This window comes from Drosophila hydei, unplaced genomic scaffold, assembly GCF_003285905.1.
Source record: "Drosophila hydei strain 15085-1641.00,03,60 unplaced genomic scaffold, DhydRS2 tig00008119-arrow-pilon, whole genome shotgun sequence".
NCBI classification, from domain to species: Eukaryota; Metazoa; Arthropoda; class Insecta; order Diptera; family Drosophilidae; genus Drosophila; species Drosophila hydei.
The window spans coordinates 7,533,691-7,822,048 of record NW_022045830.1 but is presented as its reverse complement, the minus strand read 5'-3'; the positions used below and the strand labels follow the sequence as shown (position 1 = coordinate 7,822,048).

General features: G+C 40.8%; 18 protein-coding genes and 1 long non-coding RNA gene across 38 annotated transcripts in view; 10 read left to right on the top strand and 9 right to left on the bottom strand.

Moving 5' to 3' along the window:
- LOC111595681 (disintegrin and metalloproteinase domain-containing protein 12) overlaps nt 1-3,200 on the top strand; it is a 37,533-nt gene extending 34,333 nt beyond the window's left edge. Inside the window, exon 8 of the mRNA XM_023309519.2 lies at nt 1,196-3,200. Coding sequence (XP_023165287.2) covers nt 1,196-3,041 — 1,846 coding nt within the window. The 3' untranslated portion in view covers nt 3,042-3,200. The remainder of the gene's footprint in view (nt 1-1,195) is intronic.
- Nucleotides 3,201-3,672: 472 nt separating this feature from the next.
- Nucleotides 3,673-5,910, top strand: LOC111595683 (cell cycle checkpoint protein RAD17). Its single transcript, XM_023309523.2, has 5 exons — nt 3,673-3,768; nt 3,827-4,479; nt 4,537-4,997; nt 5,067-5,771; nt 5,829-5,910. Exons 1-4 carry the CDS (start codon nt 3,754-3,756, stop codon nt 5,489-5,491), a joined length of 1,554 nt encoding a protein of 517 aa, XP_023165291.2. The 5' UTR covers nt 3,673-3,753; the 3' UTR covers nt 5,492-5,771; nt 5,829-5,910.
- Nucleotides 5,911-5,957: 47 nt separating this feature from the next.
- On the bottom strand, nt 5,958-7,413 carry LOC111595685 (protein HEXIM). The gene is made up of 3 exons (XM_023309526.2): nt 7,243-7,413; nt 6,510-7,043; nt 5,958-6,445 (listed from the first exon to the last, which is right to left on the bottom strand). The coding sequence occupies exons 1-3, from the start codon at nt 7,262-7,264 to the stop codon at nt 5,979-5,981; spliced, it is 1,023 nt and encodes a 340-aa protein (XP_023165294.2). The 5' UTR covers nt 7,265-7,413; the 3' UTR covers nt 5,958-5,978.
- A 113-nt stretch (nt 7,414-7,526) lies between these two features.
- On the bottom strand, nt 7,527-9,507 carry LOC111595684 (serine protease easter). 2 transcript variants are annotated; one of them, XM_023309524.2, is made up of 6 exons: nt 9,428-9,507; nt 9,271-9,356; nt 8,845-9,200; nt 8,603-8,781; nt 8,376-8,553; nt 7,527-8,312 (listed from the first exon to the last, which is right to left on the bottom strand). In XM_023309524.2, the coding sequence occupies exons 3-6, from the start codon at nt 8,918-8,920 to the stop codon at nt 7,609-7,611; spliced, it is 1,137 nt and encodes a 378-aa protein (XP_023165292.2). In that variant the 5' UTR covers nt 8,921-9,200; nt 9,271-9,356; nt 9,428-9,507; the 3' UTR covers nt 7,527-7,608. The 2 variants fall into 2 exon arrangements, with proteins under 2 accessions (XP_023165292.2, XP_023165293.2); XM_023309525.2 differs by having other exon boundaries at nt 9,432-9,507.
- A 110-nt stretch (nt 9,508-9,617) lies between these two features.
- On the top strand, nt 9,618-20,703 carry LOC111595682 (mucin-6). 3 transcript variants are annotated; one of them, XM_030224909.1, is made up of 6 exons: nt 9,618-9,868; nt 16,159-16,590; nt 16,691-18,642; nt 18,708-19,825; nt 19,895-19,996; nt 20,098-20,703. In XM_030224909.1, exons 2-6 carry the CDS (start codon nt 16,318-16,320, stop codon nt 20,409-20,411), a joined length of 3,759 nt encoding a protein of 1,252 aa, XP_030080769.1. In that variant the 5' UTR covers nt 9,618-9,868; nt 16,159-16,317; the 3' UTR covers nt 20,412-20,703. The 3 variants fall into 3 exon arrangements, with proteins under 3 accessions (XP_030080769.1, XP_023165288.2, XP_023165289.2); XM_023309520.2 differs by lacking the exon at nt 9,618-9,868 and adding an exon at nt 10,304-10,374; XM_023309521.2 differs by lacking the exon at nt 9,618-9,868 and adding an exon at nt 10,469-10,607.
- A 2,419-nt stretch (nt 20,704-23,122) lies between these two features.
- On the top strand, nt 23,123-39,898 carry LOC111595689 (protein Cep78 homolog). Its single transcript, XM_023309531.2, has 9 exons — nt 23,123-23,692; nt 23,776-23,881; nt 36,308-36,611; nt 36,674-36,864; nt 37,330-37,506; nt 37,555-37,729; nt 37,800-38,295; nt 38,361-38,727; nt 38,785-39,898. Exons 3-9 carry the CDS (start codon nt 36,311-36,313, stop codon nt 39,445-39,447), a joined length of 2,370 nt encoding a protein of 789 aa, XP_023165299.2. The 5' UTR covers nt 23,123-23,692; nt 23,776-23,881; nt 36,308-36,310; the 3' UTR covers nt 39,448-39,898.
- Nucleotides 24,016-30,491, bottom strand: LOC111595686 (cadherin-23). The gene is made up of 10 exons (XM_023309527.2): nt 28,975-30,491; nt 28,713-28,913; nt 27,862-28,657; nt 27,389-27,797; nt 26,679-27,333; nt 26,017-26,611; nt 24,926-25,956; nt 24,480-24,874; nt 24,278-24,422; nt 24,016-24,214 (listed from the first exon to the last, which is right to left on the bottom strand). The coding sequence occupies exons 1-10, from the start codon at nt 30,489-30,491 to the stop codon at nt 24,016-24,018; spliced, it is 5,943 nt and encodes a 1,980-aa protein (XP_023165295.2).
- Nucleotides 39,899-40,101: 203 nt separating the features above from the next.
- Nucleotides 40,102-40,884, bottom strand: LOC111595691 (histone H4). The gene is made up of 3 exons (XM_023309533.2): nt 40,803-40,884; nt 40,348-40,555; nt 40,102-40,288 (listed from the first exon to the last, which is right to left on the bottom strand). The coding sequence occupies exons 2-3, from the start codon at nt 40,525-40,527 to the stop codon at nt 40,157-40,159; spliced, it is 312 nt and encodes a 103-aa protein (XP_023165301.1). The 5' UTR covers nt 40,528-40,555; nt 40,803-40,884; the 3' UTR covers nt 40,102-40,156.
- Nucleotides 40,885-40,908: 24 nt separating this feature from the next.
- LOC111595690 lies at nt 40,909-42,188 on the bottom strand. The gene is made up of 2 exons (XM_023309532.2): nt 41,504-42,188; nt 40,909-41,442 (listed from the first exon to the last, which is right to left on the bottom strand). The coding sequence occupies exons 1-2, from the start codon at nt 41,876-41,878 to the stop codon at nt 41,014-41,016; spliced, it is 804 nt and encodes a 267-aa protein (XP_023165300.1). The 5' UTR covers nt 41,879-42,188; the 3' UTR covers nt 40,909-41,013.
- Nucleotides 42,189-42,364: 176 nt separating this feature from the next.
- Nucleotides 42,365-91,526, top strand: LOC111595671 (F-actin-monooxygenase Mical). Of its 12 annotated transcripts, XM_023309507.2 has the most exons (23): nt 42,365-42,463; nt 43,282-43,330; nt 49,630-49,730; nt 64,711-64,774; nt 71,634-73,294; nt 73,358-73,490; nt 73,551-74,044; nt 74,429-74,490; nt 75,165-75,437; nt 76,159-76,695; nt 77,052-77,315; nt 77,387-77,816; nt 77,877-77,992; nt 78,164-83,398; nt 84,451-84,609; nt 84,670-88,788; nt 88,998-89,030; nt 89,926-90,190; nt 90,299-90,503; nt 90,572-90,649; nt 90,726-90,826; nt 90,890-91,083; nt 91,156-91,526. In XM_023309507.2, the coding sequence occupies exons 5-23, from the start codon at nt 71,635-71,637 to the stop codon at nt 91,159-91,161; spliced, it is 14,364 nt and encodes a 4,787-aa protein (XP_023165275.2). In that variant the 5' UTR covers nt 42,365-42,463; nt 43,282-43,330; nt 49,630-49,730; nt 64,711-64,774; nt 71,634; the 3' UTR covers nt 91,162-91,526. The 12 variants fall into 12 exon arrangements, 6 of the variants coding, with proteins under 6 accessions (XP_023165275.2, XP_023165267.2, XP_023165268.2 ...); XM_023309499.2 differs by lacking the exon at nt 78,164-83,398 and having other exon boundaries at nt 42,372-42,463; nt 91,156-91,517; XM_023309500.2 differs by lacking the exons at nt 78,164-83,398; nt 88,998-89,030 and having other exon boundaries at nt 42,372-42,463; nt 91,156-91,517.
- Nucleotides 69,156-69,892, top strand: LOC111595673. The gene has a single exon (XM_023309508.1). The coding sequence runs from the start codon at nt 69,316-69,318 to the stop codon at nt 69,769-69,771; it is 456 nt and encodes a 151-aa protein (XP_023165276.1). The 5' UTR covers nt 69,156-69,315; the 3' UTR covers nt 69,772-69,892.
- Nucleotides 91,527-92,125: 599 nt separating the features above from the next.
- LOC111598484 (tctex1 domain-containing protein 2) lies at nt 92,126-92,995 on the top strand. The gene is made up of 2 exons (XM_023313742.2): nt 92,126-92,490; nt 92,548-92,995. The coding sequence occupies exons 1-2, from the start codon at nt 92,241-92,243 to the stop codon at nt 92,805-92,807; spliced, it is 510 nt and encodes a 169-aa protein (XP_023169510.1). The 5' UTR covers nt 92,126-92,240; the 3' UTR covers nt 92,808-92,995.
- A 698-nt stretch (nt 92,996-93,693) lies between these two features.
- On the top strand, nt 93,694-95,121 carry LOC111598483. Its single transcript, XM_023313741.2, has 2 exons — nt 93,694-94,786; nt 94,847-95,121. The coding sequence occupies exons 1-2, from the start codon at nt 93,730-93,732 to the stop codon at nt 95,029-95,031; spliced, it is 1,242 nt and encodes a 413-aa protein (XP_023169509.2). The 5' UTR covers nt 93,694-93,729; the 3' UTR covers nt 95,032-95,121.
- Nucleotides 95,122-95,843: 722 nt separating this feature from the next.
- Nucleotides 95,844-97,586, bottom strand: LOC111598482 (NAD-dependent protein deacetylase Sirt2-like). Its single transcript, XM_023313740.2, has 4 exons — nt 97,281-97,586; nt 97,129-97,220; nt 96,966-97,062; nt 95,844-96,888 (listed from the first exon to the last, which is right to left on the bottom strand). Exons 1-4 carry the CDS (start codon nt 97,435-97,437, stop codon nt 96,032-96,034), a joined length of 1,203 nt encoding a protein of 400 aa, XP_023169508.1. The 5' UTR covers nt 97,438-97,586; the 3' UTR covers nt 95,844-96,031.
- An 8,831-nt stretch (nt 97,587-106,417) lies between these two features.
- Nucleotides 106,418-246,731, bottom strand: LOC111596799 (zinc finger protein 395). 4 transcript variants are annotated; one of them, XM_030224869.1, is made up of 8 exons: nt 246,106-246,731; nt 170,789-170,967; nt 154,421-154,542; nt 154,121-154,350; nt 123,305-123,370; nt 112,723-112,814; nt 107,557-107,760; nt 106,418-107,494 (listed from the first exon to the last, which is right to left on the bottom strand). In XM_030224869.1, exons 1-8 carry the CDS (start codon nt 246,679-246,681, stop codon nt 106,546-106,548), a joined length of 2,418 nt encoding a protein of 805 aa, XP_030080729.1. In that variant the 5' UTR covers nt 246,682-246,731; the 3' UTR covers nt 106,418-106,545. The 4 variants fall into 4 exon arrangements, with proteins under 4 accessions (XP_030080729.1, XP_030080730.1, XP_030080731.1 ...); XM_030224870.1 differs by lacking the exon at nt 123,305-123,370; XM_030224871.1 differs by lacking the exons at nt 106,418-107,494; nt 107,557-107,760; nt 112,723-112,814 and adding an exon at nt 113,929-113,961.
- Nucleotides 108,201-111,164, top strand: LOC111598074 (histone-arginine methyltransferase CARMER). Of its 3 annotated transcripts, none has more exons than XM_023313113.2 (5): nt 108,201-108,880; nt 108,949-109,283; nt 109,348-109,906; nt 109,966-110,364; nt 110,440-111,164. In XM_023313113.2, exons 1-5 carry the CDS (start codon nt 108,652-108,654, stop codon nt 110,526-110,528), a joined length of 1,611 nt encoding a protein of 536 aa, XP_023168881.1. In that variant the 5' UTR covers nt 108,201-108,651; the 3' UTR covers nt 110,529-111,164. The 3 variants fall into 3 exon arrangements, with proteins under 3 accessions (XP_023168881.1, XP_023168882.1, XP_023168880.1); XM_023313114.2 differs by having other exon boundaries at nt 109,966-110,376; nt 110,447-110,526; XM_023313112.2 differs by having other exon boundaries at nt 108,203-108,880; nt 109,966-110,376; nt 110,440-111,162.
- An 87-nt stretch (nt 246,732-246,818) lies between the features above and the next one.
- Nucleotides 246,819-248,069, bottom strand: LOC111596808. Its single transcript, XM_023311176.2, has one exon. It carries the CDS (start codon nt 247,323-247,325, stop codon nt 247,062-247,064), a length of 264 nt encoding a protein of 87 aa, XP_023166944.1. The 5' UTR covers nt 247,326-248,069; the 3' UTR covers nt 246,819-247,061.
- An 8,356-nt stretch (nt 248,070-256,425) lies between these two features.
- On the bottom strand, nt 256,426-268,739 carry LOC111597148. The gene is made up of 3 exons (XR_002751290.2): nt 268,453-268,739; nt 256,580-257,022; nt 256,426-256,520 (listed from the first exon to the last, which is right to left on the bottom strand). It is a non-coding gene; the product is annotated as an uncharacterized LOC111597148 (long non-coding RNA).
- Nucleotides 260,015-287,738, top strand: LOC111597131 (protein tipE). The gene is made up of 2 exons (XM_023311695.2): nt 260,015-260,808; nt 287,410-287,738. Exons 1-2 carry the CDS (start codon nt 260,039-260,041, stop codon nt 287,477-287,479), a joined length of 840 nt encoding a protein of 279 aa, XP_023167463.1. The 5' UTR covers nt 260,015-260,038; the 3' UTR covers nt 287,480-287,738.
- The last annotated feature ends 620 nt before the right edge of the window (nt 287,739-288,358 follow it).

The window sequence follows — 288,358 nt, the reverse complement described above, 5'->3', positions numbered from 1 at the left end:
CACTGTCCAGCAAACCACAAACTATATTAGCATGCTCGAGTCATGTGGCGTGATTCCTTCTTGATACTTCCATTTTCCTCCCATTTTCATTTGTGTGTGCTTAAACTATTTTTAGTTGATGTTTACTTTATTTAATTTGTATCATGTGTGTGCCTAATAAATGCTTGACTTTAATGCTAATTGTTGGTGTTGGATATGTTTGTTTGTTGTGCTATTAAATGTTTAAGATTTCATATACAACTAGAATTCGAACAGTTAACTAAAGTTTGATCTTAAAAAATAAGAGTCGAATTATTATTATTAAATTATTTAGCTGTGAATTTTAATTTATTTTATATTTAAAATGTGTAATTTGAGATATTAACTTAGTTAAGTATTTTTTTATTTTTAAATTAAAATTTTTATTTTTAAATATTTAAATTCACACATATTTATAAAAATGATTTAACTGTAAATTTATTTATTTTGTTCAATATTAATCCAAAATTTGTTGTTATAATTAATATTGAGATATGAAAATATTTTCAAATATTTTTAATTAGTTTTCAAAACTTCGTCAAATCATTCAAAAGAAATTCAAAATTTTTAAAAATTTTAGAATTTTTTTTTAAATGTTTTAAAAATATTTCAATATGCATCCAGACAAAATTGAAAAGTTTTGAACTATTAAAATACTCGTAAATAATTTTATTTTGTTATAATTTTCATATGTATGTCACATTAAGCATTTAAATATTATATAATTCCAGTATTTTTTAAAGATTTTCAAATAATTTAATTCTCTTATAAGACTAAACTCAAACTCCTAAAATCTAGTAATTTTCTTGTTATAACAGAAAGCTGTTAAGTTGCTGTTCACTGGGTATTTAACAGTATGTTAAGCTCTGCAATTAACAGCAACTTCAGCTGCTAATCAAATTGTATATGTTATATTTGAACAGTTTGTTAAACCACTGTTAAGTGCATGTTAACTGCGTGCGCATGTTATCTTATCTCTGTTAACTTTATTTAGCCTTGGTGTTGGTTCCTAATATTGCCTGCCTCTTTTGACCTTGCACTGATTTCTGTTGGTATGTAATACAAACACATTATTGCTATATTTATATAAATATATATCCATATATATCCAAACTTTTATGCAGCTCTATCTGCTCTGCTTTAGCCGCATACTAATTGCAGTGATTTGTCTTTGCAGCTTGAAAAGCGCCAGCGGTCACAAGCAGCCATCGACGCGCGTCAATCAAAATGGAGCTGGTCCGCCCGCAGGTGGGGCCAATGGATTACCCAAATCGACGCCCAGCAGCACCGACGACATGAACTCGGCGCTGCTGAAGTCGCCGAGCGATTCGAGCGATGCTGCCGCAGCTGGGAATGCGACGAGCATGTTTGGCAAATTCAAGGGATTCACTTTGCGTCCGCTGAACAATGCCAGCTCGCCGGCGAGCAACTACAGCGGACCGAATGTGGCCTTTGTGCAGCCGACGGTGCAGCAGGATAGCCATGGGGTGCCACAGCGAGTGGCACCGCCGCCACCGGCAGTTAAGCCATCGGAACAGAATGCAGCGAAGACGGCCCATACATTGCCGAGAGCAGCGCCTGCGCTGCCACCGCCGAACCCCGGCTCGACAGCACGTCCCATCATATCGAAACCCACGTTGGACTCCAGCACGCTGACCATGGTGCCTCTGAAAGGCGGCGATGATGATCTCTCGCCCACTCGATCGGCGCCCGCACCACCCGTGCCGCTGCACGCAGATCCCAAGCTGAACATCAAGCGCGACGGCACAATACGGCGCCTTGCCTCATTTCTGAAGAAGGACGAGAAGCCTCCACACAAAGAGAAGACGTACATTGATCGCGAACGATTGCGCAAAATGGAAATCTCGGCACCGATGCCAGTGCCGACGCCAGCGCCGTTGCCGCTGCAGGCAGAGTCCTCCAATTCGGACTCGGAGACAACACCGCGCGAGGAGGAGACCAAGAACTTAGTGAAGCGCACTCAGTCCATGCGATCGCCCACCAAGAAGACGCAGGTGCAGACATTTGGCTCGATGCGTTCGCCTCCCGGAGCAGCCCGGCCCAAGAGTTCAGTGAACGCTGCCAACGCCGCCGGCACACGACCCAAGTCCCCGCCACCACGCCCGCCTCCGGTGGCCAAGAAAACCAATTCAACCAGCTCGTCAGGCTATCAGCTGCCAGTGGCTACCGCCCAGACCACGACGGAGAATACCTACGATGACTGCGAGCTCGTGGAGTCGCCATCTACTCGCGCGTCCAGCGATGCCATCTACTCGGTCATTGACGAGATTCCTCCAGCTGCCCAGACCCTCAAGCGCAGTGAACTCGTAGCCAGCTTGGCCAGCAATGCAGGAGCAAACGGCGATATGGGTTTGCTGGGTGAGATTGTCAATGAGTTTGAGAAACTCAATGGCGGCGATTCCATCTACTCGGGCAAAGCATCAGCAGCTACAGCAGCAGCGGCAGTTGACGAGCCAGAAGCGCCACGTAGTCCCCAGCGTCCGGCACCGCCGAGGCCGGCGGGCAGCAACAGAAATAGCAGCTCAGCCAGTGCTGAGGAGAAGACAGCCGTTACGCCCACATATCTGCGTGCACCTCCCATCAATGCCCCAGTGGCGCGTGTGGCGCCAACACGCTCCGACATCTCACCATCACGCGCATTCTCGAGCTTCAAGCCAGCGCCAGCAAATGCAACCAGCAGCAGCAGCAAGTCAAGCAGTAACAGCGGCAGTAGTAACGCCAACAGAGCAGCTGCTGCGCAGCCGGCACGCATCAGCGGTGGAGCACGTCCCAAGTCATTTACGAAGACAGCTAAAGCACTGCCCAATGGCGTGGCAGTCGCACCCTCGGCCACCATACAGAAGCCCAAGCCGCTCTCGGCGAAGCCTTCGTTCAGCGGCGAATTGCCGAAGCGTCTGGCTGGCGCATCGTCTGCAACGGCAGCTGCCGCACCAACACCGCCCACAGTGAAGGCGTCAGCGAACATAGCGTCGCTAACGCAGCGATTCGAGCAGCGAAAGTAGTTTAGAGCGAATTATTAAAACCTATGACTTTATATATTGTAAGCTAGGTTAGGTACGATCAAATATCATTTTTGGCACTGATTATCGAAACAGTTGTTGATATTCATTCCTTTTTAGCTAACCCTCTAGCTAGGTCTAAGACGTTGCTTAATTTACGTGCTTTTTAGTATCTCAATGATGTTATTTTAAGCCTAATTTACGAAATCGTATTGATATGTAGTTATATTATATATGCGTACTCATTAAATTTAAATGTATGTAATATTGTTTATATATCTTTATATGCTGTTTGCTTTTGTAAATAAAAACCAAAGAAGTCCAATTGTCACAACAAAAAAGAAAAAAAAAATACGCAGCTAACTGAAAGCAAATACTCAATGCAAAATAGTCCATGGTACTCTTAAATATAATGTTATAATGTTGTACAGTTGTAAAGCGCACTTGCGATATTTCAAAACAAATAAAGAACTATTGATTCGATACTAATTACTATGATATTTGCTTGTGATAAAGCCTTTCATTTTAGTATTTAAATTATGTCCGTTAAATTGAGTTTATTGTTATGGAGCTGGGCAGCACTGTCAGTGGAAGCGAATTCGCCGCGCCTTACGCTGTCGAGTGGTGGTACGTCGATATTTATCAATATATAATTGCTTTCATACTTTAAACATCGAAATACTGTGATATCGAAAAGTTAAATTAAAAAATTAAAATGACCGCAAAAAAGGTAAACAATATTAATAATCCTTTAAGAACTTAATAAAATACCAAAACCTTGTGCGCAGAAACCATGGGTTAAGTCGGCATTCAGCCAGCTTAACATGACACCAAAAGCCAGTCCAGTTTCGGCGCCCTACAAACGCACAAGAAGCGGCAGGGCCACAACTTCTGCCAATGTAGGAACCGCAAATGTAGAATCCACTAACGTACGTAAACCACAAATTGTTGACTTGACCGTGAATGAGGATGATGAAGAAGTCAATGCAGCGACACCTATTGTGAGTGAGAACTGGATGGATTGCTTTGCGCCAAGCACTAGTGAAGACCTGGCTGTACATCCCAAGAAAGTTGGCGATGTGCGCAACTGGTTGCAGCACTGCGAGGCGATGCGAAAGAAGTATCCGGCCCAGATTTGTCTATTGACAGGACCAGCCGGCTGTGGTAAAACGGCCACGCTTCGTGTATTAGCCCAAGAACTTGGATACGAGCTGCAAGAATGGATCAATCCCACTGACTGTGAGGAAATCAATGCGCTGGGCGATCAACCCAGCGATGGAACCTATATGGGCTCACAGCTGGAGGCCTTTAAGAGCTTTCTATTGCGCGCCTCCCGCTACAAATCACTGCTGTCGGCGCAGAACAAGCGACTCTTGCTCGTTGAAGATTTTCCGAATGTATTGTTAAAAGATGCAGCAGCAACTTTTTCAGATTTGCTAGAGTGAGTGTTATGCAAGCAGTAGAAGAGCATACTCTATAACAAAAGCGTTATTTTCAGTGAATATATCAGCTATGGCAAGTCGCCGCTTGTCTTCATAGCAGCCGACAGCAAGTCACGTATGCTCAACATCAGCTACAAGTTGTTCACGGATCAACTAAAAGCAAAGCTGCGCATTGAACACATTAGCTTCAATTCGATAGCAGCGACTATTATGCAAAAGTCTATGAAACGCTTTACCACGCTAATGCAGCAACAGCAGCACAAGAGTCTGTACAAGTTGCCCACACAGACTGTCTTGGACTCGATTGTGGTGTGCGCCCAAGGCGACATTCGGAACGCGTTGATCAATCTACACTTTGGCTCACTAAAAGGTGCGCCAAGCATGGTTACCAAGCAGCTAAATGTCAACGCGCCAAGCAAGGGCCGCAAACGGAAAGCAACAAATACTTTGAAGTCCATTGGGCGGGACGAGTCAATAACTATGATGCATGCGCTGGGTCGCGTTTTCAATCCCAAATGTAAGGCATACAACAGAATAACATCTTATTATTGATATTAAACATGAATGAATCCTTTCGCTATTATAGATACTGAAGATAGGGACAAGTGTCTGCTGCATAATCCTGAGGATTTAGCTGAAGCTTTTAGCACAGAGCCAAGAAACTTTGTAAACTTTATACACGCCAACTACCTGCCGCATTTCCAGGACATTGCGAATGTGAATTCCGCGGTCAACGATCTAGGCGTAGCAGACATGCTGCTGCAAGAGTACCGCGACGAATCGCTCTCCTTGGTGAGCCTCACCATAGCCGTGCGTGGCTGCATGGTTGCCAATGTGGCGCCTGTCTCGGGCTGGATGCCTGTACGGGGGCCCAAACGTCTAACGATTGAACCACAGCTGACGCCAGCAGAGCAAAAGCTACTGGGCGTGGCGTATGCTGGCATTTCGAAACGGCTTTATGCCAGTGAATACAGCTCATTTATAAAAACCATAGCTGATAACACAAAGTAGGCAAATTGATAGATAGAATACATCAAATATAGTAGCAGTTTAGTATAGTGTCTTGAAATATTTAAACAAATAATTGAAATATTACAATTCAACGTTTTTATTCAGTTACAAATCGGGGTTATCTATATAAAATTTCAAAAATTTCCTCAATCTTATGCTCGACATTTTAAAAGCAATTTGGCGGTTTTTAATTTTTTTCATTCGGGTTTTGAAGCATTGATTATAGCACAAGCGTGATAAAACTACATAAAAAGCATTTTTGAGTTTCCATCAATTTGAAGTAACTTCAATTCAATTATTTTCTTCAAAGGTTATTTATATCAAGTTCTTATTCCAGGGTGTCTTTAATAAGCTTATACCTACAACTTAGGTGTTAAACGCTACTTAAACGTTAACGGAGTTTCGATAAATCATGCAACGTTTCTACCACAAGTATTAGATTAACTATTTACAGTTCGACAACTCCATTACATCCCCATACAACAATTTATTTGGATCCTTCGTCTTCGGCACCGTTATTCTTGGCATCCTCACTGGAGTTGTCATCCTCTTCCATGCGGTTAGCGTCTAGCAGAAGCAATTGCTCGTCCTCATTGGCATGACCGTTGAGCTGGGCATCAATCACTAATTGAGGCGAACGTGAATGGCTACGACTATGCCGATGGGCGCTGTGCTCTGCATGACCGTTGGCTATATTTAAGCCGGCGACGCCCCTTTCGTGGCCATCGCTGCTCGACGATGAGCTGGATGTCGTGCTAGATGTTGAGCTGCTGCTATCACTTTCGCTGTCCTCACTGGATGAGTCCATTGGCGTGGGCTCTTGGGGTTGCTGACGCGCCTCCAGATCGCAAACAGCACTGCCCGTTGGCGCTGTTGCCGAGGGAGGCGATGCCGCCGCTGCGATTCCAGCGGTTAAGGTAGGCGAGCGCGAGCGTATGAGGTGTGATCGTAGCACTAAAAGTTATATTTAATTTAGATATTTTGAATATAAATATAAATATCATTTTATTTTACTCACTTTGATTTTCGCGCGTTAAGTCACGAATCTTTTCCTCCAGAGCGCGAACCTTGGCACCAAACTCCTTTGATATGTTCTGTGCGTTAAGGCTCTGCTGACGCTGTCGCCCTTGATCTTTAGCGTATCGATCCTCTATTTGTAGGCACTCCTGTATGAGCTCCTGTTTGTTCATCGTTTCCAGCCGCTCAACTCGCGCACGTTCGTAAACGTTTGAGAATTCCTTGGACAGAAACAGTTCCTGATCCTCGGTCTGTAACCCAAAGCAATTGTCTTCAAAATCGTCCCTGGGTAACTCTGACATGTGCTCCTCCATCAGGAACCGATTCGTGTTGTATGGCACAAGCAGTGAACGTGAGCGAACGAGTTTGGTGCGGGCACCACTGCTGCAGCTAGCTGTTGCGCTGTTCACGTTTGCCGATGCAGCCACATCCATTTTCCAAGGCGGATATTGATTCTTCGTCTTCTTGGGCAATATTTTTGATTTCTTGCCTCGTCGATGCTTGCGCCTTTGTGTTGCGCCACTTTGAGAACTCTCTACAAAAACAAAAAATACATTGGTTTTAAATTTTTTTCTTTTTGAATAACCGCAGTCAATCGATTTCAATTTTGCAACTCTGACTATGAAAGCGATATCAGCAATTCTATCGATGTCTACTAATAAGATAGTCGCCATTGTCGCTTACATACGCACGAATGCAAATTTTGTTTGCACAGCTTTGCGCTCAATTTTTACCTGTTTTTGCAGCTTCGGCCATAAGAAATTCACACACAAAGCAGTTGATGCTCGATTACAGCACAAGTATAAGAAATTTCACGAACTAAACACTTGTTAAACTTAATTTGAGACCTTAGCTCAGAGCGAGAGCAGCGCGTATGAAGGAGGAATGGCTAAAAACAATGTAGACACCGATAAGTGTATCAAAACAAAATCGATATTCATGACTGCATATCGATGTGTCTCAGCCTTAATCGTAAAACTGCCTACACAATTTGAATTAGGTTTTGAGTCCCATTGAAAAAGAAATTTTGTTATGTTCCAAAGAAATGTTTATATCATTAGCCAAAATCATTACACAAGTCAACTATAAAACGCAATTTGTTATGCCTTGAGATTGCTATGTATCCAATCAATGTATGAGGCCACACGCGTATAGATATCTGGCCAGCCAGTACTTGGACATGGTACAGGGCCGAAGGACAACAGGCCGCCGAGAAGATAAACGTTATTCTTTAATAACATAAGTGGGCCGCCGGAGTTGCCGTGGCACTCATTGCTTTTGGCCGACCCACACAATTGGGAAGCCATAATATGTATATTCTGGGCGGCATATTGTCTCTGACAATTTTCGATCGATTCGATGATAACTTCACTCTTTTTTAAGCGCGAGCTGGACTTGGCCTGCCAACCGCCCACTTCTGTAACTAAATCCTCCAGCTCATCGGCACGCAATTGCTTGTTAGGCAAGCATATAGGCTGCACGTAGTTGTTGATCTGCGCAACATCCTTCAAGCGTATCATTGCAATGTCATTCGTTTGACTTCCGGCGTCCATGCTATAATTTTGGTGCACAATGATCTCTTCGACGAGCACATCCTGATAGGGAGGAGCACATTCCGTTTTCTCAGGCGCATGACTGACCTGACAATCGGGATTTGTCAACGTATCCCATTCGCCCAACCGTACTGCACGCACTCGCCAGCCTTCACTGCTTATCGCTGAACCAGACGCACAATGAGCCGCCGTAAGCACATAGCGTTCGCTGATCAGAACACCGCCACAAGCGTGAAGTTTCTCTTGACTTGCTGCGTAATTTGGGAAAAAGCAATTGATAAGAAATAATGTAGTTATAAATGTGATTTACTTACGTTTCGTGTATTCAATCAGCGCCAGCCACGGATACTCATTAATTTTTGCTTCCGTATCATTGGAGCGCTGCCATTTGACCCCGCCACATTCATGCGGCAGTAATGGATGTGTCAAAGCGCCCAAGCTATCTCTATTCGCTTGCCCTACGCCATCCATATCAAGTATTGGACAACACACCTAAACAAACACTTTAGTTTTGATTTCATTAAAGGTATAAACAACTTACGTTAACATTCCCATTTTGCTGTCGATTGCATTGATTGTCACGCAGGAGATTTCTATCCGACTGTGACACAGGTGTAACGGTGAGTATCCCCATAAAGTATTCGCAATCTCGTACAGGAATACATTGTCCCAAGACTCGTCCATTCCGGGTGAGCGACGAACAGTCTCCTTGCCGCTGGGCTACAGATACATCCCAGTGTTAAGTTCACAAAAGACTAGTTTTTCAGAATCTCCCATAATTACCTGCTGCTACGCTCAATGTCACCGAACAAACAACAACAACGGCTAATAACGTGCCTCGCACTAAATAAAATCCCATGGCTATGTAGCTAGACGCTTTCACAAAATCAGTCCGAGTGCTCGGAATGCTTAGAATACTTGTGTATATGCAGGTCGAACAGTTGAAGCTGAGCGCACTGAATGGCAGACGCCAATCAAGTTGGTGTTATGACTGAACAATCGAGTTGTGAGCCAAGCCGCTGTCTCCCACAGAGAGAGCGTGATTCCAGATAACATAAATCAAGCGGCTTCATATGTATGTCGAGCGACCGGCAGGGTGACCATAAAAACTTCGAATTTCAATTGCTTTATATTTAAAACTTTTAAAGATTGCATTTAGTTGTAACCGTTAATATCCGAGCAATATGAAATAAAATCGAAATTACTTACAAGAGGGATAAACGTAACCGTCGTCTGTCTGGTAACTGTGAACTAAGAACGAAATACTTGTGACAAACGGATGCGATCTGTTAAACCTGTGTTTTAAATTAACAGCAGCTGTTAAATTCAAATTTGCGATTCATTTACAGGTTTTCTCAGCAATTACCCACTAATAAATTCAAATGTGTATTCTTAAGCTTTTATTGAAGACACTTCGAGCCTTTTACACTCTAAAGTCACTGAAAGGCTTAAAAAAATTGTAATAAGATTAACTGAAAGTGTTTCAGCTCTGTTTAAACGGTCACTGTTAATAACAGTTCAGCAAAATGTTATCCATCTGCCGTTGTATATGTGTGTTAACATTTTTTACACGTATGCGCACACACGCTCAAAAAGTTCGCAGGCGCGTGAAAAAATTAAATTTAATAAAATATTCGCATTTAAATCGATGCCCAAGCAATCAAAACACAATAAAGTGTAACAATAAATATTTTCCTACAGCTAGGCAATCGTTTTGATTTGGCTATCAAGAGATTTCGAGTCGAAAATTGCTTTTGAAAGTGTGATTACGGTGCAAAGAAAAAATTTTCTGCAAAAAAATTCCCAGGTCTGTTTGCTGGCGTAATTGGCAATGTATCAGGTTGACTATGTGTGCGTGCGTGCGAGAGTGTTGGTGAATTTGTACAAGCCATGGTGCATGAGTTGGTGAGAGCGCTGAATAGCTGTGACTAGTGTGTATGTGTGAGCGCAAATGCAAACATGAGCAAAGAGCGCGGGAAAGCAAGCGTGTAGAGTTGTCGAGCTGTTGCCTAAAATTTAAAGATTGGGTGATTAAAGCAGCAATTAATCGTATAATTTATTAAAATTTTAAAACTAGGTTTTAAATATTTTCTGTAATGTAATTACATACGTTTCTAAATGTTTATATATAAAATGTTTACCAAAATATTGTGTAGCATATGCGGCAACCCTGTACTTGGGAGGGTACCTAAAAACAACAAAACCAAGTATACTGCGCGCGTCGCTGCGGCGCCAGTTTGACGTTTGACTCGTCATCAGACGGTTGGGTAAATTTTTTCTCTCAGTTGCTGCTGCCGCTGTGTGCTTGTTTATGTATGTATGTATGTGTTGTATATTTTGTGTGTGAGTGTGTAGGTCTGTGTTTGCACTGCTTGTGACGCATTCTTGTTTTGAGGCAAATCAACGCCAAAAACAAACTTTGAACGGCGTATATAGTAAAGAAAGAAAAGAATCGTTGATTATAAAGAAATACACGATAATTCAAAGATCATTTTGGTAATAGTGATAATTTAAATAAGCAGAAGCAAGTACAATCAACATACAAGGTAATAAGTGCAGCGATGGTGGTGTGCTGACTGCGCTGGTATGGGTGTGTCGCTCTCTGTTTAGCTGTGTGTGGAAGTGAAATAATGTGAAAGAAAAAGGAGGCATAAAAAAGGGCGACGTCGTCTCGGCTGAATATAAAGCAAAACGAATAAAAATGCCGGCAATGTCGAATTTCAAGTGCGCTATACATACGTATGTACATATGTGTTAAAAAAAACAAAGGGCAGTCGAAATGAAACAAGTGATAATGAAACAAGTGCAAAAACCAATATTGTGCTAAATAAATACATAAAGCATAGCTTCCAAAACACGTCTTTCCTTTAAGTGCCTCAAAGTTCGTTTACACGAGAATTTCTAATTTGTTTTGTTTTGTTGATTTGTTTATTATCGTCTAACAAAACAGTTGCAAAAGCTTTTTACATACGGGTGTGTATGCACTGATGTACCAAGCGGTGATAATTACGTTTCGCAACAATCATCATGACAATCATGATTAAGTGTGCGTGTGTGTGAGTTGCCAAAATATCGCGTTAAGACCATGAAATAAAACTTGCGCGAGCAAGACAGAGACAGCGTTTTCTGTAACGGCACTCATAGGTGCCGCAAAATACAGTTGTGCCTTTGTATGTGTCTGCGAGTGTTTATTACATACTCATACCTGTGCAGTTACATTTTGGAATACATGTGCAAGAGTGTTTTTCAGCTGACGCTAGCTCTCGCAGCCATAAAAACAACAACAACAAATAAAGAAAGAAAAATAAAATAGTGTAAAATAATGAAGCATATGTTGAAAACTGAAGTGGGAAGTAACGGGCACAGCCCACACACTGACAGACTCAGGCTGTGCCTGTTGGCGCTCTTCGCTTTGCTTACATCTGCCGTTTGGCACAGCCTCGTTGCGGTCGTCATCAGCAACAGAAATATATATATATATATGCAGACATACATAAGTACTCACGTTTATTTTGTGCTTTTTCTTTTACACTTTTAGCCTTCAGTTTCCGGTTATGAAGGAAACAAACGGGTTCGGGTTTCCTGCACTTGCAATAACTATATATATGTACGCGTGTGTGTGTTCTGTGTGCATTTCATTGTAGTATGTGCGTCAATAACCACAACGTGACTATGCGACGGATGCTGTTTCCATTCCAGCTCGTCCCTAGAGTTGCGTCGTTTCCCTCAGAATAAGTTCAATTGAACGGGTCATTGAAACAAACAAACTGATTCTATTCATTGGTGTGTGTATCAAATCAACCAAGTTATTAAATTGCTTATAAAGAAAACAGGATAATGCTATTTGCATTTGCAGTATATATTGTTAAAACCTATCTTTATATATACATATATACACATAAATCTTAAGCATTGATCATGTGAACTTTTCCATAAAGTTGTACTAGAATTTCCAGCTCTGCTCTTCTATAATCTATACATAATTTCTCAAAGTGTCACAAAAGAGCGACAGTTCATTGTTCACTCTTCAAGCGGCGGTGCCAACCACAGTCATCTATGTGCGTAGATATGTATGTATAATTGTATGTGCATAAAACATTTTAATTTGATACTAGTTAGCTTTTATACACTGTGCTGGTAACTATTTAGTAAAGAGTTCCATTCGTTGTAGCTGCAGAGCGTTAAGCGTAACGATGCGAACGCTTTGCGCTCTCAATTAACCTCTCAACCGGCTTTCTGCCTGCCTGACTGCGTGACTGTCTATCCGTCTGTCTATCTGTCTGTCTGCCTGCCTCTAGCGTTGGGCTGTAGCTCGTTTAACCAGCAGACCTTTCAGCCTATACAACCTTTATATTTCAACAGCCATTGCACCACGCACAGGCAAACCATTTCTATAGGGTTTTTCATTTTACTGCCTCTTCTTGAAAAAGGTCGTATAATTTAAGACAGAAGATATTTGTGTTTCAAGCAGCGAAAACATTTTTTGTAAAAGAACTTTAACAGCATTCGAAATAATCCACACCCACGAACACTCATCCAGGTTACCTACCTTTCAGGCCTTCCTAACATACCGGACGTATTAGTGTTCAGTGTATTGTTAGATTTATGAGAAACCAGCATATGTCTGTTGATATATCACAGCTCTTAAAGGCGTCAATGGCCTATTCATGTTCTTGGCACAAGTTAATATCGTATATCAAGACAGCTAATGTCCCTAATACTATTTTGATAGTATCTGAAAGTCTACTTCTGTTTCCCTATTTTTATCCATTTACAAGATACGATTGTTCTCCTAGAATTTTCCTAGAGAAATATAAACTTTTAGCTCATACAAGATTAACATTAACAGCTCTAAGACTGTGGCTACAATTTATACAACATAGCCTTGGGCAGACATTGGCTAATCCGGATAGGTTAATGTTTTTGTAATGTTTACAAAGTTTACCTATGTATAATACTGTTATACATTTAGTATTTCAATGGTTCGCCTAGTGCTCAAACCCATTTGTGGCCGCACTAGGCAGGCAGCTTGCATGAGTATTTAGCCGCGTATAGAACTTCCAAGTTTTGTACTAGTTGCTTTGACTTCTTTTGTTTAGGTATTACGGGTTCAGTTTGGCTTGTTCTTTTGTCATTTTATCATCATTCGAGCGTTTCCAAACGCTAAGATGAAAAAAACAAGACAAAACCAGTTAACATTTAACTCCAAAAAAGGCTAAAGCCGTTGGCAAGACTCGTAAAAGAAGATGAAGATGGACATTGGGGCAGAGTGTGAAGCGGCGGAAACCACAGCAACAGCAACAGCAACAATAACAACATGATCAACAACAACAACAACTTCAAACTTCAGTGTAGTCATTATTTGCAATTATCGGAATGTTTCTTTGGTTCTTCTTCTTCTCTTTTTATGTGCACGCTAAATCCATTTGTTGTTGCTGTTTTGTTGTTTTTGTTATTGCCGTAGGTTTCTCTTTGCGGCTTAGGATCAAAAACCTTTGGCTTGGTTTTTATGTACATATGTATGCATGTTTTTATACGTGTGTATGTATGTATGTACAGAAGCGTGTTTGCTTTTGAGTGTATTTTTGTTTGATTTCTGTTTTGAGCATATTCGCTAAGTTTTAACCTTAAATTTTTTTTCAATGCCGACTTCATACATACATAAATATGTGCGTATGTATTGTTGTTTGCAGCCGTGGTCTTCGTCTGCTTCTCGGCATAGTAAATAAATAATAAATAAAACTATCACGTCTACACACACACGTCCATACACTTATATTCATCATTTCAACTCTTGCGTGGGTGGGATATGCAGCTCTGTCTGTCAGTCTCATAATTTCCTTCTTTCACGGAAATGTAAACAAAAAACAAATGCACAATGCAATTCAATCCGATGCGAACTGTCAAATGCAAAATACCTACATTTGTTCACTCTATAGAAATTCGAGTTGAATTGTAAACAAAACGTCAGCAGGGGCGGAAGGTGGCAGAGAGCGTATTGGATATTCAAATCTTTATAATATTAATCAATGTAAATGTATACAAAATGTTATTGCATTCAACTTGCAACTAGCCAAACAAGTAAATTATTATAGTTCGTTAAATTGCATTTAATTTGCCATATGGTCAGTTACTTGTTGATATTAGCAATTACTCATATACACACACGTATATACATGCATATATACAAATATTTATATTATGTAAATATATTGAGTTTTGCACTAGGATTGTTAGCCGTAAATGTACATACAAATGGCTATCAATCAACGTATGTGTGCATATAATAGTAATATGCTTAACAGGTGTCTTTAGGTCTAATATTTAAACAGTTTGCACCTAACGTTTCCAGATAAGCCGTGTTTAGAAACAAGAAGTATATACTTCGCTTCATTTGTGGCTGGAACTGGCTATAATATTTTAAAAATAAATCCATGACGTATTTTCAGTTCATTTCGTAAGAAACGGTGAAATTGAGCAAGATTAGTCAAGATCTTGTTTACCCAAATGATAGCTAAATATGAATATATGACTCAGAGAATGCGTATTATCAATTTTATATTCTCTGAATGTTTTAAGTGTTGTTTTTAGGAATTAGGCGAAGTTTATTCATCGTTTGCAAGTTTCTAGTTTAATATACATATTTTAAAAATTGAGGTCAAAAGATCGACTTATCAATTCGCAAATGTCGCATTTTGGAATTTATTTTTATGTTTAAATTCATATTTCTTAAGCTACATTTTTATGCGATATATAAAACGCAATTTAAAATCGTCTCCCAGTTTTGATTAGAAAAATTTAATTTTTATGAACTTGATTTGTTTTGCTTTTTCTTGTTTTTGTTTTCATTGTTGCTGCGCACTCAATAATTGTTGCTTGCTTTCATTTGATTATACACAAACGTTTGTGCATATCTATATACATACATGCATATGTATCTACATGTGTGTGTGTGTGTGCATATCATATGTCTATACTCGAAATTGTTTTTGTTCCCGTTTTCAGTTTTCGTTTGGCATGCAAATTTGTGTACGCGGTTTGTTGTTATTGCTGTATTCGCTTGCGACAAAAACAGTTTCTTTCATTGCATTTGCATACGTGAGTAAGTGTGTGTGTGAGGGTACACATTTATATGCGTATGTGATTAGCAGTGAGAGAGTTCATTATTATTATTATTCATTTTTTTTTTTGATAATTGCAAAATTTGCTTTGTGTCTTTATCAGCACTTTGCGTTTCTTTAGTCTTCTTTCTTGAACGGGCTGCCGAAGCGGCAACGATGGCAAAGAAGAAAGTAAGCGATTCGCTTGAATTGGTTTACAGCGAATCGCAAGCAAACAGATTTATTGACTGGCGGGCGATATACACATTCACACAAACATATGTACGCACGTACATGTGTGCGCACATATTTTGTTTCATACCCCTTTATAAATAGTCAGTATGGGGCATATTGGGGCAATAAAGTGTTATATAATATTAATGAAAATATTTAGTAAATATATGTATATATATTAAGTTTGTAAATAAATAAGTCCATATGCAGGTGTAAGCATATGTCTGACTGCAGGGTATTCCCAGTAGTCGTGTATAATTACTTGATTACATTCACATTCTCGCCTGAGTCATTGTGTTTATTGTTATTGCAGCTTGTTCCACATGTACGCCTGTGTATGTAAGTTGGTGAGAGAGTAGCGGGAAAGAGAGAGCAATGTTGTTGCTCTGTACTCATTTCAGCTCAGTGCAAATGGAAAACAAAACATCTCCGATATCATTGCAAATTATAGTCGATATCGATATCGATTCTTAAGCAGTTTCTCTGAGTTAATAGTGGCAAAGAAATTTAGCATTATTTGATGTCCATCTGTGTCAAGGGTATTTTGTGATTTTTACTCTCAGGCAGAGAACTTGCCTATGAATCAATTGTTTGTTTTCTTATTTTTTCTGTGTGAGCGTATGCGTGTGTGTATGTATTTACGCGTGTGTGTGTTTGGAAAGAGCACACGTGACAACGCCCCTCGACAAGGTTTCTCTTTGCCTTATCAGCAGCGGTTTTCTCGATTTCGATGACTATACTAACTGGTTGTTATCTATTACAGATCAAATAACAAAAGTCGGGCGGCGAATATAAATATACATACACTCACTCACTCACTCGCTCGCTCCACAAGCAACTGCACAATAACAAGACGAAGAAGTAGAAGTGGAATAGGAAGAGCAACAATAGCTAATACAACGGCAACGGCTGCAAATTGGACATGTCATGTCAGCAAGCGTCAAGATTCATTACAGCAGCAGCAGCGACAGCAACAGTAGCAACAGCCAAAAGCACACTACCAACACCAACAACAGCAGCAGCAGCCACAACAGCAAAACGCACATCGACGCCAACAGCAGCTAAAACAACGCCTATTTCAGTGATTGTGGAGCATAGCATTGGTGTAGCTGCCGCCAAAACGAACCCGCCTGAGGATCCCTATGTATTCACGGAGACTATTGCAGCGACACCACCAATTTTATTTAATGCACAGGTAAAGCTAAGCCAAGTCATGTCAAGGCGAAACTAAATTAAACTAAAACAATGCCCTTACTCACACACACACATGCACACTCACCTTTATATTGTTGTAGAAATCGCGAGCCCGCCTAAGCGAAGCGCAGCACGGCAGAAATTGCAACAACAATAGCAAGCAGAGAGTTGCAAACAAAAAAGCGAGCATTGTTGCTGCAACAACAGTGCCCATTGCGCAGTTGAATGGCACTGCAACAGCAACAGCAGCAGCGGCAGCAACTGTAGCAACAGCGCGAGCAGCAGCAGCAGCAGTAACAACAAAGGCGCAGGCGTCTTTGGGTGCAGCAGCAGCAGCAGCAGCAACAACGAATTTCAATAATGTCACACAATCTCAAAGGCAGCCAACGTCACAGTCGCAGCTGCAATTGCAGTCGCCGCTGCAGTTGCAGTCGCAAGCGTCGCCGAAACGGGCTACCAACGTTTGTGTGGTACGTCCACAGCAGCAACTACAGCAGCAGCAGCAACAACAACAGCAACTGCAACAACTGAAGCAACAGCAAACGAAATTGATTACAAAGCAGCCAGCACCACATCCGCCACCACCGCCACCGCCGCTATATACGCACACGCCTTCACTGTGGCAAACACCGCTCATATTGGACACCACACAGAAGCAGCAGCAGCAACAACAGCAGCAGCAGCAGCAGCAGTCCAGCATTGTCGTTGCCACAGCACTGGTCAGCCCGCCCACATCGCCCGCCTCGTTACCCTCACCCACGGCCAATGCACCGCCGACAGCAGCTGTAACCGCCATGGTGTCGCCCATTGTGGTGCCCCTATCAGCAGCGTCTGCTGCGATGTCACCGCCAAAAGGCGGCTCATTGCCGCCGTCCAAGTTTCATCACACGACACTGGCGCAGCACTTGCAGAAGGTGGAATGTTTGAAGAAAAAGAAATCCTTGCCACTGAGCTGTCAGAACTCCAACAACAATAACAACGGCATTGTTGACACGCTGCACAAGGCGACAACGCCGTTTGGCGTCTACAATCTGACGCATCCACCGCCGCTAACGGTTTTCAATACTGCAGCTACAGCCGCAGCAGCGACACCTGCAACGGTTGCTGCAACAACAAAGAAACATTCCGCCGATGCTACCGATGACAACAACGATCTCAACGAGATTCCCGTCAATGTCATCTTTCGGAAGCCACCCGAACTTTTAGGTGGTGCTGGAGCTGCCGCACAAACACCGCCACGCCAAGCGGTCGCAATTGGCCAGCAGTCGGCAGTAATGAAGCTGGGTGCTGTGGCGCCATTAACGCCGCCAACGCCGCCCACACCACCGTCAACGCCACAGCTGATCAATGTATGTACGCCGCCAACAACAGCAACAGCATCAACAGCAGTGGCAATGGCAACAGTTATCGCACCCGCCCTCACAACTGGAGTAGCAGCAGCAACAGTGTCAGCAACAGCACCTCTAGCCAGCATTCAATATGAACAAAAGTCTTCCAAAGTGGCCAATTCTGCTGTCAGTCAAGCTGCGGCGCCGAAACGCAAAGCGCTGGCAGCAGCTGGTACTGGCTGCAGAAAAGGCAACAAAACCAATAATAAACACGCTGCTCTGGACACTACGAAGCCGCCGCCGCCGCCTCCACCGCCGACAGCAATAGTTGAGCAGGCAGCACATACAGCAGCTGCTGCAGTAGTTCCGGCGTTGGAGCCAACATCAATAAGCGCTGCATCGCGGCGCCGTAAAGTGCCGCCAGCGACCAAGCGAAATGCTGTGTTGCTGAGCGAGAATGAACCTTTGGAGATAGATGTTCCATACTGCTTGCAAGCGCGTTGGTTGGACTCTGGCAAATATCTGGCCCAGGAGTCGCCGTCCGTGTTGAGCAATCGCGAGGAGCGCATTGCTCTACACAAGGGTGCGCTACGCCGTCATGCGTTGCAGTTGCTTTCAACGCGTACGCTTCAGGAGTTGCCAATGCGTGCGGCACGTCAGCGACTGCAATGTGTCCACAGTCTATTGCTTAAGTACGGGGATCATGCGAGCCAGGAGCAGGGCATGTAAGTACACTTAAGAACCTATGATCCCTATGAATGCCAAATAAAGCAACTTTTCATCTTTGCAGTGGCGTTGGAAATCGCTGCCTGGTGGCCGCTTGCAAGCAACCTACGCTTAGCATGGCTGCCCACTGCGAGCGGCACATTGTCAACAACACGACACAGCAGTTGTTCCAGCCGTGTGTCGCTTGGCGTGTAGATGGGGTCGCCTGTCAAGCGCCCGTGTTCGATGTGCTGCACTCACTGGCTTTGTGCCCGGTTCATAGCCATCTTCGACATGGCATTGAGGTGCAGTCCAAGCCTCAGCAAACGCAGCAACGAGCAAAGGTGTTGCAGCAGCTGTCCAAGCCGGCACCCACACCTGCTGTGCCGGGTCCCGTGCCAGCAGCAGTGGTGACTGCTAATGCATCAGTGGCTAATAAACGCAAGCGCAAAACGAATCCAAATGCTAATCCGGTTGGCCGTCCGCAGAAGCGTGCCAAAAAGCCAGATGCATACGCTAGCACTATCTTACCTGTATTACCACCGGTGTCAGCGGTGCTGCAGCGTAAGAGCAGCACCACCTCGCTGGAGTCCATTGCGAGCAACTCGCAGTCGTCGGCTAAGTCACACTCGGCACTACCGCCCTACACACCTGCAGCGCCTGTGCTGACGATGCCGCAGCTGTCCATAACGCCTCCGGCGCTGGCGCCGCTCAGCGATTACCAGCAGCAACAGCATCAGCAGCTGATGTTGCCTAAGATTGAGGCCGAGCAGACGCAGCAGTTAGATGCGAATTTGCTGGCCAATGCTAATTTCAAGGCCGATGAGATTAGCCAAATTGTGGCACAGCTGGCGGCTGCCAGTAGCGAGTTGCATCATAACAACAATAACAACTTGCACTTCAATAATAACAACAACATCAACAGCAGCAGCATAAACTATTGCAGCAACAACAACAGCAACAGCGGTAGCAGCAGCATTAGCTGCGGCTTTCCCTCATTCAACGCAGCTTTTGGCAATGCCATGAGCGGCCAGGGCCAGCAGATGGCTTCACATCATGTCAACACATCGATGGCTAGCACGGAAAATATGCTGAGTCATCATATGTTTGGCATATGCGAGAATAGTTCGGCCTATGCCAGCTCCGAAGATACGGGCCTGGGCGGTCTGAGTGAGTCGGAGCTGATAGGCGCTAATGATGCTGGTAAGTGGACAACATATTCGAATCATGCTCAATTGGGCAATTGCTAACTATTCCCATATACTCTTGCAGATGATATAGCATTGAATGGCGCCCATCTGCTGGAGGAGCACGATTTGGTAAATGTGTTTGATACGCTGCCGGACGATGCGTTCAACGAGTTATTTCAATCTGGTGTGTATTTCATAATAACAAAGTTAACTCTGCTTTTCATTGTACTAATTAATGTGTGCACCCCTCCGCCAATGCGCCGCCTGTGCCGTGCTGTGCTGCAGTGCATCAAGCCGAGTGCGAGGCCGTGGATCGTGCGCTCGAGATTGCCGATAAGAACCTCAAGTGTCTCCAGCAGACAATCGGCAATACTGCGCACGACAGCGCCTTCCTTAACGATTTCCTCGACGTGGGCGATGATCTGCTTGTGAACGCTGTAATGAACTCGCCGAACACATCCGGCATCGATGCATCAACGCTCTTTGTCGATAGCAGCGGCGGCGGAAATAGTAGCAGCAACGGTGCGGCCGGTTCCAGCTCAAACAGCTGCACGCCGGCGGCCTCCGTCGCGGATATACGTGGCTTGGTGCAGACATAAATAGGCCTAAGCCGCACTTGTATACGCTTCTAACGAGTCTGCGTAGCATGTCGTTTTTTTTCCAAAAGTTCTTTCGACAAAAATCTTAGATCTTAAAAGAAAAATGATAAGAAAACAGATTGAAAGAAAAATCGAACTTAATTTCTCAACGAACGTTGATAACAACTTTTATGTTTTCTATATTTGCCAAAATTTCCTTGTTTGGCCATCGGAGATGCTTTGCATATTCACTCTACTCCAATTTCTTGTCTAGAATACATTTCTATATATGTTTGTATGTATAGTATGCTATACATATATAATATAACTGAAGCAGCATATAAATAATTCGTGTTAATGCAAAAAATTCTCAAAAAAATTCCAAAAAAACAAAAAACAAAAAACTATAACAAAAAAAATTAAAAATACACTTAAATACAAGAAAATATAATGTAAATTCGCGTGGAACCTTAGCGTTAAAGTTATTAACTTAATTTTATGAGTTAGTACAACAGGCACATTTAAGAATTAACAAATTGTGAAAGAAATGTAGAATGCAGGTAACACTCACACACACCCACACAGTAAAAGGGAGAAAATAATGAAACAAGCGTAGGAAATCTTAGCAAAAAAATTGAATTTGAAAGCGTGAAAAAATGCTAAATATCGCATAGAAAAGTTAAGTTCTAAATAGGCATAGAATTTGTTTAATTTTGATTTTATAGGCGCATTTACATCAAACCACTTTAAATGAGAAATGTAACAACAGTAACAACAGCAGCAGAAGCAAAAAGAATTTACATTTTTTTAGTTTATGTTTCAATACACACACACATACACACACATAAACGTACAAGGGATTACATAGTTTGAAACCGCGAATCGTATTACTAAATATACATAAATACATCATATATATATATGTATAAATATATATATATAATACACAGACCTATGTAAGCTTTAATTTAAATGAAACCAACTGACAAAATCAAAATGCAACTTGGCTTTTAAGTTCGCAAAAAAAAAAACAAAAAAAAACACAAAACTGATTTTGTTCGTAGTTGATTTGAAGGATTAAGTAATTCAATTTTCAAATATTTGAAGATTCTTTTTACTTTTCGATCTTGGTCTATGTACTACACACATATGTAAATTAACGATTACATATTAAATAGAGTTATATACATACTTTATATACTGAAATGTAAAATTATTTAGCCTAAGTAAAATACAAAACACACATACACATGATGTACCCACAAATACATACAAGAAAACTGTTACGCTTTAAATATAAATCATTTAACGCCCCGAGATACACGCCCACCTCCACACACACACACTCACACACTAACACGCACACATACACATACGTAGACATACATACATTGACATCGACTTACCCATCCATTGTAATATTTCATTTGTCATCTTTGAAAGTATTAAATGAGAGAAACCGTTTAATAAAAACAAAATATGAATACATCAAATTATATAAATTATGTATGCATCATGCATTCAATTTACATCATGCCTAGGCATCGCACATTGAGGATCTTCGCTATGGACGTGTACAAGAAGGGAACCACTCGTACTTTAAACTTAGTAGACAAAACTGTAATATAAATACATGCATATATATATATATATGTATATATATATATATATATATATATATATATATATATATATATCTATATATATATATGTATACATAAATATATACAATTATATTAAACACGTGTATATTAATCCTCTCTCTTTCTATCTATCTCTATATCTTTATATGTACTGTTTTGATTTGATTGATCTTTGGCATTAATTTAATTTAACTTAATTTAGTTAACTTTAGTTGGCAACTAGTTTACAAATATATATTCAAATATATATATATATATATATATACAAATAAATACTTTTTTCGCTGTGCAAGTAACACGAACAAAATTCTTTGCGAAGCTAAAAAACAATGTATTCTTTTAAATATAAACTTAATTATATTATTTACGTTTTGTATTCAAACGAACCTTTTATATATATATATATATATATATCTTAACGTATACATGGAGATGTATTTGTTAAGAGAAGATAGAATCAGCCCATCCATTCAAAAACACCTCCACGTTTCAACTCGGCCAAAAACAAGGATTGGTTCAAAAAGTTTTTGAATTTTATTTTTATTTGGTTCGAGGTTCAAATCATTTTTTTGTAGTTTACATGCATTTTTGTGATCTAATTTGTGTAATTATTATAAACGAAAAAATATTAAACAAAAAAAGAAATATATATATTATAAGCCTAAGAAAATAAAAATAGAAAAAAAAATAAAAATATTGATTTTATGGCAACTGCAACTCAGTGTTTTATACGAAAATTTCTGGCAAAAAAATCGCAGTTTTTGTTTATGAATTTGAATATCTGTCTTTACCATCCAACCAATCTATGTATAAAGAAAACTATTGCTGTTGGGTTTGGAATAATTCGAAGTTGTGTTTGATTTAAGCTTTCAATCAAAATAAGAATTCCTTATCATACCGTATGGTATGTGTTAGATCTATTTGATTTGTGTTTCAAATATTTTATGTAAATGAAAAAAAATCGTTTGATTTTTTGTTGACAATTGAACATTTGCTTTAGTTTTCAGTTGGGCGTCTCATGTCGGAGCGTTTCGTAGCAAGCTTTTGCAGACTGTCAGAACGAGCTGGCGAGACAAAATAAATCAAACAACACAACTTTCTGACTATAATCCAGTTCCTTCGTCTAAACACATACACGCATAGTTCCAATTCAAAAAAACAGTAAAGCCGCGTTATAGCGATCAATCAAGGTTTTGCCTTTCTTCGTTTTGTGGTCGGCCAGCTTAAATTTTGGAATTGCAATTGAAATTTTTGCTTATTAAATTTTTCATTAAAAAGAAAAACAAAAAAACAAAGCAGAACGTTATAGCCAAACAGGACAGCCAATTCCGCAGCGAATTTGGTCTGCTTTGGCCAAAGAGCCCACCCAACCAAAGCAAACCAAGCCAAGCAAAGCCACGCCACGCCACGCCAAACCAATCCAAAGCAAACCAAACCAAACCAAGCTAAACAGAAAAGAAATCAAAAAGAAACCAGTTGGTTAAGGTCACGGATTGATAGATATATACAGTAAACAGTTTATGACGATATTGTATTTTGTTGCCCAGTAGGCAAGGTGTTTAATGATTACAAATGCCTACCTGTTAAAGTAGTCGTAACAAAACTAAATATTTTATATATTTATAATCTTCGGCGAATTGGAGGACAGACACGGACGTGGTAAGTGCCGATCCTAACTTTTCAGAATTCTTAGCCTTGCCTTTTGTCGATTACTAACGAAGCCTTAACTTTCCATGGCGCAGCTATTAATGTTATATTTTTTATGTCTGGAAATACGAGGGAACACTAGGATTATAAAAAACGCATTCTTCTAAACTGTGCAATATCGCAAGCAAGAAATTAACTACAGTAAGTAACGGTCTTATTGTTTTTTACCAAATATATATTTACATGTTTCCAATCTTAAGATACGCTTATGAGCTAATTAATCTTAAGCCTAGGTATAATAAATAGATTGCAGCATACTAAGGCTCCTGCGCCCGCTATAACTCTGTAGTCTCCAGTTTACGCGCTAAGATTTGAGCATTATTCGTTAGTTTGTCGATTTGGTTGTACAAATTGAAATGCCGATTCAGGTCATTCGTATTGTTAAACAATTTGGCAGTACCCTTGAGGGTTTCGCGTAGGTCCTGTGTGCCAATGGCCAGAAAATTATCATCCAAAGAGTCCTGGCCGCCAACGCTGTAAGCAAAGTTGAGTCAGTTTTAAGATCTGTCTATACAGAGTTCTTATTATTTGGCTAACCTTAGATTTTCCTCGGTCTTGAACCATTCGTTCTCGTATCCCTTCAGCCAAATGGGATTAGAGCCTTGCACGCTATGCTTGTTGGTATTGGGCACGCGTGTCGCTGGCTCAGGGGGATGCTGCAGCGATGTGGAAGAGTGTCCACCTGGTGGTAGTTTAAAAGGATTAGCAGTCGGCGGGATTGTGTTCTTGTTTAGCTTACGAAATATGTTGACTTTGGCAGCGCGCAGCTGTCTTTTGTAGCCCTTGCGCTGCGAGGCGCACAGCGCCAGTGTGACGACCAGGAGTGAGGCCAGGAACAGATTTGTGAACACCAGCCAGACGAACATGGCACCTCGGGTCGGGCTGGCCATGAGCAGTTGCGCCTCGGCGGGCTGCGTGTCCAATACATTGAGATCCTTGAACAGATCGTCCAGACTCTCGATGTGCGTGTCTATCAGCTTGAGCACCTCCGATACTTCGTATATGGAGTTATCCTCGCGCTCGACTAAATGCATATATAGATCCGTCTTCGTCTTGTCCACCGAACCATCCTTGTTTTCATGCACTTTGATCTCATCGATGTTGACAATGGATTCGGTCACGTTGCCCAGCGTGCTATCAAGTGAAGGTTAGTAAGGAAAGTTAGGGAAGGATAAAGATACTTACTCTCTGAATGTATCGATTCTGGAGCGCAGCTCGTCCGGCTGCAGTCGAAAGACAATCCGCACCTTCTGATCCTCCCGCAGCAGATAGATAAAGACATGCGCCACATCTCGCATGCCCAGCGTATCGTTCGCCAGCACCATAAAGTCAAAGTAGCCCTTCATGCCTTTCTGTGGATCGAAGTTAAGCTGCACTTCGCCAGTGTTGCGATCGATGAGGAAGGGTGCCTTGCGCACGTTCTCGAGGCCTTCGGATAAGGTTTGCCTTATGTCGCCCACCTGATAGTAGGCGATTTTCGCATTCTCACCCTCGTCCGGGTCAAAGGCTTCCACGCGCATGAAACTCTGGCCGAAGTCAGCGCTGGTCGTGATGCCACCGGTGAAGATCTTCGAGCGAAACTTTGGCGGATTGTCATTGATGTCCAGCACACGCACCCGCACACACACAACGGTGCTGTCCACTTTCTCAGCACTGTTGGCATCCACATAGCTATCGTAGGATAGCAGCGCCTCCGGCTCGGCGGATGTGGACATTTCGTACTCCAGGCTAATGCCGCGCAAATGGCGCGAGTGCTTGAAGCGATCATAGTTCAACTGGTTCTGCCCGCTATTCACTTTGTTTTCAATCTCAAGTCCTCGGCCATGCTGCTCCAGCGTGTCATTGGCACAGTTCTCTGTGGCTTTTATATACAACGTAAAGTTGGCAATCAGCTCTCGATCCAATTCGCGCTCTACAGTCAGCACATGGCTCTCCGGATTCAGGCGGAAGTAGCCTGCCTCATTGCCACGCAGTATGAAGTAGCAAACCTGGGTGGGCGACTCTTCCGGATCATCCAGTTCCATTTCATCCTTATCTATGGTATCCGGCAGCTTGATGCGCTCTGCGCCTGGATCAGAGTGTTCCGTAAAGTTCACCGAGATCTCGTTCACAATAAACTGCGGCTCGTAGTCGTTCACGTTGCGCACGTAGATGGTGAGATCCAGATCTGTGCTCAGGGAGGTGGGCAAGCCTTGATCGTAGGCCTCGATTCTAATCTGAATGGAAGAATTTGGAATGTTTAGATTTGAGATTGTTAAAAACTAATCCAGACTGACCTCATGCATCTTCTGCTTGTTCCGATTCAAGCGCTCCTTGAGCAACAGTTCGCCCGTGTTAGCTCTCAGCTCGAACAGCTTGTAGCTGCCTAGAGGATCGGGCTTCAGGCGATAGCGCACCAGCGCATTCTGCCCAATGTCCGCATCACTTGCATACGCCTGCAGTATCATGGTGCCGACGGTAGCATTTTCGGGTATGCGGATCGTGGTGTTGTGCAAGGGCCTCACAAACACAGGTGCATTGTCGTTGAAGTCCGAAACGCAGATGTCCAGTGTATTCAATACCAGATTTGCAGGCACGCCCAAATCCCTTGTCTTGATGGTCAGAGTGTAGTTGCCAAATTTATTGCGCAGTGTTTTACTGGCATAGATCTGAGCGTTCCACGGGTCCAGTTGCCTAAGCTCGAACAGACCCTCTCTGTTGCCCTTGCCGATGGCGAACTCCAGCCGTCCGTTTGGTGTGGCTGGATCGTCGGCATCCTTGCCCACAATGCTGGCAATACTTTCATGCAGCTCATGATATTCGGTGATCAGAATGCAGCTGCTGGGCACACTGATCTCAGGTGCGTTATCATTTTCATCCAATATGTTTATGCTGGCAATAAAGTTTCATTATTAGATAGAATGGGTACGAGTCCTTAAGCTCCCCTAAGTTCACTTACAACACTTGCTTGAATGCATTCCGACTCTCGCCGGCTAAGAAGCCAAACTGATAGTTGTCCCAGGCCTCGATCACTAGATTGTACGAATCCTTCGTCTCGCGATCGAGCTTATCGGCCACGCTTAAGACGCCCGTATCAGCATCTATAGTAAACTTGCCCTGCGAACTGATGCGATCCATGAGAAATGTGATCTTGCCAAAGTCGCCCGCATCGGCATCGGCCGCCTGCACGGTGGCCACTCGAGTGCCTGGGGCAGCGCTCTCACTGATCGTATAGTTCTTGCTGCCACCTATGAAGTAGGGATTATTGTCGTTCTCATCCAGGACGCTGACAAAGACATCCACCAGAGCCGATCTGGGCGGCAGGCCCGCATCAGTCGCTCGCACGCTGAAGTTGAGCCACTGATGCTGCTCGTGATCGATTTTGCTGGCCACCACAATCTCGCCCGTCTGTGCGTCCAAGTGGACCAGACTACGATAGATGGGATTGCCCTCCAGGGCGTAGCTGATCGTACGATTCTTGTCCACATCATAGGCCAGCACAGTGGCAATCAGGACGCCATTGATGCTGTTCTCGGTGATCGTTTGCCTATAGAACGGCTGCCTGAACTTGGGATTATTATCGTTTTCGTCCTGTATTTGAATTGCTAGGAAAGCTGAGGATTGGGATTGTTAAATTGTATTGTTTGGACTCAAGATTGATGTACATACTTTCCACAATCTGCTTGCCCTTGGCAGCTGCCAAATCCTCAACAGTTATGGCCAGCTTGATGTGCTCCACTTTCTCGCGATCCAATAACTTGATGACCTTCAAATAGCCCTGTATAGCATCTAGATCGAAAGCTCCCAGATAATCATATTCACTTATCTTCACCAGGGCGCCCTCCTCGTTGCGTGCCTCGGAATGCGCCGCGTTTAGCTTGTAGCGCAAAATGGGATTCTGGTCGGGATCTGTAGCTTTTATTTGATAGACTAAGGTGCCCACGGGTGTGTTTTCCACTATCTTCAGTGCAGGCAAGTCCTGCAGCATGGGGGGCTTATTGTTTACATCCTTGATGCTAATGTTAACCGTTGCCGTGTTCATCATCTGAGAGTTGCCCAGGCCACCGTCCAATGCAAGCTAAGGGAGCAAAGACTTCAATAATCTCAGCGAGCATTGGATTGTTTTCTTTTTCAAAGCTTACCACATTCAGGGTATAGATCAGACGCTTGCTTTCGGTCAGATCTGGATCCAGGTTGGCCCCTTGAGCCACGGTTATGACACCCGTCTCCGAGTTTATGATAAACTTGTCACTGGCGCCCGTTTGTATGCGATAAACGATCGCATTGTTGGGCGAGGAGCCATCGCGATCGATGGCCAGCACCTGAAGCACCGAGCTGCCACCTGGAAGATCCTCGGGCACGGTCTTAGAATAGAAGCTCTTCTGAAAGATGGGCGGATTGTCGTTGACGTCCTGCAAATAGATAAGAACGGGCACAACAGTGGACAGCATTGGTATGCCCGAGTCCCGGGCGCGTACGAGCAGATCGATCTCTCGCATATCCGCATTGGTCGGGCGCACAGCGTGTCGATGGCTCTCCACCAGTTCCTCATAGTCAAAATGATGTAGGGGCCGTATCAAACCGCTCTCCGGATCAATAGTGAAGTTCATGCGGTAGAGTCCTTCGACGATCTCATAGGTTATCTGGCTGTTTTCGGTGCCATTGAGATCGAGATCGCGCGCCTCCACCTGGAGCGGCGTCTCAAACTCGCCCTTGTTCTCCAAGAGCTTTGCCTCATACTGACGATGCAAAAAGATGGGCGCATTGTCGTTGACATCCTGAATGTCTAGTATGATCTGAGCAGTATTCCGATTGCCCTGACCCACATTATCGATGGCTTCGACTGTCAAATAGTGACGGGAAATGATCTCTCGATCGAAGGCAGCACTGCCCGGTGTCTTGATGGTTATTGCACCCGTTATGGGATGCAGATGTAATCTGTGAATTTCCTAGGAGTTTAGACTTTGATTTGATATGTTGTGAATGGTCTTACAGATGTGCAATGCCGCCTCTTAGATTCGTATATCGTATGCCCATAGTTCCGAAATCTCCGGAATCAACATCGATCGCTTCCACCTTGGTGATGATTGTGCCTTGATCGCTATTCTCGGGCACGCCTGCATTGTAGATCGCCTGGGTGAACTCTGGAAAATTGTCATTCTGATCACGTATAAAGATCTGTACGTGAGCCGAGCTGAAACAAAATATGATATATGAATTCTTTGAACCAAATATCTTGCCTTTAGACAACGCACCTCCAGCGTGCCGGCTCGTCGATCTCTCGCGCGAAGATGGTAAAGTTCACCTCGTCGAACTGTTCGAAGTCCAGCGACTTGGAATTCTTAACGCGTAACATGAAGTTCGCCTCATTAACCGCCAGCTCGGGCACGATCTCGAAGAGATCGTTGGGCGGATCCAGAAATAAACGAAACGTGCCGTTTTTGCCCTCATCGTGATCGTAGACGAAGTTCTGCACCTCGCCATCGATAAAGTTGAGCGGCGTATTGGTCTGGGCATTCTCGTTGACCTCACAGCGATAGATGACCTCGCCAAAGGTGGGTATCTCGTCGTTGACATCGGTCACGATGATGGTCACCTCGGTGCGTACCGTTGCTGCCTCTAGCTGAACTTCGTCGGCTGTTTTGGACAGCTCCGTTGCGCTGATCCGCAATATGTGAGCGCCGTTGACATGATCGCTCTCCTCCTCGCGATCCAGCACAGCCAGAGTGTAGACCACACCCGTATGCGCATCGATATCGAACAGATCATTGCCATCCAGTGTGTAGGCGATGGGATTGTTAATGCCACGATCGCCATCGATGGCACGTACGCGCAGCACCTTTGTGCCCACGGGCGCATCCTCGGCGATACGTGCCACAGCCTGGACTTCCACAAACTCGGGTGGCTGGTCCTCAATGTCTTTGACCTTGACCAAAATGGCCGCCGTGCCGGTATTAACCGGGCCCTGGTTGGCGCGATCAATGGCCAAGATGCGCAGCTGATACAAACTCTTCTTCTCATAGTCCAGCTCACGTTGCAGTCTCAATATGCCCTTGCCCTGATGCGTGGCAATGCTAAATATGTCATTGTCGCCGTCCAGCTCCTGCAGATAGTAGACCACCTGGCCGTAGGCACCCTCATCGGCATCGGTGGCCTCCAGGGTGCTGATCACGCCCGGGGCACTGCCCTCGGGTATTTCGATGGCATTCGGATAGGGCAGGAAGATGGGTGCATTGTCGTTGATGTCCTCGACCAGCAGCAGAAAGCTTTGCGTCACGTAATTGTGATCGTTGTAGTGGCTGTCCGTCAGGGTGAGCACTATGGCATATTCGTCCTGCGTCTCGCGATCCAGCTCCTTGGCCAGAAAGACCTTCGCCTCGTTGCCGCCCGTGTTCTCGATGCGTATGATCTCGCTGTCGTGCGAGTTGCGCTTGCCAAAGAACAACGGATCGTTGTCCGGATCGTAGCCTTTGAGCGTGTATATGTGACTGCCCACCCTGGTCTCGGGACTCTCCTTCAGTCGCAGCACAATCTCCGACTGCCCATCGATGGCAAAGCGCGGCGGTCGATTCGCAGCCGCCAAACCAATTAATACTGCGAGTATTGCGAATAGGATGTGACTCGAGCTACAGCCCTGGACTTTTAAACGCACCTTCTTATAGTCTATGCTGGCAATTGCCTTGGACTGTTTTGCTTTGTACATTATTATGTTGCGAGCACCTGAAGCCAACTGCTGTCGACAGCTGCTACATGACAGGTCGCACTCGACCATATTAGACAACGGGCACCTAGAAAATAGACGGAGTGTTACAACAACAACGCGAGTGTTAACCCATATTTATCTAACCCAAAATGACATTAAAAAATGTGTACAAAAATTGTGCTCTGTGCCTTATGACCTTAAAAGAGTTTCGCTTGAGATATTTCGAGTACGTAAACCTAATAAGAAATTTACAAATGAGTGCGACTAAAGACAATGCCAGCAACTGGAGCGACAGCTTGGAGCGGTATATCTGAAATTCTGGAAGTACGGCTAGCTGCTTTCTTCTTCGATTGCTGTTGTCCATTCTGGTTCTGGTTCTGCTTCTGCTGCTGCTTCTGGTTGCAAGTTGCAACACAACACAACACAACACAAATGCCCAGAAAGCTTAGTCGTACAAAACGTTGCTCAATGCTACTGGCCACACACACGCACACACTCACACTCGCACTCTCACACACTCACTCACACACTCACACTCTTCTGTGGCTTCCAGATGGTAGAGCACGTTCTGGTCTCTGTGGGCTGCGTGAGAAGTCGCTGCACAAAAAAAGATCTTGCGAAAGTTTTATGGGCAAATTAATTAAGCGTCGAAATTTGTTTTCTTTCATTGACTTCTTCTTTCTTTTGGCATTAGCCCGGAATTCCGCTTAGGAAAATTTCATTTGCTTTTGAGTTTAATGACCGTTACGTTTTTGTAAATTACTTGGCCATTATTAATTGTACTTGGCTTCTATGTATTGCTAGCCAATTAATTGCATATCTGGTAAGTCTAAGTGAAAACTGCAAATTATAAACTTAATATAAAGACCTACATCGGTAGCTGGTGGATGGACTAAGTGGACTTAAAGATACCACTCGGCTTAGCCCATCTATAGCATAATAAAATAACTTCTTTAAGATATGTCTATATAAACATTGATGTTGGATCTATGATCGGGTCTATGAATGTACGGGTCTAACTTCTGTATATTGCAGGGTATCTGCTAGTTAAGCATGTTCACTTCATTTCTTAGCCAAATTTCAATTTGCTCATCTTGTTGGCTTAGCTTTGTGTGGTTTTTGCAGTTGTATCTGATCGGATTGTGGTGCGTGTGAAAATGTATCTCGACTGTGTGATGCATCCATCTGTCATAGCATCGTGTGCTCAGCATCGTTGCTGTCAGCTAGTTTGTTTGCTTATTAATGCCAGGCATTGCCATTGTCTAAGTTGTGTTGAACTCGCTCTATGCTTATTTAAAGCAGAGCACTTGCCACGCCTCTGGTTGAGGCAGTTCATTGAATTCACAATTACATTTCATAATTTGTGAAGCAATTTGTGGGCAACAAGTTAAGCGTTTTGCCCGCCAGTTGTAATATATCGATGCAATTACAATATGCAGACACAGGGTAGATATAGATACAGATTAATCTGGTGACATATGTGTGGACATAGATAAATCTGGTTATAGATGCATTTGGAGATATAGGTAAAGGTTTATATGCAGGTATAGATATAGATACATTTGGAGATATAGATAAAGATGTATCTGCAGGTATAGATATAGATATATTTTTAGACATAGATAATTTGGACATATAGATACTTTGGATATATGGATAGATGCATTTAAAGATACATCTGCAGATATAGATATAGATACATCTGCAGATACAGACTTAGATACATCTGTAGATGTATAGATAGATACATTTGAAGCTATAGATGTATATGCCTATATGAAGACATATATAAAAGTATGGAGATATAAATAAGTATACTTATATTAAAAGATACAGATGCATACAAATATATAGCTACAGATACAGATACAGCTGCAGATTCAGATACAGTCATATACTCATACACACAGATACTCAGAGAGATATAAGTGCTGAAGCTCTTGCCGCAACATTTGCAGCTCATTAGCAATTGCGTGTTACATCAACCTCTTGGAAAGCCATATCTATCTTGTGTTGGAAAATCATAGACAAGGTCGTTTATGAATTTCAAATGCTAGTCAAAGCCGTCTCGGGGCGAATATTTTATTTAAAATGATTTCATTTGCGTCTGGAATAATGGCTGATTTCGCTTTCAACCGTCGCATGCAACATTTTCTTTTTTTTAATGTTTTTCCAAAAACAATTTTCCTTACTGGTATTTAGAGGCTGCTTAAGGTAATTATGTTTGTGTGTGTGTGTATATTTATGGCTAGCGCTTTTATATAAAGTACGGCAATTGGGTTGTTTGGTCAGTGGCTCGAACGGGTGGTTGCTGGCAGCCACAGATTTATGATAGATGTATGCCTGTATAGACGTATAGTATGTACATCTATAATTTCATGCTGCAATGATTACGACTGCGGCTAATAACAGCCAAATATGTTGGCTATTTGGGTTATGAAATGTGAAGCTGTCGATATTCTAGTTGTCCTATAAACAGATTATTTTCTTTTGTGAATATTTCAAATATTTTGCTAATTATATTATATATTATATATTCTTATATTATAAGAAATTTCAGTTTCAGCTGATTCAACTATGAATTTTGTTTATATATTATAAGAAATTTTAACTTAAGCTCTTGTAACTTAATACGTGAGTTAGCCTTGATCTCAAGTCAAATAAAAACAATTTGATTTCGTTTAAATATCCTCTCATATGCCTTTTAGCAAAATTGGCCAAATTTTTCTTTCAGCTTTTTAGAAATTTGCCATTTATAATTTGTTTGCTCGTTGCCTTAGATTTCACTTGAAATAATTCCTATAGAAGTATTTTTCAGATTCTTTTTAATGCGCCGTTGACGCGGTTAAACATTTTAGAAAGTTTTAAAAATGTGCGAAGTAAAAAAAAAAACAATAAAACAAAATTAACTAGAATATTTAAGATTTCAAAGTTTGCCAAGAATTGATTTGATTCGAGTTGCAAAACGAACTAAAAGCCCTCTAAGGAGTCTAATCATCAAGGTATATGTAACTAGCCCAATTTAACTATCGTTTTGTAGGCAATAAGCTCGGCTTTATTAACACTCATTGCCTCAATTTGGGGGCTTTGATATAACTCTTGGTATTACTTTCATGGAGCCAATTATTTTAAAACTTGGCGAATTAGAGCAAATTTAGCGCAAATATATATGTATTTTATATAAAGGTATTTCCCGAAATTTATTTAAGTGAGGAAATGGCAGCGTCTTGCAGTAGTTAGTTCATATAGCATGACGACTCGACGTTGACGCGGCTTTTCCTTACAAAAACCATAAATTTGCGTGGCTCAACGTTTTTGGGTCGATTCAGCGCGAAACGTAGCTGACAAAACTTGGCTTGGCTTGGCTTTTTGGCCAGAAGGCGTCCATTTGTTAACGCTTGGCCTGTTCTGACTGCTCCAACTGCAGCTCCAATTCCATCGATCAGCGTATTAGGAAAAGTGAAATTCTGTTTTGACAACCAGTCGAGACGGCGCTAACTGTGTATCCCATAGATTCAAATGTATCTTTTCGATTTTGCGGTTTCCCATGCAACCACAATAAAATTTCAAACATAATTTGAATGCCAAGGAAATGCCAATAAACAATAATTTGGCTAACTTCCAGCTTGTTGTTTCAAGCTCAATTGACAGCGGACGGCTTTCCATGGCAAGCGCCGACAGGCTTTTGGGGATAAGCTGCTGCGACCGTGTTGTTCACACACCACACACACACACACACACACACACAACGAAAAACAGCTTCATTTAATTAATAAAAATATGCTGAGGCGTTGAAGCTGAAAGTTGAAGTCGCAGTTGGCATCTCCAGCTATGGCCATGTCTGTGTCTGCGTACTCCATGTTGCCTTCAGTTTCCGGCGCACGAGCGAGCGAGCGAGTGAGCAAACAAATGAGCTTATGGCTCGACTATTCCAATTTGAACACTTCCTCCCCCATATTAGAGCCCTTTTTGTCATGCACATCGATTCCGAAACGCGGCTCTCTTCTGACAGTCAAGTTCAACGCCAGCAGCAAAAACTATTGTTACAATATTTGTTGTTGTTGCTGACAAAACAAAAGCGTATTGCGAGCGCTGGTGGGGCAGGGGTAGGGGGCACAGTCATTGGGACTGGGAGCTGTATGCAGCTTCGTTGCGGTAGCTTGCTTTTTGAGTCATAGCCCCGGAGTCAGCCAAGAGTTCAGCTGGAGGGCCCCGCATCCGCACCGCTTTCATGGTAATGCGCATAATCGTGGCTTATGCCGGCAGCCAACGCGTAGCTAACTGAAACGTCGACGAAGCCGGTGTCGAAACAAATGCGTCAGTTACACTTCGTCTCCTTTTCTAGGCCTCCCCATTTGCATATTTCACTAATTGCTCGAATTCGCATTCGAATTCGCATTCGAACTTCGACTTTACTTAGTCTTGCTAGAGCTGGCAAGTCCTTGGCTGTAATAATCGACCTTCTCGTAAGTCTAGCCTCTACTTTTGTGTTTACAGCAGAGCGTTTATTGCACTATTCGAATATCAGCACAAAATGGAATTCAATAAAACTAATCCATTACACTATGAGTGATCTTCCAAGCTTTACTATCGAATTCGCATTCGAACTTCGACTTAGATTAGTTTTGCTAGAGGTGGTAAGTCCTTGGTTTTAATCATCGGCTTTCTCTAAGTCTTGACTTGTGCTTAGAGATGAGCGTTTGTTGAACTACTTAATGGACTTCGCATAACTTCTATATTTTATTTATTCTTATGCTGAACTGGTGGATCCTGCATTCAACCTAGGTCTAAATTAATATATGTTTCTTTCCTCGACTTAAGGAATACCTGCTCGGTGTTCTCATTTGTACATCACTTCCTCGCGTTGGGCAGTAGCTCATCAAAACTTACCCTCTGTTCTCGTGTGGAATATCAAGTATCCTTCGTTGCAATGCGAAACCCAGTTGACGTTTGTTTTAATTACATTACAGCCCTGTGTCCTGTGTGCTAATTTGAATTTGGTTAACGCATTTTAAAGAACCCTGCGCTAGGGCTTAAGTACAGCACACGACGTCTCTGGTAATTAGGCAGATGTCACGGGCCTCACACATACTCACACGCGCACGCAAAATAGAACACAATAAAAACGTGTCGACGAAATTGGGCAATTCACGAAGCGGAACTTTTATGGGACGTCGTCATTCAGGGAACTTGCTCAAGAAACTTCACTTTAATAGCATTTCATGACGCCACGGGAACGTGCTGAAAACAAAAAGGTTCTAAGCGATCTTCGCTTTTTATTGCCTTGCTGCACACACGAAAACACGAGCAACCCCGAATTGCACTTTCGAAAATGTTTACCGTTTATTCGAATTGCAGACTGCACGGCGCTAGTCGAAGCGTTTTGCTCAACTGTCGCTCTACGACTGACTGCAGGCCAGGCTCAAACGGTTGCGTCTGCCGGCTTGTGCTGTATGGGAATTAAAACATTGCTGTCGACGTCGTCGTTGTTGTCACCGGCAGCAAAGTGGCGTCAGCGTCGGCGTCTGCGTCGACAGCGCCAACAGCCGAACGTTACTGCTGCACTGTGCAGGCACACGAGCAATTAACGAAGCGTGAATTTCAGTGTAGTGAGCGAGCTCATTGCGTGTATGAAGTGGGCAGGGGGGTGGGTTTGTTTACAATTCGCCAATGCGGGAGAGCTCAGTGGAAGGCTGGAAAAGTTGACGGTTGGAAATTCAAAATATTTAAAACGGAAGTGCGTTGAGTTTACATAACTTTGAAGGTTAAACTACTTGATGACAATAAAATGCTGATATTTTTAGATCAACTTTGATTTATTATACAAAAACGAAAAAAATAATATATAATATAATTTTGGTTTACATCAATTTCTGTTTTCTTAGAACATGTCTCTTTTTGCACGTGGACGCGATACTAAGAAGAGACCCAGTGTGGTGGTAGCGCTGCCCCCGGTGGTAAAGAAATCAAGCAAAAGCCGTTCGTTTCATTTTCGTTATTTAGAGCTGTGCCGTGCTAAGAACTTGACACCGGTGCCAGAGATACGCTCCAATCCAAATGCAACCACACTTCTCGATTTGCTGGGTGACAAGCTGGGCGTCAGTGAGTGGCTACTGATCATCGAGGCACTGCACTATGATCTAGTGCTTCAGTCACTGGCAATACGCATGCGCCGCACCAATGGAAATAGTGAGTAGTATTTAAATAAGAGTAAGAGCTATATTTGAACTACTTTCCTATATGATGTATAGATATTGTTTTACCAATCGACACTGAAAACCGTGCACGACTTTTTCGTCAAAAGCCGGTCATCTACACGCGCTTTATTTTTAACAGTCTTGTTGATGCGATTGCCAATTGTGTTAAGCTCAACAAGAACTTGACCGTGTTGAAGCTAGAGGGTCTGCCGCTGCAGGATGGCTACATTGAGTGCATTGCCAAGGTAAGTAACTGCCCGACTAACAAACACCCTGATCAGCTTGCAATATAGACTGTCAAATAATTTGGATTCGTATGTGCAAAGCTCAAGCATAAGACCAGGCAAATAAATATGTGCTTACCGAGTTTCACATTCTATATCTAGCACTTAAAATTTGCAGGGAATGGGTGAAGGTATTGATCATTTAACATCTTTCATAAGCTATATAGGTCGAACTCGATCTATTTAACGCCAAGAAAAACTCACTCAAATCGATATTTATCGATATTACATATTTTGCTATAGATGAACAAATATAGCTTTAGTTCTTGCTGACGAACGGACAGACAGATCAAGCTAGTTAGACTTGGCTCAGTGTCCTGAATGTATATATAGCTTATAGGATCGGTTACGCCACCCTCTCTCTCGCCCTTTCTCTCTATTGCAAATATTAATTAAATATTACAACCTGTTTGCCTATGCTTACAGTCTTTGGCCTCGAATGACTGCCTCAAGGAGGTCAGCTTCCAGAAATCTTACATTGGAGACAAGGGCTGTGAGGCGGTCTGCGGTACCGTCAAATACTTGAATCACGTGGAGACATTTAATATCTCCGAGTGCAACATTGGTCCGAAGGGCGCCGAATTTGTTGCTGACATGATTAAGGTATGTTATTGGCGTTAGATTTGTGCTAGGTTAACCCAATCCTTGCAGATGCAAAAGATAACGCGTTACTCCGAAGGGTGGGAGATGTCGCTGCGATATCGCAGCGTGGACGTTGATTCGATCTCGGGTCTACGCTACATCTCCCTGGCCAACAATCCGGACCTGGGCGACAATGGACTACGCCCGATAGTCGAGGTGCTCAAGGAGGATGCCTGGGTCAAGAGTGAGTAGACAAGAGCGCAGCAGCGGCTGCATTTGTAATCGTCTCTGAATCATCCACCATACCTTAACAGCCGTTGATGTGGAGAACTGCGGCCTGACCGATTGCGGAGCGAACTTAATCCTCGAGTGCCTCGGTCTGAATAGCGCCATGACCGAGATTAATGTACGCCATAATACGGCGATTAGTAAGTTTTTGATGCGTCAGATTCGCGATCATTTTGGCAAGGAGGACGAGGAGGCGATGAAGGAGCCCAAGTACGACCTGAGCTGCATCAATGGCCTGCAGAGCCTGCCCAAGAGCCAGAAGTATAGCATCTCCCAGCTGCTCTCACACACCAAGACGCTGGAGGAGCAGTTGTCCTTGGAGCGTACGCTGCGCAAGAAGGCCGAGAAACTCAATGAGAAGCTCAATCACCAGCTGATGTCGATGGGACAAGGAGCCTCGTCACAGATGCATTCACCGCCGCCGCCGCCGCCGCAGCAGCAGGAGAAGGTGATCGAGAACACAGCTCTGCCCAAGGGCTATGTGCTCGTCAAGAATGATTATTTGCAATCCTTTAACAAGACGTAACTATCAAATACTTTTAGCCTTAGTCCAAGTATTCTCAATGCCGCTGTCCTTGCTTTTCCAGGAACTTTAAGAACGGGCCACCAATGACCAACCACGCCGGGCAGCTGGTCAATAGTGCTGTCACCAGCTCAGATTCCACGCCACGCAGCGCCAATGCTACTCTACGGAAGCAGCAGCAGCAGCAGCAACAGCAGCAGCAGCAGCATCACCACCAAATGCTGGAGGTGGCTCCCGAGGAGCTCGAGGAGGACGACGACGATGAGGAGCAGCATCAGGCTTATCAAGCAATGATCGACAATCCACAGTTGCGTCAGCAGATGCAGGTGCGCAAGGTGCGCAGCGAGATTAAATATGTTGAGGCATTTTCCAAGGACAACAGTAAGAAACGTGAATCCAAGTCGGATCACGAGTTTTCCAACGAGCGTGATGTAAGGCATGACACTTAAACTGGAAATATATATTGATAATTTATTTGTACTTTGCAGTTCAAGCTCAATCCGAATGTGCAGTTCGAGATGGACATTGGCGACAGCTGCATGGTGAATGAGCAGCAAATGGAGCGCCAGCGCTACGAGGGACAGGAAGATGAATACTATGAGGAGCAGGATATGATGCAGAAGCCGCACAGCAACGGCCAATATGAGCAAGAGTACATTGGGGATTGTGCACGCAACGATAATCGCAAGCATATTACCAAGATCAAGAAGCAGTATAGCGACATAGGCAACAGCCAGATGGCCCTGTACATGGCCGAGCTGGAGCGCAAGATTAATAGCAAGTCGAGCAAGAAACGCCATAAATCGAAGCAGCAGTCCAATGGTTCGTCTAGTGGACGTGAGGTGAAGAGCGGCGACTATATGCAGGTGGATACATATATGGCCAATATGGAGGAGTCTTCGCAGGAATCGCCAAATAATGACACTGACTCGGAGGGCGAGAAGACGGAGAGCACGACACGTGCACAGTCGGACAGTGGCAATGACAACGGTAACGGCATGCCGCCGATGAAAGTTTTCATGCGACGCACGACCCACTACGAGGAGGACGAGGAGGAACTCATTGACGATAAGGACGCTGTCGATCAGATTGTTTCGCCGCGCAGCGTCTACTTGGAGATGCAGAGGAAAAAGAATGAGAAGAATCATTAAATGCCAACTAGGATCCCGCATCGACACATACAACAAAAACTGGCAGTCTTAGAGTAGCGCCAACTGCTCGACACCATAAGGCAGACACCCAACGGAACCCCTAGGGAAACACTCAAGAGCATAGGATCAAATTTTCAGTTACGCCTGTGATCCATTGTCGCGCTTGTAGATATTGGTATATTGCACGTATTGTTGCGATCATTAGATTATTACAGATAGACATGCATATTGAGATTAATCTATTCTGCCGTTAATTGAGTAATTTAGAAAACAAAAAAAACACTGATGCCAAACACCACGATTTACGCAATTTTGTTATTAGCAGAAGAGAGTAGATCAAGCTAATGAATTGAATTCACTGCAAAGCGGCGGCAAGAACGCGCTAACAAACTCTCATTTAGCCCCCAATTGAAATTGTTAATAAATCAGTATTTGCGCCTTCCTCAAATGATTTATTGGCCTTTTGATTTTGTTTTGTTTTGTTTCCGCTACTATAGAATGTTATAATGGAATAATATTTAGTTAGTCAATACATTTTGTAGTTTTGCTACTGTTTAAATTTGCTCAAATACTCGAGTATAAGTTGATTGAGGATTAAATATGTATGCTGCATTTATATCATGTATAAATATGTATATCGATTAGTTCCAATTCCTTTCAATTGATGCGTCATTCGTCTCTTTCCACTTCTTGGCTGCTGCTTCAGCATTTAACCGCCAAAGCCGTATAGGGTGCGTCCCTGGCGCTTCAAGGCGTAGACAACATCCATGGCTGTTACGGTCTTGCGCTTGGCGTGCTCGGTGTAAGTGACCGCATCACGAATGACGTTTTCCAGAAACACCTATTGAAAGTATTCGATGTTAGAATGTTTGTAAATTGCCAAAGCGAAAAATTCATTACCTTGAGCACACCGCGTGTCTCCTCGTAGATCAAGCCAGAAATACGCTTGACTCCACCACGACGGGCCAGACGCCTGATAGCCGGCTTGGTAATACCCTGGATGTTATCTCGCAACACCTTACGATGGCGCTTGGCACCTCCTTTGCCCAATCCCTTACCACCTTTACCGCGTCCAGTCATTTCGCTTATAAAAGTTTAGATTTACGTTCTGCAAAAGACATGCATTTGGCTATTAGTTGGAGCAGTGCGAAAAAGGAATCGCCATTTTGATATGACGCCATATTTAAAACGTATATATATGTATCCAAAAATATCTAGATACGCAACATGTTTAACGTGACTGCGCGTAATAAGCGCACTTTAGAAACTTACTAAAAATGAATTTAAGTAAAAATTTTTGTTTATTTATTTTATTTTTTTGTTTATTACAATTTGTTGCTGAAACGCTTACAAACCTTTCCAGAAATTTTTTAAGTAATGTGGCTGTACACCTGAAAGCGTAAAATCCTGAACGTTGTACGGCATAAGCAGTATACCAGCCATTGTATTAAGCTCATAAAATACCAAAACACAAGTCACCCTGTGGTGGAGTGTTTATATTTAAGCCTAGATTTAAAATACAAATCAATTGTACATTGTTACTATAAATACTTATATATATTTAGCTTAGCTACCGGCAAGATTCATTACTGTCCGGTGTAGTTGCTTCTTCTGGTATTTAACAATTACTTGCATAATTTCCATTTTTGCATCGATCTTTAAGTTTTCGTCAAGTTCGAAAACATCCTGGGCAATCGCCATGCCATAATGAAAGCTCGGCGTACTTTGTACATCATCTATTACAGGCTCTATAGCTATAGGTGTTGTCTCTTCGACTTCGGCATCATTATCCTCCATTGGCACATTCAACTCTTCAATTCCAAGTTGTTTTGTATTTTCCATGGAATCTTGGAATTGTGGAATGCGTTCGGCGGTCGATTGCGTGGGACTTTCGGAATCGGCATTCTGATCGATAGTCGTTTGCCTTTCTTCAACCACACCAGAACTAACATTATCCGAGTCGTTTGTGTTGGCGCTATCATAAAGATTTTCCGCCTAGTGGTAGAGTTTATAATATTTTGAATCAGATATAACTGTTATATTTCAAAAAACTTACATCCACACTGTTCTTATCGTATACCACGAAAGGTAGAAATTTGAGCTGCTGGAAGAATTTCCAGCCTTCCAGACGCTTTATTTCCTCCGGCTGTGCTCCTCGAGCATTTGCATCGAAAATTGCCTTTTGCTGCAGACGGTAGTAAGATGCCAGATTTAGCCATTTTCTAGCCAGCTCATTTGTATAGGCTCGAAATTTGTATCTTTTCTCCAGAGTCCATCTCAAGTTTTTCCAGAAGTTGTGCTTCAGGTACCGTATACTATAATCTTTATGCGTCTTGTCCCACATGTAAGGTGTATTGCGAATCGTTGTAATAACAAAAATAATCACCTCGTCGGACCAATATGGTCTCGTATTATCGCACTCATTTGTCATTTGTTATGTTTAACAGTAATTTGTTTTGTTTTTTTTTTTATTAATATTTTAGTTTGTCTACACTTAATCCACTTTTCTTGCAAACAGCAGCTGATTTTAATAAGAACGAGACAAACATATGCTTATTAAAATACTGTCGATATCCGTGTGTGTGTGGGTGTATATTCGTGTGTTTATCCTCTTTTAAAAATACCAAATCAACTAAATATAAGAGTTATGTTGGAAAAAACTAAGTTAAACTTCATATTTAGAACTATTATTATATTGGGGCTTATAATAAATTAGAATAGTTAAGGCATGCTTTTGCTTGCCGTAACTTTTACAGCAAGCAATCAATCAATGTTTAGCGACTGTTGGCTACATTGACCATTAGTATCGATACTTAGTTCATTATGTTGATACTAATATCGTAAATATTTGGTATCGGCTTATCGATAACTTAGCTTAGTATTTTCATTAGAAAAATATTGTCATTTTAGCTACCGACACTGTTGGTCACACCACAGACAACGCCAGTGCAGTCGAAAAAAAACCATTGATTGTAGCAGACGCGTTTTTGACGCTAGTTTTTAAACCAAAACAAGTGTAAGTGAATCGGAGCAGAAGTGAAAAATCTAATTAGATCTAAATAAAGTGCACATGCTTGGTTATATAATGTAATGAATGCAGACACAAACGTGACGCGTCTGCGTGTATTTATACGAGTGCAATGAAATACTTTGGCCGCATCTGTCTTCTGCTGACCAACAGTAAAAAGACCAACGCGTGTGCCGCTGCCGCTGGCTTCGTCTCCGCTGCCACTGCCGCCTGCAAAGCAGAATTTGTCGCCGCCGTGAAACGAGCGCCATCGCAGCGCAGCGCAAAGAGCTTTGCCGTGACTGCATAAAGAATATAAATATTTTACTATTGAACCGCGTGTCTGGAATTCTAAATAAACGCATATATAAATAATATGTAAAATCGTGTTCGGCAATGTGTGCGTGTGAATGTTTGTCTGTGCATCTGTGTGTATTTGCGTGGGTGTATGCGGTCGCATTTTGCTTTATCTTTATATCTTTCGTCAAAAGGCGCAAGCCAGATGATTCATATGTTACACACTCAGCGGCCGCTCAGCTGTCGATGTCTGCCTCTCCACGCGCATCCTGCTTGCACACGCATATATACACACAGACAAACACACACATAGTCGGATGCTCGCATATATTCGCCTATTTGTTAAATTAACCGTAAAACTCAGTCGTCAGCTCTGTTGTCTGTCTTCTTCGCCGCCTTCGCCGGCCGCTTTCCATTTCCATTTCTATTTTTACGCGTGTTTCAGTTTCGGTCCATTCCTAAATTTTATTTCGAATCGTTTGTACTGTTTAAATCCTGTGTTTAATTTATTATTTCTTCTATCGCAATAGAGCAATTGCATTAATTCAACTGTTATTCAATTTAAATTACAATTTAGAGGTAAGTTTTTTGTTATCTGTACAAAATGTAATTTTTATTAACTTTTGTAATCTAACTGTTTTGATCGGATGTTCATTTGCATTAGACGAAGTTTTGCATAGTTTCACATTTGATAAAAGCTCTTAACTTTTCTCCTTATCACTTGAACGGAACAGCTTTAATACTAGCTTAGATATTGCGCCTAACTCTATTTTTAAGAATAATTTGGGTTTTTCTCTAACGCGTTATATTCAAATTCATTAACATTTCAACAGTTTGAGTAGAATATTCACAGTTAGTTTAATTATTAAGTTTTTTGGTAGTCTACATTTGAAAATATTTAGTCAATCTAGTCTTAGGACTTAAATATTATCAAGTGAGAAGTGTATATTAGTTGTATGCGAGAGACTTAAAAAATGATATTTTCTACGAATATATATAGACCTCAGGTTTCTATATTAAATGAAATAGCAGAATCTGAACGAGTATTATGCAGTCAGTGGCGGCTGACGTTTAGGCTTCTCTTTGTTATTATTCTTAACAAATACAATTCAAGTGCTGTACTCAAAGATATTTATTTTAAATTTTTTCTTTTAAAAACAAATACTTATTTGATATGAAAGTTGTGTTTATTGTTTGTAAACTTTTCATTTGCGCTTGACAACTAAATTTTGCATAAAGCCCTCATATAGTTCAACCTAGAAATGTTCCTTTATAACTTTCACAAAGAGATTTTCCACATGTATATAGAAGGAAAAAATATGCGTATGCACGTGTGTGTGTGTTTACTCTGAAGAGCTGCGAAACAGAAAAACTAGACCATAAACATAAATGTCATTCACGACTGCCATTAGCGTAAAACAGCAGAACGCAACAAATGTAAATCCAGGGCAAAAGAAAAAAAGCAAAACAAAACAAAAAAGAATTCAAGGAAAAACGAGAAAAATACAATGCAAAAAGATGAAAACCCTGAGTCGATAAGCAAACTGCAGTCAAACTGAGTCGATAAGCAAACTGCAGTCAAATGTGCAAGCACAAAACTCAACAACAATTGGAAGAGGGCAACTCCCAGCTCCCAAATGGGAATCCAAGCCCAAGTCGGAAATGGGTTTTGGCAAAAGCTCAACAAACTCAAAGATAAAAGACATTGAAAAACAATAACAGTAAGCGTCAGAAACTGGAGCAATTTCAATTGAGAACAGAAACTATTGAATATATGGAATATGACATCATTTGGGGTGTAAAAAATATGAAAATTTCAATTCATTGTTCGAAATAAAGCCGCAAAGCTGCCAAATATCTGTACATATTTATATATTCAAATATAACATGCATCTATAATATTATATAGATGTTTAATTCAATGTGCTTGAACCACTTGAGAACTTTGAACGAACTTTGGCAATGAACCAAACAAAGCCAAGTGAAACTCAAAGATAATCAAACTTGAGATAAAAGATAGTTAAGTGTGCTATTATATATATCTATATATAGCCACATCTAGGGTCACGAATATTATTGCAATTCATCGAATATATGAGAATTTGGAAAGGTATTCAAAATTATATTACGCGCTATCTGTTTACATTTTTAGATAATCTATATGTAGGGATTTCGGTGACTTTCGCTTATAGGTAAGAGATAACTGTAAGATAAGATATCATTTTTATTATCAATGTGAGAAAGTTTATTCAAAAATGTTGAACCAACTCGATTCTAGGACGCTTTACACTCATTCTAATCAGGAGTATAAATGCTTTATTGGTTCGGCCATGCCTTCTTCTTGAATTCAAGTTTCCCAGGGCATAAAAAGAGACCTCTTTTAGTTTGAAATGTAAATGGCAACAGATAAAATATATATGTATACGCAAAATCTCTATCTTTACATAATTTGTATTTAATTGCCTAGACGATTCATCGGTTGATGAACTTGGGCAACAGCAACAGCAACAGCAACAGCAACAACAATTGCAATTGTTAAGTGTGACAACTAAATGACAAGAAGAAGACAAGCCACTGCATTATGCATGCTGCGACTCAGGACAGCAACTCGTCACGTCTGATAACAATAACTAAGTACGAGGGTCTAAGAGATACTCCACAGATACTACATATATAGTATATACTGCTATATAGTATATATTTTGTATATAGTAACTGCGATGCGATGTGACGTTTTTTTGCACTCTGACGATGTAAGTTGTTGTCGCAGTCGGTTGCAGTTGCAGTGGCTGACAGCCAGAGAGACAGATGGGCAGACCGGCAGGCAGAGCGTGAAGATAAGTAGCTTTCCTTGCCACTTTCAACTGTGTGGCAAAGACGAGGAGGACACAGGCAACTCAACACAGCTCAATTCCGTCCGTTTTCTTCTGTTGAAATAAAGAGGAAAAACTTATTTTTCTTGCTAAAAGTTTTTGCTTTCCTTTCTTTTTACCTTGCATTTCCACGGTCGAAAGGCTTTGTCCATTGATAAGATAATTGAAAGCCTTCGCAATAAAGAAAAGCCAAATTTTCGAAATAGCTGCTGACACAATTGTAATTAACAATTCCAATTCGGAATTCCTTTTGTTTCCCAAAGTCTTCGGCCTTCCAGCGGCTTAGAGCGTTAATGAATTGGCTAATTACTGATCAGAACTCGCAGTCGAACTGGTTTTTAACACAGAGATCACTTAAAATGCCTGACGATAAACAAATCAGAGACTCGTAGAATGCTTTGAACTATCGATTTATAGCTGAGTTAGGGGTGCTCAAGAAATATTTGTTGCTATTTTAATTATGCGATGAATTTGATGAAATGTAAAAAAAAGACATAGATAACAATAATTAATTGGGTATATAGAATACAGGTGAGAGAAAACTAAGTATGTAGATAAATTTGTAGATAAAGTGCGTAAGATAATGTTTAGATAAAGACGGCGACAGATAATTGACAATAGAAGCTGGAAGATTGATAGATAGGGGAGAAAGAGACAGTAGACGACTGATGGAAAGTTATAAATAGAGACAGACAAAAAGAATTAGACACAGAACTTAATGAAAAGAAAGAGAGAAGAAAGAAAAAGATAGCGAATGAGAGAAAAGAGAGCAAGACATGAATGAAAGAGGAGAGAGTAGGAGATAGAGAAAGACAGAAAAATATAGAGAGAAACAGAGAAAAAAATAGAAAGATAGATTGGTATATATAGAGTTGACGAGGGAGATTGGTAGATATATAGATAGATATATGGATTGAGAGATAAGAAAATGGACAAAGGGAGACATTTGATACAAATCTATATAGTTGAGTAGAATATGGAATGACATAAGAAAATATTTAAAAAGTATTAAGATTAAAAAAGCAGATAGATAAACATATGTAGTAGACATAAAAACAGTCAGATAACACTTAACTCAACACCATATTGAAGTTCAAATATCTTCGAACCCTGTAGGACTTTATTTTACTCAACACTCTCTCAATTCCCGACGGACAAGATAAGTCCGTGAAGCACTTGAAAATCGAGTGGCTTCTCATACAGCTACAGAAGCGCTAAATGTGTCGGAAATGTGAGCAGCAGCTCCATACGAACTCCTCCCTTAAAGTAAACACAAGTCAAAAGCGTGCGCATGCGTAATTGATATACTGAACGAATTCTAATGCAATAAAAGTCTAAGCAATTGGATAAACTTTTAGCTGTTCATATTGATCGTTGCCGCAGCTGTCAGCGACTGTTGAAGTTTTTTCGTTTCTTTTCTTTTTTTTTTGCCTTTTTTTATGAGCTGCCAAATGAAACCGCAAAAAATTGCTTATCGCTCAGTCGCTCATTACATAGAGTTCAATTTTTGAAGGCCTTTAGATGCCTATTCGATTTCTTTCGCCTTTCACGTGACGCTGTGCATGTGTGTGTGTGTGTGTGAGTGTGTGCCTTTTCATTCATTATTAATCACATTTTTATCGCCTTAGCATTGGGACAAGTGAAGGCGTCAATTGGCTGCCGTCTTTCGTCCACGCTCGTCAAACACTTTCACACAACTTTTATCAAAAAGCTGACATCAGCAAATGGCCATTTTCCATGTCATATTTTTCGCTGTTCGTTTTTGTGGTGGTCAGCTAGTTGGCCAATACAAGGGGAAACAGCGCCCACAGGGGAGGTGAGGGTATTATTAATTAAAAAGAAAATACTCAAGTCCCCAGTTGACAGCAGGTGACAGTAATGACCATGACCCCTGGCTGGCTGCTCTTTTGTTTCCAATTGAATTTCCACAATTTTCCCATTGCAAAATTTAAGCGGAAAAAAAACATTCGCTGTTCACGTTAGCAGCGCCTGGCCTTTAATTCGAGCCCAGTTTTCCAGTTTGTTATGAAAATTTGATCAGGTTTGCCGCCAAAGCGAGCAAAGCATGCAAATCAGCCAGGCGTAGACGCTCGCACAGCTATTCCACCAATACACTCACTCACTCACAGACAGGTACTCGTAAGCATTCACACAAGCACTCACACTCAGCTAGAGCTACTCATTCACTCATTTAGCTCTGTTCACTTGCCTAGTTCTGTTCGCTCTGTGCTGTAAATATGATTAAGTTTTTGTTTAATTTTTGTTGTTGTTTATGCTTCGACAGCTTCTGGGCTCGAGTCTGGGGCTCGGTTCGATGAAACGTGCAAACGTAAGGGCTCAGTGGAAAGTGTTGCCAAAGCTAATGTGCTTAGAGAACTTACGGGTTATCAAATGTAGGTTACACTTAACTGGGATTAGCTGAACAATTTTTCACATTACTGCCTAGAACTTAAGTATGGAGGATGAACAAATTTCAATTTAGAAATCATCAGCAGCAACTATCAAATTGAAAAGTTGTCGTCTTGCTTACTTAATTTAGAATGAAATCTAGCTACATAAAAATAGTTTCAATTGAATGGAATGCAAAACGAGTTATTCTTAGACTATATTTCTGATCGATCTTCTGTGCCTTTCCATTACTACTTTATCACATTAATGACTTTATTGATTTGCCTTGCTCACATCAATTACCATTTAAAGTTCATGGCTAGACTAGACCTATAAAATGCTCAGGGGCAAACACTTTGCCAATTGCATTTGCCCCATCGCCTGGCAATAGTTTAAAGTTATTGACAAAACAGTTTGTGATTTATTGCCATAATAGATTTGTATCTCTAGCGTGTGGGTGCTGTCAATTTCATGATTGCAACGCTTTGTTCTATGTTGTTTTTGCACATTGCATTGCCAATTCGGATGTCAAGTGAAGGCCTATCAAAACAAATACTAAAAATTTCCAATTTGAGGTGTTGACAGGTCGTTATGTTCGATAGAAGGCATACATACACATTTAACTATAAGTCTATGCCATATGGAAACTTTGAAAAGTTTGAAAAGTGTTTATAAATAGAATTTTCTGAGTGCATGTCATTTGGAATTGGACATCCGTACAATTTCCGCCGGAATCTTCTAGGAATCGTTTTGTTTATAAGCAATTTTTTTTTTGCTTTTGGGCATATGAATCACATGCGCTAATTATAAACAACAGATAGAACCTCGCGATATGACGTACTTCAACTAATACGAGACCTTGACAAACACACGAAATGTGGCATCAGGTAAAAGCATGCTGAGTATATCTCAGCAGAAATATGCTCGACTGTGAGATGTTCTCTAATTTTTATGATTTTTGGCATTTATGCAATAGATTTCAGAGATGGAGAAAACAGAGAAGAGCAGAGTAGAGAGAGAGGAGTTGGAAAGAGTATGGGAGAGTAGAGTAGGGAAGAGTAGGGGAGAATTGCGTAGGGGAGACTAGAGTAGGGGAGACTAGAGTAGGGGAGAGTAGAGTAGAGAAGAGTAGAGTAGAGCAGAGTAGAGTAGAGTAGAGTAGAGTAGAGTAGAGTAGAGTATAGTAGAGTAGAGTAGAGAAGAGAAAAGTAGAGTAGAGAAAAGTAGAGAAGAGAAAAGTAGAGAAGAGAAGAGAAGAGAAGAGAAGCGAGAAAAACAGAACAGAAAGAAAAACTAGAGACGTGAATCAATGAAGTACAGAAATCAAATAATACGGGAAAAGAAGAAAGAATACCGAACCTATAATGAAAGAATAGAATATGAGATAGAGAGAAGGCAAGAAAGAAGTGGAGATATTTAAAGAGAATACTAAATTTTAATAAATTATAATAAATTATTATAATCTAATATATATAGATATGTACTGTTAAAATAAATATTGTATTATTACTATGTAATATAGCAGTCTAAAATTACTTACTTGCTCATATTATATTACTTTTTAGCTACATGTGATTAAAAATGTTTAAATATGAATTTTTATTTTTATGTTTTCAGTAAACGACACGAAATTATAGATAACAAATTTGGAGTTTCTTCTATTATTTTTTATTTTTAACTGCCACAAATGTTGTTGGCCATAAATTTGGCAATTTAAGGTGAGTTTAACTGGTTGCGTGTTGATTTTTGATTAATTATTATTTTCGACATTCATGTGTGAGTCGAGGGAACTAAAAATAACTTTGTCTAGAGATTAACTGATTTTTTTTTCATTTTAGATTCGTTTTTATAAACAAAAATTGGTATTACAAACATTTTTATAACTTATATATATAAATATATATATTACTTCCCATCTTTACAAGTCTGTCTCACTGTCTCTCGTTTTCTCATGTCTAATGCTAAATAATAATAATTGTGTTGGAGAATAGTTTAGAAATTGATGAGAATCGTAAATAGTTTAACAACAATGATATTTTTGAGATATCAAAATATTAATTTTAATAATTAAATATTTATATATACAAATATTTGAAACCAGAACCCATTCACAAGTTGTCATTGTCTTCAAATTATAGGTAACAAACATAGACAAAATATCTATTTGTTTAGGAAGTATGAGAAAGTTATACAGATGCAAATGAATCGACTAGTCGACCGTTGTGATCCCGTGTCAGGACTCATTTTCATTAGATTCAAGGGTATAAAAATTACAAAAACACTGTCAATTCGACCAATTAGCCTTCCGCTATTGTTAGATCTATAGTATACAAATTTATATTTACCATACTTAGGCGAGGCAGCACTTTATTGATTCACACTTTATAAATAATAGATTGCAATTGTTCATATGTCTAGATACGTATATCTAACCAGTTATATAAGCTATGCAAAGCGTTAAGCAAGGTCATTTCTAGTTTGGCTTGCCTCTGGCGAAATGTTCATGCAGTTCGGTGTCGATTTCACAGTTTGACCCGCTGCAACTGATAAACGTCACAGTTGACTGAGTGCTTTCTGAACGGCAGCTGCACTAGCTGCTGACATTTGACTGTTATCAATCTGTATGCGACTGCCTGCTGCCCTGGCCTTTTGTGGGCTTTCAGCTGCCGATTTCAATTAGACAATTGCTCGTCGCTCTTTGTTGGCCGCTAGCCAAAATCTCGAGGTGCAAAGTTTATTGGGCCAATAATACGTCGAACGAAAATAAATATCTATTTGCTGCGAAATCGAAACTGGCCACAGCCAAGCACAACAAATGACAAATACTATTTTTAATTACTCACTGCCATCAACGAAAGTTTCAATTTCAATTCGATTTGATGGCATTTTAATCGATTTAGTACACCGCCAGAAAGCCTTGGGCGCAAAAATTAGAAAAAATTTAGTGGGCAAATGAAAATTATATTTATTTATGCCACTCGCTCTGCGAAACAATAAACAAATGCAAATGGCATTTGAAAATGAATCAAAAACTTTCCTCACAAGTGAAAATTTCAAATGCCGTGTTGAGTTCCTCAATGTTGAATACCCTCTAAATGGAAAGGCAGGGTATATTGTATGCATTATGTATTTAATAAATCTTAGCAAAAATAGATTTTTAAAAATATATAGAATAAGCGTAGCATTGTATTATAATAATTGTTTTAACTGTTTATTATAATGATATTTAACACAGTTGATAGGGCATTTGTTAATTATATCAGCCCTTTGCTTGTCTACTTAATGTTATGTTAAAAGCAAATCACTTTGATATTTTAACTAACAAACTTTTAAAGTGCGTAGATTGATTTACAGGGTATGTGATAGTTGTGACTGCCCATTGGTTGTCCAGCTACCAATTATCACTTCTATATTTTTAAGATAATTGCTTTTGTATTAATGAAAAACTCTCAGTATTTATAGAGTAAGTATCTGTTGTGTCAGCCCATCATAATTTGTATATTTTAAAATTTAAATTCTTGTATATTGTACAGGGTATAAGCTAGTCGTGCCGGTGCACTTTGTCTGCTAAACAGTTATCACTGCTATTTGCTGCTAATATTAGCGTGAAAAGCGGCGCAGCTTGCGATTGCATGCGGCTAGGTTCGGCTAAGGGGAAGGTGAGAGGGTGGGAATAGGCGGCTGGGCTGGGGCTGCTTTTGTGGTTCTGTTGTTGGTTCAGTTGTTGGTTCTTGCTTTGGCGCCGTCGACGCTAACGTCCAAATCCAAGAGATATTTGCACTATTTTCAATATACATATGTTGTTAACATGTGTGTGTGCGAGTGTGTGTGTGTATTTTATTGTTGCTCTCTTTGTGCTGTTTGCTTTGCTTTCTAACATTTCCTGTGGTTTCTTCTTCTATATTGTTGTTGTTATTCACATTTAATTGTACAATTTTCCGCGCTATATTTGATTATGCGAAACTATTTTGGTGGTAGGCCGCCATTTTGTTTTGGGCGCATTTCTAGTTAGATTTTTAAATGTAAATTTCATAATAATTTCTCTTTGTGGTCGGCTGGCAAGTTTATTGAACCAAAAACAAATTGCGGCACACATTAATGTTGTTGTTATTGTTATTTGTTGTTTTTATTATTGTTAACCGCCCCAAAAAGTTTGCTGGCTATTTATGGTCATCAGCCTGAAAGTAAAATATCTATGTTGCTCGTTTTAATGCCTCGCATAGGTCATTGCCATCGGCAGCCGCAAGTACAGCATGTCGAATGTAAACATTTCTGCTAGTATGTGGGGGTACAGCATGAAACGATGTATAGATATATATATATATATGTATATATATGCTAGCTACTTATTCATGCCAGCCATGAATTGCACAGCGCCCACCTGCAAGCGATATGTGGGTCTCTGTCTATGCAACGGCCTCATGTAATGGTGCCTAGCGAGCAGTAATTGGCCTCTCTGTTCGACTCGGCTGTGTTTCTTGATATATATGCATATATATTTACTAGATTTGACAGTTATCGATTGTGTTCAGAATCATATTACTTTGCAGCAGCTGCCTCAAGTTGCTGTAAAATTGTCCGACAATTACGAATATTATATAAAACCTGACTCAAATTACTTCTGTTTCCAGCCAGCTTTGTTGATTAGAGCATGCAGATTTGTATAACATATACATGAGTAAATGAGATCTTAGAATAAATTATAATCCAACAGCAAATTGATTCGATAATTCTATTTGCAATCATTAAGTTCTTATTAATTGCTATTATGTTTACTGATTGTTGGCTTTTGATTTTAATATTTGCCTGAAAATAGATTTCTTTACCTTCAGATTCATGCTATCAAAACTGTGGCTGTAACCGAGGTTCTTCATTAAATATATATTTTCAATATTTAATTTACTTACATATATGTAAATATTGTTTTAATTAAATTTGCTTGCAATCACAATCACAATCAGAATCGGAATTACAATCGCAATCACCTGGTGTACACGAATGCCCTTGCTAAGTAATGCCTCGACCTTATCGCTGCTTGTAATTTGTAGTTAATTCTCGTTTCATGGCGCCAATGTTTCAATACATTGCTGTGCCATCTGACTCGGAATATTTGCACACCTATGCACAATGCGGTGATAAGGCTAATCAAAATGATATTTAAAGGAAATTCTAACAAAATACCGCCTGTTATCAGCTGGAGAAATGGAGCACGATAAGCATGTTGACCAAACCAAATTGGGTCTATAGGTCTGAGCATCAGCTGTGAGCAAGCTATATCAAATGGCTATATATGGCTCGAATGCAGGGCAACAGTTCGGAGTGGGAATCAAAGCGGGCCATACAATCAGCAGAGAGCCAAATTGTGTGGAGCCAGTTGTTTGGTTGATTATCAATTGGAAAGTCGATGGCAACCGCAGCAGCGCCTCAATAAATGGGGCGTGGCCATGGGCATTATTTTGTGCAGATAATTGGGAAAGCATTTTTAGAAGCTCCCAGTGGAGTGGCTTGACCAATGCTTCAAGCTTCAAGCTCTGAGCTCCAAGCGCTGAGCTACACACAAGCAACACGCTTGCTTCACGTTCAACAGCTGGAATTGCTTTAGCTTGGAGCTGAGCTGTGTAATAAACAAGTTCTAGTTGTTGTGTTCGTTGTTGTTGTTGTTGATGTTGCTGGCTGCGCATGAATCACTTTTGCTGCTGTTGTTGTTGTTGCTATGTTGCTTTATGCGTTGCTTTTGAGAGTTAACTAAACTATGTACACACAGCAATTTACAGTTAAAGGGCAGCAACTGACAGGGATCGAGAGAACAGCAGAGAGAAATGGAGCGACTCCAACGGCTCCAACTCCAACCAACTGCGATTCTGTCCCGTTTATGACGTTTGCACTTAACCCCAACATGGCACAGTTATTATTCTTTTTTCTTGTTTCGTTGCGTTTCGTTTTGTTTTGCTTTTGTTTTGGTTTTTGTTTTGTTAGCTGCCTGAAGCTTTTGCACATAGCGGAAGCAGATCGGGCGGGCGCTTAGCCAAGCGAGAATCATTCAAAAAAAAATACTCCATTTGTTGCATTCTGTTAGTTTTTATACCCGTTCATAAGTTGATTAGAGTATATTGGTTAAGGTTTGAAATTTGCTGTTGCTAATATAATTATTTGTATATGCCCATTGGGGGCGTGTCAAAGCTGGGATTACCATTTTTCTTATAAAATAATCTCGTTTATTTATGGCAATAGTACATTGGATGACGAAATATAGATTCGTGAGTAGGATATAGATATCAAAATGTTAAGTTTATATATATTTATGTATTATTATTATATATGAATTGTATTCTCTAGTTCTACAACTCTTCATATATGTATATATCTAAATCTGAAACGTAAGCGAGTATTATGCAGTCAGTTGTGCAATGTTCTTTTACGTGTTTCTCTTTGCTGTTGATGTCTCTAGGGGGGGCTTCAATATTATAAACATCTAGTTTTTTTATTGCCGCTTGAATGCATTGCCAACGGATATTGACAGTAGTTAAATGCAATTCACTGCAAGCTCATCACTGGGCTAAGCTTAGGCATGTGACGTCACTTTCTACAACAACAGACATATATATGTAGATACAGATATACTTGGATATGTATATATAAACTAACCAGCTTGTATAAGTTTTACTTCGATTTATATATATTTCGCTTTAACTATTGCTGCAGCTCAATTTCTCATTCAATCAAATTAAATCAAATTTTGATGAGTTACTGTAAGCTTTTATTAGTGCTCGTTATAAAACTAAAGTTGTTATTGCTTTTTGAGTCTCAAAATTCGTTTACTTATTCAATGGAATCACTTAGTGGGAAACTATATAAATATTGGAATACTATATAAATTATAAATGACAGTTAACTGAGTCAGAAGCAGGTAATAGAAGCACACTTGAAGATGTTTGTCGTGGAGTATGTGGTAAGGGTATTTTACAGTCGACAGTACTCCACTAAACCACTTTTACTTAATACTTTTGCTAAATTTTTTCTTGTGTGTATAAAACACAAATAAAACATAGTTTTTGTGTGGCTAAGCAAAAGTATTTATTCAACTTGTGTGGGAGAGGGGGGCGGCAGTCACTGGTTCATGGCCAACTCGTGCGCCTAATGGCTGCAAACGTAAGCAGTCACAGTAATTACAACAACAACAAAAGCAACAATGCAAACAACAATAATAATATAACATTGTGCAGCACCACGGAATCTGGCCAATGAATCAGAGAGCGCTACAGAAATGGGCCAACACACGCCAACGCAGCCAAAATCTGCACACGCGATGCCCAAATATCGAATACATTCATTCACATGAGACTATCTGTTTGTGTATGTGTCGCTGTGTGTATGTGCTCGATATTGTGAGTGGTGGGCGCCTGTGGTGCCACGCCTACGCGCATTGTAATGCCTATTATGGCAAAGTAGCTGACAATTTTATGGCCAAAGTGAAAAAAGCTTGGCTAGTGTCGGCCCAGCTGCCAAAATGTTAACAATTATAAACAGTTTATAAAAAAGACAATAGCTCAACTGGCCGGTGGCAAGGTGAACAGAGTTAAGCCACTTAAGACGCTGCACGTGCCGCCAAAGTGGAGATTATATAGTTAAAGAAAATAAAAACAAAAACGCTTAAAAAGCAAAATGATCGCAGTAGAAATATACAAATAGCAGCAGCGAGAGTTATGAAAAAGTAAAGCAGAGATTATTAAAAAAGTGATTTAATTATGGAAAATATAATACAAATTATTAATCAGTTCGAGCTTAGATTAAGATCAGTTAAAGTCTAGAGGTGAATCTCTTCTTGTAAAGTTTTAATGCCATTAAACCATTTTTAAATTTGTTTAAATTAAAGTAATCAACGCTAAACATTTGTATACACTTTTGATCATCACCAGTTGCGATTTGAAATTATAAATAAAATTTCTTCCACTTCGATTTGATTGGCTAATCTAGAACTGGTGCAATATGTCGTATGAGTAATTTGTGTGATTCAATTCTATAAACTCACAACACAAATTAACAGCGACAGCAAATTCTTGCGTAGATTGCAAATGCCAAGCGTTGGCCAAATTGTGCCAATCGCTTCAACTAAAAGAGGCAATAAGAACTACAGAGAAAGAGAGAGTGAGAGAGAGACAGGGAGAGGGAGAGAGGGAGAAAAATTGATCGATATCGATGCAAAAAACTTGTTGACACTTAGCAAACTTTACGCAACAACTAACTTTGTCGGCTAATTTCATTTAAAATGTTTGTAAATTAAATAATTCTATTGGCACTTCAAGCAGTCAGTCATTCAATCATTCAATCACTCAATCATGCAGCTGTGAGACAAAAGTGCCATTGTACGCACTATGAAAATCTGACCCAAAAAATGAAATTGTTGGAAAATGTGTGCTGTGCGACATGGAGTGATGTCTGTGGGCTTGAAATATTCTGTCATGTGACTGACAGCAGCACCAGCAGCCGCCAAAGCAATAATATTAATGAAAATATACGAAATAATAATAATAGTAGTAGCAGTAATAATGATGATGATGCTGCTGATTATATGATCAAGCAGCGTGTCGTCCACTAAATGAAACAAAATTTATCGGATTCAATTTATGACAATTCTCTATGGTGTAATGCGATAAAGTGTGCTAATGCCGCAGCTGAAGTTGTATATAAATTTATATATATATATATATACCTTTATATATTTTATATATATATTATTAAGCTGTTTCCTTTTGACTTAATAACTATATTAAAGTTAAATATTTAATATTTAAGTAAATTTCATAAAAATCAAATTTAATGAATTTGAGTTTAGTTAAAGAAGTTCCATTTACAGGGTATTTAAGAGTTCAGCAACTGGCTGTCTTTACACTCCTTATTGCTTTATGCTCGTTTAATGTTATCCGTGGCACTTCCTCGAAGTTTATGGTGTGTGTGTGTGTGTGTGTTGCATGCCGCAACTGCAGCAGGCATAACCAATGCAAAACCAAACTAAGGCAAGCTACATACGAGTACATATGCTGTTCGTCCGTCAGTCAGTCAGCTAGATGCGAGACGGCCCGTATACATGCATAGAAGCTCGTTGCATTACATCTATTGTAAAACATTTTGCTGGCCTCGTCGCGTTTTTCATTTCTCCTCTGACTGACTAGCAGGCTGACTGACTGACTGTCTGTCTGTCTGACCGTCTGACTGGCGTGTGCTCACTCAATTAGCGCCCAGAGGACCGAAACCGAAACAAAACAACATAAAGCCAACAGCAGCAGCAGCAACAACCTCAGCGGCTGCTTCTTCTTCTTCCCTGCCAGTGGGCCGAGGATTGAGCAAATATTTGCCTCTAACAAACTGCAAATGAAATTGTCTTACACACAAGTACAAGCATTTTCGTCTATAGCAAACAAATAAATGAAGAGAAAAACAACAATTGTTGCAGCTTTTCCTCTACTAACGATTCGACGCCAGCATTAGACATTGCTAGCTCGGCGAGGCGGGGAAATTGTTTAAAAATATGCCGCAAGCGCTGCCGTCGCTGCTCTAAGCAGAAATCGAATGAAAAAACGAACATCCATGTATAAATAGAAAATGAATAAAAATACTTTTGGTTTTCATTTGGCTGCACTTTAATTGTTGCTCTGCAGCTACAAATATACTTTCCTTGCGAAATTGATTACAGTAAATGGCAAAAGTTGATGCGAACAACTTGAAAAAAAAACGATTCTCTTAAAATAAAAATAAAAAATTTAATGAGTTTTCTAAAGGATTGCGTTTCTGTTAAGTTGAAAAAGCATAAAAATATAAATACCAATTTGATAAGCCAAATTGTTGGCTATGAAAGTTGTTTAGGCCAACGGCGTCTCTGATTCTTTCACATTTCTTGACGATTCCCGGCACAAAACCGTATAATTTAAGAAGGGGAGCTAATTACGTTTTTGTTGTTCAATTTTTAATATATTTTTATTGTTTTCTAAGTATTACATTTACTTTTCATGCAGCAATTTTATATAATTAAATATTGCTCATACGCAGCGTCAGCCAATAGTAGAATTGATGTTTGCTTTTTGGCGATTAATAAATAATTATAAGCGCAATTACAGTAGCAATTAACATGCCTGTTAGATTATATATACATATACATACATATATACAGTATTATATTACTCATACGACCTGTTTGGCCGTGATTTGCAGTTCCAAGGAAAACGTCCATAGCAAAGCAGCTAAGAAAACAGCCAGCCAAATGGTCATATATATAAATATATATATCTGTATATATGTATTATATATATGTATATATTTATTATATATATGTATATATTTATATATCACTGTGTATGCGCATCACAATTAAAGAACAATTATTATTTGCTTTGGCAAATATTTGCAACATGTGCGCAACTTAAATGAGGCGTGCAGTGTAGCCAATGCAGCGCTGCCAAAGACACGTTTCACTTTCATTACACAGACAGAATCACACACACAGTCGCACACATATCGTACGCACTTGGCCAAGTCATAAACCTGTCCAAGGCATCAGACACAGTTGCAAGTTGCAAGAGAATCTGCCGCATGCTTCGCATCTCTTTTTTTTGCATTTGAAAGTGAAATTTGCGTTTAAACAGCGACATTTGTTTGCCATTTGTCTTGAAGGCGGCGACACTTGAACACCACTCGAAGCAGGGAGAGGGCGGCGCAGTTCTGTGGATCGAGCTGATGGATTCTATGTCTGCGTTTATTTGTCAAACTCTGGCATATCAAATAAACAGCGCTGCGTTTCGTTACAAGACTTTGTTTTTGTTATTTGAGAAGTGTGTGTGAGTGTTTGGCTTGTGTTGTGTTATCGATGCCACATGGCGTCGTGTGTGAGTGTGTGACGAGGCGTGGTTTGCCTTGCGGCATTTTCCATTGAAAAACGACAATACCAATTTGGTCGCTCGCTTTCCGGTCTGTACTAAATTTGTGCTTAGGCATTCCAGCCTTATATGCTATGCCACTCGCTTTGATGTGTCTCATTAAAGCGCATTTTTCAAATGCAACGTGACATTTTTCAAGGTTGTTTTTGTTGCTGTTGTCGCATCATTCATCAACATTGCTGACCAACACCAAGAGATTTGTCATGCTGGCAGACAGGCAGGCGCATAATTAAATACTTTCACCTGCAAATACGCACACAGACACACACGTGCACTTAGTGCATATGCACATATATATATATATATTTATATGTAAATATATATATTATATACATGGATTCATGGCCAAGCAGCCCCAAAGCTGGCAAGTGCCAATGCACTAAAAATAGGCGCATTGCCTTTGCCAGAGACAAACATTTTTAATAGCCGCTTTTCACGCACGGTCGTTGAGCTGCCGGTGGTCCCCCTTCAATGTCTCACTCTCCTATCCTAGTTTTAACACCCGCCAGAGGACATTAAGACATCAAAGCAACGGCTACAACAGCAGCAGCAGCAGCAGCTGGCATGGGGTAAATGCGTGAAAATAGCGATTTATGCACCTCAGGCCTTGTCGCCATTTCGGGTCGGTCAAGTAAATCAGCAGAGCTTACACTTTCTCAATTTTAAGCAAGTACACAGTGAGAAAATTTGGCTGGCAAATATCCTCTTAATCTTGATTACAAATTTATTTATGTATGTATCTATATGCCTATGTATCTTTTTCATATAAACTTCAAAACAAGACCCAAGTCCTGAAAACATTCTACAAGCAGCCGGCAGCCGGTAGCAGATGCAGATACATTTGTATCTTATTGCTATCTTCTAAACATGCATTTGCCATATTCTTGGTATTTTTAAGAGCAATATAAGAATTTCTGGCGTTGCTCTTCTTACGCATGTGTTTGGCATTTCGAACTGTGTTTATATTGTTGCATTTGTTTGTTTGAGTTGCAATGCGTATGCAGCACGTAGTCGACACTAAACAGGGCCAACAAAGTGTGGAGTCCATTGAAACGGCAATAAACTGTTGTTGCGATGCTTTGACTTTTGACATGAAGGTATCTGGGCGTTGCCAGCATATACCATTAACTGTGCATCTCTAGCTGTGGGCCGACAATGAACCGAGCCCACCAATGAAAGTGCAATCAAGGCGAGTTGGCTGGCGCTGTGTCTCGGGCTGGGGTTGGGTCTGGGACACGACGTCAATGACTGCTGGCAGCGCTAATTGCATTTATCGTTGCTTAGATGTTAATTATGACAGCGCAGAGTGCACTTTGTGTAATAAACGTTGAACACACACACACACACACATACACACAAGCAGACACATAGTTACATGCCTAGGCGTATCTGCGCTGAAATGTCGTTGATGCTGCTGATTAAGCAGGAGCCGCTCACAGCGAGGTCAATGCTATTGTAGCTTGCTTGATATAATAGATATTTAACAGTCGCGCAACCCGCACGTTTAAAAACACATTTGCAGATAAGGCGTAAGCTTGCCAGAAAACCTAAATTGGCTTCAAGCAGCCAAACGATGTTTTTTAACAACCTAACAATTAATTCTTCCTGTTTAACTATTTTTATAACTGTATTTACTCATTGTATATTATCTGTAATCTATTGTGGTTAGTTTAGGCATATTTATAACCATATAATCATATTTATTTTGGGGTCTTTGCCTGATTACTTCCTTTGCGTTATTTATTTCATCATCCGAAATCGTTGAAACTTAAAAATTAATAGAGAAGGCAGATTAAATTTACTTCAGAATAGATGGAATGAAGGATAGTATTTAATGCCAAACACCTTCAACAGTTTGTTTTTATTAAAACTAATTGACTGATAGATACTGTTCCATAAACAAACAAAATCTGGTTTACATAATCTTGAAACAATTTAGTTGACAACTTTATATAGTTAGCCTCTGACACGCATAACTAGCTTCAGTTAGCTCTAATCTAATTTTGTGGTTACTGTGAAAAGTTAACAGCTTTTTGAGTAATCCTCTGTCTCTTACTATATTATACCCTTTGATCTATTGAAGGTTTAACAACGTGTTTTCGAGTAACTCTCTCTTTCTCATTCTCTCGTTTTATTCCTTCTTCCTTCAGTGTAGATCTCCTCTCTCTATCTCTATCTCTATCTCTATCTCTATCTCTATCTCTATCTCTATCTCTATCTCTATCTCTATCTCTATCTCTATCTCTATCTCTATCTCTATCTCTATCTCTATCTCTATCTCTATCTCTATCTCTATCTCTATCTCTATCTCTATCTCTATCTCTATCTCTATCTCCATCTCTATCTCCATCTCTCTCTTTTTCTCACTCTCTCTCTATCTATCTCACTCTATTTTTCTTTTTCTTTCCCCCTCACTCTATATTTTTAAAGCCCATAACTTACAAACATTTGACTACTTTTGGGTATATTTCGCTTGTTGCTTTGACTGCTTTTTCGTATCTCCATCTCTATCTCTATCTGTATCTGTATCATCAAATGGTGTCTAAGGTCACACTTGCCATTGCCCCTGGCTAAGGTCTAAGGTTATGACAGCGGCCTTAAATGAACGCTAGCCGCAATTTGTGTGCGTCTTTGGCGTTTCCATTGATATCTTGTTTGTTTACTAGCTTGCTTGCGAGTATGCCCATACTGAGCAGCATTCAGCGAGGCAACAGCTTGATCATGGTTTTATCTTAATTTTCGAGCCATCTGTATAAGTAGTTTCTTTAGTCTCCAGTTCCAGGTGAAGACTAGCTAACAGCAGTTAATTAGGGCTAAGCCAGGTTATAAATCTAATAGACAAATAGGCAAAGCTTCTCAAATAGAAGTATTAGTCATACAGATGTAAAATTCGTATTCGCATACGATAAGCCAAAGATAACAACTTATCTACATACATAGTATAAGTGAGCAGCTGAATACTGCATAGAATACACAAATAAACAAGAAAGAAAGAAGAAAAAAACAGCTAACGATATTTCAATTTGGACTGTTGGCACCTCTCCTCAACAACAAATAAACATTCAGCTCCAACTAGTATTATATCATCAGCAGGCATAATTATTTATACAAATATTTGCATAAATATACAAATTTTTTGCCTTTCGATTTGACATTAATAAATTAGGCACAAAATATATGTTGTTAAAGAGAAAGAAATGTAAATTGTTGCTTTGCATAGATACAACAATGTTGCCTGGCTTCGTTTGGCTTGAATTTTGTTGCTTTTTGGGTGTGGCCGGGTCAGTATACGTTTAATGTATAGAATTCAATTTGTCGCTGTTGCTGTTTATTGGGACAAAATAATAGCAACAACAACAACAGCAGCGGCAGCAACAGCTGCAAGCAATAATAACAATAAGTAAGGCGCAAGCTCAAAGAGCAAAGCAAACACGTTTCGTTATGCTGGAAAAGTCGCCGGCGCAAGTGAAAGCGCCAACGTCGATGCCGACGTCGCCGTCATCGTCGCTAGTTCCTGCGCTGTCGACGTCGCCCGTTGTCCCGTTGTCCAACAATGGGGAGGCAGTTACTCGCCAGCTTCAAGTTTTCCTTAAGGCGTCCCAGCAATCTCTGCCTGCTTTGCCGCGCACGCAGCTTGCCATCATATTTCACTGGCTGCACTTGTCGTGTTTGTTGTTGTTGTTGTTGCAGTGGCTATAACAACAACTGAACACTTGCACATTGCACACTTGGCCAACTTTGGCAACTTGACGCGGCAACAAACGAGTTATTGTCGTTGTCGTGTTGCTGGCTCCATTGCCCAAAAGACTTAGCCCGGCTTTGCTTTGCATTGGGCTAAACTATTTTTTTTTCGTCTCTGTGTGTGTCTCCTCGTTGTCTCTGGCCCGAAGGGGCAAAACATTTAATTTCATTCATTGGCAACGGCAGCCAAAACTGCCAAAAATGGCTAAGAAAAAAATACACTCACATACACAGAGACTCATGTTAATACCATTGTTATTATTATTGTCTACACTATGGCTCTGGATGACTTTGGTCTCTTCACAATGTTTGTGACATGCGCAGCTGCGAAAAATAAAATAGCACCACACACAAAACTAATTTGATCCGTTAGCTGACCATAAACTGTCTGGAAAGGAATCACAGTCGTGAAGCTTAGAAAACAAAACTTGTTTTAACACTTGAATTAGATTTTAATGCTGTGAGAATGTTATACATAAATTCATTCATAAAATATAACAATAAAAATATATTGTTAGGAAATATCGGATTAATTACGCTGCACACAAATCAATAATGACTTTTGCTTTGACATCTTCAATAGACGTCGCTGACAAGTGAAGATATAATTAATATTTTTTTTTAATTATTCTGTAAAAGACAGAAGGAGTTAGACTTTCATTCCATTCTTACAGCAATTCAATCTTTGAAGTTCAGGCAATACAGTTCAGTTGTCTGGCATAGAATCATAGCCAAAACTCGAGCTAAGAATCCATATTTAATATATAAATTTTAATTTCAGTTTGTTGATACGTATGTGTACACTATTTTATTTATTGACATGTAGAGTATTTAGATATCGCATTTATATTTGCACATTTTTCACTTACGGTAGTTTCCATTGTTTTGCTGTTGATGTTTGGCCACGTGAATTTGCGCCTAGGCTTGAATTATTTTACGGGCCAAGTTGCTGCGTTATGCACCTTTTTGAACGCCAGTTGCTGTTGTTGCTGCTGCTGCTGCTGCTGTCGATGACTGTTGACTAGTCTTATCCATCGCCTTACGTCTGCGCGTCGTCTTAGCTGACTTTAATGCCATATTCGTGCCGGCAACGGCTTGGAAAAATCTTTGTAGCTATATTGTTTTGTTGCGGTAGGTACAATGCGCTTTATGTTCGATGGCTGCATGTTGAGCTCTTTATACACGTCCACAAAGTAAAAAGAGTTTATTGCTTTTGTGCACTGTCCGACTGTCTAGATGTTTGAACTTTCGTATACTTGTTTGCATGCATCTTATCTTCATCTAATAAAGTGTTGAGATTTTGTTATCTACAGAACGTGGCAAGTGGTGAGTGAAGAGTGAATTGAAAATGATGTGATCCGCAAACAGCTAAGTTTTAAAAACTTCATCCTGCTATTTATAGACAGTGAACGAGTATTACGAAGTCGATTAAAAAAAAAATAAGAGGACAACTTGGCTAACAAAAAGCAAGCCGTAATGACAATAGGCAATAGCAGTTGCAGATGCGTTTTCGCTCCAATCGAATTCCAATTGGCATCCTGCACAATCACATTCTCTGCCTCTGAATGTCGTTCACACCTGCCCAGGTGCATGATGAAATATTCCAAATGCTCTAATGCCTTAACGTGTAAATGTTCACTTTTTTCTTGTTGTTTTATATGAGCTCAACATTCAACGATTAGCTGTAGTTGATAGCAACGCGAAACCTCTCAATCAACAGCCCACATAAACAATTATTTTCATGTACAGAGTTGCTTGAAGACAAGATTTGCATTATTCTTTGTCTGGCGACCCACGCAACGCTCCTAAAACCTGAAGCCTGAAGCGAACGAGAAAGCCAAAAAAGACCGCAAACAATTGAATTGGTTTCCTCGCGCTTTGTGTCTGTGCCACGTCTGATAATGGATAGTGTCATATATCTTTGATTGGCCTTCACATTGAAACGTCAATAATAGTTTTGAACTAAGATTTATAAGCCTTATTTAAACACTTAGCTAATTTACGCCTGAACACTTTGTATCTTTTACAGTTAATGCTGCATGTACTTATGAGAAATCTACAAGATAACGCCTTCGACTGAGAGACTGAGAGATGTAAGTACCATTTCGATTTGTGGCCCACGTTCTTATTCGTTTTGCAGCATTAGTCTTGTAAATGTATGCAAATTGCTATTAAGTTGGCTGAAAACAAACCCCTTTGCCTGACCCCAATCGTAGTTTGTAAATGGCACAGGCTTTGTGTGTGCAGGCGGCATAAATTGCATTCAACTCTAGTTGCATATATAATAATAACATCGTCATGTAAGCCAACAAGCGGAAATTGAAGCAAAAGATACTTTTTATAGAGTACTCCACATGCTGTGCAAATGATGTCAGCAATCCTGCAAGGACCTACATGCACAGTAATTGTGACAGGACTCTGTTGGAAAGGAAGCTGCAAATTGAATGAGTTGAGCAACGCAACTCAGCGCAACGCTGGTTCATGATGTCACTTTGTGGGCAGCTCAGGAGCAAAAGAAAATTGATTTTAGCATTTAATTCGATTTTTTCTGCCAATACACTCAGAATCAATTAAAATGCCATTTAAAAAATATGTATCTTAGTGTGTGTATAAATACATCAGAGTTCACTCGTCCACAGATACTTTTTCTTTCTCTCTCTCCTTCTCTTTTATGCTCGGCCTGCCAAATGTTTGACCCAATTTTCCATCTGTCTAAGAATAGAAAATTTTCAAATACAACTTTTATGTTTTTTTTCGCAGCATTTCGCTTGACTTTTTAACAATTTATAAATATATTTGCATCTAAAAGTTTATTTCACTAAAAGTTTTGTAACAACATGCAAAAGCCATTTTAGGCAAAAAATATTTGCATTTTTAATGTTTCTCAATTATATTTGATTTATTTGTTAATGTCTGTCGCTGTCAACTGAGATTCGTCAAGAAATTTATAACAATGGGCAAATATTTGGCTCGTGACCAAAATAGGCGCCAAGATTCATGTAATCAAAGTTTTGTGCATATTTAAATTTGTATTTTCTCTTATTTTTGCCTGTCATCAGCGTGAAAAGTGTCCCGTCAAAAGTTGTTTTTGTTTCCTTCTTTTCTCTATCCATCTATATAAATATATTTATATGTAAATTTATATACTAATGCCCAAGCACTCGGTCATCGGTTGCGTATCCGCATTGTTGTTCGTATCTGATCAGGCTTTTGTTTTACTCTTCTGTTTCGTGTGGCTCTTTTTTCGTCATAAATCAATTTGTTGCAATTTGAACATATTTGCGACGCGCTTGCCGCCCAATTGGCGCAATTGGCTGCCAGAATTAGAAAAAACATTTGGCGCAAACAAATGCCAGCCAACCAACTTGCGAACAAATCAATCAAGCGTTCTGAATCTCTCTCGTTCTTGCTCAGCAGGAGCCACAAGTATTTATAGAAGTGCGAATGAAAAATAGTAAAAAACTACGGATTGATATTTAAAGCATGTTGCCACAAATTATTGTTATAGAATTTTACACTACAAGTGGAATTTCTTTAGTTGAGTCTTTTGTTTTAGTTGAATTTTCAGCTTCCGGTTGTATTTAAATATTACTCTGACACCAATAGATAGAATGAGTTAAAGGCGAATCCATGCTTTCGCAAGGTTCGGGTAGCGGCTAGTCGCGCACTCCCCGCATAAAGCACAGTTACTTGTTTTTGTTTTTGTTTTTTGAATGTTTATTTATGCTTTACAGTTGAATGCAGCTTCAATCTTTTTTCTATAAAAGCAAATCGGCTTTCACACTTAAGTATATTATTATATATCATAAATCATATTATTGACTAATAGCAAATGAAATGCATATTATACCCCAGATTGAATGAGTTCCTGCTAGAATAACCTACGAAACAAATTTATTATAAATTTGATTACTAGATACAATTTTTAAAATCTTAGGCATGTTTGCTTGAAAACCCTTCTTAAAACGCAGCTAAAATTGTTATTAAGTTAATTCGTTGTTTTTGTTTCCTTCTTTTCTCATATAGATATATAGATGGATATGAATATATTTATATGTAAATTTATTTGTATTCGACCTAGTCCTATTAATGTCTGATGCTACATGGTAATTTTTAATTTTTATTTTACTTCAACTACTTTTTCCCTTGCCCCACCTACTGTTTAATTTCTTCGCGTATTTCACAAATTTATTTTTATTGTTTTATGCTTGTTTTATAAAGTTAACAAAATGGGAAATATGTTTGCTAATAACGTGACTCACATGCATAAATGCAGTCCATTTAAGGGTTTCTGGACAATGTTAGAAAGTGTAGTGAGTTGCTTGTATATTGTTGTTTTGTCACTTTCTTATCGACGTGTTGTACGTTCTGCCTTCATAAATCAACTTATCTCTCGGTGCAGCGTGAGTGTGTGTGAGTTGATTATGAGAACAGTTGTATTACGCGTTGTTTTTTGTTTTAAAGATACAATATCTATGAACCTATAATTAGAGTTCACTTTTCGCCTTATATGTCATTTCAATTACCTTGTGGTTGGATGTGTTCCCATCGCTTTGTTTACCTACTCAGGAAGTGTGGGTTAGTGTGTGTGCCTGTGTGTATAGATTCATTGTGTGAATATGTCTATATTCTGTATCGATACGAATATAATTTTATTTAAATTCCCATCGACCACGGAGATGTTTCATTTGTGAGCGGGCGGGTTTTGAATGCGCAACGAAACGAGAAAATTTGTGAAATAAAAATATTGTGAAAACGAAATTGTGAAAACCTAAAAGAAAAACAAGACAAGAAATTTGACAAACGTCAGAAAATAAACGTAAAGAAAACACGAAATTCGCACAGGTAATCAGGCAATTTAAAAAATTGACAAAAATCAACAAACAAACAACAAGACAAACATGTTTATAAACAATATAAGATATTAATGTTGCGCGCAAAATTTTGTATTTTTAATAATTATGAAATTTGCTGGCAATTGGCCAATTCGATTTCACGCCGTCTCTCTCTCCCTCTCTTTCTCTCGTCAGAAGTGGCTCGTATCATTTATTAAACCTTGATCTTGCCCGACAGCCATGTGCAATACTTCATTTGTAATTTTTTTCAAATTTTGATATAAAAATACAACCCCTAAAAGAAATTGCAATTTTTATAGACTCTATGAGTCATTCGGGCTGTATGTAAATAGCTAGACGAGCATCCCTCGTTATTATTGCTGGCCTTGGAGACCGCCACGTGTTTTGGCAATTCCTCATACTTCCTGCCTCAACAAACAAAACATTACGCCGGGTTAACGCGATGAGCAAAATCGATAAACATTTAACTTTCCCGTTACTTTCGACTTTAATTTCCATGTTGAGCTTTTCGTCTGTTGAGAGCCACCCAGCTCCAGTTTCTGCCCGCCAGTGACATAATAAGCTGTGTGCCCAATGTGTCACACGCCAACTCAACGAACTGAGCAAGAGGAAGAGAAAGAGAGAGTGAGAAAGAGCAAGACAGCAAGCAAACATGAAACAGGCTGAGGAAAAGGGACAATAAACGACAGAACGACGCCAATCCCAACCCCCTGTAGTTGGTTTTATATCTATATAAATATGTGTCAAGCGGGTATATCGAGCAGAGAGACATCTCTTAGCATTTGGTATACAGAAGAAATTTAAATATCAATATTGTAAAGGTTAAACTTATTGATAGAGTATTTAGGCAATATCTCAAAATTTGAAATTGTTTTTAAAAAATTCAATTAAAAATAATTTATTCAATATTGCTAAAAGAATATTAGAATATTTATATATATATATGTATATATTATATTATATATATTATTATACTCATTACTATTATTTATATATTTTCATATTATAATATATGTAATATATATTATATATATATATATATATATATTTGTATTTTCGAAATGGAATATTTGAACTATTAAGTAAGATTTTTTAGTCTTTCATTATAGGGGTAAGTTCTCGTCGGTCATTTAAGGCAAGTTTTTATTAGTTGTTTTTCCTTGACAAGCTTTTCCATGGACACTTGACTCCGAGCACGGTGCGTGCGCTTTTTATGGCTTTCATGGCGCCAATCGAATTTATTTATTTTCTTTTCGCCAAAAAGTAACTCAAATCGACGATGAGCAAGACTGAAATTGGAAATTATACAGAGCTTGTTACAGAAATCATATATAGCTGGAACAATTTGTCTAAGTTAGGGTTAATCGTTTTATGTGGCAGAAAAAAAGACGTTGAAAGAGCTTCACCATTGTAAGCCGAGTAAATAGCATAGAAATACAATGGTTGAAGCATGTTTTGTATGGAAATTGAGTGGAGAGGAATTCCTGTTTCTATTTCAGTTCCTGATTATCATTGTTGGCTTGTAGTTGTAATACTTTTGTAGAGCTGACAAGGATTGTGCTTAGTTTTTGCTTGAGTTGTCAAATATTTTTGTTGATTATATTATATACTTTTTAATAGTTCAGATTGTTATACACCTTACAACTAGCGAGAGCATACAAATAATTTTATAAAAATATTTCGATTTCCTTTTGATCGCTAGCCAAAGCATCGTAAAGCGTAAATTTCTTGTACATATTTAGAAGTTAATCACAAAAAAAACAACTCTCTTATTTGCTATGAATCCATCAAACTTGGGCAAACAGAATGGAGCATTAGTTTTAGAGGTACTACAGGTGCTTGGTCGCCCGGCCACCATTGAGGAGGTGTCTCAGCGTGTGGCCAATATATATAAAGTGGCCCGTAAACGCATTCAGCCCGTTGTTGGAGATATTCTGACGGCTGGTGTGCATCAAGGTTTCTTTAGTTGCCGCAATTACGAATATTCAATCATTCAGCCAACCATTGATCAGCTGCGCCAAGATATTGACAAGTATGTGGATGAAATGTTATCGCTGGACTGCACAGATGAAAAATTGTTGCCGCAGCCATCTCCGTTGATGATTAAGCTGGAGCAGTTAGACGGCTCGCCGCCGTTAACGCCACCATTCGTTCTGTCGCAATCACCATCAACCGGAGAGCTGCGCGAGCGAACGCCCCCTGGAGATGCATCTTCGGCTGTTGCCACGTATTGATTGCCACTGATTGACACTGCTGCCCTTTTGACTAGTTTTTTCTATGTATTTCTCAAGATATATATCTGTTTTAAGTGTAAATTTGACAGCACATCGGGAAACCTACGCAACAAGTGCAGTGGAGTTCAGCTCAGTGCAATAAACCTGCGTCCAGGGCAGTCTAGTACACGCAGTTAACAATGCGATTATTTTTCCGGCTCATTCAATACGTAAACTGGTGGAAGCGAGAGCTGCCCGGTGGCAACTGCTAGCAGCTAGCAGCTACAGCTCCTTTGTTCGTCTTGTTGCTGGTTTTAATGGCTTGTGGGATTCCAACGTTCTCTAGATTCCACATTCCTTGCGAACAAAGGCCATGCTTTGCCCTGTCTCGTGGCTTACTTTTCATTTTTTATTTGCAAACTTTCAACGCTTTGAAGTTCATTTTCATAAGCTACCAGCCGTACATATATATATGAATGTGTGGGAATGCTTTTCGGAGTTGGTACTCGGTTCGTTCCTTGGACCCATTGTCAGGTTGTTGCCTGTCTAGCGCCCACGCTCGGGTTCAAGAGTGTGTGCCACAAAAAAGTTTAGCTCTTCAGTGGCTCATTTCCCCAAGTCTGCTCTCGCTGTCAATGCTGGCCGCCGCCTTTGACGGGCCACGCAAATTTTCCTTTCACTCCTTTGTCCACAAGCCACACACAAAGCTGAGCAGTTGCCCTGCCCGATGGCTCTTGTCATTTAGATGAGTAATCGTCGCCTGACTGCCCGCTTTATGCTCTTCTTTTATTTTGATTTATTTTTGCTTTCAATTTAATTAATTGAAGCACGAGGCTTCAAGCCTTCGCTTGTCCCACTTATGAGGAAGTACATTTTTGTCAACGACAACGGCTCAAAGGGATTAGTCAGTCTCTAGGAAATCTTAAAATTGTGAGCTCTTGGCGACTCACTTCGTTAATTAAGCATGCAAAACAATTTCCTAACTCTGTGGCTGAGTTTTAAATACTTTTGGAAACCCCTCGGGTCATTCTTTTCTTAAATAATTCACAAAATGTTCTTAATTTTTTAGCTATATGCTTTAGATTTACTAAATTTTTGAGCAGATAGATTACGCACATAGCATTCATTGGCTATGCATGACTAGAAGTTACCCTGTACGAAGACAATTTTTAAAGAATACAAAATCTCTTGATTTAGCGTAAATGATTTTTATAATCCATGTTTAAGCTCTGATATATATTATAATAAATACATTCTTTAACAAGTAAGCCTTGAGAAACAATTGCATTATAATTCCTTAAAAACAGCTCTCAATAAGGTATAACTGAAGGAAAAAAACACTCAACAAAGAGAACACACTTAGTAAATATATATAAGCTTAAGTGCGAGTAGCTCGGTTAATCAAGACAACAAATCGGGCAGTCTTAACTGGCATATATATATATAGCTATACATATATATATAGAAAAGTCGTATATAGGAAGTGAATCAGACGCACTCTCACTCTCTGTTCAAGCTCAACCTGCTGAACTGGCGCGAAAAGCTTTTCTTGGTTCGTTGACATTTGCCATGAGCAGGGGAGACGTTCGTAAACATGATTTTAATTTTTATTGTTTTTTCCTTGTCTTTCTTTTGTCATTAATTAATTAAATTGTGACCGCGCTGGGGAAAATAAAAGAAATGCAAAAAGACAGCGCCGGGGTGGGGTGGAATCAACTTAAGTTAGAACGTTAAATCAACAGCAGAGTGTAGAAAGAAAATAAATGAAATAACCAAATGAGGCTTAAATATTTATAAACTATTCGGGCCAAATGAGCGTCTAATTAAGTATAAAATGTCACTCAATTTTTAACAATAAAAATTTATGTTTCTTCTAATTGTAGAATGAGCCGCCAGCATCAGCGGCACCATCAGCAGCAGCTGCAGCAGCAACAGCAGCAGCAACAACAGCAGCAGCTGCTGACAGCCCAACAGCAGCAGCAGCAGGCGCTGTTGATGGCCGAACATGCCGCTGCCGCGGAAGCCGCCGAGCTATTCGACCTGCTCTGCGTGGCAACAACAATGCGGCAGATCTTGGCCCTGCATCGGGCCATGTGCGAGGCGGTGGGGCTGCGGTCATCGCCGCTGAACGACTTCTATCCGAAGCTCAAGGCCAAGGTGCGCTCCTGGAAGGCGCAGGCGCTGTGGAAGAAATTCGATGCACGCGCCGCACATCGCGTCTATGGCAAGGGCAATGCATGCAGCGGTACTCGCGTTCTGGTCATTGGCGCCGGTCCATGCGGCCTGCGCACGGCCATTGAGGCGCAGCTGCTGGGCGCCAAGGTGGTGGTGTTGGAGAAGCGTGATCGCATCACGCGCAACAATGTGCTGCATCTGTGGCCGTTTGTCATCACGGATCTAAGGAATCTGGGAGCCAAGAAGTTCTATGGCAAGTTTTGTGCCGGCTCAATCGATCACATTTCCATCCGACAGCTACAGTGCATGCTCCTCAAAGTGGCTCTGCTGTTGGGAGTTGAGATACATGAGGGCGTCAGCTTCGATCATGCACTGGAGCCCACGGGCGATGGCACCGGTTGGCATGCGGCGGTCTCACCAGCGGATCATGCTGTCTCCAACTATGAGTTCGATGTACTCATCGGCGCCGATGGCAAGCGAAACATGCTGGACTTTAGGCGCAAAGAATTTCGTGGCAAGCTGGCCATTGCCATAACGGCGAACTTCATCAACAAGAAGACCGAGGCCGAGGCCAAGGTGGAGGAGATAAGCGGCGTGGCCTTTATATTCAATCAGGCCTTCTTCAAGGAGCTGTACAGTCGTACGGGCATTGATCTCGAGAACATTGTCTACTACAAGGATGAGACGCATTATTTCGTGATGACCGCCAAGAAGCACAGTCTGATCGATAAGGGTGTCATCATTGAGGACATGGCCGATCCCGCCGAGCTGTTAGCATCCGCCAACGTAGACACACAGAAGCTGCACGACTATGCACGTGAGGCCGCTGAGTTCTCCACGCAATATCAAATGCCTAATTTGGAGTTTGCTGTCAATCATTATGGCAAACCGGATGTGGCCATGTTTGATTTTACCTCCATGTTTGCTGCCGAGATGTCCTGCCGCGTAATGGTGCGCAAGGGCTGCCGGCTGCTACAGTGCCTTGTGGGCGACAGTCTGCTGGAGCCATTCTGGCCCACTGGTTCGGGCTGTGCCCGTGGTTTTCTGTCCAGCATGGATGCTGCTTATGCCATCAAGCTCTGGTCCAATCCACAAAACAGTACTTTGGGCGTTCTAGCTCAACGTGAGAGCATCTATCGCTTGCTCAATCAGACCACACCCGATACCCTGCAACGTGACATCAGTGCCTATACTGTAGATCCGGCTACACGTTATCCCAACCTTAATCGCGAGTCCGTGAACAGCTGGCAAGTGAAGCATCTGATTGACACTGATGATCCATCAATACTGGAGCAGACTTTTATGGATCCGCATGCGCTGCAGTTGCCGCATGTCGAGACGCCAGGCAGACGCAAGCGTCGCAGTGGAGGTCAGTAAATATCCACTAATTAATATTTATATATGCTAACGTTAACTATGTGCTCCTGCACAGATGTCCTGCCGCAAGGTGCCATTTTGTTACGCTGGATCAGCACGCAGTTGTGTGCCTTTCCATTTGCCTCCGATCTCAAAGAACCCTCGGATGTCTTTCGCAATGGTCGTGTGCTGGTCGCCCTAATCAATCGGTGAGTGGATTCTTGAAGTAGTTTAATATTATTTATTTATTTTTCTTATTTTCTGTTTAGCTATCGACCTGATCTTATTGATTATGCCGCTACCAAGGATATGAGTCCGCTGGAGTGCAATGAGTTGGCCTTTGCCGTGTTGGAGCGGGAGCTGCACATCGATCGCATCATGAATGCCAAACAGTCCTTGGATCTGAGCGATGTTGAGTCGCGCATCTGGCTAACCTACTTGGACCAAATTTGTGATCTATTCCGTGGCGAGATACCCCATATCAAACATCCCAAAATGGACTTCAGTGATCTGCGTCAAAAGTACCGCATCAACCATACGCATGCGCCGCCAGATTTCTCCAAGCTGCTGCAGACAAAGGCCAAAGCCAAGTCGCCCATGCATGATGCCGTCGACGTGCCGACAACAGTGCAGCGGCGATCTGTGCTTGAGGAGGAGCGCGCCAAGCGACAGCGTCGCCACGAGCAGCTGTTAAACAGCGGCGGTGTGGCTGCAGGCACAGCTGCAGCTAGCAGCACAGGCAGCAACAATTTGCAACAACAGGGTGTGTTAAAGATAACCATTATACAAAAAAGATCCAAATCCAGAACAACAAATGTGTCCAAGTTACCACTCTAAATTCTATAGCCGGAATAAAAATAAAGTTTTGTACATAATCATGTAATGCTCGTTAAGAGCTGGAGATCATTAGGCTTACTCTGCTAATACGGAAATCCCAAAATACTGAGCAATAAGAACAGTTTGACGATCTCTTTCTCTGATATGTAGTGCACATTAAAAGCTAAAAATCGTACAGATTATCTAAGTTATAGTAATCAACTATGAACTATAAGGTCACGTTCGTTGTTTCTGGTATATATATATATGTAAATAGGGCCGCTAGTTCTTTTTTTCGATTCTAACTTTGCCTCTTTGTTTTCTTTTGCAGCTCAAAGTGATACACCGCGCCGCTCGAAGAAACGTCGCCAGGCTGATAAAACGGCGAACATTGTGAGTAGATGCTTCGACTTTATCATGGATTGGTTCACTGGCGCATTAAATGTTGCTTGAAAAGTGATGCCATATCGAAATTTCTCTTATGTAATATACATATATAAATCCATTCAATTGGCAAATTATGCGCATATGTTTAGGAAAGGCCATCACTTTTCAACTGTGTCAACAAACTTCTCTTTCTCTCTCTCTTTCATACAATTCTCCTTAAAAACTTACGCTCATACAAAAAATATTTGATTGTAATTTATTGTTGAACGCTTGTCATACAAATCATAAAAAAAAAACCGAATCAAAAAACATAAACCAAGGTTAAACTCATACTGAAAACAGCTCTCTTTCATGAACTCAGTAACGTCATAAGCGCATACGAATCTATCAACGAGGTCAGTTCGATCAGTGTCCAAAGTTTTGCCATTTGTCATCCGTTTACCGCGTGCTCTCAACCCATTTGTAACTGTAACAGTCGATATACTTCTACTAATCCCGCTGGATCCCATACCGATCGTTAGTCATGTAGTTCTCTAGTTTAGTCTATGTTTTATGTCTATTTCATATATGATTACACACTCTTCCTTGCCATACACAAACACACACACACACGATCACATACTTGTGTCCTGTGCATACTGTGAAATTGTCAAATCTTGACTTTCCACTCTGCTGCGCAGGAGGAGCGCCAGCAGCGTCTGAAAGAAATCGAGGATAATCGTCAGGATCGCATGAGCAGGCGACGCCAGCAGCGCTTCCATCAGACGCAGAATTTCTACAAGAGTCTGCAGCTGCTGCAGGCGGGCAAGCTGCTCCGCGAGGGCGATGGTGTGGCTGAGGGCGTGGCCGAGGATGGTACACCCTTCGAGGACTATTCGATATTTCTGTACCGGCAGCAGGCGCCCGTGTTTAACGATCGCGTCAAGGAGCTCGAGCGCAAACTTCTGTTTCCCGTAAGCAATAAGGATACGATTCAGAGATCCTTCCATTGCCTGACTCTGCCTGCTGGTTTTCTCTATGTTGGCCGACACAATTTGCTGCACGTCGTGTCTGTGTTCCTTATGTTTTGTCTTGGCTCCACTCGCCGTTCAGTCTTTGCTCCTAACACAAACGAAACTAACTGAATTGCAGGCTCTTTGCCTATGACTAACAAGAAAAGCAACTGAATTGTTGCGGCATGAAGCGGAAACTGTTTCCCAGAAGCTTCGCCCTAAATCTTGAATCAGCTAATTTATTCTCTCAAGAACTTTGCTAATCTGCGGCTAAACAATAATGAAAAGCTTGGTAAAGATGTTGTCCTAACTAAAATCTATGTTTAAGTTAGCTACTACGTTTTATTAGCGTGCTCTCCGCCAGATACTAAAGAAACTTGCGCTAAGTTCGTTCATCTAACTATGTTGGTCTAAAATCTAAGTTTTATTTCTTTTATTGTTTGCGTTTTGGTTTTGATTGTTTTTATGTATTACGAAGAAGATGTTTATTCAAATTTATATTTATTCAAATTTTGATTTCTCCACTCCCAACTAAAATGTTATCCATGTCCGACATACAATTAATGCAATCTGACACCCACACACAAATATATACTTGACTTCAACTCGAATGGCTGCTGCACTGCCCATCGTCGAACCACCGAAAATACTATATCCACTTCCCAAAAAAAAAAAACAACAGGATCGCGAACGTAGCGATATACCCTCGGCGATGCCACGGAGCGCTGCCGATGAGCAGTTCAGCGATCGCATCAAGAACATGGAACAGCGCATGACGGGCCGAGCCGGCTATGGCAGTGATAAGAAACCCAAAGATCTGATGCGTGCCATTGGCAAGATCGATTCGAGCGATTGGAATGTGCGCGAAATCGAGAAGAAAATCGAATTGTCCAAGAAGACCGAGATCCACGGGCCCAAGGGCCGCGAAAAGGTGCCCAAATGGAGCAAAGAGCAGTTCCAGGCGCGTCAGCACAAAATGTCCAAGCCGCAGCGCCAGGATTCACGCGAGGCTGAAAAGTTTAAAGAGATAGATACGACGCTCAAGAACCTGGACAAACAGCTCAAGGAAGGCCACAATCTGGATGTGGGCGAGCGTGGGCGCAACAAGGTTGCCTCCATCGCCGGGCAATTTGTGAAAAAGGACGAGACCAATTCGGATGAGAAAAATGCTAGCAGCAATGCCACCACCAACACCAACAACACTGTCATACCAAAATCTGTGAGTAGTGCGTTCGAACCGTATCATTATCCCGGGTCTTACGTTTATGTGTTCTATATCCCGTATATGTAGTTTAGTTTGTATTATGCTTATGGCTTATCTTAACTTAGTCGCCGCGTGTCCTTATGGTATAAGGTTCCTCGTGTATAGCTGCTGTTGCTCTTGTTGTTTTAGCTAGCGTGCTTTTAACTTAGGCCATTTGCACCTACACACACACACACACACACTCTCACACACAACCACATTCATATGTACATGAGAATCAACTTTTATTAAGACGCACCTCAATGTTGTTCGCTGTGCTAACCCCAAGCCAAATGTATGTATATAATTTCTTATGGGATTCATGTTCACAGAGCTCCAAGGTGGCGCTCGCCTTTAAGAAGCAGGCCGCCTCTGAGAAGTGCCGCTTCTGCAAGCAAACGGTTTATCTTATGGAGAAGACCACCGTGGAGGGTCTGGTGCTGCATCGAAATTGCCTTAAATGTCATCACTGCCACACCAATCTGCGCCTTGGCGGCTATGCCTTCGATCGTGACGATCCCCAGGGTCGTTTCTATTGCACTCAACACTTCCGACTGCCCCCGAAGCCCATGCCGCAGCGTGTCTCCAAATCGAGAGTAAGTCAAGCTAAAAAACCAACTATTTATTTATTTATTTTCATCCACATTGGTAACTGCTTATCCCGCAGAGATCCGCTGCAGCGCAGTCTCCTGCACAGCAACCAGCAGCTGCTGCAGCTGCTGCTGGCGCTGTAGCAGCCGCTGAAGCGGTGCAGGCTATGGATACCACGCCCGCCGGTGGAGATCAAGTAGATTTGTTGGAAACCTCAAGAGCCGCTGCCTCGGCTGATGCCATGTCGGATGATGAAGCCAATGTCATTGATGAGCATGAGTGGTCAGGACGTAATTTCCTGCCTGAGTCGAACAATGATTCACAGTCGGAGCTGTCCAGTTCGGATGAGTCAGACACAGAATCGGATTCAGAGCTATTCGAGGAGGCAGATGATTCGCCATTTGGTGCTCAAACTCTGCAACTGGCATCCGATTGGATTGGCAAACAGTATTGTGAGGATAGCGATGACTCGGATGACTTCTACGATTCCAGCGAAGGCATCGCGGGTTCGTAACGCATAAAAATTACCTTTGATATTTACTTTAGTTCTTGGTTGCCTGTTGCAGATGATGGCAAGGACGATACCGAGGGTGAGGAGTTCAAGAAAGCCCGTGAGTTGCGACGCGAGGAAGTGCGGCTGCAGCCATTGCCCGTCAATCTGCCCACGGATACGGAAACCGAGGTGAGTCTCTTTGATCTACTGTCCTTTGGCTATGGGAAACTAATATTATTATCATAATTTTGTTTTTAATTTTCTGTTGTATACTCTGATGATATCATTTATACAATTACCATATAAACATTGTCTCTAAACATGGTGTTGGTTTTCATAAATAAATAAATTCCCACGTAGAAGCCTCAGTTGAGTGTAGAAAATAAGGAAAATGTGGAGCGAGCTTCGCTCAAGTCGGCCAACTCCTTCGAGTCGGCCAAGAGTCAGCCAAGCACGCCCATTGCAGCTCCTACACGTGCTCAATTGGAGCAGCTGGAGCGCAATGCGCCGCGCAAATTTAGCAGCGAGATCGAGGCAATTAGCGAAAAGCTATATCACCTAAATAATATGGTTAAAATGAATAAGGATCTGGAAGTGCTGGCCAAGGAAAACCTGGTCAAGAGCGACATATTGAACAAGCTTACGCTAAAGGAGAAGTGGCTAGCCGAGAACGCGGCTATAGCTGCGGGCATGGCCAATCCTATGAAGGCCCCCAAAGCCATCGCAGCTACAAGTGCTGCTGCACCACCCAAGTCCAAGTTTGATGAGAAATATGAGAAGATTGTAAGTGCTCCACAGCCGGCGACTGAGCCAAAGCCAAAGCCAAAACCTGTTATTGATTTTAATCTGGACGAGTTGAAGCCTCGCAAACCTAACTTTGAGGAGCGGCCCAAGGAGCTGCTTAAAAAACCAGAGAGTCTTAAGAAGCCAACTCAGCTGAGTCCGAAACCTGAGCGTAAAAGCAGCGCCAATGTCAGCCGCTCCAGCAGCACAAAAAGCAATGCCAGCTCCAAGTCTAGTCCTCGCCTAAGAAAGGCGCCGCTGCCCGATGACAGCAAAATGCAAATCGAGAAAATTCTGGGTGCAATCAAAAAGCCACAGCGCAGTGAAGTAGATGAAGATATGGACATTGATGACGATGACGATGCCTACGTCGATTCGCAAAGCAATACACAATTAAGTAGCAAACTCAAGGAGATCGGAGCCAGTAGCTTTGCGGGCACTATGGATCATATTAAGTCTCAGCTGATTACGCCCACGGTGCACACCGCTAACGTGGATCTCTCCAAGTACTTTCCCAATCAAAAGGAGGAGAAGAGTGCCGCAGGCAACACTAACAAGAATCAGAAAACGTTAAAGGATGTCGATCTGGCCAAGTACTTTCCAAGTAGTCCGGCACCGCAGCGACGTGCCGTTGAAACAGTAGCAGAACGACTAAAGAAGTCTCAAACTGAGGCAGCCATACCACGGACCCCGGAGGCACAGGCGCCACAAGGTGCTCAAACGGATTCCAAAACTGATTCCAAAACAAAGCCTGTGCCGCCCAAGCGGCAGGCATCTCTGAACGCCTTCAGTTTACGCGATCATCAGCTGGATGGAGCGCTCGACTTGAGCAAGAAGAAAACACCTGTTAAGGTGGTGGCTGCAACAAAAGCTGCCGTTAAAACCACCAACTCAACCACCTTGGTCAAGGCGACAACCACGCCGAAGGGCAAAATAAAAATTATAAAGAAAATCGTGCCCAAAGGCACAAAGGCCAAGAAGGCAGCGGCTGCTGCTGCAGCTGCCGTAGAGCCAGAGAGCCAAGTGCCGCCTCGCGATGAAGCTGAACGTATTCTAGATGAGATTTTGGCTGATGGTGAGACACGTTCACCCAGCTCCGAGTATCAGAAACTCTTTAATGATGAAAAGTCACCCAGCGATCTCTCGGATAAGATCGAACGCATACTGGAAGAAACGGGCCTCGATCTCGAGCTTGGGTTACCCCGGCGCAATAGCAAGAAGCTTTTGAAAACCAAGTCACTTGGCGAAGGTGACTTTGATCTCGAGCCCAAGCGACTGAGTGGCGTCCAAAACATACTGAAACGATTCGAGTCCATGAGCTCTGTCAACTCACAGCAAAGCGATGAGCAGTCATCGTTCAAGCTGCGCCGCATGGAGTCCAGCACTAGCAATATGAGTAGCCTGAATCGTTCACGCGAATCTCTGGTCTCTGCCAGTGACTCGATGAGTGATTTGGAGAAAACTATGGACTATTTGCGGAATGAATGGCGCAACGAGGCAACAAATTTTCTGCAAAAGAAACGCGATAAGTTCTATGCACAAAAGGAGGAACAGCAAAAGGAACTGGAGATAAAAGCGGAGACCAGTCGGGGACGTGAGCTGCCTGTGCAATATCGCGACTCCAAACTAGCCAAATTCTTTGGTCTAGCGTCGCGTAAATCGCCCGAGAAGCGCAAGTCGCCCATCAAAAAGCAAAAGTCGCCCACTAAAAAGCAAAGTTCGCCCAGCAAAATTCAAAAGCCAGCTAAAACTAACAATTCGCTGGAGGAGCTGGCCAAGATTAGCAATGCTCGGCAGGCGAAGCAAGCGCAAAAAACACCAACAAAAGCCGCCCCAAAAATCAAAAAAGTTGAACCCAAGAAACCTGCAAGTCCAGCTCCTCCTGTGCCGGATGACTTGGAGATTTTACATTTACTTGATAAGGCCACAGAGGCCAAAGAGCTGGAGCTGGAGCGCTCCAAGACAAAAAGTCCACTCGTGGAGGAAGTATCGTTGCCAACAGCAAACGAAATTGTTAACATAGAAACGGAGACTGCTGCCTCTCGCCCGATTGTGGAGGACATTAAGAACCTACCCAAAACCGGCTGCGATAAATCGCTAAACAGTTCCAGACGTGGCTCTCAATCCAGCTTGGTGCTCTCGCGACGACAATCGGACATTTCGCTGACCGAAAAACTAAATCTAGATGCTTTGGAGGCGCTTCACAATATCGAGATGGAGCGCGATGTCGAGCATGTCGATGAGGTCTTCCAGAGCATGGTTGAGGCAATAGACCAAACGCCAGATATTACTGTAGATGACGATTTGGATGCCGATTCATTGTGCACCACCATTAGCAAGAGTCCTAGTGCCCAGCCCGTTACGGTAGTCAAGCGTGGCAGCTCCGAGGAGGAAAGCATCGAGAAACTGTTTAGCAAATTTTCCGATGAAATGCTCGTGAATGTGGAGTTTGATTCAAATGATGAATTGATTGGAATTAGCCCAAGAAGTAGCCTGATTCCCGGAAGCTCCGCGGAACGCGATTTTGTGGATAAGCTGGAGTCCTTGGAACGCGATGAAGCTCCCTTGCGTAGGGTGGAGGAGTTAAATCGTTTTACAAGCGGGCAAAACGCAGAATTCGATGAGCTACCCGAAAATCATTTTCCAGCGCGTCCCCAACGCAGGCAAAAGAGCAGTTCCTCGTCCAGTGAGCCCACGCTGCCAGTGGCTCCACAGCGGTTGAAAAAGAAACTGGCCAAATTGGATCCAGAGGATATGCCGCCTTCCGTGCAGGATTTGCTTCAGAAACTCCACGTTAACAATGTGCAGTCGGAGCAGGTGCAAATGCCAACGATGGCTTCTGACGAAAAGCCAAAGTTCCCGACACTTCTACCCAACGAGGATATCGTTGATCACGTGGACAAAGGGAAAGACGTGGTTGATCATGTGAACAAAGAATTGCCAAAGACCAATGCTAACGGCTTTAATAAAGTAAAGCCTGTGGGAGATGTGATACCAGAGATAATCATAGAACAGCCGCAACATCCGCTTACAAAATCCTTGCAAGTGCAAAATAATAATCCAATAAAAAGCGACAGCTCCTCGCATAGTAGCCTTAACGAGCCTTCAAAGCTCGTGACGCCAACCAAAGCGCGCAGCAAGGAGAACTCACTCGATTGGGATATGGAGAAGCTGCCTGCTTCGCCCATGCCGCGTCGCAAGCAGCCACTAATCCCAGCCTCTAAGGAAGGCTCGTTGGAATGGGATATGGAGAAGCTGCCCAATAGCCCAATGCCGTTGCGTCGTCGCTTACCCGTAATTAAGCCATCTGATGTCTCTCCCAGCAGCTCTATACAGCTGCTAAATAATCTGCCCAGTGTTGATGATGATCAGGCCATGGCAGAAGCACGTCTCATTCAGGAATTCGAGCTAGAACGCCGTCAGGCGCTGATTAAGCGGGATGAAAGCTTCGAGGCAATAGCTGCCGAGCAGCGTCGACGAGATTCACTGCAGAGCAGCAGCAACTCCAGCGGCAATTCCAATGGCAAGCGTAGTCTTCCTCCACCCACACCTCCACAAACTAGCGTTCGACGTGGCACCACCCAGGCGAGCAGCAGCAGGCGCGAATCCACAAGGCGCGAGGGCACGCCTCCCATGTTTAAGAAATTGGATTTGGGTGACGATAGTAACTCGACGCTAGATTCCACAGCGGACTCCACGCGACGCAGTTCGTTTGCATTTATAGAATTACAGGACAACAAGCCGGTAATTGTGCCTATGCCCAAAAAGCTGCACCTGCCCAAGCTGGAGGCGCCAAAGTATGTGCCCGAAGCAAGGGCAGAAGATGAACCGGTGCCGGAGGTCTTCAAGGATCGTGCCTGGCCCAATCCGTATATTGGAGATCTGCAACCGGACAGCGAAGATGAAGAAGATGCAGAGCAAGAACTGAAAAAGCAATTGCCAGAATACGCACGCTCTGACTCCCCGCCCTGCGCTGCCTTCCAGAATCGTCAGTGGCCAGATGGCAAAACGATTTTCGAGCAGAGCAAACGGTCCGATTCGCTGGAGGTAGATGATGTGCTCGGCTTCCTGGACACCAAGCGACGCAAAAACAAGAGATTCAATAATAAGCCACGTTCACAGTCACCGCAGCCTTTTAAGCCACTTGGAGCCAGCGCTCGCCTGAGCTCTAAGTCCTTTGGTGATCTCAAGTCTGGCCCTTCTGTATCCACGTCACAGCAATCACTATCTGCACTATCCAGTCAAGATACAGACACACGATCGACCACAACTACTGTGGCTACTTCGCGTCCATTGAGCAATATTAACTATGCTGACCCAGTGGATGCCAACATGCGAGCTCTGCTGGATCGAAGCAAACGACTGCACGACCGAAAACGCGACTTTGTCAATGAACGCGTTGTGGAGCGAAATCCCTATATGCGTGATGTCATACGCAGCACGGATCGCAGCGACTACATGCCGGATGATCAGTTGTCCAGCTATAGGCCACGGCACTACACCAGCAGCTTGCCGGCAAAGCCAACAACGACGACGACAACGAGTCGTTTTCCTAGCTCCACCTCAGCCTATGCGCGCAGCCCTGCGCCACGCAGCAATTATGACTACCTCAACAGTGGGGCCACCAGCAGCGACTACCTCAGCAGAAGACCATACACGACATTGGGCGCCTCAACTACGTCCAACTATTATCCAACTACAGCAGCAACAAGTTCCACACATCTCAGCGATCTATTCAGGCGACGCAGTCCCGCCTCCATGTCCAGCTATGGGCGCAGCGATTACGGCCTGCCCGCCAGCAAAGAGTCGTGCGTTATCTCTTAGTAGTTAGCCTAAATATTTATCAAAAACAGCAATTTCTCTTTCATATATATTTAATCAAAATATCACCAACAACGACAACGAATATAGAAGACGTCTCAACTATTTTCTCTACTGAGGCCACAACGAATTCTACACCACAGCCAAATGCGAAAGCAACACACGACCTCCCATGAAACAGAAACAACAACAAATTCCCCTAAACTAACACCTAAACAAAAAACATGCCAGGATATTTTTATTGTGGACCAAAATCTGGTCCACACTACGTTCCCCGTCAACCGAAAGAACCCATCGCTACAGCCTGTCCGCCCGCCTGCCTGTCTGCCACGCCTACAACTTAGTCAAGTCTGTCCCGGTCTTGAGATAAAGAAAGAAAGAGAGAAAAAGAGAGTTACACCTTTGTTAGCCATAGCGTTTAAAAAGCGTCTGGGTACGATCTATAAAGGTAAATTCAATCAAAACTCTACACGAAATGTTGCGCTAACCCCCGAGCAGCTCGATCAAAAAAAAAAAAACAAAAACAAAGTTTGTAGTCTCTAAAACTATATATAGACAAAATTGTTGTGCCGTTCGCCCTCGTTCTATGTACCCCATAACCTGCCTAAAACCTACACACTACACTTAAAACCCAGATCTAACCCATGTAACCAAAGTCTGCGTTGTGTTTAGTTCGATTTTGTATTCGTATGTACCTTTCTGGATCGTACCTAAAGGCATGATGTTGCCTCTGTTGCTGCTGCTGCTGCCGCTGTCGCTGTCGCTGATTAACCCAACAAGCAACCACAACAACAACCACAACAACAACAACAACAACAACTACAATCCAAGCTATGACTAATTAAGCATGTTTGACAATCCAAGTCATAAAAGTAAATCAAAAAGAATACTGCCGAGCTTGGGATCTTGCTGATCTTAGCACCCGCCTTTCTCTTGATGCTTTTTTGTTCATATGTTATACGTTTTATGTGCACTGCTTTATTGTATTGATTATTATGTTGATCAAGATATTAAATCCTATTGGTCCATGGCTACACTTGCAGGTACAAACCGAATCCGAGAGCACATCGCCCGATGAAGTTGAGCTTAACTCTGCCACAGAAATATCCACCGATTCAGAATTCGACAATGATGAGATCATACGGCAGGCGCCGAAAATCTTTATTGATGATACACATCTAAGGAAACCCACAAAAGTTCAGGTAAAAGAAATCAGAAGTACGCAAAATGTAGCAATGCTTATCTATTCACTTGCCTTCCAGATCAAGTCTAGTATGATCACAGCTAGTGCCTCCGGCCTGCACCAGAAGCAGATGGCGTCGCGCGAAAAGGGCGGCAGTTATTTGCAGAAATACCAACCACAGCCGGTGCAGCCACAGTTTAAGCCACTGGTGCAGGTGGATCCAACGCTGTTGATTGGCAGCCAGCGAGTGCCGCTACAAAATCCACGACCTGGTGATTACCTTCTCAACAAGACGGCCAGCACCGAGGGCATTGCCTCCAAGAAGAGTCTGGAACTGAAGAAACGTTATTTGTTAGGCGAACCGGCCAATGGCAACAAGATACAAAAGTCCGGCTCTACCTCGGTTCTGGACTCGCGCATACGTAGTTTCCAGTCCAATATTTCCGAGTGCCAGAAGCTACTGAATCCCAGTAGTGACATCAGTGCCGCTATGCGCAGTTTCCTTGATCGCACCAAGCTGGGCGACAACGCACAGAATACACAGAATGATCTGATGCGTTCGGCTACTACGAATGTGATCAATGATCTGCGCGTCGAGCTGAAGATTCAGAAGACGCCGTCTAGCAACTCCACGGACAACGAGAAGGAGAACGTATTCGTCAACAGCAAGAACGAGCTGAACAAGGGCATGGAGTATACGGATGCGGTGAATGCCACTTTAATGGAGCAGCACAACAAGAAGTTATCACCAACGACGCCCACCAATAACAAAACTGTCATCGAGATAATTGATCTGGTCACGCCCGAGATGGCCGTGCCGTTCATTGATCTCACGGTGCTGGAGACGCCAAAGAAACCAAGTGAGGACAGCACTGAGCTGGTAGATTCACCTGCGAAAATCTCGGACAGTAATAAGTTAAATGATCTGAACCAGGAGGTGATAAAGCCAGATGTGTCGAAAGATGTAAAGGAGTGCATACCGGATATACTGGGTGATATCAAAGCAAAGAAGGAGGCATCCAGCGCCGGCGACTCTGAGGAGCAACAGTCACTGCTCTGTCAATCCGACGAGGAGAAGCGCGATTCGCCCGAGAAGGCTGCGGATCTGGACCAAGAGCAATACGAACAGGATACACTTCAAATCCAAGTGCCCAACATACCGTGGACCAATCCCAAGTCGGAAATGATGTCTACTACCGCCAGCAGCGCCACCAGCTGCTCCAGTTCGGGCAGCTCTAGTATCGAAGATATACAGCATTATATCCTTGAGTCCACGACCAGTCCGGACACACAGACGGCAGGTAGCAAGCACAATGTACCGCGCGTTGAGGTGCACGACAGCAGCGGTGCCTTAATGCAAGTGGACAGCCTGATGATTGTGAATGGCAAGTATATTGGTGATCCAGAAGATGTCAAATATCTGGATATGCCAGCAGGTGTCATCGTGCCGTCTCCACCGGCTCCAGCTGTAAAGACCAGCGAACTGGACGACGAGCACGAAGCGGATGTGGAACCAGTGACGGCAACTCCAGAACCTGTGGAGTGTACAGTTATCGAGACGGAGCGTCAGCCACAACCACCGCCACCACTGCCGGAAATGGGACCACCCAAGCTTAAGTTCGACAGTAAAAATGAAAACAAAATCGAGAGCTTAAAGAATCTGCCGTTGATCGTAGAACAACATGTGGAGCATAGCCATGTGGTAAAGCCTGTTACGCTTAACCTGAGCAGTAGCATGGCCAAGACGCCAGATACCCCGACCACGCCCACGCAGCATGACAGCGACAAAACGCCCACAGGAGATATGAATTCGCACGGCTCCGACTCGGAAACAGAGCCCACTGGCACCGGCCAGGTGCTAACGGAAACTGAGCTCTCCGACTGGACAGCCGATGATTGCATTTCGGAGAACTTTGTAGACATGGAGTTCGTGATCAATTCTAACAAGGGCACAATGAAGCGGCGCAAGGAGCGACGTCGCAGTGGGGCAGTCAAGCTGCCCAGCAGCAGCGAGGTGCTGCACGAGCTGGCCAAACAAGCGCCCGTCGCTCATATGGAGGGTATACTCCATGCCATTGACTTTGATGATATTGAGTTTATGGACACTGGTTCCGAGGGCTCCTGCGCCGAGGCCTACTCAGCGACCAACACGGCATTGCTGCATAATCGCGGTTACATGGAATACATTGAGACGGCGCCAAAGCAGTCGGCTACCACCGAAAACACGCGCACAAGGGCTGCTGGCCAAACAAAGGCACAGCCACAGCCGCTGCTGACCAAGCGGGACGAAAAGCTCGGCATCGATTACATTGAGCAGGGCGCCTACATAATGCACGATGATGCCAAGACGCCAGTAAATGAGACACCCCGTTTACCCATCAGCTCACAGATGACGCAATCACTGACTGATTCGAGCACACTAAACGATCTGGACGAGGACAGTCTTGGCGCTATGGCTCAGTCGCAGACGCAACCCACTATAACGACCACAGAAGAAAGCGAAGCGCTGACGGTGGTCACTAGTCCATTGGACACCTCATCGCCGCGGGTGCTCGATCAGTTCGCGTCAATGCTGGCCGCAGGCAAGCCGGATGCGTCAACGCCAAGCAGCTCGGAGCAGCAACCAAAGACGACACAGTCGACGGTGACCACAAATAGCAGCGGCAGTAGCTCGACACCAGCTCCTGTGCCGGCCAAGGAAACGGACGAAGACATGCAGATCCAGTTCGAGTACGTGCGTGCGCTGCAGCAGCGCATTTCGCAGATTAGCACGCAGCGACGCAAGAGCTCCAAGGGTGAGGCGCCCAATATGCAGCCGCCAACTGTGATAGAAGCTACCAACGTGCTGCAGGCGCCAGCAGTGGATGCGCCGAGGGCAGCCGGAGAGAACGGCACGACGGCAAGCATGCGGCCCAGGAGCAGCAGCTCGGCAAGCAAAGTACCTGAGATACCTACGCTTAACAGCAAGCTGGAGGAGATCAGCAAGGAACGCACCAAGCAAAAGGATCTCATACACGATCTGGTCATGGACAAGCTGCAATCGAAGAAGCAACTAAATGCCGAGAAGCGTCTGCATCGCAGCCGACAACGCAGCCTCTTGACTAGTGGCTATGCCAGTGGCGCTAGTCTCAGTCCCACGCCCAAATTGGCCGCAGCCAGCAGCTCCAGCGATGCCAACTGCAGCAGCCAGGCGCACTACCATGTCTCGACAGCTTCTGAGCAGTTGACCAGCCGGCCAAGCCAGCAAACGAATGACATTTTCGTGCAGCCAAATCCGCTACAGAAGTCGGCAACTGCAACCTATGTATCGCCCTATCGCACAAAGCAGCCAGCGATGCGTACAGCAGATCTGTACAAGTCGCGTCCCTTCAGCGAACATATCGATGCTGAGCAATTGAGTCTGCTGGAGCGTCATAAGCTCAATAAGACCGCCTCGTTTAGCTACGGCAAAGTAGATGAGCTCACAACGCCCAGCGCACCAGTGCGTCCGCATCGCAACGGGAACCATGGGCAAAGTCAACGACAGATCGAGCAAGCTGTCGATGTGGGCATCTCTTCGACGTCCACGGAGAATCTGCGCAGCGAGGCCAGAGCACGTGCTCGGCTAAAGTCCAACACCGAACTGGGCTTGAGCCCCGAGGAAAAGATGCAATTGCTACGCAAGCGTCTACATTATGATCAGAACAGCGCCATTAAGGCGAGGCAGCAAGATGCAGTAGCCAGCGACCTAACAGCACGTGCTCGCAAAATGAGCGCTTCTAAGAGTGTCAACGATCTGGCTTACATGGTCACCCATGGCCAACAGCAGCCGCTGCGCCTGGACAACGATGCCGTCAGCCAAGCCAAAGCAGCGGACTTTACATCGGATCCCAATTTGGCGGCCAGTGGGCAGGAGAAGCCGCTGCAGAGCAAGTCTAGTAGCAAGAGACATAAGGATCCAGAGCGTCGCAAAAGTCTTATACAATCCTTGTCCAACTTCTTTCATAAGAGCAGCACCAACTCAACAACAGCCTCGGCGTCCAGCAGTCCCAAGGAATTGGGCGGCGCTGTAGCTGCCTGTCACTCTGAGCATTCAGAGCGTCCGGGCACTAGCAGCAGTGGCACGCCCACTATCTCCGAAGCAGGCAGCGGCGGGGGCGGGGGCGGCGGCGTCTTCAGCCGCTTCCGCATTTCACCCAAATCGAAGGAGAAGTCTAAGGTAAGTCTTCGCCACATCCCCAACCACGTTCAGCTCAATGTGATTAGTTCTGTGTGCGGACTCACAAAGAAATCATTAACTAATCGTGCATCACAAACTGGGGCTTACATGAGGCTGTAAAATCTTGCCTTATTTAAATTTGTGTGCGGTGTACTATGTCTGTCCTTCATATAAAACAAAAAGATTAAACTTTTATCAACATTTTACAGTCTTGCTTTGATCTGCGGAATTTCGGTTTTGGTGTAAGAATATTTTTACATAACTACCTACTACTATAAACTGTCAATAATCTTCACACTTTCATTGATTTGGAATTCATTTTTGGCTTGAGCATTTTATGTTTCGAATATCTAAAAAAAATTTTTTTTTTAAATTTAACTTAAAAATAAAATGTATCTATTATTAAAATATAGTTTTGCCCATTTATCGTTTATTTTATGTTTCATTTCAATGCATTTAAATGTTTTAATTTTTTAACTTTAAATGGTTTCATTTCATTTATTTTCTAACTATGCTTGAAAGCATTTTTTATTTATTTCAATTTTATTTTCTTTTCGCACTTGCAGCTGAAAATATTTAAGTCATAACTTGCCTGAGACCTTATGATTATATATATCTTAATTATTATTATTTTCTTTATGAATACATAAACCTTTTCTGGTTTTATGGGGCCTTATACGTTTCTATATGCATCTAAAGATATTATTTTTTAACATACGCCTACAATTACCTTTTTATATGTTATAAATTGTTTAAGATTTTGATTAATTAAATCAATGCTAATTATTTTCAAATATTCTGTAAGTTTGTTTATAGATCTACTTAGTTGTATGGAAAATGTTTGGGGTGTTTCATAGTTTATTATTTTTATATATAAGTACATGTTGCATGAATTGGTTATTGGATATTTGGTGCGGTTTCCAATTGAACTCCTCTTAAATAGTTATTAGCGAGGCACGTTTGTGTTTTTTATATATAAGTTGTTAATAACATTTTGTTTTAAAACTGATAACTGAGAATTGAAAATTGTTTACATTTCGAATGTTTCTTTTATGCCATTGCTGCCGATCCTTAAACAATATACGCCACATACACTCAATTTTTAACTAAATATATTTCAATGAAACACAAACTTAGGACAAGGATATGTTCACAAACAATGCAATATTGCCAACAAGCACAACAACTGCAACAATCACAACACAAACGAAACACGCCCAAGATTACCTCAACACAACGAACAACAGTCGCTATCGAAAGCAAGCGAACACCGAATCGTTCTCATCGTCCAGCCCGCAGCTCTATATACATAATCCCCATCATTTGGCCGCATCGATTGCCATGGACGACCAGATCCCGCCACCCATACCGCCTTTGCCACTGAATTATCAAAGATCCGATGGTTTGTTAAACTCATTTTATGTAAACATTTCCCAAATCTTTGTCTATATACTCCATACCAACATCTAATACATATTTATAAATATATATATTTGTGTGTGAAATATAGATGAGAGCAACGCTAACGAGACACGAGAGCATAAGAAGCAACGTGCCATATCGAAGGCTTCGCGACAGGCTGAACTCAAGCGATTGCGAATCGCTCAAGAAATACAGCGTGAACAGGAGGAGCTAGAGGTGCAATTGAAGGAGCTGGAGGCTCGAGGCGTTCTAATTGAGAAAGCCCTGCGGGGCGAGGCGCAAAACTATGAAAAGTAAATATAAATGCAGCTAAAGTATACGAGTATAAATTAACACCAGAATTAACACCTTCATCTTGCAGCCTGGACACAACTAAGGACAATGACGATAAGCTATTAAAGGAACTTTTGGAAATTTGGCGTAATATCACAGCACTGAAGTGAGTATGGCACTAAAGAATGCGAATCCCTAGAAATAAATAAATAACAAAAAAAAACATGTTTTTCGACATTTAGAAAACGTGATGAGGAACTTACTATAAGACAACAGGAACTGCAACTGGAGTATCGACATGCTCAGCTTAAAGAAGAGCTCAATTTGCGCTTGTCTTGTAATAGTAAGTGTCATGAAATGTTCCTCCACCTTTTTTCAGTTAATAATACTTGAAATGAATTTGTAGAACTGGATAAGAGCTCCGCCGATGTGGCCGCGGAGGGTGCAATACTCAATGAGATGCTGGAAATTGTGGCTAAACGTGCCTCGTTACGACCAAACGCTTCACAGATGGATCTTACCGCAGCCGGCACTGCCTCAAGCTCGACGGACGCGGGCATTACACTAACCGGACATTCGCATGAACAGGAAGAATCGAATGTAAGTTCGAAGACGCCTCTCTTCATTCAATTATAAATCCACTAAATAGCAAATTATATAATGTACTTTCAGATTTGAATTTTAAACTTGCCTTGGGGTTTACTGGCTAACGAGATCTGGCATGGATTTTTACGCCTAAATACTTAAGCAGAAATGTACCAAAAACAAAAAAGAAAACAAAAACAATAACGATAACGATACTAAAAATAGAGAGCTGTAAGATAAACGAGCAAATTATACGCCGAGTATGCATTCTGGCGGAATAGTTTATAATAGTCGATTAAGATATTTTTCATAAAACGCGCAACATTAATGTATAAAAGCAAAAAACTATAGAAAAGAAAACTACATAGACAACGTTTGCCAATTTTAAAGTTAAAGCTCAGTTAGTTTCGAACATTATTATACACAAAAAGTTTTAGTCATTTAATTTGTTGCAGCCCTTCGAAACATTTTAATGATTTGTCTGATCATTGTATGTTGTATTATGTTGTGTAATAAGTTAAGTGTGAAACGTGAAAATGTATGTGCAAATTGTGTATCCTTCTTTAATCATTTTTAAATGTCTTTTGTTTATGATATTGTGAATTGTGTGTCGATTTTTTATTTTTTACGATCGCTGTATGTCACTCATTCATGCATGAAATTTGCTGCCCAACTAAAATCAAAGTGAACACAAAGATTTACACACAAATATTTTCTATAAATATATATATATATATATATACATAAATATAAACATGCATATGTATAATACAAACGTATATAAAGATATATTAAGGAGCAAAACACTTTGCTTTAATATATACTAAAAAGTTATTTAAAATTATGTATTATTATTTATTTTCTTTAATCCACATATTTATCGAATTTATTATGTAATTTTTTGATTTGTTTAAACTTGAATAAAAATTTATGAATTGTGAATAACAGACAAATTTCATTTAATCCTCGAGCACTTCTGAACAAGATGGCAACGCCGTAGTCACGCTTTCGCAGACTTATCGATTACATATTCGATATCATTCCTCGGTATTGGCTCATTGAAAGTCCATCTCTATTAGAAAATAGCATAACAACACAGGCGGCTCCAAACAAGCATTCATCTATGAACAGAACTGTTCTTTCAAAATCTATTTGGCTTGGATTGCATCAGTATGCCTGAAGACAAAATGAGCAAGAAGACCAATAAAGAAAGGTCCATTCCAAAAACCGCAAGCAACACAGGCTCGCAGGATAAAAAACAGATGCAATCTGCGTCGGCGCAACTCTCAGCGGATGCAGAAATAGAGGAGGAACCAGCGGGTCAGCCTGCGGCTTACAGCATGCGACCAGCATTTGGTGAATCTTTTCCTTTACCAATCGTTCGGAATATTATAAGCACCACAATGACAGAGAAACTGAAAGGTAAGTTGAATTGTATCCAAACAAATAAACGTTGCTTAGCAACCGAGACAATTACAGACAAAATATATGACAAGGACATTGCCAAGATATGGACGAGCGAAATAGCGGATGAGGTGAACCAAAAAATTGCAGCGAGTCCGAAAGTAAAGCGCTACAAACATGTGGTGCAAGTGATGTTGGGTCAAGAGCTGGGCGCCGGGTGCACCTACTTATCGCGCTGCTGCTGGGATTGCGATTGCGATACTTCCGTCACGGAGGTGTTCAGCAATACAAGCCTCTTCTGCGTGTGCACAGTGTTTGGAACTTATCAGTACTGAAGAAGAGGCAAACTACTGCACACAACTGGAGTGTATATGCGACTCGGTTATACGCTAAATGGAATAACTTTAATTGTAATTTTATTTATATAGATAACTATTAATGCAAACACAGCCCTATGTACATATTAACTATAGTACAAAACTTTATTTAAGTTAAGCAAAGAAAGTTACCACACTGATTACTACGGCAAATGTTTTTTTAGTTAAGAAATCACTTTAATACCCTTTCCAACAATAGTTATGAAAAGCTAAAATTTTCTATGTATCAGAATGACAAGCGTTTTCGCATTCATTGTCCACGGCTAAAGGAGAAGGCTTCGCCAATACGGGCGTATACATACATACATACGTTTGAGAAAGCGTCGTCAAACACAATAATTGTGTATTATGCGAGCGGTAACACGGGAGTGAGAGAGAGAGAGAGAGACAGAAGCCATCAATCTCACTGGGTTAATGACTGTCATGAGCCGGGCACGTTGAGAGCGAAGTAGAATAATTTAGCAACATTTTACGTTGTTGGTTTGCGGAGAACCGGTTAAAGAGTTCTCATTTACTGAGTTTCTGAAAATCCAATATTTGATTTGTATTTTATTACGTGCTCAAAAGTTTATTAATTGTACCATATTTCAGTTAAATATTATTTTGCATCTGATGATGTTTATGCATATCATGCAAGACATTGCTTTTCAACTAGATAACTAAAGTATTTCTCCCATATGTAAACTATGAACAATACAAAAATTAATAAATAAATATTCTTAATCAATCCAACGACATTTAGATCTTTTATAAGGTACTTGAAATGCTCAAGATATGAAGATAGTAAAACTCGTATAAATACGGAATGCGACTCGGATTTCTTTTAGTTTGTTTATAACTGAGCAACAGACGGCACGTCGCGACGTCGGCCCAGTTTATAATGTCGTCAAATAACGATGCCTACAATTCAGATGAGCTGGAAGCGCCCGCCTGGCTGAACAAGCAATTCTTGCAGGAGGTGCTAGTGTCGCATTTCAAGGAGCCGAGTCTGACACTGAGTGCTCTAAAGATATCGCCTGCCAGTGCCAAGGGCGATCACTATGCGAGTGTTATGTTTCGAGCCAACGTTGAGTATTCGTCTCAAAAGAGAAACTATTCGAAGTCGCTTATCATTAAGACAATGCCGGAAATGGATGGGCAAAAAAAAGAGTTCGTTAGCGACTCCAAAATATTCCAAACAGAGATTGAAATGTATACGGAAGTTCTGCCCAGGTTCGAGGCGATACTTCGCGCAGCAGGTGAAGAGATCAAGTTTTGTGCGGTCTGCGTCTATTACAGCTTGCAGCCACGACAGGTCATGATCTTCGAGGATCTCTTGCCTCAGGGCTACCAAGTGATTCGCAATCGAAATGCCACACTCGACGAGCTGCGCTCCGTGCTGTCAAAACTGGCCAAGTGGCATGCGGTAAGCTTCAAGTTGTTGCGGGAGCAGCCGGAAATATTTGATAAGTTACAATATGATGTCACAACCATGCCCAACTTTTTGGAAATGGACGTCATGACCAGCGCCCTACCCAACTTTATAAACATGCTCAGCCAGATGGATAGCTTAAAGACGTATCGCAAATACTTTGAGCCAATGCGGGAAAATATTATTAAGCGCTGGCAAGGCGTCATACGAGAATATCGCGAGAACCGGCAAGCGAATGCCTATTATGTTCTATGTCATGGAGACTTTCACATTCGTAATATGATGTTCAAGGACAACGACTGCATGCTGATAGACTTCCAGATGTCCTACGTCGGCTCCATTGCCAACGATCTGCAGTACGCCAAATACATGCTGTTCAGCGCGGACGAACGAAAGGACAAATGTGATGAGCTTCTTTACTATTACTTTGATACCTTAACGAAGACATTGTCTAAGATTGGCTACCAAGGAGAGACGCCTAGCTTGATAGAGCTACGCAAGCAGATTTTTGACAGGAGATGCAGTGGTAAGTCCATATCGAACAGCTTTATCATCATCTAATATTGGTTGTGGTCTTCTTTCATAGATTACTTTCTGCTCACTACATTGTTGCCCGTTTCGTACGGCATGCGTCAGGGCAAGGATCCCGGTGAGTTCATAGAGGACGAACAGCGTCGGTTGGAATTGTTCCAGGACAAGGGATACCAACAAGAGCTGGAGTATCTGCTGCCCCAAATGCTGCATGCGGGTTACTTTGAGCTACCCAAATAACAAACCAATTTTAATCAAAAGCAATCATGTATGTGCCTTATCTATTATGACGGCATTACTTCAACAAGTTCAATATTTGATTAAAAATGTGTATTTCACCATTGTGATGTTTTCAAAATGTTTCACAAATAAAGCTGTTAAAATATGCTAGAAATTACTCTGCTACAGTCTCGGATCTCACTGCTGGGCAAGTTTGCACCTATCCAATTTGGTATGTTTTTGCGTTACTTACAATAATAGATTAAAAAATAATTGTACAAATTGCTTTTCAATCTGTTACTGTATATATATTATCTCCGTTATCTACTGTTTATCTAAATCTATTTCCATTCAATGCCAATATATTCTTATCACTGACCACTATGAGGGCTGAGTGATAAGCTACTATGTAGTAATTTTTTTTCACCATGACAAACAAAATAGTTTGGTATCATTTACTGTGAAACTTGGTTTGATCTTAATATGCTGCAGTTGCAATATATATATCAGTACTAATAACGAGATATAACAAACTATCTTCATGATTATTTTGCTAATAGGCCAAAATAGCTAAAGAAAACTATAGAATATGAGTCAGCTAGGGATTTCATCAGAGCCGCACCGATGCATTGCGTCATTGCTGGGGCTCTCCATCAGGCACGACTTAAGTACATGAATTCGATTCTAGTATTAGTGGTACCAAAGAGCTCGAGCTCTTGCTTTGCTCTATTATGTGCATGATTAATCTATTGAATCAATTTGTAATCTAGCCACATGATTTGCGAAAGCCGCTGAATAATTAAAAAAATAAAACAAATGGGAAAATACTTTCGTTCATCAAACACTCATATTTACACACATATATATACAATTATATACATATGCTTAAAACGTATCCAGTTACCACACTCTTCTTATGAAATTAAATACAAACATACATACATATTGCACGCATGAAAAAATTTCCTTTGTCACAATTTCTAATGTAAATTAAATTGGAAATACTAGTCTAAATTTAGCCTCATTTCACAGTCTCCTCCTCCTCCTTGGCCTGAGGCTCAGCTACGTTCGTGTCAGCGCTGTTGTCAGTTTTTTCTTCTATTATTTGTTGCCCGTTACTGATCAGCTGCTGGAGTTCCTCTGCCCAGCCCAGTGCCTCGGCCAGTGCCAAGACACCAGCATCGCAGTCGCCAAGGTAAGCCACATCCCGCGTATTCTTCGGTTTTCCATAGAGCAAAGACTTTCCATTGGAATCCATCCAAGGCGCAAAGCTGGAGCGTCCAACGGCATCGCGATTTATCAGGAGTCGAATGCAACGGGGGCCAGCGCGATGGATCAGCGAGGCAAAGGGCTGCACCTCCAGCGACGTGCCCATGATGATGAGCAAATCACAGTCCTGGAAATCCTCCTCGGGACTGCTGTAAAACTTTCCAGGCAGGTTTTCCCCAAAGAACACGATGTCCGGCTTCACAAGTCCCTTGCAGTGTTCGCAGCTCGGCAGCTCATCTGCAAATATTTTACTCTTCATCCAGGCCATATCGTATTGCTGTTTGCAATTGAGACAATGGTTCGTATAGAAGCTGCCGTGCGCCTCAATAATTTTGTTCTCGGGTAGACCGGCCAAACGATCCAGCGTGTCGATGTTTTGCGTATAATGCCGTTGTAGCAGACCCTTCTCGTGCAGCAGTCGGACAAAGTAATGGGCCGGCGTCGGCTCAAAGGAGCCCGGATATAACTCTTTGGCCAGTGCGAAGAAAGGGGTCGGATTCTTTTGGAAGTAGTCGACATCAAAGATTGCTGTCGGGTGCGGCAGCTTGTACTTTTTCAAATTGTTGTACAGACCAGACCCGGGCGATCGAAAATCCGGAATACCCGCAGCTAAGTGGAGATGTGTTTTTAGTATTTGATTAGCAATTAGCACATTCAAAATTAAACTGGGGAAATGTCAAACTCACACGTGGAGATGCCAGCACCCACCATTGTCACAATGTTTTTAAAGCCATGTTCGCGCCAGTGAGACGATAGACCTTCAAAGGTCAGTTCCGGAATTACCTGAGGCAAGTACGTGCATACATTCATACATACAAATAATCTGCATAAATTAGAGATAAAGCTCACCTTATCCACAATTGGGCCTTCGTTGTCCGCAGTGCCCGATGCCAAATTAAAAGTATGTGAAAAGAATCGACGAATCATATCCATAGTGCCATCTGAAAATGAATTATCTGACAACAAATTCAACATTTACTTGAATGTCTATTTTACTAAACCTTCTTCGTTTGGGCTGTCGGAATCTGTTTCTGTTTCTGTTTCAGTTGTTGTTGCTGCCTTTGACGTTGACGTAGACGTCGACGTCGACGACGGCTTTATGGGCAGCCCATCTTCGACGTTCTCGCTTTTGCTGTCATTCTCCATGCTGTCACTCATTATGCGTTTGTTAGCACTCAAAGTGAATAATGGAATTCTATCAAAGCACGAAAGTAAATTTCGTGTTAGTATTTTTATTTTTTATTTGTTTTTTATGAATATTTCTGTTGCCCTGATGTAAAAAGAGCGAAGGCAATGTGCTTGGCGTTGCCACAATTCGCGAATTGCATACAACGCAAAGTTGAATGCTATAAAACGCATATATTGATTGTCAAATCGATAATTAGCTGGAGCGGGATTTCGAAAATAAATATCTTCAGCTGAAACGGAAATTACTTCGAGTAGCAAGGAAGAACAGGTGTTTCTCAAAATTGAAGTATCATTTTTTATTTTATTATATCATAGAATTTTCATTTCGTTTGGTTTGCTTAGTTTTAGTACTTGTTTTATTTCAAATGGCTTTTGTTTTTTCTCTTCCAAATTCTTCATATTTTTTGCATTTTTTTTGTATTTTTTTTGTATTTTTTTCTTGTATATTTTGGTTTATTGTTTAGAATTAACATATACATTTAACATTTAAATGATTTCGAAGAAGTTGAATATATATTTTTATGTATTTTCTCTATTTCATCTGCTTAGATTACGTTAGTATGCATTGTGATGATGATCGATGCAAATGGAGTGAAAGTGATTTTTCATTTGTTTACTGTATATTGTTTATACTCAGTGTGTGTGTGTGTGTGTATGTGTGTGAGTGTGTGATTATGGATTGATACATTTATACACTTATGTAGACACAATTACATTTAGCTTTATGAGAAAAATCGCGGAATCTTCAATTTCTAGTAGATTCAACTTGATCGAACTTAGCATAAAACTGATTTCTATTGAAGCAAAAAAGCGAACCGAGTCTCAATATATGTAAATTTGTTGCTGTTTTCTTTTAAGTATACATATATATATATACATATATATCTTTATATATATATATCTATATTATGCATTTTGTTGTAGACAGGTAAACAGTGTTCCAGCATGTCCAAGTGTGTGTATGTGCGTGTATGTGTGTAAATATATAAATACGCAAAATATATGTATATATATATGTATGTATATGTACATATAAAAGATTTTACTCGTATATGCATATATTTGTAGTTCAAGAGTTTCCCATTTTCTGTTCTCAATTAAAAAATGTTTTTATAGTCTGCTTTCTTTTTTCTTTCTTTTTTAAATATCTGTTTTCATTTGCTGGCTTTTCTAGTTAGTTGATTTTGTTTTTGGTTTTTGTTTTTACAAGTTTGCTTTGCAAAAAATATAGAATGTATATAATTTTCTTTACTCTTTTCTTTTAGCTTCTGTTCACTTTGTTTTGTTTCCTTTCTGTAGGTACTCGATTCTCACGTAAAATGTTTAATTTTTATTTTATTTTTGCTTTAGATATTTTAAAGATTCTTACTTTACTTTACTTTGACTCTGTTTGTTTAAAAGTTTGCTGTAGGTTGTTTGACTTCTGCTTGTTCCACTCGTTATGTAAATACTATGAAGGTGTGTGTGTAGGGGGTGTGTGTGTGCGTGCATGCATATATCTGCAGTTATCGGTATACATATACATTTATATATATATAGAAGTATGTTAATGCATGTCACATTCAATCACTAGTACATCGAGTTTTAATATTTAGATTCCATAATATTTAGATTGCTGTAATTCGGTCTGAAACTGTATTCAAGCTTTACTCTATTCCGAAAATGCTTTGGCTTGCATTTCAATAAGTATGTATTTATGTCGTATATATCGTATATATGTATGTAATTATTAACTGCATATTACCGTTTGGTTAAATGTTTATGTTATTTTATATATGTGAGTATTCAACTATTTAAACATGAATTTACACGACATTTAAGTTGTTTTTTAGTTTTTGCTTTTTGGTTAAACTGTTTTTGAAAACTTATTTATGCTAAATTCAACTTTATAAGTATGCTTGTGTGTGTGTATGTGTGTGTGGGTGTGTTGGTTGTAACTGTTTTCTGATTTGCGTTTCACCTGTTCCTAGCGAACACCTGGTCGAGGCATTGCATCTATTTTTGTACCTTGTTATGTGGTATTCATATTTATATTTTCAATCAATTTTCAATCTTACATTAGCATTAGCTTTAACTGATGCATGATGATGCTGATGATGAATATGACAACCAGTTCAACTAGTTTTGTTGTTTACCAAATTAGAGTAAAGTATCATTAACATAATGCATAGTTTATATAGTTCGAGTCAACTCTTCTTCTTCTTCTTCTTCTTCTTCTTCTTATAGCTTAAGGATATATAGAACCTAAACAACATGTGGGATGAGCCATAATAAACATAACAAAACATGTTCTGTCTGTGTGTTTGAGTGTGTGTGTGTGTGTTGCTTAAACATATTATATTTTATGATAATCCTTAAGGATTGCGAATGAAGACACAACAACAATTATACGAACTACTCTCGAGATATATGTGTATATATATTCATAATGCATACTACAAGTGTTTATCTTATTCGTATGTCTGCTAAATGGCAAATGAATGATGGATGTGGACTCGCATCGGGTAGAAAGTTTTGGATTGTGAGTATTCGATATAAATGTATATATATACGAGATGTATATATACATCTGTAGCTAAAGTTGTCGAGCATGTGATTGTAGTAAAGCTCTTAAGTGTTGCTTATAGATCTTACAGCTCTTAAGTGGCTTCAGTGATAACAAAGTTTTAATAGATTAATCGATTCTTACGTACGTCTAAATCTTAAAAAACATTTTTCTCCTCTTGCTTCACATTGTAAACTTAGTTAAATGATCATTGTAAATGTTATGTTAATAATAATTTATATATACGATTTTTTGACGCACGCTCAGTACAATATTCTTCTTTTTCAGTTATTTACCAATATGCAAATTATAATATATATATATATTTTTTACTTTATTTTTTTTTTATTTTGCTGGGCGTTTCTCAGATCAAATTAACGACCCGAGCGAAAAGTCTTTTGAAAGTAAGTTTATTTATTTTTCTCATTTAGCCAATTTCTTTGAAGACATCTTGTGGTTTTTTCTCACGCAACTTAGATTTTAGTGCAATATATATATATATATATATATATATATATATATATATATATATATATATATATATATATATATATATATATATTTGCCAAAGCTTTCTATATATATATGTATATAGATCGATCGCTCACATAAGTAAATAAAAAATGCGTTTTGCCAATTATCGTAAAAATTTAAATCGTAAAAAAGTTACAACTTTCGGGGGTAGAAAAACTTATTTAAAACTATTATTGAAATTATTATTAATTATTTAGTTTTTATTTACTTTTAATGTCACTTAATCTTAAGCCCTTTGTAAAATGATGTAGCTTATATTCATTATTTTAAAATTTCTTTTCTCAATTTGTTTTTTTGTTTTTGTTTTTGAAGTTTCAGTCAGTTTATATAAGAGTGTGTGTGTGTGTGTTATGTGATGTTGTGCGTATGTATGCATGCACTTGCAGTACCCTGTGTCTTATCATCCTCATCTTCTTCTTCTGCTTCGCATGCGTTCAGCACACACATAACATACGTGCGATTGTATAAACAGCTTATTGCTTCTTCCATATAAGTACGAGTCAAATGTGAACTTGAAGAGTTTTCAGAGTCAAGGAATGAGCCTAATGACTGATGACCTATGACTAATGACTGATGACTGATGACTGATGTCTAATGTTTGTGTTGGGCATGTGGAAATGTAGTTTGTGCTGTTGTTGTTGTTGTTGTTGTTGTTGGCAGTGTTGAGCAATTGTCTAGTCTAGAGACCTCTCTCGCCCCTGCTTTTTCTTCCTAAAAGGGGGTTACTCATCTGCACTGCATATCACACCTCTCATGCCCTTATAGTTAGTATATATGTCTATGATCGGATGAATGCGCAAGTCTTTTCGCTTGATACACTTAACTAATTCCAATGGGCGAGCTTTTGTTTTGGTTTTGTAAAAATTGTACTTAATTTTAAGTGGAATTTCTAAATCTTTTAAGATCTCTGGCTTTGGCTCACTATTTGTTGATATGACACACTCGGCTTACATGTGTGTGAGTGTGTGCTGCTGTGGCGCGTGTGTGTGTGTGTGAGTCACACTCTAATAATTTTAGATACGTGTAAAAAAACGAACAAGTCAAATAAATCAGCCTTATTTTGAATGCAATTTTTGTTTTTCTTTTGTTATAACTAAGTTTGCTCTCCAATTAGAAAAGTTCACACACACACACACACTCACACAGAGACACATGTGAGCAAAGGCCGGAGAATTGTTGAAGATATATAGTATATATATATCATCATCATCATCATCGTCAATATGCCGTAAGTACTTAAATATAACAACACCAATTAATTTGAATTCAAGTCGCAAAAAACAGATCGCTCTTAGGGCCCGATCGACACATACTATATATATATATATATATATATATATATATATGTATGCATATATGATATAATATAATGTTCTGTATTGTATAATATTTTATGCTGGCTATATGTTATATGTATATTAATATGTGTATATATATGTATTTACTTGTTAGCTATCGTAATCGTAATCGTAATCGTTAATCGTTAATCGTTATCGTTATCGTTTAGTGGATGCAACATACCGCGCTGTACCAGCAGGTTCTGTGTGGGGGAACCGAATCCCGACTTTCAGCCTGCCAGATTGAGATATCTATTTGTATACTTGACCTCTTGAACTCTTGATCTATCGATCTATCGACCTTTCGATCGGAATTCTTGATTTGATCGCCTAATGTTAATATTAACGTTAAACACATCAATTGAACGACTGAATACACTGTAAATATCAGAAGGAAATATGCTATTTGTATCTATAGATATTCATATATGGCTTTGGTTTCCTTAATAAGTACACATACACATACATATATTGGCAAATCTATTTGACCGATTACATTTAACTACATATCAATTATTATGTTTATCTGATTGAGGTCGAAAATCAAATCGAAAAAGAACCAAAAATTGAAAAAGAAATCGAAATAAATGTACAAATTTCAGGTTAAGTATAGCTGAATAACTAATTGAGTTCTGTTTAGACTTTCCACAGACATATCATATCTACGATATCAAAAAGTTTTTGGGAAAAGTTAACATTGATATAGCTGCTTTTTATCAATATGTGAGACCCTTTTTGAAGAAACCGTGTCAGTTAGTGAAATATTCTAAAATAGATCTACTTGATGTGCTGCTGCTCTAAGTTATTTTTCGATATATTTTGCATAGAATTGCAATGCGGAAACCGTTATACGATACGAGAAAGTCAGGTCAAAAAAGTGTGGTAAAACATTAAAGCAACTGAAACTGTAAAGAAATGATAAATGATAAACGATAAATGAAATAAAAACAAAGTCGTTTGTTGTTTGCTTTTTTAATTATAAATAACAATTTGTATATTTTTAATAAAACGGGTGTTTGTTTGCTTGTTTTTTCTTTCTTTCTTGCTTGTTGTTGTTGTAATTTGTGGTCACTTGCACTTGACATTGAAATGACATTTGTAGCATAAGTGGATTTCTGTTTCTTTTTCTTCCTTTCCTTTAGCTTTCGTCTTGTTCTTCTAGTTCTTATGGATCATATTGACAACGATCTCGAGCCCTCGATTTACATTAGTTTTTACAGTTATTTGCACAATTTTATATTGACGTTTGTTTTCTGTTCTTGTGCCATTTCTTCATTTTTTTAATTTTTTCATTTTTTTTGTTTTGCTTGATCAGCGCTCTGAGGATCCTTTTGTTAGAATTTGCATTCGTCTGCGTTCCATTTCGTAATTGGTAATTAATAATAGTAAAAATCATATGATTATTAACATAAAATAGTATGATTTATGTATGTTTTTTTTGTAACTATACAATAATGGATAAATTTTTGTTTTCTTTTGTTTTAATAAAATCACTTAAATTTAAATAATTTCCAGAACGCAACGAAAAAGATCGAGGTGTGTGTGTGTGTGTGTTGTTGTTGTGTGTTGGTGTACGGGAATTAGCAAAGAGAAAAAACAAAAAATTTGTATAATGACAACGTAACGTATACTCAATATAAATTGTATTCAAATTTTTATTCAACTTTTGCTTCATCTACTTTTCTCTCTCTTCTTCTTCTTTTCTTGTGTGTTGCTCAATATGTAAATTATGTATATATACGATTGTTGTTATTATTATTTAAAACTAATGCTTAATAAAAACGAAATACAATTGTAAAAATGTTTTGCTTGCTTAAAGAAAATTATTTGTTTTTTTTTGTTTTGTATTTTATTTTGTTAAACTTTTGTCGCATTCCGAAAACATAAAAAAACAATGGCCACCATTATGAATTTCATTCAAATCACGGCAAAAAACAATTTCAAAGAAATATTCCACGCCTGCTTCTTATTCAATTTTCAATTTTCATTTTTAATGTGTTTTTCCATATCCATTTTTGCTGCATTCTTTTTCAATTTTCTCTTTAAAAGCTGCAGCAGCTGCTGCTATTGCGCTTTAGCTCAATTTATTGCCGTTGCCTCCATTGCATGTGCTTCATCATTGTTTCTCTTCTCAAACGAGCCCATTGGCTGCTGCGTTTAATTCGAAAAAAATCTATATGCATATTTCATATAGCAATGACATTTTTATATCCTTTTTTTTTTGGGTTTTTCTTTTGTTTTTGTTTTGTTTTTATAGTTTATACATATTCTAGATTGTAGTTTGTACTTCCAATTTGGTTAAGAATTCCTTGTGTATTTTCTTTTTCTCGATTTCCACTCTTTATCTCTCTCACTAACGCTTGCTCTTTCCAGTTGCTGCTCTTTGCAGTTTCACATTTGCCCAGGCTTGGGGTCGTTTGTGACGTCATTGTTGGTACCGTAATTTGAACAATTCACAATAGTCGGTCGCAGTGCTAAATGTTAGTTCTTTAGTTGTTAAGTTTTTGTTTTTTTTTCCTTTTTTTAAATTAATAGTTTTGCCGAAATAAAAATTTGAATTAAAATTTTGAATTCTTCTTGGCTCCAAAAATCAATTTTATTTGAACTTGTTTGAAATCTGCTCAACTGTTCATCTCTATTTCTCTCTCGCTTTCTGTCACTCTGACTTTCTCTCTGTCTGTCTCTGTCTCTGTCTCTGTCTGTTTAACTGTTTTCCTTTGTTTATTGCATTTCGTTTTGTTTTGCCTTTTTAAAATTTTACTACATTTAAATTAAAGTTGCTTTTATATATGGTATATGTTACAGTAGCATGGATAGCTTTTGTGTTTTCTTTCTTTTGTTTTGGGCTGGGTTTAGGGATAATTGTTCTATAGATGATGTCTGTGTGTGTGTAGGTATACTTAAGTTTTATCTATAATATTTGTTTTTTACCAGCAAGCTAGCATTCATTGATTTTACTTAGCTTTGCATGTGTATGTATATTTATATGAGTAAGTGTTTATGTAGTTTGCAGTTGGTTGTTTATGCAGTTGCTTAATTACTTAATACTCTTAGCGATTAACACACACATACAATAGGTTCTTTTAACTGTTGTTTTTGAATTTTAGTTATACACATTAATTTCACTATTTATACATATATATATTCGTATATGTATTTTTGTAGTTATGTATTTGAAATCTGGATTTTAATATGTTCTGGATGTAAAACGCTTCGCATATTTATTTATTATATTTCTTGGTTATTTGTTATTCAATATTTTGATTTGCATTTTCGGTTTTCTTTTTAATTTCTTATCTTGTTTTTTGTTTGTTTTTGTTTTTTCCTTTTTTTCTAGGAGCAAGAAGAACAAAAAATATACTTAATACTAAGAAAAAATTTACTAACCTTATGAACTAAAAAAAATCAGATTGTATATTTGTTTAAGATTTGTTTTCAATTTCTTTCCATTTTTGCATTTTCTGTATACATATTTATATATATATTTTTTTTCCTTTTTTTTGTTGTATATAAAATTGCTGGGCCAAACGAATTTGTTTGTTTTTTTTTGCTTTTGTTTTTCTCTTTTTTTGTTTGTTTAACATAAGAATTAACGAAGTCAGGTTTTTAAAATAAATATGTATGTATGTCAGTATGTATATATTTATGCATAATGATAATAATTAATAATTAATTATTATTGATTATTGATTTATTGTTATTGCAAATATTGCAAATGTCGCCGAGGGCGCAAATGTTAGCAACAACAATTGCTGTTGGGCAGTTGGCAACACCAGCAGCAACAACAACAACAATAAAATAATAATAATAATAATCATAATAATAATAAAAAGAGATACCGTTACGTTTAAGGTTTGCATCATTTTAATGCAGAGTAAATAAGAAGAGACCATTCATATATATACATATATATTTGTATATATATATTTGTATATATACATATTATTTTTCATTAATTTGTTTTAATTTGTTTGTTAAACGGCGGACACTTTTTAGCAATAACTACAGCTGGCCCGCAGCAGCAGCGCGACTCCAGGCTAACAATCCATTAGCAGCAGCAGCGACGTCTTCCATTTGTACATCATCATTGTCATTATCATCGTTATCATCATCTTCAATATCAACATCAACATCATCGTTAACAACTTTTCCCCATTCATTTTTATTACTGTTGTTGCTGTTGCTATTGCTGCTGCTGTTGCTGGCGGTGGGTGGCGTGGTCGTGGTAGTGGCTATCGGCCTGGTGACAATTGCAGCGGGTGATACAATCACCGAAGTTGCAACACTCTTAACACGCGGCAATCTATTGATATTGTTGTTGCCGTTGTTGTTGCTGTTGCTGTAGTTGGTACTGATGTTGTATGGATTTATGTGATGGATGCCATAGCGTTTATGTGTTTTAATTGTCAGCGAAGCTGGCAACTGTTTGCCAGCTGCCACTTCGGCGGCCAAGCGCACCACCGTTGTCAATTTAGCAGCAGCAGCTGCTGCTGCTGTTGCTGTGTTTGTTGCTGCTGTTGCCATTGCTGATGCTGTGGCTGTTGCTGTTGCCATTGCTGTTGATGTTGCCGTTGCCGTTGCTCCTGCTTTAAATATTTCGCCTTGCCGCAGTATCGCCGACGCCTGGGCCTGAGCCGCTTCCGTCGACGCTTTCTGTCGCTTTCAGTCGCCAAAGCGACTGCAAGCCTTCTTCCATCGGCATTGAGTGCACCATAATTCGCGACGCTCCATGCCATATACCTTGCGGCATTTCTTGTTCTCGCCGCGTGTGCGTCGGTTCGGTGAGTTGGACGTGTTCCTGGCTGCGGTCACGACTTGTTGCACGGCCACATGCTGGAGCTGCATGTGCTGGCCGGAATTGGCAACCAGATTGTTGCTGGCAGTTGTCTGTTGCTGGCCGCGCAAATGCTGCTGCTGCTGTTGTTGCTGCTGTTGCTGCTGTTGCTGCTGATGCTGCTGTTGCTGCTGCTGTTGGTGGTGATGCTGCTGCTGCTGCGGCGGATGGTAGTTGGGCGTGATTGTCACGCTAGACAGGTGGTGTTGTTGCTGGTGGTGCTGACCACTGCTATTGTGGTTATGATGCGCCGTCACCGTGACATTCTGCTGCGATAATTGCTGCAACATATTGTTGGCACTGCTGTTGCTGTGTATGACCGGACTGCTGTTGCTACTGCTGGTGTTGCTGCTGCCGCTGCTGCTGTTACTGGCGCCGCTGCCAATGCTGCTATTGCTGTAATTGTGATGGTGATGATGGGCGTAGGTCGGCGATGGATATGGCGCTGTCGAGTGGGACGGACGCGACGACGATGGGCGTGCGTGTTTGCTGAGTATCGCCGAGTTGCTGTTGCTGCTGCTGCTACCGCTGCCGGTGTTGCTGCTGTGGTGGTGGTGGTGGTTCGTCGAGGATGCGCTCACTGTGATCGCACCATTGGATGGCCAAGTGTAATTGTGATGCGCCAGCGGCGATGTTGGTATGCAGCTAGTGTTGTTGCTCTGCAGCTGCTGGATGTTTGTGATGTGGCCATTGCTGTTGTTGCTGCTGCTGCTGTGATGTTGCTGACGTGCCTGTTGCTGTGTGAGGTGGGGATAGCTATTCATAGCGCGTCCTTGTCTATATTGGTAGATAAAAAATATACATTTAGTAAAAGTAATTACTAACAGACGTTTTCTTACTTGAAGTTGCCAACGATCTGTCTTTGGTATTCTGGATCCTCGTGCGGTGGACGTGCCATGTCCCGGTGGCTGAGCGTGGGTGGAGATGCAGGACTAGGCGTTTTGACCAATTCGTCATCGTATTCGTCTTCTGTGTAATAGAATTCCTCTTCGTGCTCATTCTCACTGCAGGAATCATATTCGCCGGAGCGTCTGGCTTTTTTGCTGCAAGTGTATAAAAATTTGCATTAATTAACTCTTTATAGCCGCCATTCATTTAAGGTGGTGCTTTAACTGCCCATAATATTAGAGATGAGCATTAATATCGCAGTTGGATTGTCAGTAATTTAGAGTTGTCTTTTCAGTTTTGTATAATTCATAAAAAAGTAATACTCTCCAAATGAAAGATTATTTTATTCTTACAATCTGTTTAATGTATTCAATATAATTTGTTTATAATTTATTTGCGGTTATTTGATAACCGTTACGTTAAGTCACATTCACACGTCACTGTGATCACAATTCGCCATTTCTATATCATTTAGCAAACGAATGGCTGCAATGTTGCCATTTTCTGATATCGAAAATGGCAACGCTACCGAAAAAAAGTTGGCAACGCTGCGGCCATTCACTTGCCAACGCTAAACACACAGCTGCAGGGTTGTAGCAACGTTTGCAAAAAACACGCACGTTCTGTGTCAAATCAATACGAAATCAACAAAAATCGATCGATTTTTGCAATAGCAGCGAGACAGAGCGCGCCACAAATTGATATATATTTGCCACAAAAGAACATAAGTGTACGGCACACGCATTGCTCACGCCTGACGCACATATAAATTGCTGTGGAAAATTTTTATATTTCTGTCGTCGGCGACAGAAAAAAATTTGCGCGTCGCAAGTCTCGCGTGCGTCTGTGTCTGTCTCCCTTTGTGTGCGTGTGCGTGTGAGTGAGTGAGTGTGTGTGTGCGTGAGCTTGTCTGCTTGTGTATGTGTGTGTAATTTGCGTCCGCGTGCATCACACAGCCTACATTGTCAATTATAACGAAAAGCATTGTGATTATTCACCCAATTCCTAATCCCATACTCAGTAGCCGCCGTACAGATCATAACAAAATGTCCACCGGCAGCAGCAGCAGCAGTCGCGTCGCCGCCGAGCAGAATAATAAATGCGTCAACAGCGTCGCAGCGGCACTGTGCCCTCTCAGCAATTGCCAGTTTTCAGGCGTTGTAATAAGCGCCATTGCCGACGAGCAGAAGCTCGAATTTAACAACATATATAAGAGTAGTTGTACATTAAGCTGTAGCTACGACTCCCAGGGCGTCCTGCTGCGCATTATGCTGGGTAAGTCGTGCATTTTGGTTGGTTCTATCTGCATAATGACATTAATTTTTTTGCTTGCTTTTTTGCAGACAACGATCAGGGGCATGTGCTGAAGGAGTATATGATATCAGCCGACACGGATGCGGCACAGTTGGGTAGACGGTGCTATGCAGTTTCCTTGGAATCGGATAATCTGGTGTTGCGATTTGGTAGCGATAAGGATCAGCAGCTCTTCCGTAAGGTTGTGGAGAATGTGAAGCATTTGCGACCGAAGTCGGTGTTTTCACAGCGCACCGAAGAATCATCCGCATCGCAGTACTTCCAATTCTATGGCTACCTTAGTCAGCAGCAAAACATGATGCAGGACTATGTTAGAACTAGCACCTATCAGCGAGCCATCTTAGGAAATTCCATTGACTTTCAGGTAAAGACAACAAATTAACTCAAAACTATTATTGATTTTACTACAAAATGTATACCTTTTGCAGGATAAAGTTGTGCTGGATGTAGGTGCCGGTTCGGGCATATTATCTTTCTTTGCCGTGCAAGCTGGCGCAGCCAAGGTCTACGCCATTGAGGCTTCCAATATGGCACAATATGCACAGCAGTTGGTAGAGTCGAATAATGTTCAGCACAAGATCTCAGTGATACCAGGCAAAATTGAGGAAATTGAGCTGCCCGAAAAGGTGGATGTTATCATATCTGAGCCCATGGGCTATATGCTTTACAACGAACGCATGCTGGAGACATATCTGCATGCGCGTAAATGGCTGAAGCCACATGGTAAAATGTATCCCACGCATGGCGATCTCCACATTGCGCCCTTCTCAGATGAGTCGCTCTATTCGGAGCAGTATAATAAGGCCAACTTTTGGTATCAATCGGCCTTTCATGGTGTCGATCTAACAACTCTGCACAAGGAGGGCATGAAAGAGTATTTCCGTCAACCAATAGTCGATACATTTGATATACGTATTTGCATGGCCAAGTCAGTGCGGCATGTATGCGATTTCCTCAACGACAAGGAGGATGATTTGCATGTCATTGGTAAAATCAACTATCTATACTATAGTTATTCCTAAATAACTTTGAATTCTTTCATTTAGACATTCCACTTGAGTTCCACATATTGCAGACTGGCATCTGCCATGGACTGGCTTTTTGGTTTGACGTGGAGTTCAGTGGTAGCAGCCAGAATGTGTGGCTTTCCACTTCACCCACAGCGCCACTAACTCACTGGTATCAGGTACGCTGCCTGCTACCCATGCCAATTTTCATCAAGCAGGGCCAGACATTGACGGGTCGTGTGCTACTGGAAGCCAATAGGCGGCAGTCGTATGATGTAACCATTGATCTGCACATCGAAGGCACCTTGATATCATCGAGCAATACTCTCGATCTTAAGAATCCGTATTTTCGGTACACGGGGGCGCCGGTTCAGGCGCCGCCGGGGACTAATACACAGAGCCCATCGGAACAGTACTGGACTCAGATGGATACGCAGGGTAACAGAAATTGTAGGTTGCTTAAATACTGATCTCACAGTTTGTTTTTCTAATCCCTACTGCACTCTCTTGCAGCTAATAGCATGCTAAACGGCACTTTGTCTGTGAATGGAATGGGCGATGGTGGCATGGACATTACCCATGGACTTCTGCATCCGCACTAGGAGTGAAAGAGAAATGAAGTTTGTTCAAGGTGGCAAATACTACAACTTGCTGGCGCAATCTACTTGGCTAAAAACTGGATTGGTACTAAATTAGGACAATTATCAATTAGTGTTTTTGTTTTACCACTCCTTTGTTATTTAATTCAGTCGAAAGTTGATCTATTATTTTTCTTCTTTTTTATATAATTTTTACTTTTATTTATTTTGAATGATATTGATTGTGAATTGTTTATTTTTGTATGCACCGAAAGTTAAGTTGATAACTTTAAGTACTCGAAAATTGTTCAGTCCCCGCCTAGGCATATGTTGTGGATATTTTGTATATCAAAAGATAAACGATAATAAGAATAAGCATAATGAGAAACGAAGAGAAATTTAAATATCGCATAGATACACAATCAAGGCAGACTAACTAATGTATGTATGTAGTTGTTTAGAACAGCAGCATATAATCGATAAGGATAATTTTAGCCACCCATAGCATTTAGAGTTTTTAACGTATGTATGTTATATAATACAAGTATCATATATTTATATATATATACACACACTATAATAATCAACGTAGATCAACTGCTGCTTCAGGAAGTTTCTTAGTTAATGCCAATTGCAGTTTTTGCAAAAAATAAGAAAAACGAAAAGAATAAGCTTTGAACAAAAGATAAACTCAATGAATAAACCTGTATCTATGTATGTTATATTAAATTATATTAAGTATATATCATTGTATTGTATTTCAATTATTTCATGTACCTCAACGAAAATGAAGAACCTAGTTTCAATTCTGAACATAATGTATGTAAAAGGCAAATTCAATGGTTATGCTTAGTTTTCTTTTAAATACATAGCATAACGAATTGCTCATAGATTATAGCCATTAAGTTATACTTATATATGTATTTATGAATTAGTCGCGTTTAGAGATTATAACTTTCACTTTAATTTCCTTGTGTTCCTTCCATTTTATAACTTTCTTTGCATTTCTGCTTCACTACGTTCTCTCCACTGATATAGACACTACAATAGCTCCTACGTCGCTACCAGCCTCTGCCAAGCGCATAGTTGATATTTCGAACATTATATATATATAAAAATAAACACATATATAGTATATAAAAGCATAAATTATACAACTATACAAACATTTATATATATATACATATATATATGTACTGTCAAGTATTTGCATTGTACTTTTTAGTGTAGCCCTAGAGCTGCTCGTTTGCCAACAACAACAACAATAAAGTCAACCAGAACAACAACCACACCACCAACACATACAAAATATTATCAACTGAATACAAGTATACATTATAATTCTATATAAGTACATACATACCCATCTCTATGCAGAAAAAAGAACAATTTGAGAGCAAAAACAACAAAAAAAAAGAAAACCTAAAAACAATGGCCTTTTATTATTTATTTGTTTTTTTCTTTATGTTTTCTTTATTGCATCGTCATGAGCTGCAGGCAAAAAGCCATTTTATATAGGAAATAACATTTAACATTCGCAAATGTCAACGCCGCTTAAGCGGGCCCCAGCTTTGAACCTTGGCCTCAAAAACTTGCAGCGCAGTCGCCCAGAACAGGGCCGCAATAAATGCCACGCCCCCATCGTTTGTCTATGCCATTTGCGACACTTGTAATGCAGGTGCGCTAAGTCAACTCAAAGCGAGTGCGTGTGTGTGTGACCTGGTTACACATACACACACGCACACACTCATGCATGCATGCATGTGTATACAAGTGTTCCAGTTTTAAACAGCTTCAAGCGGCGTGCACAGTGGTTTGTTTGATGTACTTCATTTGCATGCAAACAGTGGTGCGCAGTGGCGAAACTTTTTATCAATTTATCAAGTTTGAACTATAGCAAAAATCTTTAATATTTGATCTTAGCTATTTAAATCTGATTTGATATAACAAAAATATATATGTATCAACTAGCTTGCAGTTCGAACTAGCTGCTTTTGCTGATTGGTACCACTGTGCAGCTAACTGTGACGCGCATTGTATTGCTGCTGCTGGTCGTGTTGTTGCTGCTATTCTAATTGTTGTTGTTGGCTGCACTAAGTCAAGGCCCAGCCAGCCACTTGCTGCTCTTGATTGCGGGCTGCTTTTGGCCACTTGGAGCACCCTCAGGGCACGTGCCCTCGTGCACCTCCGCCCTTGTCTTTTTGACTATTGCACTTACCCCAAATGTTTGTCCCTCACGTGCCGCTCAATTTTCACTTGTGTGAGCTCCACAATGCCGCATCCCTTCCAGGTGCAACGGAATTTCTTCGACTGCAAATACAAGAAAAAACAAAATTTGTTTAAGCATCATTCAATCTACATCTGGAATATGATTAATAATAGCGAAAGGATCTAGCCGAGCTCTGCGTACTTGGTTCTGAAACTGATTTTGACTGTGCTTGTGCTGGCTAGTGGTGGCTGGCGTGCCGGCGCGCGACGAGGCAGTGGAGGCGACAGAGGACGGGCCGCCCGGGCTGGCTTCACTTTCGCCACAGGATTCGTAGTCGCTGCGTTCCACGTAGTAGTTGAGTGCCGTTGCCTGCATGACGCGCGACTTTTGGCCGAAGGAGCTAGTAGCAGCAGCAGCAGCAGCCAGTGAACCGGTGCCGTGCCGGTGCCAAATGCGACTGTGTTGGTGCGGACAATGCAACTGGCTGCGTGGTCGCCTGGCTGCCTGGCTGCCTGGCTGCCTGGCTTGCTGCCCGGCTCAGGCACACGAGCAGCAAACGAGGCTGCCGAGCAAGGCGCTCCGGTTCCGGCTGCACACTGCAAGGCGCTGGCTCTGCACTGATAACGCAGGCCGCCATGTCCTTGCCCGAGCGCGCCTGTCCCCATTTTGCAAAGCGCGCGCGCCCATTTACTGGGTCAGCTCGCCGCTCGCCTTGACACGCTTCTCACTTTCGCTTCAAATGAGATAGAGAGAGACAGAGAGAGAGAGCTCTGCATTATTTAACGGATCTGCGCCTGCAATTATGCTGCGTTTTATGCTGAAGGTTAGGACGCTGGCAGCGCTGCTGACCCAGTTAACTTCTTCTTTCCTTTGCTTTTTCTGCTGTTTTGTATTTTTGATTGCGTCCTTGTTACCAAGTTGCGGCCGAGGTTTGTCCTTGTACACACTGTGCACGGCTGCACCAATGGAAAATTCAATTTCACTTTTCAAGTGATTAATTATTTGTTTGGTAGCGCTTAAAGCATCGATATAAGCTCGTTTAATCCTCAGTCGTTTTATTGTTCGCTCATTTAACTAAGAGCTCGTTTTCAATAATTCAATTAGGCAGGCTACTAGGAGTGCTTAGTCTAGAGACAACAACAAGCATAACTCACAACATCTAATGATCTCTAGCAAGGCCCCCTGCTCCGGCAGTCTGGAGTTCCACAACAATTGTGGAGGCTTTGGCAATTACAGCTGCTTTCTGGTCTAGTAAGTGAAACCGAAAGCCAAGTGAGAGATGCTAGCCGCAACGTAATCATAAACATAAATAACTTAGGCAGCATAAACGACGTAAACACACACGCACACATTAATAGGCGTGTGTGCTTGCGTGTGTGTTACATTAACTGCCTGCTGCTTGACTCTGGGTCTACACATTTTTCGTTTTAACTCAGCGCAATTAGTGGGCGCCATAATTCGTTTGTGGCCAGCGAACAGAGCGCAGGATATGGCGCATATCCTGCTCATAAATATTAACGTGCACACATACACACATGTGTGTGTGCTGTGTGTGTGTGTGAGTTCAACAATTGTTGCCATTTGCGGCAGCTGTGCGTGCAACAGCAATGCTTCAGTTGCCGACTTTTTGTGCTTGCTATATAAATATATGCAGGCATGTGTTTAATGTGCTACAGTGTGTGTGTGTGTGTGTGTGTGCTCGCATATTAACAGCAACAGCTAGTATTTCAGGCGTCCAAAACTTTGATTAAATTCATTAACAGACAATGTGGCGTATACGTAATTTATAGCAGACAGCATCGACTGTTGCTGCCACCGTTGCTGGCTTTAATTATTTTTAATTAATGCGCCTACAAAGTCGAAAATCACTTTCAGCTTATCAATAGCCAAGGCAACAATCGGCTTACACGTTCGCAATTGCCACCTGCTGTGCTGCATAGACCCAGACACTGGAGTCCATCTTCCCTCTCTCTCTCTCTCTCTCTCGCTCTAGCTGCTTTAATTATGTTGCGCTGTCTAATGAGTTGCAGGGGCGTATGGCAGCCGTGCGTCTAGTAATGAAGCAAAAAATAGCTGAAACTTCAGTTATTCATTTGCCCCGCTCCCCGTCCAGGAGCAGCAGCATCCCCTAAGCGGCGACGACGGCAGCAAACAATGGCCGCTGAGTGCCGCCTGAATGCCGCATGCCGCATGCCGCCTACCGCACTGTGTCCTGATTTGGCGCATAAATAGGCAACGTGAGTGTGCGAAAATGTCAGGAATAACACAAATCTTGTTTAAGGCAGTCTAAAAAGGAAGTCGAGTCGAGTCAGTGAGGCAGCGCGCGCGCGCGAGCCAGGAAATTGATGCGGCAGTCCTGTTACGCCAGAGGCAAACTACAGCAACGCTTATGCCCCCCCTCCCTCACTCTCTCCATCTCTCTCTCTCTCTGTGCTGGCTGAGTGGTATCGTTATCCAGGTTGTTTGCCATTTGCCTGGCGCCAGTAACAGGCGTGTACACAGAATAAGGTTACCTCTACATACAGAAATCTCTACATATAAAATATATCTGTGTGTGTGTGTGTGTGTGTATGTGTGAGTTTGCTCAGATATATGTAGCAATGTATGAGTTTGCATGATATTTACTGGCAGTTCACGTGCTTTGTATGCATTGCATGAACTAGGCTTAATCTGCTTTAATCGCCAAGTTGCCTGTTCCAACAAATATGCCCAGCGAGTTATGTTTAAGTTGAGGGCGAAGAGCTTAACGATTTGCTGTGCCAGCTGCTCAGCAAAAAGCTCACTAATACTAGTCCACAGACCCAATTGTAAGCTGTGTGATTATTGATGCGAACAGCTTATTGAAGAAATACGCGGATTGCCATGAATTTCATTAAAATTCTTTGTACAAATATTGAAATGCGTTGAGCTAGCTTTATCAGCGGCGTTTCGGTTGTTGCTTCATATCTAATTTCCCATAGCTTTTCACAATCAATGAACAATCGCTTGACAGCATAATGTAACCATCCCCACGCACACTCACGCACACGCACACACACACACACATCTATGGACTGCCATTTACGTGCCTTGTATAAATAACAAGTTTCTTTTTTCGCTGTTTCGCTTTCCATTTTTGGCCGCAAACATAAACAAGCCCATACCCCGAATAACGATGGCAAAGGCAAACAGCGAGCCGAAAACAGAAGCAGAAACAGCAACAGCAACAGAAAGCGGAAAACAGAACAGCTGTGGGAAGGACAAACACGAAATTGGGTCAACTGTATATAGCCATGCAAGTGCTTGAACGCAATTCTCAAGCAAACATCAATGTGTGTGCTTGTGTGTGTATTAAATGAGGGTTGGCCCTGCCCCTGCCCCTGTCGCTGTCACATGAAAAGCGCCAGCGTCTGTTAATGTGCAAAAAAAAAGCCACGAAAATTGGGCCAAAAAGAGCGGCCGGGCTAATAACAGTGATAGAGAGTTGACAAAACAAATGCGCGCGCAGGCAACAAAGAGCAGCTGGAAATGGTTAAGAGAGGCACAGCGAGAACGAGTGGGCGGGGGGAGTGGGTCAGAGAGAGAGAGATAGGCAGAGCATGCCTGGAAGTCTGTTTGTTTTGATTTGCAGCACACGAATTGGGTCAATGGAAGCGCATTAACTGCCGACGCTGCTGCTGTTGCTGCTGCTGTCGAAGCTTTTTGCGCCATGTGGAGCAGTGGAGCAATGTGGAAGCGGAAGCATAAATTATTGACTTTTATAAAGAGGCGGCCAAACTTTGGACTATAAATAGCACAATTTGTGTGCGTGTGTGTGTTAGGGAAGTCAGCATCAGTGTTGTTATTGCTGCTGCTGCTGCTGTTGATGATCCTGCCACAGAGTGTGTGTGCCTGCAATGTCTCCCACCAGGCATTCATATTTCGTTTCCCTCGTTGCCAATTTAATGGCTTTGACTGCCGTCTATCCGAGGCAGTCTAATAAGGCTTGAGTTTTTCAGCAACAACATTGGCATTGCACTCACGCAAGACTATTTCGAGTCGCGATGCGCACAAAAGTAGGCAAAGGAAAGCGTAGTCCTTATTATCCTCGGGCAGCTGGCAAATTTTATGCGCACCATTAAAGCTGCTTAAGCGCCCCGACGGCAATTTCCGCTGGCTTGAGCATATAATTTGCATTGCCCGGGTAACCACTGCCAGGGGCAACATATCTCTAAGTTCCATATTTATATCTATGTGTATATATATACATATATACATAAGGTATATAGTATCTGGCATTGCAATTGATTGTGCTATACACTTTGACAGTTCTCGAGCTGCGTAATTTGCATGTGGCTTGCGGTTTGCTCTTTAAGTCTTATCGCAATGCCACCAGGCAACAACAACAACAACAGCAACAAATTGGGTCATCTGAGAATGATAAGAGGTAAACAGCATCGCGGCAACTGTAGGGGTGGCTCCAGGTGGGCGTTCATTTTTAGTTAAAATAATTGCCGCCGGCTGAAGCACTTTGGGCTACAAATTTTGCGGTTAGACTTTGCTGTCTAAATAGTTAACTCCACTGGGTGGGTGTATGTGTGTGTGAGTGTGTGGTTATTTGATTTTCAGCTCAGCTCACACATGGAAAACATGATTACCTCAATTTGTCGCCCACGTCTGGAAATTCGCTTCAAACTTAATTTGATTGCGTATAAATAAACACGCGACGCTAGGCCGACAGTGACAAACTGACAGAAATGTGTGCACAATACACACACACACACACACTTATACACATGCCGACACATGTACATGTATGTAGATATCATATGCATACATAACTGATGTGACAATCGCACGCGAAATTGTCATTTCAACTAAGGGCTGGGGGTTGGCCTGTGCGCGGGCGGGCAACATGATTGAGCATGTCGCGAAAACGACATGGAAGCTGAGTTGAGTGTTCATTCATGTTGTTGATTTCACATGAGTGCGCGAGTGTGTGTGCGTGTGTGTGTGTGTAAAAGCAAGACAATGAAAATGGCGTCAATTTGCGAACACAAACACATGCGAGCACAAATAGAAGCACATGAGGAGCAGTTTAATATGCATGCGCGCGACAAACATGCGCTGGACGGACAAATGCACAAAGCCCACTGACTTGTCATGACAAAAATTGTTCGAAATCAGGCTTAAGGGTTGCCACACACACAAACACACACTTGAGAGAGTAGGGCATGCTTTGCATTCATATTTATAAAATTTATGTGCAAACTTCGTGCGAGTGCCAGAAACAGAGACAAGCAAAACACATTTCAAATGTTGCTTCCAATTTTTCGGCTACATTTATAACTCTTCAATTTACGCGAAAGTATAAAAACCAAAATTGTTTACGAGGAATTGTTGAAGTCGCCCAAAAGTAGGCAACGCCACGCAAAGCTCTTTGAATATCATAAAACACAGCTGCTTCGAGCCTTGCAATTGTCGGGGCTAGCCAAAGAACAATGATGTATAAATGTTTTGATTTCTATTTCTAATATTATTGAGGGCTGCTCGCCAAGCAAATCCATTCGGATATATGTATATAGATATATATATGTAGGTATGTCTGATTGGCTGGCGAAATATGCAAAAGGTATACGCTGCCTGAGGCTGATAAATTAAATATTGAAAAGTACAGCACCTGCGTCCACTGCGCAGTGTACAGTGGCCGTCAAATGTCTGCTGTGTGTGCCTCGACAATATCCGGCAGGGCTCAATTTACCACAACATGAAGCCGAGCTGCCCCGGCTCTAGTGACATTTTCCAGCCCGAGCCACATGCACATAAAATGGCTTATCAGAGGAAAAGGCTCGAATTACAAGCAGCCAGAAACGTGGCAAGCCAAGGGTAGTGTCCCAGCCCCTTGGCAAGTTAATGGAGCAGTCACTGGCTCAGGCTGAGGCTGAGGCTGAGGCTGAGGCTGAGGCACTGGCAAAGAGCCTCGAACCAAAAACTGTTCTGATTATCAACGCCATTGTCACATCTCCAGCCCGACGACGGGAGGAGTAGCTGCCAACAATGGCTGAAATCCAATTATGACATAAAAATTTGCGTAAATTGTGGAAATGTAAATTTTTGTCAACACTTTCAACTAAAAAAGGGTTTACGAGATAAGCAAGACGAAATTATTATTTGACACACGTAAATTTTGTGGCTTGATGATAATAAAATTTGTGTATGCGTGCGTGTGTGTGTGTGTGTGTCTCTGTCTATGTGTGTGCATCCGCCATTGACTTTTATTGCTGCGGTAATTGCTAAATGGAGCTTGAATTGGGTCCTGTGCCCCGTCAACTGTAGTCAGTATACATAACACGAGTTGTCTGTTGGCCTGGCTTAATCAATGCGCACAGTGGGCAGCTGGGCGGCAGTTCGTTTGCGGTTTTGATAGCACTTTAAAGACCCCACTGGGTGCCTCACTCCCCCTCTCTCTCGCTGCTCTGTCCGGGCGGCAAGTAATTGGCTTATAATAAATATGAAATTGTGACAGCAGCGAGACCCAACCGACAGCGACATTTATGAGGATTCAGCTAACAGATAGGGCCACGGTCAACAACTGTCGTGCATAACTGTACCAAAGTAACTAAACTATCTGTGTGTGTGGGGGGCAGCTCGACGACAGCTCATCTATTTCAATTAAGCTCTGACTGCGGGCCAGTCTTATAGGGGCATAGATGCCTGCGCTGGCAGTTGACCCGCATGCTGACCCAGAATGCAAGCGAACGAACGAACGAACAGCCAGCCAACAAGCCAAGCAGCGTAACTAGGTCACTTTTGTCACACAATTGACGAAATATACATGTACGAGGAGCAGTTGCCAGTTGCCAGTTGCCAGTTGCCAGTTGCGAGTTGCTTAACTTTTGTTTTTGCTGCGCATCTGATATGGCACAAGGCTTCGCGGCTGCCTTCGACCTTGCCACAGACTGTACCCAAAAAGCCAGCATCAAGGCCTGGCTCAACTGGGCGAGTGCGCATACATATTGCAGTGACTGTACGTGAACCAAGATATGTTTACTTATCAAAGAGAGCAGCAGCAGCAGCACAAGGCCTTTCCGTTTTTGCACAGTGTATGCTATCGCAAAAGTAAACCAGGTCAAGCGTCAAGCGAAACTATATATCTGTACATAGGGGGCAAATATACATATGTATGTATGTATGCTTAAACTTGTCTATGTACAGTGCCTCATAAGCTTATGTGCGCTTCAAGTGCTGCTCATGTTTATGCTGTGTCAATTTTTAAAGCATACTTTTTGGGGCACGCCAACAGCTAGGTGAGGCACTTTAAGCTTTAACATTTCGGACTTAACCCTTGAAAGTGACTAAAAATTCTTCACAAATTGTCCAACAAAATGTTAAGAGTGCTCGCTGTGCTTCCACTCCGACCCTTGGGACACATTTCAATTTAGCTGCGATGAAGGCAACACATAAACTGACAGAAAAGTCACTTGATGTACGAGTCGTGGCAGACCTGGGCACAGGCGACACGTGTCGAGACGCAACCTAACGTTCAAATGGCCAAATAATAATTCCCCAAACTGTGCAAAGTGAAAAGGAATAAAAAATAATGGAAAAAGAGCCGAAAACTAAACCAAACTGAAAACCAACAACCAACAACCAACAACAGCAACAAAATGTCAGCCGCAATGTTAAAAGAAGAAAATCATTTACCAAGCCACATGGCAAAGGGAATATTTTGGGGACAGGCAAAAAAAAATAGGAAAAACAGAAAAGATGATCAACTTTTGGGCATTTATAGATGAACTCGATAGGTGCGCCGAGGCAAATATTGGTAGAGCTCGATGGCTGCCATTTTGCGGGGATTACCAGCAGGCGCTAAAAGCGGTTTATAACACACCCACTGGACCTACAATGGCGGCTCGCTGTGACTTTAAAAGTGCACCTGTGCGTAGGTGTGCGTGTGTGCCATTTGATGTGCGCTCAAGGCAGCAGCGACTGTAAGCCGCTTATGACCTGCAAATTAGAGGTTTTTGAAAGCGTCAGCTTTTGGCCAGGCTGTGTCGCAGTTGGACTCAAGGTTATTAGGCGCATATTAACAAAGTTGAGAGCGACTCGGCGCTGTGCAAAAGTACAAAGGCATAATTAATGCACAGTTTGGATATTCAAAACTAATATTGAAGCAGTTGCAAGGAGTTGGCAAAGTGAAAAACTTGTGGCAGTTGCATAAACAAGAAGCCATAGCAAAGCCACATGGTTATGAGCTGCAGAAGTTCACAAGCGCAGCCAGACGCATGAATTGAATTTCAAACTCAAGTAAAGCAATATTTGTAGCTAAATTTGATTGGAATTCCGGAAAAATGTTTGCCACAAGCTAGATCTTTGCGTGAGTTTGAACATCATTTTCATTCCCATGTTTTGTTTTTCCTTTTATTTCGTTGCATATTTCATGGGGCTGCGTCGTGGGTTACCGAAACCCTTTTCAATTTGGCGCTAGTCGGGATTTAGACTGGGATTTAAATATTCAATTTCTAAAATTCCACGGCGTTTGCAACTCGGATGCCATAAGCCAGCTGCGCTCCCCCCACCACAGCAGCTGCTAACCAAACAATTTGTTAGCTGCGGAGTATTAAGATATTTTTTGGCTGCTTTGCTAAAAACTTTGCACTCAACGCTTTGGCTCTTTTTGCCGCTCCTCTGAACTTTTTGGCCAAGCGAGTGTCGACGCGCTTAATTGCAAATGATAACAGGCCATGTTGAAAGTTCTCATCTCTTTTTTCTTGTCTGCTTTTTTAATTTCTTCTCTGCTGACCCAATTTGCAGCTTTTTCATTATGTTTTTTATGCAGACTGCCGCAGTTAGAACTTGGCTCCAGCGAAAGTGTCGCCAGCACAGTTTTTTTCCCCCATTTTCCTGCTGGCTTTTCATTATGTGTTTCTGCTCCTGTGCTTCGACTTCGCTTGCCTCGTCTGTCAGCGAAGAGTCTATGACTCCAGCTCTTCCTGTTTAGATAAAATGCCAAATACCGGATGATTTTTAATTAGAATTTTTTCCTCCACTCATTGTTGTTGTTCTCCCTCTCAGCTTCACTATTGACTCTAAACAATGCCAACGAGCCAGTCAGCCAGGCAGTTAGCTCGCAAAGGAGTTCAAGTGAAAAGCAAACAATGCTCGAAATTGTCGTTTGCTTAGAATTTTGCCCTCTGCAAATAGGTTTTAATAATATTTTTGCATTTAACCAGCTTAAATCATTTTAATAAACTGCTCCATTGCCTGAGCAGCCTTTGCCTTTGCCTTTGGTTCGCCTTTGACTGGAAGCTTTAATAGTTTCGTCCCTTCGCCAGGTCCATTATTTCTTTGACCACCCGCTGGGCGGTTTTGTTGGTTGTTTCATTTGTAATTTAAGACGTCGCGTTTCTTAATTAATTCTCTTTACTTGCGGTTTTCGACATAAATCGTAATACGATACTCGAATGATAATATCGTGGCGCGGCAGCGCGAGCCAAGCGAAGTTATTTGTAAGACAATTTGCCCGGGGTGCATATTACAGTTAAATCGTTTTTATTTTTGGACTGAGTTTTCTCTTGTGTATCAAAAGCGCATTAAGACGGAGTTTTATTCAATCAGAAAGTAGGGAAAATCACATTAAAGCTTGCCTCGGCATAAAGCCGAACATTTGATTAACTTAAAGACTTTCCAAAGAAATAAACGTTTCTCTCAACTTCGGCGACTCGGCTGAAAGAGAATTGAAGCGAATTAAAACGGCTAGCGGACAACATTTGCATTGATGAAATGACAATTGTTATTTGAAAGACACAGAACAGATAAAATGCAAATAAGTTAAGCAGAAAAACGATGTCATAGCCAAGTAGGAAAGAAGGCCAACAATAATAATACAACTTGGCTGGACGCAAATGGCCGTGGGCCAGCGGCTTCGGGCTAAATCGTTTCGACAACATTTTCGGCGAAAGTGAATAGTGAAGCAGAGGAGAGAAAGGAGAGCCAAAATAATTTTCATAAATTTTTCAGTTTTCGGCCAAAGAAATTTCCTCATGTATTTCTGGCTCTGCTTCTTTGTTGCTTCAGCGCAATCAAGAAAAGAAAAATGCAGTAGTCCGGCCCGATGATGTAATGGGCCAGCGCACATATTTCATTTGAATAACTTCGTAATCACAGACCATAGTCCGTATAGCCCGGGATACGACAACACAACCTGAAGCCCAAAAACTAACAAAAAAACTAATAAAAAAAAAACAAAAACTCCCAAAAAAAAATGTATCGAGGAAAACAAGAGAAAAAAGCATTGAAATCAAATTGGCTTTTTGCTCAATGGACGATTTGCGTTAGTCGAGCTACGGATTTTTTTATGGCTAACTTTGTTATGGCAAGGTGGGCGTCAGAGCCACGCCCACTGGCAAACTAAAGTGTAGACAACGAAAAGGCATTTGAGCATTTTGTTTGTGTTGTTTGCTGCGTTAGCCTTTGGCGTTAAATGTTTGCTGTCAGTTGTTGCTGTTGCTGTTTCTTGGGCTGGCTTTAAAATGTTATTTGCAATTTTGATTTGACTTCAATTGCGACGCAGAGGCAGAGACAAGACAAAGCACAGCGTTGCTGTATATAAATGGAGGCTAGGCATACTTACGGCATTTGGCAATTGGCAGTGTCGGGATGCCGAGCAGTGTGCCAATGCGGTGTGGCAACCACTCACCTGTAAAGACAAACAAGTTAAGGAAATTGGTTAACAACAATTTGCATAAACTTTAAGCGATTTCCGCGTAAAGCGAACGACACGCTACACCACTTTGATTGTTTTAAGGCAATCAAATCGATTTCTGCTTTCGATTTGCCATGAATTCGATTTGGCATTGGCAATTTGGCCTGACACATTCGCGCCGCTGCGCGATGTCATAAACTGGCACAAACTGCGGCACCCCAGCTCTTGCTGTGTATGTGTGTGTGTGGGTCTGTGTGTGTTGCATGTCGCATGTGGCAGAGAGATAGCCTCGTTCCCAAGTTTACCATGTCGGGGTCAAATAGTTTGCCGACTTTCGTGCGCAAACCAATTGGAATACTGTGCCTATAAATATGCATAGCGCACAGTGATTCGTATCGCTTGTTCTGTTGCTGCTACCCTAAAAAGGCGAGGAGCTTGGCGGGGTCAGCTTACTTTTGGCAGCCACTGTGGTACTTTGCAGACTCAGTTTGAGGCGAGGGTAGCTGCTAGCTGAGCAGTCGCAGTGGCTTGAGCCTGCTTTCTTCAGCTCAGATCTAGATGTTCAAATACTTCTTTGACATTTCATGTCGACGCTCATTTACAGCAAATGCCAGGCATTGACATGATTTCGCAGCGACTTGTTTTGCATTTCGTCTAATTGCCATGTTAATTGTGCACAATTACGGACACCCTGTAAAGCCCGCAACGGCATTGCATGTCGCGACTGCAGGGCACATTGGGTTTAACCACTTTTTCTTTTTTTGGTATTCGTGGAAAAAGCTTTTAATTGACTATTTTCCTAATATTAATGAATGACTTAAATCCAGCAAATATGGGAGATACACTCTGTATGAGAGAGAGAGAGAGAGAGCGCGCGCAATTGTCTCAAAGTCATGAGTCGACAATAAATTTTGGTTAATTAGCAAAAACGTCGCTTGGGACAAATTAAAAAATCCCCCTCTGCTCGAAAAACAATTTGCGGGTAGCTGGACGCGTGCAGCAGCAGCCAGCAATTTGTCATGTACGCGCAATTAATCAAAAGTTGAATGACTGGCAGTGCAAAGGCTTCGACTTTTGATTAAAGCGTCTTGCCCGCTTTCATATCTCCCTACCTTTTGTGCTCTAGCTGCTGCTGCTTCTTCTTTTTAATTGTTATTAAAGACGTTTCGCGCTGATTGCACTGTGCGAAATTAGTCATCATTAGCAGACTGTTGCATATTTGTGGGCGTCACAGCGTGCGGCTGTCAGACTTGATGGATGAATGGTTGGCTGGAATGGCTGAATGGGTCGACTAAGCGTGCGCTGAGATAATTGACCTTTAAACATACTCTGCCCACGCACACACACGCACAAGCACGCACACTCCCACACACACACGTAGATGCACGCAGTTGAAAAGTCGAAACCCATTCAGCCGGCATCCTGCGCCGCAAAGTAGGCTAAAAATATGGCACAGCAGCGGCAGCAGCAGCAGCAACTACAATGACGATGATGATGATGCTAATGCTGATGATGATGGTCCAATAACCTTTTACACGGCTCCGGCCTGTGGCTGGGCTCTCGGCACAGCTTGAATGCCATTGACACTGGCCATTTGGAGGCTGCTGATTCGGGTGGCTCGCCGGTAAGAGATACTTATTTGCCATGAGTGGAACGCAGAGGGCGGGCGAGCAGAGCCAAGAGGCAGCTGCGTATAAGGAGTCATTGCTCGAGAGCCTCACGCACTTATTGTTGGCCATTCCCCCTGGCCAACTTCTGCTGCTACGAACAGCTTTTGGCTACGTTTTGTTATTCTTTTGCTTTACTATGGCGTTCGTGTTGTTGTTGTCATTGTCGTGGGGATTTTATGGCTTTGAGGCAGGCAAGAGCTGCGTTAGCGTAGTCGTAGTCGCCGTCGCCGTCGTCTGTGTTTTTGGCAGCCAAAGTCGCGTCGCGTCGCGTCGCCTGGCATCGCATCGTGTGCGTGCGAATGCCCCGTTTCAAGGATATTTTGCGCTTTGGACTTGTTTGGCTGCCTTTTGGCATTTTATTGTGTCGTTGGCACGCATCGAGCGCAAAAAGTTAAATGTTTAATCATAAAGAATAGAGATACCGAAAAGACGGCTAGGTGGATAGACATTAGCCAAGTACTCTAATGCCTCCCAATTGGAAAGGATTGCCGCCGCCGTCTGCAGATGAAAAAGCTCTCTGTTTCAAGCACTGCTTAATTGAATAACATTAGGAAATGGGATTGGATTAGCAGAGTCAGGGGCAGGGGCAGTGACAGAAATAAAGGCAGAGCCAGAGCCAGAGCCAGAGCCAGAGCCAGAGCCAGAGGCTGAGTGAGTGAAGGCGGCTTAAAGCTAGACAAGGGCGACCAAACTTTGCCAGATATGAGTTAAAGCTTTCACATTTTAGCTGCTGGCCAAAGTAAGTAAGCCCTCTGCTGTCGAGAAAGGCCAATATCTTTTAATTCATTTAAACGTAGTGCTCTTTTAGCGCCCTAGTTTCCTTTTTTTATGGCTCATTCGCTTATCTGGCTAACACTAATTGCCGCTTAGCCATAAAAATGGAAGCCCTGGTGAAAAGTTTTTCTTTTTTTGCCCACTTTTCGGCTGCTGGAAAAGCGTGTGGCAGTAAATTTCATTAGGGCATGTCGCTCGCACACACACACGCAGCAGCTTCTCGCTCGCTCTTGCCAGCCTCTTGACTGTGCCAATGTACCAGGGCTTGGGGTATCAGAGTTCGCAGCTCGCCGCGTTCTAAGTTGAATAAACTCAATAAGTTCGACTCGTTTCGCCTCGGCTTGCTTTTTTTATAATATTTATGTCTGTGTGTGTGTGCGTGTTGTTTGATGTTTGTATTTAGGTATGTAAAATTGTCAAATACGTCTAGACTTTGAAGGTCATTGTGGCTAACGGCTTAGGGCATTCCATTGTGCATAACTTGGCACTCACATAATACGACGACTAGCGGAGCTGCACTCTATAAGAAATGGCTTTAGTTCTGCATTAATTCCATCCATGCGTCATTTGCCTTGGTAATTGACATTTGATTTTGCTTTTGATTTGTTTGTTGATTGCATGCGTCTTGAAAACGTGACTAAGCAACGAGTTGTAAATGATCTTTGCACAGGGAATTTGAAAACTGAAATCCAAGCAGCGTTTCACAGTCTTTTCTTTTGATATGCGATTGCTCATAGATCGCAGGGTGGCCTATGCTGAACATTGCTCGCTCTTGTTGTTGTTGTTGTTGTTGTTGTTGCTGTTGCTGTATTTCGGTTTCAATTGTTGCGACTTTCGCTCGCTCGCTGAGTCGCTGCCCGCGTTGTTGTTGCGAATCCATTTCCTCGGCTGTCAGTGCATTGACTTTTGACAATAAAAACAGCAAGACGAGCAGCAGCAACGTATGTATGGCAATTCGCAACAGTTGATATGCTTTTTAATGAAACTAAATTTAATTAACATATTAACGCACTTAACTACAATATAATGCAATCTGCAACTTGCCGTCGGGTTCATTGAACTCGGAAACAAATGTAATTTGTTTTGACCGGTTAAATTTTCAGCGGTTGCCTTATCAGTCAGCACGCGCCTCTATCCCAAGGCCGACCGCAGTGCAGTGCAGTGCCAAATATGAATCTATAATCTGTTGTATATATAGACTATATAGACTATATGTATATTTATTTGTTAACACTTAACTGACAAGTCGCAGTCGACGTCGCAGTCGCAGTCGTACGACCTTGATGACAATGAACTCACTTGCAGTCTCACAACGGGGCATGACTATATAACTCGCATATATATTTATATATATATATATATAAGTATAGGAATATCGTTTTGTCAAGTGCGCGTTTTGCTTTTCAAAAGTTGCTGTACGGTTATAAAATAAAAACATCTATTTTATGGCATATCGCCGCGATAAGATAGCTGCACACACTCAATTTGCATCATAAAGTGTAAAAAAACAAACACGAAACTCGGCGACCAAAGTATAAAGAAACTGTTTACTGTTTACCGTTTACCGTTTATCGTTTACCGTTTACCGTTTACCGTTTACTGTTTACCAACTTCAGCTGACTGCTGCTGCTGCCAATAAGTCTGGCCATGCACCCCTTTTTTAGGGCTCTGCAACAGACCCGATTTGACAGCTTCTAAAGGCTCTGGCTTATAGCCTTAAAGTTCTTGCAACTAATTAGCTCTAGACCCAACGATATAGATATATATACTTCGATAAATAATAAAGCGCAATAGTGAAAGAAAGTGTCAATATCTGATAAGCAAGCAAATGCCTTCGGCTTGCGTGTGATTTCTGCGACTCTTTGATTTCGCAAGCAGCTTTCACACACGCATGAGTCACACGGGCCGAAAAGCTTTTGTCTGCGGCTAGAGTTCTGAAAGCTCACCAATACAGGCGCATCGGGGCATTAGAATTAAAATGTTTGCAATATGTTATTAAAACAACAAATAAACTGGGGAAATGCGAATGCACAAATAATGGAAACGAAACGAGTCGAGCTCGGCGTTTGGATAAATTGGCCGTGCATTGCTTTGTGTCATGCCATTAAAATTTGAAAGGCCGTATCGAGCGATGTCGGTTAATAACAGCCTACAAATTGTGGCAGATGACAGCGCAGTCGGGAGGGGGCAGGCGGGCTTGCTAGGGCGATTGCAGTTTGAAATGATTGCAGCAATGGGGAATATATAAATATCATGTAGGCGACTCGGCGCACTGGCACCTGGCTCCTATTACATGCGCACGGCATTATTACAAAGCCAGCGCACAAGCAACAGCAACAGCAGCAGCAACAGCAACAATTGCAAATAAGAGCTAATATTAAAAGCGGCAATTTTCCATGGCACCGACAGCCGACAACTACCCGAACCACCTCGAACCACCCATTCAGCAGGGCCTTTGCTTTTTGCGTGCCATATGCGAGTTGGAAAGGATTTCCGGTTTATGCTGTTGCTTGCCAACTGCCTACCCAATAGCTCTTCCCTCTGCCCGGATCGACCTCCAGCCCCTCAGCCCCCCCAGCCCCCCAGCCACTCAGCTCTGTGTACTTCTTTAACCTTTTGTAATTGTTTTGTTAGGCAAATTTCAAAGCGCATAGCAAATGCCATGTCTCTCAAGCTAATGGCCGCCTCACAATATATATTTATTATTTAGTAGCCTTTATTGCGGACACTGCTGCATATTGCCTTTCCTCTATCGATTGTGATTGTGAAATGCAATTTCATTCCAACCACAAGACAATGTCTCACTCTCCCTCTCCCTCTCCCTCTGTCTAAATTTCATTAGAAAATCCCACCTGTGTTTTATGACAAAAGGAACTCTACATTTGGCCAGCTGTGGAGTGCCTTCATAATTAGGCATGCTAGTGCATCAAAGCGCACTTAGAACACCAAATGAATAAACCCACCAGCAGCGTGGGGCAGCTACTGTGGCAGAATCTATGCACTTGAGCTCAGAAACTCAAACATATGCACTGAAAACGTGAGGCAGAGGCCGGCAAACAGGATACAGCGCAGAGCACAGTAAATATGAGGGAAGGGCTGCTTGGGGCTTGGGGGTAGAGGGGCTAAATGCCAGAGATGGGGCACAGCTCGTGCTTTTTTCACGTGTGAGGCAAGAGCAGAAAAGAGACCAAAAAAAAGAACAAAAAAAAGAAAAGAAAGAGGGAAAAAGGCAAAGAAAATGCCCTTGCTTCAACACAGGTTTTGGGGCTTGCGTTGTTGTTCGCCTGTGCTCTTGCTGTTGCAGGCGGTCGTACGTGCTGCATGGCAGAGGCAGCTACGGTCTGCGTGCCCCTTCAACCAGCAGCAGATCCCACTTCCATTTGCAATGCTTCTGCTTGGTTGTCGTGCCTTTGTTTTCGATTCGAGCTTAGTTTTGCCTTTTGCTTAAAGCCTTTTTGCAACGTTTACGTTTCGTGTTGTTGTTTTTGTTGTTATTGTTGTTGCTGGCAGTGTTTGCACCGGTTGTTGTTGTTGTGGTAGGCCTGGATGTTGTTGGTTATCCTGTGTGTCGTTGAACTCGCAACCGGTGCAAAGGAATAGAAGCAATGCCTGCACCTATGCCGCTGCCATTGCATGCAACACAGAGCGAGAAGGAGAGAGCGAACGAGAGAGAGATAGGGCCACTGTGTGCACTTGACTTTGGCAGGAGCGGGAAGCAACGTGGGTCAGGCCAGAGCTATGACAACTTTTGCGACAACACGCCTGCAGAAGCCTGAAAAGGCGCCGGCCCTAAGCCCAAGCACAGGCCCAAGCATAAAAGCCGAATAAGCACAAAACACTGAACGGCCAAGCGAACGAACGAACGGGGCTTAAGAAATGTAAACAAGCTAAAACAAACTGCAGTTCAGGCTAGGCGCCATGGCAACCCTATTGGCAACACTCTCTCTATGTGTGTGTGTGTGTGTAGGGTGGACATTTTATGCATAAAAACTCTATTGAATTTTGTTCTGCATCCATGTTTGGGGAACCCAAGCATAGCCAGGCTTTGGGGCTTCTCGTTTTCTCTTCCTTTTTTTGTTTTTGGCCATAAACTGTGAGCATGTGTAAATATTTTAGCTGATATGAGAAAACGGGTTACGCTGGCCCAGAGAGGGGGCGTGGCAGTTGCATTGACATTATACAGTATGCGCCATGAATTCATTTGGCTGCATAAATTAAACCATAGAAAAAACTTCAATTGGCAATCGGAAAGAACAAAACTACGAACAATTCAGGAATATTTCGCAACAAAGTTCGATATAAAGCAGAAGTTATAACAACACAGATGCGAAATCGTTCAAATGAAATGCAAATAAAATATAAATGCAAATTTATATTGAATACATTTGATTTTAACTGCTTTGAGTCAAAGGAATGAGTTTCAAGCTGAAGCAGCTGAGCGCTGCTTGTGTTATACATATATATAAATACATGCATATATACACACATATATATACATATGCATGTATATATAGACTTTAAAACCGCTGCATAATTCGTGGTTTAATGTACACATCACGATAAAGTTGACTCAGGGCACGGCCTGTTCATAATTTCATAGTTTGCAAGCTCTGACGCTCTGCCCCGCGGTCTAAAGATACACTCATGCATGTGAGTGTGTGTGTATTGGTGTGTGTGTGTCTGCTTGGTCAGTCAATAGCTTAGCTAGAGAAGCAGCTGCCGCGGGGCGCTGCATTCACCATTTGCCGACATGTAAAATGATGCGTAAACAATATTCTGACGCATCATTAAAACGCCTGAACAAGGCGCATCGATCAGCTTTGCGTTCAGTTCGGATTCAGCTTGAATTAAGTGTGTGTGTGCTTGTGTGTGTGTGTGTGTGTGTGTGTGTGTGTGTGTGTGCGTGTGTGTCTGATGTTGTGTTCTTTTTTGCGCAGAACGAACATGATTATGATGACGCATCGCGATGCATGAAAGGCAGCCCAGTTCCCAGTTGAAACTTTCAGGCACTGCCCTGCCTCAACAGCAGCAACAACAACAACAACAACAACGACAAGAAGAGCAAAAACAACTAATTCAATTTTGCTCGCTTGGACACGGCCCGAGACTGGAACTGGGACCTGGACCGGGACAGGGACCGGGACCGGGACCGGGTTAGCGTCTGAGTTCGTCATGTCCACCTTCACGCGCTGCTAGCAGAGTTCAACTGCCTCGCAGCGTACGCAGAGATGCCACGCGTTGGCTCCGTCTCCATTGCACTCTATTGCCCTCTCTATCAGTGCCTCTCTCTCTTTGCAGCTCTTTGGGGCACTGCATGTTGTCCAAATGTATCGCTCGATCGTTGCTTGCCCCATTGTTGTTGCTGTTATTGCTGCAGCATGCTCGCTGCTTGTTTATGCTGATCCCTGTAATGAGATATAATGCCGGCCGGCCGGCCCCAAGACAACCAAAATAACAACAACAACAATGAGTCGCTGCTGCGGCTGCTGCTGCTGCTGCTGCTGCTGCTGCTGCAACTTCTTTACGGCACCGGCACCTGACCTGGCGTAGAATGCCAGCTTTGTACTCCGGAGGGACAACGACGGCTTTGCCATAACACAACAGAAATTGTGCATAAATTGCAACGAGGGTTGCTCAAGCAAGTTGCGCCCGAAACGAACAACTTTTGATGATACGAAATTATAATAAAAATTTAAATGGTGTAAATCTGCTGAATAACTTTTCAAACCACCCACAAATATTGCTAAAGAATATTCTGTATTGTATATGTGCATATATTTATGAGCGCGACTGTGTGTGCGTATGATCAACATGAAACATCATTATCAGCATTCGGGCTACATTATTATCATGCTGCATTCATGATTGTTGTCGCATCAGCAACAGCAACAGCAGCAACAACAACAACAACATTGATAAGTCATGAAGCAACAGCAGAAGCAATGCAGCCTCTGACTAACCCAACGCTTGGCAAATCAGCTCACGTATGACTGATATAGCGAGGGCGAGCAAGGGAGAGGGAGAGGGAGAGAGGGAGTGAGAGGCAGAGCGAGAGAGAGAGAATGCGTAGCACAGCACTGACCTGGACAAGTGACGAAGTGACGCAGCGGATCCTCAGCAGCATTTGCGTTGACTGAATCAGCAAACATTATGCATACAGCTGATTTTGATTGGAAGAGCCCAGCGTGGGTGTCGGTGTGTGCGTGGGGGGCTAACAGGGGTCGATGCGCTGAACTGCATGCGTGGATATTAATGACCGGCCTCGACCCCAAGCGAACGAAAGGCAAAAGGCAAACGGCAAGCGGCAGCGTCAACGAACGTGCCCAAGTAATAAAGAAATCTTCAATGCTGGCGGGGGCCGCAATTTCATGCGGATGCAGGGATTAAGGTGGGCGGCGGAGCAGAAGGCCGGCTGGGCTGGCTAGGGAGCTGCTTCTCGGAATGAAACAAACAAAAAACAAAAGCAAACAAAAACAAAAACAAGAACAAGAAATTGGCAAGCGCGTTCAAGAGGCGCATAAATTACAGCGGCCCCCGTCTGGGGCTCGGCTCTCCTCTATTTTTTTTGTTTTTGTTTTTGTTTTTTAGCTGTTGTTGTGTCGGCAGGAAATGCTTTGCCATTGCCATCGCCATTGGCATCGCCGTCGCATCGTTGACATCGCCAAGCATTTGCATTGACTCCAAAAACTGAAAAGACGCATGCCACACCCACATTTTGCAGCAGCCGCCGCCTTTGCTGCCGCTGCCGCTGCAACTGCAGCAAATTTTTGCTCAATTTTTTAATTGCCGCCAAAGCAATTTTTTCTTGTTTTCTTTTCTTTTTTTGTATTGTTGCCCTCGAAGTCGGTAATTAAAAATGCGTAACGCGCTTTGTTCTTGTTAAACATTAAGTGGTTGTTGTTGTTGTTGTGGTTGTTGCTGCTACTAATGTGTCGGTCGCCTGCTGCTTTGATCGTGCCCCCAACAGCTGGTGGCTGTCTGCAGCCAAGTTCTAGCTTCCTGTTGCGCTTAAAGCCAGGCTAGCCAGGTAAGCCAGGTAGTCATGAGCCATTTCAGCTCTTTTGCTGCTAACTATAGTACGACTTACCCCAGACCTAGGCCAACTTTGGCCATATCATTAGCAAGATTTGTGCACAGCTTACCTGAAATATGAAAAGACAAAAGATATGTTAGATGTCGGCATATGATCGAGAGTTCTGCTAGGCTAAAATAGGTACTTTGTATGTGCTACATTAAGTTGCAGAAACAAAGCTAGAAACTGTGCAGAACCGAACCAAAACCCGATGATAATAATGATGCCGTTCAGGTTCTGTGGCAAAGCCGACCTAGCCCAACATTGTTTTTGTTTTACCCAGAGCCAACTCCTGCTCGCTGCCGTTGTTTTTCAGTTTTAATATCTGCGCCTCAGTATCATGTCGCGGAGCCAGTGAGCAACATGTTTGTAAGGCTGCAACAACAGCAACAATAACAATTTGCGAGTGCTACGGCACTCGGCGGCAGCAACGACGACGACGACGGCAATGGCCAAGCCTCTTGCCAGCTGCTTTTTGTGCCACTTCCACACACACATAGAAGACAGCGATGTTGTAGTTGATAATGCCAGCAATATTGCCGCTGCCTCTGCCGCTGCTGCTGCCACTTGCCGTGGACTGGCTCATCAACTGGATTTAGTGGCACATGCGAGCGCTGACTGCAAGTCCAAAGTCGCTGCTTGTTGCATTTAGTCATCGTTCTCTCCTGCCCCATCATTATCATCTCCATCATCATCATCATTGTTGCCGTTGCCGTTGCCGTTGCCGTTCACTGTACTCTTCCCTGCGCTGCGTTCCACTTCAACACCCGGCGCATTGCCTTTCCCACAGTTGTTGCTGCTGCTGCAACAGTTGCTGCCGCAGCAGTTGCTCTTGTGCACAGAGTGCAGCAGAGTTCGTTCCACTCGGGCTTTTTTTCCATGCATGTTGTTTGTTTTGTTTTTTGCATTGCCTTTGCTGGCCGTTCGCTTTGTTTTGATTTCATGCATTTTGTTTTGCTATTCATATTTCTTCTGGATTTTGTATTTTGCTCGCCATTCCCGACTCCCGACTCTCTCGCAGAGCCTGATAATTGCAGCGAGGCGAGAAACTGGAATTGCGCGCATGACGTCACGGAGGGCATTCACTTTATGCTGCTGCTGCTGTTGCTGCTGCTGTTGCTGCAACATGTTGCTGACATTCGCCTGGCGAATGGGCAATCAATTATTATCGTGTACCGACTTTGGTCTCATTTACAATTGGTATGAGCTGCCGCTGCTGCTGCTGCTGCTGCCATTGACCAGCTTTATGAGACACGAAATTTAAATTTTACACATCGATACGAAAGTTCGTAAAAGCAGCCATTGTCACGATAAATCAATTGCACTCTTGGCCTGCACTTCAGCCAACTCGTTTGCGACAATGTTGCTGCCGTGCCAACTTCTTTGTCTGCTTCTGCTGCTGCTTCTTCGCCTGCTTCGTCAACGGTAGCAACATGCAACTGACACTGACACTTACGTATGTTAATGTTGACAAAAGAGTCGAAGACAAAACAAAGTAGCAGCCACAACAAACCCAGTTGTTGCTGCTGCTGTTGATGTTGCTGTTGCTGTTGCTGCTGTTGCCTCGAGTGCTCAGCAATAGTTGCTCACTCCGACTATTGCTATCGCTCGCATGTTACAATATGTTAGCTATGAGATAGCTGTAAATATTTATCATTATTTAGATACTTTTAAAGCTGACTCAGTCTACGCTCCGCTCGGACTGACCTTGCTGCTAGCTGAATTTCGTGTTTCAAATATTTTGAAGCAACTCCAGACGTTTCTTTCTAGACTGGATGCGTGTGCTCCAAGAAGTCTATTTCATTTGAGTTGTGGTGTTGCTGTTCTATCTATATCTGATCTATATATTTTATGCACATGCTGAGCACAGACATGAGCGTTGTTCGTGCTCGTATCAAATGAAGTGGCCCTGCCCGCTCGTGCAAACTTGCCCCTGTTAAACAAAATAGTAGACAATTATTTAGCTACTGTTAACAATTTCGAAACATGTTCAACGCTTGACCTTTTTCTGCAGCGCTCAATTTATGAGCTCAACACATGAGCATACAACATGCAAAGCGCCGTGTCAACAGCAGCAACAGCAACAGCAACAGCAACACATTTGGGCCACTTGCTGTCCCCTGCCCCGCTGGCCGTTGGGCTGGCGTGTCAGCAATGCAATTATTGTGATTTTTGTTGGAAAGAGCTTGCATCCGTGGCATGGCATGGTTAGGGCAAATAAAAGCCGCCACAGCTCACATTTTCATTTGAAGTCAACGTTGGAGCTTCAACTGGATCATTAGGCGCGCCCTGGAGCCATTAATTTCTGCAGCCCGAAAAGTGTTTGCCAATAGACGAGACGCGTCGAGACGAGCGACGAGAGAGCGCAAAGAAAAACACAAACTAAACGCAGCATTTAAGATAAATTTGCGACGATAGCATAGTCCCAGACAGACAAACAGAGACAGAGCCACGTTGTGGCATGGGGCATGAGAGAGCTGTGAGCTGTGAGCTGTGAGCTGTGAGCTGGATGCATGGGAGCTGGGTGTATAAGGGCATGGACAGCGGCAGCAAATGGCAATCAAGTTCAATGCACAGCAACAAGTCAACGGAATAGGAACCTGGCTGAAAGGATGGCCAGAGCATGTCTGCACTCCAAGTCGAGCAACTTATTGGCCATTTCGTTTTGTGGCTAAAACTTTGTCTTACCGTTCAAATCTGCTGCAGGCTAAAGGCAGTAGGAAGGCAGCAACTGCAGCAGCAACCGCAACAGCAACAGCAACAGAAACTGTGCAACAGTTGAATGTAATTAGAAAATATATACAAGTTAGCCTCTCATATGAGTCTGTTCATTATTTAATAAGCCGCTGCTGCCGCTGCTGCTGCAGTTCAATGCTCCACTTGCTTAGCGAAATACAGATCGATGGAAGGGCCCAGCCAGCGACGGCTACTGGGCTGTAAATCAGAAAAATCAACACATAAAAACTTAAACAATCGCCTCATTAATTACAATTAGAAGTGTTTATTGCCGAAGCGCAACCATAAAGTCGGTGTCCAGCCACTGAGGCTTGCGTCATCATCAAAGAACGGACTTTAGTTAACGATCACAGCGAGCCACATTTTCGCCTCATCTTGTGCAGTGCGCAAAACAAAAACTAAGAGAGAAGCAAAAGAAGCAAACGGCGACTGTGGACCCAGTTGATGGCTTTGACAGCGTACCCCAAGTCGCCCCAGGCCACTCGCTCGGGGGCCTTTACTGTAGGATTCATCAATCAACAGCTGTCACTGCAGCAGCCAGCAGCCAGCAGCCCGTCAACCGGTTATGCTTGGTCCACTCTGTCCACATGGGTCCACTCTAAATCAGCGCCGCTGTCCCTTTGCGCGTCTGTCGTGTCATTTGCAGCGCAGGCGCAACGTTTGGCCAGTGCCACGGGCTCAGCTTCCTGTTGGCTCAAAGCTCTCTCGCTCTCTACCCATCTCTCTCTCCCTCTCTCTCGCTCTCTCTCTCTCTGTCTCTGTTTATTTGCTAACTTCCTTCGACTGTCTGTTTATTTTCTTTGCCTGTTGCATTTCATGGCATTTTGCGCACTGCTCGCCTTTCTGCTGCAGATTGCGATTCAGTGAGCTGTCGTTGCCGTCTATTTATGCAAATGCCGGCGATAATTGTGCCACGAATGTTGCATAATCATGACACATAACAAATGATATGCTGATTCCAATAGCAGCCGCACATTCGCATTCGCATTCGCATTCGGATTCAGCGTCAATGTCACGGCTCGTTACAAATGATGGAATGCCATATTGAAAACGCTGTCAGCGTGAACCACTTGAGAATTACAATGTGTCAAATTCATTATATATACTAGTATATATATATATATAAATATATATGTGTATATTCATTCATGTATATTCTATTTATATTTCTAGTTTTTGTTTTAAAGCGCTGAGAGCTTCGACAGTTTCCGGCTGAATTGTTCAAATCAAACGTTTGCTACCCACATTTCCAGGTCATTTGCGTTGCCACGCCCACATTGTTGAGTGTATTTATAGCCTTTCGACCCGTTGGACACACACTACTATAATTTATTTTTCGCTTTGTCGCTGATATTTTTAATGGTGGCTTTTTTCGCACAGCGCACCTGCCGGGCGGCAAAAACACGTCCTTATGCTATAGGCAACAGATTTGGCTTTCGGCTTAAAAGCTCGTTTGTGGCAAGAATCGTATCCATGGAAATGAATAATGTCTGTCGAGCGACAAGCAACAGCGAAAGGATAAAATGTCAGCGTGCGCCTTTGACAAGCTCTTCAGACTTAATCTGCACACACACAAAGAGAGCGAGAGGGAGAGAGAGAGGGAAAGAGCGCTCTCTTGCTATCCATTTGCATGCTTTGCCATTTGGCTTGGCTTTCAGTAACTTTAATACGAGCATAATTGCATATCAAGCAAAGGCAACGACTCCTCTTGCTGCCCCTCCACTCACCTTTGGCCAACAGCTGTTGCAGCGACATCTCAACTCTGTGCACCACATCATTTAGCTCACAATTGTGCTTTGGCTAGCAGCTGCTTCAAATGTTGGTCAAGAGCGTACTGGCTCTTGCAGCCGTCTTTTATTGTTGGTATCCGTTTTGATTTGCGACTCGACTCGACTCGATTGGGTTGCCAACCTAAATTGCCGAGCAGCTCTCGAGTGACGCGAGCGCCTTTGGGCCATGCGATAAGCGGCGAACTGCAATCAACTTACCAAGCATGTGGGCGTTGGGTGGGGCGGGGCGACGGTGCACTTTTTGCTCTACATTACTCAGCGATGTTGTGAAATTGCCGGCGACTATGTGTTTTCCCCCTTTTGTGCCTCATAAAAGCCAAAAGCAGATTGTGAGACGGAAATTGGGTTCGTTATAGATGAGGGCATTAAAAATGTGTGTGTGTGTGTGTGTGTGAGTGTGTGTGAGCGAGTGTGTGTGTGTGATATCCTGTTGAAAACGGCACCTATGATGAGGCCATCAAATGGACAGCATAGCTGCAACGCTTGATTCCAGCTGATTTGCAAGCCTAACGAGCGTCAAGCACAGTTGAGCTAAGCTCAGCTGTAACTTTCCCAGCTCTTGTTCGTTTAATTAACCACAAAATGCAATTACTAGCAACAGCAGCGGCAACATCAACGGCAAAGGCAACGGCAAAGGCAACAACCTGCGACCCATTGGCAAGAACTGTCGGGGTAACATTTTAAAGACTTTTACGTGGCATTTAGAAAGATTCTCAACGAATGATAGATGCTCTCTATGAAGAGCAGAGCCCACAAAAATGCAGTTGTAATGTTACAAGTTTTTTTTTTTTTTTTTTTTTTTATTTCTTTATTTTGTTGCAGCTTATTGTCTTAGACTCTATAGCGCATTTAGCTCTAAACCTTAACTAATGGGAGGGCAGATATGCCAATTATTCTGCACTTGTAGCTACTATCTTAATTAGTTCTAATATTGTCTAGAGGATGCAATCTCTTCAGTCTTCGCCTATTGTTGTTTATAGCCAGGTTGCTTGCGAGATGGTTAGGATGCGCTGCAAGTCTGTCCGCGTATCTTGAACTGTGTCGCCCAATGAGTTCAGCAACTGTGGGAATTGCTAAATCCAATGTTACAAGTATCAGATGAGAACGGAAGAGAGAGAGTCAGAGAGAGGGAGAGAGAGCGAGTTTGCCCGGCTGCTTATCAAATGATAAAATTAAAGCAGTTCGCGCTGCACTACAATTTGCACCTCTGAAGTGGCAAATGCACGCAATGTGACACATGTGCAACACACACATGGAAAAGGCACTTTTAAATGTCACTTGGTAATTATTTTTGCTTGCATATTAAAAATGATTTATGAGCGCAACATGAAATGGGCCTTAATTGAAGGGAATGTGGCTTTAAGAGTTTGTCTCCTACGAAACACGTCAGCAATTGGAGTCAACAAAAAACACAATCTCAAGCGAATTCTAATCGTAATTATGGCTTACGAATGCTGTGTGTGTGTGTATGTGGCTATTGTTGCTCGCTCAACAACAAAGTGCAAGTGCGCAAATATGAAAATGTGAAACATGATACATGCGAGTGGAAAAGCCACTCAGCGCTCGAGTCAGACAGCTTGACGCCAGCACCGGAGCCGGAGCCGGAGCCAGAGCCAAAGCCAAAGCAAACTCTAAAAAGTTCCGTGTAACGATGATAAAGCTAGCCACCATATTGTTGTTGATTATTGCTGTGGTTGTTCTTGTTGTTGTTGTTGTTGCTTTTGTTGTCAGTTAGTCAGTGAGCCAAGCCAGCCAACGGGCTATAACAATGTCTATAATAGCAATTATCAAGCACAGGAAATTCCCGTTGTATTTGTGCAGTTTATGAAATGCTGGCCAAATGCAGTGCAAAGTTGGCTAAATGTACGTTGAGTGAATAGAGTGGGATAGAGAGACAGAGAGAGAGAGAGCGAGAGGTGTCAAGCAACAGCACAAGTGTAAAAAGCTCCACACAATACAATGATGTGATCTATGAGAGTGTGAGAGAGAGAGAAATAGCATAGTATGACGTATGTGCATCAAATATATAACATATGTATATATCTATATAGGCCTTAACAACTGCTGCCACTGTGACCAGTGTAGGCCAACCAATCGTTAAAATGCAACTGTCAAATGGAATCAACGTGACACGCCACCTAGCGTGCAGCAGCGTAGCTAACAACCAGATACTAAATACCTTGCATGTAATGCACATTAACCTCTTGAACTGCCATTAAATGAGCTTTTCGAGAAGCACAAATAATCGTTGATAAATTGCGATTTTGTGCACATATAAAAAGTTGTTAACAAATTCATTTGGCTGCTGTTTATTTAAAGTTGAATTTGATTCTTATCTTTCGCACTTTGTTTTGGCTTTGGCATCATGCAAATTGCCAGCTAATCGTTCCAGCTGTTTCAATAGAAAGACAACCAATAACTTTTAGCTCTTTTTATGCAAGCTCATTTCTCTATTTTATCGTTTTTATTATTATTTTTTTGTTCAGTTTTTATTTCGGCAAATTAGTTTCATTATTATTTTTTCTTTTATTTTTTTCACATTTTTTTTTGTTTTGTTTGCTGCGGTGAAACCTTCAAGGCCGTGCATATTGACTTCGTCGACTTGTTGTCGATGTTTTTTATTTTCATTTTCGCTTTGTGCTTTTATATAATTTTTAGCAATTTGTTGTTGCTTCGTTGTTATTATTATTTGTTACTTTGTTGCTGTTGCAACCTGTCGCAAAATATTTCGACGCATTTGTTATGCTCAGCTTATTTCATGATGATGATTGCTCTATGTGTGTGCGAGTGTGCGACTGCGCGTGTGTGTGTGTGTGTATATATTTATAGCCGCTGCAGTCATTCATCATGTGAGAAAAAAGTAGAAAAAAATTAATAAGCCGAAGCACAACACAAGTTGCGCCCACATGCAGAGCAGGAAGTGGCCAATAGAACAGGTTGCCTCGAACTCGGACTCAGGCTGCGACTGCGACTGCGACTCGAGTTGTGTCTAAGTGCCTGGCCAACACTTTTTAGCTACTTCAATGTGCTACATTCGAAATATATTTTCGTTTTTTTTTCTTTTTCCTTTTGCTGACAGTCATGCAACCTGCAAGGTCAACGTCGCCAGCGAAGGTGTTTCAATTTGTTTGATTTGACCGATTGTTTAGGGCGTCAAGGCTAGAACCCACAACGCAGTCGGCAACCAAAATAATTTTTGTTTATCGGTCACAAAAAAAAAGATATGACTTAGCAAACGCAGCGCTATAAATCAATGTGATTTCAATCAAATGCGGTCAGAAAACCGAAATATCATTTGATATGGAATCGGCTTAATAAAGCGTTATGAAGTATTTACTAAGTACCTAAGAGTCAAGCACTCGGAGGGGCTATTCTGATGTGCTGAGAGCCACAAGTTGGGCGCTGAGCGCTGAGAGATGAAACGATGACGTGATCGCTGGGACGCGCTTTATCAAGACGAATCCAACAATTTGTTAAGGCTGAGTCACATTTGGGTATAAAAGATTTAAGCGCTTTGGCTAAGTGGTTTCAATGGCAAGTTATCAAGCTGGATTGCTAATCCATTAGATGCTTATATGTTAAACGATTCTCAAAATATGCTGATGACGCTCGTTTAGCAGCTTTTGATGAGCGAACAGCAAAAATAAAGAAAAAGCGAAGAGAAAAAACAGGAAATATAAACAATGCATAGAGCTAAATAAATAATATGAGCGAATGCAGCAGGCAGAGCATAAAGAAGGTAGCGCAAAATAAATGACATTGTCGGATAAAAACAAGTCACAATGATCTAGTCGGGCATGCTCGACGGGCCCATACCCTAAGCTCAAATATCTATTCGATGTCTTGAGAGTAGATTTCTACTCTGCTGGAAAAATTTGGTCTTTGTGATGAATTTGATAAGTTTAACCTTCAAATCGATGTTGATATCAATTTGTTATCGATTTTATAGAAACACGAATCTTATCGATCACTAACTATTACTATAAACCAAAAGCTAAGTGTGCTTGCATTCCCTCAATACCCCAACAGATTCTAGGTGAGTCAACGCCGAGCTGATCAGATATACGTATATGTATATATACATATATATATATATATATTGTTTACTTATTACATATGCAAACAGAAGGCCAATCAAGCCCTGCTTGCTCACTTAGCAATGGATTAGGTGTATGCAAATAATCAAAACAAGGATGCGAAAAATAATACAGAGAATTAAAAACAGATATTTATCTAAATAAATAACTGAACAAGTAAACAATTTGTATGCCAAGAGCGGAGGCACTTCGGAATTACGGTTACGGTTAATAATACCTGAGCGTAGTTATTTCAGAATGCAAATATTTGCCAAATGCGAACGAACGCGAACGCGAACGCGAACGCTAAGAAGCGAATGAACCGAATCAACCGTTCGGATCGGTTGAATGCACTGCGCTCTGGCTGCCAGCGAAACCTCCAAAAAAATCAACATAGACAAAACAAAAGAAACGAAAATCGAAATACGAAAAACTGAATTATTTATGTGTGGGCGCGCCGCGAGAAGGTCGAAAAGGATTTCGCCAAGGAAGGTCTGTCAAAGAGATCTAAGCTCAGCTGGCTGGACACACTTGCTATGCAAATGCGATTCAAATTTCAGCAAAGCAGCGAGCGAACGAGCGAGGCGAGGTTTTTGAATTGTATCCAACGGATACTTCGTATAGGGCAAGAGCAACTGTCGTCATATTGGCAGCGAGCGTCACAAGTTATACGACAATTCGTTGTAGTTGTTGTTGTTGGCGTTGTTGTTATTGCTTTCCGGCATTGCAAGTCGCGCACGGGCAATGACAAGCACATAGACAGCTACAGCTACAGATACACGAAACAGATACAGATACAGATACATTTGGCGCGGTAGCTGAAAGCGCATTTTATAAATAGTTGCTGCTGCTGCTGCTGCTGTAGCTGTAGCTGTGGCTTTTAAAACGTATGAGCAGCAATAACAACAACGAATAAGTTGTTTGTTGGCTTTTTGATTTTGTCATTGCAAAAACAAACAATAAATAAAATACAAAGCTTTGCGAGTTTTATGATAGCCGCAGACACACACACACACACATATATTGCTAATACTAATGCACATTTATACTAATAGAAACACAATTACGTGCGCGCATATGAGAATTTGACAGTTTTTGCAGCACAACGGGATCTTTTAAGACTCAGAGCGGGAGAGTGAGTGAGAGAGTGGGAGCGAGAGAGGGCTAGTAAGAGTGTGGGTTAGCAGCTAAAGGTGTGAGTGAGAGGTTGCGACGATCGTTTTCAATTTTCGTCGTTGTTGTTAGTCAACGTCGCCACCTTCGTCAGCTGCGACGCCGATGCTGGCGCTGACGTCGACGCTGGCAACGGCATTGACCGCTAGAATGCAATCAACCTATTCCAAGGCCAAGTAGCCAGCGGTTTTTGCCGTAGGTGTCGCTGCCTCTCTCTCTCTCCCTCTCGCTGTGTGTGTGTGAGCATTTAACCACGTAGCTGTAGCTGTAGATATATTTGTATCTTATTAGCGCGCCGCAGCAAGTGAATCAAAATAATGAAAATGTCAGAAAATAGCAAATAAAATGCTGCAACAAAATAATCAACAAAATGCGCGTCGCATGGAGGTGGGCGAGCAGGTGAGCCGGTGCGGGTCAAAGGCTAACAAATTGCAGAACAGCTCTAAAGTGCTTTCCTTGCCGCCCTCGCATGACTAATTGCTTGGCACAGAGTGCAATTCCAGGAACTCTTTCATATTACTTTATGGCGAGAGCCAGGCGAAACGCAGTTTCAATAAGTCGATGACGCACGCTGATAAGCTGATTACACTGAAGATATTTAAAGCATTTCATTCGAGTACGTTTTTAATTTTTGCTCTGCTCTGGCTACCAACTAACCGAAATGTGATTTATGCGCGCAATTAATTGGCCAAAAAGCTTCTGTCAATGCGTAAAGGTCCGGCACAGAAATAAATTCAAATACGGCGCATGCGGTAAACCGGAATCGGAACAGCGCGTCATCAATTTTTTTTCCGCTTGCCCCTTTCTACTGTTCGCTTTTGTGTTTCGCAATATTTTCACAGTGATTTATGCAATTGCACTGTATTTCAGCAGATTGTTTGCCTTTGAAACTGTAATTTATGAATTGAATAAAACTAAATTGCATCGTTAGCAGAAATAAATCAGAATTTGGCTGCGCGACTGTGAAATACTCTACGTTTGAGTTGGGCTCGACTTGAAAATACATTTCCCATACGCCACGTTGGACACTTTCTGTTCGAATCAAATGAACCGATGGCAGTTTAAAATGTGAAATAGCAAAGCGACGCGCAAAGAGGTAAAGGTAAAGGTAAATGGTAAATGGTAAATGGTAAATGGTAAAAGGCAAACGAATACAAATAATTGCCGTCTAGACATAATTGAAGTGTCATTATGTTAATGAAACACGAGTAACCCGCCTGTGTCGTTTTCCCTTCGCGTCGCGAATGGGTTTTGTAACAAAGTTAAGAAATGAATACAGAGATTTGGGTTGCCACGAAGCAGGCTTTCTAAACAAGTGCAGCCACAGAGACGGCGACGGCAACGACGACAGCGACAGAGCCGAGACGGGTTTCAAGCTCAGCTGCATTCGCTTAGCTATATTTACATAAAAGCATGTTCAAGTACCTGCGTAGATGTTTCGCGCTCTGGCTTGTACCTGTCAAGGTGTTCAAGCCCACACGGAAATGCCGGCTAACACTGAATACCAATTGTTGTGATAAATCGCATCAAACTGCGTCACAGGCGAAAATAATATGATAAACGCAATACTCACACAGCGTATGCCCAGGGCTGCCAGGGCAGCAGTAATTAAACGCAATATGTCAACTCGACTCACCTGCAAAGATAAAATATGAAAAGGCGACTTTTAAATATGTGACAGCTTGAACAGCGCATTAATATCAAGCAATTAACGTTTCAATTATGCATGGGGGAAACCAATGGCAGCGCAGATAATGCTGCATACGCAATGCATAAATTACGTATACGCCGCATTGTGCGCGCTTGATGGGCCCGTTAACTGACAATTGGCAATTGTGCTACTGAAATCCCTCGTTAACTTTGTTGCGGTAAAAGTTTTCGGATTTCGCATTGCATTGACAGCTGTCAATTTCGGGTCTTTCCAAGTTGCCCGCAGGCGGCTAAGATTTCCCAAGAAAATGGCAACTTGAAAGCTAACCTTGAAGCATTATCGATTACTTTTTGCCACAACCAAATGCTCAGCTGTGCGTGTGTGAGTTTGAGTGTGTGTGTGTGGCTGACGGCGCTGTGATTGAGAGGCGAACGCAACGGCAGCAAAAACCACTCGAAAAACCAAAAGCCGAACTTAAATCCAAGTCTTAAGTTCAGCAGCAATAATTAAGGCCAGGCTCCATTAATGAACGTGACAGTGGGATAAGGGCGAGGGCTGCCCTGACAGCTGGGGGCATGCGCAGCTCGAACGGAGAGCGAAAATTGCGCGGGAAAACCGAACAAACAGTTGCAGTTGTCCTGGTTGTTGCATGCGACCCACTGAACCACTAAAAGCGGCGCTGACGTCGCTGCAAAGCCAATGGCAAAGGCAAAGGCAAAGGCAAAGGCACAGGCAGAAGGCAGCAGGCAGCAGGCAGATGGCAGAAGGCAAAAGGTTTGCCAGTTTGCTTGGGCAAATTCGCCGCAACCCTTAAAAGTGTTGCCATATCGATTTTCGCTGGTGACGTGTGGTATGTGGGCGATGGCAACGCCAGCGGCAACGTCGACGCCGACGCCAGCGCTGACTTTGCTGCCTGACCTTGAATACATCTGCAGAACTTTTCTCTATGCACTGCCAACAAATGTGTGCGTGTGTGTGCTCTGTGTGTGTGTGTGTGTGTGTGTGTGCTTTACTTTGCTGCTGTTGCTTTCGGTCGCGATTTTAATCGTTCGCTTTGTTTTATGCAAAACTTTGTTCCGGACAAACCCTTGGCAAGAGCTCGCACTAAATGTATAAATATAAAATTTATTTTAATTTGTTGCTGCTGACGTCATGTGCAGCAGTCGCACTATTGTTGTTGCTTGTTGCTGCTTGTTTGCTGCTGCTTTGACATGACTGCTGACATTTCATAATTTCCTCAGCTTCCTCTGGTCAAAAGCGAGAACAATTTTTTTGAATTTTCTGCTTTTCGCTTAGGTGGAAAATTAATTGGTTTCGGCACAGACAAAAGCAGCCAGCGTTTTCTGCTTTTTTTTATGCCACTCAACTGAACAATATAAAATTAATTTTAAAATCTCATATTTGTTGCGCCTGAACAGCACCATAAATCAACAAAAAAAGCAATTTGATAGGCCCTGATATATATATATATATATATAAATAAATATGATTGCAATTTAATTTGCAAGTTTAATAAATTCACATTGCGCTGCAAAGCTAAACTCGTAATTGAAACTATAATTGGCTAAGATGCAGATTTGTTGATTGGCTAACTGAATAACTTATGCTTAGTCTCTCCCTCTCTATCTCAGCGCTGTCTTCGTTCACATTCAACTTGCAGCTGCTGTAAATTTTCATTAATTTCTTTATGGACTAAAGTCGTTTACGACCAAGATGGACATCTGGGGCAGCACCTGCGCTGCATTCGGAACTAGCTGCCTTGACTTTGGCGGCATTTAAATGTTTAATGCATTTTTGCCGCTTCCCGCCCACAGAGCATTCGTCGTCAGCGACGGCATCGGCGTCGGCGTCGGCGTCGGCGTCAGCGACTGTCGCACATTTGTCAACATTTGTCGGGCTGCTCCAGCAAACTGTGAAGACTGCAAACAGCCGCAGCTGCTGGCTTTAAAACTAATGCCCCTTCGCTCTACTGATGCCACCATTAGGCATGCTGTTCCGAGGCGTGCCGATGCGCTTTAATTAAGCCGCGACGCCCACACTGCAAGCCACCCAGCCCAACCCAACCCCTGCTCTGCGCTGCTCTGCTCTCAGAATGCAAATGTCAACGAGTCGCTGTCGCAGTCGCAGCCAGAGTCACGGCCTACGCTGCGCTTGTTGCGCATTTAGAGGCTAAAACAAAAAAGAAGAAACGAAAAAGTTTTCCATGACACGTGTCGGCCCGCTCGCTTCTGGCCACTTCATTTGTTTATCTGTGGCTGCAAATTGCCCGACGACTGCTAAAATAATCATTGCAAAACAGCCAAAGCAAACCATTTGTTTGTCAAACCCAATTGCATTGAGTGATGTAACAGCGCCCTCTCTGTGTGTGTGTGTGTGTGTGTGTGTGTGCTGTGTACTTGCGTTACGAATATCTATATCATTGTTTTAAAGCGGAACGCTGTTCGCTTATCGCGCCTCATATCGCGCATACGTCCCATGTGCCGAGCGCCAAGCTTAATTTCTGCTTCAATACGAAATAAAATATATCGTAGTATATAATTAACAGACAAGTCGATGCCGCTTCCGAAAGCCCAAAGCAAAAGCTGCTAATGAAATCACCTGGTTGCTGCTGCTGATGCCGTCGGACGCAGCTTGTTTGGCTTTTAATTATGGCGCGGTGCGCCGACGCCAACAATAAATTTTGATGTGCATACAGCTACTTATAAATAATACATATACACGCAAACACACACACACACACACACACACACACACACGTACACTTATGTATGTGCAATTAAATGTTTGCTTTGCATATTCATGGCATTCGCATTAGCATTAGTATTAATTAATTTTGCGCAATACGAAAATTAATTAGCCATGAAAAGTGAATCGAGCGCAAAACATTTCCAAGTTTCGCCACTGCGACGCATTGCAAATTGTTCACTCTATTCACAATTAAGCGGCAAATACCTAAACACACACACAAACACACCAGCACAAACACACACACACCGACAAACATTGCTTGCATTTAGAGATCGTTTTATTTATGAGAAATGTTTTTGTTTTGCTTTTTTGTCAGAAAAGATATATGGAATTTTAAGTATGTGTTAAAGGCATACATATGTTGCTATTAGCATTGATTTATCAACAAGAGATTGTTTATATAAAAGAGCTGAGCAACAAACATATTCGCTTGGGGGACAATTCAACCTGAAATTTCGATAAATATCTTTGGCTTCGTAGAATATTTTGAATAAATTTGATTTATTGCTGAATTTGAAATGATTTTTATTTCTAAAGCTAACTCTGGACTTTCTCTATGAACCAGCTTTGGAGCGCTAACGAACCGGTTCAGTGCATTCAAAATGATTCCATAACAATGCAAGCAAATTGAAGCACTGAAATTTTCCCTTGACGACGTCAGCGACGCCAGCGTCGGCGTCGCAGCTGGCAGCAACAAATTGCACACAATTTTGCATCTGTGTGCGAACACGTGCCGTAATTCCCTTTGCGACGCGCGCCGCCCTGCGCTGCGGCAACGTGTGAAAAATGCGGCGAGTTGAACGGAAGTGAGCTTTTGCGCATGGCCGCAATGATGGCAACGTCAGCGACAGGCTGTTGAAGGGAATACGAGCGAGAGATAGCCAGAGAGCGACAACAAGAATGGGAAGAAGGGAGAGCGAGCGAGGGAGAAAGCAAGAGAGCGAGAGAGTGTGCCGTGCTGAGTGCAGGCGAGCGACTGAGTGCGAGCGAGTCGGTATGAGGGAAATGCATTTCATTGCGCAACATTCGTTTGCCGGCCGGCCGGCGCAACTTGAGGCTGCAACAGCGTGTTGCTGAGCATATGTGTGCTCATCTGTGTGTGTGTGTGTGTGTGTGTATGGGAGGTATAACCTACAAAACTGTGACACAGTTGCATTGGCAGCGCGCCCGCATACAAAGGCGAAAAAGTACAGCCACGACAACAGTTGCACTGGCCGCCATTTTGTTTGTGAAAAAGTGAAACTGGGCCAATTCGCCGGGTACAGTTGTGTGTTGTTGTGGGCCCCTACTCCCTCTCCCTCTCCCTCTCTCTCGCTATCGCTCTCAGTGCCTCGTTACACATAGATCTAATTGAGGCCTCATCATCTTGGCAGCTTGTAAAGTTTTCGTCTGCTCGCAAAAGTTTTCACTTCAATGCAAATGAAATCGAAATGTGGCCGCTGACAAATTTGCCGCATTTGCCACATTTGCAACTTTGCAACGCTTGTGCTTGTTTTTTTTTTTCATTTTCTGTTTTTGGCAAAAGTATGTCAGAGCCGGCTCGTGGCATAGTTGGCAGCAGCAGCAAACATTTGACCAAAAAAATAAAATAAAATAAAGGCGAAAAGTTTTACACAAATTTCGCAAACATTTTCAATTTACCGCAAAACGACATTGGACTCGCCTGTGGCAGCCACCGCAAGCGCATTCAAATTCGTTGCAATCAGAGTGACATTTGTAATTTGCATTTGCCATTGGTACAGACAACGCCAAGCGCTTCATGTGAGGTGCCCAAAAAAAGAAAAAAGTGAGAGAAAAGTAGAGAAATACGATAAAGATGCAGATAAGGAAAGCTGGCCCGGCCAGGGGCTCGGCCAAGTGTGTCCAATTGGGCCGATTGCCAAAGGCAACAATGACTGGCAGCTGGCAAAAGCAAGTGCAGCGTTGCCAGACTGCGCAACAAGCAACATTTATCGATAGACTGATCGATAAATGGGAATTAAATTTATAGAAATTGAATGTTTATAAAAATTAAATAATATATATATATAGAATGAGCTATTCATAATTTGTTGATCGATAAAAATGTATATCGATAAATCAGTGAGTATTAATGTCTGGCTTTATCATTCTGATCCCATTAGAAAACCAATTCAATGCATTAAATATCTTAGACAGAAGCCGAACAAACCGCATTGAACCAGAAATGGCAACAAAATAGAAAAAAGACAAAGAAGCGAGAGAAAAACAGCTAAAACATTACGGCAAAATTGAACGAAAAACGAGGCCAAATGATGCGGCATTTGGCTCAAGTGTCCGCCGGTCCGGTTCGCTCGCGTCGCCTCGCGTAGCGTCGCGTCGCCACACAGCATTTTTGTCACCTTGAACATGAAAAAGTGCGCTGCTCGCGTTTGCACTTGGCACAGATTTTCCTTCTATTTCTTTTTGTTTTTCTACCAAATCATTTTCCAATATAGCGAGAAAAACTAAATACTGAATGAATGATTCAGCTGTGGTTGTTGCTGCTGCTGCTGCTGCTTTGAATGTTGCCACAAATGGAAATTGTAATTTATAAATTATGCGCAGCTATGTTTACTGTTGCGATGGGAAAACAGCGTAATGCTGCCTAAAGCAAATATTTATACATACTGTACACAGCTATCTCTAAATATATATATATATATATAAATATATATATATATAAATGCATATAAATATATATATATACATATATATATATATCTGCTATTGCTGCTCGTTATGGCAAATTATTTTTATTGCATTTTTGCTTTACGACTTTTTCATATGCATTGCGTTTGCAGCTAATGTTGTTTTTGTTGTTGTTGTTGCACATTTCAGTCACATTTTTCTGCCTTTTGCAATTATGATAAATTTATGAGTTCGTTTCTCCCAAAACACCCACACACACACATACAAATACTGCGCTTCACTGACTTTTGTTTTCTTATTGTTGCTGCTGCTGCCACTCCTGCCAGTGACGCAGACGAATTGTTGCGCACTGCTGCAAGCAGCAAGTTTTTCCTTGGCTCTGCGTTTCCGCTGCTACTTGAGTTTTTGCACTGCTCGGTCTCTGTTTTCAAGCATTTGACAGCTTTACGCTCAATTTTGAAAACACACAAACTGTAAACTTCGTGGCAAATATGTGACTTGGCGTCGTCTACTTTAGGTTAACCAGTAAAGCGACGCCTGTGGCAGCTCCCCGGGGCGCGGGGCACATGTTAAATATTTCATATATCTCTTGATAAGTTCTGTGGAATTGTCCATTTAGCAATTGTTTCGCAACGCCCAGCGTGGGCAGCCAGTCAGGCACAAAGCGCAGTCATTACTCATACGCCCCGTGTTGCCCAATCAAGTGACGACGACGGCGGCGGCTTGTGGCCAAAGCATTTGCTGCGCTAATGACTTACAAATGATAAACGTTGCCAGAGCTGGCAGCTGCGCAGGAGAAGCTGAAGCTGTGCCTGCTTAGCAGCTCGAATAAATTGAGCTTTTTAGCAGCACAATTAAGTTTTTAATAAAGCCAGCACCCAATAACTCAATAAAGTCAACGGCAGCAACAGCTAAATGACGGATAGATAAATTTAAATTGCTTCCTAATCAGAATTCAAGGTTATTTTGCCATATGAGTGAAATTAATACGACGTTGGCTTATGAATCAAGTGCCAAAGGCATTGCCGAAGCTGTTTGCCAATCTCTGTTTCTCTGTCTCTCTGCGTGCATGCGCGCGTGTGTGTGTGTGTGTGGTGTGTGTGTGTTTGCCAAGTGAATGTTGTTTCAAGGTTGCTGCACACACACGCTGCCACTTGAATTGTACAATTTTTAATTAAGTTTTTGCTATATTTTTGTTCGTTCCGGTTAAAAATAAATGCACATAGTAAAGCCAAAAATTGAGGTATATGCTGCAAAGTCCATTAAGCAGTAAGAGATACGTATACTGCCACCTACTGAGTGTGTGAGCGAGAGGGAGGCATGTGACGATGCCTGTGCACAGCGAAAATCATAAATATAAATTTAAGCTTATTTACAAATGCAATAAAAATAAAAACGAACAAAATTTGTGAATAGACAAACAGTGCGAACAGTGTGCCAGGCCGCCGAATACCCTGTAGCAATTGGATCAATCATTATTTGATCTAATGTATCGGATCTGCTCAATTAGACAATTCATAATAGCTCGCAATCGAGAGCTTGTAAAATCAATCTCTAGTCGAGCACACTTCAGTCTGTCAAAAGTAATGCACAAATGGTGCGCTGTGTCGAAAAAGGCAAATGCAGCTAAGCTGCCAGCGCACACTCACGCACACATAGATATTGCTAATGCGACACGTGTGCCGCGCCATGTTGGCTGGCAGCGTCGAGTGCATTTTGCCATTTCACAGCCGCTGGCAGCGCTGTTTGCTGTTGCTTTGAAACTGTCAGCATTGCAAAAGCTAAACTGCAATAGCTTTGCCCTGCCTTTCCATTCGTCTGCCATTAGGCTAAGCCCCAGGTTTGTCCCCTCGTCTGCCGTCCCCTGCCCCTTCCCCTGCCCCATGCCCCTCGCGCAACCGCCGCGTATTGCACACGCCGCGCTGTCTGCCTTGTTTTGCACTATAATTTGCGCTTGCTTTTGTTAGCATTAGCTGCCGCTACCGCTGCCGCTGCCGCTGCCACTGCTGTTGATGTTATAAAACAAATTAGTTAGAAAACAAAATCAACAACAACAACGACAACGACAACGACAGCAAAAATAAAAGAGCCGCAAAAACGTAAAACAAATTTCGCATAGCTTATACATAGAACATGCAATTAGCCGGGTCTATGCCGCACACACTGAAAGGCAGCGGCCAATTTTAATGCATTGCCGGCAGGAAATTTGCAACAAAGTTTGCGTTGCTTTAGAAATTTTTCGGAAATTTGTCAATTTTTGGCGAAAAGTCTAAGCACTTTGCGAGCTGGACTAATTGATATGCCGCTTTGAGCATGTCAAAGTGAAAAAGTTTGCACTTGACTGCTTTACTTAGACTCGGCCACACCATCCCAGCAGCGCTTGGCCGTGTGCAGGGCAATTTACGACTGCGTTCGCCTTGCTTGGCAGCTGCCTTGTAATCGCAGCCTTGATTAAAAGGCAAAAGTCCGTGAGTGTGACTGCGGCTGCGGCTACGGCTGTGGCTACAGTTGTCACTGCTGTTACTGCTGTTAAATGCACATAAATCTGCATTTAAAATCATTTTTTTGTACCACAAATGCACACAAAACAAAAGCCATCATGGCGTATGAGTAATTTACAAACGTTCGCCGCTCGGTTGAGTAATGAAGGTTAATCATGCGCCATGTTGTGCCAAACACTTTGTGGCTGCTCAACTGCAGGCAGACAAAGTGCTGCGCACACACATATATTCGCTCGCACACGGTGCGTATGAGTAATGCACGCTACGTATACGCCACGTGGCCGTGGCTGTCGAGCGCTGCTGCGCTTCCCTTGCCCGACAGCGGCAATAATTGCGCACAATTACCCATTAATTGCATTCATTGCAGTTTACACAAAAAAACTGACACTCAATGCCAGCGCTGAGATCATTTCGCGTAGCCACAGCCACAGCCGCAGCCGCAGCCACAACCACAGCCAAAGCTATCCATCTAACCACTTATCTATTCACACGGATAGCTCTGTGGCAGCTTGTCTGTTGTTTGTTTGCTCGAGATTATGCGGAAATCTTGCAAATGTCTTTCAAATAGGCCGCCAGGCAATTGGGCGCAAATCAATTTTGTTGCGCCGGTGGGCGTGGCACAGCTGCCGGCCTGGCATACATAAGCAACGAATGCGCTCGACCGCTCGACTGACAGCCGGAAACATGACAATTTCGGCTGTGGCCTGCGCTCGTGCAACAGGTAATCAGCCGGACATGGCGCAAAGTGAAAGTCTAGCCAAAGGGAAAGGAGACCAAAGCCAAGCTGTGCCAGTAAAAGATTAGTTTAATAACAATTCCACCAGCTGAAAGAAGTGGCAGGAAATAAGTGAAATTGTCTACAATTTGGCTGCGCCTATTAAGTTTTGCTCAGCAAATAATTATTACAAATCTATTAACACCAGCGAATCATTAATGGAAACCTTTGGCCGCCGCCTTTTCGCCTCGCCTTAACAGTCTCCCAGCGAGCAGCCCTGCAGCGCAGGCGTTCGCCCTAATGTAAATAAAATCTAATCACATATTCAAGGCTAACAATGCTCACTTTTGATATGTATCCCAAGCGCTCACGTTGCCGGCGCTGAGAGCCCTCAAAAGCAACACACACGGGCCGAAAGACGAGCTGACAAAGCATACAAAAAATGAAATGTATATATAGACATATATTTAACTGACTAGTTAGGGCATACGTATTGCAGAGCGAGTATTTTCGAAACTCGAAACTGAAGTGAAGAAGCTGTTGGTAGCAGCTCAAAGTTACGTAAGCTTCTTAAATGTTCTTTGTGTGGCATATTTTCGAGTCTTAAAGCATAATTCATAAAGTTTCTAACAATATTTTAGTTACAACAGAGAACGAGATAGAGAACAAGCGAGAGAGACAGAGAGAGAGAGAGAGAGGGAGATAGGGAGGAGATGGAGAGAACTTTTGCTCATTGATTTTTGTCATCATAGTGGGTGTGCGTGTGGGCGTGCGTGTATGTGGCTCTGCGTGTGGGTGTGCGTGTGTGTATGCCTCATGGCTGTGCAGTTAACGAGCTGCTGACGCTGCCCTTTGATTGATGTGCTCTTATTATGGGCTCGTTTTCGGTATTTATTTAATTTCCTGACTTTTCACAGTTGCCCGTCTCGTGTAATGAATCGAGATGCGAATTAAGCATACGCCGCGTGTTTCGTATGCGCTGTCGCTTTGGCTGTTGCTTGCCAAAATGACGAGAAAAAATGATGTTCAGACATTTACATAAATATAATTATAGCAATTAAAATCGGTACACAAAGTTGCAATTAAATTGCAACAAATTTTGTGCCGTTGCGCTCTGTTTGGCCGAAAGTCTGGCCGCATTCCTTTGATCTAATCAGCGACTGTGTGACTGTGTGGCTGTGTGACTTACCTTCTTCTTGCGCTCCTCCTTGAAGTCGATGACAATGCCCTCGTCCGAGGTGGATACCGAGGTTGTGCGTATACGTGCATTGGCCGATGCATTGGCCGCGTCATGCGGCGACAATATGATGTGGCCGTGCAGCACATTTCCATCATCGCTCAGCGGCGGCGAGGCCGAGCCGGAGCTCCAGGAGGCCGACGAGCTGCTGCCCGGACTGGAGCCCAGCCATTTATCTGGAACTGAGAACAAAATTGAAATCTGACGAGTGCCGAACACGAACACCTCTGATCTCCGACCTCCGACACCTACCTGTATTCGGCGAGTTGTGTAGATTCATTAAAATCAATGCTGCATTGCATTCGTTCATCTCGTCACCTTTGCATTGATCGCTGTTGCAATCGTAAGTGTCGCTTGGCGGACGCTTCCGTGAGCTGCAAGGACCAAGAAGAGGAGGATGTGTTTAGAAAGCTTCAAATGCATTGATTACTAATTTAGATATTATTAATTTATGATTTTGGGTATAAATTAAAGGCAAAGATTACGTCATACCTGAAACGACTTTCAAAGTAAATTTGAGATTCTATTAAAAGAGTTATAATCGAGCTTTAATGTAAATTTAATGAAAAGCTCACTTTCACATCGCTGAGCTTTTGAAGTTTCTTAGAGCTTTAGGTAAAATAACTGACAGATCTAAACATATTTCAATGAATATTAAGTGAATTATTGTATTAAGCACATTTTGAAAGCTCTTTTAATCAGCCCAAAAGATATAAAAGATTTTAAAAAAATTGTAGATTATATTTATTTAAAATGAATAAAAGTTTTTAACTGTCAAAAGTCTTTAAAACTAATTAGATTCGCAGTTAAACTAAATTTAATCTGAGCAGCTTTCATTGTATGGGTCGAAAAGCTTTTGAAGTTGCTTAAAGCTTCAATTAATATTAGCTAGAAAAGCTCTTCATGCCTACTATAACACTTTATATCAGCTAAAGTAATTGAGAAAATTTGACAACAATCTAGCCAAGCTAATGGCAGTCGAGACCCACTCCATTGGGCAGAATCATTGAGCGTTTACAATAATTAGAAATATTTGAAATTTGTGCCGTGATACAAGAATTAACTAATTTCAATTGATTAAACCAATTTCGCAGTAATTTGACTGCTGATTGTTTGAGAGATAAAAAAGCCTCGTTTATGTGTTGGCAATGCAAAGAATTTAGAAGGTCAGCATTGGCCCAGTTGTGCCGAGCTGCGAGGCTCGCCTCGGCTCGGCTTTAATTAGACGCCCTCGCATAAGCCTAAACTCTAAGCACATCAAAAGCAGTTGCCGCACATTCATGTTGCTGTTGTTGCCCTCGATGTTGCTGTTGTTGTCAATGTAATTTGCAACAACAATGTGACGAGGTTTTTTTTACGATAATCACCCCGTGAGGCATTTCAATGCGGCGCAAAACTATTTTTCCATTTAGCTAATTTGTGGCCAACGATTTTGAATGCCCCTGCAGCATTGTTGTTATTTATGCTATTGCTATTGTTGTTGTTGTCGTTGTTGTTGTTGTTGCTCATTCATCATTAATTGACGGCTAGCAGTACAATATTCAGAAATATTTTATCGCAACATTTTTGCTGCTGTGCAAATTTAACTGACCTTGCGCAAATCAATTTTGGTTTTTTGGCAGTTTTTTGGTGTATTTGCCAGAGAACTTTGTTTGCTTTTTGAAGCGGCGCTGACGTCAACTGAGAGTTTTTGGTGGCTTTAAGTTCACCTTGGGCTAACCTTGGACTCTGAACAACAAAGCGAAGCGAATCAGTTATCCTTTGGCGCTGACTTTATGAACGCAACTTGCGTCAACGAATGCAAGCCAAATGAGATGCAGGCAGCGGGCAAGCTAAGAGGATACTGGATAATAAAGACGCGACAGTCGCGCGGCGTGTCATAAATTCAAAACATTTCAAATGCCAGCAACTGATTTGAAATACGCGTAATGAAGTCGACTGGAAGAAAAGCTGATTCTAATGTTGCTGCTGCTGCTGCCATGGCAGCTTCTTATAAATAAATGCCAGCAATTGAGACGTCGTCATTGTCATTGCCACGAGCAGAAGCTGATGCTGATGTTGATGCCGTTTCCGTTGCCGTATCAAGCCGCCACGTAGCTATTTGCCAGCATTAATACTCAACTGACAGAACGAATCCTGCATTGCATTTTCAGAATTGTTGAATCGATTGAATTGTTGATGGGCTCGCCCACTGGGCAATTATTGATGATTAGACCTAAGCGGCTTAGTTCTATTGACTTTGCTGCTATAGAAACGGCTAGTCCTTGAGCAATAAAATATAAAGATGAAAATTAAAGTGGCAAATGCATTTCAGTTCGAGCAAAAGTTTTCATAACTGACAAACTTGAAAAATTGTAATCAATTTTAAATCAGTTCTAATGGAGCAGCAGCAAATGCATTAGGCTTTTTGGCTCAAAGTGCCTTTTAATTTATTCACTTTCAATTAGAAGTGCTGAGTGAACAGAATTTCATATATCGTTGAGTGCCAAAAAGCGAGGCTTTAAGCCAACTCTGATTGAGTTTCGTTTGCAGCTGCAGTCGAAAAGCCTTTTCTAGTCTCTACAATGGTCTTTTGCTCAATCGATGCCAAGACTCGCTACGTATGTCCATGCAAGCTGACATCATGCAGTTTATAGAACGTTTCAGGAGTTTCTCTTCCTCTTCTTTTACTTTTTTGTTAACATTTCTTATCGCTGGCATCAGCACTTCAGCTACATATAAGCCGAAACGTGAAATTGCATTCTAGATGCGGCTGCTGCTGCTGCTGCTGCCGCCGCTGTCTGCAAACCCTTTTGCAAAATACATTTTAGTCCATTGTGCAAATGCAGAGGCCGCAGGCAGCGACAACTGAGCTGCTGCCGCTGCAGTGAGGTGAATGCAGCTCCTTCTGAGAACAGCTGCCATAAAATTTTATTGCCCAGCTACCAGGTTTGGTTTTTAGCCTTTGTCTAATGCACGCGCTTTGTCCGCTGGTGTTTCGTGTAGAGCGCTTGAGCTGGCTCGAGTGCTGGCTTAGCTGGAGTTTGGCTTTTATCCATTTGGCACCTTTCCGCCTCAGTGGCCACTTTTTGGGCCGCCTCATCTGCGCCCCAATTAAATTGACTAAACTTGACGATAAATTTTTGCCGCTCGTTGCTAATCGCATAAAAGTAAATTTGCGCATAAATCGACTTTTGAAATCTCGGCATTAGATGCAGCACGCTGGCGGTCAGTGTTGCTGCCGCCGCTGCCGCTGCTGCTGCTGCTGCTGTTGTTGTCGCCGGCCGGCCTGGCTGCCTCGAGAGACGCGTGCTGCGCGGCGCGGGCAGTCATGGGCATTTTGGCCATCACGATGTGGCCATTTTGTGCGCACAATCGGTACCGTTAGGTTCAGCAGCAAAACACCAACAGCAACAGCAACAGCAACAGTAAGAGCAACAGCAACAACAATAAACAGTCCATTGCTTTCTGCTCGATTGCGCAGCAACTTTAATAAACTGCAAGCAGCAGTTGATGCTGTTGCAAAATTGCACTCGCTCTCTTTCCCTCTCTGTGTCTGTCTCTGTCTGACTGCGTGGCCTCACGTAAATTGCGCCTGGCAAAGATCGGTCCAGGAGCTCGGGGATTGGCGCGTGATTGAAATGCGATATATTCGCGCCGATTTCGGGGCCAGCGCTTGAGCGCAGCCTGGGAAATGTGCTGTGATTTTCACTTGGTTGTATTCGTAATGTGTTGCCGTTGCAGCTGTAGCTGTTGCTGTTGCTGTTGCTGTTGCTGTTGCTGTTGCTGTTGCTGTTGCTGTTGCTGCTGGCCAAGGCGATGAGCCTCAGCTCTGGCAACTTTGGCCCGCTGTTTGCTGTTCGCTGTTTTGTTGGCAATTATTTGCCCACGCCGCTGGTTGCAATCAGCGGGCGACGCTGGCAGCGACGTTGCATGCAGCATGCAGCAAGCAGCAAGCAGCAAAAAAAAGGTGTTGAAAGCAAAATTACATTGCAATGTGCAGCAGCGGCAACTGTCGGAAATATGCGCGCTCCAGAGATGCGATATGATATGCCCAGTCAAGGCGGGCTGGGGGCATGCGATGTTAGGTCTGAGCTGACTATTCGTTTGCATGCCGCATAAAAATTAGTTGCAACTGCAATTTATAGCCTCTTGTTGCCGCTGTCCGTTTCAGTTGCTCCGGCTGTTTTTGCTGGATTGAGCTGCATTCGTTTTGCTTTGATTTGTGGTTGCGCCAAGAAACTGCAACGCAATTAAAGTCCACTTCGAAATGAGTTTATTGAATTAGACACGTGCTCGAGAAATTGGATCGGGTAATTGTTGGGGCCAGGACCAAGCATTAGACAATAGCGCGGCAGCCTTCGCTCGTACTATTTGAACAACTTTCACCCAAAGCAGCGCAACAAACAAAGCAAAAGTAAAAGCGAGCTTCAACCCATTGCCAAACAATTCTCCAAGTCTTAGAGCTCATTTACTAATATTCGTACATGTTTTAAGCTAAGTACGCGAGTTCATTGCTCCTAGTGAGCGCTGCCAACTTGACTGGCGCATTTTGCCAGCATTATCACTTGACACGATCTTATCGCCTTGGAAAAGCCAAAGTCAGTGCTTGATTAGAGGCCGCAGAGGCTTGATAAGGCGCTGAGTGTTTTGCGCCTCAATGGCTGCGCAGACTTCATTGAGGCCTTTTTTGTGAAGCAGCGCTTATCAGTTGGCCCGATAAGAAATATAGAATCATTGTGGCACAATCAATGTGACGGCAACAGCGGAAGTGTGGCCCAAAGCAAAGAGTTAACCCCGTTGCGTATGCGCAATATTTGAATATATGCAAGCAACTTTTTCAAAATTAGTAAATGCCCGAGATCCAATTACTCTGGTGAAGGCCTACAGCGGACCTATTTATATATCTTTTCAAACTTTTTATATATAAAAGCGACAATGACGTAGTTCGCTTTGGTTTGTTTTCTTTGGTTTCTCAATATACACAGACGAGTGCTTGTCGAAGGCACTGTAGTTGTAGTTGTTGTTGTTGCTGTTGTTGTTTTTTCTAGTTGCGTGTGCGGTATTTGAAATCATGGGCCTATGCGTAATTTCCAAAAATTTCGCATCGCCGATTTTGATTTCGTTTCATTATTTGTTATTTGTTTTCTTTTTAAAAGGCGACCTCTTTTCTGGCTGTTGTTAATTTGTAGGTTTCTTTTATTGTGTCTGTGACACACATTTCGCATATTTTGGCAAGAAAAAAAACTGAAACAGCAATAAAATCGTATAAAGCAAATAAAACCCTGGCCAGCAGCGAGACGAAGACTGAAGTCGCATACCGAAACCGAGAGCGGGACAGCGCGTCTGTTTGTGCCTATAGCTGGGCAAGACCGCAAAAAAAAAGGCAGAAATAAAATAAATAAATATACACACACAAAAAAAATAAGAGAAAAAACGTAAACAAATATTGAAATTTAAATGCGGCCTTCGCAGGCAGGCGGCAGGCGGCAGGCAGGTGAGCCACGCAGACAAGTTGGCCAGAAGGCGGAAACAGCACATGGAAAGGCGAGTAAACACAACAACACACGCACACACACACAGAGCTAGTTGTTGTTGCTAATTTGTGCGTAACTGTAAAATGTGTGTCGTGACGCTCGCCTCTGTCTGTGAGTGCGTGAGGCGCGAGAGATATGAATCCGCGAAAAGAAACAAAAAAAAAACAACTTAACTCAATGGCACCTGCGTGCGTTATGCTCACTTTTTTATATCACTTTACGCAGTTTGTTGTTGCTGCGCTCTCAATATTTACTTGGGGATTTTTGTTAATTTGTGTTCGCTTTTCTTTCTGCTTAGATAACAGCCCGGAGCATAGTAAATACTAGTTTCTATTCATTGTTATTTTTTTGAGGCGTAGTAGTGTTTTCTTCCGACTATCGCCGACTATCGAGCTGCGTGGAGCACGTGCTATTTGATTTGGCATCGAAAGTGTGAATTGATCATTGGCACTTGAAGTGGCTTCGCGTCGGCCTGTGGCCTGAGCATAACTCTAGCGATTAAGTTAGGAGCAGCCTGTGTCAACATGGTTTAGCATTCATTTTGGAAGAGAAAACAGTTAACAGCTTGCCATAGTTGGCTAGTTGGAGCCGCATCGTTTACATGGCCAAATAGCGCATTTAAATTTCGTCTATTTCGTTTCTTTTTTGGCCTTTTTTTCTGCGCTTGCTGCTCACGTCTAGCGCTGTCTATGCCATTTGGAGGCTCATTTGCACAAATTACTAACATTGCGACAGCGGCTAAAGACATCGACGACGACGACGACAACAACAGCGCAAGACGACGACGACGACATCGATGGGCAGGAGAATTGCAATTGTTTAGAGTCAACATTAACAAAAGGAACGGCAGAAGGGGACAAAAAACCCGAACGAGGCATTGTCACCACATTCCGGCAACGGAAGCCAGCGGCAATGTTTTGCAATTGCCACTAGAAACGAGCCAGCAGCAGCGGCAGCAATTGCTGTGACAGTGGCAGATTGGCTATCGCCCTAGGGGCGCGCTCCTGGTCCCTGCCCGGCAGCAGTCATGAATAAAAATCGTATTAATTCGAGGCAGAGTCGATAGCTGCCTCAAGGGCAGCTAACAGGAGCAGCCAACTTGAACTTGAACATTGCCCTGGCCAGCTCCTATATATATATATATATATTTCTCTCTGTGTGTTTTTCTTGTCCATTAGAAATGCGCGGAGCTCAGCGAGTGACAGGCCTTGTTCGCGTTCGCTTTTCCCCAGGCGATGCGACTGCACCTTGCCAGCGAATGACAGCGGCGAGTGCCCTGCGGTGCCTACTGTACCCAGCTCTTTTTTCGTCTTTTCTGTTGGCTGCTGCTTTTTGGCCATGGCCCACAGGCACTGGCACTTTCTATTGTCTCTGCGCCAATTGATAAATCACAGGAAAATTCAATTTGAAAATCGGTAAACAGCGTCGGCTGCTCCTGCTGCTGCTGCTGCTGCGTGAATGGCGCACGTGATGTGCAGAATTTCCGCTGGGTGCCACACGAACTTGGCAGACAGGCCAACGGGCCAACGGGCAGCAACCACTGACAGCAGCAATAAGCGTGTGACAGTCAAAAGGGCGTAACAAGCTGGCAGTTGTCACATGCGAACGCGAACAAATAGACAACATAGACACAAGGCACACCTGCCTAAAGGTAGCTCGCAGCTCGCAGCTCGCATGTGGGCAGCTCTAATGCTTGCTGCTGCCTCGGCGGCTGCTGCTGCTGTTGTTGCTGTTGTTGTCACTCATGTGTCAGCGCCATTGCCAACGCCTCCAGCTGCTTAGCATGCAGCGCAGCAAGCGTCAGGAAGCGTTGCTTCTTCTGCCTCTGCTGCCGCTGCAATTGGCTGCAACAATTTAGCGGTACTTGCCTCGACCATGCAACTAAGTCCACGAGCACGACCATGGGAATTATGCGCTTTTGCTGCAGACGCGCAGTGGGAAACGTGATTCGACCGGTGAGCAACTTGAGTGTTGGCCTAGCACTGGGCCTGATACCAACTGCATGGCTAGCAATGTTTCAGATGAAATCGATAACTCATGATGCATAAAAACATCGATATATCGATAACCATTAAGTATAGATAAAGTTGACAAACAGCAAAGGGAACAGAATATATGACTAATTGTTGTATTAAAAAGTAATCGATAACATTTCGATAAGCGATAATAACACAAGAAAGCCATAAATTAAGGGTATCAGTTAGAATATATTGATAAACGACAAGAGTTGCGGCCTTTTAATTAAGAGATAAGGCTGAAAATAACGATAGTTTTTAATGCAAGAGATCGATACACAGTTTCGATAACTAATTCTTGTGATACATACTCTTGTTGCGCCTTTAACTTGCGAAATTATATCGATAAACGATGATAGATGCGATGCATTTGCAATCAAGCATAATATCGATCTTAGCAAGTTATCGATCTGACGTTTCGATAACTTAAACACAGATAAATTAAAATGAAGCATGAACTAATTGTTCCCATCTTGAATTGTTATCGATTATAGACCGATAACTATAGCGTTTGCCCTACAAGGAAGCACTGCTAACCAAATTGCTAGCTATCGGTCCCAATGTGCCACCTTCTGCCACGCATTTGGCCCACTCGCAAGCAAGCGAGGCTCGTCGCGTACGTGCGTTTGCTTTTACAGTTAAGCGTCGAGTGCCGCCGCACACTTTGGCTAAATGGGTTGCACACACACACGCACACGCACACACATACATATAGACTGCAATCCGTTGCCCGCAGGGGCAATAATGCCAGCTGCATTTTGATGACCCGCTCGCTGCTGCATGGCCAACATTTAATTCAATTAACAAATCGCAACAGCCCAGCAAACAAATAAAAAAATAAATAAACGCGCCAGGCACTTTAATTATATAGAAACATACAAAGCCCCAGCCTCTGCCACTCCCTTCCATTGTCTCCCCCTCTTGCCACTAACTAGCCGCAGTGCATTTTATAGCCTTGATTACTACAGCTTAAAGTTGGTTTGGCTTTGCGCTTTTAAAAATTTTGATTTGATATATATAGAGGGAGATAGAGATAGAGTGTTAAAGAGAGAGAGCGCAAAGCTGGCCATGGACTCAAGGCTGTTGTTGTTGTTGTTGGCTGAGAGTCAAGTTGAAACGTGGCTAGATGAAAATCCCTTCATTAGACTCGGGCATCTTGGCCAAAAACACGCGCGCGCGCACTCGCCTGCTCGGGCTCAAATGTATTTGCATTCAAATTGCCAAATTAAACGTGATACAACAATTTCATGTAAATGTCTTTCATTGTGTTGTTGTAGGTCGCCCAATGACAAAGCCCAAAGGCATTAACAGAACTTTTCGAGCAGCGAGCCTGAACTTTAATTGACAACAGTCTCAGTCAACAGCCAACAGCCAACAGCCAACAAGCAACAACGACACAGGCACAAATCTAATGCAATTTCCAGTGACCGCAATAGTCGCAAAATAAGCCAAATCAGTTTGTAGTTTTGCTGTTTGCAGTTTGCTGTTTGTTGTTTGTTGTTTGTTGCTTGTTGCTTGGCTCTGGCACCAAAGGCTAGAAATGTGTAACTGTAACTTTGCACAGAGCGCTGGCAAATTATAGTGTGCGGTTGGTTTTGCCTTTTTTTCTTTTTGGACTTTGCCAAATGACTTTTGTTGCCAGACGGACGGACGGACGGACGGACGGGCGGACGGAAGGACGGACGGACGCTCAGCCATTCAGTCATTCACTCAGTCGACGCTCGTCAGTGCCAACACCCGCAGCGTTTGCTATTACAATTGGAAACGACTCAATAAGATTGGTCAAAGGCCCGTAGCCTGTCCAGATCCAGCTCCAGCTCCACATCCAGTCCAGACAAGACTCAGTCCGACTGCAACTGCAATTATGCATTCTGCGTCACCCCCTCGCTCCTCTTCTTGATGCCCCACTGACAACTGCAGCTAGAACAATTCAATCTAATTTTTGCGCATTTTTCGTTCTCAGAATTTGCGTTTCGACTGCAAGATGTTGCGTGCGTTGCATGCAACGCGGCCCCGCCCACCGATCTGCGCCCCAGGCTCTGCTCATAAGTGTGCACATTAAGTTTTATTGCCGGTCGATCCAAATCGGCACACAGCAGACATAGAAAACGAAAAGCCAAAACCGAAAAACTAAACTTCAATTTATGAACAACTGTTGCTGCCGAGCGAATTGTTGCCGCTGTTGCTGCTGTTGCTGTGCCATATTCCTGGCAGGCAACGTCAGCTGAGTTTTAGAAAATTTACTAGCTGTCGGAAAATGGTTCATTTTCATTTCGCTTTTCCTGACGTGTTGCTCCACAGCTCGTTTCAGCCACATCTGCGCCTCGTCGTCCCAGCAGTTTCCCATGCTCATATGCATTTAGATATATCTATATATACTTTATACATATATATATATTGGCACTCGTATATATTTCGACATCTCTGCCGCGGGCTTATTAATGTATTCGTGCATAAATAATGCAAAGACTCTGCTGCTTGCCTCCAGTCCGCAGTCGCGCCCGCCCTCTGCCCGGTCTAGTGGGCCCAAATGCACTTTTAAATATAGCCAGTGGCCCATTGGCCGTGCGTGGCCAGCGAGAACGTGTTAAGCAGCATCGATGCCAATAAAAGCGAACTCCAGCTGCAGATGCTGTTGCTGCTGCTGCTGCTGCTGCTGCTGCTGCTGCTGTCAGTGGCCATCGGGCAAGTTGTAATAGAAATGTTCAGCTAAAACCTCAGAATGTGATTTAAACTTTTTAATCAACAGAATGCGAAAACAGATTAATCAGGCGAGAGATAAACTGTGTCAGCATTTAATTCCTTCAAAGCTGCTTTAAGCTTTGCTTAAGATTTATAATCTTTAAGTACAGCTATAAAAACCTAACGCTGCAGCGAGAGGCAATTAAAACAGCTTTAAGCTAGATCTATTTCAATCTTGATTGGTTTGATTTTGAAGAGCTTTAAGTTTTAAGCTTTCTAAAGAAGCTTTATGCTTTATCAAGGATTCATTCTTAAACTAATGTTAAGTTATATATGTGATATCAACTTTAATTTCATTCATTCTACAGCTAATTAAAATCTGAATATTGTATTAATCTAAAGCAGCTGAAAAGCTCATTATTTAAAGCTTTACTTCCTCATTTTTTTTTGACATTTTTGTTGTATGCAAATTTCATGGCTTGTTGCCTGCGCCTGCATTTGAGCACATGGAGAAAAAAGCTTTGACCCTGCCAACCAAATCGATTCGCAACTGGCACGAAACTCATTCAAGGCGCCTCCTTGTGGACGGCTCAAAATACCAAAGGAGAGAGAGTGAGAGAGAGAGCAAAAGGCAGGTAAGAAAAAATGATAATACCCCGAAAAAGCAATGGCCACAAAGACATTCAGCTACGAACTAAACTTGCAATGGCATTTCAAGTTTTTTTTTGTCTTTTCTTTTCTTTTCTTTTCTTTTCTTTTCTTTTTTATTTGTTGCGCGCCGCGATTTGAATGCAAAAATATAAAATTTTACGATCAAACAAACTATTCGTGCAGAACATCGGAAAATTGTGTTTACGTTCGTTTGGAACGGTAAAGGGAACGGAACATTGGCCACTCGCATTTATGAATGTCTTTATATATATATGTGTGTGTGTGTGTGTGTGTAGCCCCCCATTTCCAGCTAGAGCTAAAGTATCTCCGGCTAGCTGCGAATGCGAATCCATTTCAATAATTTGCAGTCGAAGGGGCCGCCGCCGTCGCCGTTGCTTAGAAAATGATTATAAATTTATTTTTTCCCCTCATTTTCATTTTTTCGCATTGCATTTGCCATTATCGTTGCCTTCTTGCTGCTGCTGTTGCTGTTGTTGTCGCTGGCTTTGTTTTTGTTCTGCTTCAATAATAATTTTGACCCACTTCTGCGCTCGACTTGACTTTTTATTGTACTGAAATTAAGTTTTTTTTTGTATTTTATTTTTTTATTTTTTTTTTTTTGTTTTTGAGGGCAACAGAAACACTCGATCCGCGCAATATTTGTACGTTTATATTCTTGGCGGCAAATACTTTTCAAGACTTGGCTAATTGCCTCGCTACCAGCTTCGCCAGTTGCTTTTATTGTTGTATATTAAGTATAAAAAAAAAATATATATTTATATATATATATTATATATATATATATCTTAAATCTGTGCTTGTTGTCGCGTTGACGTCACACTGCGTTGTTGCTGTTGTTGCTCTTCATGCACTGGGTTCGCTTGCGCTTATCACATGCCTTAAGTGGGCCACTCAAAGTCTGCGCTGCAGCTTGCAACGCCAAATACAGATGACAACAGCTGCAAACTGTCAATTAATCATTAACTAGATTCATGCTGGAAAGCTCTTTGCATAATCAACGTTAAAAGCTATTTGAAGCTTAAAGTCAGGCAGAACTCTCAGCTTAAGTGCGGTCAATTAAACTAAGAGTTCTAATTGAAGCTTTGAAAGCTTCAAATTTTAAGTAGTTATAAAGTACAGCTTTGAGCTTGCAGTAGATCATCTCATCACTCACTTTAATTGAAGAAGTCATTGAAACTTTAAATAAAGCCACATCTTTATAGAAACTACTATATAAATGTGTTACAAATATGTGAAATGCGTTATTCTCTAATAGAGTGAAAACTTATAGACGCATATCTCAACTTAAACTTTAAAAGCTCTTTCTTAAAGCACAGATTTTATACTAATTATATACTCATATTTGTATCATCAATTAAAAATTAACTTTGAGCTTTTGAGCTTTGCTTAAGGCAAAATAATGTGCTTTCGAAGCTTTTATGCATTTCTTCCTCAATTTTTTAGCTAAAGTTAGCAATAAAGGCATAAGACAAGCAAGTTAGCTTTTCAGTTGAAAAGCTTTTTGTTGCTAAAAGATGTGCTTCAATTGAAGCTTTAAAATTAATTTTGCTTTCCAATTAAAACTCGTTACTAATCTAATTTACTAATCTAATTAGAGCACGTTGAATTCATTAAACTTTTAGGAAATGCGTGGTTTTCAGGCACTCGGCACCTTTAGTTGCTAAGCTTAACTAGTAAATGAATCTAAAATGCGCTTTCAAAGTTGTTGTGCAACTTCTCGAATGAAACAACAAAATAAAATTGCTCAACTTTTTATTTCGAATCATTTCAACAGCTTTAAAGCCACTAAAAGTGATATTCATGCAGCATTAAAAAGCAGAAAAAAATAAAGGAGAAACATAAAACGAAAACGAAAATGAAAATGAAAATTCAAATGATTTTTCTATACAAAAATAATAATAATTGGCCATAAACCTTTTTGGCCGTGCGCCCAGTTTCGAAAATGTAGCCTTTTGTTTTCGGCTGGATTCGAAAAGTTCTAGATTTGAAAAGTCACTCGAGTTGCTCGAGTTGCATGCAACATGCAGTGCGTCATTGTTGCCCCATTTGTTGCTGCTCGTAACGGTAAACTTGTTTGTGAATTATTTTTATAATATTTTTTCTTCGCGCTGCAATTTTCTCATATTGTTTGCTTTTGCAATAAAGAACAACAATGGCAGCAGTCAAGCAGCAGCAGCAGCAGCAGCTGTTGTTGTTGTTGTTATTGTTAATCATGGCAATTACAGCAACAAACAACATGCCTGGCCAATTGGCGCTTACACGCTTTCATTAAGCAACAAACGCCGAGTGACGGGGCAGCTGCAAGTGAAGGTGGGGCGGCAGGTGGGGCAGCGCTGAGAGCTGCAAGTTAAGTGGATGGGCCATGGCGGGGGCCGCTCGGATCTGTAGACCGGCCGGTCTATTCACTCTAGCGTTGAAAATTAGCACTGACGCAACGCGTTCGCCGCTTAAATTGACATTTACGCGATAATTACGCGCTTATTATATTTATTACCAGTTTTTTCCGCATTTACTTCTTTCTCTTCATATATTTTATTGTATTTAATTTGCTCTTTTTTTCTTTTTTTCTTTGTTTTTGTGGTGCTCCACGTTCTTTGTCTGCTGCTTGGGGCACGTCAGCCAGCTGAGCTGCAGCGCAAAGGGAGTTGCAAAACCTTGAAACTAGAGAGCTGTCAGCTATGCGAGGAGTCTATTAAGCCCCCCAGATAGCAATAGACTCCACAGCTAATGTAACGACGTCATTTACTCTGCTGCTGCTGCTGCTGCTGCTGCGATTAGCAAATTGCTGGGTGTAGCCAAATCAAAAACAAAACAACAAAAAAGGCAATGATGGTTAAGGCCAAAAGGCAGAGCAGGCCAAGCAAAGCATATGGATGAACTCAACTCGAGTCAGAAGTGTTATCTTAGCGAGTTTAAGTAAATAATCAAATACAGTCTGTCTCTTTCTCTCTTTCTATTACCTACTCGCTCTGGCTCATTACATCGAGCTGCATTTCACCCACAACTAATGAGTGAGTCGAAAGCAAATATTAATTAATAACTGATTTGTTTACAAAACCAATTATCAATAGTGGGGAAAAAAGATATAAAAAAATATGGAGAGGATTTTTCCTCTAGCTAAACGAATTCGTTTATAAACTGTGTTTGCACAGACGCAACAACACAAACGATGTAAATTAATAAAAATATGAAAAGAGACGAACAACAACAGCAACAGAATTCAACAGTAATAAAAACACGCGTACGTAAGCGAGAAAATCACATTTTAGATTAGTGGCACTCGAAGGGAGCGGGTGGAGTGAGGGAGAGAACAGATGATCTCGGCAGCTATATTACGTCGTATTACGTGTTGGCACACGCGTGGCAATCGTCTCTTTCTATGTGTGTGTGTGTGCAAGGTGAGCGGGTTTCTTTTTGCTGTGTATTTTGTTGTTATCATTACACGAGTACATTATATTATAATAAGCGCGCAAGAGAGAGAGAGAGAGAGAGAGAGAAACAGAGTGGGGAGCGGAGGAAGCATAGCAGTGCTGCGCATATCAAAACATGAAGAAGACGACAAAATGGCGACGACAACAGATAGAATCCATAGCCTCCACATAACTAGAGCGTGCGTGCGTGTGTGTGTGTGTGTGTGCGAAATAAACACTTCCGCATTCGAGTTCGAATCCAATGAAACAATAACAACATCAACTGGATGACGGCGGCAGCATGTGCGTTGAGTGTGTGTAAGATAAATGCGGCCGGCAAAAAGTCAGCCGCGCTGTCTCGCTCGCACACATGACACTACGCTCGAAGCAGGGCTTACCCCTCGCGCTCTCTCGCTCGCTCTCCCGTCTTGTCTCTCGCGCGCATTGTAAGTAATTAAATTAAACTGGCGCAGCGCCTCGCGTTGAACTCAATTGAATTTTATTTGAATTTTATTACAGACATCGTCGTCAACTGCTGCTCTTGGCGCATTGCAGTTTATATATTATTGTTGTTATTGTTGTTTAGTTTCCTATTTTTTTCCTAGTTTTAGTTTTAGTTTGGTTGATTACGACGCAATTGAGTGGCCTGAGTCCCTGCCCGAGTTTCCAGCGGCAGCGGCAGCCGCAGCCGCAGCCCAGTTTCAGCGAGAGCATGACATGGCGAATGCTCTTTTCTTCTCTTTTTCTTTTTTTGTTCTTTTTATTATTATTATTGTTATTACTTTTATTATCAATTGAGAACGTGCTAGGCATTTTGTTTTCCTATTTTTATTTTTTTCTTGTTTTTTTTTTTTTTTGTGTTTTTGTTTACGCTCTATTCATTTTTTCACTTGTCGCTGCTGCGTTCTGTTGTTTTTGCACACTTGACTAATAGTTCGCCCGGCGGCTCGCGCGAAGCTTATCAATTGAAATTGAAATGAAATACGCCACGACAATCAGACTAATGAATTTCCAATGCGAATTTCCAATGCTCTCTCTACAAATTAAAAATAGATTTTATAGGGAGAGTTTTGGGTAAAGGAAATATATATTAATCTTACCTCAATAGTAAAGCCACAGATTTTAATTTTATATAATTTAAAGATACTACATAAAATATATAGAAAAACTGGTAAGGAACAGGAATTTAATATGAATTATCTTTCATTTTAAGTTCTTATTAGATTAAATATATTTTAGATTAATCTCATATAACAACCAATCAGATTTGTTTAACTTTCCTATTTGAAAATATATATTAAACAAGATAAACCTAAATTGATCTTTGTGATAAGCTCTATTTATGAAGAATTGTTAAAGAATCAAAGAATTCTTGTAAAACATTTTTAATTTTAAACATGTCTTTATACTATATGAAAAGCCCTGAAGATCAATTGGAATGTTAATCTATTCTATAAACTAACGATAAAAAGCACTATTTAATTATCTAACTGATATCTATTTCAAATATATAATATAAATCCTTAGCAATATAGCTGAAGAATTTGTTCTGGTTGAAGAACTTTTTCATATTTCTTCTACTTTTTCATTTAAAAACATATTAATAAAAATAGCAAATGAATATTATATCAAAAAAAAAAAAAAATCTATGGAAAATCATATAGCAGAACACAGATAAGGCACGCAGTGTGACTATAACACCCAGCAGCAGACCAGATATCGCGCGACTATTTGACGTCGTAATCAAGTGTTATTGTCGCGTCTTCGACTTCGACATCGACATCGACTTCGACATCGACGTCGTCGTCGTCGCGTCTGAGCGGTCAGTAATTGAAAATTTGAATTATTTCGCAATCAGTCGACGTCGCTAGCAAAACGACGTAGTCACTGCGAACACAGAAAGAGAGAGAGTGTGCGACAGATAGAGAGAGAGAGGGCAGGCGGGGCAAATTGGGCAGTGGGCACTTTATATAAGTGTAATTGCAGCGAACAACGGCACGGCGTCTATGCTAAGTAGCCGGGCGGTGTCTAGCCGGCTGAGCTCAGATAAGACAATAACAAAACTAGAATTCCACATAGTATATATAGACATGTGCATATACATACAGCACAGACTGTATCTGTCCGTGACTTGTCGGTCTGTTCCGCTAATTTGTCGCCGCTTATGAATTATTGATATAGCATAGACTCTAGAGGAACGCCAAAGTTGCATTTTTATGCAAAGAGGCGAGACGAAGGCGCATGGAAAATTTTATAGGTTGCACGCTACCCATTAGACGCAAGTAAAGGATTTAGGGTAGGGTATTTGCAAGTCGGGCTACTCACTTGTTCGGCGGCGTCAGCGGCAATGGCACATCAATACTGTGTGTGGTACGGCGACGATCGCCTCCCATGTCGGCCAGTCGAGCAAAGTCCGTGTCCCGATCCTGATCGGCCAGACGAGCGGAGCGCCGAGACTCCAGCAGACGCACTTCCTCCAGACGCTTCTTCAGCTCGATGGGTTCCTGCAATCGAAAACATTTCGTCAGTTAAATACTCTGAAAATTACATTCCCAATTGTTTATCGCATTTCTAAAGAATTTCCTATCGCATCGGCTGCTGGGTTTTTGCTTTCTCAGCACAAAGTCAAAAAGCCGCAAATTGTGAATCATTTGATTTTAATTGTCATCAAAACTTTAATTGTTTTTCGTTTTTTTTTTCCTGCTTTAGTTTATAATTGCGAGTGAAATACGTGAATTTAGTATGGCCCCATATCGATGCTATATATATTCCTAGAAACAAATTAAACTATTGTCACGCAAAGCCTAAACACAACTTAAATATCAACAATTGCAGCTAAAAATTTCCAAGAAATTTCCATTATTATCTAAATGAATCACTTCATTTAATTATTTTGAAAGAAAATTATATTTATATGTATATATATGTAAGAATATCTATTCTGAATTTTTATTTAGTACTTATAAAACAACTACACAATTTTATATTTTTTATTTGATTTTTAATTGTGATTTGTTCAAAAAAATAGTATTGCCAATGAGCACTAACAATTTTCAACACCAAATTTATTGATAAACACAATATTATATATATATATATTTTTTTCTTTTTATTTATATTTTTATTGTATTTATTTTTATATTAAAGCAATTTTAACGTTTAACCCCTTTATTTGATTATACCCTGTATCAAATTCTTTAGGTTTCTGCATTCTCTTTGAGATACATTTTCTGTCTGTTTTTCTAATTTTAAATTCGATAATTTGAAATTCCTGAAAATGCCAAAGGTACTCGATAACATTCACAATTACAGCTAGGTGCGAGCTTTTCACATAGCTGTAAAAGTTGCGTCTTAAATCACATTTGTAACAGTCTGGCAACTCCATATAGCTAGATATATATAAGGCATGCCCAGTTGCCAATTGCGTGCAGTTTTGACAGTGGCTAGGCGATAATGCTGTTAGCGCTTGAATCCAACCGTTTCACCTGGCTTTTGGCCTCTGTTAAGGAATGCGCATTGACCTTGAGAATTTGGCCAAGAGCTGAGGGCAGCTAAACGGGTCAGACACGCCCCAAAAAGCAAATTTGTATACTCATTTAATATATTTTTGTATAGCTATTCTCTTTTCTTGACACCTTTTACATTTTCACACACGCACACACACATGCACACCCAGGTGCATTTAGTATTTGTATCTTTATGTAATCACCTTTTCTCTCTATATATTTTTTTTGATTTGTTGTCGCGGCAACCTTCAGAAATTGTGAATTTTACACAATTCTCTTTGGGCTGTTTTTAGCAATTGATTATGACAAACATCTGTATTTTAACGTTATTTTCAAATAATTTGTATTTGTATTTTATTTAATTTTTATGTATTTATTTATAAACTTTTTGCTGCTTGGCCCGTTGCAACTGCACTGCTGGCTATAAATATGAGATATTTAGCTAAACACACAAATACACATACACAAATATATATGTAACTATATATATATGTATGAATATGTCGCGCACCTGTATCTGACTATCTGACAGATTAGATATTCAAATGTACTTAATTTGTCACTCTAATTGTAATTGCAATTTTATATTTAATATTTTCGAATGCCAAATGGAGCGATTCGCTTGTTGTTGTTCCGTTAATTGGGCACAAAACGCCGGCCGGCGACGTCAGCAGCGTTTTGACGGGGCGAAATGCGTCAGCGGGGCGCGTATCTTACAGATACAAGGCGAACACACACACACATACACTCACACACACGCAGAGCGAGAGAGAGGGAGAGAGAGTGAGATATACACACGCACACGCAGGCAGTGCTGCGGCAGTGAAGAATTCGTTGACGTCGTCGTTGAGTTTATTTTTAATTATTTAAATATTTGGTTGTTATTTTTTTTTCTCTCGCCAATGTCTCGCCTGCTGAATTTGGGCTACTAGGCCTCGTTCTTAATTTTGTGTGCTTCTTTTATTTGTATTTGAGCTTCTTCTTTTTTGTTGCTTCTTCCACACTTTGAACTTGGCCAAAACACACACAAAAATTTCACTTGCACTTTTGTTTCACTCGCTCGACTTTAAGTTTCACACGCTTTCGAAATTTTTGGTCGGTCTTCCGTAGCGGAGTTTTGGACTTTGTTGTCCCTCTTATTTGCTGTTGTTGTAGTATTTTTTAATTCTTGGGTATTTTCTTGTTGTTGGTTTGTTTTTGCTGCTGCTCTTGGTGTGGTGCGAAAGGTTCGCGCGCGCATTCAAGAATAATTCTGTGCGGCGCTCGCTAGTCGTTGCCGGGTCCGCTGGCAGTGCTTCGGCTCGTCATTTGGCATCGGTTCGGCGACACTCGTGGAGTTCGGCTTACACTCGGCGGCGGCTCTCTTGCGGCGTTGCTCTCTTCGATGGCAATCTTTCCGGTGCGCTCTCAGCAACTTGTGACGTTTGTTTTTGTTTCTATGCTTTGTGCTGGCTTTTCGCATGCTTTGGCCGCCGACTGCCGCTTGTATGGTGCCGTTTGTTTATGTATCCCACAGTGAAGGCGTATTCGTGTATCTATCGTTGTGTTCGTATATCTCGGCAACAATTGCACTCGCACTCGGACTCGCACTCGCACTCGGCCCAGCGCCAGTTCCTCTGTCCCAGTTGCGGACCAATTCGCACTCTCACTGCGCCGTCGCGCGCTCTCTTCGAGTGCAACTCAAATGGGCAAAAACTAAAATCCACTCAAGCTTTTTACGTAAGACAAATAGAAGAAAACGATAGATGTTGCATATGTGTGTGTGACTTTTGTTTGCCGCTTGCACTGAGCAACCGCCCGCAGGTAGCTGCATTCAACTCACTTTATATAATGTTTACCTGTTGTCTGTCCGTTGCCTGACTTTAACGGCCCGTTCTGTGGGCCTTTGTTGTTTGCCCGGCTCAAAGCCAGGCTCTGTCCGTGAGCGTTCAGCGCAGCGCAGCACAGCGGAACACACAAAGGCCGTGTGTTGAAGCATTCGCCGATCGCGTTGTTCACTTTGATTTAAGAGCAATTAACTTTGACTTAAGAGAAATATTTTTGTTGTTTATGACGCGCCGACCGCGGACAATAATGATGATCAAGCCGACGCGAATGCGGACGTTCGGCTAGCGTCAATGACGAAACAAACACCACCCCCCGCTCAGCCTGCTGCCGCTCTCTTCATACGTTTCGGCTGAGCTCATGCTGGGATTTTTACTCTAAACGTGGGGATTTTTGTTACACTTTTTGTGCTTTACGTCTTAATGTTAGCATATTTATGCAGTGTTTATGACACATTTAATGCCAGCTGATGGCACAGTGGGCCAACTGATATTTCACTCGGCGATATTTCACATGCGACCGAGTGATCTTTGCTTTTCTTCTTTTAATTAGCGAGGCAGAACTTTAACTCTGATTGTTTGGGATTTCGAATATATATAAAATCCTTTGTTGATTATTTCCGTATTTATGCCAAATATAAACAATAGACTAATCATCAGCTTATCAGCGGCCTAGTTCGCATTGTTGTTTTGTTGACTGCCCACAAAATAATATTTGGGTTCCAAATCAAATTTCTATGTTGATATTTTGCCTCATATCATTTTTCAACTGTAATAGAAAACTTGAAAACCCCAAAAATTTGCTACTATTCTGATTGTTGTTGTTGTCGTTGTTTGTCGACTCATAGACAAAGAAAAACACAAATTTTGAGGAGGCAGGTTGGGTGTACTTTGTACATATGTATCTAAGTGTGTGTGAGTGTATGTAACGTATGCATATATGTATTCATGTATGCCATATAACCATATGAGTATATGCTATATGGACATGTATGTATGTAGATATATGCACATATGCTGATATGCTGATATGTTGCTGCTGCTGCTGCTGCTACTGCGTTGGCTGCTTGATGATAATGGGCAACGTTTGCGGTTGAAGATAACGCTTATCGGCCCTAACGTCTCTATTCACACGACTTATGCTATATGCCGCATGGAACGTTGCGACGGCTAAAACCGCATGGAACGCACACGCCCAGTAAGTAAATAAATAAATAAGCGAATTCGGTCTGGGAATATCGCTGGCCATGTGTGCTGGCCTGATAAGGCCACCTCGAGGCGATAAGCGATAAGCGCTCTTAACCACAAAAGAAACATTTGCGGACAATGCCAAGCGGTCAACTGCTCTAAGCCATAAATATTTTGAATATATAAATAGCTATACAAAAATATATAACTTTGATAAAAATTAATTTGAAAAAATGAAAAATATGTGACATACATCTACTTAAATGTTAAGATAATCAATCAAATATATTTTTAACATTAAATAAAATGCTTAAAATGCCATAATAAATCAATAAATATAAAAAAACATAATAATATATAGTAATTTAATAAATCTTATTAAAAATTAAAAATTAAAACTATGAGAATAAGAAAAATATAATATTAATAATAATATTAATATAAAATTAAATGTAAATAACAAATAAATTTTAATGTTAAATAAAAATTAAATAAGAATAATTGTAATAATAATAATATTAATAAAACATAATTATAATAACAAAGCAAATTATGAAAATAATAAAATGAACATACAAAAAAACAAATAAAAAAAATAAAAATATTTTTATTCAACTTTTTATGCTTCTTCTAACTATCAGCTAAGACGATAAATTGCATTGGCGCCTGCTCAAAATTTGTCACTTGACACACTCCACATGATCAACTCGATCATCATCATCTTCATCATGATGACAATGTTGAAGACGCGTGTCAATTCCGAACTTAATGCGAAGCCTTCTTGAAATGCGCTAAACGTGTGCCGAATACACGATCTGCATCACAAATGAGATATTTATGATTATGTATGAGTGCGATCGTAAATAGTTTTGGTTTTTGTTTTTGATTTGTCTTTTAGGGGACAACTGTTTGCATATTGATTGCATCCCACTTGCATTTAGCCAGCTGCAAACAGCGAACTGAGCCTCGACACACAATTACTGAATATGGCTAACAAATGCAATTAATTGATGCCAATTGGATCGAATCGATTGTGAAATCGCAAAGATCTAAAGCAAATTGTAGATGCACATTATAAAGACTAGATATATATATGACTAATTAAGGTTAGAGCTCTATTAGAGATTTGTATTGTTCAGTGTGAGCTTGAAGTAGCGAGTAGAAGTAACGAGTAAAAGTAGCGTGTGAATGTAACGAGTAATATATATGAATATAACGAGTAACGAGTATACTTGGTTTCAATATACTAAGTCTTTTCTTAATTGTGATAGCAGTGCTAAAAAAGTAACGATTGTTAAAGTAACGAGTAGCTAAGAAGGAGTCAGATAATAAATCAAGCGAGTTGATTAATATAAGCATGCATTTAAGTATGTTAATAATAATCATATCAGTGTTATAAATGAACGAGTGAGATATGTGATGAGGCAGTAAAACTCATTAGCAAAAGTAACGAGTAAAAGTAGCTAGTGAAAGGGTCGTAACAGTAAAAGTGCTCAGTAGTAGTAGCGAGTGAGTAACGAAGAGTAAACAGTTGAGTAATTGATTATACTCAGTGAATCAATAGAGAATTTTTTATAGCCAAAGTTAGCTAATTTTTAGGCAAAAAACTGTTGTATATTATGTGACATATAGAATACCATAAATAAGAAAAAATGCTGTTATAAATTAATCATTAAATTACTTTCATTATGATATCTGATCAAACCAATTTTTGTATATTTCACTTTAACTTGAGCTCTAAAAAGAAGAAGTTTTAAGTTTATTTCCTATGTGCTTACATAGGGCTGACATGCCAATGATTATGATTATGATTATGATTATGATTATGACTATGATTATGTTTATAATTATGATATGCCATTGCACATGGACATTCCCGTCAGTTCCTATTATATCCGAGTTTCTCATAAATTTGGAGCCCTTACCAATTAGTTGTCTATCTATGCAAAGCCATCTCGTTGACCATATTTATTCATATTGTCCATAATAATGCTTCTCTTTAGCTCCGTTTTCTGTTTTCCATTTTCCATTTTCCGTTTGGCATGGCTACTTAGACCAAGTTTGCCTAATTTGCTGCGCCTAGCCCAAATGGCGGCCCATTCGCAACTCGATGCCTTTCAAATGGCCAAGAGAGGCAGCTGCCAGATGACGTTTGGCTTATGCAACGATCACTTTTTGTTGCTGCTGCGGCTGTTGTCTCTGTTGATGTTGCTGTTGCTGTTTCTGTTGCTGTTGCAAGAATACGCGACGTAGCAAATTCACGAATGGGGCGCCCCAAAATGTTGCCCACGTGCTGTTTGGCACCGCAATTTGGGTTAATTGTCTATGGATCAACAGCAACTCCATTGTGCTGACTGACAAAAAGAAAATGTCTATATATATATATGCATAGGTATATGTATATATATATATATATATATATATATATATATATATATATATATATATATATATATATATATATATATATATATATATATATATATATATATATATATATATATATATATACATATATCTATAGCCGATTAAACGTTAAAGCCGCTTAACGCCTTGCATTCTGACACGCGTTCGCTGCCAATTTTGTGATATATGGCTCATGCACAACTGTCACGATAATGGGGCGAGGTATTATCCGATATGCACAATAGATATATAACCATATATACACATATATGTTTAAATATTATTTCCACAAAATTATGCCTGACTCAGCCACAAGTAAAACACAAATTGAGCTTTGCAACGTAGCGACTTTTGTAGATAATAAATTTTAGGCGTCATTTGACGCGTTTTCATAAAGACTGCAAAACGTTGGGCATAACCAACTGCACGCTACTCGCTCGTAAATAGTTCAATTTATTCAAATTTGAGTATTTACTGATCTGTCAGTCATAACTCAAGTCAAGTCGAAAATGTTAACACTTTCTAGGAAGAGGCACAGGAGTATATATGTTGAGTTTCAAGTCTCTTTTAAGTCTCTGCAAAGCATGCCAATATACTCTATTCGCTCAGTGAGCGAGCATTGAAACAAAGGAAAAGCAAAACTAAAAACTGAAAGTGCGACTCGTGGCTGTTGTTCCACTTTGCTCTTGTTGGTTTTGTTGATTGTTTGCTCTCCAATATAATCATGTTTTTACATAATATTTACCATTTTCTGAAACGCCCTGCAGCTCGGCTGAGCAAGCGGGCATATGCGTTTATGATATATACTTTATTTTCGAACTATAAAATAACATTCATAAAATATAGACTTTGAACACAGAAAGTGTTTGTAAAGCTAAGCAAGTTACAATCCTGAACTTATCAGTTCTAAATTAGTTCTGGTATGCCCTTCTAGGACTGATTGAAATATGTTTGGGCAATTAGAGGTTTTATCTAGGTTAGCTAAATACTATATTGAAGTCTATGTATGACGCTGTTTACTTTGGTATTGAAATGCTGTCCAGAGCTCAAGATGATTCATTGCTTAACTTTTATAAGTTGAGTCGAACCTGCGACTAAATCTCAGCTATGCCTGCTATGCCTCGCTTTATGCATTTACAGGGTATATGTGCAGTCGTGCAAGCGTGCTATGATCATGAGTCCATGAGTGCCACCTTGCGATAAGGTGTGATGTGGACATGTTCATGTTCTATGCAAAGCTTGGTTTTTGGCGAGTGGCGAGTGCAGAGTGAAGAGTGGAGAGCGAAGAGTGGAGAGTGTGGAGTGGAGAGTGAAGAGTGGAGAGTATGGAGTGGAGAGTGGTGAGTGAATCACTCCTTGTCATGTGATTCATGCTGTCAATGGAATTTTGGTTTGGTTTGGATGAATAACCACTTAACCCATTTGCAGTCTATTCAAAACTTGAGGCTGGCGACAAGGGCGTAGGCAGAGGGTTGGGGGCGTGGCTGATCGGCAATGAGGCCTAGAATGTGGCAGCAGCAGCGCATTTCAGCGCCTAATGAACTTTCAAAAAGCCATTAAAGCAAAACTGTTTTTCATTTTTCACGCTGCCGCTGAAGCGTTTTGTGGGTCATCAAATGGAGGCGTCGCAACGTGGGGCAGCTGCTGCAAGTTGTTGGCTTGCGATCGATGGTCGGGGCGATCGTTCGATCATTCGATTCGACATGTGCCACACATGTTTCGCACACTCTGCGCCGCGATTAACTCGGCTTTCGCAATATCCAGCTGGTTGCCCCAATCCCCAGTCCCCAATCCGCTATCCGCTGTCCGCTGTCCGCCATCCGCCATCCGCCAGCCGCCAGCCGCAATCCACAATCTGGCCTCAACTCAACTCGAGTGGTCCGAAAAATGGTTTGCTTATGCGAGCTGAATGATGCAACATTTGTGGCACTTGTATCGTGAGTGCAGCACGCAGTGACAAACCCAAGCGCCCATTTCGTGGCTCTTGGTGGGTGGTGGCGTCGCTAATGGAAAGTTGATGCATTAAATGCAAAAATGCTAAACTCTCTCAGCTGGACTTATGCAATACAGGAAACTTGTAAAAATCAACAATTCGACTATAAAACAAGCTCTATTTAACTGCTGCCTTTCTATGCGATTTTCAAATGCGCAAAAAAGACTGCTGAAGCTATAAAGAAAGGAATGAAAGAACGAGGTGCAAAAGGAAATATCTGGATAAAAGAGTGTTTCGTAGTATAATAGCATAAAAACTATGAGAACAACGAATAAAATTACAAAATTATTAAATAAAATTTGATTTAACAGCAAAATAATAATATTATCATAAAAATTATGAAAATTGCATAGAACGGCGGCTACAAATTTGAAATTTTTGATTAATTTACTACATAAGTAGAAAATGATCTAAAATAATAAAATAATGAAATATCATAAGAATTGCCTGGAGACCCCAGAAACATTTTAAAATGGTAATATTTGTATTTTAATACGAGAATAGAAGCTATATTAAAATAAAATACTGAGCTAAGAACATTGAAATTGTTATATAGAAGAAGAAGAATGATTTCTCTGTCAAATAAATAGTGTGATATTAATCTTTACACATATATAAATTATGAGAATTGCATAGAAGGGCATTTTAGCTCATAAACAGACAGTATGCTTCATGCTAACTCTAACTAGTACATAAATCTCACGCACAATTGTATTACCTTCCATATTTTTAGTTGAGCAATTGTTAATTGGAAACAAATACCAAATACCAGAAGTTCCCATAACAAGCTGAAACACTTGAAAATTTCAAGGCAAGTTCCAGTGTCAAATGATCTTCAGTGTTCAGTGTTCAGTTTTGAGTTTTCAGTTTCGTTTTTATCTCAGTTTTTTCTTCTTCATAATCTTTATAAGCTCTATGGTATCACTTCTCACCTTGTTTGCCACTTGACCCACTCGAGCCACTTGACAGCTAACTGTGAATGCGTATGCCTCTACCTCGACAGTCGCTCAATCTTTTGCCAATGTGCGAACAACAACAACAGCAACAGCAACGAAACCGACTTTAGATTTGTAGTCAATGCCGTTGGCGCCTGTTGAAAGTTTTTTTTGCGACCAGCTTTGCTTGCCCCCACTCCCCACTTCTCTGCTGTCGTAGGCGCCGGCGCGCAGAGCTTGCATGACTTGCCAATCGGAGTGGGCCTGCTCCACACACCCCCAAGCCGGTTGACTGACTGCCGTTTCATAATACCCATGAAAGCCAAGTAGTCGACTTTTTATTTCACTTTTTTTTCTTTAACGAATTTTTACTGTAGCTGTGGCTACTGTCGCTGTTGTTGTTGTCTCTCTTTGTTTTTTTACTTTCACTCGTAGCGGCGTCTGCGTTTGCTCTTGTTGTTTGTGACTAGCATTTGCGGCTTTCCAGATTTTCGGGCAGCACGCGCAGAGCTCACACACACAGAGACAACTAAAATCAATTTCATTGTTTTTTTTCTTAGCCCTCAATTTGGCCTTAGGGGCGCCTCTGTCTGCCTTTCTAAATTGTCGACAAATTTGATTCGCCTTTGAACGAAATTGTAACGCGTCTTAGCTGCCTCCTTCTCCCACCTCCATCGTACAATTGTCAAGCGCTGCCTAATTGTAATGACTGCGCCGCGCTGCATCTCTTTCTAACCCTTTTCTTCTGAGTTTGAGTCGTTGCTGCGTCTCTTTTTTCTATATTTCTCAATTTTTCTATTTGCTGCACTTTCATTTTCGGCTGTTCGCCTCTTCGCTTTGCCCACTCGGCTGCAATTACGACGCAATTATGCTGCCGGCAATTACAGTTATGTTTCTGCCGGCGCTGTTGCTGCGCTGCTGCTGCGGCGGCTCAGTGGAATCCCAACAAAATTAACCGTTATTTGTGTTACGTGCGTAGCGCTTACAGATTTAGCTTTAGATTTGTGTTTCTTTTTCTTTTTCTTTTTTTTTGGCCTTTTTCCCGCCACATCATCTTTTTTGTTTGGAAAGTTGACTTTTGGTCTTTGGGCGTGAGAAGAGCTGCAAATGCAAATGGCCAAAATGAAAATGCTCGAGGTGTTGAATTTGTTGTTTTTATGCTTTTTACAGTTATGCAACTGATAGCTAATTTAATTCAAGCTATATGCTTATAGCTACAATTTAGCTAGAAAAAATATAATGAATTTTGATTTTAGCTTCTTTTTGTGGCTGTTCCGTTGCAAACAAAAGCAAAAGAACTCTATTTATAGCTAGTATAGTAGGCAGAGTTAGAGTTGTTTTAAATTTGAACATACCTACACATACACACACACATGTATGTATGCTTATTCCATTTATTTTAGATTTCTCATATATACTAAAATCTTTGCCTTAGTAATGAGTCATGCCCCTTAGCCAACTGTTGCCGTTGGACAAGCGAGTAACAATCTGTTGGTAGCCGCTATGCCTTGGGCGCTTTGCTACCCAGTTAAGCAATTACCGTTATATATATGTATGTATCGGGGCAACTTGTCTATGGCACAAGCAGCACCTGCCAGATAGCTCCCGCACTTGGGCATTACAAAACATTAACTTCATTTTTTCTTTATTTTTCTGCTTGTTCCTTCTCTACCTCCCCCCGCCCCCTCTCACTCTATCTCCCACATACACTTATTTGGCTGGCACTGAAATTAATTATGCGTTTGCGCTCAATTTGTAGCACAAGTATTTCACACACACACACACACATATATATATCTTTAGAGTTGCTTTAAGAGGGGGAGGGTTACTCCTCTCTCATTCTTCCACTCTGCCGTTCGCCCGCTTCGCAGTCAACTCAACGCCCTGCGCTTGGCTTGAAGCGTAGCGAAGTGAACTCAACTGAAGTGAGGGGCATCGCCTCGCAGATTTCACAATGAGTCGAAATCGTTGCCAGGCAGCCAGAGCCACTGGCCCGAAGGGGGAGCTTTTGAAATCTGTTGGCCGGGTTTATGTGGCAGCCATTGGTTGCATTTGTTGTTGTTGTTGTTGTCGGCGCATATGTTATGTACACAGAGTGGCGTTGCTGTTCTTGTATGTTGCACTCATGTCGAAGCGTTTTGTGCGCTTTGTTAGCTTTGGCTGCTGCAGCGGCAAGAGCAGGTGCCGTTTGGCTCAGGCAGCCTCTGCTGCCTTCAGCTCAGCAATAAAGATTTTAATTAAGCGATTGGCGGCCGATTTAAATTAATGGCTACCAACAAATTTGGCCGCATTTCGTGTGCGCCTTTTGCTTGTTACTCCACGTCGAATCCAATGACAGAATCTGTCCCTGTTTGCTCTCGGCTGTTTGCTGACCAAGCTCAAATTCACTTAGCTGGCCGGTGAAAGTGCAAAATGCCTGGCTGAACTCATTATAGAGAACACGCACACACACACACACACACATATATATGTAGGCAGCTAGCCAGGTGTATATGAGAAGCTGAGACAGCTACGTTATCTTCAAGCTAAGATTCATTCGCTCAATCAATTAGGGCATGTTCACAAAAGCTTTGAAAGCACATGAAAGTCTTAAGCGTTAAATTTTCGCTAATTGCTTGGAATTCGGCTTTAATCTAAGCTGAAAATCGGACTGTTATATGTTAACTGTTTTTTATATTTTTAATTTCCAGTGTATATATCAGAAACATATTCAGAAATGAAGTTGGCAATTTTAGCAAATTTCGTATATAAACATTTTTTAATATAACTCATACGCCTCGTACTGCGAACTCTACTCTTACATGAGAAACTCCTGCCTTTCTCTCACTGTCTTCCCCTCTATTGATATTATTTCATAAATCTACTAAGCAACTTTATACCTCGTACCACTATTTGAGCTCATGCCAAGCTCATTACTGCCTGGCACCACATGACGCATGAGTAATTATAATATTATTATAATATTATTATAATAATATAATAAAATTTATCTATTGCATATGATTTGTGTAAATTCAAATGGCTATTTGATCTGTGGGCTCTCGCTGCTGCGTGTCGTGTCTGCTGGCCAAATGGTAAATGGCCAAATGGTAATGCCAAGGTGCCAAAGTATCTATTAGATGCCGTTAACTGTAACTGCAGTCGGACGGACAGGTAGGCAGTCAGCCAAGTGCGCTTGTCAGCGCTGCATTTTCCAATTGGCCAACTGTTTGAGAGAGGGCCTGGCTGTGTGAAGCGGCAGTGTCAGCGGCAGGGGCAGGGGAGACGTTCGTTCGCTCGCTCGCGTTGGCCATATAATTACGTGCGACAGGGGCAGGAAACGGCAAATTAGAAGCGAGTTGCTAAAGCCATTCGCATTATCCTGCGGCGTTGCGCCGGCTTTTGCCGCGCGCGATTACTGGCCATAATTTCCGCGTTTGGCACGCGAGATTTTCGCTGGCTTTCATTGGAATAGAGCCATAAAACTGAATGATTTTCGAATTAGCCAGCTCCCTGTGATAAGGCAGCAACATGACAAATTTCTGTGGACTCGCTTAGCATATAATTTGCAACTCTTTCATTCATTCTAGATAGAATAATGAAACTGTGCCAACTGCACTGAGATCTGGACTCGGCTTGAAGGCCTTCTAACTGTACGGCTTAACTTTTGACATTAGCTTCGCCCCGACTGTTGCATATCAATGCATTTGTATCTCGCATTGAGGCACTATTAACCCGGAAACTATGGCCACGCAGCTGCCGCAAGTCCAGCGCTGACTCACGGCAGCCAATCAACTTTGCAGGTGTGGCCCCACCAGATCTGCCCCACTTGCATTTGTGGGAACTGAGAACTTGACTTGTTTGTCCAGCGAACGTTAAAAGGCGCAAATTTATAGTTTCTAATTCCATAGCTTTGGCTACTCAAAAGTGTAAAAAATGGAAAAATAAACAACTGAAAAATTGAAATATTGAAAACTAAAAACTGAAAAAAATATAAAAACTGAAAATTGTATAAACTACAAAACTAAAAAAATGAAAACGGAAAAATTTAAAAACTAAGAAACAGAAAACCTAAATGATTGAAAAATTTAAAAAATGCAAAGTAAAAAATTTTAAGAATTTAAAAACTGGAAAACTCAAAAACTGATAAATTAAATAACGGAAAAACTAAAAAAATCAAAGAAAGAAATTGCAAAGCTAAAAAAGTGAAACATTTAAAAACTGGCAAACTAAAAAATTGAAAAATTGTGAAGCCGAGAAACCAAATAATTGAAAAACTGAAAAACAAATTAATTGAAAATCAGGAAAAATTGAAAATCTGAAAAAGTGAAAAACTAAAAAACTGAAAACTGGGTCAGTCGCATGCCTGGCAGCCGCATTTCCATGTATTGAAAACGGATTTTCCAGCACAATTCTCAACTCAGATTCTCAAGCCAATTTGACCCAGTTTTGCGGCAGTCGAAAGTGAAACTCGCAACATGTTTGACCCTAATTTGTATATACATAAATATACTTACATACATGGATGTAAGTATGTATGTTTATGTTGCTTATTCGCTTTGACGCCACTTATTAAAAATTTGCACAACTTTTGATGGTCGGTTTGGAATTCGCATGCCAAACGAGTTGGAAAGTGCGAATTTTTGCACGCCCCAAAATTAGCATAAGCCAAACTATTTTGGCCAAAAACAAGTTGCCAAAAACTTCACAAGAAAAAACAAGGCAGCGGCAGCTTATAAACAATATGAATTTTATAGCTTAGTTCAGTTAGTCTCGGAATTTGGCTTCATTATCAAAAGCTGACAATGCGATTGGCTGAACGCTTTAAAAGTTTGATTGATTTTCTTAAAAGTTTCCACAAATTGTTTACATACAAGAATTTTGTAAAGCTCTGGAATTTAGAGAGCTGCTATTGAGATCAGGGTCGGATCTGGCTAACAATAATTGATGATGGCTTTTAGCAACTATCTCAAAAGTGAACTCAGCTCATTTATCACGCCAGAAAATCTATTGATAAAATGTTTACTAATATATCTAAATAGCTGCGGGACTTATGGCTCGCTTATATAAGTGCGGGGGCGTTGGCAAGCGACTAGCATAAAAAGTTGATACGAAACACACAAAATGACAAAGAAAAAACATAAACAAATTCCGGCAGCAAACAAGTTTCGCATGCTAACGTTAAATAGGCATAAGCAGCAATGCCAGCCAGCAGCCAGTGCTGCCTCCGACGACGTCTCAACTTCACAATAGTTAGTTTCACACTTTCAAGCCTCGGCCACTACGACGAGTCATGCTTGAGTAAGTAGCTGGCGGCTAAGGCTAAGCAAAATAAAAGTATCTCATGGATGCCGCGTCCATTGCGTGTGTGTAGCGCGTTTCGAGCTGCAACAAACACCGGAGCGAGAGACACAAACAGACGTTGGCTGATGCGCTACGCAAACAATGATTGGCATTTGTTGTTATCGTTATTTGTTGCTGTTGCTCAAAGTATTTGCACTCGCTAAAATTGCCCAGACGCCGCCGTCGCTGCAAAGTTTTCAAATAATTTCCTAAGCCCCGCCTCGCCTCGCCTTCCCCTTGCACTTTGCTATGATATGCCGGGCAGCAAATAACTTGAAGCCAGGCGCATTCGCAGCCGAACTTTAATTAAGGAATCTCTGCAACAATTTAACAGCTTTGTATTACTTTCGAAAAAGCTCAACATTATGCTGAAGTTATCTAACACCAACTGCTGGGGCTCTTGGCTAACAATTATGCGTTTATTTAGCACGAATTTGAAAGGCGAATTCATATATTATAGAAGAAAAGCAGCAAATAAAGGCAGGAGCAGATGGGGCTGATTGATTACTATGAATAACTGGCTGAATAGCCGATATTATCTAACACTGTCTGACTGATAAAAATGAATATCGAATGATCGCTGAATGAATAGCTGGATCAATACCTCGATGAAAAACTGGATGAATAGCTGAAATGATCTCACCCTGATCAACATGAATATCGAATGATTTAACCAAGTTTGACTGATGAGGTCGAATAGCTGAAATTATCTAAACTTGTCTGACTAATCAGAATAAATAGCTGGGACTCCGTTCATCCTTCCACCCAACCTAGCATAAGTTAACACTTCCGACTTGACAGAGCAATCAGCGTATTGAGCTTGAGCAATAAACTAACTGTAATGAGGCTACAATCAATCAGATATGATTCCAGGGTATAGTAAATCATGAATCTGTGCAAATTAATGCCAGTCGCCAGTGCGATGTCTTAGCGAATGAAGCTCTACTTTAAGTTATCTTGAGAAAATTATAAACGCTTAAAAAATAAAATAAGAAAATTCAAATTAAATTAAATCTAAAAAAAAAGAAAAAATATGCATAAAATAAAATAAGAAAATTAAGAATAGAACAAAAACAAACTTTTTAATTTATATTAAAATCTTGAATAAATTGTCTTCTGCTCAGCTGATTTGATCCCAGCCAGCAAAAACTTTTTTAATGGTAGGAAATTGTGCTTTAAGCTAGGTGATTCAGACATGCGTTACATTTACTATTTGTTTAGTTTATAAATATAATTTGCAATGCAATTTTAAATATAAATTTTAAGCTCTTTTTCACAATTCACAATTTCACAATTTTCTGCAATTTTTTTTGACCATGTTCCTTTAACTTATATAACATAAATATATCAACGCCATTAAGTTTTTGGCTTATATCTTTAGAGTAGTCATTATTTATGCCCTCTCTTCCAGTTTATTCTCTCTGTGACGCATTGTCCATAAGGACAATAGCTATCAAGTAGAATAGTTATAATTTAAGCTCCTTCAACGTTGTTGACCTGGTTGCCAGCAGCAAAGCTCCTTATGCCACGCCTGTTTTGCTTTTTACCTCATTTACCTGTTGTCGTTTACTTAATATGCTCTAAGGTCGACAATGCCATGAATACGCACCTGGAATGACAAAAGAGACGAAATTGTTTAAATAAATGTAATTGTTGAAGAGTATAAAACAATGCAGCGCTTGTTTTTAATGCCGTTAACGGCGCTTGCAACAATAAAATGAAAACATGGAGCGAAAAACAATACGAGCAAAAATAATGCAAGCCAATTGCATTTTTGCTTCTTCTTTCTACTTACAACGTATTGCGAAGCGTGTGCCATAAATTGGCTCAGAGTTTTCCTCATTTTTGTTGTTATATATTTTTCATTTTTCATTTCATATGGTTTTCTTTTCTTTTTTATAGAGCGAGCAGCAGCAGGCAAACACCTGTAAGCCACAAATCGTTGGGGGTTTGTTTGTCTTTTATGCCCACAAAGAGAGAAAACAACAATAAGACAGCTGATATGTTTAAGTTGTTGCATAAAGCAAAGACCGTGTGGCACTTGCAGACGTCAAGGAGGCGGCAGGGGCAGGGGTAATGCAATGCAATTGGGTGCTGTTATAGCAGAGAGACAGCTGCGGCTTAAAGTGTGGATAGAAGAAACCGTTGCTTTGATTTTCTTGCAGCAGCAGCAGCAGCGAAAAAAAGTGAAAGTAATGCAACAACAAACAGTAGCCAATAAACAACAGCAGCAGCAGCAGCAGCAGCAGTGAGCGAGCTCTAACTGGAAAAGCAAACAAAAACAAGCGAGCTGCAAAAAAAAGAAGAAATAAAATTTCCACAGGTGAATGAATTTAAATTTGCAAAGCGGAGCCGAGTAAAATCCAGTTGCAGCTAAGCAGGAGGCGGGCTGAGGCCAGGGGCAGGGGCAGGCGCAGCTAAAAGTTAAAAGTTCACAAAACTTGCATCTTGTTATTTGTGATGCTGCTGCTGCAGCAGTTGTTGCTGCTGTTGCTGTTGTTGGTGCGCACCTGTTTGCGAGTTAGCGAGTGTTGCCGTTGTGATTGCTGGTCGAGCAGCTTTTTTGGCCAAAAACTCAACTCAAATGGCAAACAACAAATTCCGCATTTATCAGCAGGCAACTTGCAACTGGCAACTCGCTGTGGCAACTGCTAAAAACAATGCAAAGCGGCGACTTATAATTGAGATATGCACCTAGCAGACAGCTCGCAAAGCGCGCAGCGTTGCGGAAATGGCCAAGAGAACGTGTCGAGTGTCTCAAATGTGGCTAACAAATTGTATGAGCCAAACCTAAGCTGGCCATAATGAACTGAAATACCGTTTGCTGCCTGCACTTGACTGACTTTTTATTAAATCTATTTTGCAACGAAAACAAACAAAAATCTATAAATAGCAACGCCTTTGTGCTGCCTGAAATGCCACAGTAAAAAAAAGAAAGGAAAAGCTTATCAATTGTTATTTGTTTATTAAATTTAGTATTGTTAACGAGCACAAAGGAAATGTGCAAAATAAAGAAATTTTTTCAATTTTCTAGTTTAGAGTTGCAAATTGAATTTGATTGGCAAGCGGCTTAAGCCACGTTTACAAAAACTCAGTTGCAAATTCGATTTGCTATATTTTAAGCTTGATTCAAAAAGTTAAATGAAATTGTTTAGAATTATTTGTTGTTGTTGTTAAGCATGAAAACTATTTGATATTTTTGAATTGAATGAATGTGACCTCAGGAAAATTCTATTTCTCTTAAAGTCTGAGAGTGGAATTATATATTCCAATCCCTATATATATATTTTCGTATTCCATAATTTTATTATATTTTTTGCTCATTCTTTTCTCATTCCTTATCTCTCGCTGTCCCACACAGAAAGAGCTGAGCCACACCCACTTCAGCCGGAGAACTTCAAGTTTATCTCTGCAATAATATTTACCTAATTTTTTTTATTTAAATTCATTTTACATTTTTCATCAGCTAGTTTTCCATGCTGTTGACCTTTCAGCCAACTAAAACAAACGCAATCAGCACAAAGCAAAATAAGTTAAGATGCCCAGCTGATAGATACCCTAAAGACAGTTCAAGCAGCGTTTACTGAACTTTCATGTGGGGCTTAGGCATATAAATTACTGCGCATCAAAGTTTGTTATCAATTTTAATCGATTTCATAGAAATCGGCTATCGATTAACTGAAACCAGTTTGATCTGCTTGAGCTATAGCTGATGCTATTAGTTGTAACTCTTATAGCTATCTCAGAACTTGCTTGATTTGACTTTTCGCTCTGCTCAGTAATATATATGTATTTAATGCCGTCAGCCACGCCTCTTGTTGCCAATACAGCTTAAAGAAAAGGGACAATATACCCCGCTTACCCACTTGATTTGAAGCCATTTTTCAGACTTCTTACCCGACCTCGACTATTTTCAACACCTTTACCTTTTTCCGTTTACCTGCAGCGCGGCTGGCTTAAATATGTTTTCCTAACTCTTCTGTTTGCCTCTTCGCCGCGTTGTCCAATAAACTCGAGTTGGGTTCAGGTGCTCTCGAAAGGGGGCCTAATTAGATACGCAGGCCTCGCTGGCACTCAGAGACAACGGGCATCTAATTAAGGGCCTCGCGCTTGACTGGCGGCATATGAGACTCGCTGGTCATTCATTTCCCAAATAATTTATTCAAACTAGCGACGCTGTGGTTGCAGCTCGTTTTAAAAGGAATTTTCCCGAAAAAAAAAAAACAACGAGAATTTGGAATTTCCTAGACGAGAATGTGTGTCGGGGCGCGTGGAAAATTAATGGGGTCATTTGCCCTGTCGCCTGCAATCGGAATTACATGGAACTCTAAAGAAAACTATGCCAACTACATTTATTTAGCTGCTTTCGCTTGAAGAAACAAATGAATCAAGTCACAATTATAATAATATATTTATAACTAGCAAAATAGGCAAATAAATTATGCTGATATTTTTAAGAATATAAAAATTGGAATAGAAGTCTATAAAACTTGTTTGCTTAACTCCAAAATTTAATGGCTAGATCTCAGTTCAATTAAGGGCTTTCGGAACATAATTGAGCATCAGTTGCAGATTATTTGGCCAGTCATAACTTTTAATTAACAATCAAAAAAACTTAAGTAGAGCAAACAGCAGCGTCTGCAGATAGGATAAAGACAGCATCGTTGAAAGGAGTGTACTTAGAATACATTTGCATTTGCTGTTGGAATCCATTAAAGTTGCATAAATTAAGCAGAAATTGTTTAAATTTTATGTTTTGCCAGAGTTTTCAGTTACTTTTGCTTGAGCAAAGCCAATTGATTTCGTGCCGAAGCGAGCTCAGGCTCGCTCAGTCTCGCTCAGTCTCGCTCTGGCTCACTCACAAAGTTTCGTCCAAGAAATGTTCTCGGCCATCAATGGATATTAAACAAAAACAAAAGGCAGTCAGACAATTTATATTCCCATTTGGCTTGACACAGTTGAGCCTTTGTGTAGAAGGCCAATATATATATCGAAAATGTCACGGCTCTGTTGTGTAATTTGTTGTTGTTTAATGTACTTGAAAGTTGTTAACGAATTTCCTTTGCAAATTGGTTCTCACTATCGTTGGCATTGGTTTTGTAATCGGGCAATTGCATCACATGCACCTGTATAGATAAACACAACACACACACACACACACGCCCTATCTCTCTCGCACTCTCTGTCTCTGTGCATGTGCTAGCTGCCAGCTGTTTGGCTCTTATCAAAAAAGTTCAAAGTTTCGTAATGTTGGCTCGTTCTTATCGCGCTCTGGCCGTGTGGCAAGTGCAGCCAAGCAGCATAAAAACAAGCCGAAGAAGAAGCAGTTGATGTCGAAGCAGAATCAGAGGTAGAGGCAGACGTCGCACTTCCGCTGTCTTATCGGCGCTCACGTGCTTAGTTATTGCAGTTGCTGCTTTTGGCCTGATTAACGCGCAAGCTGGCAGCGATATCTGTGAAATGCAGTCATAATGCGAATTGCGATTTCTATTTGCTTTGTTCGCATTGTCAGCGGCAGCGGCGGCGGCAACAACAATAACAGCGCTGTCTGCTGCTATCAGCGCACACGTGTCATTCGCAAATGTCAACTTTGTCACGTCCTCAATTTTCTGCTTTTCGTTTTTTTTTTCTTTTTGGTGTTGACAGTTTTAGAGCAGCGGCCGCCAGTGCATTGCATTGCAGTTTGTTGGGATTGAGTTGGATTGGATGAGAGATTGAATTGCCACACACACTCAAACACTACAAGTGTGTGTAGTGTGTGTGTGACATTAATCTCAATTTTTGCATATTTTTGCACAGCTGCGTGCACTTGAAGCCAGCCCAATCTCATTTATGTTAGTTTTTTATATGAACAAATATTATAGAATTATATATACATATATCAATTGCATTGTTTCCATACACTATATATGCTTCTCTAGCTCTAAGTTTTCTTTTCAGATTAGCTGCAATACATATATTTGATTTAATTGCTCATTGTCATTGCAACGGCTGTAATTGATAATTGAATGCATTTTTAATTGTCAGCCAAATGCGCAGTGCGAATACTGAGCGATCGTCCTCGATTCACAATTGAAAACAATATAAGAAAATACTGTTTTTTTGTATTACTTTTAAGGAAGCTAAGGCTGGCTATGAGCAATTGAGATATTGATAAGATAGATAAGATGGATAAGATATGCTGCACGCGCAACACTTTAATTAGCTGCTGCAAGGCAGGTTCATGCTGCAAAGTCAAAGTCAAATTCTTTATGCCTATTTATAGCTGTGGCACGCCCTAAAGGGCATCTAATTGCAGAGCACATCTATATATATATATATATATATGCATAACTAATATAGTTTTTCCAGTTTGAGCCGCTCTCAGTGAGCATATCTAAGAATCTTTTATATGTTATATATTTTAAAAGTTCAAACTTTAAGTCTCTGGCTGCAATAGAGTTAAAACAGACAACGAGTGGAAAATCAAACTTCTTGAATGCGTATTAAAAACAAAATTTAGTAACAATTCTAACGAGCAAACATGGACTGCAACAAGCTAATTGGCAGCTCTAATTCTCTCACTCACTCACTCACTCACTCACTCCCTCACTCCCTCATTCTCTCTCTCTCTCCCTCTCTCTCTCTGTCATTCGCTTGCTGCAACAGCATATTTTGCATCTAGTGGCTTATAAACAAGCAAAAAAGAAGAAGAAGCAGCAGCAGCGCTCTGAAAGTTATGGAGCCGCTTGCTCTTTTATGTTTTGACTTCATTATGTGGTAGCTCGTTATACATGATTTTTCCCTGTGGCACTGTGGCAACATCGCAGCGCGGCGCGACAAGTGTGACACACATTTCCATAGATTTTATTTTCGAAATTGTTTGCATTAGCATTTGCGAGGCGTGGCATGGCGGGGGCAAGGCGCATCGCCATATATCGCCATGAGCAGAGCGAGAGTTCGGCTAGGTAAAATGCTAAAAATGCTTTTATGCACACGCTCAACAATGAGGAAATCTTTACGAGCACATCTGGCACATAAAGTGTCCAAGCAAACTGCGGCCAGCGGTGCCAGAGTGGGGCATGTGCGACGCTGCTGCAGTCAAAGATGTGGCCATGGTCAAAAGTTGTTGTTGTTGTTGTGGCGTTTGTTGTTGACGTTCATGTTGCTCTGGCAATTAATTACGTCTACCAGTTGACAGTTGCAGTTGCCTCTGCAGCAGCGGCAGCAACTGTTGCCGTTGACTATTTGATCTTTGCACTGCGATAGCGTAGCATAAACTCACTTGAGGAGGGTGTGTGTGTGTGGTCAACAAATGTCAAAGCAACCAGGAAGTGTTTGGCCAGCGGTCAGTGAGCGCTTCAAATTAACAGCGACAACCAATGTCACACACATTGCCCCAGTTGCGGCAGCAAGCCACGCCCTAACGCCTCGCCAACCTGGCATAGCGACATATGACATATTCAGAGTTCTTACAACAACAGCAGCAAACATAGAGAAGACGACAACGTGACACTTGTAATTCATGTTAATTGGTTTAGAAATCAGGCAAAGGCAGACTAGACAGCTCACAGCGTGGCCGCCTCATATTTATTAGTCGTTTATTGCACGCCAACTTGGCTGGCGGCATCTTTATGAATTGTATTTAAATATACATTTGTTTTTTATTTTTGCTCCTCTCTTGTGCAGCTGACCACAGATGGCCCTCAGACACACGCATGCTGGGAGTACATTAATTAGCTGAAATTCAACACTAATTTGGGGGGTGGGAAATGAGGTCACTTTTGTAAAAAGCCCACCAAATGCAGCCACAGTAAAAAACAACTCAAAAATAGAAAACAAATTGACGAAGCGTTAAGCGTCTGCCTTAACAGTAGGTGTGGCAAAACAATACAAGCCAGCCAGTCAGCCAACCAGCCACAAAATAAAAAAGCTCGCAGCAACAAGACCTTGTTTATGCATCGCACGCACCCAAAAAAAGATAGAAAACAAAGCCCAAACGAAATGAAAACTAGCCAAAAGAAAATTGTATAGACATTTTCTGGTTGTTAGCTGTCAGCCTTAGTTTCGGTAAATGTGGCAATCGCTGTGGCATGTGAAACTGTAGACGGGACTAGTCGAACGCAACAAGCCATAAATATCTTCAGCCACTCAGGCTAAGACAATTCATTTGTCTTGAAGTTTGAAGGCGCTTTCCACAGCTTTCAGTTTGACTAATTTAAAGAGCTTTTTACTTACATGTGCCTTAATGGATCTTAGTATATGCTTTGCCTCAGCTATCAATTATTTATGTCTGCAATCCTAGTCAAGCCATATTTTCCAAGGAAAGCAAGTGTTTGTTTCTTCATCTATCTAAGATTATTTTCATATTTTTTAAAGCTCTATTACTTCTTTTTCAATTATTGAACTTAAACAAAAAGCTTTTTTACGAATGCGCTTTAAAATGTATATCAATATAATATAGAACAACTTTCGTTAAATTGTAGTGTGCTTTAAAAACTTATTCTATAATAAGAAGCTTTTTGATTATAATCGAAAACCAACTTTACTCAAAAGCTTATTTCTATGAGCTTTCAATTTGTACTTAAACTGCTTTTGAGTGATTTTAATACATTTAACTTAATTTTTCAATGGATATTTTCATCTGCTCTTCAAGAAACTGTGTTTCGTAATGGAATTACATATGCCAAGCTAAGGCATAACAAAAGCTTCTTTTGTAAGCGCTGTGACTTTTGCTTGCACTTGAGAACTCCACGCTCTCGGTTTCAATTCCAATTCAATTAACAATCTATTGCCTTCGACTTTGGCCCCCACGCACACACACACACAGCTGAGTTATGTAATAAAGAGAACAGAGCGCTGAAAATCATAGTCCAAGGTCTTTTGGTAACCCAACCAACAAGCATTTAGCTTCAGCAGACAGCCAGCCGGCCATCCATTTGCTTGTCAGCATTTGGGCAGCAAAAAAAAAAAAAAAACAGAAAAAAAAAACGAAAACTGAAAATGAAAAACGCCAAACAAAACGCGACGCTTAGCCTTAAGTTCCCCTTCGATGAACCATGATGTCTGGTTCCGCATTAGCTGGGGCGAAGTCAAAGCAAGTCAAGCCAGGGCAGGCACCACTCCCAGCCCCAGCCCCAGCTCCAGCCTCTGCCTCAACAGCAGCCACAGAATCTGGCCAAGTTTTTTGCTGGGGCGCAGGCGCGGCCACTTTGCTCAAACGTTTACCGTTTTGGCCTCTTGCTTTTGACGCTTGCCACATAAATTTTACTGTACATTTATTTTCTGCAAGCCACAAAAGCCTTGAGTCGGCCAACAGGGCGCCCGCCTATGACACAATCTTGCAGCCTTGCAGTTTTGCATATTTTAACTCATTTTGTTCTTATTTTCTGATTAATTTAAATCTGATTTTATGGCGTGTCTTTGTTGACATTTAAGCAGCTCTCATACGCTTGCCTTTACTGTTAGCCCGAAGTCAACGGCCAATCAAAATATAAAATAAACTGGAAGTTGTTGTTTTACTACATTTGTTTTTAATTGCACTTCAATTTAATACGTTGCAACGAGCGACGAGTCACTGCTACAGTCAAAATATTGTGCTGCAGTCGATGACTATCACACACGCATACACTTGCAAAGAGTACATATACATGTACATATGCGAATACATATACATGTACATACATAGTTACATAGACTCATAGTTACATAGATACACAGATACATAGATACATAGATACATAGATACATAGATACACAGATACATAGATACATAGATACATAGATACACAGATACATAGATACATAGATACATAGATACATAGATACTTAGATACATAGATACATAGATACATAGATACATAGATACATAGATACATAGATACATAGATACATAGATACATAGATACATAGATACATAGATACATAGATACATAGATACATAGATACATAGATACACAGATACATACATACATAGATACATAGATACATAGATACACAGATACATACATACATAGATACATAGATACATAGATACTTAGATACACATATACATAGATACATACATACATGAATACATACATTCTTACATACTTACATTGAATATGAATTACGTAAAAATGAGCTTTTATTCTATTATTATTTCTATTCTGAAGACGTCAACTCTGACAACTCCCACTTTTTTGGCTTGGCAACAAACACTCGCACACACACACTCGCTCACTCACTCACACACACACTTTCGCACACCTCACATTTTTAGCATTTTGTGGGGGTGTTTTCGCTTATGACAGCAATTAACAAAATACAAATACAACAAATTTACATAATTTCTGGCAAATGCAGCTGCAGCAGCAGCAGCAGCAGCAGCAGCGGCGGCAGCAACTCATGTGTGTGCGTGTGTTAAATATTGCCTCATAAATGCCAACGCCCACACGTTAACCTTCTTTTGCATCAATTTAAGCAACTTAATTAGCCATGAAGGCCTACAAGTGTTAGGCAACGTTGACGGACGAACTGATAGCTGCCTGAATGGCCTGCAGCACAGACTTGTGAAATACCCTTTCCCAATGCTGTGTGCTGTGTGCTGATGCCTTGCAGGCGGCACAAGTGTCAGGCGCACAAAGCCCTTTGTCATGTTACATTCTGGCAGCTGCATTTCGCTTTTAATTAAAATTGCAATACATTCGAATCGCAGTTATCAATATCTTATTGTAGCTGCAATCTGATTGCGAGCAGCTTACGCTGGCAATTGAAACTTTAAGCGGCTTGCCCAGGGATTACATTGACCCAGAGGTCAGTGGAGGCCGATGAAAATCACATCTCAGCAGCCGTAATGCAAATGTAAGCGCACTTAAGCCAACCTCTGCATTCGGATATCAGCAGATAGACGCTCTCGCCAGTGAGCAATTATATTTGTATTTATATTTATGAAATAACTGATAAATCTGAGTCACTGAAGTGGCGCGGGGCACTTGAAGTGTTGCCCGATTGGGAATTAATCTGCATCTTAAATTAATTATGCGCTGAAAATAAAAACCCGAGCGGCAAACAAAAAGCCATATGAAAGCTGCTCAAGTAGCTGTTCAAGCATTTTTAAACAACAACAAAAAACACTTGAACCCGACTGCTTAATGCTCGTTCGAGCTGCGAAGAGGTTGAATCATGATTCTATATTGTTTTTATAAATTGATAATTCGATTTTAAAACTTATTGATTGCAGTTTTAAGACTTGAAAGTATATAGTTTTTTTTTTTCAATTTACCACGCCCATATATATATAACTCTTAGTCAATCTAACTGTATTTCGTTCGAGCTGCGAAGAGGTTGAATCATGATTCTATATTGTTTTTATAAATTGATAATTCGATTTTAAAACTTATTGATTGCAGTTTTAAGACTTGAAAGTATATAGTTTTTTTTTTTCAATTTACCACGCCCATATATATATAACTCTTAGTCAATCTAACTGTATTTCCCAGTGTATCTGAAGTCTGCAGACTAAAGTCCAAACACCCGCCAGTTTTTTTTATCATGAAAACAGCAAGAGGTACTTGGCACACAACCAATATACTCTCTTCAGTGCATGAACGAGCATACGAAAAAAAAATGTTTTAACACTTTAAGCAGACGACAAGTCGATAAGCAGCTAAAAAACAGCAGCAGCAGCAGCAGCAGCAGCAACAACAACAAGAATCAGGAATAAGAAAGGCAACGCATTGCCAACAATTTATTAAAAAGTTGAATGCCATCTGCTCAGCGTGTGTGCGTGTGTGTGTGTGTGTGTGTGTATGGCTTATCGCGATCTGACCGGACAATGTCTTTTGGCCTGGTCATTTGCTCAAATGAGTTGGCAATATGCATGTTGGCAATACAAGGGGATTACATGAAAGTTTAACACGGGATAAAACGGGCAACAGGCGCCGTGTGGGGGCTGGCGGCGACGGGTAGCGGGGCAGCTGCCTGTGGGCGTGGCCAGCCGTAAGAAGCCAGAGACAGGCCAACAAAATACAGGCGACTTGCAAGCGGATTAAATTTAATTTTATGACTTTCGTTTACTTTGTTATTGCTGTCTAAAGTGCGCTGCACTTGCGCGCCTCTCAAAGTGTGTGCGAGTGTGTGTGTGCCAGTGTGTGTGTCAGTGTTGTATGTTGGCTGTCATAATAAAACTGTTTAATTTGCGCGACGCTGCGACACTGCGCTTGGCATGCGGTGCAGGCGAGAGGCGCAACTGTTTATAAGACTTGCAGCGCTTGGCAAGTTTGTTGCATGCAACACGCTGATCGCCGCCTGCTAGCTGCTGTCTGATGCCCAGCCAATTTCGTACATGCCGGCCGGCAGGTCTATGCCATAAACCAAATAGATGGCAACAGCTATAATCTGGCCGCGACTGCATTTTTCACTGGCTGCCGCCAAATTTGGACAAATTTTTAGCTCCAGACAATTTGGCATTTTATGCAACAGTCTGTCAGCGGCAACGGATATCGAGTGCTTTTCAGTGCGGCGTCGTGCTCAGTTCATCAAAGCTGACAGCCACTCCAATTTGGTCAGAGCAACAACAAAATGAGTAAAAGGCTAATTGAAGTGGAAACAATGACCTTTCATTGTTCAAATTAGTCACAAACAATTTAAGTTGGAGCTGTCGCCGAGGTGGGGCATCAATTAAACGCTGCCCAAATAAGGCTAAGCCTGAGCAACACTTACAAAGCAGCTGTCAACAAAAGCCAAAGCAATGCATTCAGGCTCAGGCCTTCAATGTGAGTTAGCATCCAACAAAGGCTCAAGAAAGACACTAGATACTCAATAATTTCTACTATCTGTATATAGCCAAGTGGCTGATCTGTAGGACGATATGTGATGAATGAAAAGTGTAGAAGGCATATAAAAAAAATATGAGCAGGAAAAGGGGTTGAGTTGAAATGTTTGCATCGCTTGAAAGTAGTTGAGCCATAAGAAATCATCTACTTCCTTTCTTGACATCAAAGAAGAGTATCCAGAATATACTTGCTTCTTCCTTCATAAATGAAACTCTAAATAAAATCTAGTTGATGTTACTCTTCATCTAGTCAAACACTTCAAGCTTATATACAGCTTCATCAAAACTCAAAGACTCTAAGAGTTAAAGATGCAGAAAATAAATATGTCTATCTATATCTATATCTATCTATATTAATTTTAGTTAGATCCCACTTCAGCCACAAATTCGACAACTTGTTTTGTTCCAGGCAAGACTTTGCTTATCTCAGTTAAGCAAAGAATGTATCCGAAGGCTAGAAATTCGTAAAAAATTCAATAACTTGGCTTGATTATTATTGACTCTAAATTAATTTAAATATGCGTATATCAACTCTCTCGCACTACTTTTTTAGGATCAACTTCTACCAGGCTTCCTACAATTTATCATACTTGTAAGATATATATATATATATATATATATGACAAGCACATACTTATGCCCAGATATGTGCACAACCCACATATGAAGTCAGCCTCGGCCAGCGCATGTTTCGCTCTCTAATCAGCAGCTGGTTGATCTCCACAGCAACCTGCCTGCCTGCCAGCCAGCCACATAGCCACATAGAAGCCACGTAAGCTGCATTTGAATCACGATCATTGGAAAAACGGCAGTCAGCAGTTTGCGTTTGTGGCCAACGGCGACACACATCAAAGTCAATGCCACAGTGCAGCCGTGGCTCATTAATCAACGCCTGGACAAAACAAAGAAAGCAACAAGTCAACTGGCGACATTTCCTCCACACACACACACACAAATACACCCACAAATACACACACACACACACACTGGGAGAGATTGCGATGGCAAAGATGACGCCGCTGCATTTAAAAGGAACAACTAATTACGCGTTAATTTTCTGCTGAACCCCTGCGCCCGCATCGCAGCCACTGACTGCTGGCCATTTCAGTGAATCACTTGTCAATTTCGTAAATTATTACCTCAATGCGCGGGGTGCGAGAAAATGTGAGGAAAATGCATTGTGTCAGCAGAAGAGCGGTCGAGCTGGCGAGGAGATGCAGAAGCAGCGAGAGGGAGCCGACGAGGAGTGGCCGTTGCGTCCAGTTTGAAACAAAGTGAATCAAGTTAATTGTCGTTAATTTCATCATGCCTCATTGGTAACAAGGAAGGTCGCCAACGCAACAACAACAACAGCAACAACAAAGGGTGTCTGAAATCAAATAAAATGCGTAAATTGCCATCGTGTGCTGGTTGGCAATGGGACAATGCCATGACAATGGCAAATGCGACGCCATGTTAAGTGCAGCTCTTGAGCATGTTTGTCATGACAGCGCAAAGGACATCAAGGGAACGAGCTGGTTCACACTAGCTGGGCTAAGTAGTTGCGAGAGTGTCAGCTTTGTGTTTGACTTTCTTTAAATCAGTGAGTGGCCGCAAAACTACTTGACAAAGTACAATTTATCAATGTCAAGCGTGAAAGCTGCAAGCTCAGCAAATGCTATAAATTTAAGCCAACTGCAAGATGAAACTGATCACCCAAGTACCAATAACTTAGCTTACAAATAAGAACTTAGCATAAGAATGTTTAAATATGCCTCAAAAAATACCAAGAGAAGGCAGCTAAGACAGCCTTGAAAGAGCTTTAAGCTGCTTTATTTAAGCTGAAAGCTTGACTCAAAGTATTTCACTCAGAACAACTTTAGGCAGTGGTCAATTTAAGCCTCAACTAACTGTCTTATAGCCTCATAATATCCCAACAATCAACAAGGCAACATTAAAGCTCAAAACATTATAAAACAGCTACAAGACTTACTTAGACTTTTCTTTAACAAAGTAAATTAATTTCAAGTTTAGTGAAGCTGTGAAGCTGACAACGCTTAGAACTAGCGACTAAGACTTCAACAAAGTTTAATGCTTGATAAATCAATTTCTTCAAAGCAAAGCTTAACTTAAAGCTTTCAATATATGCAGCAATAAAGCTGACTTAAAGCATAATACTATTCGCAAAAGCTCTAAGAAACTGAAGCAGTTCTACCTGAAGCTTAAAGCTCCACATCTAAGATGCATAAGCAATTGCAGTATTTTCTTGAAACTTAAAGCTTATCCCTAACCAAAACCTACTCTGAGAATAACTCTCATTAATAATAATCATTTGGTACCCTTTCTATCAACTTAAAGCTCAACTCTGTTCACAAAAGTTTCAAGCTGACTTAAAGCTCAGCTGCAAAGTCGTTCAGTTATATTTCTCAGTGCTAATCTTGAGTACTACTCTATAAACACTCATTACTGAGAGTTCAACAGCAGCAAGAACAGAAAATTAGATCAAACAACTTCTTGTTGTCGACTTGTGGGCCTTGCCATACAATTTTCGCTTGACTTTTTTGTTTTTTTTTCGTGCCTTGCAATTTGCCTCAACCCACATTTGAAACTCATATCCAATCAACCACTATAATAACCACAGCCAGGCAACAGTAACAAATTACAAACACAAGCCGCAATTATTTGCCACTCAATGAAATTGTACCACACAACAAACGTGTGTGTGTGTGTGTGTATCTATGGGTGTGTTTTTGTGTGTGTGTGTGTGTGTGGAGGGGTATCTGCGGCCGGGTAGGTGCAGTATTTTATTTCTTGCAATAACAAATTGTACGCAGCCAAAAGCCGCTTAACCTTGAGCTGAAAACAAAATCATATAAAAACGAAACGAAACGAAACCAAAGCAACGCTCACTGAAGTCAATTTTGAAAATCCGCTCACGAAAACAATTGCAAAAGTCATTAAATAAACCAGAATTCAAATGGCGACAACATAAACAAAAAAAGTCGATCCACTACGATCGTCGAGCTGCATTCAAAACTAGCCTCAAAATGCACGGCAAATTGGCTAAGCGGAAACAAAAAATTGATGACAAGGACAAACGACACAAGCTGAGCTGAACGGCCAAAAAAGAAGCCACATAGCTGACTGGCTGGCCCCATTGGCTGACCAGGTCAGCTCTCATCCAGGCAGAGGCATTCATCTATTGCACACACATTGCCGATTAATTTGTTTTATGATTTTACGACTTGGCACAGCCCACTTGCCACAATAACAACAACAACCACTGCAATTGTGGGCAAGCACAAGGAACAGACAAGAGCGCAGGGGGGGAGTGGCTAGCAAAATGGCAAGCAAAGTAAAATTTTTACTTAGCCAACAGCAAAAATGGCCATAAAATGGGTTCTCCTCTTCCTCATCATCTTTAAGTATGTGGCACGAATCGACGATGATGACGAAGTCGTAGCCAAAAGGAGTTGCCCCGCTTGGCCATCAGTACGTCCCACTGTCCGTTTGTGCCATTAGAAACGCCCCTTAATGGGTAGTTAACCGCCTTAAAATGTTGCGACGACGGCAGCAGCCACCACAACAGCAACAGCAACAACAACAGCCACAACAACAGCAAGAAAATGCAATAAAAATCTGTTAATAATGTTTTTCGCAACGCCATTCAAATGGTGGTCGGCTACAACGTTGCCCACCATATTATGACCTAAAATATAGGTTAGCTGCACTTTAGATGGCCCTCGCCTGCCCCCTGCGTCGCCTTTTGCTGCTGATCGGAACTTCATTATTAGCTTGTTGCTGCTGCCGGATCGCAGAGCAAACGCAATGTTTAACCTCTGATCGAGGAGGCAGTAACATTGAGGCAGGCAGTGAAACTGCTAGACTTGACCAAATACAATAAGACAAGACGAGACCAGGTGAGCTGAGGTGAGCTGCGCTGCGGCTTGGCTTCGCTGCGGCATGGCGTGTCCGGGCTTGGCCAGCCGCCGCATAGGCGGCAAATACCAAGCCGTTGCAATAAAACTATGCAAAGGTGTATAGTTGATAATGGGCACTACAGTAAAGCCATTGTATAAAGTCCGCTCACTCTCGCTCCGGCCACTTTATAAAGGAAACATAATAGTTTATAGCCAAAAGTTTGCTTAATTGCAAATTGACTCAATCTAAGTAAACTTTCTCATACAGTTGCTGAGCGTTGTAAACTTTGCTTCGAGGTGTTGAGACAGAATGTAAAATCTGAATGGTGATATAAACTGAAGATGCTCAGCAGCCTGAGCACATTGTATATATTTATTGAGCTAAGACAGAGGCTGAATCGCCAGACAGCGCTCTTTGAACTAAGTCCAAGTCTATACCTATAATAATAATAATAACGAAAAATAACAGATAATTGTTGAGTTTTCTTCTTATGACCCATTTAGCTCTCGTTCTAGTTGTTGTCTTTGCCAACAACGAACAATCATCGGCAGCAGCAGCAACAATTGCATTGCAACTTGTGCAGATTTGAACAGTTAATGTAATTTGCAGTGAAATTTTCAACGCTTCGGCTTTGGCTTTGGTTTTGTTTGTGGCCAACACAAAAGTTTTGCAAAATGATTTTAAAGTGCAGCACAACTGTGTGGCAAGAGGTGGAGCAACAACAACGGCAACAATGCTGGCTGTTTGTTAGCCACTAACCAGCTACAGGTAGAAGTAGCAGCCAGACAGAGTCAAAGCGAGAGGCAGCACAAAAATCTAAATGGACTTTTCACGGTTAGGTTTTTAGGCCAACGTAACCATACAAGTACCAAGTAATTTCTGTTATCTGTTGCTCATCATTTTATTGCCGCCATGGCAAACTCTGAACTGGTTGGCTCCACTGCAACTGCTGCAACTGGGGAGCTGGGGCTGAGCCTAGCTACCAATTATTGTGCTGCTTATAAGTCTGAGAATATGAGCTGCAAAGCCAGCTCTAGTTTTTTTTTTTTTTTCAAATTGAGCAACAATGGGAAAATGCACTCGAGATGAGTTTGTAAGGTTCTTTCATAAGAGCAGCAGTGCGTACAGGCAAGCTTCGCTATGACACACAATCCATATTTTTACGAATTACTTCATTCAGTTTTCAGCTTTAATAAACCCGTTATAGCATTAACATTTGCAGCTTTCCTAGCATTCGTTAATTGTTAAATTGGTAGTTGTTGGGGGAAAAACATATTTCTATGCACAATTTTCCCAACAACAAAATATTTCCGCTTCAAATTGAGGCAATTCTTATTGTTATATTAGAAGCTAGCAATGATTGGGCTGCAAAACTAGTTTTCAGCTGAATCAATTGGAATTGGAAATTCTATTTTCAGCTAATTTTTCTTAGAAATATTTTAACTGCAAACAAAGCAAATAAAACTTTAAGTTTTTCATTCGAAAATTAATTAGTCTATTTGGCAAGTAAGATTTTCAGTGGTGCCTGGAAATAGCTTTGCCTGATTATTATAAAATAATTTTTGATCAAACATCAGCTTTGCTAACTTTTACAAACTACTTAAGATATTGCCCACCGATCGATTGATATCAATCAGCCATCAATCATTTCGCAGCTCAGCAAAGCCAAGACAAAGTTTACAAGCATTTTGATACCAGTCGAAACTTGTTTTTGTCTGTGGGTGGCAAACACTTAGGGCTTCCTTATTGTAGTCTCTACTTTTATGTTTATGCTTATTATTATCAGCTAAGTTGTTGTTGTTGTTGTTTCTGCTGCAGTTGCTGCTTGCTGGCTGCTGGGTGCTAACAAATTGATATCTCAAACATGATATTTTTCATGCTCTCCCCTGGCTAGAGCTAAGTATTTACACAATGTGAACACAGTCAAACAGCTACACACTCGCACACACACACAAAGGCGCGCGGAGGCACACACGCAAGCCTTAACAATTGCATGCTAGGCGGCTGGGGGGAGGAGGCGTGGCCAGAGCAGGCAGAATTGATATCAAGCATATGCTGGCAGTTTGTATCCGTATCATTGTAAAAGAATGCCCAAACGACTTCTGATGCATATCAATGTTGCCCCAGCTTGTTGCAGTTATTGTTGTTGTTGTTGTTGTTGTCGCTTCCATAAAAATCATTAATAATGCGACTGATGATGATGCTGCTGCCGTTACTGCTGCTGCTGCTGTTGTCGCTCTATTGAGTGTTGGATATCGTTTGCTGAATTATAATTTCTGTGAGAGCTATAGAAATCGATGGGTGGGGAGGCGGGCAGGCGGGCAGGTTGCCTTTACTGCTTTACTGCTTTACTGCTGCTTGCAACGCATCGCTGCGTGCAACATTTTTCAGTCATTCAGTCGCCACACTGAAGTTCTACACACACGTCTGTATGCGTGCCTGCTCGTTGCTGCTATGTTTTTGTGTTCTCTATAATAATTAATTAAAATTGACATTGAGGCACAACAAATTGCAAAGCAGCCTCTAATGATTGGTTGCATACCACTTTGCCTGCTAACAATGTGCAAAATGCTGGCTGTGTTAACAATTAGTCTTCACATTGTGTTTGTGTTGTTGATACTTCTGTTGTCGCTTTGGCTAATCTCTTCTGTTGTTGTTGTTGTTGTTGTTGTTGTTGTTGCCTATGTTGTTATGTTTTTTGTTTTTTTTTTCTGCCACCTATTCGACAAGGCCATTCGCATTGTGTTTGTGTTTCTAAGGTTGAGGAAGTAGACACATTGGATTTCATTTACGATTGCGGTTTCTGAGCCAGGCAAACTGCCATTGAGCATAAGCACAGATAAATCATATACTATATATAATTAGCTTAATAGCAATGTGTGTTTCATAACAAGCAATAGCTTATCTTAGCCAAGCGTGTGCTGCAGTCGAGTGCAACTGACTGCGCAATGCTCGCTCTGCGCTCAATAAAAACTTGAAGTAGTTCTCGTTTGACTAGTCGCAAATATGAACGGAAGCACAAATGCTTAAAAACTGTTAATGATTTGCATCTTGTGAACAAGCAAGTGGGGTTTAGTCATGCTACTTGATACCCTGTAGTCTTTAAGACTTTCTGTTTTTTTTTTTATTTAAAACTAACAAACTTAATTTTCAAAGTAACTAATATAGGCTTTAAAATCTTCAGCTCTTGACTCTCAATTAGTCTAACTTTAGCAATACTTAAAGATTTTTTAATTTTCTTAAAAATTTTCCATAGATAATGTGCTCAAATTTTATGATGATTACGAATAAATTGTGGCTTTTAAATACATTTAAAATATTCAACAAGTGTATTTTAGGCAATCAAAAATGTTTGATAAATTGATTAAAAAAATGGTCAAAAATTTGACTTGTAAAGCTTTAAGAGTATACAACATTTTCTTCAAGTTTAAGCTTACTTAAAGCACAATTATTTGTTCTGATTTGAATCATTTGCTTTATGTTTTATACTCTACACTAGATTTTTAAAACTTTTCTTTTATTTTTCAAAAGACTCTTTTAAACTTCAAATACTTTCTTGATTAATAAAAATAGTATATAAAAATATAAATAAGCTTTGAGCTGCCTTCTTATCTATGCCACAACATCGTTCAGCCATTTCCGAGTGCTCAAAGCAAAGCTTAATTTATATCTTGAAATTTGTATCGTTTGTGAAACCAAAATGTATTTCTGCCTAAGCTTTGCTGCGCTAAATGCACTATTAAAGCTTTTTCACCTTTGATTAGCAACGAAATAGAAATCAAAATAAAGTCGAGTAATATATGCGTGTAAAACTCATTTGTTGCCATATAATTTATACAAATTCAGACAGCGTAATCAATAAATAAATTACCTATTTATGCAACAGTCGAGCTGGAGTCTTTCGCCGGCGCCCACTTCGCACTCTCCTCAGCCGTGGCTGGCAGCATAACGGACCAAGCGGCAGGCAAACAGCTTGTCATGAATACGAATACATATAGCTGATATCTATGTATATAAATGAGTTTGTATATCTATTGAAAAAACACACACACACAGCCGAACTCACATTTTGTTGCATATAGCCAACGTGCATGAGTTAATAATAAAAAATCAAAAATAAAAATAAAAAAATCAAAATTTTTTTTGTTTTCTTCATTTTGCATTTTAATTTATGCAAATAAATTTCCACTTTGCACAGAAATCAAAATGAATTAAGTGCGAGTGATAGAAATGCTGTTGCATATGCGTGTGGCAATGTGTGTGTGTGCTTGAATACCGTTGCTTGTGCCACTTTGAACAAGTTGAGCATATATATATATAATTTTTTCTCTTCGTGTTTTCGATTTTTAATGCAATTTTTATACGCTTTGGGCCGGCCGGCATCAAACCGCGCTGCACGTTGACATCGCCGCAGCCATTGGAGGTGGCGAAGGCGGCGTAGCTGGCGGTGCCAGCGGAGCAGGCGTCGCAAGACTTGGCAAAGTGCGTGTGCAACAGCGCAAACTCGTTTGGCGACGCCTCAAAGTAGTCCAAGGTGCGTGATATAAATTTTGTGAAACTGTCCGTTTGTCTGCGCTCAGCTATTTGGATGCCATTGGCCTCGTCTCGTGTGCCTCTCTGCACAGTTTTCACAATTTTCCTCGATTGGGCGACGCGCGCATGCTGATTGACAATTTTACAAGTTGCACGTTGCAAGTTGCAAACTGAACGTGGCACGTTGAACTTTCATAACACGATCAAATCCCACGTATAACTCAAGCGGTACGTCAAGCTGTCCGTAGCTAACGGCCCTTGAACGTGCCACACGCTGCTGCCGCTGCCACTGCCGCTGCCGTTGCAAGCACGGCCCATATGCCACACGAGAAAATTGCGTAAATTAACATAAATTACGCGGCTAAGTGGAAGTTGAAAAGCGTGTACGCAATCGCCTTGAAAAATGTGCAGCGGAAATTTAAGCGTAATTTGCTGACCAGGCCAACAGGCCAACGGGCTAACAGGCAACAGGCGACAGGACTCTGTAGCTGCAAGGAGCTAGCCGTAGGAACAGCAGGTCCGCTAATTAAGTGGAAATTTATGCTATGAAATAACACTTTGCTGCGCTCGGCCCACTTGGGCTCGAGCATTGCGGGTAAAATATTATTTTAACGTCCATGTGGTAGGCCCTCAATGGATATTGCTTGACGTTTGCCAATTTTCCATGCAATTTAAATAAAATTGAATTAAATGCCACTTGCAGCAGCACACACACGCTCTTGCCGGGTCCTTTGCTGTGGCAATAATTGAGATTTCATTGCACAAATTGTGGCAGAAAATTGACCGCAAGCGATCGGCCCTCACCTGGCTTAAGGTGTCGACCAATCGAAAAGCAATTTACTTAATTTTATTGCCCAAAAAGGAAATTACAAAAGCGCGTTCTACCCACCTGTCAATTATCACATGTAAATTTTGTCAATTAAAGCAGAGAAATATGAAATTTGGAATTTGGAATTTTCAGAAAAGCATAAATCATCAAATATTTGATATGATTGACAGGCAATCAGTAGTAGAAAGCATTTTCACTTTGATTACTTTTTTGTGCAGCCGACAAATATTTGAATTTGAGCGACAAGCAAATAGTAAAAATGATTGTATAAATATCACAAATAATACAGCAAAGTGCATTGGTTTTGTTCACTGAACAACTTTTGTAATTCGTTTTAATCCCTTTAAGTAGTTTTTCGCCTCGCACAATTACATGAACTTGTTTGAAAAAGGCTTTAAATCTGAACAATGCACAATTTTAATAACAGCCAACAGCGAAAAGCTTTTTAAATATTTGTTTTACACACCGTTTTATATTGCATTTTTTACATCAGCTTTGCGTCACGTAAACATTCGATGAAATTCGTGGATGCGTTAAAAAAATGCAAAGGAAAAAGTGAGAAACGCCCCCGACACGGGCCCAGCCGTGATTTGCATATTGCCGTAAAAGCAATAATGAAAATAATATAAATACATGTCGCTCTCTATATATCTATATACAGCTACATACATCTATCTATATATATAGCATGTATGTATGCGCTGTAATTAAGTTGCAGCTTAATGCACGAATGCATTTAATATCCTTGGATTAAAATAGACTTTCAGCATGGTCAGAGCGCCGTATTACAATATGCAGTTGGGCTTTCAATGAAGCGAACGTCCCATGTCCGGCTGACAGCGGCAACAATCAGTTAATTAACATTCAATGTGTCATCTACGCTGTGCACTCTGAAGCCCTACGATAAGGCTGTTGTGGTCTCGGTTGCCAGGACCTGCCCATCGATGTGTGATGTCCTAACTGATTTTGGAGAGCAAATAATTTGGAAGACAATTGCAGCTGATGCCAATTAGCTTGGGAAATATTTGTAATTAGCCGGTTGCTGCACTTAGCGCTTTGTTCTCTATGGCTGCCAATGGCAACGTGAAGATTGCAAATTTCTGATATACTTAGCGAACGTGTCGCTTGGCTAGTTAATTGAATTTGGAGTTAAATGTTTAATGGCAATTTGCATATGGGTTTTATAACTCATTCGGGCTGGCGAAATCAATCTGCTTAGCATTTAAATGGCCGACGGCAGACAGCAGCGAGGCCTTTGCGCCTGTCGAACGGCAAATGGTAACTGGTTTGGGCCACCAGCCAAACACGTTGTAAGAGAAATAAAATGAGTTACGGTTTACGGCAAACCAGTTGGCGGTTCAAATTAATAATAGGTATATGTGGCACAAGATTCTGTTTTGCCATGTGGGCTATGGGTCTAAAAATACGGCATGGCCCAGCCAGCTAGCAAATTCTCAATGACAACGCGGCGTATGCTTAATGTGCATTCTGCGATACGAACGAATTCCGAATTCGTGCTCGCAAGTGAATGGACTTGGCAATTTTCAGATTGAGTAATCCGCCAAAACGTTTCGCATAATGAAAAGCGACGCCGACTTTTCCGACACACTGCTTCCATGTGTGTGACTGTGTGAGTGTGTGAGTGTGTGTGAGTGGCAAGTGAATTTTCAACTTTTACTAGCAGCGCTTGCGAAATATGCGGCATTTTTTTGATTGAATTATGCGCTGCTGCTGCTGCTGCTGCCGCCCCCGCCTGCCATTGGCTTGCTGTAATGATTACGGCACATTTTGCAGTTGGCCTCGTGGCGCCGGCAATTGCACAACAACAATAACAACAGCTGGGCACAAAAACAACAAAAATTGAAAGTGAACTTGCGACTTTCATTTTCGGTCGCTGATACTTTTGTTTCTTGATACTTTTAAGCCGCTTTATTATTTTCATGCCAGGCCTATTTAGCTTAATTTACCTTGGCTCTGGGCTCTGCTCAGTAAACAAATTGCCGCAGGGCCACAGCAACAGCCAACAAGACGCATCAATATCTGGGAAACTAATTTTTAATGTATGATTTGAACAATTTCTTTGATTTTCGTGTAAGTGAAAGTGAAAATAAAGCGTGTTGTTGTTGCTGCTGCTGCTTTTGTTGTTGTTTTTGTTGTTTCTCTTGTATTTTTAGTATTGGGCAATAATCAACATACAATTTAAGCGTATTATGTTTTCAAGTTCGTTGCCTCACTTGATGCGCGCGGAAGTTGTAAAATGTGAATGTTCGATAAAACGATTTGACTTCAATTTGATTGCCGCAAAGGCAGAGCAGGCAAACGGCGGACACACAAGTGCATCGTGAAGTGCATTTAATTGCCGACTCTTAGCGCTTTATATAGTTAATTGCATTTACGGCACGCAATTAACGGCGCCTAAGGCTTATTGCCGAAGCGCGGATTGAACTTGATTGAGATTTGTTTGCTTGCAAAAGGCACTATTCGAGCCGAAGTGGAAGCTAAAGAGGTGAGGCTATAAGTTCAAGTTATATTTAACTAAAATCACTTCAGAATGTACTCAAATATTAGGGAGTAATATAATATATAATGCAGTAAAGCGAAGCTGAGGATTTGGAACTTGAACTGGTAGCAGAAATCAGCGAAACTATCATGAGGTAAAGATACGAAGGTCTATAGAAAATGACCTGATTAAGTAGTTGCTGATCAGGTTAATATATGTATATATATATAAATGCAGTTTCATATGCCCTTTACAAGACCTCATCCAGTTACTGCTCAGAGCATTTGCAGCCTTTGAGTTGATGCCAGACAGCTAAATGGATAATTCTGACATTAATTACATATTAAAAATATTTTCGCATATAGTATTCTGTTTCTAAATGCATAGCTGAAGTATAGTTGATCTAATTATACAACTTTCATTAGGAATATTGTTGGCAAGCTCTTGGCGTTGCCCAATTATCAAAATGTTTGCAGTCTTAAAATGGAATCGCAGATGCAACAGCATGAAAACAAATTGTAGCCCGAAATGAGACCAAAACACAAAAATACTAGGAAAATCCCAGAGTGCAGACCGAGCTCGTATATAAATTAGTAAAAAATGCCTTAGCATATTCAGCGGAAGTCGGAAGCACAACAAATATACCTGAATTATGATGTTTATGGCTGCGAGTACAGTGCTACAGTTTCATGTTATTATTATTGTTGTTGTTGTTGTTGTTGGCGAGTTTTTCCCATTGCAGGTTTTCCTGGCAACCACCAACGCGAGTTCACGTTCTCATTCCTGCACTCGTTCTGGCTGAGTGCGCGGAAAGTGCGTTGCCAACATGCAAGCGACCCGACAGGGTATAAGCCAAAAGGGACTGGCTGCTCGGCAGGGGCGAGTCATTAAGTTTGTGGCTTTGTTGTCATTGTGGTTGCAGTCAGAGCTGCTGCTGTTAAAAAGTACCGTTTCGATTTTGTGGCAAGTGCGAGGTCGCTCGCTCGTTGTTCTTGTTGTTGTTGTTCAATTCAATTCAAATAAATTACCATAAAAATATACGAAATAAGAATGCAACGCTCGCCAGAAATATGCGGAAATCCATGTATGACACTTTGAACCCAGCTCCAGACCCGGACACGTAATGAGACAGCTGCGTACACAACCCCCAACGCCAGACGCCGTCGTCGTCGTCGTCGCTCAGTGCGATATGAAGCGAAATTATTGAGAAATGTCACGCAAATTTTGTACAGCAACAACAATGCGACATAAAATTATATTAATAGTAGTAAAATATGTGAGAAATTGAAATGTCAAGCGATAAACGCATGCAGCAAACAGAAACACAAGCAGAGAGAGCGAGAGATTGCGAGTGGGGCCAACGGGGCGTATGAGAAATGATTGTGATTATTTGCTCTATGCGCATGAAATTATGCAACTTTATGCGTGTCGTGCCATTGTTTTGTTTTATTTAAAGCATTATTTTTCATTGCACTTCTAATGCTTTGCTAGTACAGTTGAGCCTCGACCCAAGTGCTCGAAGCCTCAGGCAAACTGTCGAAATAAACTAATTGAGCTAGCTTATAGCAAGCTTTTCCCTCTCGTATTAGTTTCATAATCCCAATTTCAATTATCCGAGTTGATTTGCAGGTTTTCATTTGAAAACAAATCAAGCAACATAATTGGCTTTACCTTGGATTTCACTACAGTTTTGCACACATATCGGCTTACCTGCAAATAGAAGAAGATAAAACACAGAATTAATTAAATGAATTATAATATTTGCAGAAGCTTACATTGTTGTTGTTGCAAGTTGCATCAATGTGTAGCAATGAGCTATGCAAATCAGTTTCGGCAACAAAAACTGACCATGAACTGTTCAAATGTTGACGCAATGCTGTCATGTTGCATGTTGCAGTTGCAGTAATTCAATTATACATGTATGTATAGATAAATGTATGCAAAAAAGAGAAACAACAAGTTTTTAATTATGAACATTTTTTACGTGTAATATGAAGTTGTAGCGGCTTATTGCATTTGAGAACTTTTGCGTAATTTAATAAAAGTCAAAAGCGAAATCTTGTGGCACGTACGCATGCTAATACCGCAAAGCCGCCCTCCCTCGTCTTATCGCCGCCGTTCAGGTGTCTGCATAATTATGATGGCAATTAATTACAAACATTCCGACAAGGTTTCAAGCTTATGGTCGACTGTTCCAGCGACTGCGACTGCGACTGCGACTGTTGCTGCTGTTTGACTAGCCCCGGCGCCAGCTTAGTTGGCCAACAAAAGGCTCCGGCCTGGCTCGCTTGCGGTTTTATTGTTTGTCTACAAAGTGCAATTAACAACTGCACTTTGTGTGTTAACCACCTAACATAATTAAATTTGCTCTTTTCGCAGCCAAGCTCCGAAATGCTTGCCAACATCTATTAGCTTCGCGAAATGTCAACAGCGCCTCTTTTCACAGCAGTTAAATGCCAGCTAAGGGGCGTGGCACCTTGCTGCTGGGAAGTGAAGCGTTTGCTTCAGGGAACTTCAGCCATAATCGTAAAATACTAAACAAAACAAAAAACCAACTATAAAAGTTGCCATGACTGAAATGTTTAGAGTCCGCCAATTAGCTAATCATGCACAAATTGCATAAATATATGTGAGTGTTTTTTAATATTCAACTCATTTGTTGTAATGTGTCTGCAAGGTTTCGGCTATAATGCATATACAACTATATTTTAATTACACTTCAACATACTTTGAAACGAGCTTGAATTGTATCTCTTTTTCTTTTTTATTTCAAAATATATTTTTGTGAAATTTGTGCAACGAGAAATTCAGTTGAAAATATTTTATGCAACTCTTTGCTTGTCATTCCTAGGAAGATTTGTTCAAAACTCACTAGAAATATTATGTTTCAGAATTTTCTAGTTGTGAGTTTCCAGTTAAGTTTGATGTTTGAGGTTTCCTAATTAAAACAGATAAAATAAGAATTTCAAGCAGCTTTGATTAACTCTTCTACTCTCTCAATTGATCAACATCATAGACCCACTTCAAACTGCTCAAAAAAAAATGTTTTCTATTTTTAAGTGTCATATAAATTCGTTCGCAACATTTACCCCCAACCAGGTTGGAGTCCAAAAGTTTTTTGTGTTTCTTTACTACTTCTGATATATCTCAATTACGTGTCAATGTTTTGTGTTTAGGTTTTTTTCTTATTAATTTCTCTTATTCATTTCGCTTGTTGTTGATTTGATGCGCTTATCATGTCACGTAAGTTTTTCGTCAAACAGACAAACGTGTGAAACCTACAGTTTGTGTTTGCACTGCAGCTGGGTGCAACACGGCGTATGCGCAATGGTTTGACATTTGGTGCATTTACAGCGATGCACAAACAAAGCAAAAGCAAAAGCTAATTATGAGAGTAGAATAGTAGCCTGATTGGTGGACAAATTAAAAGGCACACAGCTGCGTGCTACATGCTACATGCTGACTGCATCTGAAATGAATGCATTATCAGGAATTCAGTCGATGCATTGGCGGCTCATTGACTGGCCCAGCTGGCTGTGCCCTCTACAAAGGTCTCTCAAACCCGTTTCAGTCTGGCCCCACACTGTAAAGCCCAGTAGCTGTCACAATGATTTATGCGACGCTTGCAGATTCGCGTTGTCAAAAGTGCGTGCCAGAAGCAAGCCAAAAATATTCCTTGAAACGAGGACTCTGCTTTTGGGGCTGGCATAAATCAGTGTTTGGCATGTGGCTGAGTCACTCGGTATGCTTTGACAATTATGCCTCCTGGTGCCTGCCAGCAAAGCGCTTCCATCACTTTTGCCTGCCACTAAATTCGCAATAGATTGAGAGATGCAGTACGGCAATTCAATTTGTCTCCTCAAAACATAAACTTGTGCCTCATATTTATGGCCAGCGCCTGTGTTTATATATGGATAAAAAAAATAGGAGAGATTCGTGAAGATTGTTTGTGGCGAGCGCAATTTGTTGCTGCTGCTGCTGCTGCTGCTGCTTTATGAGCCCGACCAGATCAGATAAGCCACGGCGATTGATTCATGGCCGCGCGCTATCGAAAAACATTCATTTGTACTTATCTAGCTGAGTGTATTAATGATGGCTCTTAAATAAATTGCTCATGTTAACTGGGCTCGCATCGAGCGGCTGCTCGCTGCACTCTATTGGCCAATTTACACTAAATGGGTTATGGCCATTAAATCAAATAACAGTTAAGTCATGAAGTTAAAAAGATCAGTCGCTGCAGGCAATCGAAGCTCAGGCGAACTGGAACATGGAATATATATTTATATATATGGAGGCAGACACTGCTCGACTAGAAGTTACTCTATGCAAGACTAGAAACTGTATAATACAGGGTATATAAGCAATTGTAAGAAAAAAATAAATATTTTAAACATGGAAACTGGAAACTTTATTGAACATAAAAATTCGAATTGAATGCAATTTGAATACTATAAAATATTTATGGATCCGGAGTGACAGAATAGATAATATGAACTTGAGTTAAGGAAAATCAAAAGGTTTAGTTGTTATATCAGGCCAAACTGAGTGAAACTCATAAACAATGTTTGATTGCTTTTAGTTGAGAGTGATAAAAATACTACACTACTCTTCACCCAATCTTCTATTATTTGAATTCATATTTTATAGACAAACTTGATAAGTGTTACGCCCATTTCAACGCATAATGTGTGGCACAGAAGTGTGGCAGAAGTGCTGCTCAAGCAAAAGCCAGAGGCAATGGATGCGTGCAGCACATTCACCCACTGGAATTCTTTCCATTGAGCTGTCCAAATCCGAGCATCCGCCATGCGGATGCGACCCAACTACAGTCAAAGGATGACAAGTTAATTAAAAGTGCGCTGCGGTAGGATTTAATTAACTTGCCTTTGAGGACATTCGGTTGCCCGAGCAACAGCAAACGCAAATTCACTCGACGCATACCACGAGATGTCGCATGTGTGTGCCACTGCTAGTTGCACGTAGAGTTTTCTATGTCGCACCCTGGCTGCGAAACGCATACACAATGATGAGTGGACGGCTTTTTGTTAGGCAAAATATTTGGCATGCAGTCAATGGGCAGCTGTCATAGCAACTGCCACTGCAACTGCCACTGCAACATCAACTGCCAAAAGCGTTTCTGCCAGTTGATGCTGAAAAGTTCAGCGAACATGGCTATTTGGATAGTTGCGTTACATTGGCCACGGCCGATTCAATTATTCAAATATTCGACACGCTATTTTGGCATATTTTGCATATTTGGAAATATAGATGTTGCGGCTGCTGTGTTGCATGCATTTTGTTTGCTGTTGCTGTTGCTGTTGCTGCCCGATATAGTAGAAGCCGCTTGTTTGTCGTCGTAATACGAAACGCCTGGGTCGCATTGACAAGCGGGCACAAGATCGAAATTTGCATTGTTCAACGATTCGTGTGGTGCAGGCTGTCTGCTGGTTTGCTCGGCCTACCTCTGACCCACTTGTTTGAAATTTCATTTCGTTGCGTATACCGTTTATGGATAGCCCATGAATCAACGGGCTTATCTGCATACTGCATACACACAGCGGCCCAGCTGCTAATCATATAAATTAAGGCCGGCTTGCATTTCTCATGTGTCTCTGCCTCCTACCAAAGGCAGATGTGAGTGCGAGTGTGAGTGTGTGAGTGTGTGTGTGTTGCCCCTCGCATATCTCGACTTTCAAATCAGTGGCGTCTTCGCTGCGAAAGGGAAAAGCCCGCTGACTGTACGTCCGTCCGTCCGGCTTGCCATTTGACCCACAAATTAAGCGTAATAACTTTCGAATTTCGAATTTCGAATTTCGAATTACATTACATTCTGGAGTTTCTCCTCCAATTACGACATTTTTTCTTTTTATTGCACTTTTTGGGTCAGCAGCAAGTGCGATCAGCTCCAGTTGAAGGTTGCCCTTCAACAACGGGAGCTTGTGCTTCTCTCTTATGCCTTCAGCGTGGTTCCTTTACTTTCGTTTCAGCCAAATGTCGATTCATTCCGTACGATTTTAAGCCCAACCGGTTGCAGGCGCATAAATTTCGTTTATTTCGGGTTTACCGTTAGAGCCGTTCGACTATAAATCTGATTTTTATGCATTATATATTATCGAAGAGCCTTAAATTAATGGACAGTCGCAGTCGAGCTCACCCAAAGCCAAGTGACTCAACAGATGTGTGAGCCGAAGACGTAAGACGCATTCATCAAGCATTTGTTGACCGCTTTGATAAAGCTTTGTAGAGGGTTTGCTATTATGATAGATGTATGTATTATAATAGACTTTCAGTTGATTAATATTGTGAGTTAGAAAGAGATAGAGAATGGAATGACAGACGAGTAGTCTGTATATATAACTAAGTTTTCAGAGAATTTGACATTTCTTTCAGCAATTTTTGATGGACATCGCTTCAAATGTGAGACAGCTACATATATGTAAAATTATCTAAGATCAAGCAGGCCAGTAAAATTTGAAAATGCGAAAAGTTTTTGCGAGCTTTCAGAAACTGCAATAAGGCAACATTAAAATGATCAATGCAACTCTAACATTCTCTGCCAACTCTTCACTCAGCAGACACACATCTGCCTCAAGTATCTTCTATACAAGTAATTATGGATATATAAAGATTTATTAGACAAAATCGCTTCTCAGCTGTAATTTCATTTTTATGGATTTATCTTCTACGTAATTATAAAATTTTGTTCATCTGCAACTTTCACTTTGATGGGCCAGCTACAGACTTTAATTGCAGCAATGCAAGCCGATCTATCAATCAAAGTAAAATAACACTTAAAAGAAAATGGAAAAGTTGTTAAATGAATAAAATACTTGAACTGCTATTGACATTGATGGCTCCAAAATAATATTTATGTTACTGCAAGTAAACTACAAATGGCTTATTAATAAACCAAACAACGAGACATCAACTCGAACTAAAGGCATTACAAAAATAAACGAATATTTCTCTAGCAACAGTTGGGCGAGGTATATAGGCTTAAGCTACCATATTGTAGTTCAAAACATGTTGCACAATGCTTAAACATATTGTTGCAGACACACACACACACTTCACAGCTGTTCAGCTGTGTTTCCGTCTATGGAATGATATCCAAATATGCATATCACGCGCCTTCGGTCTGCCATGGAATTTATCAGCGACATTTTCATCGCTACCAAAAAAAAAAAAACAAAAAAAAATAAATACATTTATATATATATATATTTGTGTCTAAAGTGTTGCTTATAAACAAACCCTAAGACCATACGCAGTCGCAACTGAAATCGAAATAATGAGCCATTGCCGATGATCACGTTTTCCTATTAGCATTTGCAGTTCTCTGCCTGTTGCCCATTGTTTTGGGGCCATGCGCTGACTCTTTGTGGCAGCTGGAGCATTTACCGTTAGGCTGTAACCATACTGCCTGCCTGTCTGTCTGTCTGTCTGTGTGCGCCTGTTGTGATAGTATCTAGAGGCCCCCTTCAGCCCAACCTCCTGCTGCGTACATCACGTGCGTAAAATCAATAAAAATCCAATTAAAATACAAAAAGTTTCATAATTACGAAAAGCAGCTTCGACTTTAGCTTCCAATTCAAGTTGTTGCCAAAGGGTTGGGCTTACAACAGAAACAAGAAAAAAGCAAAAGTGAAAAGCGCCGCTGGTCATAGAGAAAATTTACAACTGAAAATGTTATGCCAAAATGCAATGCTATGAAACAAGCGCAAGAAAATACAACTTTAAGCGCACTTTGTCTTATTGTTGTTTCATGTCATTGTTGCTGTGGCTGTTGTTGCTTAAGTCTCCATTGACTTAACACGCAATTTCTCTACTGCTGTTCTTGTTGCCTGCTTTTAACAAGCTTTAATGTTGCCGATTGCAGTTAAAATGAAAATGGAAATGGAAATGGATATAACTTGTAAGCGACGTGCTTAAAAAACATTTTCCCAGCTGTAGTTTTTTTTCTTTTTTTTATTTTTCGCAATTTTTGGTTAACAGCAAAAAATACAATATAAAATAAAAGCAAAGAAAGTGCGGAAATAAGCAAGCAATGGCAAAAAATTAACAAGCTCTTTATGCTTGAGGCACTTTAAGTGTCATTTCCACATTTTTTTAGGCATGCGCAATTTCAGTTTTCGAAAATCATTAAAACTAAGCAGTTTAGCAAGTATTTAAGCAAAAATAAGAGATAGTTGACATTGGCTTAGGCAAAGGCTAGGCACATCAAATTTTATGGCATCTAATGCCAACGAGAATAGTTTTAAGTAAAGTTTTTTGTATACAAATTATTGTGCAATATATTTGATAAATTAACTCAATTAATAAAATAATAAATAATTAATATAATAATCTTAGAGCTTAGCTTAGAGTTTTGCTCCATTAGGATTTGGCCAATGGCTAAAAGCAAGGCAAACTCTAAAAAAGACTCCACAATAAGCCAACATGAAATCTTCAATAATGTTTTTCTCATTTCTCACCTGTTTTATTTCTTTACATTATGGAAACTTTGCTTGCCTTAAAAAAGCATAAACATTTTTAATCGTCTTTTCATATTTAAGTGTACGCAAATGCAGCTAAAGGCAGGCCAAGAAAATTGTTTCAAAGAACTTAAAAGTCTCTTGGCGTGGGCAAGATTATGCAACAATTTGTGCATCAGCTGCCATTAAGCAAAAGCTATATATATATATATATATATATATATATATATATATATATATATATATATATATATATATATATAGATATCGCACAGACACACTCTTCAGCAGATACATATTCTTATATTTATAAAGTCTTATAAGCTGTTGACCGCTAGCTTGATGCCATTGATTAGCGGCTCGCTTTGTAGTGCATTGTAACGACGGATAAGCAGAAACCTTTTTGAAATTTAATATGTTTTCAAACGAACAGGCTAAAAGAAATGCTATCCGGTGACTGAGGCGGACTCAGGTGGAAAGGGTTTGGCGACAAAGGGGGCTGCATTGCACGGTTCACTAAGCGGAAGCAGGCTGCAATCCTGCCAACTGCACCTGACATAATGGCCATCCAGACGGATGCGCCAAGGCGATGTCGACGTCAAAGCGAGAACAGCCATTAAATAGCTGAAATGAAATGCGAGACGAAGTCTTAAGTAAGCAGCGCGCTGATGTTACAGCGCAACAGCAAAGGGCTAGTAAATAAACGTCATTAAAATAAGGACCTGCAACTGTATATTCATTAGCACAGGACATCAAGAACAGAAGCTGAGTTGGCTAATAGAGCACCGCACAGATTGGCTTAGCTCTGCTCTGCTCAGTAGTTGTCTCCCAAGCAACTGACAGCTGTCGCCTGTGAAAATTGTGAGACAATCAAGCTTGTCTCGGCCAGATAACCACAATTGCTTCACTGTATTAGACATAATTACCTGCAGCTCGATTCTATGGCAACGCATTTGACATGTCAAATTAAATGCAAATTACATAAATATTTCGCATTTGTTGTTGCGGCCCAAGCAACAAGGATCCACTGTCTGGCTGTCTGTGCGTCGCTCATTCCAGCTGTCGCTGTCGCTGTCGCTGTTCGCTGCTAGAGTCGAACCCATTAAAATGCCATTAAAATTGGCTTCACTGTGGCTCGGCCGCTAATGTCCGTCAACAATGTGTAGCATGCCAATTGCCAGCGACTGTTCACAAAAATTGTTAATTTGGCTAATTGTTAACGCTTAATGGCTACAAAATATGTTTAGCCAAAATCGAAGAAGATTTAAAACAGATTAAACTCTATTTTCAGATGACTATTTGTGAAATCAACAATTAATTGAAAGCTTTCTTTCTAAAAATAGAAGTTACACTCGATTGAGAGTATTTTCTATTCTGGCCCAGCCAATTTCTACTGCCTATTGTGAATAACTCTAACTCTTTTCTATAAGCCCAATTCGTAAGTAATGTTTGCTCGCGTTATTAAGTTGTTTTCTCATTTGATGTGTTTCGGTTAAGCACAATTTTATTCGCTTTTTATTGGCAGCACATTAAAATGCATAACACTTAGTGAAGCAATCAAATCACTGTGTTTCTCTATATATATTTTTATATTAAACTGTCAATTGGATTTTAAAAGCTTCGCTGAATCGGAATATTGCAAAAGCTACAAACCAAATAAACGTTGCATAAACACAACAGCAAAAAGACAATAATAATATGCAATGAATTTATATATATATACATATGTATTTATTTATACATATAGTACGGACACACGTACAAAAAATAAAAGCACTAAATTATAACGAGCAGCAATAACAATCTGTGAAATAACAGCGTATGAAAAATGCAATGGAACTGCATGAATTTCCACATTCAAATGAGACGACGAAACGTTTATTTATGTAAAGGTCAATTTGCAATATTTGCGCAAGGTTAGGCATGCGACTGATATCGTACGCACTGGAACTGGAAGTGAAACTGGTAGACTGGTAGTGGGGCACAAGCAGTGGAACTGGTAATGGAACTGGCAGTGGAATAGGTGCCAAAAGCAAAGATTTACGCGTTCATCTAATCGGTTGAATATGGCCGCTTAGTTAGGAATACGATTAGTATCGTACTTATAAATTAACTGGAACTAGAACTGGAACTGGTAATGAAACTGATGCGGAAAGTGTTAGCTTTGACAATCAACGAAGTGAGTGCAAATGTGTGTGCATTATAGGAACTGATGCAGGAACTAGAACTGGAACTGGAACTGGAACTGGAACTGGAGCTGGAACTGGAACTGGAACTGGAACTGGAACTGGAACTGGAACTGGAACTGGAACTGGAACTGGAACTAGAAGTGGAACTGGAACTGGAACTAGAAGTGGAACAGGAACTGGAAGTGGAAATGGAACTATAAGTAGTACTGGTATGGTACTTCGAGGCGCACTGTACTGACCATAAATATGAAGGTTAAATGAATCCATTAGAAGTAAGCCAATATTAGAAGAACTGGAACGGAAACTGCAACTGGTAACGTAACTGCCAATAGAACTAATGCAAAGAGCGTAAGATTCAACATTATATGAAGAGCGTAAAAAGTGTATTAGAATAATTCGAATAGAAACTGGAAAAATAACTGGAGCTGGAACTGGAACTGAAACTGAAGTCAGATGCAAAATGAATGCTCTAAGAATAAGTATGAAAGTTCGAATACAAAATTATGAGTGGAACTGGAACTGGAATTGTAACAAGAACTGGAGCTAGCACTAGAAACAGAACGAATTATGACACTGGAACTGAACTAGTATCATCTGAACTAGAACAGCAATTGGCTGAGCAGCTGTCAGTGGAGCTGCTGCAACAAATATTTGCGTGTGCATTCGAGTAAGTTAGTAGAAAGGTCATTTAGCGATAATTCCGCAAGGTTAGGTATCCAACTAATGCATGCATACATAGAGGAACTGGCACTAATAGCAGAACTGATAGTAAAGCTGAGGCAAAGACATTTGACTAATCGAGTCAAAAGTATAATAAAATCTATTACGATGATTGCAGACATTACGCAACTCAGAGCTGAAGGAAATACCTTTGAATAGTTGGCATGTTTCAGCTTAGATTAGTGCACTCACTAAAGCACACCCATCACACACACACATACACTTTGAGTATCTGTCTGGCCCACTCGCTAGTTTGCCACCTACAATTAGACGTCCATTTGGCAGCCAGACGAATGGCCCCAGCCGAGCGCAGTCTCAGTCGCCGTCGCTGCCTAAGCTGGCATGGAAAATGGTGTATGGAAATGACATTAGACGGAAATTCTGCTGACAATGGGTAGCGGATTAGCAGCACGGGCAAAAAGTACATAGAAAATAAAAAATGAAATGCAAACTGCTGTTGATTTTGAGCTTCCGTCGCGCTATGTCATGCCGCGCGTCAAATGGCTTTGGCTGATCCTTGAGCTTTGCCTAAGCAAAGGCTAAACAAAACAAACAAGCAGAACTGTCGCCGGCTTGAACTAGGGCCAATAACGCTGCCAATGACTGACAATCGAAAGCTTTCATGGCTGACAGTTAATGTTTTATGTTTTGTTTAATGCACTACAACTAAGCGGAACGCTAAACTAAATTCCCTCTGTGAAATTGTGTTTACTGCTTTAAAATTAATATGAACAGCAAATTGAGTTAGCTCAAAAGCAAAAAGTCACGTTGTTCAGTTAAAGATCTTAGATTGTACTGTGAAAGTGAAGTCTGAGAGACAGCTCAATGACTTGAAGTTCTGCTCAAACATCTAACTACCTCCTTATCATCTTCTAGGTATGCATTGGATCCACTAATTGAGCTCGATTCCATTGAAATTTCCAATTCAAGCTCACTCAATCACAGTTTCTAATCCCTCATCCCTCACCTTATATAATCTCTGTGTGCCCAATGCAATTGCAAACGAACAATTGATGCTCCCCCAATAAGCTCTTTTCAGGTCATTTGTAGCATTTGGCACACCTTTGCGCGCACCTTCGTATGTATGCATACATGTATATACTATATGCGAGTCTATTTTGTGGCGGCCAAGGCTGCATTCGGCATTCCATGAGGGCGCATTGTTGCACTGCTGCCCGATAACTATGGGCATGCATAATACATACAAACGTCGCCTGGCCATGGGGCGAACGGCAATGGCAATCGTCTGCCTGGCGCAAGGTCGCTTTGGCGGCTTATTAGACAGCGTCAGGTTTTATCAATTGGCCAAGTTTGTTTGCAGTTGCAGCGGGTACTAAAACTAGACCCCAGACACAACCTACAAGCCTGACAAAATGTCATAAGTGAAGCTCAGTATAAGCGAACTATTATGTTTTTTTCATAGAGTTAACTACCCTGGCCAGTGCACAGGGTGTACAGGGTATCATAGACTTGAGGGTGTAAAAATTATTTGTGACTAGCACATGAGGCAAAAGTTGCTTAACAAAACGAGATTTTGATATATTAAGATAAAGATCTCTGAATGCCCACGTAACAGCTTATAAAGGGTATGACAGACTTGAGTGCTTAATGAATATTATTGTAATTGGCATCTCTAGCAAAAGTTCACTCATTTATTAACACTAAGCGCACTTTACAGGGCAACTGCTTATCAAGCAAGCTCTCAACTAGAGTGCAAAATTTAACTTGCTTCAATTACGTTTTAAGCGCTTACGTAAAACGTAAACGTTTGCCAGCGACGCCAGTTAATTTTACGTGCTTTTTACAGCTGCCTTTTACTATCGCTAAAGATAGCAACAAATTACGTGAGAGTGAAAGAGAAGGAGAGAGAGAGAGAACTGAATTGCAATCGCATAACAAAAGTTATATGGAACATCAGTTTGTGTTTGTTTTTAATTACGATGAAAACACATAACAATAATAAATGTTTTGATGCTTAAATTATTTGAAAATTGTTTGCAATTCAATTCAATAAATAACTAATATTTGCGTACAGCTAAAACGTGGTTTAGCCTGCAGCAAATTATATTGTGTTTTATACACTATTTTATTAGTAAATGCTATTCAAGGTGTCTTCCGCTCGGGGGCTTACCGTAATATTTGACTGCCCAAAATGTGAACTCACCTGCAAAATAGGAAAGAAAACAAAATGCAATCAATATATTTGTTGGAAATGAAATATGAGAAATATTTTAGCTTTATTTGAAAATAATTTAAAAAGTTAATATTAAAGGCAAATTAAATATTTACTAGAGTGTAACTTTGTATTTAATATTTATAATTAATATTTATTTAATATTTAACTTGAAAATAGCAACGCAACATGTAAAGATTTTAGTTAGATAAAACTTATATGACACCTCCGTTAGCTGAGCATTTATCGTATATTTTAAGACTGATCAAATTTACTATTACTATTACTCTATAGACTCTAAAAGTGTGCCTAGATATAATGAAGTTCACTTTTTAATAGCTTCCTTTATTGGCCTCAACAAGATCTAGTACGTATATATATTGTTGTGTATATTCTAGTCGGACAGAACCGTCTTCCCCTTTTCTATTTGCTATGTGTACAGCAAAAGTGTAAATAAAAATATAGTTTTGTAGTCGATTTTCATAGTTTTGACTCTTCAACACAGCTGGAAAACACTTTAAGCCAGTTCACCTTGTACACCGTCTATTTATTACACGAATTTATGTATAAACATGATCACGCTTCTTTGTTGATTGTAATCAAATGAAAATAAAGCACCTTTTGTAGATTTAAGAAGAAACCAAATAAAGTGTAGCTAAAAAGACATAATTCTCGTTAATACTCTATAAAAGAGATTGATAAACGCATATAAATATATAACATATATCTTTTACATAGCGCTACAGGGCATGGCTAGGAGAGGTATTTAATTTTTTTTTTTTATCAGATTCACCTTGAAAAAAAGAAGCAACGCACACAAAATATGTACACGAGCATAAATTTGAAATTACATCGCACTGATAAAAGTTTAGTGAAGTGGGATAAGGGCTGGCTGGAAAAGGCTGGACAGTTGATAAATAAATTGAAATAAAATTGGACAAAAAACGAGGCAGGCACACAGCAAATAATTGTAAATGTTTTCAATAAAACTTTGGCGCCCTCAACTTAATGTAATAAAAATTAGATGCCGAAATATATATATATACATATATATATATATATATATATATATATATATATATATATATATATATATATATATATATATATATATATATATATATATATATATATATATATATATATATATATATATATATATATATATATATATATATATATATATATATATTCAGATGTATATATATACTTATACAGCTCTACAAAAAAATGACAGCTTAATTTATGAAATTAACAGGGCTACAAAATACAAATAATAAATAACAAATATAAAAAAAAATTATGCAAACTACAAAAGCGAAAATTGTTGGGCCCTTTACAGCTAACGGCGACAGCCCACGAGAATTTATATTTATTTTTTCATATGTCACCGAAATTAGAAAAAAAAAACGGGAAAAATATAACTCACGAGTCGCTCAAAGCATTGAAGGTGATAGCGTTTCAGAGTTGAGTTGAGTTGAGTGGGTTGGACGATAGCGGGGGAACTCTGTTGTTGGTAATCAACCTTGAATTTGTTTATTTACACAGCACATACAGACACGCACTCGCACACCTACACAAGTGGCAGTCGAACTATTTTTTGGTGCGTGCCTCAAAAAAACAAAAAAACGAACACACTAAGTGCCGAACCGGCTAAAGAATTCACAGAGAAGCCGTTAGAGACAAAAATATAAACTGCTTCAAAAAAACTAAGCAAAAAAAAAACATTTTTAATACAGATTAACAAGTGAGCTTTTTGAGATAGAGCTAAAAACTAGTTGAACTGCAAATGTGACGTAAGCAGTTTTGCAAGCAGCTGACAGCTATAATTCTGATACCTTTAATGCACTTGAGCAAGAATTTTCTTTAAGCTAGACTGATGTGAAAGCTCAACTAAAAGCTTCAAAGACAACAAAAAGCTTTGATTGTATCTGAAAGCTTAAATCTCAATTCATTAAATTCGACAAATACAAAGAGCTTTGCAAGCACATGAAAGCTTTCAGCTACAGTTTAATACATTTCCTCTTCGAATTGTTCTTTTTTCATATATTACTTATGAGTTTTAATTTTAATAAAATATAAATTCAATGAGAGAGTTCGATTTCCTTTTTTCTGATTAGAATTCGCATTCAGGTTGAGCCATAAAACTTTTATTTCTTCTTTCACGCATTGAGAAACAGCTTTTTCTGCTTTTAATTAGCTCTGATGTTCTGCTTTCATCAATAATCATATTTATGTAGTCATAAAATCAGCATAAAGCAAACATCACTTGTTTCGTTTTTGTGTGTGCACGTGATGGAGACATGCAACCAGCTAAAAATATATTTTTCGTTGTTTATTTTCATGCATATATACATTTATATATATAACTATACCAGTTGATATTGTTGCTCTATGCCACTTCACGTTTTACCTTTAGCTTTTGTCCAAGCCAAACGAAAAACAAAAAAAAACTCGTAGCACCTTAATCAGACGACATTCAAGGCTATGCATTAACATTCAAGGCGTGCCGCAAAATCATTTGTATATTATCTACGTCATATTGTTAAAATTTAATATCGAACAGTTCGCAGTGCGCTGTGTGATACTATTTCAAACGGCAACAGCCGCTGCAGCATAACTCCAGTCGGCAGACGGTGCGTATGCGTATTAATTTACTTCATGTAAAAGGAGGAAAAAAATAATGTTTTTGGCCAGCAAATTGAATTAGCATAGTTATAATGTGAAAAGCTTTTGTTACTTGTTCGGCAATGTGAATAAATAATCAAATTGGAAATCAGCATATGCATAAATGCAGAACTCTAATTGGAACTCTAATTGGACAGTACACGACAACAGCAACAAAAGCAGAGTTTCATAATTTTGTTTGCGAATTTCGATTGAAAATGCAATTATCGGGTGTCAGTTCGAAAGTCAGTTCACAAACACACTCACATGATTCTCTGGTTGAATAATTGAATTAGTGCCAGACTTATTTGCATTAATTAATTTGATTCAACTGGAGTTGTCCAGAGTGCAGAAGCAACTTTAGAGTGCATTATTATTAATTGAGATTGGTTAGCAGATCAAAGACAAAACTTTGCTGCTGCTGCTGCTTGCATAACACACAACAAGTGTATGTGTGTGTGTGTGTGTTTCGAGGTGTGTGGGTGTGAGGAAGTGTACGAAAGTGTCTCGGCACTTGGCAATCGCACACTTGAAATACATTACGATATGCATCTTGAAATTTGTTTTGTGCAAGCACGAATAACAAACAATAAATAAAAAATAAATGAAGAAAATAGAAACAAAGAACAAGAATCAAACGCCAAAGGCAGCTAATAGAATATTCAATACACTTTCCTCTAATTAATAGATTCACTTTGTATATTTAGCTACAAAATATATAAAAGTTTTTAGGAAAAATCCAATAATTGCAATAAATATTTATACAAATTTAAAAATATAAATTTATATCTGAAAGAGTTCGGCAGCTAATATTTATCAGTGCAGTAGACATATCTTTACAAAATTGAAATACTCTCTACAAATACACTGAAAAAAGTGAACTAAAAATAAGTTTATTTATTGCCACTTTGCTTTGTCTTCCGTTGCATCAGCAGCTGATGAAAATGAATGCAACGCAAATGGCAATATAGAAACAACAACAAAACCGACTGGCTGAGCAGGAGAGAGAGACGGAGTGAGAGAGGGGGGAGCGGTGGTTGAGAGTCAGAGTGAGAAACAACGAACTGTCCCCGCAGCAGTGTGTGCCGCACCTCTGGCACAACCGCCCCCGCCACCCGCTCAACCTGAGGCCAGGCTAGCAGCTGCTGATCAGCCTTAGCTCAATGCCAGCTCAATACGTATTTAAGCTTATGCAGTAGCTGTTGCTGTTGCTGCTGCTGCTGCTGCTGTTGCTGGTGTTTTGTATCTGTGCGCTACATTTGGCCCCGTCTCCGTCCACGTCCCCGGAGCCGATTGCACTTGTGTGTGTGCGAGCGAGAGGGCAGGCATTTGGAAAATTGGGTTATTGGGTCATGATTCAGTTCGACTGGCTAAGCGACACAAAAAAGCAACAGCGTCTCGATTTGTATTTCGCTTTGGCGCTCCGTCGTCGAGCAACGTAATTGTACTTGTAGATACTTGTGTTTTTTAGCTACTGTTCGGCATGCAATGCTATATATTTTACTTCTATTTATGTTGATTTGCTAAAGCTTTTGTTGTTGCTGCTGCTGTCATGTTGCAATTTAAGCGCAGTGCAGCGCAGACTCCGAACCTGAACCCAAAGCCCCAGCCCGGCTGCTGCTCTTTGTATCTTTTCTAATTGACTTCCCTCTTTTCTATGGCTGCTGCGAGTTGTTGTTGTTGTCGCTGAGGCAACACTTGACACTAATTAGGCCACTCTTTGTGCTTTGTGGCAGCTACTTGTATAAAGTTTATCATTGGCAGGCCCAGCTAAACATTATCTGGTCGACTGGCTCTATGCAAATATCTTTTGTCCGTCTTTCAATTAGCGCCGCTATAAATATTTACTTAAACGATAAGACGCGCACAGCCAGCAGAGCATTTGTATATAGGAAGACAAATCAATTGCCTCTCTATACAAAATAAATAGGAAGATTCAAAGCAGCTCGCGGCTATTAATACAACTGAAGAGTAAACAAGCAGCCAAAATCGTAGACGATCCTCAAGTGCAAATGGACTCGCTGCATGATCTACATATGCGCTGATCTATGAATCGCATTCGGGAATCTTTCGATTGATTTGCCAAAGTTTAGATTATATTTAATTATGTCAGTTTTATGTAATATTTATTTTTGTTGTATTCTTTTCTATTTGCAGCATTTGTCAGCGATGCTATAAAAAATTGTCGCTGCCAAATTTAAACTCACGGCCTATGAGCTGCGAATTCCTTGTGCCATTGACCAACATCTTGCGGGCCTATTTGTTCATCTCGAAAATGTAAATACAAATGAGCAACGAACACGAATGAAAATGAAAATGAAAATGAAAACTGAGGACAACAACGTTGGCCATAAATTTCAATCAAAATGCCTGATGTAAGCAATTAAATTGCGAAACATATATATCTATATATATATATATATATATATATATATATATATATATATATATATATACATACATACATATATATGTATATTTATCTATGTGTGTGTATTTTTAATGCACACTCAACGTCAAGACTGAAATATTTAGATAGACCGAAAACTGAGGCAAGCGATCAAAGTTAAGATTCTCGATTAATTAAGCAATAAATAAACAGCAACAAAATAAGATATGAAAAAATTGAGCGAATGCATAATATAATCTGTAGTTCAATGAAGTCGCAAATATAAATATTTAAAGGTGAAAACGTGAAAAATGATTGCCTGATTGATGTACTGATTGACTAGTTGTCATCAGAAATGAATGCTAAAATTATATAAAATTTAAATAGAAAACACATTCATTCATTTGGGTATATAATTTTCATATAATATCCTCAAATATCAAACATAATTTGCATGCGAAGGCAAAACACTTCAACAAGGCAGCCAATTTAGCAACACAACACCAACAAAAAGAAACGCCTAGTGCACTTAAGAGCCGTCAATAATGTCTTGCATTTTATATAAATTTCTAAATTGTATTAAATGAAATTTAAATGGAAATAGAAAAGAATAGGTGCATAAGTAGCGCCTGCCTGTATAAGCTAAGATAGAAAATGCTAATAACTTATTCTATAGTTGCTGCTGGGAACTGTCGCTAGCTGTGTTGACACAGCCCCCGCATAGTCATATAATTTGTGCCGCGCAAGGCCGGTTAACTTCAGCTATATATATATCATAAATGTATTTACAAGATTTTAGGCGTACAGCCTGACACTTCAGATGTGGGTGTCTAATGTGTTACTATTTTTGCCTTATTTTATATTTTACGCCTTGCCCCCAAATTGTGAACGTGCCACATTTCAATATGTGTTTGCCGTGCGGCTAAACTCCACAAAAAAAAAAAAATAAAAATAAAAACATGACACGCAACATTGTCACAGTAACACCAAATATATATTTTTTGCAATAAAATTTTAACAAACGACAGCAACAACTACAGCAGCAGCAGCAATTGGCATTGCTAATGCAACTTGTTGTTGTTGTTGGTTGACTTGCTTTGAATTTAATTTCTGTGACAAGGCGACGCGCTAAATTTGTTTACGCCGACTGAGACTCAATGACTCCCGAACGACGGAGCGAGGGCGTGGCGGGGGCAGCCTAGCATACATTTTTACACTTTACACGCTGCTGCCGTTTGCTAAAGCACACACACAGACATATATATATATATATATTTTTCGGTCTACACTCAAATATGAGCAAAACACTGCCATGTGACACAGATTGCAGTGGCTGGCTCGCCACAGCAGCCAGCGGCGCCTCTTAGAGGAAAACCGCAACGCCAAATGCCGGCTGCAAAAACATTCAACGTTGGCCCCCATGGCGGCTACGGAATATATTTGCACTCACACACACATACACGTTTATAATTGCAGCAGGTATTTAAATAGCACACATGTATAAATAGATATATTCTAAATCTTATTTATATCGTCTCTCTTAATCCAAGAGATAAAATTGTGGGCGAAACGTGTCAACTGCCTGACTTAGGAAACGTTGCATGAATCTGGCTTGTGGCTTTCAGTTGTCCCCATTTTAATATTCTTTAGCTTTGAAATTTTTAAGAAATCACTCGAAATTGCTGAACTTTAAAGTTTTAAGTCTTAAGCTAAACTAAATCTTTGGCTTGAAATTCAATTGAAAGCAGAGATTCATTCGGAATTCCTTGTTTGAAATATCTTTTTCTCTCTCCATCTCTATCTCTCGCTGCCTCTCTTTCTATCTATCTACTTATCTTTTCTCTTTTCTATTTATTTCTTCCTCTCTACCTTATTCTGTCCCTCTCTGTCTCTCTCGCCGTCTTTCAAATATTATTCTGTTTCGCTCACTCTTTCTATTTCTATTTCTTTATCTTTCTCCCTCGTATCTCTCTATTTCTGTCTATCTTTATCTATATATATTTTTCCTTCTTTTAAATCACTTGTTTTCCTATCCTTGTCTCTCTTTTACTGTCTCTTTCTCTTTCTATCTCTCCCTCTCTCTACATCTTATCCCTGATACTCTCTCTTCCTCTCTGTCTCTTATCTCTTTCTTACTCAATATGTCTTTCTATCTCTCTCTGGCGGTCTCTGTTGCAATTTTTCAATCTCTCCTTTTTAGCTTTCTGTCACTGTCTCTCTCTATATCTCTCTCTCCCTCTCTCTCTCTATCTCTCTCTCTCCCTCTCTCTCTATTTCTCTCTCTCTCTCTTTCTAACTGCCTCTCCTTCACTTCTGTCCTCGTTCAGTCTCCCTCCCACTTGCCAGCATCTGTTCTTGCCTCAAAAGAGCATTCAAACTTCGTCATTCATCCATTTTTGATGGCGCCTCGAAGTCAATGTGTGTCATCATATCGCCACTGAAGCTGTTCCGTTGCTGCTTCGATGTGGATGTTCCGTTGGGTTGCTCCCGTGGATGTGTGTCTATGCTTTTTGTTTTGAATTTTCGTTTGGGTTTGTGTGTTGTTCGTCTTCGTTTCCATTTGCATTTGCATGTGTCACACGAAGGCAACAGCTTAGTCATAGCAACGTTGCCCGGTTGCAGGTTTCGAATGTGATGGCATCCAAAACAACGAATAATCTGACCCATTTCCATGGCCGGGGCATGGCAACCAGCGCCAAAAAGCAGGAAACAAATGCGTCGCCATTGGCGAATCAATGTTGGCCGGCAAAATGGGTCAGCCGATGCCTAAGGATGGCGGCCAAGAAGCGAAAGTGCTTCGCACATTAGTCGCTTGATGGCCAATACGTACTAACCAATTGCTTTGATTAGAGCCCTGGGCTAGCTGGCTAGCATATGAATCGATGCGAGGCCTTCAATCTTTTCTAGGTGAAAGCTGCGTTTCACGTTCCTCTGCCCTTGTCACGTACCCAATTAAAGCAACGCACACGCAAAACTAAGCAAATAGAAACCCAATAGAAAAAAAGACACACACACGAAGAAGAAGACAGTCGAGTTGCCAGCTTCCCATGGCTACTAAGCAAAACAAACAAAGGCAAAACAAATTGTTGGGCCTACTGGTTGGTAATTACCTTTGGCATAAATTTCGTCACTGCCCGGGATGGTCAATAAACTTGATGGAAGCTCAGCGCGAATGCCTGACGAACGGTGTCTCATATTTGGATTTGGGTTTAGATACACACACAGACACACACGCAGCCGTGTATGTGTGTGTGGTTGGTTTCGCCTTTGGGTTGCTTGACCGACCGACACCAAAAACAAAAACGGCAAACGGCATATTTTTGGACTCATGACGAAATCAACTGAATCTTCCACCTGCGGCCGCTACTCTGCCCCTCCCACACACACCAACTCACACTCTCACACTCTCTCTTTCTCTCTCTCTCTCGCGCTCTTTAACGCGCGTTTATAAATAAATTAAATCTGACACGCATTCATTCGACGCATTACTTTACTTAGATCATACCCTAGCTGTGGGCGGAGATTATTCACTTTGTCGAAGGCTCGCTTAGCCCTTGCCAGTTATGCTATTGATGTACCACAGTTAGCTCGAGAGAGCGTATTGAATCTTCGACCTGTCGAAATTGCTTTTTGGTTTCTTTTCGCCTTGCTTTTCTCTTTTCTTTTCTTTTCTTTACTTTTATTTTGATGGTTAATTTTCGACAGAATTTGGTTTTATATTCGTATGGTTTCTGTTTTGATTGTCGGCGTTTTTCGATGTTGTCGTTGTCTGCGCTTCTTCTTCTTGCTCTTCGTCGTCTGCTTGGCATTTTTCGTGCACGTTTAAAAGAGAATCCCCAAAAAGATTGGATTCAAATTACGGTTTTTTCAGGCTTCGCTGCACGAACAACGACAATGCCACAAAAGGAATCTCGCACACACGCACACACAACTAGCTATGAGAGAGTGAGAGACGAGCTGAAGTTCGTTTGCCTTTGGCCACCACATGCACCACCACCGGCATTTGCGTCGCTGCCACCACCAAGTTTGTTGACCTTCAGCACCGGCAAAAGGTAGACAAGGATCACCTGTTGCAGCAGCTGCTCGTCGGGACATTCGAGACATTGAACCCTCAATGCCGCTCAATGTATTTCAACACCAGAGGGAGAGCGAGAGAGGGAGAGTGAGGGAGAGAGAGAGAGAGGGAGCGTAACCCCCGCTTTGCTTGGCAGACCTTCAGCTGGAAGATAACTGAAATTCTTGTTAAATTATTTGTTGCCTGAGATTGATCTGAAAGGCAGAGCGAAGAATGTCCTCTTCATACCACGAGAGATTTATTGCATAACATTTGGGAATAAAAATGAGCAGATCTAATCAAGTGTTGATGGGCGGCAGCTTGTGTCCCACTCGCGCTCAGTTCAAATTATTACATAATCTCGCGACACTCGTCAGCTGTAATAACAAATAAAATACATAATCAACGCTTGGAGCATGGAGCAGCGGCAAGTGCCAGACGCAGGCAATTGCAATTGAAATTCTTTGCGATTTAAACAGCCGAGGCGCAACAAACCAATTGACGCGATAAAAAAAGGCACACACAGAGAGGGCGAGAGTGATAGAGAGAGAATTCTAAAATATGTAAATGCGTTTGTTCCCCTGGTGAAATATAAATAAAATACCAAAACAGAGACCAACAAGCACACACACACACACACACACACACACACACACACACACACACACATAGATATATAAATATTGTGTTCTTTTTTTTTGTGTTCAACCCAAACAGTTGGAAGAGTCAAACGGGATCAACGGCTCGATGTCGGCGTCGACGTCGACGTCGGCGTCGGTCGTTCCCGAAAGTTGAATAACCCAGATGGGCGTATAAACACAACGTAAAACGCCGGGAGACACTGCACAATATGCTCTCACTCTCACCCGCGCTCGCTCTCTGCCTTTCTAACTCTGATTCATATTAAAATTGATTTTATTAGTTAGTCTATGACGCATCTCCCGCACTTTCAATTCTTAAATAAAACGCTAGTCTCCAGGGAAACCTTTGCTCCTGCCTTTACCGCAAAGCCCAGCTCTGATATCAGAGCTAAGGCAACACGACTGCCTCTAAGGCCACTGAAGCTAACAAGCTTATTAATATTATTTTTCTTTTCACATTTACGACTGTCAAATCAACAGCTTAGCAACGTTTCAGATTTCCATTTAGTGCAGCGCGCATGCATGGAATACCCCTAATACACACACACGCACACACACACACACACACACAGTCACTGTATTGGGCATATCCAATTGCATTTCCGATGCGCATAAACTACCCAAAATGCTGCCCCTGACAGACCCTCAACAAGGATTTTCTATACAGTTTTCGCTGCTGCACTGTGTGTGTGTGTGAGCTGAAATTTATGCGAGAGTTTCCTGTTTCAATTAAATTTTATTGGTAACCATAAAATTTTACGAGCTCTTATTGTAATCGAGAAAATGTCAAGAAAAATGCCAATGAAAATGTTAAGCAATTTCATTGGGCTCTCACTACAAAAATGTTTGCCAAAGTTCAACATAGACGCATATCGGAAATGTCATATACAGATATATGTATATATATGTGTGTGTATATATGTGAATATATGAACTGAAATTGAAGCAATGCTTCAAAGATTTCCGCTTTAACAACGTCATCGACAGGTTGCTCAAAGCAGCGAACGGGATAATAGGAAGCTCTGTGCTACATTTACTTGATGACGTCGCACGGAACACCCACGCCCACTGACTCGCCCACGGCCACCGACACGCCCTAGCCCGTTGGTAATGAAACGCACAGCTGTTCGCAAGGCAAAGGCGTAAGCAAATAAGTGGAAAGCCATAAATATGAGACGGCGATTGCGAAAATGAGTGAAATAAAATTGAAAAGGATTTTTACTTTGTTTGTTTGTTTCGCCTTTGCAGCAGAATGTGTTAAAGGCGGCTTAGATGCTGTGTGCTGAGCGCCTAAGGCAAATGCTACGTAAGCAAACAAGCAGCCAGACAGAGGGACGCACAACAGCAGCAGCAGCAGCAAGAGATAAAGAAAATCTACACACATTACGCATACGCAGCGTACGCCGAAGACAATAAAAAAACTTGCGTACCAGATTCCATTAAAACGGAAGCGCTGCCAACGCCTACGCCCCGCCACGCCCATTGCCATTTGTATGAACGGCAACAGCAGAAATCCATGCCAGAAAGGCAGCAGCAAAACAAAACGAAAATTCGTGCTGAGGTGAAAACTTGTAAAGTTCAGCTGAAGCCCGTACGCTACATTGAACCGTAAAAGCGCAAAGGCGGAATCATTTTCTATGCGGGGTTATTTTGCATGCTGCACGGAAATACCGTAAAATCCAATTTAATCGCGTAATTTACGCATGATTGGCATCGAAAATGTTTTACAGCCGATGACAACAGCGGCGTCTGGCCAAAGCTCTAGCCACTCGATTTTTCCGTTTTGTAATGTAAATAAAACGAAAATAGCGCCAGAGACAAAGGCAGCCCGAGTGAGAGGGGTCAACAGAGGGGCAGTGCGTAAGCGGGCCAAGGCGGGGCAGGCCAGGGGCGTGATGACGTCGACGCCTACGCGCTGACACAAAGGCAAAAATGCGCGCCAAGGAGAACCGAAAATGAAGAAACCAAATAAACAAAACAAAATCGAGAAATAGACGCCGACAGCGATACCCAACAAAACTCAACATAACGGCAAAAAAATGAAAGAAACGAGAAAACCCAAAATGGCGGCCATACTGCGACGCAGTATTCGGAATGAAGAGCTTGGGCGGCTGCCATTTTGTTTTGTTTTTAGCGCCATCTCACTCACGCCAGCATCACAGAAGGTGCGTTAGTTATTTCTGGGCCATTGGACCGGCCGGCCGGCCGGCTGGCTCAGTTGCTGTAAGTTTAAAACTTAGTGGATTTAATGTATGTATATATATATATGTATATATATATATATACTATAAAGACCACACGGCATTAGTTAATCTGTTTACTTTGTATTCAAGTTTTTGGAAAGCATTCCTCAAATTCCGTGCGGAATTTTTCATGCTGTTTCAAACATTTTTGCCCAGATTTGTTTACTTTGCGCACATGTTTACACATTGCATTAAAACCAATCAAAGTTTACTAAGCTAGTTAATTGATTTGGCAATTATAAAGCTTATGAAATGTTCAAATATTTATTCATATATTATAATAATAATTCACATATTTGTTATTTACATTATTTGTTACATTTCATAAACTCATTCAAATCTAAATCTATTCCATTATTGACAAATTTGTTGGCAATTGTTGTTGCTGTTGAGTGAAATCGCTTTTCACTTGAGCTCTCAGCACTGCAACAAATCGAACTAACTGGTTCTGCCAGCTGTGATAAGCCGTATACGATAAGCATATGAGATTTACAATCGCAGTGCGTCGCGGGATTTGAGCATTTGATATGCGACTGACACTTGAGCTGTCGATGCTCTCGATGCTGTCGATGCGGCTGCGGCTGCGGCTGCGGCTGCTCCTGCTGGCTGCTCTTGATTCCCCCTGGGGAGCGCATGGAATAAGTTGCCACTGTCAACTTAAACTGCGCAACGTTGGCCCACAAATTTGTTGAAATCTAACACACACACATGCATGCGCACACACACATGTGTAACTGGCAGCAGTAGCAGGAAAAACTGCTGCAGTTCCACTTCCACTTCAAATTACAATCAAATTGGATGCAAGCCTTGGGGCACAGCAACTGCTGCAAAGCATTTGAATGTCGTTGAAGTGCCACACACACACACACACACTTACACACACGCACTGCTGCACATCAAACAATTGCTATTGCCCTCTTTTCACCAACTTTGGCCCCTTTTTTTGTTGTTGCTGTCGAACATTTTAATTTGATTAAATTTCATGTGACCCAAATACCGGAAACAGTTATTTTTGGTTGCCCCAGACGCGCTTCCCCAAAGTGACAATGGCCGCCACATTAAGCAAAAATACAAAAAAAAGAAGCAAAAAGAAATATAAGGAAAGAACGCCAGAAAGAGGAACGAGCAGAATCACATTTAGGGCGGGGCTGCCCACAAAATCGTTGGGGGGTGGAGGGTGTTGTGTCTTAAATTATGCGAGGGTTGCCCCAGTGCACGACGTTCGTACAGCCAACGGCACCAAAACAAAGGCACAACAAACAAACGACTCGCATTGTCGATGGTGACGTTGCTCGCGACTTTGCTGACGTTGATGTCTTCTCTTTTCTAACCATTTTGCCACATGAAAAGCAATTTTCATGCGTGGCTTCTTCTTTGTTAAATGCGTCTCAAATGTATGCGACTGTGTGTGTGAGTGTGTGTATCAGCAGGCGGTCAACATTGCTGCGTATTTCCGCCACAGAGCCCAAAGTCGTGCCCAAACCCAGGCCCAGGCACAGAGCACGGAGAGCCGGTTTTTCTTCAAAGCAAAGGCAATAATAGCAGCAACAACAACACACTCAAACACACACAGAGACACACACACACGCATACACAATCAGCTCAGAGCGTGCGTAAAGTGCGTAATTGTCGCTGTGGCTCCGTTGTACGAAACGGGTTTTCTGCGTGGCGACAGCAACAACAACAACAGCACCGTACCGAGCCGTATTCGTTGGCTCGCCTCCACAGCTCGCGCCATCTCCGTCTAACGCTGAGCATCTCTGTCGCACGCTTAGGCAGCGCTGTGATACCATGGTGTGTACAGCTGTTTTCTGTTTATCTCGCACTTTCCGCTTCTTCTTTACATTCGTGTTTTTGTTTACGTTCTGTGGCACGCACACGACCAACGAGCGCGACCCAACAACAACAGCACTTCCACTTACACACGCACACGTACGCAGAGAAGGGCGTCTCACTCCAGCGCGTGTGCATGTGTATAAGAGAGAGAGAACGCGCGCGTGTTTGTGTGTGTGTTGTGTGCCTGGCAAGTTGATTACTTTGATATGGAGCGCAGCGTCTTTTAGTTTTCAGCTTCGTCCTGCATTCGATATAACTAACAGGCTGGCTATACGCACACTAACTGCGCATCGGATTTCTCCATGCAACTCCTTATGACAACCCTCGATATTATCCAATAGCTACGCACAACTCGCCAAGCACTGGGCCAACGCTTTCACTTTTAAATTAAGTCATAATTTTATACGCAAAAAAAAACAATAATAATACAAACGGAACAAAGGCCGAGGCAAACCAGAGAAGAAAAAAAAAACAACAAAAACCTTAACTTAACCTACATTTTGTGTGAGCTTATAAAAAATACTGCGCATATTATAAACGATTCAAAACTAGATTCAGACTTTGTCTTTTATCAAGTGGTTTCGGTTTTTTTTTTTCAACTGTCTGTCGCTCGGCAAACAAGGAACATATTATATGTAGATAAAAGCTTGAAGTGTTGAGGTTTTCGGCTGAGCTTCCGGGAAGGGGTTTGAGTTAGAAATGAACTCAAACTCTGTAGTACAATTTAGGTTGTTAAACTAGAATAATAACTTTATTATTTTGCTTTTTATTGGGATTGCATTTGAAAACAAATTTGTATGGCTAAAATATCTATTTCAGTAACCCAACTATACAAAATTATTGGAGAAGGTTTGTATTTTATTGTTGCTAAGCTCTCTTCCTCCTAAGTTTACTTCTTGCTGTTTCAACTAAACTATTTGCATATTCCCACCAAATATTTATTAACTTTAGTTTATTGAAAACCGTTTATCTTATTTTTATTTTTTATTTCACATTTGCCAAAAACATTTGCCTGTTTTGTCTAGCTAACTCTTTAATGTATTGTACATACAACTTGTATATTTATATATTTATATTTATATTATTATATGACGTCACGTTATTATCGATCTTTATAATTTTTTAAGTATTTATTAATCTGACAGCTTAGAGATTCATTAGGATTTCTTCCAATCAACAGACCAAGAGGTGAGCAGGTTGTCTATAGCCATGACAAAGAACCAACCCTGCGCTGTCATTAACAGACTCTTGATGCGTAAAACCCAGCTATCTACTCTATATCTGATAACATAATCTCTTATCTTTGGTAAGAGAGCTTAAGCTAGGAAAGCCAATTTTGAATTGCTTACGATTTTTTGCTTTAGCAAATGTGTGGATCTTTCAGAATTCCAGCTAAAAACTCTTCAATAGTTATGTGTTTGCATGTATGTATGCATGTTTTCTAGCAGTGTACGCCTGCTGCCAATCATCTATTCAATCTCCGCTGTTTATGAGGCATTTACCGAGCGCTTTGTGAAAATATAAAAATATCTCTAACGTCTGAATCCCTTTTTCTTAAAAGGAAAACCCAATCCGAAACGTGTCCATGCCTGTAACTGTGGCTATGCCTTAGCCTCTGTCACTGCCTTCGTTTGGCAATCCTGCGCTGCCGTCTGCCTGCTGCCCTCTGCCCTTGGGCCGCCTGCTGTTTAGCCCTGCTCTGGCAGCGGCAAACGACCTGCCACGGGGTCTCGGGTTTTCGCTCGCTGCATTACTATGGTTTTTTATGATATTTTTGGCCTGCTTGTCGCTAAAAAACAATGACAGTTGATGGGCCTGCGGGACTGCTGGAAGTTCTGGCTGCACTCTAATGACTAATCGACCTTGTCGCAGGTAGAACCTGAGCAAACTTCGCGCTCTAATTGGAAGCGATAAATTGTTAGCATAAATAGCTTGAGCTATCTCAAGTGAAACACTTTTTGTCATTCTATTTCGGTTCGATACCTCAAATCGGTCAACAAGCTGCAATGACCTTTTTTCTTGTTCAACGAGGCAGGTTGAACGACATTTGGTCCCCCCGGACTCGTCATACGGATAGATGTCAACGTTGTGTGACGAAAGGCATCAAGAATGTTGCCTGTTGTTCATCAAATGTCATAGTTTTCATTTCTTGCTCTTTTCTGTATTTTCTTTATTTTGTGTGTTTTGCTTGCTGTTCGTCTTTCGGTTTCCCGACTCTTTTTTGGCGACCCAAATGCCCAGTTTTTGGTCAGCGAGTGACAAATGACTCATATGATGTGAAACAAACAGTCTGTATAGGAACAAAACGAACCTCAAATACCCTAAGAAAACAGAAAGTTTAGCTTGGATAGCTGATAAAGTAGCGCGATTTGTCAAGGTCTTCTTCGGATATGCCAGAAGTGAATGTTGAAGTTTACTTAGGAGATTCGAATAAGCAATTAATCTAGAGTTTTTGAAGAGAATCTATGCCATCTATTCGACTGTGTTTGCTTGAAGGAATGTAAGGAACTTTGTGTTTAAAATCCATTTCCATATCCATTTCCTAAATATATCTCATTAAGACGTCGCCTTCTTCTTCTTATGTCCGACACCTAACATGACAAAGCTCAAATACCCTACACAAAAATGATGCTTGCGGTGTCTTCCTCAATAGAAAACTCGTTTGTTAACTGAAAAAAATAAACTTTTTTGGCTGCTTCATTCTAAGCGAAGGGAACGTCTGAAGGTGAGCCCAAAAAACTGAAAACCAAAATCTAAACGACTTTCAAAAACAACAAAAAACAACAATAACAACAACCTAATGCAGTCAGTTCGTTTCAGTTTATTTATTTATTTTTATTATTTTTTTTGTTTCGGTTTTATTTTTGGGCCTTTTTAGCTTGTGATTTCAAAGCGCCTTTTTTGTTGTTGGCTTTAATGGTTTGACTGTAACGGCCTTACACACACACACAGCACAAATGCACACCTGACAGACACACATAGACAAAGCTCAGGTGTGTGTATGTGTTTTATGCCAGCTTGGTATGTGGGTCAATTTGAAATGGTTTTTGATCAATGCAAAAGAGCCGCTTGAATGATTGAATGAGTGAGTGAAAACAGATATTAAAATATATTAAATATACACATATATATATATATATATATATATATATATATATATATATATATATATATATATATATATATATATATATATGCACATACATAAAGCAATCATAAAATCAAATTGCATTGTATCAAGCTTGATAAAAAAGGATTTTCCTGCTTACATCTAGCACGGCCCTTTCGCTTAATGAAATTCCCTTGAATTTCCGTTCGAGCTTTCTTCAAAGGCGCACAGAACTTGTTAAGCAGCCGCAAAAAGAAGCGAAATAAAAACAATTTGCTTTTCGCTTTCTTTGGGTCAACAGTTTTTGCACTATTTGCCGTGGCTCTGGCAACGTGACGGACAGCCGAGCCGTCGAAGAGTCGCAGATTTATGGCGACTGCGGCAGTGCCATGGCCACTGCCATTGAAACGTGGTCAACAAGAAAATTGCAGCGCTCGAAAATGAAAGCAGCAAAAAAAGAACAGAAAATAATAAAAAAAAAAGACCAAAATATAAATAAAATTCTTTTTGGAGTCAAAATGGGTCGGAAGATAGTGGAAATTGAGCGCGCGACAATTGAATTCAAAACTCACGTCGCAACCAAAAGCATATGAAAAACGAATAAATTTAACGCACTTTTTTGCCGAAAGCAACATTTTCAATGTCATTAAAATAAATTTGCTTTTAACCGACGTTGGCTCGATGAAATTGAGGTGGAACTAGGGGCAGACCGGGAGCTGAATCCAGCTCGTGCCCTGCGGAAATGCGAGCTAACAAATGGCCGTTAAAGAGAAATAAGAATTGAACTTGATAAATGGCGGCTGACGTTGCACCTTTAATTATATTGGGCAGGTAAATAATGAACAGATACGTAGGGCTGTCTACTGATTCATTGGTTGGTAATTAGGCGGCTGACGCGGCGTATACGTCATCGTAATTGAAATGAAAATGCGAGCAACAAGTTTCTCGCATTGAAATAACCTTAGAATAAATTGCCTCACGTTTCCGTCAAGCACACACACGCTATACTCTAGAGAGCCGGCCAAACTAGTTGGGGAGTGTAGCAGCAGCAGCTATATATATGTGTGTGTGTGTGTGTGAGTGGTGTGTTTACTCGTTGCCATAAACAAAAGACTGTTGCTCAAGTCGAACAAAAATTCAAATTCAAATATTTTTTTAGACTGCGTTTTCCCCATTTACGTAGCAACAAACAGCAACAACAACAGGCAACACAACAATGGCTCATTGTATAAAAAAAAGACGAAACTGGCTCGCTACAGACAACGCACGTGAGCATCACATGCTCAAACAACTAGCGAGGACAGCCTTTAGTTATATAGTTATATGTATATACATTTATATATATGCATCTGCATATTTGAGTTGCGATTATGAAACTGAGTTTCTAACCAATTACTGATTGACTTACAACGCAAAAGCAAAAAAAAAAAATTAGAGAAAAAAGGGCTGCCATTTGACTCGAGTTGATTTTGAATTTTTGGGTGTGTAATTTATTTACTAACTAGCTGACCAGCTGGCTGGCTGGCTGGCGAGCTGACTGACAACGTGGCTACCGATGAGATCATAAGCCACATACATAAGGGCTAAATGATACTGGTTGAAAGAGGCAGACAGAGCTTTAAGCTAGATAAATTGTAGTCGAGAAATATGCTCATTTTTCTTTACAGTTCTGTTGAAGTCGTTAGAGTTGATGCTAAGTTGAGGTTTTATTGCTTTGAAAGCAACACTTTATTTAAAGCTTTCCCAAAATATTAAAGCTCTTTTCATACATAGATATAAATATATACATAGATTGTTAACAGCACGCTGAAAGCTTGGAATAAGATATAGCGAACCCAAAGCTAAACATTCTTTTTTTTTAATCTCTAAAGTCAAAAGGATAGCTGAAAAAGTTAAAGCTTGTTCAAAATAAATTGTATATAGCTATATCAACATAAAGCTAGTTTAAAGACTATAAAATGTTAAAGCTCTTATAAATTCTAATTATACTATAAATCTAATCTAATTTGTATAAACAGTTCAGGTTGAGCTTTAAGCCAACGCGAAAGCTTTACATGCTCATTAAAAATACACATGAGACACAATATTTTCAATATGTATATAAATAAATATAAGTATTAATATAAGAAAGCAAAAACAATACGAATTCAGGCAATACTTGGTTACGTTCTATATAATTTACATACTAGATCAAATTCACGTAATATATATATACTTAAAAGTACGGAAAATACAGTGTATGTTGATAAAAACAAACAATGCTGTGCGTAAAGCTTATTTCATTGAAATTTTATTTTGTTTTGCTTTCAAATATCAACGTGAACTCAGGGTCAAACGCGTGAGAGCAATATTTTTAGAAGCAACATTAAGCATAACAGTGTGCCCACATTTTGTGAGATCGATAGAAAGATTGGAATGAGATGTCGGCGCTGCGTATCTGTTAGATACATTCAGCCGCGCGCTCGCTCGCGTCCGGATACAGCTACAGCTTGCTGACAAACATATTGACAAGCCACACGGAACAGATACGGGCAGCTGAGTTGGCATTGAGAGTGGCTATCTCGATGCGTATCTATGTATCTTTGTATCTGTAACTGTGTATCTCACAGCTAGCGCACGCCCCACTCACTGCAATGCAACAATTGCAAACGTACGAGTCTTTAGCGATTATTAGTTGAAAAGCTACAGCGGAGAACAGGCGGAAAACAAAAGCACAAACTAAAGCAATGAGCGAGTGTAGGAAGCAAATGCGATAAATGAGCGCAACTGCGAGAGAGAAAGAGAGAAAAAAGTGTAGATAAATAGAAAACGCAGTTCGAGGCTGATGCCGGTCTCAGTCGTCTCTGTGTGTGTTTGTTTGTATCTTTCAGATACATATGGTGGAGCAGGCCGCGACGCTTATTAAACAATCTATGACAACTATCAACAATATTTCCATGTATATCTGCCTGACTTATGACGCAATTGAGCAACAACACGAATAATCTATATAATTAGCTCTGAAGCGTAAGTCTTGTGAGAATTTTCAATTGAACGCCCCAGCCAAAGGCCTAGGCTGTGTGTTCGTATGTCCGTGTATCTGAATGTATTATAGATCGAAGCAGCATATAGTATGTTTATTTAACCCTGAACATGCATCACACATTGCTTTTATTTCTATTGCCTTTTCTTTCTTTTTCGGTCTATCGAATTCCTGCACGAATTTAATGCTAAACAAATTTTTTATTACGACATCGATGGCATCGTCATGGGCAGCGGAATCGAGCGATTCTATAAATGCCTCAAAGATGTTTCACTTCTTCTGTAATCGTGACGAGTGACGTAATTGCCATGGGGACTGTGGCCCAGTACAAGAACGATTGGAGCAGCACACTGCGAACTCAGATGAGCTTCGTTGAGGCAGTAACAAAAAATTAAATGACACAAAAGTTACCTCAAATAAATATAGTTTCTTATATAATTAATATTTCATATATGCTTTTATATAAAAAGTGATTTATGCTACAACAGAAAGCAGTAAGAAGAAGTGAATAGCTGATCAGCTTAAGACACAGGCTCCTATAGATCTAGATCTATATTTTATGCTGAATAGTTAAGAACTGAACTTCTTTTTCATACGGCTCTGCTTGACTGTCATTGCTAAAAAGTTTTAGTTACTTAAACATAAAATTCTCCTTCTATTGAGTGCACTTTGACTTATTAGAAATAAATAGTTCGCTTAGTTTCTGAGCTCAGAACTTTATGACTTGCTAAAGAAACAATTATAAATAAAACGCTGTAATGAACTCTGAACTCTGAGTCATCAAACAGGCCTCAATTAGTTATTTACAAAATAATATATCATCACATATATTAACTTTCATTCACGTTTAAATATAGCAAATAACATATATCCTCATCGAAAGATTTGTCGCTGAACAGATCCTGAAATCAAAGCCTTTTGCCACAGCATCAAGAACTCTGAAATCAAGTCACATGACATATATAGAGTAACGTATATAGCTTTTTAGAGTTTAGACTTTATTCTATTCAAATTAGACACGCTCTCAATGATGCTCTCTCTCCCTGCCTCTCTCTCTGTCTCGCATTATTTAAGATCTAGCCTCAATCTAAGTGCTCATGCAGACAACTTTGGCTTGAATATAGAAATTTGTTTGATGCGGCTTTTTGGATTTAGGCCATTCCGGGGCAACTGTGGCAGAAGGCCACACTCATTCAGTTAGCCGCGTTAACCCAGTTACGTGACTCTGAAACGCGAAATGCGACCCCCAAAACCAATTTGCCGTACCACATAGAAATGCATTGAATGCACATAAGTGCACAACAAGCACACACACATAGATACACACACCCAGATACAAACACACACACAGATATACATAATGTGTGCAGCTATGCTGCCCCCTGGCATTGTTCAGCTACATAGATACATATATTTATATATGTGTGTATGTGTGGGTGTGTGTGTGTGTGTGTGTGTGGAATCACCCCCAACATGCTGGCTGGGGCTGAGGCTGACCTTGACACAGTTTTTAATGCCGCCAGCTGCACAGTTGTCGTTTTTTCTTGTTCTTTTTTGTGGGCGGACGCAACGTGCAACCTAGCTGTGGAAACCCAATCATATATAACTAAAGCTTCATTTATATACCATATATATATATATATATATATATATATATATATATATATACATATATATATATATATATATTGAGTTAATTGGCCAAGAAAACAGTTGAAAAGCACAAAGTGTAATTGGCTTTCATATTATGTTAATTGTCCTGTGGCAACTCGACAAGATAAATTAATTAACCGTTATAAATATAAGCTAAAAATAGATTGAACTCATTTTAATTTGATTTAATTTAAGCTTCTTGAAGTCGTTTTCTAAATATTTTCAGTAAATTAAAATGAAGCAATTCATAAATAATTTCTCTATACCAAGAAAATCCTGAATATCCGATTGTAATTTCAGATACATTTAATCGACAAAGTGCCCATATAAATTCCAAGTTATCAAATATTTATATGTTGTTCGTATCTTCTAGATCGCATATTACTTTCATTTGATCTATAAACTTAGCAAAACATTGCGAATCTTATAGTTTTTTTAAGAAAAATATTTTAAAAGCTGAAATTGAAAAAGATTTTGAATGATCGCAGCGAAAGTATTGCTTCTATATATGCATATGGTATAGAGTTATTTATATAGATTTGCTAACGTCCAAGAGATTTCCGAAATATGCACTCTAGACTCAATTCCATATTCTGACCGATTCAGCCTTATGACTTGGGTTTTCGACTTGAGTTGAAAGTTCTTCCAAGTAGAAATTGTAGATTCAAAAAGATCTCATCTTAGGAGTGAGCAAGCTTATATGTCTATATATATGTCTTATGTTCACTTTGATGTGTGACTCACCTCATTTCCAACTGTGGTTATCTTGACCAACACCTCGTCTTTGGCGACATCATGGTAGACCACATCGCCGCTCTGCTCGCGTCCATTGTAGGTGAGAAAGATGCGCTGGCCGGGCTTTAAGCGAATGCTCATGATGGATCGAAAGCCGGGTCCGATGAGATCCGATTCGCGAAACTCCTTGATCATGGCATTGCGGCGCAATGCCTGAGCCGGACTGATGTGCACGTTAGCGGCGGCAGCAGCAGCGGCAGCGGCGCGACGCGTCTCCACAATAACCGATTCCGGGGACGTGGACGACGACGAGGACGAGGACGAGGACACGGACGCGTTAGCAGACGCGGCTGATAGCGATTGGGTCTTAAAATCAAAGCGCACTATATAGCGAGTATCGGCATTTAGCTGGGCATCGCCTGGCGCCAGAAAGGTGGGCGGCGGCATCGGCTCGGGCGTGGCGGACATAGACGTGGGCGTCTTAACATCCTGTATGACGCCCGAGTACCAGAGGCCGTCGTGGCCAGGTGCGCACACCTTGGTGCCAATGATTGAGCGTTTGGCCAAGCGGCGGCTGGTGGACATTTTGCTAAGCTTTTCTGATGGGGCTTACTTTCTGGAAACTTGGGGGATGACTGGAGGCTAAAAAGGTTTAGCCGCTTTTTCTTTCTAACTTTGCAGTTTTTTCACACTTCTACGATTTTTTGCCTTTCTTTGCTCTGTTTTTTTTTTCGCTTTGAGTTTTTACTATGAATTTAGGAGTTGAACTTGGCTCGTTTGGCTGGCAGCAGCATTTTTAACACTTGACATTTTCTGCTTCTTATTCTGCTTCCTTTTGTTTTTTTTTTCTTATTTGTTTTGCACACACTTTCTTATTGCACTTTCGTTTTGGGAAACTCTAACAACTTGTTGCACAGTGTTCTCGCCTTGTGGCTTGGTTTGGTTTTTTTTTTGCGGAAAGTATCTTAAGTCTGGGACACGTTTTTGGTTAATTTGTAGACATTGATTTTGTTCAGCTCGATTAGTTTTTTGATAATGTTCTTGTGGTAGAGCTCGAGGGAGAGGGTGACGCGCTGATTGAGATGCTGATTGAACTGTTGTCGCTGGATGGGCGAATTCCTATTTAGATTTGGATGCAGAGCATCTGCTGTGCCGGGCCGTCTCACATGCTCGCTGTGCGTTGTCTTGGTGACGTTGTCGTTGCTGTTGTTGCGTTTGTGCCGAAGCATAATCCAATCTTAAGCGTTTTTAACCTCAGCTTGATAGCGGCTGGAAAATTCAAGGGACAACAGAAAATTTGACAAAGCGAAATATTTTTGGAATCACTCTAGCGCGGATGTCACATAAATTCTGTTTGTTTACACTTTTTCTAATCTTTTCACTTATCGATATGTTGTTCTTTGCACTTGCTGTTGTTGTTGTTGCTGCTGTTAATTTGCACTGATTGGCGTTTTATTTATATATAAATATATACATATACATATATATAAGTATATATTTATTGCTCACTTTGCTTTCGCTGCCGGTCGTTTCACTTTTTCTTTTCTTTCTTCCAAGTTTTTTTCTTTCTTCTCACACACACGGGCACATACTGTGACACTAGCACAAAACACGCACACAGAATACCACTAACAAAGCGCAAGAGAGCAAAATGGATGCAATCCGCTGTCGCCGCTTCTGATGCTGCACTGTTTACTGTTGTTGTTGTTGTTGTTGTTGTTGTTGTTGTTGTTGTTGTTGTTGTTGTTGTTGTTGTTGTTGTAGTTGTTGTTGTTGTTGGGCATTACCCAATATGTTTTGCTGCATTCAATTAAGAAGCATATACACTGTTTATCATTAGTTGGTTTACTTCGAATTTATTTGTATTGTTTTGATTTGTTCAAGTTTTTTTGTTATTTTCTATTTTTTTTTTGGCGTCTACGTTGACGACGAGGGCGACTCGCAATAAGCGCTTATCGGTCTGTACACGAGAGTTGGCTATCAAAGACTGAGCGAGCGAACAACGAGTTACAGTTACGCGCAGCGAGCAGCGGTCACATACACACACATACAGCGCGCTCTCTCTCTCCCTCTCTGTCTGGCTCTCTGTTGCTGGTGCCGTTGCCGTTTGGTTTGTTTCATATTATGCTTTCGTTCGTACCTGCTTGGAAAACTACATAAATGCAACTGTGTGCGTGCGGGCGCTTATGTTTGTGTGTGTGTGTGATTTTGTGTGAGCATAGACTGTTTGAGTGTGTGCAAGTTTTTCCCCTGCTGCTAGCATAATACGTAAAACACTTGAGGAACATGCTCTTGAAAGCGTCGAAAATGCATTCGACACATACACACACAGGCATACATAGGCCTCAATTGAGTTAACAGTCGCGGCTATCGAAAAATGTTAACGTCTAGACTAGCTGTTAATTTGTTATGTCGATGTGTCAAGCTTCTTGCAATAAGTCCTCTCAGATATACATACATACATGTACTCATATAGTTAATTATTAATAGTAATAATACTTAAACAATTTCAAATTGGCATTTGCTCTGTTATTGACGCCAATTGGTATCAGTTCGCAGCAGCGATGTCTGCTTATCAATATGGCCAACCAGCCAGCTAGCTAGCCAGCTAGCGTGCCAATGTTTGCATCTGTATGTGTGTGTATCTGTGTATCTATGACGCCATCGTCGGCCAGCATAACAGCAAATGTCGACGTCGTCGTTTGTAGCTGCTGCCAACCCCAACCCAAAAAAAACTACGCAGTTAACAAAAAGTTAACACTTGTCAACATTTTTCACAACGTCAACAGAGCGCCGCATAACTCTGTATTTGTGTGCATAACTCTGTGTATGCATGTGAGCACGATATCAACAACAGAGCGAATACTGGCGGAGAGAGCGAGATAGGCGGTGAGAGCACGCGAGAAACATTGCCAACACGATAACAGCTGTTGTTGACAGAGCAGCAACAATGTTGCCAAAACAGCTGTTGAGCAGCCCAGCCATAACAGATGAGAGTACACTTCCATTAGTTGCTCGACTTACATATACTTTAATTATACAAAGAAATAAGATATTCATTCGTTTTGTCACATCAGAGACTCCGATTTTGATTTAAACATAATTGATGATCACAACTGTTATTATAACTGATTATAAACTATATACATATATATATATATATATATATATATAGTTAATTTAACTTTTGTATTTTGAGTTGGTTCCAATGGAACTGTAAGAAATCTTACATGAGTGAACTAAATTATTTTTCAATCGTGGTTACAATTTTACATTTCAAACAAATTTCTATGAAGCATTTATGTATATTTGTTTTTGTTGTCGAACCCAACTATCGTGTTAATGATTCTATTTTTGCAGAGAATTGCCATAAAATTGCCGGCCGGTTTTCTGTCAACGTCACAAGCTTAACAGTTAAAGAGAGTATTTAATTTCTGTGTATGCGTGTGTATGTGTGTGTTTAGGTATTCGAGAGTGTGATCTTGCTCTCTTTCCTTTTCAGCAACTCACAGCTGTTATTATGCTTTTGTTTACTTCGGCAACAGTTCGATGTTGCTGCTGTTGTTGATGTTGCTAATGTTGTTATTGTTGTTGTGTTTGTAGTTGCTGCCGTTGTGAATATTGAACGAACATAAATACAGACACATATTTATGTATGTATATATATATTTCGAATTTTTTGGGGGCCTCTCTTCCTACTGCCCCTGTTTTATGGTGGCTGTATGTTGTGACTGTGGCAGTAGCTGCTATATTGGCTATATTGTTGTTGCCTTTGGAATGACCTCTGTAGGCATACCACAGCGACGACGCTGCTCACAGCATAGGCTGCGCCGTGGCCGAGGGCTGGGGCTGTCGTTTTCTGGGCGTTCGCCGCCTCGATATCCATCAGCGCTACGGGGGCCAACATACATACTTATGTACATACATACCTACGCTAACACACACACTCACATAAGCATATGTACACACAAAAATGGATGTATGCGTTCATGTACAGACGCATAGATTTACGTTGTTGTTGTTGCGTTGATATTTTTGGGGTGGATTTGATAGCAGAGAAGCATTTGTAAAACGCCATTTGCGATAGATGCCCAAAAATGCGCTGCGTAGTTAGCTCAGTATGGGTCAAAGGGGGAGGCTGCAAAGTTGCTTAAAATCTTTACAAATTATGTTGTATTTTACGGTTATTAAATATATATTTTAAGGTTCAGCCAAATATATTCATATTGGACAACCTGTAGCCAGCAATGGCGCCCAACTGCAAAGATGCGCTATCTGACACATTCAATTAATCATTTCTTGAGTGAAAATTCCGCAGTAGCAGCAATAGCAACGGCAATAGCAACAACAAATGCTATTCAACGAAGCGTTGCCAGCGCTGTCGTTGAGCATTACAACAAATACGCAGTTACGAAAGGAAAAAGAAACAGCAACACTAATGACAACAACAACAACAGCAGCCGCAGCAGTAGCGGCAGCGCAGCGACTGCCGGTGCAATCTGTGTGTTACAAAACCAAACGAAACGAAAAGAAACGCAAAAAGCAAAACCAAAACAAAGCATTAGACCGAGCAAGACAACATCAGAAAGCGCGCACATACACACATACAGACTCGCGCACTGACACATTACAAAACTGGAAAATAGGTCAACCAGCTGAGAGGGCAAATCAACTGTTCGACTGCTCGCTCTAATGCTCTCATAGAGTCAAAGAGATTCATGTGTATGCTTGTGGGAGAGCAGCGTTTAACATTGTAAGAGCGCACAGTTGACAATTAGAACGGGAACCGCTGTTAGTTAACAGCGGCCTCAATTCCTCTGATTGGAATGAGCTGGCTGGTGTACACTCGGTGGGTGGCTAACAAAGTTTAGTTATGCGCACGTCATATATATTTACAGATATATGTATGGCTGCGTAAATATATTTGATATGCTAAGATTCTTAAGTAACTGTGATTATATTTTTATTTAGTATTAAACAAATTTCTTGATTGATTTCTTGATTTCTGTTCTAGAACTAGTTACTTTTATTTTTCTCATTTTGTTTGTGGTATGTTAACAAACACGACAGACATATTTCTTCTAACTTGATCTCTCATACAGTCACACCAGTCTGGTGACACATCTTATAAGAAAATCCATTCGTCGCAACTGCGCTCTCCTCCTCTCACAGCGCATGGGAGCTTGCAAGCAACATGTGTCCAGGAAGCCATCTTCACAAAGCAACACGATCATGTTGTCCTTGTCTTGCATGGCAGTGAATTGCTTGCATTCGCTTGCCTAATAAAGTTGCAATGGCGCCTCGATCGAGATAACTGTAATTTTCCATTAGGCCTTCAAATTACCGTTTCTTGAGCTGTTTGATAGTAGAAAGTACTGGTTTTAAGCTTAAGTTAGTTAACAATTGAATGATTTAAAGATACTTATTTCATAACTGAGCAATTTGATCTAGGTGTAATTATTGAAAGCACTTTTCCAATACCAAGCAGAGCTTTGTAGATAACCATATGTGGCTTTAGCTTTATAAAGTTAACATTGCTAACAATGTCGCCTCTATAAATCTTTCATTTTGCTAGCAATGAATGTAATTGAGCCTAATTGCTGAGCTGTCCAAGGCGCATGTCAAGTTCTTCATTGCTGCCAGTCTGTGTGTGTGTGCGTGTGTGTGTGACATGAAAGTGTGTTCAGATGTCCATCAAAGCTGTCAGTGGTCAAAGCAGGGCGCTGCCTCCAGTCGTCAGTTTGGTGGCATTGAATTTGGGATTAAAAACGGTTGCAAGTTGCGTGCTGGCTCATTAGAATGTTTACCTGAATATTGTTGCCATTGTTTGCAGTGTGCGGGGGGTGGCTTGGGCGATAATCAAGTTAGCAAATGTAGCTCCGACTTGCTGTGATTGATGTGCGCCTGTCAGCGCCAGGAAGCATAAATTCTAGACAAAGATGAGCGCTGATAGATGTACGTTTGGCATTCGTGTCGGGAAGCAGCCGCCCTGTTGCAAGTTGCCCAGTTGCCAGTTGCAGATACCAAATTGATGTCATGTGCAGCATTTTGACAACCGGTTGGCCGCGCAGCCAGGCACCTGTATGACACAGCGGGTAGAGACTTGACATGGCTAACAAACTAATTTCACCGATCATCAAATTGCCGCTCCCTGTGCCACACACACACACACACACACAAACACATGCACATGCGCATTACTGACATTTGCTCAAACAAATATTTTCATTGTTCCAAACAAGACACTTGTGTGTGCCTGTGTGTGTCCGTGTGTAAACAATGCAACAACAGTTTGGGGCACATTGGCCACAGCAACTGCTTCTGGTGCTCTCAAAAAGCAGAGCTATGAGCTCAACTCTGAGCTCCGATATGTTAAATATCTAATGCAACATTGCCACAGTATCAACAACAACAACGACGACGACTGCAACAACAAAAATAGGTCAATTTGCAGCACGAAATTTGTTGACCCACATTTCAGGCGCTCTGCACGAAATTATGTATCTGTACATATGTGTCTGTGTGTGTGTGTGTGTGCGTAGGCAGCATGCCCCTAACTCAACACAAACAAAAGTTCAATTAATACTAAGATTAATATAATTATTATTATTATTATTTTGAAATAATTATTATTAGCACTCGAGCTGACATTAATCCGATAATCATTTATTATTATTATTATTATTATTTTCAAATGTTTATCAGTAAGAGAGAGCGACCTGGAGGAGCACTCAACGAAGGTACCCCTAGGCGGACTCCACTATTTTGCTATTTTTCTTTTGGCCAATTGCAGCAGTTTGGTGCGAAAGGCTACAGACCGACTCTGATGACACCTCAATCGACGCCTATGAAAGCAAAGGGGGTGGGGGCTGGCAGCCTTCCTTTAGTTGGTAGACAACAGAGATTGATATTTATATACTGATATTCATAACACTAATGTCATCGTTGTGGCTAATGACATCATTGGTTAATGCTATATTATTATGAATCGTATTAGCCGTAACTACGTTTGTATTACTATTATCGTAGTCAGAACACATAATAATAATGAAAATATAATTCTATTGGCATTAGTATTAGTATTATTATTATTATTATTTGTGTAAATTATTTGCATCTCAATGGCTTGCCCCAGCATCAAGGACAAATTCGTTGTGCCAAGGGCATTAGAGCGTTACTTGACCCACTTTTCGAGCTCCTCGTACATGTCGGCGGTACATGTCAGGGCTGCTGGCCGTAACTGGGGCAGCAGTCTTCAGTGTTGCCTTCTAACCCTGGAAAGTGTGCTTCACAGTAAGCTCCGATAGCTTTACTGTGTGCCAGAGCTTTCGGCACTCTGGTGCTTTCAAAGCTCGCTTGAAAGCTTTGCATGCGGCATTAGGGGGTCTCAGTGCACCAGACATCATTTTCACCAAGCCCAAAAGTAGGCTACACTATCTATCGGAAATAAAATCATGGACTGTGTGACATTGGTTTGTGGCTTGGGTCACAAGCTTGTGAAGGAAATTAATATCAAGCTGAACAAGTAAGAAAGCTCTAGTGGGGGTGCCCGACTAGTAGATACCCTGATCCCAGTCCTCTGAGTTTATTAATATTTTCCGTAGTTTGTATCTAGTATTCACAAAAAAAAAAAAAAAAACAAATAAAAAACGACATTGCGAGACCAGGATTCGAACCCGGATTGTCTGCGCAACGTGCACCAACTCTACCAACACCGTCACTTCAGATTAAAAAAAAAAAAAACAATAAGATATATCTCATCTTCGTCGGTATCGAACCCTGGGCCCTGTTGCATACGAGCGACGCCTCTACCAAAACAGCCATTACACTCTTGCAGAAAGAGTTGCGAATTTGAAGTTGAGTAGCAACTGATAATTCAAGCAGAATTCAATAGCAATTTCAATTCTTGGAATAGAAAAGAATACACGCATTTGAATGTATGTGTGCACACGCATAGGAAAAATGCGTGCGCGTGGCGCTGCTGACATGTGCTTTTGCAAATTGGTCAAACGTTTTGTTTAATAACTTCTGTTTTACTTAATGGATTTTAATGAAATTTTCAGCATATGTCCTACATATCCTATTGGCTTGGTTGAGATGCAAACGTCTTCACATAATGGCCCTAGTTCCAACTAAACTTAAATTCTAAGAATTTGGGGGAATTTGGAGCCGGCATCCAAAATCCAACAAAAATCAAAATTGCATAAAATATACATAAAACTAAATACAAAATTTGGAGGCTCTAGCTCTTAAGACGTTCGAGATATAATTTATTTACTGCATTTCAATAATGTTTTTATTCGATATTAAAAGTCGATAGTTTACTGCATTGTGATTGTTTTGACATGACGTCATCTAGTCATCTAGTCGGGCATCCCGATTAGAGCTTTCTTACTTGTTATTTGATAACAATTATATCAGGGTATAATAAGTGTTATCTTAACAAGCGAGCAGATTATCAGAATCGGTTCTCATAAATTTATTGTGCACTATACAGGCACGTGAAAGAAAAAGACCTGTCCAAGAATCGAAATTGCTATTGAATTCTGGAATTTTCAGTTGCTATAGTTAGTCAATAATGTGGATTTGAAGTATACATAGTTGCACACAAAGTCAATCGACATTCAAATTTCCTTTTGGTTTTCTCGACTCTAGACTCTCCATGAAGTTGATCACGTATGTTGGTTTTATTATACCCTGATCCCATTAAAAATGGGAAATCAGGGTATAATGGTTTTTTGCAAATGTATGTAACAGGCAGAAGAAGGCGTGGCAGACCCCATAAGGTATATATATTCTCGATCAGGACGACAAGCCGAGTCGATTGAGCCCTGTCCGTCTGTCTGTCCGTCCGTCTGTCCGTCTGTCCGTATGTGTGAACGCGTGGATCTCAGCTTCTATAAGAGCTAGAGACTTGAAATTTTTTTTGTAGGTCCGTGTATAGCACGCACAGGTCAAGTTTGTTTCAAATATTCGATAACTATTCGCATTTAATTGTTATCGAATAAAAACATTATTGAAATGCAATAAATAAATTATATCTCGAACGTCTTAAGAGCTAGAGCCTCCAAATTTTGTATTTAGTCTTATGTATATTTTATGCAATTTTGATTTTTGTTGGATTTTGGATACCGGCTCCAAATTCCCCCAAATTCTTAGAATTTAAGTTAAGTTGGAACTATGGCCATTATGTGAAGGCGTTTGCATCTCAACCAAGCCAATAGGATATGTAGGGCATATGCTGAAAATTTCATTAAAATCCAATAAGTAAAACAGAAGTTATTAAACAAAACGTTTGACCAATTTGCAAAAGCACATGTCAGCAGCGCCACGCGCACGCATTTTTCCTATGCGTGTGCAAGTTAACACATCCGGTCAGACAAAGTCAACGACTGCAGTTCTGCACGATCAGCAAAGCTGCAACAATGTTTAATGCCAATTATGCCAAACTTCACAATACGTTGCCGTCAACATTCCATGCGCTGTCGCAACGTTGAAACATAATCCATTCAGCATAATCGCTGACACAGCGATGTTAAGAATATTTTGTCATTTATATTTCAGTACGGATTTGACCAATAAACGAACAAGTATAATTCTATCTCACTGACTTAACTTCGTGCAGAGATCACAAGTAAACAGTTTGAGTATATTAATTATTAACTTGCACACATACATTCAAATGCGTGTATTCTTTTCTATTCCAAGAATTGAAATTGCGATTGAATTGTGCTGAATTATTAGCTGCTACTTATGTTAAAATTTGCAACAGCTCACGTAAGAAGGGCAGTGGCTGCGTTGCTAGAGGCGCAGCTCGTATGCAGATTGGTCCCGGTTCGGGACCAGTGGGGATGAACAATTTTTTATTGTTTTATTTTTTTTTTTTAATTATGAAGTGGCGGTGTTGGTAGAGTTTGTGCACGTTGCGCAAATAATCCGGGTTCGAAACCTGGACTCACAATGTCGATTTTTATTTGTTTTCTTTTTTTTTTAATACTCGATACAAACTACGGAAAATATTAAAAAACTCAAAGGACTGGGATCAGGTCACCCCGACTAGAGCTTTCTTACTGGTTTTTATTTTATTTTTGTAATATAATAGAAACAATATAAACAACAATATATTATTCTGTTTGGTTGATCAGCAGTGTATAACTGAGAACACGATCCCTGATTATTATTATTAGTGATAATTATTAGTAGATTATAGCGGTAATTATTTCGTCTACCCTGGCTTTTTGTTTAGTAATCCAAAATAACACCATACCAATTAAAAATGCTAAAAGCCACCCATTGTGCTCTGTAACAAAATTCAATAGACTAAATTTGTTTTTTTTTTCATATTGGCCTTTCGAACAATATGTTTCTAGCGATTCTACGTTATTCATTCCATTGTTCGTGCACATCACTTTCGGTCCTCTTCGCTGTAAAAGGGTAAAGTGAGGTAAATCAAGGGAAAGTGAGAGTGAAAATTAATACTTACCTTTACGAGTTCCTGGATCTCTTTCTCAAATCCGCATTTGCATATTAATGGATTACTATCCATATTGACGGGGAGATTGGAATCAACGTGCCGTAGTTCATTGGGGTCAGTAAACTTGTTGTGGCTCAGTTGAAGCAAACTTAAATTGCTAAAATGCTTGTCATATTGTACAGGTATTTTTTTAATATTATTATATGACAGATCTAACATTTCCAAGCTTGTAAAATTGTACTGCAACAGTTCAGCTGGGAGGGTGGTATAGTTGAGTTTCTGCAGTATTAGCCCGGTAGGTTTCAAATCAGACAAGCATTCATAATTTATCCGACTCGAACAGTTTGCGGTTTTGTCCTCACTCAGAGAACAGCCACACTTCATATTCGTCCCAATTACACAAAGCGAACCAAATAGGATTAATAGTATTATCGAATTTGTCATGGTTTCAGCTAAGTAAAATATATAAAAGAAATGGAAATATAAATTAACACAATGCTTCAAAAATTCAGGAACAGCTCTTAAATATATCATAATATATGCATTTTGTAGAATTCGTTAACAGGATGACAAGCTGAGTCGATTAGGCTCATAAATAATTTTAAATTTCAAGCAGTGCTTAGTGGTTGTAGTCTCTGCTAGATGGAAAGCAGTGCAAAGGACATAGTCATTAAATCGAAGGTTTTAAAGTGCTTCAATATATCGCTAAATGCGCCTAAATAGTGAATGTGCTAAAGTGGACAAGACGAATATATGATAAAAATTGTAGAGAAATTATTTTTAAATTCTAAACATATGCTGCAAGCAGTGTTGCATGACAGCAACTGGCCGACCGCGAATCATTTTGCCAGCGAGTGTTTCTCAGATTCTGAATGGGCGCACGAAGTGCGCATATGCGAATCCTTTGAATGCTCGCAACGCGGCGAAGAGTCGTTATGGCGACGTTGGCGTCGACGTCTACGGCGCTGTTCAAATCGGCTGCGCGTAGCTGACGCCACCCACAAACACACACACACACGCACATACGACACCTACACATGTGTTGTGAGGCAGCGAGTCCTGTGGCAGAGTCGGGTCGTCGCCTCAGTTTTGGACAAACACTCCGAGAGGCACGTCAGGGCCCAGCGTTCGCGCTTCTCGTCTCGATTCAGTGTGCATTGTGTTGTGTGTTGTGTTTTGTGTGTGTGCGTGTGTGTGTTTGCCTTTGAAAAGCCAGAAAAGGCAAGCGATTCCCGTTCGCTGGCAAATGCTGTAATCGGCGGTATATTGTACACTACAAAAACCACAAGAGAGTCAAATAAAAAACAACAACAACAACAACAACAACAACAACAGCAGCAGCAGCAACAAAAGTTAGTTAGCTACTTGGCTGAGCGGCTACTTCTTGTTCCCTTGTCTTTCTTTTGTTCGCCTATATACTGAGGCTGTATTTACCCATTTAGAAATAAATAACAAATTCTACTCGGATTCAGGTGCAAACAGCGAACTGCGGTACAAATTTCGAACACATTGCAATTGTATGATATGCCATGATTATCTGCTGATTAGGTCTAGTTTGTTTTGGTGGGGCTTAATGATTAGCTAGCACTGGACTGGACTTTGTGACCATTTGAAGGCATGGTCTGTCACAATATTACTCATACGCGGTGTGTTCACTTTTAATTTTCACATTAAAGGAAAGCAACGCAAGATGTATATGCCGTGAATGAAATCATCCAAAATACATAGAGGCACACGCAAACACATACATAGATGGAAACACGTACATACAATATTAAAACTAGAGTCACGAAAAGTTACAATAATGCTCAAACAGAATATGTAGGTAAATAATGGGTGTCAAGCGAACAAATATCAGAGCTGAATACCTCAAAGGTGACAACTCTAATAAATAATGTTGTATTATTATAATACATGTATTATAATACAACTTGTATATATAGTCTGGTCTAGACAAATGCAAATAAATTTAAAAATAATAAATTGTCTTAGTTGAAGGCAACAACAACAAAAACAACAACAGCTATGGCAACAACACAGCTAGTGCCGCACAAAATGTGTAGCATAAATAATTCCACCCACTAAACAAAAAATATAGAAAAAGAAAAAGAAGATTACACAGTCACTAGGGCGACACACTAAAAGTAAAGTCATACAGTCTGTTCGCGACGTCGCTGTCGCTATCGCAAACGCAGTCGCAGTCGCAGTCGCAGTCGCAGTCCCTGTCTCAGTCGACGTTGGCATTGGCGTAGCGCTGCATTTGTCCTTTGCTTGGCATTCTGCGCTCTGGTGTTCTCAATTTTACTCGCTGCTCGCTGTTGGCGCTCTCACGCTCTCGCTCTCTTGCTCCTTGTCTCTCGTCAAACTAACCTACATCAACAGCTGTCAAGTGCGGCGGCCACGCAAGCCGCACTTTGTTAATTGCTGTCCTTCACATTGTTCTTTTACCATCAGTGTCAGAGCCAACAACATCAACAATAACAACAAGAGCTGCAATGAATTGACAACAAAAGCAATAATAATAATAATAACAACAACAACAACAACAAAACAACAACAGGAATAAGAAGAAGACGGAGACAAGTGTTAACACTATAATGCAAATATTAAAGTTGCCGGCGAGGTTAATAGGAAGTAAAGCAAAAATTAAATTCAACTCATTCAAGACAAATGAAGACGCGGGCGAGCGTCTTCCTTTCGCCGTCTGACAGACTGTGACTCTCTCGCTCTTTCGCCATCTCCCCGCTGTCTAGTTCGCGCTGTCTCTATTTGTCACTCGCCGCCTGCCTGCACTTCCGCCCGCCTCCCGTTCACTCGCTGACGCTCTCTTGGTCTCTCGGTCCCACTCTCACTCTAACGGCTTTCTGTGTGGTGCGAGTGTGAGCCTTGGTTGGTCAAACAGCTGTTTATCCGGTCTCCTTGTGCGGCGACGCGTGTGTACATAACCTCAATTGGCAAAAGCTCGTGTCGCGCCCGTTGCGTACTCGTGCCGCTCTTGAATGTTGCGGTAGGCAGCGACGCCTGCCGCTGCCAACGCAACGTCAGCGTCAACGTCAGCGTCAGCTTCGACATAGGCTGCAAGTGTCCAGCACTCTCTCGCTCTCCCTCTCTCTTTCTCTCTCTCTCTCTCTCTCTCTCTCTCTCTCTCTTACGCTCTATCTCTATATCCATCTCCATCTCACTCTCGCTCTCTGCCAAATTGACGAGTGCAACGCGAACGACAACGACAACGTCTAACCCTAGGAGCAGCTCTCAGGCCGTGCCGCAGGCTTTGGCTGGTGCGGGTGTGGACGTCGCTGCAGCTGCAGCTGCTGCTGCGACGCCGACGTCAACGGAAGCAACAACAAGAAGAGCAACGGCAAGAGCAATAGCAACAACGCCAACAGCAACAGCAATAGCAATAGCAGCAGCAGCAGCAGCAGCAACAATCAGCAGCAACATCAGCGCCCTGTGTGCACCGACAATAATATGAGGAGTGGCAGTTCGGAATTACTACTCGAGCAGCAACAACAAGAGCTACGGTTACGTAAAATCCGAGAACTGGCTCCAAAAAAGAAAAATGGCAATCGGCGCTTTCGTTCGTGGCGGGAACGTGCGCGTTTCTATGGCACCTCAACACTTGCCTTCTTCTCGGTGACGGCCGGCGCCTCGCTGCTGTTTCTGGTGCCACTCTACGTGGATCCAGCCATTTCGACGCTGAGCCACGACTTTATCGAACACCCAACGTTGTGCACAACCACACGTCGCGAGGATCTTGTTGGTATATTCAATTGCTCGTGGAGCTCCTGCCGCGAGGGCTGCACCTCCGATCTCTATCGCTGCGTGCACATCTATGTGACATTTATCGAACAGAATATAACGATACCAGAGAACATGACCGACTATAGCAACTACACCGCCGACTGGGAGCAGTCCAACGAGGCCACACTGCTCGTCAACATTAAGGGCTGCGGCTATCCGCCCACAGTGACGTGCAAGAACTTTAATATGTACTACGGCGTCGAGGGCGCCATCTATCCGTGTTTCTATTCGCGCAAAAACAAGACGGTCGTCCTAACATCCTACAATCATGACGACCAGGAGGCCGTGATCATACATTTTTTTGTGGTGCCCTTCGTGATAACGGTCATCTCATCTATCGCACTGTGCATCATGCACTGCGATTGCCGCTGTAAAAAGGATCGCAGCCATCGGCGCAATCGTCCCCAGTGCCGCAGGCCACGCATTGAAAATCTCAGGTGAGCTACGTTGACAACTTCAAGTTTACTTTCGTTGCTAGAAAAACCAGTTGAAAATTGTGATCAATTCTCATTTTGAAACGTTTATCAAGCTTTTTCTATGTGTTCAAGTTCCTGGCTCACAATCGTCCTTTAATGATACGAATACGATTTATTATTTAATTTATTATATATATAAAGAATATATATTATATATATTCTTTTATAAACTGAGCCGCTTTCGCCGGCCACTGAGCCTCAGGACTTATGCGAAGCCTTTTTTCAAAATATAATATAAAATATTCGGGTTTTCACTGTCCACTCTCCTTTCTACAATTGAGTAGAGTATTTTGGTTTCTTCAGGCTTTAAATTTGGCCGAGTCTCGGCCCGTCTATAAGCCCTTCGTGGTTGCAAACATAGAAAAGTAGCTAAATATTTATCACAATCTGAGTGAACCTAGAATCCTTCTTCTTCTCGGCTTCCATCTATTCCCCAACTATGCATTGAGATTCGTTTGTGCTGAGCTGCTTAAATGTTCCACTCTGCAGGCATGTTGCGATAGATCCTCTAATTAACTGAGCTCCTGCATAATTATGCAGCCTACCTACTGGCTGATTAGCAGCTACTCTCAACTCTCAGCTCTCAGATTATGCGCCCTTCAGCGCAAGATGCTGCAGCTTTGTCGAGCTTCAGTTCATTTGCATGCATCGTTGAGTTGTGTTACAGTTGACTTCAAGTTTCGAGTTCATTTAAATTAATAAAGTTTATAAAAGTTTGGCAAACTTTTTGGCAGCTGAACTTAAGACGCACGCCAGTCACCTGTCCAATTCAATCCAATTCAATCTAGTCGGAGTAAGTCTGTTGTCCATTATTTGTTTGGGCCGAGATTTAAATAATACAATAATGAGTTATACGACGAATGAGTGGACTGTATTATTTACAAGCCACAGTGTCATATGTGTTTGTGTGTGATTGTACGCCCGCAAGGCACGCATTAGCTGGCAGCACACGCACACGCACCACGCACCACGCTGCGTATGATTGATTTGTTGAGCTGTTGACAAGTCGATTTTTTTTAGCTTCTGATTACTCACATGTGGATAAGTGCGACAATAACAATTACATTTATCACATAGAGAAATATAAATAAAATAGCAGCCAGAGAACCATATTCACTGATTCGTAATTATAGTCCTTATTTCGTGTCCATTCGGAAGAGTTGCGTCTGAATTCCAGTCGATTCATTGTCATTGCGAGCTGTGTGGCCCATGTGAAATTTGCATATCCAAGTCGGAGTTCACATTGAGTCAATCGATAATGAATTGGTCGAGCCCATGCACACACACACACACACACACACACACACACACACACACACACACACACACACACACACACACACACACACACACACTCGCACACACTTGCACACATATAGGCATTTGCATTATTCAATTGCCTCGTGTCAGTTTCACATGCTCAGGCACGGAGTGCCTGCTTCTATTGTCCTTCCTTTTGGACTGTTTACCTCATTGTCTATGGCATACGTGCCCAATCAATTAGTGGCTCAATGAGCATTATACCCAGGTAGATTTCAGATTTCGGCCAATGGACTTCAGCTGCAATAATGGCTGGCTTAGTTAGTCAGCCCTTGTTCTAGTCTCAGTCGCATTTCTCGTTTGCTTAATGCAACTGAAAAAGCTTCAGTTCTTATCTCTCTCTCTCTCTCTCTCTTCCTCCATTCTCTCTCCTTTTAAATTCCAGTATAATTTACACGTATACGCATATGCGAGTTGGGGTAATATATTTCCATTAAAAAATAACAAAGTTTATGCCAGGTGTCGCCACGCCCTCAAGCAAACGAAACAACAACAACAACAACAAAAAAGGCTAAAAAGGGAAGACGCATAATTTAGCTTGTTTTCAACGGAAATCACTAATAAAAACAGTTGGAAAAGAGCTGTTGAAAAGTTGCAAAACAAACTGGCGTCAGCATGTGCCGTTGTTAATGCTATATCTGACTGACAGACACACATATATGTTACATGATCTGCTTACCTTACGCAGTCGCTCGCTGTTTGAAAATGAAAATAATTTCAGTTACTTTTGTTAAGGGATTTGTTGTACAGTAAAAACTGTGAAATATTATTATGATTAGCGCTGAGCCAATATAAGCTAATGATCGCTTTGACTCGCACAACTGGCCAACCAAATTGCTGCCAATGAGGCGTATACTCAACGCTTCAAACACTTAACAAAGCAGCGTTGCGAGTGCAGCTTTGGGCGAAAATGGTTGAAGGAGCTGCGGCTGCTGTGGCAGCTGCTGTTGCAGGCTCGTGGCTGCACCTAAAGTGGCCTACTTAGCCGGGCCAACCGCTGCTCCAGCGTCGCTTGCTGCGTGTGTGCCACTTTTCCTGCCAAAGAGTGTTTCTTTTTCTTAAAAGAAAAAAGCCACAGAAAAAGAAGACACAAAAAAAAAAACAAAAAAATCAATTTCTTATGCCTTGCAACGGCAACGGCTGCAGCGCATGCATTAAAGTCACGTCTTCCACATATTCAAATTTGCCGCTAAGCTCTGTGCCTTTCATGTCTGCAGATGAGATGCAACTTGAATTTTTTTGTTTTTTTTTACTGATTTGCAATTACCATGCCTTGCTTAATCAGGCAAAAGCAATTTATTTGCCATAAACTCAAGCATCATTAATGCATTGAAGTGCCGCTTAGTTATTTGCGGGCTGCATCTCTGGCGTTTCGGCACGTATTTTGCCATTTCCGTTTTGCTTTCTGTTTTACTCAAGCTTCTACAAACAATGCGATGCGGCTCGCTTTTATCTTTCGGGTTCGAAATGGGAGCAAGGGAATAAAAATAAAGAAAGGTTCGCTTTTGTTATTTTTATCAGACACATTTCGAACTACTTCTAACATATGATGAAGGCTGAGAGTTCGTGTGGGTGAGTGGGTGTGTGTGTGTGTGTGTGTGCCATCTCACATCATATGTGTGAAGGACAGCGCCGCCTACTTCTCATCCCGCCCACTCTGAAAATCAATATTAATAATGCGCAGCATATGAATGCTGTTCAATAAATTCTCCTTTTCCTAGCGCCATTCAAAATGCAATCCGCGTTGAAATACAAAGCCGTTTTGTAACTAACGTCTTCTGTCAGTAAATTCACACTGAAAGCACAAGTCGAAAAACAACAAAATTAAGTGAAATAGTTGCCTGCTCGCAGGCGGGTAAATATTTTCGTTGACGCCATTCCATTTTAAGTAAATCCCCAACCAAATCCTGCCAGTTGGCAAGCAAAGTCCGCTAAGTCAGTCAGAAGTCGCAGTCAGCTAGACGTTTCATTAATAACACACACACGCACACACCCACACACATACAGGACGCAAAGTAATGTACATTTAAGCCCTGTAGCTGGGCATCTTAATTGCTGTCAATGACAGTGGCACATGTGCAGCAGAAACACAATTGCTCCAAGCTCTAGTTTCTTTTATTCGAACTAAACTTGCTTACTTTATGAAGCATTATTACACAATCAAGTTGGATGCTGCTCAGCTAGGCAAATGCCCGGCGACTCCTATAGGCATGCAATGCAAACACTTCACATGTTCACATATTATCATTTAAAGGAAAAGCCAGATGATGTCATCTGGTCTCATCAGCAGAAACTTGATCTGGTAATCATGGCTGGCAGGCGGCCTGATAGCGACCTCAATCGATTCATCATTAGGTGCTAAAGCAGTTGATCCTCTTTCATGCAGCTGCCACAGAGCGAAGGAAAAGTAACAAAAGCTATTTTTTTCTGTTAAAATCGAAAGCAAATTGTACAGAGACGACAGAGATCTCTAAGTAGCTCAGCAATGGCTTGGCTTTAACGAGTATGGCTCACGCAAAATGGAATTAATTTAGTGCAAAATATATGCTAATAAATTTCGTTGTTTAATATTTGAGCAAGGAATAATAATAATAGCTCAGTAGACATAAACGAATCAAGACAACATTCAACGAACCTTCCTCACACATAGGAAACGATCAAGACCATGCCAATGGGGATAAATAAATGTTTTTTTATTTTTTAAACCATATTTAGAGTAATAGAAGCGTCTGCCCAGCGATGGTTAGTGCAACATAATTCGTTGCAGCTCTAACATAGTAAAATGAATTTATTTATTTTAATTGTCAGCATGTGAAAAGAGTAAATATATAGCCAACGAAAGCTATGTTTCTCCTCACATTTCTTTCAACAATTTCAAAGATACCCAAATACAATGCTAAAGTCTAAGCTCAAGCTTTTGGCTTTTCATTTAAATTATAAAATTTTCAAGTAGTTTTTTTTTATTTATGGCTTGATATTTTCATGCTTAAATAAATTTACTATAAAGAAAAAACTGCATTGACTTGGCCTTGCATTTATTTTCTGCAGTTTACAAATTTATATGCAGCAAAACTTTAATTAAGATAAATACTTTTTTAATTGAGTGCAATACCCGTAACTTTAGCTGCAAAACTAAACTAAACAATATTCAGAATCAATTCCCATAGGAAACTAGGTAAATTCTGGAGCCAGACATGTACGAAAATACTTAAGGAGCTTAAAAAATATAAAACACTTGAATAAAGCGATTTGAAAACGGTTCGCCCCAGACAATTTAGGAGAAGCCCATAGCTCAGCAGCAGAGATAGCGATTCCATCGAGAATTGAGATTGAGACTGTGCCTGTCTCAGCATGAAGTGTAGCAGGCAAAAGTAAGCGAATATTCCTATGCACATTGCACACACAGATAATATCTGAATTTGAGTATGTTATTAAAGTGAATTTATGGCCAGACGGTAATACGTACGTTAAGCGCCTCCGCCACAATATATACAAATATGCAGACCCATAATAAATTCATGTCCTATAAGGCAGTGACAGACGATACCTAAGGCAAAGCAGCATATTTTTAATGGTCATACAGATCTGTTATATTATCACATATTATGCATGCTGTGCGCAAAGAAAAAGTTTCGTCTAACTAAAACGCTTCAGCTCACACTTAATGAGAATTTCAAATCACATTTGTGAGCTGAGAGAGCTCGCTCGCCATAAATAGTGAATGGGCGAAAATGCTATGAGAAATCTGAGTCGTAGCTGCAAATTAACAGCATCATATTTGGGTGAAAAGCACGTTTTGCGCACCTATTTGTATTTGGCTTAATTCAAACAACAATTAAGCTTAAATGTGCACGTGAATTTGCTTAAATGAAGCGCAACAGAGAGGCGCGTGCGGCAGCGTGCGTGGGGGCGTATGAGTAATGTGGGCATGCTAGCAAATGCCATCTCGCATAATTTGAGAATGCCAAAGAGAAGCAGCAGCAGCGTGGGAGTGCGGGCACTTTGTGTTTGTATGTTCCACTGTTTGCGCCTCTCATTCTCACTGTGTATGCATATAAAGCAGGCAAACAGAGCTTTTATTCAACACAATTCACGTACATAAAACATTTATCTTTATGGTCGTCTTCAAGTGTTTTCTCGTGTATAAATGTGAGTGTGTGCGTGTGTGAGCTAACAATGTGACATTGCTCGAGTCTAATTTAAAAAAAAAAACGAAAAAACAGAAATGAAATTGAATTTTTAGTTACTTTGCAGAGGACCTTGTGCAACTTTAAGAGCTCGATTCATACTGCATGCACAAATTTAATTACTGCCGCATGTCCTTTTACCTGCCAGCTGTGCGGCAGTTGCACTCACTTCAAAATGAAGTGCCGCAAGCCAACAACAACAGCAACAAGCAAAAGTAAAAAATGAAAAAGAAAGCAAATTTACAAGCGAGAAACAAACCAACTAACAACAACAAGAAACTGCAGGCTTTACTGCAAAACAATTTTGTTGACAATCAAGTGCAGTGAGCGTCGCACAAGGACATATTCAAGCATCCTGCACTGCGCGCCCAGCCCACAGCATAATGCAACGAATTTCAATAAGAGACCCAAGCATCATCCATCAGCCATCAGCCATCAGCCACCAACCACCAGCCACCTGCTGGCCGGACTTGGATGCTGCTGCTGCTTCTGCTAGGCTGCCGCTTGATGCTCGGCCTCGACCAGAACACATTCGTGGTGTTGGCAGTGCTAGCATCGGCATCCGTATCCGTCAGTGCCACACTTTGGCTGCCAGCCGGCAAAAGCCGAGCAGCAGCAGCAGCTCAAGTACAATGCGGCTGCATACTCGTATAGCTGAGCCGCGCCCCATGTCCCAAGGTTGAGGCTGATCTGCCCCAGCCTCTGCCTCAGCTGCCGCACGCCTGTCAATTCGTCTATGCCACATCCATTCATTTATTTCAGGCAAGTCCATCATGCAGCTGTCACAGTTTTAATTTCCTAATTACAATCCTTTTTTGCAGTTGCCTTTTGTGGTCGTCTCTTGCTCTTCGCTTTTTTTTTTCGTTTTGCTGCTTTTGGCCATTTGCCAAGTGCATTCGACTTTTTATTTCAATATTTTGCAATGATTTCAGACAGCAATTGCGGCTGCCCCTTGGTAATTGCCAGTCCGGCAAATAATAAAATTAAATTACCGACTTTGCAAGCTGTTTGCGATTCTTGAAAATGATCTATCATCTAGTTAACTGCCTCTGCCATCGCAGAAGAATTCGATAGCATTTTTTCCATTGGCCATTGACAGCAAACTAAACCAATGTGATCAATATATCAACATGGTATTGATGTCCATCGCCGGACGCCTTCAAGTGAACTGCGGAAGAGCATTGGAATTTGCGACCATTCCCAACGTCAAAACGATCGTTTAAACTCCAATCACTCGACGTGGTTAACTATGGCAACAGACATATAAAAGGACATATAAAAGCCGACGATCAGTTCAGCACTCACTCACCTAAGTGCAGCACAGGTCAGAGATAGTTGAATATGAAGTTTTCTACCTCTTTCATAATGATCTCTTCTTTTATCAGATACGCTTAAGCTCGATCGATGATATATTTCAATGAAATAAGCAAAGTGAACGTGAATTTGCTGCAGAAGCATCTAATTAGAAAAATGTCAACTGTGGCTTTGATCAATTCTAACATCGATTAATTTATGCAGATGCACAGACAAACGGAAAGTCAATTGGCCCGACGGACGGGCAGAGGGTTGGCCACACTGACAGAAGTATGGAACTAGATAGACTCGGCTGTTGATCTAGATCACAAATATATTGTATAAACCTTGCGGAAACTGTCTGCTACGTCTACTTCTGCCACATTCAAATTTCCAATTTCAACAAATAATTATTGAGATACAATGGGGCTCGGGCAAAGATGCAACTTCTCCCACAGATTGACCCTAAAAAACGACACTTTGAATTGAATTTCGGGCAACTTTTGTTCGTCCCCTGACACAGGCCTCGGCTAAAATAAAATGCTTTACTTTTAAGCAGCCTGTTAGATAAATGTTACGGTTTTCTCGAATATTTTGTTTTGCTGCGCCTTTTACTTCTATTCCAATGTGGCATGTAGCATTTGTCCAGACCGTGGCAGCTCCACATATAGATGGCAGCTCTACATATAGATGCATTTTTATTAAAACTTGACAATTATATAAGCTGCTTTTGTTGTACGTGTTCCATTGTCTTTTGCCTTGTCTTGTTTTGTGTGAAGTGGAGTTTTTTTGTTTTTATTCTTACTTTATGTAGTTCACCTATGGAAGCCAAACATTTGTATATTTCACAATTTCCGTTTGTGTTCCGGAACGTTGTTCGTGTCGCACATATTTTTATTTGACATTGTTGTTGTTGTTGTTGTTTGTATTTGGCTGCCCTTTTTCGCACTGGCTCACCAAATGGGACATTCGGGACCTTTCAACGCAGTTCCATGGCCCCGTTTCGGCCTCCCTCACAATTTAAATTGTTTGTCTGCGGCAGCTCGGACATCCTATTTTCTCGCTCTCGCTCTCGTTTCAAGTGCAATGCGCCGGAAACTAACAGCCTACATATACATACGTACATATATATATATATATATTTATAAAATTACAAAAATAACAACGGTAACAAGTCAACAGCAACAAAACACTTTAAATTGTCATCGTACCGTGTTCCTGCCACTAGTTTTCTTATTTGTGTTGGCAGCTCACAAACGAATCCAGCTAAAATGCTTGGATGCCAAGTAGATACCCCGTACTTTCAGTTGTTTCTTTTATAAAAAATAATTTTTTAAGTATACATAAAGCTTATTCTAGTCTAGCTGGTATAGAGCTTCAAGTATTTCGCAGCTTAATATATAAGCTTTAAGCTTTCATGTGCTTCAAAAACTTTTAAAGTTGCAATGAGGTTAACAAATCAGATTTCTACTACTTCGTTTATAAATCTTACTTAAATAATTCAAAAGTTGAAGTCAGGTCTCAATGCAAAATTTAGTCAAAGTTTACTTGCAACAATATGCACAAAGCTGAAACTGAAGCTAGTTGGAGAAACCTCAAACGCTTCGCATTTGACGCCAAACCAATTCCGAAGTAGAAGGCAAAGATTTTAGGCTGCTCTCTAAGTACTTTAGATGTCGAACTCTTAGTTCGAAGCGCTTGCAGCCTTGGCACAGTGAGGCAGCGTGCACCTGGCGAGGGTATATGAATAAATAATAATTTCTTAAAAGTTATTGCGACTCGTCGTCGCACTTTGTTTTCCTTTGTCTAGGCGATTGTGTTATGCTTGGGCCTTGCTCTTGGCATGGCGCATGATTTATGGAGGCAACGTTGGTGGCTTTTAATTTGCCACGGAATCCTTGTTAAACATTTGCAGGCGCGTCTCGTCCTCGTCTGGCTGGCAGCCTGAACTTTGTGTTTATCCTTCGCTCGGTCTCTTTACCTTTTTGCGCAACGCATTGTTGTCAAAGCTGAAGCTGGCAAAGCATTTTGTAATTTATTTAATTTAACTTTTTTCCCCATTTCATTTTTTTCCCAGTTTGTTTTATTTTTGCCTTTGCACAAAAGTTGCCGAGGCGCTTGCTTTTGAAGTTGACTGAAATGACAAATTCTAAAGGACAATCAGAATAGATGGCTCGCACAAGGAGTAGAAAATAAAAAACATATATATAAGTATATATAAATGTATATATATATATATATATATATATAAAGGTCTACCTGACCGAAATACCGAACCGAAACAAAATGTATTGGGTCAATATAGTAAACAGCAGACAGAATTCCAGCCCAATCAAATATCAAAGCAATCAATGAACATTTCTCAGCCTTAGTTTAATATTTAACTATTGCAAATAAATATCGGATAGCATATCACAAGAGCTTAGCCAAAGCAAACAACAAACGGATGCTCGCAGCAAACATTTAAGCGCTGCTCCTTATCTCGAAATATGCCCTCAGGCACTCATTTCTGTTCTACATGAATATTTCATAGAACATTCTTTTGTATAGAAGTTGAGGCGAACAGAATGCACTTTAAGTTTAACTGAAAAATGTTTTATTGTCTTGTGTTCCTGTTTTTGCAGGTAACATTTGTGGTATCTGGCAGGACAATGGCAGCTGGCAAACCTTTTAGGCTTATGACAAATGCCTTTGCACAATTTGTCTAATTTGCAGTCGTTCTTTTCACTTTGGGCCGCAATGTTGCCGAGCACAAATATACTTCTGAGAAAATGTCATCGTAAATTGATTTTGGGCCCAGAATCAATGGACGAGCGACTACAAAAGGAAATTACACATACATACATGGCGTGCATGCGTGCCGATAAGCTCCAGCTACAGCTACAGCTCCAGTTACAGCTCCAGCTCCAGTCTCAGTTCCTCCCCAAGTTGAGTTGACCCATAGTCGTTGCAGTGGGCGTTTGGGCAGCAACAAGCAGCGAATCGATTTATTGGCCATTAAATCGTGGCATTTGCCTCTAATATTTCGACCCAGTTGCATTCAACATTTGGCTTTTCGCTTTATCGGCTGCCGGCTGCCGCACTCAATGTGTAAAATAATTTTATTGTCTTAAATGTGTGTGTGTATACGAGCTGTGTTCATTTGGATTACGACTACAAATTGCCCATTAAAGCTAAGCAATTCATGACTCGTATACAAAATTCAAGCCCATCACGTAGCGCGTTTTCATTTGTGTTTTAACCACGCGTTTTCATTTATTTTTATTACTACATCGAATGCAATTAAATTATGCGTATTTGGCATTCATGGGCATTATTAGGTATTATTGTTGCGTTGCGATTTCATTTAAATGCCATTTGCCATACTGCAGAATTCTTAGCGCTGAGCAGCATATGTAGCTGCCTCTCATGTCTCTTGCCTCTTGCCTTTGATAGCATATTAATTATATTTACAGTTCGCATTTAAATGATGCGCACAAATTAATTAATATTTACACACATTCATTATGGCATAATTATTTGGAAAATGCATGGTCCATCAATAAATAATATCACTGCGGGCACGTATACTTAATAATATTACACATACGCAATGTTGAGCGCGTACATAATTATAAATATGACTTATTTGCATTGGAATGACAAATGTATGCGAAATGCTCAATCAAGTGCACTTGACTATCATGTGAAGGGAGAGAGAGAGAGAGAGAGAGAGAAAGAGAGAGGGAGACAGATAGATAGAGCGAGCTCTTGAAAGGGAGACAGAGAGACACAGAAAGGGAGAAAGGGAGAGTTAGAAAGAGACAAAGATACACAAAAAGAGAGGGTTGGGGAGGGTGGGATGTAGGAAGTGAGGTGGCTCATACTCGTTAGATAACCACAAAGGTCTACTCAGATATTCCAATTATCGTAAATTGATTTTATCAAAATCGTTTGCCACAAGATGGGCTACTTTGGAGAGACCTTATTGGTGTCTCTCATGCACTTTATTTCCCATTTGATGGATGCCTGAATGCATGAATGCGGCAACCGCACATCAATTATGTCGTCTCCTGCCATTGAATATTAATTGAAGCGCCATTCAGTTGCAGACAGTCGAGGACAGTGCGCGTGCATAAGAATTAATAAAAATGAAAAACAGTTAACACAAATTGAGCGTAATCAAATGAAGCACTGTGTGGCTGTGCTGGCTATACAAGAGTGATTACTCTCAACTTATAATCTCATCATGCGGACAATTAATTAAAGTCAATAATAAAATGCAACCCATGCGACGAGTCACTCGCATATGGCCCTCGACCGTTGAGGAACAGCATAATGTGGATTATTCGTCAATTAGGCAGCAGCCGGCATGCTCACAGTATTTGCTCTCTACACTTTCGACTCCCCACACTCACCCATCTAATCTGTAGGAAAGCTGTTGGGTTTATTTCCATTCGATGCCAGCCCCACGGTCATCCAGAATCAATCGTATCCATCACCGTGGCACGTGTCACGTGTCAAAGCCACATGAATTCACAATTCGCATTTGTCGGCACTCGGATGGACGTTAATCCCGCCAGCTCCCTGCCCATCCCATTCAATTGCTAAGTCGCTAAGTAGCTTTTGGCCAGTTCATGCTCTGCCTCAGCCGTAAAGTTCATAATTTATTAGCTCCACGAGCACGAAATTCGAGACAATAACGTAAAGGGCAATGCCACAGCGACAAACAGATGAAATGAAAATGATGCCACACTTTCAGTTCGTCGACAACTTTTAAAAATTTATTTCCAAACAAGTGTCAATAATTAAACGCTCGAAACCATTGCCTCCGTTCACATTCATTATGAATTGAGCATTAATAAAACGCTGAGCCATCGATCGATTTGCTTTGCCTACCAAAATCAATATTTATAAATATTTATACATACTCAACTAATGACTTAATAAAACTTAGACTTTTATCATTTAGCTATGGTTGAGGTAGTTTTAAAGTAAAAGCAGAACTTGATTCAATTTTAATATATAATGTATATCTATATATCTTTATATAATATATTCAGGCTAAGGTTTAATTTTTTAATGCCAAAAATAGTGCATTAATGTGCTTATATTTGTATTTGATTGAAATTCAAAGCTTTAAGCGCACATAAACTTATGCCCATCCAGCCAAGAGCTTTAATGCGCTTTAAAGCTTTTTGTTTAGTACACAAAGCACTGCTTTCAGCTGATTAGCTGAATTCATCTCGAGCCGTGCAATTAAGCTACTAGCTGGGTAAAGAAAACTTGATAGTGACAACCGCCGCAGAAAGGCAAAGGCAAGCTTTAACCTTTGGCGTGCCCAATTTCATGCAACAAATTGGCATGGATTAATTTGTTGCTTTCATGTGTCAAAGCTTCAGTTGTGTTCACTTTCAGCTTACATAATTGACACCTGCTCGGCTGGCAGCAGGCTGACGAATGCGAACTAAATACAATATCAAAGCGAAACTTTGCCGCTGTGATGATATTATTATGTACTTGACATGCCTTTGCCAAAAAGCAAAACCAAATCAACTGAAAGCAAAAGAAATGTGCTCAAACATAGAAAATCAACTTGTCGACCCGCGCGGCTTCTCGCCCTCGCCCTCGCCCTGGCCCACGCCCTCACCTCCCACATCTCACCTCTCAGCTCTCATTGTGTAGGTGTGAGAAAATCAATTGCCAACAAAAGCCACGACGTCCAATATGGCCAGCTCACTTAGCTATTGGCCTAGAGTCGGGCTACTTAGGACCTGCTAAATCGTCAAGTCTCACACGATTTGGTTTGGCTCGCTCTGCACACATTGTTAGGACACTCGAGCTATTGCCGTGGCTGATGTCCCGTTGTTGTCCTTGCGAGGCGGCACAACTGAGTGCGTTATGGTGGCAACACCTGTGAATATTTCAGATGTGTGGCCGCGCCTTGTTGGCTGACAGATTTATGAGCGTTTTTTTTTGTTCCTCTAATTTATGTTTTACTTCAGCTGAATATAGTTTCCATATATTATCCTGCATTAGTAAACCATGCAGTTCTTGGACTTGAGCTTCTTAGACTGGAAATTTCTCTGCTTTTCTGCAATCTTTAAGCCTACTAAACTCAATAATTGTTTTATATTTTATTGCGAATCATGTTCTTTTGCTTCTTGCACTCTCTCTGCTATATCTTTACTTCTCCAATTGTCAAATATTAAATTAAGTTGCTAAGTCAATCTTTTAGCTTTTCTACATTCAAGCTCACTTCGTTCAGCTGTTGAGCTTTCTTCGCCTAAAATTTGCAAAGTTTTTCTATATTTTTGATCTTTTGCTCAGTCTTTTGTGCTCTCTGCTTCTGTTTCCTAGTTTTTGATTCAGCTGACAGTTCGAATAAAAGCGCTGAACATTAAAATGAAATTCTTGTACAATATTTGCTTTTTGTAATAAGTTTTTCTGGCTGCCATCTGTGACTATTGTGGGTGGTGGTGCTGCTGCTGCTGTTGCTTGTCCCTTTTGTTGTCCTTGTAAATTTCACATAATTTATGCAGATTGACGCTACGTGCAGTCAGCGTCGAGCAGCCAGAGTAACGAAACTTTCCAATGTGAGCTGGTTGGGGGGAGGGGGTGGCCTGAGCGGAGCTTGTAGGTGCTCGGGCGCTGTTCATTGTGTGGGCAGTGGAGCATTTAACATAGAAATAACAATAACAATTTAACAAATTGTCGCCAACGTTGCTGTTCGCTCGCTCACCGAATCGCGCTCTTTACACAAACAAATATAAACACACACGCACATACACACACACACACACAAGGTGCAGGACTAAACGTCTAGCCAGGCAACAAAAGAAATTTACTCACAATATACATATGTATATTACTTGGCTTCCTGCTCTATGTATATATTTCATTTGTGAGTTATTTGCGTGGCCCATAGTACGCAACTTAATATATATGTAAGTATGTGTGTATGGGTGTGTGTATGAGAGAGAGCGGAAGTGCCAGCACAGCAGCTGGGGTGCTTAGGGAAAGGCGTCGCCCACGCGACTGCCTCCTCGTTCGACCCTTGGCACAAGAGCTGGTTAGTCAGTCAGGGCGAATGTGGGTGTCTAAGGACACACCACAAACGAACTTATACACACACACGCCCACATATATATACACTCTACATATATATATATATATATGTATATGGCACACAAAAAAGCGATGAACTCATAAAAAACTTATGAAACTAATTTTGTTTTGCTTGGCTTTGCTTTTGCTTTTACTTTTGGCTATCGCTGTTGTTGTTGTTGTTGTTGCTTTTGTTTGGCAACCCACTCGCCAAAAGTCGCGACACACACACACACACAATCAAAGTGGCAGCCGTTTTTATTACTTGACTTGAAATTTTATGTTTTCAGGAGAGTCACCGTTGTCCTTTGAATACGAATATTATGACTAGCCCAAAGACACACAGTCTAATTGTGTGTGTGAGTGTGCTTTTGCTTGTGTATTGGCTCATCGTTCACGTTAGCATGGCATGGCCATGGCCAGCTCAAAATGCCAGTGCGTTGGCCACTCCACAGCAATCGACCAAAATAGGCATTAAAGCGAATAATAATAAAAATAATATTAAAAAAAAAAAAAAACAAAAAAAGAAATGCCCAATGCGTGCCTGGGCTAATTCTCGTTTGGCATTTAGTTGGCCCACATTGTTGTTGCGCCTCTTGGCAGGCAATGAAACCGAAAATGAAAAATCAATAGCGTTGCATTTGGCCAGCGTGGGCAACGGCGAACCATTTACTTGCCAACCCAAGCTGGATTCGTAGTGGTGTCCTTTACTGTTGCTGCCGCTGCCACTGCTGCTGCCATTCTCCATTAGCCAGCGAATTTCTGCGCTTTGTGTCTATGAGCTGAATACTTAATGGTCTCGGGCCAGCTTCAATGCTGTACCCGTTCTCTGTCTGCATGCATACGAAATGCCATGAAGCGGAAATATTGCCATACGCTGCGTATGAGCAATGCGTAATTTTAAACACATTTGTGCGCAATATTGTCGATTTATATTGTCGCGCTGCTTTTATTAGGTCACGCACACCCCATTGCTCAGCATTATTCACTTGGTTTACCTATTTCTTTTTGTAAATTGTAATTTAAAACTTAAAGTCAATCTAAATGATCTTAGCACTCGAATGGTATGGCTTAGTTTAGATAGACTTTTCTAATATATAAATAAATATTTTATAAATATTTATCTAATAAATAAAAGTAATACAAGTTAGTCGACTTATTATTATTATTATTACCATGACTATTATTATGATTATTTCTTCAATTATTATTTCTATTATTATTATCCTTATTATTAATTATTATTCCACGTATAATTTTTTGTAATTTCTAGATTAAATCAGGATTTCCTTTAAGACTATCTGTAATTTGAGTCAGCGATCATCTTACATTCATTAGTTTACAGAATTCTATTGCAGTCTACCCAAATCTATAAGAACAGCATCTTGATATAGATTTCACTTGTCGCAATTGACCTTTAAAACATATTATTTTCGTCAGATATTTTAATTATATTCACAGTTCGTCGAATCTGATGAGGGTCCTAAGTTGTTACCACATTTTTGGGTGGCAATTAAATGTTCATTGTGTCTTGTCTTGTTGTTGGGAAAGTTGAAAACTTTTTAATTAGTAAATGGCAATTAAAATGCAAATGCTTATATTATCAGCACATAACGTTGGCTCGCCTTTTGCCTGCCTCGTCCAATTAGAAATATTCTTAAATTTGCTGATTGGATTAAAGGCCAAAATTGAATTAGGTTACCGCGTTAGCAGCAACTTTTGCTGTCCATGAGCCATTGACGCAGAACGCAGAGCCTCCGCAGCGCTGCGAATCAGATTAGAAGGAAAACCAAACCGAGCCAAGTGGAAGGGATCTGGGGGTCTATAAACGGTATCAGTTTTGTGAAAATCAGCGCGGTTAATTATTTCTTTCTTTCTTTTGCCAATAATTGGATTAAAATTACCAAATTATGAGCAAGTGAAAGGAAATTCTTAAGAAATGTATTCAATGCTCTTTGCCTGAAAACTTAAAGCCGATAGAAATCGTTCTTAAATGTCCTAAGAACACAAGCAAAAGCGTCGCACTAGGGCCTAACTGAGTGGATAATACTCGTTCAGAGTTCAGAAATGTCTCAATTTATCATGGATCCTTTACGATTTGCTATATCCGAATACATAATTTGCAGATCAATTTGTAGAGAATATGTACTAATATACTCGTTTATGCTTTCACGAACGAGTATTAAAACTTTCAACGAAAATGGAGGCGTCTGTTTAGATGTCAGATCTATGTACATTACGGCCCAAAAAAATGAAGCGTAAAAAGTGAAGAGGAAAAAAAAATCGTAATAAGAGCCCAATGAACACGAGTAGAAGACACGGCGGCTGCTTTTAAGCACTTTTATGCTGATGCTGTGATTTTTTACAGCTGCCATTTCGATGAGATGGGCGGTTGTGGCACTGTGGGTTGTGCCAGTGGCTTGGCTGCGGCAGCTGTGCGTGAGCTCTGCTGCGGTCTTTGCATTCTCGCAAGACTTTGGCACATGACGCAGGCAGCTGTCGGTCGTTAGGCAAAGGAGGCAAGTGTACCAAATGATATTTGTCTACAGCAGCAGCAGCAGCAGCAGCAGCCGCAGTAGCCGCAGTAGCTGCCTCTGACTGCTAACTGGGTGGATTGTTGCGGCTGCTGCTGCTGTCACTGGTTGGCTGCCAGCACTTGGGGTATATATATATTGAATTTTGTGGTAATTACAAGTAACTCACTTCAGTTCATTGACAACATGTGCACGTGCATGTGTGTGTGGGTTGGGGTGTTTCTCTTGCTGTCTGCGTGCCACAGCCGTGCGTACTTTTTGGCGCACAAAATCTGCTGACGCGCTGTGTTGACTTTTCTAGTAATTGGCAAAGCTTTGCTTTTTGGCAGAGTTTATCATAGTGAAGCTTGCAGCACTGTTTGCATACATTTTCAAATTGCCAGACAATGCTAGCACCCACACACACACATACAGGCCCACGCCGAGGCACTGGGGATTAACGATAATGGCTGAAAATTGCCGAAAAGCATTCCAAAAATGTTTGCAATTTGTTTGCCAGTTATGTTTGTCTTCTGAAGATGTGGTTATTGAGTCTTATCTTTCTAGTGCTTCGAACTTTAAGTAAACATAAAATTGCGCAAGTTGTAATAGGAATGCCCGAAAGAAACTAAAACTTTAGATGATAGTCAGAAATTTGCAAATTATATTCATAAAATCGACGCAAATCAGTTGAGCCTTGAAAGCGTTTTATAAATTAAAAAAAAAAAAAAAAACAACAAACGCTTTTATTATTTTTGTGCACACAATTAGTTGCATAACAGAATTTTCTTTTTATTTTAGAATTTATAGAACAGTCTCTAAATCAAATGCTGCATTAAAACAGATTAAAACTGAAAAGCATTTGCGGAATTTTATCCTTCAAAGCGTCCCAACGAGCTTAGCACACACATACACAGAGAACCACATTCATTATTACTAAGTGGAAAGGAGGACAGAGTCACCAGCAGTAAACTGCAATAATTGAGATAAAAATGCGCAATTAGTAACGCTGAGGTCGCCGTGCGCTTTGCTCTCGGCTGCAGGCGTAGATTGCACGCAATTTACGCATGCAACAAAACGAATAGCCAAACAGACTTGGCTGACGGCCTGACACTCGTATATATGTTGGCATTTGTTACGGCAGCTGTATCGTCAAAAAATGCCTGCTGCCTGAGCAACTCTTGGCTTAACGTGTCACACCAATACGTGCAACATTTACGTGCAGCAGAGAAAAAAATAGTCGGAGTGTTTGAACTGCGCAAAACCTCACTGCGAAAATGGTTTCAGTATTTTTCTTTTTTTACTTTCTCTTTTCCAAACTTCAGTGCAGCAGCTCGTAAAATTTGGTTCGCACCCCTTTTGGACTGGCACAGAGAAAAGTCAGTTTGGGCAAATGTGGCCAACAGAAGTTTGACTTTCGCCCCTTTCGGGTCGTGAAGTGCAAACGATTTTGCGAAAGACTTGTTATTTATTTGCCGCCTGGCGAAATCTCCGTACGCACTAAAACGCAAACACAAGCGACCAAATATTGCATCGAGCATCAACAAAAATACGCCCAGGGGACCAAATTTAAACAGCAAACAACAAAAAATAAATAAATAAAGAAACAAAGAATATAACCGTAAATATAATAAATAATTCACTGAAAAACAAATATTTTTTAATTAGCTCCGAGCCACTGGAATTTAATATATATTTCTGTTGGACTTTACTGAAATGCTATGAGCATATATTTATGCAGCTGAGGTCGAAATTGTCGGTGTTACGAACTGCATTACTGCTCACAGACTAAATAAACCTCCTCTTTGGGCTACCTGCAACCTAGCCACCAGGTGTTATCCCGCATTAATCTTCAGGGTGGAACACTTCTGTGTGATCTAGCTGAGCACTATCATTCGTATTTGAAATAAGTCACAGACTCTATTCCCAGCATCTTTGCTTTCTCACATTTGCTCCTCTACATCTGCTAATTTGACTTCTGTCATGTCGGTCCTTTCTTCTGTCCACCTTTCGCAGCTGAAGAAAATGTGCACTTTCAAAGTAAATCCACCTGAATTTGTCATTTTTCCCCATATTTTTCGGTGATTTTTATAGTCATCTGTTGCTGTTAAATTGTATTATTTTATATTTTGCGAATGAAATTGAATTTTAATTCGGTTAAACAAATTTAATTAGGTTGCAATGTTATTTTATTATTATTATAAAAATTAATTTAATTTGGTAAAATTTTTTAAAGTTAACTTTGAATAAATTAATTAAATTTTATTTGGTGAAAATTTTATTAATTTTAATGAAATTTAACTCTAGCTACGTTAATTAAATGTAATTAAGTTAATTAAACTGATTTAATTGATATAATTACATTTAATTAAGTACAAATGTTATTATTTGAATTATTTTTTAATCAAGTTGAAAAACTGTTTAAAAATTTATTTTAATTTACTTTAATTAGACTAAAAATGTAATCATTTTTAAAGAAATTCATGATCATTTTAATTAGGATTTAATATTAACTTTTTGTCGATTTATTAAAGATAAATTTTGGGAAAATATTTTTAAGTTTTGATGGAGTTTTAAAAGATTCAGAACAATAATATTTGGCTGTTACAGTAAAATTAATTTTTAAATTATTGTTAATTTTTGTGAATTTTTGGTAACAAAATTTATAAAAATATTAGCGAACTCACACAACCTGTACTCAACTCTTGCAGCTAAGATAGAGTGGCAATGTTTTGCCCATGTAAATGTTGTATGGACATAGCTGATGGTCTTGTTATTTTATGTGAGGTGCCTTGGGGCCAAGTTCTGGGCTTGTGCCTTAATTTGTAATCTATGCGCTTTCGATGCGCAATTTCTGTGTGCCGAACATAGCATTAATTATTGCACAACAATGCGAATCCAATTAAAATGTTAATCTGATTGTAATCAACACATTTATAATCGCATTACGTATACGCAACGTAGTTCGCTGCCAATTCGATTTAACAATTAAGCAGGACGCACACACACACACTCACACCTACACAGCGGCGTTAGCGAAGTGGCAAGCTGTGAATTCATTACACACGCATCGAATGCCGAAATCCGCAATCCGAAATCCCGAATCCAAAATGAGAGATGAGAAATGCGTTAGCCGAAAACCGAAAACCGAAATTGAGACCGAAATCAATGCAGTGGCAAATAAATCATGCGACCGGTGCGAGCCTTTAACAAACGCCAAGCCCAAATGAAATTTGCCATGAACCGCAAACACGGTCAGCAAGTGGAAATGGAATTGGTCATGAGCTGACTTCAACCAGAATTTCCGCACAGCAGCTGGAAAATATTATTTAAAAAAAAACGTGAAATATGCGTAAAAATTGTCGCCAAAAGCAAAAAAAAAATGAAAAACGTGATGATTGAGTTGTAAGCGGAAATTAATGAACGGAAACTAAATGTCTGAGTGTTGAAGGCTTTCCCGATTTCCGGCTGAGCAACACTTTCGCCCCTAATACACATTGTATACACATAGAAATCTTTATTTTGTGAATGCGAATATGTTGCGCAGATCGAGTTATTTATGAGGCCCGCTGCACTGGGACCAGCAATCACGTAGCGTGCCTCAGCTTTGATTAATGGCCAAGTCTTCGATTTGTTGTGCCCCGCATGACTACCCAAAACAAAGATCCCACAACTTTTCACTACATTTGCCAAACGAAACAAAACGAAAAGAAAAACGAAAGGGGGAAAAAGGAAAAGCAAATGAAAAAGAAAAAGAAAACGAAAACGAAAACGAAAAAGACATTTCATTCATTGAAAGAGACGGCAAACAGTCAAGAAAAAGAGAGCGTTGATGAGTTGTCTGTGGCAGTTACACAGTATCGAGCGTTAACTTGGCTGAAATGGGCAGCTTGTTTGAGTTGAATGTAAGTTGGCAATTGGATTGGCAACGCCCACGCCCAGCAAACACCACAGCAAACTAAAAAAGTTGCCGCCCCATTCATCGTCTCGACCAAAAAATGTTTAAAAATTAAAGTTTGTTTATACGCTTTTTTGCGGCATTGATTTGAGCGTTTGGGTGCGAGATGTCAGCGCAGGGCGACCTTTGCAATTTTCAAGGCATCTCACACATCTGTGTGTATGTGTGTATGCCACATTTCTCAAGTTGCAAGGTTGTGTTCAACAAGTATCTGCTGCAGCTGCCTTGACACACAAAGGCTCATGAGACATTGTGCGGCCAAAAAGCCTAACCGAATATGTACGCTAGTTGAGAGCTTTATGCAAATACAGACCAGGCATACACCCGCACACCCACACACACGTCGTCAGTCTACACACCTAACCTAACGGCAACAGAAAACACTTCGTGAAATGTAAGCGACCTCGACGCACCGCCATCGGAAGAGGACAACTTTCATTTGCATTTAAAGTGCTGCCATATGGCCAACAACAGCACGTGATGTGCTCATGCCCCATGGGCGTGCCACCAACAACCATACGTATTTGATACAAGCAAAATATTGTCAAGCATTATTTAAGGCATCCAATATATTTCCAATATATATTGCGGCGTCAAAATATTTGCATTTAATTAAAATTTGGTTAATCGAGAATCGGCGCGAGCAGAACATTTCAAAATGAAATTCGTTTCGATTTGAACATTCACTAAGTTTTAAGGAATGCTCAACAGATCAAGTAAACTAAATCGAATCGCATCTAGCTGTTCAAGTTCATAGCTTGAGCGAGACATTAATATTTCGATATACTTCCGCAGAAGTTTACTCTGCCGGCAAGTTAGTTGAAAACTTTGCCATATGATTAGGCAATTTATGCACGTTGTCCGTTGGAAGAGTTCGCAACTGAGTTTTGAACATTCAGCGAAGCCTATCAAATGATTTTGTATACTATGTTAATTGCTGCTTTATAAACATGCAAATGGCTGCGCAGCGAAATATTAGCAAGTTTATGAACTCGGCTTGTCAGCGAGCTGATTACAAATGGCAATCACAGAGAGTAGCTTTTGGCCATGGGCGAAATGTCGTAACACGCGCTATGCAGCATTAGGTCGAGCAGGTGTTTGGCTGGGTCAGCTGCTGTTCTATGTATTTAATTTGAAAATGCGACACAGACACTGCGGCACGCGAAGTGTTTCCTTTAAATTAAATTACAGGCGCGTTGATGCTGACTTTCGGCTCGAAAAACGGGCCGACTGTAGGCAGGTGGCCAACCGTTGGGCCGGAACTAACACATTAAATTTTCATTTAACCAAAAGTCCCTAAAGTTGAAAACAGTCGAGGCTGCTACTGCAGCACCAACAAAATTACCACAAACGCTTTTCATGGCCTGCCCAAAGAGCTAAGCCCACAGACATGTGTAGCTACGTAGTTAAGCACACGTGGATCTAAAGGGTGTTGCAGCTTGCGGTGAGCCCGGAACACGGCTTTTTCCACAGCAAAGCATCGGTAACAAAAACCAGCCAACACTTAATAGAAAGCGGCGCATAATACGAGCTTTTAACTCGACCACCTGCATCTCATATCAAAAGCTGTGTGCATATCAGTAAATTATTTATTTACCTGAGCTTAAGCACTATTATCTTTTACTGTACAAAGCATTCATTATATTTAATTACCGTTTGGTATTTATTGCTCTTTGATGTAATCTTCGCTAGATGCAACTAGGCTTAACAAATGTGTTCACAGTACTTAATGATAAGTCACTTACTGTTCAGACTATATTTATGTACATGCTTATTTAGTGTGAAGAGAGTATATTCGTTTCTGCATAGAGTTTTATATGAATCTATCTATGTAAGCCCTCATCTGTGCAATTAGTATATATCTTAGATAATAAACTATTCTATACTATTCTCTACTCTATTCAGATACAATATCTTGCCTTCTATTTAAAATTGCTATCTAACTTATTCTATCTGTTGCCATGGAGCATTTACTCTTGCCCCTATACTCGATGGCTTGACGTTGGATGTAGTTGTAAATTGCTGAATGCTCTCTCCTCATGCTTAAACTGAATTGTTAATGCTAGAGCATTCGCACTTTGAATTGTACTCGTTACTCGTTACTTATTTAAAAATGTTCATCTTATAGAGTTAAACCTCTTGGACCCTAGGTAAATCCCACAGTTCTGCCTCAAGTACTTCACAGTTAAGAAAATCGATTAGGGTCGACATTTTCGATAAATTACTCGGAAAATCGGAATTCATATACATTGCGCATTTTGTAATATCAACTATCTCTAGGTGAATTACTATTAATCAACTCTTTAGATATATTAAATAAATGAAGGAAGTCGATTAAGGTTGACCTTCTCGATAAATTTATCGGAAAATTGGAAATCATATACATCGCGCTTTTTACACATTTTATAGATCAACTGTTTCTAGTAGAATCACTATTGATCAACTCTTTAGATGGATTGATAGATATGCCTCAAAATGAAGGAAGCCGATTAAACTAAACATTCTCGATAAATTGATACGCTTCTTACTATATATATGAAACATAAATATAGAATACGTATCTCAAAATGAATCTTCTCTTTAGATAGACAGATAGATAGACCTCAAAATGAAGTCTTGGCAAATCATCGACTCTGGAATAAGTTGATCTATTTTCTTCTTATTATGCAGTCGATTGCGCATGACAGTCAACGTTTATACTTGATTTTCAATAATAGCTGCAGTTTGATGCAATCAATGAAGTCAAATAACTTCATAATAAATTTTTAGCATTTGATGCGTGTTCAGTTTGCGCAGTCAAAGTAAATGGAATTTGTGTTTGGCTTCATTTACACGCGATTAGCAGCCTCGATTTGCCCTGAGTTCGCTTTTCAGATTTTCATGATTTTTTTGCATTGTTTCGATTGGTCGGCAACAGTTGTTGAGCTTACAATAGCTGTTTGTGCTTAGTGCCACTTTGAACTTGATTGCACTTAAGTGCAACACTTGAACATTTAATTCAGCACCTGCAGCCGCTATCTATGGGCTGTCAGGTGACGCACGCCTTTTGCAGCCGTCCAGCTGGAGCGCGCGCGTTTCATCGAGGCATTCCTGCTGTTCGTTCCAGCATCGTGTTCGGTCCACCTCCATCGTTTGTTACGTTGAAATTACTAAACAAAACTCGAAACTTTACCTAATTCCGTTATAATAGAACACAGAAGTTGTTAACTCAATTATGCAAGGTGAAAAAATGATTAAAACTCTAAACAAACAACTAAATTATTATTAAATAAGTGAAAAATACGTTAAAATGTGTAAATGAATTTTGGAAAGTATTTCTTTTCCTTCTTCAACTATTTATAGTATAAAGATGAATAACAGATATGTTGAATCGAGTTGTAATTAAATTGTTGGGTATAATGGCTTAGTTAATGCATGTAGTAGTTGTCTGTCAGTCTTTAAGTTTTCAAACAACAAAATAAACTGAAATAGTTTTGGAATATTTCATACATATCAAAAGCTAGGTCAACCGAATTTGGTATATAGCTCCGCAGATTAAGTATACGCATATAATGCTTACTCAATTTTTTTAAAACATTTCAATATTTCAAGTTAAGAGTTATATTTTTGCTAAGTTAGAGTTATAGCATTAAGCTCGGGCGATAAACTTGCCACTTGAAACTCACGCAAGAGGCCTAAGAGAATTTGCCTGTGAGTGTAGCAACTGTGTGGGTTTGCGTCTACTCTTGTGTATGTAGGCATAAGTATACATTAGTACGTTTCTAACAATGACTCAGTCTAGAGTTCAGGGTAGCTCATAGTCGGGCAAAACCGTCTAAAGCCCCATTAGTTACTGCTAATTAAAAATGCCAGTGTTTTGTTATCCCTGAAGCTTACTTAAATGGAATCAATCAGCTTACAAAGAACGGAATCAACAGCAAGTTATATAAATGTTCACCTCATTGGCCATAAGCTATAGATGTGCACAGTCCGTGGCATTATGCGCATCGAGTTCCTTTAGGGGGTCTGCATTTGGCTAAGTCCTGCTTTGTTTTGTGCCTGATATCTGTTTTATGGGCGCATAGCATAATAACTTCCGCAAAATAAAACGAGATATCTATTTAATTCAATATGCGCTGCTAATGCAGAGAATCGAGCTGGGATGGCGAAGAAATAAATATAAATAAAACTAAAATAAAATGCCAATAAAGGAAGCCGCTTGTGCGCTACAACTGCTTATGCATGTAGACACACACACACACACACACACACACACACACACACACACACACACACACACAAACACACACACACAAACACACACACACACACACACACACACACACACACACACACACACACACATCCATATACACAGCGTATATATTACATGTACTGGAATAGGAAGCGGAAATGCGATTTTGGTTTTGTTCTCCGCTAGCCGCCCGCTCGCCGCTTCGAAATCCCCTAAATACAATAAATTGTACATTTCATTTAATTCCATTTCATTTACAAAAGCGAAACCAAATCCAAGCTAACAAAGGACCCCATTGTGGGTGCTGCCAGCAGCGACTTGCCGAACAACAATGGAACCAAAGAGCGCAAAGAAATATAATAAATAAATATAACAATTGAACTGAAATGAAATGAAATGAATGAAACAAAGTGAAGCTCGTCATGAGCTGCTGCTGTTGCCATTTCACTGTGTGTCCTGGCCATACCATACACATACATAACGCACTGCAGCGACGTTGATAAAAACAGGATGTGGCAGCAGCTGTTCGAAATGTTTTCGCATTGCACATGCCCAGACCCGTTGTGTCCTGGCCTTCCTTCGGCTCATTCATCTTTCATTCACAGTATTTTCCGTCTTCTTCACTGGATTTGCACTGAATATCTGCGACTTGCAGCCAGTCAAAGTTTATTCATGCTGACTTCTTTTTATGCCTGGAGCACATTCCTTGCGCCATCTTTCTTCATTCCCTTTTCACAATGTACCCATTGAAAGTGAATAATGAGGGGTATTATGATGGATATACCTTGATATAGTTTGTATGTATACAATATATATATGATATCAATCATAATATATGATGTATCAATCATAATAGATATTCATATACAAGTGATCAGCATCAATAGCGAGTCTGTCTGCCAGATCCCATGCTAATACAAAAGCCAGACTTGTTAAGCGCGGAATGTGAATATTTTTCGGATTACTTTACATCTATGAAATCGATAAGTATCGATTTATACCTCACTGAATTTGAGCTGAATATCTGGCAAGCGCCAAGTCAGTCAGCTTGTCAAAGCTTATTCAAGCTGACCTTTTCTCGTTTCTTTCCCCTCACTTCCTTTTCACTTTGTACCTATTGAAAGCGAATAGAGCAGGGTATTATGGCTATACTACTCATATATAACGTAAATATGTATTACAAATTACAATTTGTTTGCATCAATAGCCAATGTCCTCATGGTATTTAGATGCACAACATAGTAGATATAGATGCCGATAGATTATTTGTTATATTTAGTTAAAGAATAAATATACAATAAATTATGGAGTAATCTATAGACGTCATCTCAATGTTATATCTTCCAATCCAAGCCCGCTTTAAACTAGTTCTGCTACATACCTTTATAGAAAAACATTTGACTACATCTCTCAACTCTAAGTACAGAGTATCTGCCAGTCTATCACTTTGATGTCCATTTATTTTTCAATAAAGTTTATTCAACGGTTTTCCGTTACTTTTTATGCACTTTCAATGCGCATCGTATTAAACAGTCGCCGTCTTTGATGTGTTTCACAACTTTACACACGCGCCGAACTTTGTGATTGAAAACAAAGTTATTGAAATTTTGTTTCCATAAAAGTTTTTTTTAGCATAATTCAATCATATCCGCTCAGAAGCTCTGTGGTAAAATCTCTCGAACGCAATGCGATTTCCGAGAACAATTGAGCGACTTTTATTTTCATGAATTGCTTCAGATTGGCTTCGACTACATGAGAGCAAGAAATTTGTAAGCCAAGTGGAAATGCTTTGAATCTGAACTGCAGTTCCGTTTCCTAGCTGCATTTGCCAGGTGAAAAAAAGGTGTAAAGAGTGTAAAAGGAAAGTAAAACATTTCCAGAATTTAAATAGCAGTTTGAAGAAGTGAATTTAAGCTTCTGCATAGTTTATGTATATAACTAATATAATATATGTAATTATTTTATTTTCAGTGATACTTCGATATCAACGCGCGTGGACATGCTCACGCCAGCTATTGAAGTGTATAAGCCGCCTCTCTGACACAAGGACGACACTGTGGAGAGCAATTTAGGGAATCCATCGACGAGTAGCGATTTCTAGCAGAAGCTAATCATCACTGCGGAACTAACTACGGATAATCTATTTGTTCTTCCAACATAGTGTCAATCAAGTCTAGCTAACTGAATTCAAGAAGCCCAAAAGCCATGGCCAAGACCATGGCCAGAACCGGGGCCAGAAACACGGCCGTCGGTAAACTACACTGAAAAGTTTTAGCAAAACAAACCAAATATATGCTACACACACACATACATATATATATATATATATATATATTTATATATATGTAACATAAGAACATGAATAATAATAATAATTGATCCAACTGAATAATTCCTAAGATTGATTACATTTAGTTACTTTTTAGCGTAAATGATTTTTAAACCTGGCAGAAGCAACAACAAGAGAAAAACAAACAGAAACTAGTCTTAAGCATAGGTTATTTAATATACATATATAAATATATATATATATATATATATATATATACATAAATATACATATATATATATATATATATATATAAATGGATTTATATGTACTCAAGTATGGCAATGCAATATCGTAAATGATGAATGGACGGCAGCGAGCAGCATAAGAATTGGGACTGCGTTTGCTAGAAATATTTAATCTATGATGAAATCTGTAGCTGGTGTATGTTAAAGCGAGGGAAAATATTTGCAATGTGTACCGAAAATGTATATTTAGTTATATGAAAGAAAAACAAAAAAAAACACAAATAAAAACCAAATGAATTAAATGCAATGAATAATTTTTGTACTGCTGAAAAATGAAGAATAAAAGAAGAATTAAAAACAAAATGGGAAATTAGATGTAAAATTTTTGCATAGTTTATAAATA

Excerpts from the sequence above, each read along its gene's own strand:
- LOC111595685 (XM_023309526.2), bottom strand. The coding sequence starts at position 7,264 with ATGGCCGAAGCTGCAAAAACAG. Across the intron at positions 7,044-7,242 it reads GGCCGAAGCTGCAAAAACAG|AGAGTTCTCAAAGTGGCGCA; the intron begins GTAAAAATTGAG and ends TTGTTTTTGTAG. Across the intron at positions 6,446-6,509 it reads CTTAACGCGCGAAAATCAAA|TGCTACGATCACACCTCATA; the intron begins GTGAGTAAAATA and ends TATAACTTTTAG.
- LOC111596799 (XM_030224869.1), bottom strand. The coding sequence starts at position 246,681 with ATGTCCACCAGCCGCCGCTTGGCCAAACGCTCAATCATTGGCACCAAG. Across the intron at positions 123,371-154,120 it reads AGGAGGAGCGCAAGAAGAAG|GTGAGTGGTTGCCACACCGC; the intron begins GTAAGTCACACA and ends TTGTCTTTACAG. Across the intron at positions 112,815-123,304 it reads ACTGCCAATTGCCAAATGCC|TCGAAGAAATTCCGTTGCAC; the intron begins GTAAGTATGCCT and ends TTGTATTTGCAG.
- LOC111595690 (XM_023309532.2), bottom strand. The coding sequence starts at position 41,878 with ATGACAAATGAGTGCGATAATACGAGACCATATTGGTCCGACGAGGTG. Across the intron at positions 41,443-41,503 it reads ACGATAAGAACAGTGTGGAT|GCGGAAAATCTTTATGATAG; the intron begins GTAAGTTTTTTG and ends CTCTACCACTAG.
- LOC111595691 (XM_023309533.2), bottom strand. The coding sequence starts at position 40,527 with ATGACTGGACGCGGTAAAGGTGGTAAGGGATTGGGCAAAGGAGGTGCC. Across the intron at positions 40,289-40,347 it reads AGACACGCGGTGTGCTCAAG|GTGTTTCTGGAAAACGTCAT; the intron begins GTAATGAATTTT and ends TACTTTCAATAG.
- LOC111598074 (XM_023313112.2), top strand. The coding sequence starts at position 108,652 with ATGTCCACCGGCAGCAGCAGCAGCAGTCGCGTCGCCGCCGAGCAGAAT. Across the intron at positions 108,881-108,948 it reads CCTGCTGCGCATTATGCTGG|ACAACGATCAGGGGCATGTG; the intron begins GTAAGTCGTGCA and ends GCTTTTTTGCAG. Across the intron at positions 109,284-109,347 it reads GAAATTCCATTGACTTTCAG|GATAAAGTTGTGCTGGATGT; the intron begins GTAAAGACAACA and ends TACCTTTTGCAG.
- LOC111596808 (XM_023311176.2), bottom strand. The coding sequence starts at position 247,325 with ATGCTTCGGCACAAACGCAACAACAGCAACGACAACGTCACCAAGACA.
- LOC111595682 (XM_030224909.1), top strand. The coding sequence starts at position 16,318 with ATGTCATGTCAGCAAGCGTCAAGATTCATTACAGCAGCAGCAGCGACA. Across the intron at positions 18,643-18,707 it reads GCGAGCCAGGAGCAGGGCAT|TGGCGTTGGAAATCGCTGCC; the intron begins GTAAGTACACTT and ends TCATCTTTGCAG. Across the intron at positions 19,997-20,097 it reads CAACGAGTTATTTCAATCTG|TGCATCAAGCCGAGTGCGAG; the intron begins GTGTGTATTTCA and ends GCTGTGCTGCAG.
- LOC111597131 (XM_023311695.2), top strand. The coding sequence starts at position 260,039 with ATGAGGAGTGGCAGTTCGGAATTACTACTCGAGCAGCAACAACAAGAG. Across the intron at positions 260,809-287,409 it reads CCACGCATTGAAAATCTCAG|TGATACTTCGATATCAACGC; the intron begins GTGAGCTACGTT and ends TTTTATTTTCAG.
- LOC111595683 (XM_023309523.2), top strand. Across the intron at positions 4,480-4,536 it reads ACTTTTTCAGATTTGCTAGA|TGAATATATCAGCTATGGCA; the intron begins GTGAGTGTTATG and ends CGTTATTTTCAG. Across the intron at positions 4,998-5,066 it reads TCGCGTTTTCAATCCCAAAT|ATACTGAAGATAGGGACAAG; the intron begins GTAAGGCATACA and ends TCGCTATTATAG.
- LOC111595686 (XM_023309527.2), bottom strand. The coding sequence starts at position 30,491 with ATGGTCGAGTGCGACCTGTCATGTAGCAGCTGTCGACAGCAGTTGGCT. Across the intron at positions 25,957-26,016 it reads ACAAGCAGAAGATGCATGAG|ATTAGAATCGAGGCCTACGA; the intron begins GTCAGTCTGGAT and ends TCTTCCATTCAG. Across the intron at positions 24,423-24,479 it reads TGCCAAAGTCAACATATTTC|GTGGACACTCTTCCACATCG; the intron begins GTAAGCTAAACA and ends AACTACCACCAG.
- LOC111595671 (XM_023309507.2), top strand. The coding sequence starts at position 71,635 with ATGAGCCGCCAGCATCAGCGGCACCATCAGCAGCAGCTGCAGCAGCAA. Across the intron at positions 73,295-73,357 it reads ACGCAAGCGTCGCAGTGGAG|ATGTCCTGCCGCAAGGTGCC; the intron begins GTCAGTAAATAT and ends GCTCCTGCACAG. Across the intron at positions 83,399-84,450 it reads CCGCCAGCAAAGAGTCGTGC|GTACAAACCGAATCCGAGAG; the intron begins GTTATCTCTTAG and ends CTACACTTGCAG.
- LOC111595673 (XM_023309508.1), top strand. The coding sequence starts at position 69,316 with ATGAATCCATCAAACTTGGGCAAACAGAATGGAGCATTAGTTTTAGAG.
- LOC111595689 (XM_023309531.2), top strand. The coding sequence starts at position 36,311 with ATGTCTCTTTTTGCACGTGGACGCGATACTAAGAAGAGACCCAGTGTG. Across the intron at positions 36,865-37,329 it reads ACATTGAGTGCATTGCCAAG|TCTTTGGCCTCGAATGACTG; the intron begins GTAAGTAACTGC and ends CTATGCTTACAG. Across the intron at positions 37,730-37,799 it reads GGAGGATGCCTGGGTCAAGA|CCGTTGATGTGGAGAACTGC; the intron begins GTGAGTAGACAA and ends ATACCTTAACAG.
- LOC111598484 (XM_023313742.2), top strand. The coding sequence starts at position 92,241 with ATGCCTGAAGACAAAATGAGCAAGAAGACCAATAAAGAAAGGTCCATT. Across the intron at positions 92,491-92,547 it reads AATGACAGAGAAACTGAAAG|ACAAAATATATGACAAGGAC; the intron begins GTAAGTTGAATT and ends AGACAATTACAG.
- LOC111598483 (XM_023313741.2), top strand. The coding sequence starts at position 93,730 with ATGTCGTCAAATAACGATGCCTACAATTCAGATGAGCTGGAAGCGCCC. Across the intron at positions 94,787-94,846 it reads TTTTGACAGGAGATGCAGTG|ATTACTTTCTGCTCACTACA; the intron begins GTAAGTCCATAT and ends CTTCTTTCATAG.
- LOC111598482 (XM_023313740.2), bottom strand. The coding sequence starts at position 97,437 with ATGAGTGACAGCATGGAGAATGACAGCAAAAGCGAGAACGTCGAAGAT. Across the intron at positions 97,221-97,280 it reads CGACAGCCCAAACGAAGAAG|ATGGCACTATGGATATGATT; the intron begins GTTTAGTAAAAT and ends ATTCATTTTCAG. Across the intron at positions 97,063-97,128 it reads AAGGCCCAATTGTGGATAAG|GTAATTCCGGAACTGACCTT; the intron begins GTGAGCTTTATC and ends TACTTGCCTCAG.
- LOC111595684 (XM_023309524.2), bottom strand. The coding sequence starts at position 8,920 with ATGGGATTTTATTTAGTGCGAGGCACGTTATTAGCCGTTGTTGTTGTT. Across the intron at positions 8,782-8,844 it reads GACATTGAGCGTAGCAGCAG|CCCAGCGGCAAGGAGACTGT; the intron begins GTAATTATGGGA and ends ATGTATCTGTAG. Across the intron at positions 8,554-8,602 it reads AGCAAAATGGGAATGTTAAC|GTGTGTTGTCCAATACTTGA; the intron begins GTAAGTTGTTTA and ends GTGTTTGTTTAG.